General features: G+C 41.6%; 2 protein-coding genes across 4 annotated transcripts; one reads left to right on the forward strand and one right to left on the reverse strand.

The window, feature by feature from the left end:
• Positions 1-6,821: 6,821 nt before the first annotated feature.
• Positions 6,822-191,383, reverse strand: GHR (growth hormone receptor). Of its 3 annotated transcripts, none has more exons than XM_020783629.3 (9): positions 191,009-191,383; positions 109,443-109,529; positions 35,933-36,062; positions 34,144-34,310; positions 30,525-30,703; positions 27,727-27,889; positions 25,371-25,461; positions 15,351-15,420; positions 6,822-11,346 (listed from the first exon to the last, which is right to left on the reverse strand). In XM_020783629.3, the coding sequence occupies exons 2-9, from the start codon at positions 109,510-109,512 to the stop codon at positions 10,366-10,368; spliced, it is 1,851 nt and encodes a 616-aa protein (XP_020639288.3). In that variant the 5' UTR covers positions 109,513-109,529; positions 191,009-191,383; the 3' UTR covers positions 6,822-10,365. The 3 variants fall into 3 exon arrangements, with proteins under 3 accessions (XP_020639288.3, XP_020639289.3, XP_078240586.1); XM_020783630.3 differs by lacking the exon at positions 191,009-191,383 and adding an exon at positions 190,790-190,919; XM_078384460.1 differs by lacking the exon at positions 191,009-191,383 and adding an exon at positions 164,324-164,345.
• LOC144586359 (uncharacterized) lies at positions 53,397-56,526 on the forward strand. Its single transcript, XM_078384459.1, has 2 exons — positions 53,397-56,152; positions 56,414-56,526. Exon 1 carries the CDS (start codon positions 53,397-53,399, stop codon positions 56,136-56,138), a length of 2,742 nt encoding a protein of 913 aa, XP_078240585.1. The 3' UTR covers positions 56,139-56,152; positions 56,414-56,526.
• Positions 191,384-287,820: the final 96,437 nt, after the last annotated feature.

The following is a 287,820-nucleotide window of genomic DNA, read 5'->3' on the forward strand; positions in this document are numbered from 1 at the left end:
TATTATTATGTGTTGTATTTCCCATAATAAAATTTCATGCACAATTAGATTTTTTGTACCTTTCCAGATGTTTTTTAGAAGGCTAGTCAGGGTCAATGTCATTAGCATGAAATTGTTAATTTACCAGAAATGTGATTCAATCTCTTGAGTCTATCAAATCATAACTTGCCAATGAAAAATGTGCTTATCGATCACAAAACAAAACAAGCTGATTTGCTAATTCCAGAAGGCCAGAAAAGTTACTGCTATAAAAATCACACATGATCATCACTTAAATTAAGGAATTATTATTCTAATGATGGATCATCTATAATGATCCATGTGGCTACTCACACATCACTAAGAAGGAGTACATGCATCACCAAAAATCAGGATAGAAGAGGCCACTAATTTGATTAAATTCCATTTGCCAATTTATAAATGGAAATGCAAAATCATAAATGATTTTTATAATGTAAACATAATACATCTCATCCTAACTGGGAGGACTGTGACCAGATGATTTATGAACCTAACTCACTCTGCTGTCCAGGTGCTGCTAAATATGGATAGGCAACTTCAAGGTCCCTAATCTTTTTCCTTATGGGTCTTTAAATCAGATTTAGGACTGCATTCCAATGGAGGATTTGGATCTTCCTTAAAGCAAGACCGCTCCGTTGTCAGACTCCCAAATGGAGGGCTGCCCTCCCCGAAAGAAGACATGCTTGCACTGCAAATGTATACAGTACTTCATTCCTTAGGTGACTTCAAAATTAGGTAGTTGCTGGCTGAGGTAAAAATTCATTGCTTGTATAATAACATCATATATACTAACAATGAGAAGATGAAGAATGATTTTTCTGATCCACAGTACCATCAACTGCTAATGGGGGTTCTTAAATTAAACATTTTAAAAACTTTTCTGATTATTACTATAGCTGGAAAATGTTTATTTATTTGTATTATTATTCCCTCTTCCCTCCTGCCCTCCTGGTATATAAACTGAAAGCTGAAGTCCCCTGGCTCGAAACAATAAAATGCCCTCAGTATTGTCAGGTGTCTTATGAAGGCCTAAGCTTTAGGCCTAGGCCTTGTAAAGCTGGAGAGAACTATGTAGAAACATAAAGTAATATTTACAGAAATACAGACAAAGGCTGGCTGCAAGGAAGGATTAAAAGATGGGAGCTGGCTGGGCAATGGGGGTTGGGAATGTCTGTATCATCACAAGGTGATACACATCAGGGACAGAAATTAAAAAAATGCTATTATGGTCTTAAAACAAGCACAACTGGGCTGCTTGTTTCTATATGTCTCCTTTTACAGAGAATTCTCTTGCTTAGCCTCACAGATCGGCCTCTAAGCAAATTTCCCTCAGAGTTAAGAGCCCTCTTGATGTTCTTTTTCTCCTTCACAAGGGAGGGGGGAAAATCTGCCTCAGAAACCAAGCACACCACCAATGGGATATATACTATCTTATCCACACATCCCAAGTGGCTGAGGTTCCCAGATGGTCTCCTCAAGAGTCTGAGTCTTGCCCAAAGCATACCTATAATTTCCCACAGTGCTATTTTCTCGAGGAGAAGAGCAGGGGCTCTGTGCACAGACAAAGGACAGGGCACTGGCAACTTAAAAGAGCTCTGCTGGTTGATAAGATTTCCACCTTTCTTCCTGCCCTTGTCAGAGTCCCTGTGCCCTCAACAGCTGTGTGGCAGACACAAATTCTATATCTATTGAGCCTTATCCTGTGGCGCGGTGGTTGAACTGCAAATCTGCAGTCAAGCCTCTGCTCACCACTTGAGTTTGATCTTGACAGGCTGAGGTAGTCATCTTGAGGTTGACTCAGCCTTCCATCCTTCCGAGGTTGATAAAATGAGTACCCAGCTGTAATGTAATGTATTGGTATACTGTAGGTTGGGGCTACGCAGAAGGTAGACCAGGATCAGATTGTAAAACTTTGGCTGACCTTCAGTGAATCTTCAAGAATTTCTGATTTCAAATGTTTTTAAAACCTCAAGAATTAAGTGGTTCTCCCCCACAAGTTAGTGTGCTGTCATGAAGAGAATTAAAAGAAAACCAGGTGTAAAATTTCATAGTAGAAGGCACTGTGAGTTCACATCTGGTAGTGGGGGAAAAATCTTGGAGGTGATTATTTGCCCGGAAATACACCAGTCATTAATTCTTCTAAGTATACATGAGCTCCATTCCACATCTCAGTCACCTGATTGGTGACTGATGGGTTCTACTAGAAAACATGTACACCCTGTCAAGCTTGAAATCTTCCCAGCCCAAGGGCTGCTTCCCACTGCTTTGTTCATGACCAGCCTTAAGGCTGACACCTTAGACAACCTTACCTGGAGGAAGTCTCTCTTCAATTAATTGGTAGCCTTCCAAGGAGACACATACGGGATTACACTGCAGATCATTTGAGACCCTGCTGGATAAGTGCATCCATCTAGCATGGCATTAAGCAGTGGCCAACTAGATACTTCTGAGAAGTCACCAAGGCAACATGCCTACCACAATGGCGCAAAGCAGATACAATTATTCTGAACATGGAGGTTTCAGCTAGGTAGAAAGACAAGTAGCAATTGATAGTCATTTCCTTCATCCATTGCACTTATATCTCATTTAATGCACCATTAACCTAGAAAGTTCAGCAAATTGTGCATTTTGCACAGTAATTCATTTTAGGACTAATTGGTAAAGGTAACTATTAGATGACAGTTCTGTGGAGGATTTCAGATAATGCCCTTTGTGGTCAAAATAATACTGCAGCCCAGGTAAACTGGGGATTCTGGGAATTGTTTTCCAGCCAATTTGGAGAAGGCTGCTGAAGCATACATAAGTGAATAATATAGGTCTCATTTCATTACATTTCAGGCCTACACCACCTGTGACCTACCAAGCCCAAAGCAGTTCATTGTCCATCCACTGTGGCCTGCCAGGTATCCTCATGATCCATAAGCTATGGGAGAAGGGGAGCCCAGTGCTGCAAGTATGATCCCCTCAAGCTGATAGCTGCACTTGGAGCATGGACATCTCGAAGCAAGGAAATGTACAGTGATGAGTCTACAGCAGACTATTATGGGACCACATTAAAAGAGTCAAAATAACTGCTTTTGAGGGGACTGACATGTGACAAAGAACAAAAGTATTTAAGGTAGTTTTTTTTTTAAAAAAAAACACCAGAATGATATATTTTAAATATGCCTTTATTTCGAATCAATAACAAGAGCATATTGGCACCTTCAACAGTAACAAGCCATTATGAAATATAGCTCACTTTATTAGACGCGTCTAAATCAGATGTGGTAATCTTAAAAAGCACCATTAAGCTCTGTTGTTGCTTTTGCCAAACTAATGAACGTGCCTACCTCTGGATGATTTAGAAATTTAGATCAATCAAATAGTCATTAAACATGTTAAGATACTTCCTTTCTTCCAGAATTCTGTACCTCCCATAGTTTAGCAGAAATTAACACGAAACACATTCTTTATATAAATCTGTCCATGTAATTGACTCCATCATACTGTCCAGTCTTAAAGATTTTTCGGTTTGTAATTTTGCTTTAAAGCAAAACAGTGTGTTATGATTTACTGGAGGAGCTTCCTCTATTAATCAAGCTTTTGGTCCTATAAGGAATTACCTCATTTCCTCAAGACAGCTGAAGCAGTAGGAAAATGAAATATCTGTAAATTGAAGTCAACACACCCATGATTATTGATGGCACAATATAAATTTTATAATTCAATTATGTAATGTTAAAGAAGCTAAAAGAAAGCAAATACCCACATGGCCTTGTTCACATACATAAAATATTGCATTATATGAACCTGCATTGTTCAAAATTCTGTTGCTGTGAAATTACACTGTGGGATAGTATATAAGTTGAATTAATTGAACTATTGGTTAAGGTAGATCCTTATATATAAGGAAGTGAGATGGGGGGGGGGTCAGCTCCAAAGTTCCTTTGAGATTCAAAATCTGTTTTTAACTAATTTAACTGTTCCCTATGCCATGTAGTGATGACATAATCCTGTGGCACCATTAATCTTTATTTTAATTAAATTTAAATCATCCTACCTCCAGTTCAGGTTTTGAGGTTTCCTGGAATCCCTTTTGCCCTATGGAAGCCTTTGGAAGCTTTGGGATGGAGGGGAGAGACTTTAAAATTGGAAAATTGAAACCAAATCACCACTGATGGTCTTAATTTCGTAGCAGGATTAGCAGCAGTGATTGTACGATATTAAAGGCTTTCCCTCTGTCATCCTGAGGCTTCTCCATGGGGGGAAAAAGATCCCTGGGGATCATCAGAACCAGAAGGGATGAGTGTGAAATAGGAAGGTTTAGAGTTAATTAAAATAAATATTAATGGGGCTGAGTGATGACTTCATCACCATTTCAGTTGCTGTTTCCAGACTTTGAGGATATTGCACAATGAGGTGGAAGGAATATTAATAAACAGACTCTGCAGCAGATTTTTCCCCCCAAGAAGAATCAACAGACTTGAGGTTTTAGTAGCATCTATTGTAATCACAAGGTTCATCAGCCAGAGCAAGACACAGAAATGGTTCAGGGGCCTTCTGTGTACTTAAACTAAAGAACAAGCTGCCTCTGTCCAAGATTTTGTTGGTTGATCAGCTTATTTTTGTTGTGATAAAAAAAGACCAGCTAACGACACCCATCAATCACAGTGACAGATAATCTCTCCCCTCTTATCACAACAAAAACACACTAATCACCCTATCTTCTGAAAAGGACAAAAGCTGTTCCCATAGCTATAAATACTCAACTCCCAAACAAATTGCACCAGAGCACGGACAGAGTTCCTACTCCAGTCCTCTGAAGATGCCGGCCACAGAGACTGGTGAAACGTCAGGAAAAACAACCTTCAGAACATGGCCAAAGAGCCTGAAAAACCCACAACAACCATGAGAGCACAAATCTTTAAAGACTTTGTCTATCAGTTTGGAAGGCCAGCCTGCAATGTTACAGGATATGGCTTGAATAAGATATCTGTTAAGACTTGGAGAGAGAGCGCTAGTCATTTCTGTTCACTTCTTCCAAGTACATTGTCAGTACTACTGGCAGAACTTCTACCTTTGGGTTTGGGACCAATTTTCTTGCTGGACGGCTATCCATCAGTTACTGCATCATATGAATGTGAAGGTAGCTGTTCTTCATATATGATGTCTAAGCCTAAAAGCTTATAATCAGTTATACAATTTTGTACTTCATGCGCCTCAGTTTGGAGTATAGTCGTGGCATTTGTCTTAGCTGTCAACTGAGGGTTTATGTTAATTTCCACTGTAACTTTTTGTGTTCTATTTTGAAAATAACCTGTTTGACTTATATTATTATCTTCTATAGAGGGGGGCTTTAACCAAATCAACTAAACATAATGATCTGGCTGGAGGTGGTGGTGCTTGGCAGATCCCTGAATTTGTCAATAGCAATCTATGTACCAGGTCATCCTCTGATAGGATTTGTATACAGTAAGCTTGTGATGCTGTTGCACAGAAGTCTGCAGATTTTGTTTGAAATTCATTTGCTTGCTCTTGCGAGGGATTTAAACTAAATGAACTACTGACTAAATTACGGATAAGCATTTCAAGCCTGTTTATGATATGCTGTTGTTCTGTTATAGGCAATGTGAAATACCTCTCAATTAGAATGTTCTCCTCTTCGAAGATCATCATAGGCACTATTGGAGTAACCTCTGGAAAGTAGTCGCTTACTTCCAGAGAGCTTTGGAGGGTGTCGCTTGTGTCTCTGTTTAATTGGTTATTATAGGAGAGGTTCTTGCTTCTATGACCAGTGAAGTTTAAATTCTCAAATCTTGAATTTGCATCACTAACATCTAAACGTATTAATGTATAAGTTGGTAAAGATTTCTCCTGTTCTATAATTTGTCCATCCCTAGCAGACCAGTCTTTGATCAGTGGTTGGATTATGGCATTGACAAAGTGCCTCTTCACCTGAACACCAAAACTAGCAAAAGCCTGCCTTTGTCTAAGTATAGGATACACAAAAGTTGGGCCTGTGAAAGTTGCTTTTATTCCATAGGTGGGATTAATGAAGCAAAGATATTCAACAGTTTCTATGCCTTCAATTGACAGGTGATACACTCCTGCCTCTTCACGAATTTGTAAGAGGTGACGTTTCTTTCCTAGCTGAGTTAGTTTTCCATTGGGCTTAGGAAAGTTAAGAAACACTAACTGATGCTTTGAAAGCACAATTGAGATTTTTGGTGATTGAACAGGTTTACCTTCAGTAGGAGTCTTATCTGATTGTATATTGATGGCCAGAGATGAAGTGCTAGGTAAAAGTTCGGAATTGGATGGTTTGAGAGACTAAAAGTCCACAATTGCAGCCACTGGTTTTAGATCCTTGTGTAGTGGAGGAAGTAAGGAGAAGTGCTTCGCCGCGAGCAGCCCAAAGCCCGTTTTTTGGAACAGCTGACCGGTGGGGCCTTTGTGATGATTGTGGGGGAGCACTCCCCCGCGATCATTGCAAAGCGAATTTTCCCCATAGGGGCCATCGCAAAGCGATCGCTCTTGCGATGGCAAAAAATCCATCGCAAAGCGATTTCATCGCTAAACTGAGCGATCGCTATGCGAGGCACCACTGTACTTAAAATCTTAAAAGATGATGCTGTTAAGGTGCTACACTCAATATGTATTGTACACTCAATATGTATTGTACATTCAATTGTACACTCAATTGGCTAAACCAATATTCCTGCCTTCAGAGGAGTCTTCATCATCTGCTGTCCCTCAGGCACTGAGTGAGAGACAGTGTGGCTGTGCCTAAACAACAACTAAACAACAACAATGCATGATGAATTGAAGAAAATAAATTTATTAAACTTTCAGGAGAAAATGAGAACACTGACATGAGGCATGTTAAATATAAACAGAAAGACACAAAGTTCCATACTGTGGTATAATGGCTTTTGTGACCAGTGAAGTACCAAAATGACATTCTGAGATTGATTGAGGTATTTAGCTAGTTTTTGGTGATTGAAACATTCTATCAAGAGAAAAAAGGCAGCAAAAGACTCCCTTAATCCAAGAGAGGCTTACACAGCTTTAAGGGCATTAGTGCCTAAAACTAAAGAAGGCAGATATTAAGAAAAAATGTAGCATAAGTCAGCAAAATATTTAATAAACATCATTGAAATGCAAGCTAAATACAGAATTTCCCAGTTCCAACCATTGAGAAGGCAGCATCGTTGCTTACATTTGCTTTTTAAAACATCGATATCTGTTAAAATGAGTATATTAAAATGGATTTTTGAAGTAAACAATAAGTTCTTTCGAAGTTACATTCTTGCTTTACAAATGTTTGAGCACGGCAAAGGCTCTGATTAAGATTTGCTTTGCTTTCTCAAGGCTTGTTTACATGATCCAGCTGGATGCTGGGATTTTAAAATATACAACTATTGTTTTCAACTTGCTGTAATTTTCTGTAAAAAAACTGGACACCATTTCATATCAATGATCGCAACTTTAGTTCACTGCTAGAACTTCTTGTTTATGTGGATATCTACTTACCTGAGATACAGACTATGAATTATGATAATAGTATTTACAACCTGGCTGTATGTTACATTAACAGCATAAAATGCTAGCAGCCAGGTTTTGATAGTTCAGAGGGAAGGTGATACTACTGATTTCCCCCATTTGCTCTCTCCAGTTATTTTTCTCAGCTTATTTTACTGTTTGTCCCTCTCCTAACATTTAGGGCAGATAAGATGAATGTGATAGCTACAAATAAGAAAAGGATGAGTGGCATATTTTTCCTGCTCGGTATAACTTTAAGGCAAACCCTTCCAGTTTCCCTTTTTTCTAAGGAAACCTGGAGCTATTTTTCACATGATACATGTAACTAGTAACTAGGCCTCTGGTACAATAATATGATTCTAAAAGTAAGATCCATAGAGTTCAGTAGGATTGCAATCATAAAGGGGCGCAAAGGGGTGAGATGAAAATACACTTACTAGGAATTTAGCTCCATTGAACACGGTGGGCTAAATCCAATTGTTAGTTGTAGCAATGGGATGTACATAAATACTAAGATCTCTCATTCAATGAGTGTACTGTAGTCAAGACTAGGAATCGGATTTAGCTCAGAGGGTTTTAATTCCAAGTAAAGATGGGCAGGATTGCAGCTCTCTTGTGTTTAGGAGTTGGAGGTAAAGGCAAATGTTGGTAGCTGGTGTATAAGATTCAGAGTCCAGATATGGACAGTCCATTCTCTCTCTCACCAGGCAACCAATGCAGCTGTAATATAAACACATTTTTAGTAAGGTGCTTCCATTGCATATCTATCACAGCTTTTCAGGTGGCTACAAATTTGAATAACCTGCCTCTCTTCTAAAGGAACTAGTGCTGAGATTCCTTCTTAGTCCAGCAGCCCTTCTCCTCTTCAGGCTGATTTGTAAATGTGAACCCTGTTTACCTCTCTGGTGATGTACTTGTTTGTGTGATGATGGTAGCAAATCAATAGCTGTTTTGATCATGCTGGGCACGCTCTTGCCAGCCACTGCAACCAGGGCAACAGCAGTAGCCATCTCTTCTGCACCATCAGTGTAATGTTTCTTGGTACAGCTTTGATCCTTACCGTCTCATATTAAGAAAAAAGGAAGGAAGAAAGGGGGTAGGGAGAGAGAGAGAGAGACTCAAGGTGCATCTGAAGGCATTGGAAAGCTGCTGTCATTAAAAAGAAGACAATGTAGGGTTAAACGAACCAATCATGGGAATCTTTTTTTAAGGCAGCATTCTATGACTTGAAGGCTTGAACTGGGAATATTGGGGTTTAAGGCTGGATCTTACACTCCCAGTGGAGGGTCACTGATTTCAGGAGAGCTAGAGCTGTTGTTATGTTTAGATTCAAAATGTGTCAGTTTGTCAGTAACACATGTTTATAAGATAGCACAAACAAATAAACAACCAGGGTTTTCATGTTTGAATAGACCTTTGAATTTAAGTCTAGATTATTATGTAAGCAAAATTTGAGATAGAAGTAAGTTAAGCCGTACCTGGTGGAAATAAAGTGATACATGTAAATAGAACTTAAGCTACATTTCTTTAAAGCCTTCCTACAATAAATGTGTGGAATATACAAAATAAAAGAGCTAACAATACTGCAACGGAGGTTTTGCAGCTCCGCTTGATTCAGAGTCTGAGCTTCAAAATAAACTAGTTTGGACTCAGCTTTCACTCAGTGTTCTGCTGAGCCCTTCAATAGTCTTCTGAGCAAAAGACTTAACAGAAGGATTTGTTGTGAAGAACAGTGTTGTCAAATCACCAGTGCTTATTCTTGTGCATTGATATATGTTCTGTAGAAGTAAAATGAAGTTCCTGAAAAACCCAAGCCCATTTTTGTTTCTGCTGCTGTACAAACTATATGATATGTTGGTACAACAGCAAATAAATGTCTGAAAATAGTTAGCTTGTTGTACACCTTGTGGCTTGCTACAAAATGCAAAATTATTAATAGTACTTTTAAAAAACATATAGGACCCAATCAAGTAGTGTTGGAATTTTAGTTCTCTGCAGGTTTTTTGGGAGGTATAAAAACATTCTATAAAAAATATTTTTCCTTATATTCTTTTAAAAAAAGCTGCAATGATTGCAGCAGATACATTCTGTAGATGGGAAATTGTAATTAAACTACTATGTGCAGTGTAAATATAAAATATGCATGCCTACTTGTCTAAATTATTAAAATAGGTCCAGATCTGTATAAATCAAAATAAATGTATCACTTAACCAAACTACTTCTCCATTACCCAGTGTCTCATTTCCCAACTCCCAATATAAACATCTAAGCATATGGCATGATTGAACATTAAATGTTCAAACTAGAAATCACACCTTATATTAGCTTTTTGATTGAAGAGGATTTATAACACATAACAACACATATGAGTAGCCCCAAATCAACACCTACAATAACAAAAGACAGTCACTACCACTCAACCAGCCTTAGCAAAGCTTCATAAGACAATATTTACAAAAAACAACAACAATACTGTGATTGATTCAACACTCCAGGTCAAAGTGGAAGGGATTTAACACCACCCACTGACAAATACTGAACACATTTGTTTTGGTTAAGCATATACACACCCAAGCCATTTACATCCCAACCGAAAAGCTCCAAGTGAACATGCAAGCACTCCAATATATACACAGAACTCCACATGAGCATGAATGTCTCCATTCATATTAAGTGTTGGTAAGTGGTCTGCAAATATGACACTAAAGTAAATCAGGAAGCTCCTGTTCTTGAAGCTCCACCGGTGCTCTGGAACCTTGGGGTGTGGATTTGAGAGTGGGAGTTGATGTAATTTTCCACGCAGTCAAAGAAAAAGAAAGCTATGGCAGGATTTTGTTAAGTTGGTCTGTGCTCACATAACCGCATGATGCATTGAACTCCTTGTCTGGCACAGGGAGAGCTGTAGCACTTAGCACAAGGCCCTCCGGAGACTGCACTACATGAATGGAGGTATAGTCCGCCACAGGTGTCTCTGAACTTTCAAGTTCTTCTTTTTCTGCCACTGCTGTCGCAGGATTCACAGCACTAGGGGTAAGGCTCTCGGTGGCAAAGTAAGCATCCTCAGAAATGCTCTGGTCTTGAACTTCTGGCTCAGCCTCTTTGGGAGGCATCACAGTGACACAATTTTTCACATCCAATTCACAGAAATAGGCACTGTCCATGGCAAAACTTGGTTGACATTGTGCAGCTGGCTCTTTCTGACTCTCATTCTGGGCTTTCCTCATCTTAATTTTTTTCCCTGGAGAGAGCACAACACTTCCTCCTGGTGTAATGTCGCTGACCTGTGTGTAAAAGTCAATGTTTACCACTGAACTCTGATTGCTTAGCTGGCTTTGGATAGGCTGGTTGGTTGTCTCAGTATTGTCCATGGCAGCATGGCGGGCTTTGGGTTGCTTGCTTCTGGCTGGATTCTCAGGCAGTCGGTGAGTGTCCTCAAGGCTTGACGTTGGCTTCTCATTGTCCTTTTGATCAAGGCACATGAGATCCTTGTCATTGGCTTTCTTGGACTGCTCAATGTCTGATGTGCCATCGCATGTGTCACTCACACTAAAGTCAGTTTCTGGAATATCAGGTTCACAGCAGCTGGCCCGACCAGAATCATCGTCCCTCACGGCAAGGCAGCCCTGAGACTTCAAGCGGTCATCCCCAAGGAGCCTGTCAGTGTCCGATCCTTCGGTCCTGGCTTCTGCCTCATCGATGTCCAGCTCAATGAATTCCACCCAAGAGTCATTTCCATACAGCTGTGGCATGTAGCTACCATGACTGGCTAAGATGGAGTTGACTTCATCGAGTTTTCCTTTCTACAGAGCAAAGGTTTAAAAACTGCATGAAAGGAGGAATGGCTATCCAGTCATTTAAATATGCTAGTACTGCATGTGTTATATTTATACTGGGGAGGGCAAGTTCATCTGCTCACTTTCCCCCACAACCTTTAGGTGAGCTACTTCCGTCCCTTTTTAGTTAGTGGGACATAATCAGAAGGTCATGTCTAGCAATTTTTTTTGGCGGGGGAGAGATGCTATTGGAACCTAAAAAAAGCTGCCCCCCAAAAAAAACCTAATATAAAAAGACTTGGTGAGCCATATTCAGCCACTGAGCTACACCATTTCAGAGATATACAAAGACACCAGAAAATTCCCAATCTGTGTGCTGAGGTAGGAGTCAGACAAAAGCAATTATACTGTACTTATCCTCGATTATAAAGGGTAGGCTGGGTGGAAAGGTCTGAGGGTTATATAACCGGAGGAATACACTATTTCTAAGGAATGCTAACAAAATATATTTGATATTTATGAAATCACAACCCTGACTGTTTGATTGATGACATGTGATGCAATTTTATTTATCTGTTACATTTACTTTTTCCCCGCAGCAAGCTGGAAATAAAACTTTCCTCCTCCCCACTTTATCCTCACGACAACCCTGCAAAGGACATCAGCCTGAAAGGGTGTGATTAAGCCTAAGGTGGCCCAGTGAGTTTTGCGGTTTATTGGGATTAGCCACTAGATCTCCCAGGTGTTCTAGATGTAATCAGTTCATATATAATTCTCTCTTGTGAGCCATCTTGGATGCATTTTGCCCTGAAAGAATCATAATCTATACTTTTGTTAAATGACACCCCCAGGATCTTAGTTTTCTCTAGTGAGGACATCAGCCTCATGCCTCCACTTCAGGAGCAGGGGATAAGATTTCTAAAAGGCACAGAGGGGCTGCTTTTTGATGGCAATGGTTACATAGTTCATATAGCTTTATTGCAGGGAGTACCCAAGACTCAAGTTTCAACATTTTAAACTGGAACACAAGTGGAATAATCTTTATGGTTTCTTCACATTTGATGTCTAATGAAGTGTATCACTGGCATATACACTGATTGGCCACAACATTAAAACCACCTGCCAAACATTGTGTAGGTCCCCCTCATGCTGCCAAAACAGCTCTGATGCATTGTGGTGTGACTCCGCAAGAAGTGTCCTATGGTATCCTATGGCACCAAGACATTAACAGTAGATAATTTAAGACAGTGGTCCCAAACCTTGGGCCTCCAGAAGTTCTTGGACTACAACTCCCAGAAGACTTCACTGCCACCCCTGCTGGCCAGGATTTCTCGGAGTTGAAGTCCAAGAAAATCTGGAGGCCCAAGGTTGGGGACCACTGCTTTGAGTAGTGCAAGTTGCGAGGTGGGGCCTCCATGGATCAGATCTGGTGTTCCAGCACATCCCATAGATGCTCAGTTGGATTGGGATCTAGGGAATTTGGAGGCCAAAGCAACATGTTGAACTCTTTGCCATGTTCCTCAAACTATTTCTGAATAATTTTTGCAGTGTGGCTGGGTGCATTACCCCACTGAAAGAGGTCGCTGACATCAGGGAACACCACTGCTGTGAACAATCTCTGACTGGTCTGTGGCTATGCTGCCCCATATGCAGAAACTGTGATGCACTGTGTGTTATTACACCATTCTGTTAGCGCCAGCATTAGGTTTTCCGGCAATTTGAGCGACAGTAGCTCTTTCGTACGATCGGACCAGATGGGCTAACCTTCACTCCTCATATGCATCAATAAGCCTTGAGCATCCACGACCCTGAAACAGGTTCATTGGTTGTCCTTCCTTGCACCACTTTTGGTAGATACTAGTGACTGCATATTGAGAACACCCCACAAGAGATGCTGTGACCCAGTTGTCTAGACCAGTGGTTCTTAACCTTTGTTACTCAGGTGTTTTTGAACTGCAACTCCCAGAAACCCCAGCCAGCAGAGCTTATGGTGAAGGCTTCTGGGAGTTGCAGTCCAAAAACAACTGAGTAACAAAGGTTAAGAACCAGTGGTCTAGACCAGCGGTCCCCAACCTTTTTCGGTCTGTGGACCGGCTGGGGAAGGGGGGGCATGTGCGAATGGTAGTGCAGCACTTGTGCACCCTCATGCACATGCGTGAACAGCTGTGTGCTTGTGCGGGTGTGTGCATGCTCGTGCGCATGTGTGAACAGCAGCACCGCTATTCATGCATGCGCACAAGAGCGCACCCACACAAGTGCCACACTGCTATTCGTGCATGCACACAAGCGTGCACAGGCACAAACAGCCTTTGCGGGGCTGAGGTGGGGGGGCAGGAGGTCTGTCTTCGCGGCCTGGTCGGGCTCAGGCCAGGGACCAGCACTGGGCCGCAGACTGGGGGTTGACGACCTCTGGTCTAGACTAGAGATGGGGGTATTTGTATATGAATATGAATATACCTGAAGGACCACCTTCTTCCATATGAACCTACTCGGCAGTTAAGAGCCATTCTTTAAGGAGGTAAGAGGGAGGACTTGTAGATGAAGGGCCTTTTCGGCAGCTGCCCCCAGACTATGGAATGCCCTCCCGACTGAGATTCGTCTGGCGCCGATGCTAATGACATTTTGGCGCCAGGTCAAAACCTTCCTGTTCCAAAAGGCCTTTAATTGAAATAATATCACCTGTGGGTCTGATGGCAATTTTTAGAGTATATATTTTTAATTGTATTTTAATTATTTTGCCCTTTATTGTATTTTAAATGTTGTAAGCTGCCCAGAGACCTTCGGGTAGTGTGGGCGGCATATAAGTTAAATAAATAAATAAATAAATAAATAAATAAATAAAAATAAAAATAAAAATAAAAATAAAAATAAAAATAAAACTAACAACAACAACAACAACAACAACAACAACAACAACAACAATAATAATAATAATAATAATATCCCCGCATAGGTGGCATTAACGAGGGTCCAGCCCCATGGGGGCTGGACAGTCCACCCACCAATCTGCCGCGGACGCGGACAGCGCAGTGCTACCAATGGCTCCGCGGTGCGCGATCTGCTCACCACTCTTCAACCTGGCAGCGAGGCTTGTCCTCCCACCTCCTGCCAGGAGTGGTGAGCAGATCATGCGGAGCCATTGATAGAATCGTGCAGTCTGTGGTGGATCGGTGAGTGGACTGTCCGGCCCCATGGGGCTGGACCCTCGCTAACGCCACATGTGTGGGGATATTCGTATTTGTATATGAATACCCCCATCTCTAGTCTAGGCATCACTATCTGGCCTTTGTCAAAGTCTCTCAGGTCTTTTTGTTTGCCATATTTCCTGCTTCCAACACGTGACATTCAAGAACTGACTGTTCACTTACTTCCTAATACTGTATATCCCACCTCTTGACAGGTGTCACTGTAACAATATAACCAATGCCATTCACTTCACACAGTCATTGGTTTTGATGTTGTGGCTGATCAGTGTATAGCAGGTGACATCAAGATAGTGGAAAGTAAAGAGAAAGAAAAAAAATTGAATAGTCTCAAGTCTATGATTCATTAGATTCTCACACCCTGATATGTTGGGGGCTTGGAGAAAGACCTGGTAAATCTCTTGGATCAGTTTGGGACTACATTCTGAAACAGAGGGTCTAACTGTGACATGGCTATTCCTTTAAAGATGGAATGTCAGACAACAACAAAATTATTTAGATAGTGCATTATCTGCACCATTTCAGAAGCCACTCATCATATGAAGCTTCCACTGAATGGAAACTCCCAACAGCTTAGTAATGCAGGATTGTGCTTCTTGCATAAGCACTGCTGTTGTGCAAGCAATGATCTCCATAAAGAAAACTTGCTCTCTTCTTGCACAGTGGCAAAGCTCCTGCAAGAGTCATGATCCCACAGTGCTTAACTGGGAGGGTCTTCCTACTCAGCTGCAGCTCCATAGGATACTGGCCAGAATGTGTAATCCATTACTACTGTAACAATGATACCACCACACACTTATTTTATACCACAGCCCACTCCCCAATTACCTTTAAGAGGTCAGGATCAATCCCTTTAATTTTGGGCACTGGAACAGGAGGAAGAATCAGTATCTTTAACCTTGGAAAGAAATATTTATTTTAGTGCATATTTTGGTAGCATGTCATTAGATACATTGATATATTTTTGCACAAATATGGCAGATTCCAAACATTTTCACTCAAAAAAAAAAATCAGAGTAATGGTATAAGAAATTGAATTCTATGATTTTAGAAGTCTGAGTTCAGCTATTTGGGACTGTGTAGGAGATAATGTTTTTCCAAATTCTTTTTTTAAAAAAAGCTCTCTGCATATATAGGACAAACATATCTGTATGAAATATTTATGTAGTCCTCTTGCCGAAACACTGCTTTATTATATGCAGAGATCCTTTTATGTAGCAAAAGGATTCCAAATCTGGATTTGACTACTACCACTGCAGCCATCTAATTCTGTCTCTCTTCATTCTATCTAATTTGGAGAACAGCCGTCAGATACATATTTTGAAAATGCAGCTTTCAGATGGGTATGCCTTTCCAAATGATTGAAATGATGCATGTCATTCTGAACTAAGTTTTAGGAAAAATTACAAAGACTCTTAAATGTGGTCAGGATGGCATTAGTCAACACATATGACTTGATGTCATACAGGGAGGTAATACAATTCTATACAGAGAGGACTGGAAGAAATCATAGATATAACTCTTCTCAGTGACACTTAGCCAACAAAATGTGGAAGCCAGCAAAAGAAAAAAGAATAAAAAAGAATGAACTACTACTTGGGAATTAAAGGCAGAAGCCGACATAGTACGATTGGTAGCCAGTCTATAAGTTCTCTTATTAGAAGCAAGTTCTAAAGGCCTCCAAGTCCCTCCAGGGCAGATTTGAAAGATATGGGGTGGTGGTGCTTGGAGAGGAAGACCTTCTCCCTTCCCACCTCTGCCAGTATTTTTATTTATTTATTTATTTATTTATTTATTTATTTATTTATTTATTTATTTATTTATTTATTTATTTATTTATACCCCGCCTATCTAGTCATTTCGACCACTCTAGGCGGCTTACAACAAACGATAACAAGTTCTAAAAAATTTATAACAATTAATTAATTAGATGATTCTATAAGATGGGAAAAATAAAAATAAATCAAATAAAGAGAGAGAAAAAAAGGAAAGAGGACAGGAATTAACTGGAAGGGAAGGCCTGCCTAAACATCCATGTTTTTAGTTGGTTCTTAAAAGTACCCAGCGAGGGTGCAGCGCGAATCTCCAGAGGTAGGTAGGTAGGAGCAACTGCATTAGTAGAAAGGTTTCTCTGGGTCCGACCATAAATTTGCCTAGATTTTGGTTTCACTATGGTGCCATTTGTGATGAGAAAGAACCTTAAAACCACTGTTGGCACTTTCTCAACCAAAGAACTAATAGCAGAACAGAAGGATGTGCAAACTTAGCTTTGTGTCTTTGAACTGTTCTGAACATCTGTTCATTACTGATAATAAACAAAATTAAATGTGGCAGCTCTTGGATGGTTTTGCTCCTTTAAAAGAGTTTCACATGATAACATACATGTGTTAGTACAGCTGGCACAGAGATCTAACACCACAACCAGCTTTATTGTGTGATAAGCTTTAACCACAAATGCTCTCTTACAAGGGGTGCTGGTAAGTATTGAGCCTTTCCCAGAAAAAATTGAGCTAGGAAGCTGTAACTGCCACACTATTCTACATATTCCTCCAGGAAGTCAATGCACTTGCAACATCTGTCCTGAAGCTTCTTAAATAAAATAAAATAAAATTCTTCCAACTGCTGGTGTAACCACTCATTTGCAGCATTAGTTGCCTCCAGAACACTCCCAAATCGTCGTCCCTTTAGGTGTTTTTTGAATTTGGGGAACAGATAATAATCAGAAGGAGCCAGGTCAGGAGAATAGGGTGGACGGGGCATCAATTGATACCCTAAGGAGGTCAGTTCTGTCATTGTTTCACCTACAGTATGTGACGAGGCGTTGTCATGCAACAGGATGACACCTTTGGAGAGCTTTCCTCGATGTTTTTCCTTGATGTTTTGCCTCAACTTCGTCAATAAAGCACAGTAATATTTTGCATTGATGGTTGAACCCTGTTGGAGGTAGTCCACCAGCGGAACTCCCCTCTTATCCCAAAAAACTATTGCCATTTGCTTCTGCACCAACCTTTGCACTCGGAACTTCTTTGGCCTGGGGGAACCACTGTGTCTCCATTCCTTAGACTGTTCCTTTGTCTCAGGATCATAACAGTAGATCCACGTCTCATTACCAGTTACCAGTTTGCCCAGGAAATCTGACTTGTTTCTTGCAAAATGTTCCAAAACAGCCACCAATGACTCCACACGTTTCTTCTTTTGTTCGGTTGTCAAAAGTTTGGGGATCCACGTTACTGCCAGCTTTCTCATTTCCAAGTCGTGGTGGATAATGGCATCAACTCTCACACATGATAATCTCAGATATATAGGCAATACTTTTGGCTGATATTTGGCGGTCCTCCATGATCATGTCATGGATGGCTTTCACATTTGCAGGCACAGAGACAGAAACAGGCCTTCCACTGGGTTTCTCATTTTCAACACCGAAATGACCAGTTTAAAAATTGACAACCCAATGTTTAACTGTTGCATATGAAGGACCACTGTCACCCATAGTTTGTGACATTTCATCATAGATCTGCTTTGCACCTTTCCCTTGGAGAAACAGGAACTTGATTATGGTCCTATGCTCTTCCACACTGAACTTTTCTGAAGGTGCTGCCATGTTCATTTTGGACCTGAACATAAAGATAAGTTAAAATCATAGGTAGTTGATTTTTGCACCGTTGAATACAGACAAATTGGCCAAAACACCTTGCAATTTATAGCTTCCTAACTCATTTTTTTTCTGGGAAAGGCTCAATACTTGTCAGCACCCCCTCGTATAGTGACATTTCCTTTGTGCAAATGGGAAACTGTGGATAAGTTAAAATCCAAATAAGAAACTATGAAAATGGTTGAGCTCTCAACATTGTTACAGAATTTACTGGCCCATATTCAGCCCTTGTGGTCTTATGATCATTGTGTGCTTAATGAGCTTCTGCACGCGAACATTCACTATCCAATTTGTTCAGGTGGAACCTCTTTCTGTTTTAGACAGAATGATCACTCCTTACAATAGGGCAAGCTGGAGATGGTGTCTACTTTGAACAGGCTACTGTCATTAAATTCACACAATACATTAGACACAAGAAATACATAGAATAGGAAGTGTGGGTTACATTAAGCACGTAGGACAACTGCTTACTAGTTCTAGACTTTGGTAAGTTAATTTTGAAAAGGAAGCATCACCATGATTTGTTTTTCAGGATTCCTCATACACCTGGGTTACTTGTTTTCGTACTCATTACTTTTCTATTAAAGTTTCAAGTCCATTAAAAAAAACACCCCTCTCCATTTAAAAAGGAAAATAGCAAACTCTTCCAGTGTCTCCTAAAGCAGTGCGAAAGAGTAACACTTAAATTGCTCCTTGTTAAAAGTAATGATTTCAACAATTACTAACAAAGGATAGTAAATGAGTTTTCCTTACTCCAAGGAACAACACATTGCTCTTAATGTCACCACCACCTGTAATGTGTTACTTCTAAATTTCCAATGTCAAAATGCAATCCAACTTTACAATACAGTGGTGCCTCGCTAGACAGTTACCCCGTATGACAGTCTTTTCGCTAGACATTAGCTTTTTGCCATCGCTATAGCGATTCACAAAACAGAGATTCCTATGGGGGAATTTCGCTGGACAATATTTGGTCCCTGCTGCGCAAACCAATTTTCGCTAGACAACAATTTTGACAGCTCCCTCCATGCTCGCAAAAAGGGTGTTTTCAGGACCCAAGCTTTGCAAGACAGCTATTTAAACTGCTGATCGGCAGTTCGCAAAGCGGCTTTCCTATGGCCGATCTTTGCTAGACAATGACGATTCTTCCCCATTGGAATGCATTAAACAGGTTTCAATGCATTCCAATGGGGAAATACTTTTCGCTAGATGATGATTTCGCTAAACAGCAATTTCAGTGGAATGGATTATCATCATCTAGCGAGGCACCACTGTACTTCTACCACATCCCTATTAGTAGTGGTGTCATTGGGGACACATCATTTATATTTGGAAGCTGCTGTGGTTCTGGTGTATTATGGACATGAATGGAAAAGGCGACAACAATAAGAAGAAATGTGAGCTTTTCTTTTGACCTCTGATACTACTTTTGGCAATTAAATTCATGAAAAAAAGGAGAATGACATTCCTCGGACCCCGATTATGGAAAAGGAACTTCTGTTCAATTATTGATACATACAAATACTGTAAATATTAAGGGAAACCAGATAGCTAACTTAATTGAAATAGCCGATTAAAATGCCTACACTGGTTAAAGCCACTAGCAAAAAAAGAGAGAACTTGCAGGCTTAGACAGTCTTTCCTACTGTGCTTGCACAGTGAGGGGAAAACTATACATGTCATTATATCAAATACATCCTCTAAAATGGAAATAGTGTCTATAGCATCTGGCAAAGTCTGATCAAAATAGTTGCTGCAGTGCCCATGGAGTAAGGATTTAACTCTACTCTTCATGCTGTGATTTGCAGTTAACATCTCTCCACTGGAATTCATTTTTTGAGAGTTCTCGCATCAGAACTACAGAAAGATTTTCTTCAAAGACAAATACCAGCTACACAGCAGGGATTAGCTTCAGACTTTCAGAGGGGATGTAAGGCTTAATCCCCCTCCCAGTTGCTGCAGTCCTAATTATCTGTACCTCTCAGTTTATGTTACTCACATTTTTAAAAGCCTGTATTTGGAATGCATAGACACAGTTTACTTCTGTAGTTTAGCCCTGAGGCATATTTTACCTTGTAGTGGCACCGCTGTATCCTGATAACAGGATCATAAGCCCGATTATTCCACTTCCCCTGCCTGCATGTACTACATAATGGCTGATGTCACTTATGTATTAAGGCAAATCCAGAAATAATAGCCTTCATTTCATTTTTTTTTTTACAGATGTGAAAGGGGATGTCTTCAAAACTGATCAAGTCATATGAGAATCTAGGGATCTTTTCTTCTACTTCCTCTTCTCTCCTAATCCAAGGGTGAACAACATCTGGTTATCCACATTTCATTGCATGAACATTCATCCATTGCTAGCTGTGCTGTGTAAGGTTGATGAGAGTTATAGTTCAACATCTGAGGGACAGGAACTGCCCACCTCGTATCTGATCACTCCTGTTTATAAATTGTTATAAATCTCTCTTTTCAGTGACACAGAATGCCATGATTGAATTTCACCTTCACGTTTTTAAAAATGCACGCAGCATCAATTGGGCAAACATAGCAACAGATTCTGTGAACGGTTTGCTTCCTGCAAATCAGCGTTTTCTGATCGAAGTCAAACAATCTAATCTGACAGCAAACCGCTGACTAGTCTGAATGGTAAAATTACTATGGTAGCAGTCTGCTTTTGTGAGGTTAGACTCAGAGTTCATGTGGGAGCATGAGATGGCAGATTAAATTGCAGGTAAAATAGTTTATTATGTTACCTGAATAATCTGGTCATGGGAACTTTCTATTAGTGCCAGGTAAAGATGGTCATGAACCAGAAAAATGATGAATCGGGTTGGTTTATGGTTTGTGGCTACCCATGAACCATCCCTGAACCCCAGAAAAAATTAACTGGTTTGTGACTCATTTATTAGCTTTGTGCTTGGGGGGGAGGGGAACCTAATGTCTCCTCCCTCATCAACGCCCTACATGCTCCTGAATCCTTTTCTTCTTCCTCGTCTACTATTTCTCTCTTCAAAGACACTGGCCCAGTGTCATTTCTGGGAGCTGGGCCTGCTGTCCCTGCACATGCACAGAGACAGCAGTGGCGGCCTAGAAAGAAGAGCAGGCAACAGGAGCAGGTAGAGATTCAACAGGGACAGAGGGAGGGGTGAGCTGAAGCAAATGAAGTGCCGGATGAAAAAAGTTCAGCACTTTGTTTTGCTTTCGCAAAATGGGATCCATATAACGAACCATTTCAGTTTGTGTTTTTTTTTTCAGAGTCGTCATTTGGTTCATGCCCATCTCTAGCGCAAGGTGATTATCAAAGCCAGTACTCTCCAGTTCCCTCTAGTGGCTGATACTGATATTGCAACTTGGAAATATTTACAGAGATACAAAAAGAAAAGGGAAAAATGAGGGGGGGGGGGGGAAAGCAAGCAACCAAATAATACTTTCCTTGCCTCTTAGGACTTATGAGAGAATGACACAAAACCTGGAATCCTCTGTCATAACAGTACTGAAACTGCCAATGCCCCTTTAAAAGTAATGAAGAAACCAAATTTGGCGGCGGACAAAATTGGCAATTATAGGCCCGTCGCCAATGTTTCCTTCCTCAGCAAAGTGGTTGAGAGGGTGGTGGCAGATCAGCTCCAGGCGCTCTTGGATGAAACCAATGCTCTGGACCCATTTCAGTCGGGCTTCAGGCCGCGCTATGGTACAGAGACGGCACTGGTCGCACTGTTGGATGACCTGTTGAGGGAGGCCGATGGGGGCAACATGTCCTTGTTGGTCCTCCTCGACATCTCAGCTGCCTTTGATACCGTCGACCACGGTATCCTCCTGGGGAGGCTCTCTGAGTTGGGAGTCGGTGGCCTGGCACTCGCCTGGCTCCGCTCCTTCCTGGAGGACCGCCCCCAGAGAGCACAGCTTGGGGAGAGAGTCTCGGCCCCGTGGAATCTCAATTGTGGGGTTCCACAGGGGTCGATCATCTCCCCAATGCTGTTTAATATCTATATGAGGCCGCTGGGCGGGGTCATCAGGGGGTGTGGGGCATCGTGTCATCAGTACGCTGATGACACACAGCTCTACATCTCCTTTACACCAACTTCAGTGGATGCCGTCCGGTCCCTGCAGCGCTGCCTGGACACTGTACTGGAATGGATGCAGTCAAATGGATTGAGGCTGAACCCGGACAAGACGGAGGTCTTGAGGGTGGGCGGCCCTTCCGTCAGCAACATAGGTGACTCCCTCACTTTTGGAGGGACGACCCTTGCCGCAAAGAGTGAGGTCCGCAGCTTGGGAATACATCTGGACCCGGCGCTTACCATGGAAACCCAGGTGGCGTCCGTGGTCCGCTCCGCCTATTTTCATCTATGGCGGATTGCCCAGCTGCGACCATATTTTGATCGGGGGGCCCTCACTACTCTAGTCCATGCGCTCATAATCTCGAGATTAGACCATTGTAATGCACTCTACGTGGGGCTGCCTTTGAGGCTGACGCGGAAACTTCAGATGGTCCAGAATGCAGCAGCCAGGCTCCTTAGTGGGGTGAGAAAACACCAGCATATCTCCCCCACCCTGGCTGCTTTGCACTGGTTACCGATCCGTTTCCGCGTTGACTTCAAAGTGCTAATGATCACTTATAAAGCCCTAAACGGTTTGGGACCTCAATATTTGGCAGACCGTCTTCTCCCACCCAGATCTACCCGAATCACCCGACATAGCCAGCAGGGGCGGCTGAGGGGTCTGACGCCGAGAGAGGCCCGGGAGGAAAAAACAAGAAACCGGGCCTTCTCGGCGGTGGCTCCTCGGCTGTGGAACGCCCTTCCAACAGAAATTCAGCTGGCACCCTCGCTGGGTGTTTTTAAAAGCCAGTTAAAAACTTGGTTATTCAAGCAGGCCTTCCCTCCAGTCAATTAAGTCTTTCTCTTTTTCTTTTTCTTTGCTATTCCATCTTGGTAATCCTCTCTTTAAATTAATTGTTTTAAATTGAAACTGTAGTTGTAATTTTTATGATTTTATATATTTTTATACTGTTTTGTTTTATTTTGTAAGCCGCCCCGAGTAGACATGGTCTAGAGGGGCGGGGTAAAAATCAAATAAATAAATAAATAAATAAATGTTTGAAAGTAGCCAGGTGTTACTTGTTACTTAGCTCATACCCATTATAATGAGAAGTAACTTTGTAACTACTAATTGTTTGCTACTTCCAAAATATCTGCATAGTTGACTTTGTTATATTATTCCAATTAATTAGTTATGTTACTTGTTACTTCACCCTCTGGTGATCACTGGTGTTTCATCAGAATTCTCCGACATTCTTCCCTGTGTTATGCACCTCAAGACATGTTCCTCTTTAACCCCAATTAATCCCAGCTAACATGACAGTTGGCCTCTTTAAAAACCAGAGAAATGTTTCATCTTCCTATCAACAGAGAAATTTAGTTTGTCCTCTCTATGTTACACTAAAGAATTGCAGTGCAAAAGCAAATGTTGTGACTTGGGTGGTTATGTTTCACATGTTATATTCTTAAAATATTGATTACTACCCTGTTTCCCTGAAAATCAGACCTAAACTGAAAATAAGCCCTAGTATGATTTTTCAGGATGCTTGTAATACAAGTCCTACCCCAAAAATAAGCCCCAGTTAAGTGAAACCCTTCCCTCCACCATTGTGCAGCAACCAGAAAAAGATGACATGACTGTAAAATAAAAACATCCCCTGAAAATAAGCCCTAATATGTTTTTGGAGCAAAAATTAATATAAAACCCTGTCTTATTTTCAGGGAAACATATTACTGTATATATGTCACATTAACACTCCCATTCCAATTCTTTGTTATATTACGCCTCACTGATTTTGACAGAGATAATCCCTGGGTAAACATCCATGGGATTATAGCAGAACTGTATTTTTTTTTGTTTTTGAGTTAACTATCTAACAAGTAGTAGCAAGAGCTCTACATGGGGCTACCTTTGAGACTGATGTGGAAACTTCAAATGGTGCAGAACGCGGCTTCTTACTGGGGTGAGAAAACATCAACATATCTCCCCTACTCTGACTGCCCTGCATTGGCTGCCCGTTCGTTTCTGCATGGATTTCAAAGTACTAATGATGACATATAAAGCCCTAAATAGTTTAGGACCTCAATATCTGGCAGAGCGCCTCCTCCCACCTAGATCTACCCGAATCACTCACTTTAGTCAAGATGGGTGGCTGAGGGGCCTAACGCCGAGGGAGACCCGAAGAGAAAGAACAAGAAAGTGGGCCTTCTTGGCAGTGGCCCCTTGCCTCTGGAACAATCTCCCCCCAGAAATATGTCTGATATCCTTGCTGGGTGTTGAGTCAACTCAAGACCTGGCTCTTTAGGCAGGCCTTCCCTCCTGTCAATACCTAATTTATTTGCTATCTTCAATTGTATTAATGTTGTCGTTTTATTTTATTTTATTATTCTGGAATGCTGTTAGCTGCCCAGTGTAGACTTCGGTCTAGATGGGTGGGATATAATAATAATAATAATAATAATAATAATAATAATAATAATAATAATAATAATAATAATAATAATAATAATAATAATAATAATAATAATAATAATAATAATAATAATAATAATAATAATAATAATAATAAAGGTTCCAGTACCCCAAACTCCGGTTTACGTTTCTAGCTAGTCTGTGATGCCCTATTTCAGGATATTCTCCTTTCTTCTGGATTTCAGCATTCCATGTCTACTAAGCAGGCTTACTCTTCACTGCTCCTTAAAGTGTTTTTCATACTTCAGGAAATATTAGGGTGTTTTCAAGCCTGCAGTTCCCTCCCTCATGTGTAGAAAGCTCCACACTCAGAAGATTTCACTCTGTGTGTTTGTGCATGCACATACATGCATGGAGAGGCATCTGTATGTTCAGAATAAGCCTTTCCTCCAGGCAACCACTGGGGTCTAATATGAGATGCTTGGGGCCTAGCATTCAGACGGATAACCTGCTTATCCCAGAGAAAAACCAGCCCCTGTCACTTCCAAAGAACTGTCTGGTAGGAAAAAAAGAAAGAAGAATCTACGTATTTGACCTGGCTGAATTACCATCTGTCCCATCCGAGTCTGTTGATCCCACTAATCTTTTCCATAACATAGTACATCAGGTTTTACTGAAAGGCAACAGAAAGAGGAGTACGTTATCATGTGCAATGAAGCGCATGCGGCAAGACTTACTTCTGTTGTTTGGAGAAGAGGACCAGGGATAACATCACCATCAAGCCAAGTATTCCGAAGGCCATCACCAAAGGCCAAGGGATTTGGAACTCTGAAACAACATAGTAAGTGCAGAGATAGATGTGCCATGTACTAGTTGCTTTCTCATTCCTTGCTGAAACGTCTTGCCCCTGTATGCTAATATATTCAACTGTAAACTTTTTTTAGTGTTCTTGTAAGCAGATCTCAAGGCAAGAACTTTCTAAGCCGATTAGCATACACAATTTTTACTTGGCAGAAAGGCCTTCATGGAGGTTCTTGTGTGTGTGTGTGTGTTCTTTACTGTCTAGTCAGAACCAACTTATTGACCCTAATAGGGCTTTCAAGATAAGTGAGATATTTCATGAATGTTTTTTCCAGTTCCACTCACCCAGTCAGTTTCTGTGGCTGAGCAGAAATTCAAACCCTGTTTTCGAGAATCCTAGTCTATCACTCTATCCACTAAACCACCTTGGGGGTCTTTACTGTGATGCTTTTCCAGCCTTTTTTTTTTTTTTTTTTTGCTGAGGTCAACAGTCTGGCCCTAAATCTTGCCAAAGTCACCTCCCACTCATTTAAACATCTCAAAATTCTGTCAAGATCACATATACTACGGTTGATCTTGGCCAATCGCTCTCATGGGAGGCCTAGTAGGAATTTGAAGTCCTGTCCCCTTCTATTCACTAAGCTCTATTAGTTCCACTGTAGATGGGGATCGCAAGGGTAAAAATAGGACTGCACCTACTGCATTTTTCCATGTATAAGATTATACTTTTGTCTAAAATGTTTAATTAAAAATTGAGGGTCATCTTATACATAGAAGTAAGTGGAGAAAGTGGAGGGGGAAAGAAGGAATCATCAAAGCGCTTTGATTCCTGCTTTCCCCCTCCACTTTCTTGCGAGGAAAGTGCTTTCCCCTCTTCGGAAGAAAGAAATGTTGGGTTAGAAAAGTGTGTGTGTGTTATACATGGGAGCGTCTCATAGATAGAAAAATGTGGTAATTGTTGAGATGATTTAGTACAGACTACTTCAAATGTCACTTGTCAGTAGATCATCTGCTGCTTAATGAAACCTGGAAAGAGATTAACTGAGATGTTTCTACAAAAATAATATCATGTGCCATCAAGTCAATTCTGACTTATGACAGTCCTTTTCAGAGTTTTCTAGGTAATGAGTACCTATTCCCTTCCCTTCACCATTCCCTTCTTCTGGGGGAGCCCTGGGGCTGTGCAGCTTGTTCAAGGCGACTTACAGGAGGCACACTGGGGAATCAAACTCACAATCTTTGGCTCCACAGCCAGATATCTAAACCACTAAGCTATCTAGCCAACTGCTTATTGGTGTTGCCGATTCAATGCATGAGAAAAGATCCCAAAATAATGCTCTTATTTGTTTTACTGAATGAAAGCTATCCCCGCTCCACTGCCCCACATTTTGAGACCATATTTCTTGTAGCATACTAGGTTTCATGGCATGATTCCAGTTTCTTTTTTGTTCCACATGTCCTGTGCAAGTAAAGATTAAACAAGCCATGCGGACAAACACAACATTAATGAATTCTGCCCAGGGACACACTAGCTGGCTCTACTTGCAGAAGGAACAATGGGGAATAGACATGGGCACTTCCAAGGGATATGAATACGAAGTGTCACAGTGGTCCATTCCTGCCCTCCAGGACTAGCCTGGTCCACTCACTGGGCTCTACCTACCTACCTACCTACCTACCTACCTACCTACCTACCTACCTACCTACCTACCTACCTACCTACCTACCTACCTACCTACCTACCTACCTACCTACCTACCTACCTACCTACCTACCTATTTGATTTGTACCCCACCTATCTATGCGGTGCATGCGTCCATCAGCATCCTTGTTGCATTGATTGCGGAAGTAGTTCTGTCGGTGCTTCCCTGCCTCTCCCCACAGCCGACTACCAAGCAGCTGAACAGGGAGACTCATCTTCCTGCCTCCTCCCTGGAGTGGTTGGCTGTGGAGAGAAGTAGGAAAGTGCCGGCAGGACTGATTCTGTGATTGGCGCAATGACTATGCTGACAGATGTGCATACTTAGCAGAGCCCAGTGAGTGGACCAGGCTAGTACTGGGGGGGGGGGCAGGAAAGGACCACCTGTAGTGCTGCATGCTCTATTTGTATCCCCTGGATATGAATATGGAATGCCCATGTCTAGTGGGGAATCAAACTCCCAACCTCCAGCTCTGCAGTCAGATACCTAAACTGCTGAGCTATTCAGCCAGCTTCTGGCTTAGGAAGCAGGCTCTTAATACAGCAAAGCATTTAGAAGCCAGCTGCATAGAAGACCTCCTTCTCTCACTTACCTTCCTCACATGGCACCAGTCCCGCTGAACCAAAAGACACATAAAGCACTTCACTGAACTCCCCATAAATTTCAGGCACTCCTTGTGCTCGGACGCGTATCTCATAGTCACGGCATGTCTTCAAAGCGTACACTGGAACTGTTGTGGCACGCTTTGGCTCCAGCTGTAAGGATAAATGGAAACGTTGGCTGCTTCTTCTTAAAATTTATAGCTTTATGCAATCAGTGAAAGGATGATGGGGTTAGGGTTTGATTGTTTAGGATACTAGAGCAGTAGCTTTTAAAACTACCAATGAAAGATGAAAAGCTAAAGTAAAAGGTGACAGAAATAGAATCAAAATTCCAAACGACACTTTTCAGTAACTTGTACATGGGAAAAATTATTATAATAATCAATGAAAACAAATAGAAGAGAACAACGAAAAAGGAAAAAAAAATGAGAGCTCTCTTCCATAATATCCAAGAAATCAAAGGGAAATTTAAACCTGGATTTAGGATGCTGAAACATTAACAGGGAAATATCTGATCAGATATGGGTAGAATGAAGAGAAGATGGAAACTATACTAAAGAACTATACAAAAGAGAAGCAAGGATAACAGATTCATTTAAAGAATAATCATTTGATGAAGAGCCTGCTATTTTAGAATGCAAAGTTAGAGCTGTTCTTGAAACCACGGGGAGAAAAAAAATCACTATATGGGATTGCAATAAAATTGTTTCAAGCTACAGAGACTAAATGTACCAAAATCCTAACAAACATATGCCAACAAATATAGAGAATGAAACAATGGTTCACAGTCTGGAAACATTCAATATGCAATCCAATCTAAAAGAAAGGAAATGCCAAAGTCTGTAGTAACTAGAGGACCACTGCATTAATATCCCATGCAAGCAAAGTGATGCTTATAATTTCATAACAGAAGACTTTTACTATATATGGAGCACAAAGTGCCAGAAGAAAAACTTCCTTAAAGATGGAAGACAGGTTGGAGATGTTTGATTTCCAAAATGGAAAGGAATATAATTTCCTGGCAAGACTACAGAGATATCTGACACTCTTATTGTTTGGATATCCTGCAAATGGATTCCACATCACCACTATTTGTTACAGATCCTAGTTCGTGACAGACACCATTTGGAACAATGTTGTGTTAGTTGTGAAATCTGTTGGAAAATAATTCATGGATTTGTAGCTCTCTCTCTTTCTCTCTGTCTCTTGCATCTCTGCAGCAATTTAAATGATAAGAGAGAAACAGATTAATCCCCGTTCACTTTTTGTATTGGATTTCACCACTCAAAATAATTTGCTCTCATTTACAAGATTGGTTATAAAGGAATGAAATAGCACATATTTTGCAAGACCTCTTCCCTCAATCCCCCAATTTGCTTTTCTTTAGGGTGCAAATGGTCCATTCAGTCATGGTTAGCACAGGGTCAGAATGGATGGTATCACCATAGCCTAAATTCTATTAAAACTTGCTAAAGTCCTCTGAATATTTCTAGTCTTCTCCATAAGATGCTTAAACATATTCCTTCCAAACATGAAAGCATGTTGCTTTATGATGAAAAGTACAAAGCACTCTCAGCATGAAATTGTATATGCCAGTAATAGTTATTATGGTCTATATTTAGTAAATACTGAACTACATACATTTCAATTTTGTTTAAAAAGAGTACTAAAATGAGCCATAATCTTCACTTAGTATTTTGTTTTTAAAGGGGAAGGGGAATAATATTATATCTCAGCTGAAGGGGAATAATATTATATCTCAGCTGAATTTGTGTTAATTTTAAATAACAAGTCCAATTAAAATTAAAGCTGTTATAATTAAGTCAAACCATCAACACTCTAGGAAAACTGGTATAAAGAGGGTATGCTCATATTTATAATGAAAGAAGTTATGAAAGCATTTGCAACAACACTAGACAATTAAAATGGAAACCAATGATAAAGTTGTTATTGCTGTGCTGGGATAAAACAATGAACTGATGCCCAATAATTGTAATCAATGAATTGTTGTAGATTACAAACAGAATATGAGCCAAAAGTACAATGTGGCTGCAAAAAAGGCAAATGCTATTTTAGCTTGCATTAACAGTAGTCTCTAAATACTATGAAGTAATAGTTCCCCTCTATTCAGCACTGGTTAGTCCTCATTTTGAGCACTGTGTCCAGTTCTGGACACCACACTTTAAGAAGGTTGCTGACAAATTGGAACAAGTTCAGAGGAGGGCAACAAGGATGATCAAGGGAGTTGAAACCAAGTCCTATGAGAAAAGATTGAGGGACTTGGGATGTTTAGCCATGAGAAAAGAAGATTAAGGGGAGATATTTTCAAATACTTGAAAGGTAGTCATACAGAGGAGAAGCAAGATCTGCTCTCAATCATCCCAGGGTGCAGGACATGTAATAATGGGCTAAAGTTACAGAAAGCCAGGTTTTAATTGAACATGCAGAAACACTTCCTAACTGTTAGAGCAGTATGAAAATGCAACTAATTATTTCGGTGGTAAGCACTCTAATGTAGGAGGCATTCAAGAGAAAATTAGACAACCAGCCATCTGACAGGTATATTTTAAATTGGATTCCTGCATTGAGCAAGGGATTGGATTCAATAGCCTTCCAAATCTATTTTTCTATGGTTCTATGATAACAGAGTGAATGACCGTCAGTTTTGGAGGAACATGTTGTCACAGCAATGCCTCAGAGCTCCACTTAGTGCCATGCTTGCCTCCAATTAAGATATGGGACAATCTTCAGGGTCTCTGAGCAGGATCTCCTCCTATACTGTACATACCACTTTCCATTTAGTCTCATTGACATCCTTGTACTGAAGCTGGTAATGGAGTGTGATCCATCCATTCTGGACATCTGCGGAGGGTGGAGGCTTCCAGGTGACTTGAATATCTGTAAACATGCCTATTGGGCTAGTGTTTAGCACAGTCCAGTTGAGTCCAACAGGAGGATCCGGTATTACTGTGAATTAAAACATATTATAAAAAAATCATTTGTTTGCATAAAAGGAGACTCTATTCTCATGCACATGCAATAACATAAAGCAAATTCATATAGTACCCTTATGAATTCCTGGAATGTAAGATGGAGAACTGAATTGTTTCAATGATTACTGATCATTTGCCCTCTAGGTTGATGCGCCTGCTGGTCCTGTCCCTCTGTGGGCATGCATTCAGAATTAGCATGAACATGCCCTGTGTTAATAGAGATTTAGCCACATGGAGCATTTCGTCGCAAGCAGGGAACCATGGAGGAGGATGGTTAGACATCTGTTTATAGGAGCCAGCCAACCTGTCATTTCAATACTCTAGTTTTAATGCATATCTGAAGCATCAAGAGTACTTTACTTTATCAGTACTTTACTTTGACTTTAAGTCAAAGCATTGGTCCCTCTTGCTTCAGATTATCTTGCTTAATATTACTTATTCTGTTGTAGTTATATGCTGTCAAGTCACTTCCAACTCATAGGCAACCTTACGAATGGGTGATCTCCAAAATGTTCTTTCCTCAACATCCCTGCTCAGGTTCTGCAAGCTCAGGCCTGTGGCTTTTCTTTAGGGAGTCAGACCATCTCATATTTGGACATCCTCTTTCCCTACTGCCATCTACGTTTCGCACTATGATTATCTTTTCCTGAGAATCCTGCCTTCTCCAAGCATGACAGCCTCAGCCTCAACATTTTTAGCTCGATTCATGGTGGTCAGAAATACCAGAGTGTAGATTGTCTTAGATGACCTATTCCAGCTGTCCCCATCCAACCATGTCCGATTACAACGCTAGCCAACATGATCTACATATGTTCAGGCATTATAGGAGGCCAATAAAATAGTTTGCTGGTTTACTCTCACCAGCAATATCTTGAGAAGGGGTGTGAAATCCTTGGAATTGGAGGCCACAATGGGTCCCAGAACCCATTGTGCCCCTGTAACTTCTGTTATTAATGCTAAATTCACTGCTACTACAACAGCAGGCACTTTTTCCATTTTTCCCTTTAAAATAAGCTGCATGTTGCTGGACACTCCATGTTGCTAAAAATGCAATGAAGTTCTCATTGAAAAAGGGTGTCCAAATTGATGAAGGCACTTGGTGAAAAAGAGACAATCACTGCAAGATTATTTTTGCTGCTACTTAAGAGTAAAATTCTCATGAGAAGAGAAGACTCCTTGGAAAAAACCTTGATGTTGGGAAAGTGTGACGGCAAGAGGAGAAGGGGACGACCGAGGATGAGATGGCTGGACAGTGTCTACAAAGCAACCAACATGAATTTGACACAACTCCAGGAGGCAGTGGAAGATAGGAGGGCCTGGCGTGCTCTGGTCCATGGAGTCACGAAGAGTCAGACACGACTAAATGACTAAACGATGATGAAGAGTAAAATCTCTTTTTTCATCAGAAACATCTGCCACAAAAACTGTAATTTTTCCACAAACACGTTTTACCCTATGCCTTTCGTGCAGAGTTTGATTTGATCTAGGATCTTGGATTTGATCTTCAAGTATAAAATGCAAAGGCTTTTACACAAGGAACATTCCAATGGATGTTTCACAAAAAACTGCAAAAATGTGAAAATGTACAAAGATAACCATAATCTCAACCAGTGGGGAGAAAACTTTTGAAATGTTTGATTCTTGCCAGAATAAAATAAACAAAGATCTGCATCTTCACATATTGCCTACTCCTGTTTTTACATTTCATACAGGGATCCTCCCAGCAATGAATTTTTTTTCTGGGGAGAGGTACAGTGGATAAATTTAGGATTGCTGGCATTTGAAACATGTTCTATCATTAAGTTGTCACCTTACCTCTAAAATTAGTTAAGGCATTTCCATTTGAGGTTTAGGGTAGAAATAATCATAGTTATTACTAAGATGTCATATTATTACACTGATCTGCAAAATTTCTGCAGGCTTGATATCAAAGTTAGAAATCTGAAAATGTATGTAAAATAGAGATCTATTTTATTTATGATAAATTATAAAGATGTTATAAGTGAATGAGAAAAAGTATTTTCTTGGACATGCTGGTTGGAGGACTCCAGAGGCAGTAATTAAAAAAAAAACTTTCCAAACTGCATGAGGAATGTTTGTGTATTTGTTCGCAAAAAAGAAGGAAAATAAATTCCCACATACATGCAATCCTATAGAGTGAATTCATATAGTGGGCTACCTACTAGGGTCAGGGGAAAAAATGCAACTCTTATTGTTAACTGGTTCATAAACAGTCAAGGCTGTTTTTTCACCAAAGTGTGAGTTGTGACTCCATTGGGTTCACTAAAAAAAGGATGAACACTGTCATGATTTCTGAAGCAATATGGGTCCGTTAAAAGAAGAGCAACACTTGAGAAGCAGAAGTCACTTGGTGGGAAGGGGGTGAGGAGCAGCGGAGAAGCCATGTAGGTGGCTACACCCCTGCTTCCCAACCCCTTCCCACCATAGTAAAAGTTGGGAAAGAAGATAGAAATCATTCAGGAGTTAATGAATTTGTGTAGTTTTTGTTTTGTTTTGAGGATTACAAAATACCTATTATTTAGAGTGCTGGTGTCAGGGGGTAACAGTGTTTGTGGAAACACAGCTATCCTTTTTCATTCTTCAAATGATCTTAAGAGAGAAGGCAGTGTCCTTTTCATACATACCATATTTTTCGCAAAATAAGACGCATTTTTTCACCAAAAAAGTGGGGGGAAGTGTGTGTGTCTTATGGAGCGAATACTGTCCCCCCACGCCACCATCGCTGGCTTCTGAGGCCTCCGGAGGCTTCAGAAGGCCCCGTGGGGGTCCCTCCATGCCACCATCGCTGGCTTCTGAGGCCTCCAGAGGCCTCAGAAGGCCCTGTGGGGGTCCCCCCGCCACCATTGCTGGCTTTTGAGGACCTCCAGGAGGCTTTGAACTGGTAAGGTGCTGCTTTTTACTTTTTAAAAAAATGTTCTGGGTGGGTTTTGGAGGGTAGATTTGGGCTGGGGGGTATGTTTCTATGTTGCTTTGTTTTTTGGTGGTTTTTTTTTTTTTTTTTTTTTTGCAGTCCGAGCATGGGACTTGCTCTGTTTACTTATTTTTAATTTATTTTTTGGTATTTAAAAATTAGGTGCTGCTTTTTACTTTTTTAAAAATGTTCTGGGTGGGTTTTGGAGGGTAGGTTTGGGCTGGGGGTATGTTTCTATGTTGCTTTGTTTTTTCGTGATTATTATTATTATTTTTTGCAGTCCCAGCGTGGGACTTGCTCTGTTTATTTATTTTTATTTTATTTTAATTTTTGGTATTTAAAAATTAGGTGCGTCTTATGGCCAGGTGTGTCTTATGGAGCAAAAAATACGGTAATAATTTCTCATCCTCAGACGAACACAAAATATAATAGGACCTCAGATACCCTGAGTTAAAAGTGCTATAAATGAATCAAAATTATACCCATATCCTCCACACGGAAACATGTTTCATCATATGTCTGGTTTCTGTCCATGAGCTTGATGCAGTATGGAACCCAAACGGAGGTGTAGGTTGTGTTGAAGTAACAGCTGTTTTCACCAGCAGTTATATAATCAGGACATTCTTTCCACTCTTCCCATTCACTCTGCCTAGAATGATTGCAAAATAATTATGAATAGATGAGAGACAGATAGAGAGAGAAAGACAGCAATTCTGAATGTTAAGAACAAAATGTTTGGTTGGGTTTAGACAAGTAGCACAAGTAGCAATATGTGATTTTCTTTCGTTGTTAAATGCACAAACCCTTTTTGCTAACAATTTCTTGCTGATCTGTTTTCCTGGCCAATACTGAACGGTTTTGGGGGAAGAAAGAAAGAAAGAAAGAAAGAAAGAAAGAAAGAAAGAAAGAAAGAAAGAAAGAAAGAAAGAAAGAAAGAAAGAAAGAAAGAAAGAAAGAAAGAAAGAAGCAGAAATTAGTTAAAAATTAGAGACATTGCAGAATGCAACAGAAGAACTTTAAACTGTGTAGATAATTCTGGCCACCACCACAAGGGCAACAGATGGGAATGCAAAACCATGGCATTTCCTATATTCAAATTTTTTCCAGTCTGTGAAAAAAAACCCTGTGTCTGTCAAGTTTTATACTGAGAAGAGAGCTGCAAACGTTTTACTATCACATTAAGGAATTTAGTATGCTTTATTAGATTTTTGTCTGACTGGATGCTCTTAAAGGTGCAGGAATTGAGTCAGTTAGAAATGTGTGGGAACAGAAATAGTTGGAATAAATCCATGGCTTTTCTCTCTTTTTGTAAAACTGCTGTTTATGTGTTAACTGATTCCTGGCACAGAAAGACATGGGGTTTTTGGGTTACACATCTGGCCTCTGCTTTATAATATAAGATACAGATGTTGTATCAGAAGACCAGCTAAAACAATACAGATGCGTGACAGACTGCTGTCTAAACAGGTTTTGCCCAGTGCTGGCTTCAGAGATGGCTTGTGATCTGGAATACACTGGGATGCCTCACCTCAGAATTTCAGGCAGGTTGTAAGCCATCTAAACCTCTCCAACAGAGAGCCTGATGACATAGGGAAGAAATGTGAGAAATACTATGAGTTTGGGGTGAGCTGATTTGTATTTTCCCCATAGATCACAGGATGCAATGGGAAATGCAAATCAGCCCAGAATCCCACAGGCCCAATTTGTAACTTTCCCTCCCCAACAGAGACCTTTCTCCTTTTGAAATCCTTTTACTTTAGTTTGAAGCATGTGATCACTTTGAACCAATGCATGAAGTAAAGCCCAATTGTGTGCATGCACACACATGCAGAGCACCTTCTCCCTCGCCTCTTGTTTCACGAGCTGTGCACATGCACACGCATGCACATGCACAAACATAACTTAAAGCCAATTAATGAATTGAATGTTTTACTTGTGATTTCTGTATTTCATTCTGCATTTCATGTCTTTATCTCAGTGATTTAGCTATCTGGTTACAGAGCCAGAGATTAGCAGTTTGATTCCCCACTGTGCATCCTGCAAGTAGAGCCAGCCTGTATGGCCTTGGGTAAGATGCGCAATTTCAGGGTGTCCTCAAAAGAAGGGAATCGTAAACCACTCCTGAATACTCTCTACCTTGAAACAGTCAGAATCAACTTCATGGCATACAATTATAACCTTCCTCTAGTTATTTTATTTCTGCTATTTCTGCCACTAAAATTTAGTTTTAGACAAAAAAAAATTGAAGTGTGTTTATTGGTTTCTCTGTACCTTTTTGAATACAGCAGTCGTATTGCTTCTGGAGCAGTGAAATGAGGAAGATCGCCGATACTCCAAAAGCATGAAAATGTTTCCATTTCTGGTGATCTGCATTTAATGATCTGTGGTCTTCCTGGTGGAGCTGTAGGAAGAGAAGAAAAAGGAAGGAAGAAAACAGGAATTCTGAGTATATCTTCAGACACCATATAGTAATGGATGGAATAAAAGAACAGTTTAGACACCGCATCTGTACTAGTGTCATGCCACCTATACATAGTGGTGCTACACACAGATACCATCTTAAATAAGTTTGCCCTGTATCTTAAATATGGCTGCTCTGAGTCTTAAAGTTGTTATCTTGCTGTGTGCAGTTTCTGCACATGATCGGGAAGCTGTACCTACTGTCCTGTCCCTTATTCCTGAGTATTCAGTGGATAGTTTTACTACTTTTTCCAATAGGACCATTCTTGTCAGCTCAATCATTATTGTCAATTCCATTCAACATTATTCTGGTTAAGAACGTTGCAATTACCAAAATATTGGTGCTCTTCCCCAAAGAGGGAGATCGTTTCACTTCCTTTTAGTTACTTACAGCAGTGGTCCCCAACCGTTTCCAAACTGTGGGCCAGTTGGTGGGCCGTGGTCTGTGCATAGGGGGGGCACCTTCATGCTTGTGGTTGGGTGGGGCGTGTTTGCGGTTGGGCAGGGGTGCACACTCGCGCATGTGTGGGTGTGCTCATGCGCATGTGGGTGGGGTGTGCTTGCGTGCATGTGTGGATGGGCGGGGCACCTGTGCGTGTATGCATGGGTGGACAGGGCACCCGAGCGGGCGGGCGGGCCGTATATGGAGGTGGGCGTGCATGGGGGGAGTGTGTGCAGGGGGGCAGGAGATCTGTCTCTACCAAGAGGCATCTACCACAGCCTGGTACTGGGCCATGGACTGGGGGTTGGGGACCCTTGACCTACAGCGATTGGGCTTCAAAAGGTCTGTTGAGGTTCTGGGGAAGGAGTGATGTGCCATCTGACATGCTCCTCCCATCTGAACAGCAAATGACACCAGATCAGATGTCAGTTAAGCACTTTCCCAGATTGTCTGTGGAGGGTCAGGGAAAGCAAAAGTGCTTTTTATGTTACTCCTCTCTTCCTTTGTCCCTGCCATTCCATTTCTCCCTTCTCCTCTCTCTGCTTCCCTTTTCTTCTCCCTCCACTCTTGCTTGGAATCTGCAGGCACAAAATTCTAGTTGCAATTTCCTGGCTAAACAGAGCATGTCAAAAAGAATGCAAGCCCTAGGCAAAGGTCAGAAAGGTGCAGGGCAGCTCTTAAAGGGGAAGGATGGCTCAATCTAAGTAGAATCACAAGTGGACACGGGTTTTCTTTTGATCCAAACTGTGCCCTCAATGATTTATCTATATGCCATATCTATGTGCCAGCATGGACAGCCAAATTTCTAATCTACCCCACCACATACTAGTCATCACCACAAAGAGCACTTGTGCCACACATTGCTAGATGAGACCTCCTCAGCTTGGTGCCCTGTAACAAAACTGTAACAAAAGTGTTACAGTTACAGAGTTGCAATTCCCACCATCAGACAATACATCTAATAACGCTTAGTTTGAGGAAGAATGTGGCAGAACGAAGCCAGGGAGGCAAAGGCACATGACTCTCTTGAGTCTCTTGGAATATCTGGTTTTATTTTGATTGTTCAGGTGATAGACATCTGATTACATGTAGGCATCCTTCAGTCTCAAGAGACTATGGTAACGTGCTCTGAATAGAGGTCTTGGAACAGCATCTAGTGTGGCTTAGAAGGCCAATTCGAGAGTGACAATCCCTTCCACACTGAAGACAAATACAATCTGTCCCCTGTCCAGCTCCCATTATTTTGCTGGTTTCGGGACTGCCTCTTTGCCTCGGCCTGCTGGACAAGGGTCTCTTTAAATAGGTAGAGACCGTGATTCACCACCTGCCTCCAGGCTGAATGCTCAGATGTCAGGGTTTCCCATCTGTTGATGTCCATTCCTAAGGCCTTCAAATCCCGCTTGCAGATTTCCTTGTATCACAGCTGTGGTCTCCCTCTGGGGCGCTTTCCCTGCACTAATTCCCCATACAGGAGATCTTTTGGAATCCGACCATCAGCCATTCTCACAACATGCCCAAGCCAACGTAGATGTCGCTGTTTCAGTAATGTATACATGCTAACAATTCCAACTCATTCCAGGGCTACACTATTTGGAATTATGTCTTGCGGAGTGATGCCAGAAATGTGTTAGAGACATCTGATTATTATTTTGAGAAAATACTTCCAGGTCATAAACAAGCTGCATTTCCTATTCTTAATGATTTTAGTTATCTTCGAGGAATGGTTAATTTTGTCCATTGATAGTCACTAGACAGAATATTTACTGTTTCTAAAACCTACCATGATTGCTTTTGAAGCTGAAAGCTGGTTAATCAATTACAAAAGAAGAAGATCCACAGAAGAGATAAATTCAGGTGAAGGTCCCTGATTTGGAAGGGGTTGCAGAATCTCTTGTAACATACTTTGAGCTTTGATACATTTGTTTTGCCCTCCAGAGGCTGAAGTGAAAGGTATTCTTATTCCACAGCAATTTTTGCTGCACTGGCGCTGTCCTTTCTCATTCTATTCCTGTGGATATTTAATGGTTTCAGTGCACACAGTTCAAGAGCCCTCATTGACTCTGCCCATGCTATTTATGACTACAGGATTCGAGGTTGTGAAAGCTCTAAACACTTATTTCAAAAGTGTTACATTATGCCTTCCCCCCCACCCCTTGCAGCTTTGGTGGAAGTAGAAAAATAACACATTGTACACAATATATCAGTGTGCCGTGATAAAACTCTGCAAACATTCAGCCCTCAGCATGGCACAAAACCAATATCATCCATGAAATATTTAGCAGGCTGATAACAACAGAGTATCTTTCTTCACTTTTATCATACAAAACACTACCCGCTGTGTAATTTCTATGTAGCCTACAACATGTTATATTGCTGTGAACAAAGGGGAAATGTGATTCAGGGTATGTCTAGCACCAAACAGGTAGAAGAGGTAACCGCGCTACTCTGTGCTAGCATATCAGCCAAAAACAAAAGAAAAATAACAGAATTAAGAAGACAAAAATATTGTGGCACCTTAAAGACTAACCACTTTATTTCAATGTGAGCTTTCATAGCTGGGTCCACTTCCTTAGAAATAAGAATCTCTTATGTCTGAGGAAGTGGTCCACAAAATCTCACATTAAAATATAGCAGTTGTCTTTAAGTAAGGTGCCACAACATTTTAATCTTCTTTATTTTTTAATTTTCTTTTGTTTTTGCCTGATGTACTAAACAATTTGTTTCCCCTATATTATTGAGGATAACATTGGTTGAGAGACAGCCAGATGACAGTCAAGAAGCCTGAATATTGCAATAAGGATGATATTACATTTTCAGGGGTTTTATTGCAGAGGCCATTCCCAAGGCCATTGGGAACCTCTACTAAACTGGTCCACCTGTTTCTAAAAGAGTATCTGGAGGTTATGTCCCATTGAACAGCACAGGAACAAAACAGAACTGTGCATAACATCTTTGACCAGTGACCAAGGGAAGAAGCGGTATTCCCCTGCCATCATCGCCTTCTCCATCCATCCTTTATGAGCAATGAATGGATAGGGTCACCACTAATCTCTGTTCCTTTGAAGCAGTCCAGAAGGACACCATGATAGATGGTACTGAGTGTCAAAGAAATCTAGGAAAATAAATGGAATATGTAGCACCTGTCTAGAGCATGGTGAGCAAACTACAGCCACTGGGCTCATCAGACTCTCACCCCCCCCCCGACAAAAAAAAATGGCTGAACTCTCATCTTTCCAGTTGTTCGCAAGGGGCCTGTGAGGTACACCACCAAAATGTAACTATTTTTTTAAAAAAAAAACTACAGAGGAGATCCAGCCATTTATAGTCTCATATTTTTGACATTATGGCAGTCTGTCGCATCCTCCGAGGATCCAAGGGGCAGGCAATTGCCCCCCTCCCCTCGAGAACTGTCAAAGTTGCCCACCTTGATAGATACCAAGATTTTAGATTCTACTTTTTTGATTGGCAGTGATGACATTACAAATCCGAGTAAAAACTTTTACCTACAAGGTGACAAAGAATACTTTTCTTTTTCATTCTTGGTCAGCCACAGATTGGCTAAACAACTATATCACCTATAATATATATGTTGCCATCAGTATACATAGTACTTTATGAATGCTGTAGTGCTGGTCCCTGCCCTGAGAAAGTTGCAATCTAAAATTCAGTACAGAATAACAGAACAAGGGGAGGAAAAGAGAGGCACAGGTAAGCAGAGAAGGAATATTTGGCTCTTTCAGTCACAATGCTTAAGCTTATTTATAGGCTGAGTTACAGCAGGGTTTGGGTACATTTCCTGAAGACTGTCATAACAAGGGTGGTAACCATGAACAGGGGTGGACAAAATTAAATTCCCCTAGGCTTGCCAACCATCCATTGTTCTACTGTTCCAATGGAATAGTTATTAAACTACATGATATCACATTCACATATTTTAACTGTCTATCTAGCAAAGACATAATTGGTTAAGCAATAAACATTTGTCATGCATTTACATGTTTTTGCAGGTCCCCACTTTAGCAACAGTCTTTCAGATGGATTAAAATAAAAATGAAATGCAATCTGCAAAACAATAACACAGCCATACATTTTTGCTGTGACTTCTCTAGCAGGCTGCCATTGACAAACGGATCACTAGAAAAATGTCCTTGGGGTTGGCAGCCGATGCAGCCATTGCGAAGCCAAGGACAGAATCCAAACATAATTCTCAGAGCCACTTTTTGTTTTGTTATGACCACAGATTTTAGCTACAGTCTGAAGAGGATGGGTGCCAATTCAGTAGCACCGACTAACTCTGCCGCTCCGCAGACATAATTCAGGTTGCAAGAGTGTCACCTCTTCCCTCAAGGTTATCCTAAGATAACCAGAGCATTCTTTCCCAGTCTTACGCAGTTATGCCTTAGCTGCCTCAACGTAATAACCAAAAAGATCACAATACTGCAGCCCTATGCAAGTCAGAATGGCATAGTCTGCAATGTGTGAAAGCTAACCCAGTTCATAAGGCAGTTGTGTAGCTACACAGAACCTTAATAGAGAGGGTTGGGTTGCAAGCTTTGGCCCCAAGACTTGGGTTCTAGGATCCATTTTTCAAGTCCCTGGCTTTGAACTCAAAACCTCAGGGAATGGAATGTTTCTGTCTCAGCAACACTAGATCTGGGACTTAATTTTCATGGCTTTAGGATGTGTCATTTAGATACGTTCAGAAGCACAGCTTTAGCCAGCTGGTAAAAAGCACTTTCCTGGGGGGGGGATATAACTCAGATGCCCCAAATCCAGTCTTCACCAAACTTGGAGGGGGTGGGGAGTAGAGTCAGCCCAAGTTTGGTGAAAATTGGAATTTGGATGTCTGAATTTGTCCACATACAAATCGGAAATAATAGTCCAGCATTTCGTTTCATTCTGGGCAGGCATGTTCCTCCAAACCTTCCCAAAATGAACCATGAAATGGCCTGACTCATGGGTGTTTTTTTTTGCTTTGGTTTATGGTTCATTTTGTGCCCATCTCTAATCAAATCCACTTTCTCAGACATAAGAGTGAGACTACATGACTGTCCTATTGATACATGATCCTATGACGAGGTAGGGATACATATAATGGACAAAGTGACAATGGTTTATTAGGCTGTGAACAATGTCAGTTATCACTCTACAAGGTAACAATAGCATGGTTGACACCAGTGCCAAACTGTCTGAATCAATATAGCATTTCATAGTTGGTAATTTAAAAGGCAATATTTAAAAGCTGAAAACAGTAAGTATACAAATATTTTAAAAGAATTAAACAAGTATATTAAAATGGTAAATAAAATCCATGCTAAAAACACATCTAAAAGCAAGAGCACAACAATCCATTTATATCTCTTCTTCTCTTTTAAGAACATTTGATTGGTATTCACTCCATTTAAGTGGGTCTCCAGCATCAATATATACCTTATCTCAGCTGTTTCTCTTTGAAGTCTTGTTTTATAATGTGTTTTTTCTCTCCCAGAACAGTGACTTTCAAGTCAACCAAAGAGTGTCTGGGTAAACTAAAATGTTCTGAGACTGTTTTTTGTGTATTGCCATTCCTGATGTCAGATTTATGTCCATTAATTATTTTGTACATTGTTGATAAAGAATGACATAGATCATATTAACAGAGGAACAAGCAAATATGTTCCTGTTCTGTGTGACATTGATGGGGCTTGTGATTGTGTTGCTAGAGTAGATGTGGACGCAGAGGTGGTACCTGGGTTTATAGCAGAATTTAGTTGTACTGATAATATCTTGAAAATGTAAATGTCTTGAAAGTGAGCTTTTTCAGGTTGAACAAAACAACTCTGATATTTAGCAACTTTCTGAAACAAAGAATGTTTCTTTTGGTGGCTAGAGAATTAAGATATTCACATAACAGAACAACCCCAAATACAGAAAAAGTTGTATGATCTTTCCCTTCGTATTATTTTAAACCACTTTTGAGTTCTTTCAAGGCTGCTGTTACACAAAGCCCAACAACAACAACAACAACAACAACAACACAGCATGATAAAATGTTTATTTATTGCACTTAAAAAAACCCGTAAGTTCTCTGGGCAGTATGCAAATTAAATACATAAAAGACTATATATTCCTTGACTATGGTATACGGTAATTTTCTGCTCCATTTCAGGCTATAAAGCTTGAACCAGCACCGACAAGATACAAATAAATAAAGAAGATAAAGCAGGTCAAATTAAATTATGATGAAACCACAAACAGTACCCAAAATCAAGATTAAAACCATCAGGGAAGAAAAAAAACAATTAAAGATCTAAAAGCATTAAAGAGAGTGCCATAAATGCCTGAGAAAATAAAAAGATATTCACTAGGTAAATTAGGCTGCAGGCTCCAGAATAATAAATGTTGCTGAATATTATACAAACATCCAGCCTAGACAGTACCTAAAATAATTGCAGCTAAGAATGCCTCAGGATTGAAAAAAACAAAAACTGATTCTTTTTAAAGTTCAGGACAGGCACTTAAATTTGAACTAGTAGGAAACACTGGCAGCCAGGAGAGCTAGGTTTCAGCAATACTGTAGAGCTGGACAGATGTGTTCCATACAAGTTGATTTGTAGACTGCCTTTATGTTGCAGCAGGGCAGACGAGAAGTCATTAGTGCATGAGCAGCAGCCAATGTAAGAGGTCAGACCTCACCAGACACGACACAGTTGGTGTACCAGCTTTAGTTGGTAACAGGCAGGCTCGGCCATCACTGCCCATCCAAGCTTCCCTGCATAGCACTGAGTAGAGGAAAATTCAAAAAGCTGTTCAACTCATCTTTTCCCAGCAATAAAGCATGCTAAAACTAATTCAAATATGTTTTTCCCTAGTGTAACCATGCTCTGTACTAGCAACATTGCCATATGGGGTAAGCATCATCATCTCCCACCTAGTCTACACAGAGTCATGGAAACAACCCCAATTTTTAAAAATGAGGAGGAGAATATGGTGCAAAAAAGAATAAGTTTATTTTTTTTTAAAAAAGGAAAGTGATATATATCCTCACATTCTCTAGTAAATTCATCTCTAAATTTTCACTTCCTAGGCCAAATCCCCAGTTGCACTGCCCTATTTTGAAATTTATTTCAACATTTTTATAAAAAACATTAATTATAAATTATAGGTACAAATTATAAAATAAATTATAAAATTATAAAATTTTATATTTTTAAATTATAGCACGTTTCATTATTATTTTCAGAATGTCTACAATTTTTCCTGCATCATCTACAGTTCCATGGCCTAGAGTGGTTGAAATGACCGCCTAGAGTGGTCGAAATGACCAGATAGGCGGGGTATAAATAAATAAATAAATAAATAAATAAATAAATAAATAAATAAATAAATAAACTGGTGTCCAGACTGATAAATGGTGGTTCAATGATAGTTGGAAGCTGACTGGTTTCATTTAAAGTTCCTAGTGTTAAAGAGGCTTTGTCTGTTTAAAAAAAACCAGTTCATTTGTCTGAAAACCCTTCTCATTTAGTCGAACTGAATATGAAAGAAGAGGATAATGTTCCCTCCTCCCCCTCCAGGAGCTGGGGGGATTCACAGGAACTTTGAGTTCTTTTATGGCTACGCTTAATCATTTCAGTTTGCTTCTGATTTCTTGACAGGAGGATTCATTTGTACTGATGATTAAACCAGCATATAGAAGAACTTCGGCAATTTCATTGTCGGCATTAAAGTTATATAATTCTTCTACAATCGCTATTTTTTGTCTTCTTAATGTTGAGATGTAATCCTGCTTTTGCATTGTTTTCTTTAACCTCCAGGTGGCAGCATGTAAATATATTGTTGAGAGCCAGTGTGGTGTGGTGTGGATAGAGTGGCATACTAAGACTCGGGAGATGTGGGTTCAAATCCTTCCTCAGCCATGGAAACTCACTGGTTTTTGACAATGATAAAAACACTCCTTAAATATCTCATATACCTTGAAAAAAACAGTTCCAGTAACCGTAAGTTGGATGTGATCTGAAGGCCTATAACACATAAATGTGTTGTTAGGCATCTCATATTGATGCCCTGTACACCAGCTAATGGTTGGGTCATTTTCAGATCCCCAGCAATATTTTTATATAGGATAATGGGAGGCTGTGTCTACAGCCAGACAGCCTGTAAATATATCCATTATGAGCAAGGTAAGGGGGAAAAGAGAAAAAAAAAAAGACAAGATGTCAAGTAAGTACTTCTATAGACACAAAAACTGAGTATTTCCTTCCTACTGTCCAGGGAGTAGGATTAAGGAAGAAAGAGTACTGGATAAAAAAAAAAAGAGTATATAGATAGGGACATACCAGGGCTCTGAATTAAAAATTTCCCAGAGTCTCTCCGTCTTTATCATTTTTTACACTGTGGACATTATTTCTACTTTAAACGGACCAGAATGGAAAAAAAGTTGCCAAAAAGAGGGGAAAAAAGAGACCCTTATATTTATTTATAAAATTACTTACATCCTGTCTGGACAATTAACAATAATGGAAATAATATCCTTCACCAGGAACAAGCAGGTTTTAGGAAGGGCCATAGCACAGTAGATCAAATCTACGTGCTACATCATCTTGTATGCAAATATACTACCAGGTCATTCAAATGGCTATTCACAGCTTTTATTGATTTCTCCTCTGCATTTGACACAATCACCAGAAACCGCCTGTGGGATAAGCTCACAGAGACCAACATCGATAAGAGACTCCTAACCCTAATACAAGAACTATACTCCAACACTACATTGAGGGTAAGGATTAGCACAGATGGGAGGCTGACAGAGGAAATTTATACTAACAAAGTATATATTTTATTTTATTTTATTATTTATTTATTTATTTTATTTATATCCCGCCTATCTGGTCGGTTAAGACCACTCTAGGCGGCTGTATACTAACATACTCGCACCCCTACTTTTTAACTTTTTATAATCTGGTTTCTCTTCAGATTGTATAAATCTTTCACCTTTTACATTTTTGAATTTCCCACCCTTTCCCCCTGCCTTTTTCCGTTCGGAGGCTTGCCGAGCCTTGCTCTTGTGCAACGCTGTGGTTACAGTGGTTTCCTGAGAACTGCCATCTAATTCTAGGAGGTGCTGTCTGGGGAAGTCTGAGAGTTGCAGTCCATAAACACAAAAAAACCACCCTCTGTCAATTACAATTCAACATATATGTACACGCTAAATAAACTTAATGGGCAATCTTGATTTGAACACTTTGACACAATATTTGTAAAGGGGAAAATAGGCTGATCTGTGAGATACACACATTAGACCGACTGGCAGACATGGACCAGGACGTTTTATTACTTTTAACACTGCAATCCATATATAATCTACCTTCTAGATGTTCGCCATTAAACATCTTTTGGTCATCGGACTTCAGTGGTTTAGCAACCCCTGCTGCTTTAGAATAATGAATAGTGTGTTCAGAGGAACGGAAACCAACAACCATAGTTTGTAAAAGCTTATAAGAAAGCACTAAAGATGCTAATGACATGAGAAAGGAGTGGAACAAAGAACTGGACTGTTCGGTGCAATTAATCCATGGAAATCTTCCCTTGCTTCAACATCTAAAATCTCTTCAGATCTAAAGCTCTGGTTCCATGAAAATCAATTTGTTTTACACAAATGGGATATCACGTTGTTTAGAAAGAAATCGGCCTCTTCAGTTAAATGTTAGTGACATAACACAGCAAGTGCTTCTTTGAGGCATATGATGTTGGCATGTCCAGCGTTGGCTCCTCTGTGGTTCCTTGTGGTGAATTTAACTCTGCATTATACAAATGTTTTATATCTATAGATATGTAGATACTTCTAAATTGTTTTTTAATTTGGCATTTAATTCAATTTAACAGGCTGAATATTTAGAGCCCTTGCCCTTTCCAAAACAGTTATACTTCAAGACTGCAAAGATAAATATTCACCATCCATGATTCAATGGTGAGAACTTCTTAGTTTAGCTATATTTGCTTTAGCTATACATTACTGTCTATTCTGCTGATGCCAACTCCAAACAACTTTTTTTTCTGGACATATGGCAAGCTTACCTTAATATATATTTCTAGCCTAACCTAATACTACAGGAAGCCAGATTTAGTCTGAATATCAGGAAAAACATCTGTTAGAGCAGTACAACAATGGAATTAATTAGCTTGGGAGGTGCTGAGCACTTGCTGGACACAATGATTTGGGGCTGAAGATTAACTGTCCTACCTGCTAATGAATTTAAGCTGCTCATTAAAGTTCTCTGGTACTATCTGATCTTCCTCCAGCTATAAAAAGGCAAAATTATAAAGCTACGAAGCATTCTGTTATGATTCATTGGGGCAGGATCAAATGAGTACAAAGATAATGTGGGGATATCTAATCTGGTGGGTTAGCTAAAGAAAGGTAGGGAAAATATACTGAGTTTCTAAAAATACTGGAAGTTGCAAAGGAGTGGGAAGGTAAAATTAACATTAAGTTTCCACCTTTACAGTATATGTGGAAACAGAATGTTCTTGCCGTATATAAAAGGCTTACTTATCCTATGAACTCTATATGAAAGCGATCAAGCTCTCCTGGGAGGGTTCTAAAAGGGCTTGTACATATTTGAACAATACATAAAGTTTAGTAACAGCAGCTAAATTATTAATAACAAAGAACCGGAAAGTTAAGTGTGATCTCCAGTTAAATGAATGGTATAATTTAGCTAATAATGATAAATTAACATTAAAATTAGATATTAAAGTAAGAAAAGGAATGAAAAATAGCTTAGTGATATATGGGGAGAATTTATTGATTTTTGTATTAACAAAGGAGAAGGATTATGTACCTTCTCAGGAGTTAATGTATTTCTGGAAGAGGAATGAGGCTCCATAAAAAGAAGGAAATAGAGTATCTCCAATGCTTTTCTTTGGATGGGAGAAGAATATACGAATTACAATATTGAAAGGAATGCTAGGCTAGCCAGAAAACTGACTGATATCAACAGGAGATCTTTCTTCTTATACTAATGGTAGGTGAGTGGATTTTCATGATCATTTTGGCTGGGAGGAGAGGGTTAAATTTCCCCTTCCCATGCTATGACAGGCCAATGAAAATATTCCATTCTTGTGCCCCATTTTGCTTTAAATCCCACTGCTTGATCCTGAGAGATATTTGTAGACAATTAGTAGACCCATGCTGTTAATATCTTGGTCAAATGTGTTCCGAATATGATAATCTTATTGATGTTTATCACACACATAAGATATGTATGTATCTTAAAATATGCTTGAGAATTCTAAATCACCTTGAGTGAAAAATTAGGCTGAAAAAAAGGTTGAATAAATAAGGCTGAATCTGAATATTAAATCTTGTTATTTATTGTAACTAAGTACAAAAGAAGGCAAATATTTATAGCATTTTTATAATTAAATGGAGCAGGAGCAACGGAGAACTAAGTTTCTGCTTGAGAGGGATAAAGAGTAGAAGATGTAGAAGCAGATTAGATAATCCTCTTGGACAGGTACAGCACGTTTGCGACAACAACTCATTTCTGACGAAACTAGTTATCAGCATAGTATCTGATCAACCAAACAAGCATTCTGAGCCACAGACGTGGCCATTCAATGACACAGCCCTTGCCACCACAAGGATAACACTATTTAAACTTTTTTAAAAAACCAAAAACCACAAATTGTGACTCTGTTGGATAAACCCAGATTTTGTTTAAAAGAGATACGAGTCAGGCAGACTTTAGGTTATAAGATATCAGACTTCAATGAAATCCTCTACTTAAGTCCTAAAGACCTGTTACAAAGCAATGCAGGCTAATTTGCAAATTTCATGTAGCAGTAAAAGTATTCCCCCTTTCTAATGAAAGATTATCTCTCATGTCTCTTTCATTTGCCACGATAGTTCAGAAAATGAGAGAGCAATTCCAAAGATTTCTAGAAGAGAGTGATAACCTGAATTTCAAGATATATAAAAGTCATGGTTGATATTGGGGACAGGTATTCAAAAGATTCAAATATCAATTGGCATGATCAGTCAGACCAGCCTTATTTCTAACACATACTTTTGCATAGGCAGGGTACTCAGTTCTACAGTGTTATCGCTAAATTTGCCTTGAAAGATTTCAGTTTAGTCAACAAAAACTAGTCCAATGAAAAGGCTCTGTGTCTTGTCTCAGGCTCTGGGGATCAAAAGGGCAACAGAACTCACAAGGGCACCTATGAACTAAAAGCATTGGGCTAAAAAGCCTAATCTAAGACAAATATTTGCTCATGCAACAGACACTGCGATTTTGATTATCTAGAAATAGACCTAGAAGGGGAAAGCAAGCAACTGGTAAGTACAAAGTGTCCATGTGAATGAGACACTCAGATGTAAGCAATTCAAAACAATGAATTTTGATACTAATAGAAAAAGGCTCAAAAAGCCTAACCATCGAAGACACAAACAGCTTTGGAGGTCAAGGAAAAGTGCCCTCAACTTTCTTCACATTGAGATAGCCTTTTATTGACATATTTGCCTGTTATCACATATTTATTGAGTACCCAGCCCAATATGGGGTTGATCTGTAGCCTGCATAATTGAATAGTAAACAGCCTAGAGAATGCTTTAAGCACTATTGGGGGGGGGGGAATATAAGCAGCACACGTATACCATGGAGATATTCAGAGGCAATGGCTGCAAAATATGATTGAGACGATGGCCAGAGTGTGGGCATCATACAGTACGATACAGTTGTTATAAGTTTAGGATAGTTTAAAGAGCGAAGCTCTAAACAAAAGACAAATGTGTTGAAATTAGAATTTCACCTGGAAGTACAATTAAGAGCACAACAAAGGGAGGAAATGGAAACCCTAACTCTCATATTATGGGAAGCATCGTCTGAGTCTGAGCCTCAGCAATAGGCACTTCTAATTAAAAGAACTCAGATGGCTAGACTGGGAAAGACTTCTACTATAGGTCTGCCGCTTGGCTCAGTATAAGACAATATCCTGTGTTCCCCCGTGTTCAAGGTGAGAGGTGATGACTCCTGACACACAGTCTATTCCCTATAATATTTATCTGAGCCAGATTTCTCAGGATATGTGTAGTCATTATGATGCTCAAAGTTTGGCATTGCTTCTCCAGTTCCTTTGTCTGTGGCATGAACCAATTATGTGAAAGGAAAGACTGAAAACTGAACGTAAGTATTAAATACAGGAAGAGCCCGGGATGAGAACCGGTTGTTAGAGTCATTTAAAAACAACAACTTGTAATTAACCAGGTTGTTCTGACCTGTTACAGCACTATCCTGTTTATCAGAACAAATGTCTAACATTTTTGGACTATAGGGCATTTTGATAATAATGTCAGAGGCAAGATTGTAGACAGGACAATATGTGAAATTCAGCACTCCTACCCCCACCTCCAGCACCAGCTTCTTGGTGCTTGTGGCTTTCTTAAGATAACATGTAATTCTTCCTGAAATCACACTTTGCACCAGGAAGGTGATTTCAGCAGATCTTCATGTCTGAGCAATCAAATTTGTGAATGAAGTCCATGTTTACTTCCAGAAGACAATCACTAAATAACGTAAACTTATTTCCAAACTGCCCAAGATGTGAAAAGCTCCTGGTGTGACATTCAGATGGTTTTAGCAATTAAAGGAATCTGCTCTTCTCACAACATATTTTCTCTATAATTTGACCCTCAAGAGTCACAATACTGCAGTGCCTGTGGAAATCATGCCACTGGCAGGTTCTTCAACGTGGTTCTCCATGAATCCACACTAATGGGTTAAGTCAGCACTTGTGCTGGCCTCTCGGAATCTTCTAGAGCTGCAATAGAAAAGTAACAATGTTCAGGTTGCCCTGCACTGAGCATGCTCAGCCCGCCAACGGCTCAGTTCCTTTTTTCCGCTTGTGAAAGTTGGAACCTCTCGGATAGAGCTCCTGTTTTTGGCTGATTTCTTCTGTATTTCTTCGTCTTCTTGACTTGGACTGAATACCGCTGATCTGCCTGTCGTTGCCCTGAAATTGGACTGGATTTTGACCTTTCTCTAGCTTCTGGCGTTTTTCTTCAGGCCAATTTGGCCTAATTGGCCTATTAGGCCTCCTGCTGAGGCGCCACGCGCCAACCGGACTTGTTCGATTGCCGCTGATTGACCTCCTACTGTGAGGCGCGCTGAACACATTTCTTCACTTCTGACTCCTGGTCTACCGGGCTTTCTATTCCTGTGGAAGTCTGGTCTACTGCGACTTAGAGGTTTGGTCTACCGCCCTATGCCTCCGAAGGAAAAGCCATCTCCCAGGAGAGGACCTTTCCGTCTCTGCACCGCGTGCTCTAGAAAGCTACCCTTTCAGGACGGGCATTCGCTTTGTTTGTACTGCCTGGGCGAATCGCATTTGGTTTCCCAGTGCAGACACTGTAAACAATTCACCAAAGTTACCCTGAAAGCCCGTCAACAGCGGTTGAAGTATTCACTGTGGAAACAAACTCTTTCGGCCTCTCAACCATCTGCTATGGAGGTAGCGCCTTCCTCTTCGGCTGTACGTTCAGAGATCCGGGTAGTCCCGTCTACCTCGGCTACCACTCCGGACAAGCCCTCTAAGAAGATCTCTAAGGGCAAGTCTAAGAAGAAGTCTTCTTCCAAGACCATGGTTTCATCGGCTTCAACTGATACCGCAGTCCCATCGACGTTGGAACACCAGAAAAAGAGGAAAGAGTCGGTTAAAACGGGGACGAAGTCGAAGGAGATTACCTTGGTGGTCCCACCTATCTCCACTTCGTTGCCCTCACCGATCTTGGAAGACTCATCCCGCGATCGGGAATCCATGTCGGAGCCGGGAGCCTCTCTTCCACACCGACAGGAACCGCTGGTCGTTGTCGAGAGGTCTCCTACGGTCAGCCAGATTGGAAGAATTATCTCTGGCCTGACCGACCAGCCCGACAGCCCTATTCTAACCGGACGGGCATCTCGATCCCGGTCGTCTACACCGGGATCGCCGACCGCTAAGTCGCCCGTGTCCTCCCCAAGGAGACCGGTGAAGCCCGTCGAGTCCGATCCTCCTCGACGACCGGACCCTCCTCGACGCCCGGACCCTCCTCGACGCCCGGTGTCAGAGCCTGAGGACGAACCACCGGCGAAAAAGAACAAGCGCCATCGTAAGCGCAAGCGGGCTTCCGACGCCGATAGGCGTAAAAAGCACCGACGCCGGGATTACTCCACATCGGACTCTGATGATAGTAGGGAGAGGCGACGGTCGAGACGACGACATCGACGTCGGAGGGATTACTCTACCGACTCCTCCTCGACATCGAGGGATGGAAAGAGACGCCGGAAGAGGACCTATTATTCCTCTTCTTCTTCGTCCTCCGCTTCGCCGCCGAAAAAGCGACGACATCGGAGACCGGTGCCCCGTAACGAAGATCGAGCTTTATCTCCGGAGGGGCAGTCTACTAAATCGGTGCCTTCGACACCGTCGGCGCCGGAGAAGCCTGTGGCTCCCCCTCCTGTTCCTGGTAGACCACCCCTCCCTAAACCTTCGAAGCCTGCAGGAGGGTCTCTACCTTCGCCCACACCTCGGTCTTCTGAGGATGACGAGGAACAAGATTCTCGCCCCTCTTCCGACCAAGAGGATGGTGATGCGTCTGATGCTTCCCTTGACACCCCTGTGCCAGGGGAACCACTCCCATCTGATGCAGCAGACATTCATCCATCGTCTCCATCCGAGGACTTCTCATCCTATCCACAGATGGTTTCCAGGATGGCATCAACTCTACGCATGGAGGTTGAGAAGTCTCCTTCCAGGGAGGATGACCTCATTTTTGGAGACATTCATAAGGACAGGTCTCGTCCGGTTAGCTTGTCCTATGTACCAGAGCTAATGGACCTTATCACTGGATATTGGGAACATCCAGCTGATTCACCGACTTTCTCCAGAAGAACTGAAAACATGTATAGAGTGCATGGACCAAAGACTGAGTGTCTTTTGAAACATCCTGCTCCTAACTCTCTCGTGGTAGAGTCCAGTGCAGGACGTTTACCTGCTAAGGGTCATCCAACCCCTACCAATAAAGAGGGTAGGGACTTGGAAGTGTTGGGGAGAAGGTTATATTCTATGACGACCTTTGCCCTCAGGGCCCTCAACTACCTTGTTGCTATGGGGGCTTATCAGAAACAGTTATGGGCTAGAGTACTCCCAGCACTTCAGGTAGCGCCAGAAGACATAAGGCAGACATGCCTTGATGCCCACGCTGAGGCTCAGACCGTCTCCAAACATCAGCGGTTAGCCTCACGTCATGTGGCGGATGCTAATGCCAGGAACTTGGCATCCATCATCACACTGAGAAGACATGCTTGGCTGCGCTCAGCAGACATAATGGAGGACATCAAATCCAGGATCAGAAATCTGCCCTTTGATGCCTCGGGTTTGTTTAGTGAGAAAACGGACGAGAACCTAGAGAACTTGCATAAGAGTAAGAAGACGGCCAAGTCTTATGCTGTACATCAGCAACCACGACCTTCTAAGTTCCACTGGCGGTCTAAGGTACAACAACAACCTTACCAGCAGGCGACATCCTCTACATTTCGCCAGTTTAAGCCTCCACCACTTGCAAGATCATCTCAGGCCTCTTCTTCAGCCTCCAGCTTCAGGCCACAGAGCAACAAGCGTCAATCCTTTAAGCCCCCCGGCCGGAAGTCAAGACAATACCTTTGACTTCCCAATGAGCATCCAGGCCACCCACCATTCTACTCGCCTGTCTCCTTACCTCCAGAGCTGGTGCAAGATCACTCGAGACAACTGGGTCTTGAAAATTATCAGCTCAGGCTACCGCCTGGAGTTTACAGAATTGCCTCCTCTAGGATGGGTCAGGCATACATCCTTCGACCCCATCCTAGAAGAAGAGATTCTCACTCTACTTCAGAAGCAGGCTATTCAGAAAGTGCCTTACAGAGACGTCCTGAACGGGTTTTACTCCCGGTACTTCACTGTACCCAAAAAGGACGGCGGTCTTCGACCCATACTGGACTTGAGGGATCTCAACACCTATCTCGATGTTCGGAGGTTCAGGATGGTCACTCTGGAAGGCATCATTCACCTGCTAAAGGAAGGAGATTGGTTTGTGGTGGTGGATCTGAAGGATGCTTACTTTCACGTGACGATCCACGAGTCCCACAGGAAGTACCTTCGCTTGATATTCAAGGACACTGTTTACCAATTCGTGGCTCTCCCCTTCGGCCTTTCCACAGCTCCTCGGACCTTCACCAAGTGTATGGCTCCGGTGGCAGCTTATCTTCGTCTGCAAGGGATCCAGATCTACCCTTATATCGACGATTGGCTGATTGTGTCCACGTCCGAGCAGCAGGCACATCGAGACACTCAACAAGTTCTACACACACTTCGGGCTTTGGGCCTATCCATCAATCACGAGAAGTCACATTTGCACCCCTCTCAGGTGATGGATTATATAGGCGCCAGACTGGATGCGGTACAAGCTCGCATGTTCACACTTCCAGAACGCATCAAGAAAATAAGGAGAGCAGTCCTGAAGTTCACATCACGAAGGACAGTTTCGGCAAAACTAGCACAACATCTGTTGGGACTCATGGCCTCAACAACGGCCACTCTGCCCCATGCGAGGCTCAAAATGCGTTCTCTCCAGTCGTGGCTACTAGCCTTGTTCAATCCGGCAATAGACAGTCAACACAAGCGCCTCAGGGTCACCCCAGAACTTGCGGCCCAACTCCAGTGGTGGTTGTTTCATCCGCACCTGTCGATCGGCAGACCCTTTCGCCCCCTGCAACTTACCATACAAGTGACAACGGACGCCAGCCCAGTGGGATGGGGGGCACATTGTTTACAACACCAGGTTCATGCTCTGTGGCCACCCCAAGAAGCATCTCTACATATCAACCATCTGGAGATGCTCGCAGTAATAAAGGCGTTCAGAGCCTTTCTCCCTCTCTTACAAGGCAAAGCTGTGCAGGTTGTGACGGACAATACCACCACGATGTATTACCTGAACAAGCAAGGGGGCACAAGGTCGAAGTCCCTTCTGTTTCTGGCAGTACACTTCTGGGAATGGTGCTACCAGAGGCACATATTCCCAGTAGCCATCCATGTTGCCACATCAGACAATCAGTTGGCAGACGAGCTCAGTCGCCGTCCTTTTCAATCTCACGAATGGCAGCTGGACCAGACGGTCTTCAACGCCCTTTGTCAGCGATGGGGTCCTCCACTGGTGGACATGTTTGCCACACAACACAACAGGAAGTGTCCACAATATGCTTCTCGGGCCGGCAGGGGAAAAGACTCCCTAGGGGATGCTTTTATGATACCCTGGGACAGAGACCCCATCTACCTTTACCCTCCTCTTCCACTCCTGCAGAGGGTCATAGTCAGACTGTCGCAGACGAGGGCAGAGGCCATCCTGATTGCCCCTTGGTGGCCGCGTCGACCTTGGTTTTCCACGCTGTTTCAAATGTCAGTGGACAGAGTAGCACTACCATCACTTCCCACCTTACTCACTCAGAGCGGAGGGAATGTCCTTCACCCGGAACCGGAGACACTCCACTTAACAGCGTGGAGGATTTTCCAGCGTTGACAGAGGTCATTGACAAGGCACGGAAACCTGCAACCAAGTTGCTTTATGGTTACAAGTGGAGGAACTTTCTTCGCTTTGCTAAGGAACGTGGCTTGCAGTCTTCCCCTGTTTCCTTATCATCTCTTCTGCTGTATCTGAGACATCTCTTTGATCTAGGTCTGTCTCTGTCAACACTAAAGGTTTATACGGCGGCTATTGTAGCGTTTCAACCGTCTGGTTCGGAGTCATCCCGGTGGTTCTCTCACCCAACCTTCAAGGCCTTCCTCAAAGGACTTTCCAATATGAGACCCCCGGCTAAGAAACCAGTGCCTCAGTGGTCTCTGCAGACTGTCTTGCATTGTTTGACCAGGCATCCTTTCGAGCCTATGGCTTCTTGTGACTTGAAGTTTTTATCCTTCAAGACTCTATTTTTGGTGGCCATTACTTCGGCCAGGAGGGCAAGCGAGTTAGCTGCCCTCCGCGCTGACCCCCCTTATTTGCAATTCTTTAAAGATAAGGTTGTTCTCCATCCAGACGTTACGTTTTTGCCCAAAGTCGTTTCAGATTTCCACGTTAACCAACCTTTGATTTTACCGACCCTTTTTCCTAACGCTGTTACAGAAGTTGAGCGCATGCTCCATTCTTTGGATGTTCGTAGGGCCCTGGCCTATTATGTTACCAGGTCTAAAGACTTCAGACAGACCCACAGACTGTTTCTTTGCTTTTATGGGCCCCGTAAAGGTTCTCCAGCTTCCTCCTCTTCCCTCTCCAGGTGGCTAGTCTCTACTATTTCTCTGGCATATGAACTGCTGCAGAAACCTGTGCCGGACGGTCTCAAAGCCCATTCCACCAGGGCCATGGCTACATCTACGGCCCTGCTAAGAGGAATCGACATCCAAGAGATTTGTCGGTCTGCTACTTGGTCCAATGCTTCTACCTTTGTTACCCACTACAAGTTGGACCTTCGGGCTAAAGCAGAGACCAAATTTGGAAGGGCTGTTTTGACTTCACTGCTTCAGTGACGGCCCACCATCCTGTAAGTGTGCTTGCTAGTCACCCATTAGTGTGGATTCATGGAGAACCACGTTGAAGAAGGACAGGTTACTTACCTGTAAACATGGTTCTTCAAGTGGATTCTCCATGAATACACACGTCCCGCCCGGCCTCCCCACATGTTCGTCACTGGTGGATGTAAGACGTTGCAACTTTCACATGGCGGACATGTGGAACTGAGCCGTTGGCGGGCTGAGCATGCTCAGTGCAGGGCAACCTGAACATTGTTACTTTTCTATTGCAGCTCTAGAAGATTCCGAGAGGCCAGCACAAGTGCTGACTTAACCCATTAGTGTGTATTCATGGAGAATCCACTTGAAGAACCATGTTTACAGGTAAGTAACCTGTCCTTTTTCTTGCCAAGGTTTACACCACACGCTGGGAACCTATTTCCAACACCTTCTGCATTTGACAGTGCTGAACTTCTGGCAAGAGTTGTCAGCCCATTAGTAAGGCTGGAAAATGGAAACAAGAAAATATAAGAAACAGAGTGAAGGAAAGAGAGGAAAAGGGGGTGGCAAAAACAGAGAAAGGAATAGCCTCATGCATTCTGATGAGTCTCACCCACCATAAGCATGCAGCTGACATATCACCCTAGAAGGATCATGGCTCTTGTGGAAAAAAAAGATGCTAGAAGAAAGAGCCTCCATACTTCGTTTCGTTTTTAGACTCAGAAATCCTATGCCCCAAGTTATCCTTGGTCTAGAGACTACACTTGCAGACTCCCTTATTTTCAGTCATCAGAACACAGCCCCGATTCCTAAATTTCCCCATATCCAAATTTCACCTTGGCTTCTTCTTTCCTCATCTCTAGCACCCACAATTATCTCAGGAGAGGGCTATAACAAGGGCAGGGCAACTGGGGCTTTCCCCCAGGGTAACAATGTTCAGAGGGGAACACAATCTACACATGACTGTTCTGATGAGTATCCGTAAAGTAAGTGGCAAGACTCCCTAGTCCCATACATTTTCTCATTTTTTGAAAGCAGAAACTTTTTCTTTCTTTGGGAGAGCACCACATTCTGCTCCTGTTTTCTTAGTGGGGGCTCATGTCTGTGTCTCAAGACCTAGTGGATGGGAAATGGTATCATTTGCCCCAGGTGCCAACATTTCTCATTACGGCTCTGCCCAAAGATATGGTTTTCAGCCCACGAACTACTTGTTCTAATACCTGCCTTTTTATGTATCTACCTAGCCTCTTGTTTTCACCACTGCACACCTTAACATGTAGCCTGTGTGTAGGAGTTCTGTGCTTTCTTCAGAGCCACCTCTCGGATTCATTCTTTCTTGCCTCAGTTTTCTGCTCCATCTACAGTATGTTTTCTTTTAAACTTCCTTTCTCTTCCAATGACTCTTTTCAGGGCGGAGGTGGGGAGGCTAAGTCAGTGGGCTAAGGGGCCACATTTCTAATCTCAGGATACTCTGGAAGCCACAAAAACAAACAAACAAACAAAAAACCAGGGGCAGGAGAAAAGAACTGGAAGTAGATAGAGACCGGGCAGTCATGCTTTGCACACTTGTTTCCTTTCTGATTCTGAAGGACAGACAGACCCATATGCTTCTGAAAATTTGAACAACTGTCATTAGCCACAGCCAGCATGGCCAGTGGTCAGTGATGATAATAGTTGTAGTCCACAGTATTTGGGGGGGTCACAGTTGCTCATCTTTTTCAATTCTTTGGTTCTCAGCATGCTCCTTTGTAAGATGCTATTATATAGCCAATCTGACAATTTCCCCTTCTCTCACAGAAAATGGACAGTTTCTCAGCAACTGTACATTCTGAGTTACCACATAATACCGAAAGCTTCTCTGTGTCAAAGGCAATATAATTTACAACAGGGAACAACCTGTGACATGAAAGTGCAGCTTAGTGGGGTATCTTCAAAGTACCGAGTTATAAAAATAGATACTCATTTTCTCAGGAGACAGACAATTCATAGACATTCTGGATTTTTAAGACATGTGTAGAACATAAAGAAAGGGATTCGACTTCCGGCATGACGGTGTGACGAGACAGCAGGAGGAGGACAGAGCTCCGTCCCCTGAGCTGAATTCCGACCTGTTTGGGACCCACCAGGGGGTTAAAACCACCCCATGGTGAAATGGGGGAGAAGCCTGTTGATCATGGGGTAATGACGGTTACCCACGTTTGATCCGGGAAACTCCCCAATCAACCAGTGGGTGGAAACATGCAGCTGAACTAGCTTGCTTGCAAGCCGTCGGCAGCCGGGAATGGAGAAGTGATAAATCAACGTAATTAACATTGTGTTACCACTGGGTGAGAAATATTTTTTTAACTATATTGATTTACTATCCCTCAAGGAGACAATTCCTACGGCAGAAAGAGTGTCTTCTATCCCTTCACCACTGATTGAGCAGCGGTGAATCTGGAGAGAGGAAGAGAGGCAGGGAGACACAAGGAAAATAAACGGGACATTAATTAGACATTTAATTATACTTGAAGGAAGTTTGGTGTTACTCTTGTCGTTATAAACTTAAGAATTTTTCTCCTGAAAACATTATTGGCAACAACTCTGGGAAACTAAACTTGTTTATATTACTTGTAACAGCTATCTAAGGTGTTGGCAAAAAGCCTAGAATCAATGACCTTGAACACTTTATGGCTGTTTGGAATTCCCTTTCTTTTTGAGGACGGAACTGAACTACAGATGAATTAACCCTAGAAAGCCTAATCCATCCAAAATGGAACTTCTAAACTGTATCCTGGGTTCTGAACTTGATGGGATCTTGAGCATTTAGGTGGGGGAAACTCTCAATGTCTGAGACTGGATTCAAGCTTAACCCTAAAGATGAAAAATTCATGAAAGTGGACCTATGGAAACAAGTATTGATGAAATTGGACTGATTACTTTAAGCATCTGGACAACTTTCACTTGGAATACAATTTTCTGACATCTGGAACATAATGCCACAACAAGGACAATTCTGGGATGAAACAAAATCTACTCTTCAAGTAATCTTAGAAATAGTGAGATCCCACAACAAAGAGGCGAAACTATTCAAGGAGCAGTTGAAGAAGAACTATAGTCAACAGGAGACAGGGAATAATGAACAAGAAAATGAGAGGGTGGTGGATGGTGTATGTCAATCAAAAGAGGGTCTGGAGGAAATTAGTGGGGAAAAACTAGGAGATTTAAATTCTAACCTTGGAGCTGAGGAGAGTTTTAAGGGAAGATAAAGGGGAAAAAAACTAGCAGAATTAATTAAAAATAGCCTGGAAGATCTATTGGAGATAGATCAAGTGTATAAAATGTTTTCAGACGACACAAGGGATGGCAGAATGTTTAGAGAGATAGAAACAAGAATTGGGAAAAGACAAAAAAGAGTAGTTACTTAGAAAGATGAAAAAGGGAAAAATATTAAGGTGGACCTCAACATTGAAAAACATGTATATACCTAACTTCTGGAATTGTAAAGGGGCATATCTTATATATTTAAAATGAAATTGAACTGAAATAAGGGATAACTAATCAGGGTAAAGTCATAACACCGTGGTTTTTAGGGTAAATTGAAGCTAGATATAAGGATGGGACAAAACAATAGTACTGAATTAACATGCATTAGATATGATATTGATAGACATGATAAAATGTGGAGATAGAAGTGGCTAAAATTATATAAAGAAAATCTGTATAAAATGCTTTAAATAACATCTATTATGTGTTAGGAACCTACTCAGTAATTATTGGTATAAAATACAAAGTTTGTCAGTTAAATCACCTCAAATTATATAGATTTGGAACCAATCTATAGTTATGTTATTAGAGGATTTTGAGAACATTGTATACTATAAGAGCACTATTATGATAGTAGCCAATATTGTATACTAAAATACACACATGAATGGCTTAATGTTTAAAAAATGTATAGATTTTGAAGGGACAACTAAGAAGACACCAAGATGGAAAAAAAATAAAATAATTATAAGCAACCCATGTAACACGATGTTTAACAAGAACAAATAGAATGTAGATAGATTGAAAAACAAATAAAATGCTAAGAAAATAAAAGAAAGGGAGTCATAGGATTAAATACTTTCACACATGTTTTGGGAATGATGCACATACACAAAAATCTGCATATTTCAGTAAGCTTAGTGATGCTCCAAAGAAAAGGAGATTATTCATTTATTCTTAGATGCTGAAGTAATGGTTGTAAAACTATATTTTCAAACTTCAATTCTTTCGATGTCCATGATTTCTATTTAAAATGGTTGCACCATATTTCTGTAAAATGTGCGTGGAAAAAACTAGAAGTAATCTAGTTACAAGAACTGCACTGGCTACTAGTTCGTTTCTGGGCCCAATTCAAAGTACTGGTCATTATCTATAAAGCCCTATACAGCTTGGGGCCAGGCTAACTGAAGGACCGTTATCAATTAAGATCAGCAGAGGAGACCCTCCTCTCGGTCCCATTGCCACCACAAGTACAACTGATGGGGACACACAGGAGTGGGCCTTCTCTATGGCAGTTCCTAGGCTATGGAACACTCTCCATCAGGACGGCCCCTTCCCTGTTATCCTTCTGAAAAAAGCTAAAGACCCATCTCCTCAGGCAGGCTTTTAACAATTACAACTGAATCCCTGAACCCCATTTCAGCAAATTATTTTTAATCTTTTCCATATTTTAATCTTTTAATTTAATTTTAAAATCATATATTTTTAATTTATCTTTTAATATTTAACTTATTGTGTTTTAAATTGTTTGAATTTTAATGTTGTGAGCTGCTTTGGGTCCCTTGTTGGGAGAAATGCAGCATATAACGACAACAAAAATCATCACCATCATCTAAAATGTGCAATTGCATACAAATTCTTACTGGACAGCTTTCAAAGGAATAGTCAGAACTCTGAGAGCACAGACAGATTTCTGACTCCTGTCCTCTGAAGATGCCGGCCACAGTGACTGGCGAAACATTAGGAAGAACAACCTTCAGAAGACGGCCAAAGAGCCTGAAAAACCCACAACAACCATCATGAATTAACTTTTCTTGCTGGAATAAATCAGAGGCTGATTCATGGGCATTTAGCCTGCTGTTTGGTCTGCTGCAGTAACGGTCTGGTTCAGTCTTAAAGACGGCGATGAGACAATGTTGTTTTTGAAGTAAACCAGCCTGTCCCCAGAATGGTCCTACCTATACCTTTTTACTTTTTTGGTGTGGGTACGATTACACTGGATGGATCAGTTGCAGTGTGTGTGATCAGTGGAACTTATCCAAAGCAAGCCTTCTGGTATGAATTTGCAACATTGCAAATAGGGTATTGGCAAATTACTCACTTCTTCTACTCCTCAGCAAAGGGGCAGGGGAAGTGATTTTTTTAAATACAGTACTGTGCAATGGACTATCACCAATGCAATGGCTTTGGCTGCAGGCAGTTTCTCAGCTGGCCGTATAAGAGAAGGCAAAAATGGGCTGCAGGAGTGATACTCATGTTAACTGTCAGATTAGATTCCTCTAATGAAGCTCCCTGAAAATAAGCCCTCATGCATTTTTGGAGCAAAAATTAATATAAGACCCTGTCTTATTTTCAGGGAAACACGCTAGCAAGTGAGGAATATTTATCTCATTGGCTCAGATGTTGTGGAGTCCTGGTTTATGATATTGAAAACACTTTCTTTTATACCAAAAGCCCCTTCCTTTGTAGAGTTGTCCATTCATCTTTGACAGACCAAATCTAGTAGCAAAAATAACTATAAAGGGAATTTTGTTCCTCCTACTTTAAAAATGATTGGTTACCTTTGAGGGATGCCTCTCTCAGCACGTGTTGTGAATAAAGGAAGCTTTGTGCCTTACAATTCCTAAGCAACAAAAATTCCCATGGTTCAATTAGTTGTTGTGGGTTTTTTGGGCTCTTTGGCCGTGTTCTGAAGGTTGTTCTTCCTAACATTTTGCCAGTCTCCGTGGCCGGCATCTTCAGAGATGCACAGAAAGATGCACAGAACACGGCCAAAGAGCCCCCCAAAAACCCACAACAACCGTTAGATCCCGGCCGTGAAAGCCATCACGAATACGTTCAATTAGTTGTATACAATTTTTTTCACCATAGTTTGCTTAGCATTTTTGAAAGTGCATTTTGTGTTAATACTGGAAATTTTTTTTATTTTTAAAGGCACTTATATAATGAACCACCTCCTACAACCCACAGTCTACAGTTTTGTACCTAGCAATAATTTATGAGAATCAGGTGCAGTTGTATTTTATCCTGCACAGGATCCTTCCAGTGCATGCGCACTCTCTCTCTCTCTCTCATTCTCTCTCCATTTTAATCTTTATATATTCCTGCTGTGTCTCATCAGTAAGCCTTGATGAGACACAGCACCATAACTGATTATGCCCTCTGTTATTGGGTTAACTTTGAAAGGCAGCCTTGTAAACTCAGGAATAATACCCTAGTGTTTGATATCTTCCCAGTATTGAAGGCAGTATTACCGAGAAGCTGTGTTCTTTATAGCACAAAATATTTAGAATCTTGGACTTTTCTGATTAAACAGAGCATCAAATTGACCAGTGATTTAATTAACTGGACAGAACAGCACATACAGTGTGGGATAATGAATGCTGTCAGTTTAAGCTTTCATCCTAATTTACAAAATGATGAGTAAAAAATGTTTCTTCTTCCTTCTCCTTTCCCCTTCAACTCTAAGAAAAGTCCGGCTGAATAAAACCCAGATCATTATCTATTGAAGACTACAGAAAAAAAAAATAGCTACTCTTGGCAGTATACATATATTTCAGTGTTTTTGTAGACTGTACATCTACGGGGGGGGGGGAGAGCTAAATTTATCCTCAGAAGCCTCACATAAATATTTGGCTTAAAAACAAAATGTGTACTCCTATGCACCTTCTTTTGTGAAATGTAGGATGGGCCAAGCTACAAAGTTGTTAGTACAGGGAAAGCAGATAGACTGTAGCCCCCAGTAGGTTCTGGGACATTAATAGATCCACCAGTCTTGTCTGTTCATTATACAAAATTAGTGGATTTCTTTGATGGATGCTAATTTGGTACATGTCAGAAACTGTGTGGTAGAAATGGAATTAGAAACCTGGGTTTTTTGTCTTATGAATGTTAGGAACACAGGAAGTTGTCTTGTTCTAAGACAAGACCCTTGGACCCTCCAGCCCAGTAGTCAACATTGATTGGCCCATGGCTCCTCAGTGTTTGAGGATGGAGCCTTCAGGAGGAAGGTAGTTCAGCATATCATGGTGTCATGGAGGCAGATGCAGGTCACTCATGTCCTTAATATTTATTTGAATGAATGAATGAATGAATGATATTTATACTCCACTTCACAGTCAAGACTGGTTACCAAATTAGCTTATAATACAGTGGGGGCTTGACTTGAGAACTTAATCCGTATTGGAAGGCGGTTCTCAAGCCAAATATTTCTCAGGTCAAATCTGCATTTCCCATAGGAATGCATTGAAAATCATTTGATCCGTATCTGCTCTTTTCCGTCCATAGAAACTAATGGGAAGCTGCTATTCCGCCTTTGACCACTAGAGGGGGATATTTTGTTTCTTTTTTTTCTTAGGTCAAGAAAGGTTCTGGGAAGGCAGGGAAAATACAGTCCAGGCAGTACAGTACCAGGCAGTCCGAAGACTGTCTCCCAATCCACTCTCTAAACGCTGGGAGGAGTGAGGAAGCAGACAGGCACCCTTTTCACTGGCCAACAGTTAACTGAAAGTTCACATTTTGCACTTTCCCTGCCTCCCACGTGGGTTTTTTTTCAGTTCTTAACTCAAATCTAAGTACTTAAGTCAAGTCAATATTTTCCTATGAGAGTGGTTCTTAAGTCAAAATGTTCTTAACTCGAGCCGTTCTTAAGTCAAGACCCCACTGTAATGCCTTGCCTTTTGTCATCCTGCTTCTCCAGGATTTATTGTAATCATATTTTTCTCCAGAGCAACACCTTCACATTTAAGATATTATGAACTGATTTGAGTTACATTATGTTATTTTGACTACAGAAATTTTTTTCATAGTGTCTCACCACAACAATTGTTCTCACATCTTTTATGGTCAGGGCCAGAGATCATTCACTAAGCCCATTTTTCTGTCCTGGCTTTGGAGGAAGTTTTTCCACATTGCATGTCATTGTTTATCAAATATGATTTTTAAAAAATCCTCATATCAGCAATTTATGATCCAGTACAAGTGCAGAATATACAAAGATAAAGCATGGTCGGTCTAGCTATTGAACTAGATGCATAAAGATGTGGGAGACCTTGAATCAAATCCCCACTCAGCCATGAAGCTCACCAGGTGTCCTTAGTTCAATCACTGTCTTTAAGGTTATCATACTTATCAGAACTGTGAGATATGGGCCACAGATGCACTACGACGATGATAAAAATGACAATAAAAGGCAAGGTGCAAATATGGAATTCGTGGCCCTCTTCATGTTGGACTGCCAACTCTCAACAACCCAAACTGAGAACCCCAACGAGGAATTGCAACCCAGCAACATCTGTAACCTATGTTACAGTCTCAAAACTGAATGTCTGTGTCACACTCACAGAATTGAATTATCCACACTGAAACAAGGACATTCACTTAAGTTTTCTGTCTCAAGAAAATGGCTTTATTGCTCGTCTCTCCAGTAACTATCAGTTCCTGCATTCTGGCCTTTCAGATTCTGTTTCTCAGCAAACAGAAGTTATATAATATCAAGAGACATACGCTGAGTGTGACTATGTTTATGTGGGGGGAACTGGGCCAAGCACGGCCGAAAAGTTCGTTGTGGCAGAAAGACAAGGCTGCAAAGAGATAAAAAGACTCCTAGACAAAGGGTATCCTCAGAAATACCCTGTTTCCTTGAAAATAAGACCTAACTTGAAAATAAGCCCAAGTATGATTTTTCAGGTTGCTTGTAATATAAGCCCTACCCCAAAAATAAGCCCTAGTTAGGTAAAAGCCCACCCTCCACCCTTGTGCAGCAACCAGAAGAAGATAGCATGACTGTATTTGTACATGAAAAGAATAAAACATCCCCTGAAAATAAGCCCTAATGTGTTTTTTGGAGCAAAAATTAATATAAGACTCTGTCTTATTTTCGGGGAAATACAGTAATTCAGGGAGGGATCTATTAATGATATCTATGGCTTGTTGACATCACCTTAATTTTTTCCTGTGTGTTTTTAGATAAACACCAAGTCTAGTTTCTCTTCTCTCGCCCCTGCCCCCATGGACACGGAGAGTCTTCCACATTTTTGGTGTGAGAGAGACTTGGGCTCAGACTACTTTAAAGAAATGGCTTTAATAGATAAAGAAAGAAAGCAGATCAAGTATTACCTAAAATATTATCTATTAAAAATGACACAACATATATTCACTTAGATGATGCAAATTCTTGCTTTGAGTTATAAATTAATGCATTTTAGCGATGAGATTTGCACCCTTGCTCAAGAAATACATGAAGCGGTAGTGAGGAAAGCTTATTAGTGTTTTAAACTGGAAGAGGGAGTTCACTCAGTGACTTATATCATGATTCAAATAACCTTAAATTAATGCTCTTGATTATGCAGTCTACAATTTATAGCTAATACGTAACTGTTAGCATCCCATTAGCTGAACATTTTGAGTTTTAAAGCAGCAATCGATGTTAAAAAGGAGAGAGAGACAGAGAGAGAGAGAGAGAGAGAGAGAGAGAGAGAGAGATGGTCTGCAACCAGCAATATACACACTTGAGTTCTGGAAAGGAGAAACGTAAGCACTAGGGTCAAGAAGCCATGTAATGCAAGAGGGACAGGAAGTTTGTGACGTTTGTATGAAAAGATGGCTTTATGACACAAACCTCTTGTGCCTCTTAGATTACTGGCCTTTTGGCCCTCCAGTGTATATATCCTCCTGTGACTACGTTATTTATATAACACATCTGTAGCTCTGTCTCTCAGCAGAGGGTTCACACTCCTTAGCCCTGACAAATTGGGTGTTGATCCATGGAAGCTCTGTTCAGCACAAAGCTCTTTTATTATTCTTGCCAGAAAAACACTACTTTTTTTAAAACCACAACTCCCAGCGTCTGACAAGCAGATTTGGGAGTTTAGTCCCCAAATCTATCTTTTTCCCATTGCTCTTTCCCTCCCCCACCCCTCACCCCACCGCAATGATGCAAGTGGCTATCTCCTTCTGGATTTTTGTTGCAACATTCTTAAGCAATATATGTAAACATATTTTGGTCAGCAAAGTATGTTTACAAAGGGTGAAAAACATATTTTTTTCCACATGTACTAAATTATTTGTATCCTGCTCCGATGTTGGTGCTATGAGCCACTTTTGAACTGATTGGATTCAGGCTGAATCTTGGTTTCTGCAAACTTTGAGAAAATATTGGACATGTAGTTTTAATGAATTTTTGGCTGAATAGCTCGGTGGTTTAGGTATCTGGCTGTGGAGCCAGAAGTTGGCAGCTTGATTCCCTACTGTGCCTCCTGCAAGTAAAGCCAGCCTGTGTAGCCTTGGGCAAGCTGCACAGTCCCGGGGTGTCCCCAGAAGAAGGAAATGGTAAACCACTTCTAAGTATTCTCCACCTGGAAAACCTTGAAAAGGGTCACCATAGGTCAGAGTGGTCTTGAAGGCACATGATCATTATTATTCATTTTAATGAATAACTGTGGGAAAATCAAACCCTGGCTGTTTTTATCATACCAATGCATAACACATCATCTTGCTGCCCTAATCGTTGCGATTGCCACACATTTGAATAAACAATGGTGCTTTGCCATGAAACTGTGCTGCAGTGTGTGTCTCTTTCTGATGAGGTTTGAACTTTTCAAGAGGCTGGTGAATGATCTGCCTAGACTAGGAGTTGTATAACTTTGGTAGGCTAGGGTGTGTGCTATGTTTTGCTCTTTTCTCTGGGGGCTGCATGACAGCCAAAAATCCCAACATTTTAGAAGAATAAATTCGAAAGAAGATAGAAGTTACTTCTGGCTTTGAAAAAGGGGTTATTCTATAGTATTAAATGGTGCTGGGGGCCTGGGACCAGTTGAAGGGTGAATTGTAGTTCCTGGAGGCTATTAGAAATAGTGACACATAACTTGTTTTCTGGGAAGTGTGTGTGTGTGTGTGTGTGTGTGTGTGTGTGTGTGTGTGTGTGTGTGTGTGTGTGTGTGTGTGTGTAGATAGGTACTAAAAACAAACAAACAAACAAACAAACAAACAAACAAAAAACACTTCAGTGCTCACAGAGATCCCCAAGGCTGTATTTTGCCCACCGTTGTCCAAAATATAAAAGAGCCACTTTCAAAAAAGCTACTCTCCAAGTTATTTTTTCATAAAGCCAAAAAGAAAAGAGGGGAAATCACGTTTATGACCTTATTTCTATTAGTATGACAAATTATATAATGAAGTTGTAGGTCACTGTAGGTCCTAGCATGTTGGCAAGGTCTACACTTTGTTACATGATCTAGGACAGCAAACCTGGAGAGAGGCCCAGTTGCGCGGACAGAAGGGCACACGATGTAACAACCTCCAAACAGCAGGGAAATGCTGACAGATTAATCTTCACCTGGTGGCACCAATTGCCCAGGAGATGTGTGTACCTCCACTTGACAAGAGGCGTGTCTGCCTCCTTTTAAATACTGCTGAGCAAACGTATCAGAGTACTAACCATGTAAAGTCTCCCCCTTCCCTTCCTGCTAAAACGTAACCAAAATCTTATGCCATTTCAACTAAAATAAAAGGGGCTGCAGATGGACCTTCTGTACAGAGGCTGGCATGAAACATAATAGCGGCAGTTCTGTGTGTGTTTAAATGTGGAGCTGCTCCAACTGTGTCTAAAGGAGGCTAATTTTAAAATTGATTGGTGCTCATAGTGGTCAACAGTTTATTATTCAGAGCTAGCAAGAGGTTCTTCAGAAATAAAAAACTGCAGCCCCCCACAATCCCCCAGCTAGAATCTGGATGCTGCAAGAATCTCTGGACAAACAACTGAAAAGAACTGCTTCTAGGCTCCAGAACTTCTAGGCTCTAGAACTGCTTCTAGGCTCCAGAGGATGAGCCACACAAGAGAACATGGTCAGCTCCTCTCTCCTTGGTGCTCCCTTGATTTTTAATATCGTACCCAACACCTTTTCTTTCTATATGAGGAGGACACATGGGTTTTAACTAGGGGTATGCTTTGAATTACGAGGAAATTTTTCTCCCAAAACCAAGCTGGACTGATTCAGACAATTTTGGGAGACATCTAAAACAGAACAAGTGTCTTCCAAAAATTGACCAAATCTTTGCATTCATTTGAAAAACATGCATTTGAAAAGCACATGCTTCTCATGCTTTCCATAAACAGGTAGAAAGGCAGGAAAAAGAGTTGAGGGAATGGCATTTTGTGACTGATTCTTCCTCCTTCTACTCAGTGGCAAAAGTTTCACAAGGTCTCTCAAATCTCAGTTTTTAGAGGAGGGATGGTAAAGCAACACATCACAAAACTGATCCAGTACTCAGTGTTCTTTGCTAGTGGTTTCTCCTATGATTAGGTATGTTTAACATTTCTGGGCAGACTCTGAGAATCTGGAGGACTGCAGTGCTTGCTTGAAACATGCTGGATGTTCAGATCCTGTCTCTGTCACCATAGGCTCTGCATCCACCGTCCATTCCTCCTGCTGCACTTCCTGTGATTATGGTGCTAGAAATAAAGTACTGCTTTAGATCCATTTATCTTTCATGGCATCCCACAAAGAATTCTGGGAATGGTGGCTTGGGGAAGACATGGGCATTTCTCAGTTAGAGATCATTCCCCTCCACACTGCTGACTTTCAATTTCCACAGCTTCCTAGTGAAAAATAAATAAGAGTCTAGAGAGAGTATGCTCTTAGTCACCATATAGATTCCTGCACTTTCTTCTACTCTCCTAGAATGTAAACTATCTCCAAAGTAGGCTTTCTGCTTAATGAGGTGCAAAGAGAACTTATGTAGGAACATAACAAAGGTCAAGTTAATGGCATTGTCAAAAATCTTCATTACACCATCTTTACTACTATCTTGTTTCAACCCACAGTTGTGTTTGAAAATACACTGCTGTAGCCTATATTGAGTACATAATGATTTTACAGTACTTTTGTAACCAATGTGGATATGGAGAATCAGATTTATTTAAAATGCTAGTTTTTAAATGAATTCACAGGACCTCAGTGATTTTTTTTTCCATTTGAAGGATTTTTAATGGATCTCAAATTGAATCCAAAACAGTCTACCCCCAGTGCCAGCTCCCCTAAACTGTACTGCTTGGTAACATAGCTTAGAGCCACTGGAATCCTGAGGTATGTTTACTTCACAGATAGTAAGATATGCATATTGGAAACAAAATCGTGAAGATTTATGAAATAAATTCTCTCCAGCTGGCCTATTACCCTCTATTTCCTCTTTCTGTTTCTTGCCAATTACCAAGCATCTAGCTTTCAACGAATAAAACTGCCATTGGCAAGACCCCACTCAAGGGAGGGAACAGGATCAAACAGCTTCTCACATTTGCTTTGTGCAAGGTCCATCTCTGAGTGAGGCTGTTGGAACACCACAGACTTTGATTCTTAGTACTGGGAAATGTGTTTACTTATTATAATTGTCAGTCGCCTTATAAATTATGTTCTGAGAGGGCATATCTCACAGCCATTTAAATCCCCCTCTAAAACAAAAAGACAACTATAACATAAGCCGTCTTCTTTCTCAGTCACCAAAAGCTTTAAATGAAAGTATGTCTTACATACGTGACTTATGGAAAATGCCAATTTTTCTGCCACGTCTGTGAGAATACAGTCAAAAGAAACGGCCAAAAAAGAGAGTTTTTTTGAACCTCCTTCAACATACTTAACCTTATATTTTCCCTTCTCTCAGAAAAAGAAAACAATTTGTCAAGTTAGGTTTAATCAAATCTCCCTCTTTTACATATATTGCGCCAAGGATATTTTCAACTAACAGTAACTACATTAACAACGGTCGCTAGTAGCAATAATGGCTGTCAAGTTAATTATAAAAGGTTAGAAACTAATCAAATCAATCAAAAAATTTAAAGTCAATTTGAATAATAAAACCAGTAAGATAATACATTGTTTTTAACAATAATTCATTTTACTAAAATACAGAATGTAATGAAAGGATTAAATAACTAATATGTATTTAAATTTATGCAAATATGGAAACAAAGACTATTCAACAACCAGCAAAAGAAATATCCCAGAGATGCATTCACGTTCACTTGAATTAACACTTTTCATGTTGATTGTTGCAATAGTCACTATTAGATTGTATTTCTGTTCCTCAGAAAAGCAGCAAAGCCCTGGAGGACTGCAGACAACATGTTATAGTTTAATCACAGATTTTTTTTTCAAAAATCTTGTCATGTCACTCCTGTAAAAAGTCGTGTTAAAAATCCTTTGTAATAAAAATCAGAAGTGTAATCCTATACACCCTCTCTTGGCAGCAAATGCAGTAAATTTCATTTAGTAGAACCTTCTACTGAGTAAGCCTATATACGATTTTAGCATAAAGATTTTCAGAAGAGAAGAAATGCTGCTCTTAAATAGCATGAAACCGGCCAACCAACCAATCTAATGGTGCCCTTCCAAACAAATATTGACCTTCCTGATGAATTAGAAAATTCATAAACACAAAAAGAAAAGTCAGTAACTGAATCCCAACCACTAACTTAATAAGCAGCTGATAAAAGGAGTTAAAATAGGTTCCAAAGAAGCTTAGAAATTATTATTTGTGAATGATTCACTTTTTTTCTATTCAATTTGATTGTGATAATTTTCTTATTGTAAGGATTACTTTAACATTTTAGTAAGGTTTAATTATCAATGACCAGAATTTTATTAGTTATTTATGCCAGCGTTAAGTGCAGTGTGACTTGTGCATGACAAGGAATACAAGTGGCAACTTATTACCCAGTGGTGAATCGCTGCTTGAATTTATGTCCCTGCACTTACATATGCATACATAACCAATACGATTCTAGTTATTATTAATTTAAAAGGTAAAATGTAAACTACCTGTGGTAGTAGATGTTCGTATTTTTAGTGGGAGACTTTTAGTGGGTGGGGAGTGTTTGGGGAATTTTATGTGTGTGCATGTGTCTGGTCTCTGGGTTTCTGTGAATTTCGTTGTATGGGTATACTGTGTATATACTTATTATTATTATTATTATTATTATTATTATTATTATTATTATTATTATTATTATTATTATTATTATTATTATTATTATTATTATTATTATTATTATTCCCATTTGCTTGTTGCATTCTGGGCTATGCCTTTGGAATTTCCTTACATTAGGGTGTTCTTGTCCATTCTGAATTTCATGGGATGACGTCACTGCTCATATGTTGGCAGAGCCAAGGTCAAATAGATCAATGCAAATAGATCAATGCTATAGAAGGCTATAGTATGATGAAGGCATACAACCAATTGTTTAATTTTTCAATAACACTGAGAAAAAATGCAAAACAAAACAAACCGTCATCAAATATGCAGGTTGTTGCCTTCCAGTGCAACCTTCACTCAAAGATATGTTGCCCGGAGTAGAAACCTCTGGCTGATCTCAGAGATCTGCCCGCAGAACTACCCTGCTGGCAGAAGAGCTAAAAAATGGATAGAGGAAACACAGAGAAGCTGAGTTTATGTCAGATCCAAATCTCCACCAGCCCAGAAACACAGCCACTGTGCTGAGACAAATACAGTACTAGGCCAAAGGGTAGTCCTTGGTAAATTCTGACATCCTTAGTCTGGGAGATCTGGATTCAGTACAGCTTTGGCCTTATGTTAGCTTAGCTGTTCTTCTGTCACCATGGACAGTTAGACTGTGATCTTAATGGGTTATCACAGCTCTGGTTTCACCCCCTGGAAGTTAACAGATGTTTCTTGGACTTTTTCAATACCATTTTGAGGCTTGCCTCTTATTTTGTTCTTGTGTGGAAATAGATGTTGATGGGGCCAGTTTTATCAGCCATTCAGTCCTTCCTCATTTTAAACTATGGCTCCTGCTCAAAATTATTTAGAAAGCTATAGAATTCTGAAGTCACAATATAAACCCACTGAGACACTTTCATCTTGTAAATACAGCATAGGCTTTCATGCCTTTTTCCAAACTATCTGCTGTTTCTTCATATTAAACAATGGAATGTATGTATGTTTCAGACTGCAGTATGAAGCAAACCCCATTCAAGAAATATGGTTGCTTTTAAACAGTTTTACCCCTCCCTTCTCCCATTAACTTTGCAATGAGAGGTACATTAGAGTGACAATTAGTGGTCCAACAGCAGCTTATGAGCTTTGCAGATGAGTATGGGGTTGAATTCCAGACCTCTCCAGACCTAATCCACCATCTTAACCTGGCTGCCCTCACCATCACTTGAAAGAGTGAATTTGGTGGAAGTTGTAGTGAGGTCTGATTACTAAGCCCTGCCTCCCTGTCAGATGATTTATGACCCTACTGATTATGCAGGATTTGTAGGCGCCTTGTGGCACAGTGGTTAAACTGCAGTCAAGACCCTGCTGACAACCTGAATTTGATCACAATGGATTCAGATAGCCAGACCGAGTGCCCAGATTGCTTGTGGGGGGGGCAATGTGTAGCCTGCATAATTAAATTTTAAATTGCCCAGAGAGGGTTTTAAGTACTATGGGGTGATGTATGAGCTTTGTTTTGCAATGAAAATTTCTCCCAGCCCAAGGAAAAGATGTAGGGTAAAGATATCCACAATACAAGAGTAGAAGACAGTGACAAGGAAGGGGAGCTTTTAAAAATATTTTCTGCAGTGAAGGCAAACGTGTTCACATGTGAAAAGGATTCCCTAAGCCCCTTTCCCTTGTGCTGAGACATCAAAGTCATAAATCATCTACCCGGCGGCGATACATAGCAATTTGAAATAAGCTACACTGCCCTGCTACTATTCCCTCTTTGCAAAGTCTTTGCATGATGTGTGTTGTGAGTGATCAAAGAGATCGTTTGTGTCTCCTTAGCAACTGTCTATACCTCCAGCTGAAGCCCTGGCATCGCACCTTGAGGACTGCTGGTAAGTGTCTATGTTAGCATCTGATTATTAAATGATAGCAGACATACAGAGAGGCCTGCCAAGTTTTAATGCTGCAGCAACAACGTTGCTGACATAATGTTGCTTAAGCATCGCAAGAAACAAGCTGTGCTGCTCTGGAGGCCACAAACAACTCATTGGAAACAAATCAAAAATGTTTCGTCATCTGAACGCCCGCCCCTCGAATATATTCCTTGTCATTATTTTTATGCACTTTGTTATTTAGATTACTGCCATATTTAGTATCACTAGATGCCTTCTCTCTTGGCAAAGCAAGGCAGCTGCCACAACATAGCTGCACAATCAATTCAGTTGTTCACCATAGTGTCCCATTCAGTACTGGAGAATGTTATTGAAATCTGCTTCACTTCCCTGCTCCCCATGGGGACATGGTAAACAGTTAATTAAAACTCCTAATGGATTTTCACCTGAACAAGTAACAACATTTTGCATAAACTGAAAAGCAGAAATCAATGCAGGAATCTGTATTCGTTCTCACTGAAGGTACAATGAAGTGGATGTCTGTGGGCTGTAGCTCTTCAGATTGCAGGTGGGGACTCACAATTGAATATTCTGTGATATAAAGCAGGAATGTAAATGTTCTCTTTTTTTTCTTGCAGATAGAAGGATTTTTTTTAAAAAAGTTTTCTCTTTACTGTGAGAGATTATAAAAAGTGTTTGTGCTTTTTTTGCATTTCAGGACTTTTTCAGCAAAAATAATAATATAAAAGCGATTTTTGCACAAAAGCTTTCATTCTATACAAAAACTGTGTGCATTACGTTAAAACTCCTGTACATTGTACAAAAAGCCCTTTTAATTCTGCACAGAGCGCAGATTTTTTAAATGCAAAATATACTTCTGTTTACAAAAAATCCATGGAAGATATCTCTGGTCTTTTCGGACTCATGCAGGAGTGGGGGGGGGAATTACAGTGGTTGATAATACATTTTAACAGGTTATCTTGATGTATTGAGACATTTTGACATGACAAGTAACTGTGCTCAAAAATGCCAACCACTGTGTGTTTTTTCAGTCATGTTTGTACAAACATTGATACAATACAATAAAGAAATAGGTTTTATCAATTTACCTAATTTGTGAAAGAATTAGAGTCTTTCTATCATCATTCTAGTACCAGCAAATACAGTAGGTTCTCTTCAACTGATTTCACTGTATTGTGCGGTAGGGATTTGTAAGAAAAAAGACCAAATCTATTCAGACGTTTAAAGGTTAAAACCAGTATTTGACTTGGGTCAGAAATAAATTTGGAGCTCATTCTTTGTGTGCAACATTATTATTCCTCCTAATAAACATAAATAGGCATTTTGTTTTAAAATGAAAATTTCACATCATTTTCAAAGGCAGGCTCCATAGAGATTATGCAAGGGTAGCCTAGCCTGGAGAAATGACAGGAAGATCCTCTGACTGGTAGTCCAGTTAAAAAATAAACAGATGTGCACGAAGACTAACTTCAGCCAGAACCTCTGTATCAATATGTATTGGACTGGCTGTGGTACACCAACATATGTAAAGAGTAGTTTTGAAAACAATTTTTAGGGCCTAACTTTTTTCAGATGGAACCTTAATTTACAATGTCCGATTTATGCTTATACAGTTGAAATCTGCTATCGACATTCATTCACTGGAAAGAAAATGGACCTACAGTGAGGCAAGCGCTACTCATTATCTGCCTACATTTTGCAAGGAAGCAATTTCACCCATGACAGAAAGACTACACTGAAATCATTTAGTTCTGCTTGTTAAATGAACATTTCAACAGAAGGGAGAAAAATATTTGCCAGTATACAATATTGATTTTTTCCATGGCTAAGAAATCTTTTATCATTCACCTCCTTTATGTTTGTTATGGCACCTGAATAAAAAATGAACTCTTCACTCAGCATCTATACAAAACAGGCACTGAACAGATTGTAATTAAACTAAACATAAATGCAGCAGGTGGGCAAGGTCCAAGAATAACAATGGATTATTATGCAGTAACCAAGGCAACAGATTTCTCCCCAGCTCAGAGTACATTAGTTATGAATGAAAATAATTCAGAGTACCAATATACAATAGAAGAATAAGCTAGCATAGTCTGGCTAAAATAGACGCACAGCCTGGCTAGGTGTATCCTATTCACTGCTGAGTGAAGAGTTAGGATGATCATTTACTTTAGAGGAAAGAAGAGGAAATGCATCATCATCACTCAAAAAGATGGCTACAGAGGTCACTGATCTGTATTTGTTAACTTATATATGTGTGTGTTTTTTAATCATCAAATTGCTGGCTCAAGACAAAAGCAGTTGTATGAGTGTGGAAGCTATGCCATGTCAGGTGAGCAAAGCACCAGGACTTAGGGAAGAGAACTTGGGGGAGAGAACATAAGGGGGTGCCTACAGCTGGGCCCATTCTGCCTTGTGGTGCACCGCATTTGAGCTCACAGGCCTTCTTGGTTTGCATGCCGCGCCAGAACCTGACACTGAAAAATCTTGAAATCCTGTGACATCACAAAGACCAACACTCTGGTCTCAGGTTTTGGTGCTGAAACCAACAAGGAGAGGACCTGGCCATCCTGCCTCCACCTGACCCAAGGGTAGCTCTGAGACAAAACCAGAATTTATTACATGCTAAAAAAAAAATAGTCAGGGTGAAAACAAGCACCACTATAGCCGTCCTGAAGGAAAAGTCTGTTTCGCAGGGATATTTGTCTGCTCTTTTCCAAAGTGTGTTCCTTTAATGCTCTCTGCCTTGCATGTCTGGCTTCATATATTTATTTCCCTTCCGGTTTGGCAACAATCTCTTTGCTATGCTTTTAAAAAACGTCTTCACATATGCTTCAGCACGTAGAGCCCACATCTGCTACTAATTAAATACAGCTAACGTTCCTTGCCTTTTCACATTCTGGAGTTCAACTACTAAAAGCTAGACTGCAACTTGAAGAGGCACTTCTATTCTAATTTAATGTTTTATTTCAGTAATAAGAGGTAAGCTGATGGGAACCATGCCGTTCCTGGCCATGACACCTAATATATTTATACACGTCTTCTCTCTCTCTCTCTTTTTTTTGCCAGAGAAACAAAAAGCCATGCAGTTGGTATTCTTTGAACTGAGGTTCAGCCAAAGCACCTGACTGGTTTTCATGTTCACTGCAAGTATTAACCTGTCAAGTTAATACTTTCAAGTGTCTTTCTATTTGCACATAGAAAAGTAGTAACAACAATACCAAAATGGAAAAAAAAATCATAAAATCGTACATAAGAATGTAGTATGGCATTCTGTTACAAACACCATTTCCTCTCCCACAATCTGCTGGATTTGTATTTAGGCTTATGTATTTTATGCTTATAGCTTCTTGTGACAATATCCTGAGATAAAGAAACTGATTGTTACTTCAAAACAACTTAAAACATTATGACGAGGAGCCTTGTTGTAGTGGTCAAACTGCAGTGCTGTAGCCAAAACTCTGTTCACGACCCAGGTTCAATACCAAGTAACCAGCTCAAGGTTCACTCAGCCTCCCATTCTTCCGAGATGAATAAATTGAGTACCCAGCTCCGGGCAGGGGCAATATGTAGCCTGAGAGTATTTTAAATTTCCCCCCCTTTAAAACAAACAAATCTGCCAAGAAGAAGCAGTGGGAAGAATAAATCAAATAGCTCACATCACATAGTTTAAAAGACTCTTCACAATTCCAAACATTTGTTTAGCTGGCAAACCTATTAACTGGAAAAGACTGGTGGGTTCAAGAGTTAGTAGAAGCAGAGTTGGGGGAACCAGATGTCGATAGTGAGGTCATGTGCACCTCAAAAGCACTGAATAAAACATATCACAAAATCTTATGTATATGTTTGACTTTTTGTCACTACAGGATTCCTCAGTTTGAACTAAGATCAAAGTGATGAGTGTGATGGGTCATATATTCACCAATTGTATCTCAGCTGGTTTTAGCTGAGGAAGAAAAATATCTGGGAGTTGGCGTGAGTAAAAAACAAAAGTATCCATAAAAGATTACATAGGCCTTTACTTTGGTCTGATGATTCCAGTTTCATTAAACTGTCATTTTTTAAAAAGGCATTTATTTTCTTAGATTAATAATAGAGTATGATTAATGAAAGAAACATTAAAGCTTTCTCCAATGAATTAAAAGCTAAAATATGTAAATGTTTTTAAACACCCTTCCTCAAATTAAAACATCTTCTTTTAAGCAACAAACAAATAACTCAATGGAATGTATAAATTAAGTCAAAGAAAATTGTAAGGAAAATCAGCACTTTGAAAGGAGTACTACAATGATCACTTTGAAGCATCTGAATGGAATAACTAGTGAGTCACAGTTTGGGATGAGTGAGTCTGTCAAGCTCAATTTAATTGAGGCAGAGTACTCATTTTCCCTTTGATCTTAATCCCAGCTCTTTACAAGAACCCTATCTCAAAATCCATACATATTTGGGTGTGTACTTTTCAAATGTATGCCTTTTTATGCATATTTCTTACCATTTGCCTGCTTATTTATAAACTATATACTGTACATTTTCCTGTGTAGACACCCAATTACTGATGCATGTTTGTGCGAGCTGCAACACTGTAGGCAGTTTTCTTTTCACATTTTTGTAAATGTGTGTGAGGAAATAGAAGGAAATTGGGACTTGTAGTCATACAAAGATGGAGTCTGTTAGGTTCTGTGTAAGATGGATTTGAAAGCACTGAAATATTCTCATGAGGCACGAAGGTAAGAAAGCAAGGCTGAAGAGGCCCAGGGAAGACGAAACAGCATACCACTTAATTGGGAAGAGATAATGCACTTGCAAAGGGATGTGATGGCGCTGTGGACTAAACCACAGAACCCTGTGTGCTGCAGGGTCAGAAGACCAAGTAAGATCGAATCCACGTGACGGAGTGAGCTCCTGTCGCTTTGTCCCAGCACCTCGCCAACCTAGCAGTTTGAAAGCATGCAAAAATTTGAGTAGATAAATAGGTACCACTTTGGTGGGAAGGCAAAATGGTGTTCCCTAGTCATGCTGGCCTCGTGACAACGGAAACTGCCTTGTACACAGGCAAAAGGTTTCTTTCAGGTTGGGTTTGTCCATGGGGCGTGTACTAGGCACATCTGAGGCCTAAAGGACCTACCTCAGCACTAAAGGTGGTAGTTTTGCACCCACAGTGCCTCCCTGACCAAGATCACTATCTCTTTAGGGAGAGGTGATTGTGACAACGTATGTTTTTTGTTGGGTACTTTTTTAAAAAAAGAGAATACACTACAGGAGAGAAAATGTAGCAGAGAGGTGGTAAGGATACTGATGGAGGAAACTCATCAATAGTGGCAATACACAGTCACTCTCCCTGCCCCCATTACTCTTTTTAGGACTTAGTTGAACATCCCTTAAAAATACTTTTGCTGGTGCTAAACTGCCTTCACTAGGGTTGCCAGATACATGGGTACCAAAAGGAAGACATAGAAAAACAAAAAAGAGGACAGAGGAGGACGTATTGAATGTTTTATTTAACAAACAGGAAGGGGGCCTACCAAGAAACAGCGGCTTCTGATTGGGAGCAAAGCAAATAAACCTGAACCAACCCCGGTCCGGCTGTCAGATCCTCCATCCGCTCGCACTCTGCATAGGCTCAGAGGCAACCTTGCTAATCTAGATGTCCAAACAAGACTCCCGTTGAGGCAGGTGGAAAGTGCCACTGGGCAAAGCCGAACAAGGCAGCCTCCCCTCCCATGAGGGTCATAAATTCAAGGCTGGGGAGTGTGGGAGTTGGAGTCCCCGAAAGGGACTTTGAACACACACAGTCTGGGTGCTCACCTTCCCATCGATGTGCTCGGATGCTGCTTGCTCCTGCCTGGCGCGGTGGGCGGCGTTCCACTCATGCGGCCTTTCTGGGCTCCACGTGAGCTGGGCGGGCATGGAGGATCGCAGAGCAGCCACCGCCACGGTGGGATGCAGCAAGGGCTATGCTCCAGCGCCGGCGGCAGGTAAGGGGAGCGGGAAGAAGGGCGCGCATAAAGGGGGCGGCAGAAGGGGGTCCTTCCACATCTCCCCCTCCCATCCAAAATTATAACAAAAAATATACAAAAGCCAGACATTTTAAAGATTTTTATCTTTGCCTGCCGGATGGAGGACATTAGGCTAAAAAGGAGGACATGTCCTCCTTTTGCCAGACGTCTGGCAACCTTAGCCTTCACCCATCCTTGCTTGGAAGGCCTTTTAAAATTAATCTAGCATCTCATGGTTGTTGTGGGTTTTTCGGGCTCTTTGGCCGTGTTCTGAAGGTTGTTCTCCCTAACGTTTCACCAGTCTCTGTGGCCGGCATCTTCAGAGGACAGCACTCTGTGCTCTGGTCACCAGAGCACAGAGTGCTGCCCTCTGAAGATGCCAGCCACAGAGACTAACGCGAAGCTATCTACTCACATTTTTGCATGCTTTCAAACTATTAGGCACCAAGCAACTGTTTCTTCAGTTAGGTCCCTGGCCTTGCTTTCTCTGGCTACAGGCAGGGTTTCGAAAGAACATATGTATAAAGAGCTTTTCTGCCAGGAACATCCTTTGGCCACCATTTGTAACGAAGCAGCCAGGACTTCTTCCTTTGGTTGAGGGACCCCTGGGCAGACCAGGTGACTTCTAGTGAGTCACTGACTATGGTCTGCTTCCATCTCCCCAAGTCAGAACTATGAGCTAACAGTCCCTCTCTAACCATGGACATTTCCAGGTCAGTGCTAAAGTTCCTTACATGTTTTATGAGTCCCATTTGCTTTGCTGTGATAAATGAGCCTTCAAGTAGGATTGCTATCCACAGAACAATATTGCTAAATTCTTTGAAGATTTCTGGAAAACACTATTTCCTCTGTTTCACTGCCTTGCATGAGCTCCCTCTCCACCCAAAGGCAGTCAGAGTTTTGTCCAAAATAAAGTTTGTGAAAATTTTGTTCTCCCTTCAACAAGAGTACGACTTGACCTTCAAAAAAAGGATCCTCCATTGCCCCAGCTAATGGCTTTTCAAAGTTCTAGTTCACATCACACTGAGTTGGCTGTGGTCCTTTTCTCAACATCCAAAGACTTTTGTTTTCTCTGATCCTTAGCAACCCTATCGTGAGGGAAAAGAAGTCACATCATTAATTCTGTTTTCTTTGACCTTAAAAAAAGACCAGTCAATGACATGACAGGTCATAGGAGGTTCTGAATCTGGGTGTGTGTGTGTGTCAGGGATGTCTTTACAAATGAGAAAATTACAATGAGATTGGCTAGAAGGGAGCAATAAGGAACTGAATTATTAAGTGCAATAGATCAAAGCAGGTCAAGTGATACTTCCTGATGGCTATCATCAGGCTTGGTCACTGCTCTGAGCAACTGGGGGCTTGTGTCCTGTTGCTGCTGGTTACAGGTCCTAGTTCCTTCTTATCTTTGTTTCACTAAGCTTGCCTCCATCTTGGGAGGATCTGATTCTGCTTTCTCCCCTTTTGCTCCTAGCTTAAACGGCTTCAAAAGGGGATGAGACAAATCCACAAAGTCTATCAGCAAATGACTATGAACAAGGTTCCCTCTACGCTGGGTGTGTGTATGCGCGCACGCCTCTGCCTCCCACTCTCCCTCTGGTTGCCAGCTATGGGGGTTGCCAGCTTGAATGGCTTTAAAAGCAGTCTGGATGGTTTGAACATCATGAATAATTGCTATTGCTAGCTATAAATCCCTCATAGAATCATAGGCAAGGTTCCCTCTAAGCTGGGTGTATGTGCACGTACCTCTCTGCCTCCCTACGTGCAGTTGTCTTCCTCTTCCATGCAGTGATTGTGTTGGGTTCTGGTCATGATGGAACCCTGCACGCAGGGTGTGTGTGTGGAGTCGCATGCGTGAGAGGCGGAGCCCTGCCCCGCAGAGCTGAAAGTTAGATGGTATGTTGACAATTAATCATCTCCATATGCAGCAGAAATATGCTTCCTGCTGCAGTTGTTGAGGAGCTACAATACAGATGGATATTGCCTTCAAGGCCCCTACGAATGTTGTTATGGAGGTATGAGGTTCCATTGTGTGAATGCACATTTTATTGGTTAGAATAATCCGATTCAGTAGGATTTTGGTCATTACTTTATCAATGTCTTCCAAAAGAACTTCATAGCTTCTTAATTTTTTAAAAAAGGCACTGCAAGTGTTTCTACAGATAGTGACAGTGCAACTGGAGGTCCTCCAATGATGTCGGGAGAAAGGAATTAAACTCTGTCAAAAGCAGACGAGTGGACAACCACAGCATATTGTGCATAGCTTGTTGGTTGTGCTATATTTAGTATGCTGACAACTTTCATTTCCTTTCCTCTTTAAATTTTAAAAAAGCAAACAGAAGTATGTGTTAAATTTTTTTAAAGAAAAGTAAAAATAAACCCCACATAAAGCTTACTTTACTTAATTTTACTTATATCCTTCCTTTCCAACACAAACTGGGATACAAGATGGCTTACTGTAAAGTTTTAAAAATTGCAATTATAAAAAATATATAAATATTAAGACAAAATTAAATTCATTTTCATTTTAAAATCAGAATATTGTTGAAAATAACTTAATACCACACAGATAAAATACCTACAAACTAGCAATAGAAAAGTACAATACTTCCCCAAAAGTCCTGCGAGGAAACTAAGAAACTGAGTATCATAGAACATGGAATCTATCTAGAAACTTCGTGAATGCCTGGGAAGCTGGTTGAGAAGGCAGGGGTCAGTATCAGCCAAGACCAAAGGGGAAAGTGACACCTTTGATTGATTTCCTGCTTGAGAGGACATCAAAACAGTACCAAAGGGATCTAGCATGTCTTCAAAAGCCAATCCACTTCCTTCCCTGGCCTCATCGAAATTGAGGGAAGATTACAGCTGTGTGAAAGGAAGAGGGGAAGAAGGTGCTTTTGTCTTAGTAAACATTAAAGTAAATTCACATGTTGATTGGGAAGGTCTGAAATAAGTGAATTAATGTGTAAAAGGGGGCGGGGGGATTTGGTTCAATGGCTTGGCCTGTCTCTAACGAGAATGAGGCATTGACCAACTCAGATTGACTCTCAAGGGGGAAGCTTTGTCCAAATGCTGTCTGAGCTTGGAAGGATGCATTTTTTGCATGTCTTGAAGCTAAGCGGACTCTCTGCTAAGGTGTATTGGATTTGTTAATACTCGCTAATTATTAGTTAGCTTTGTAATTTTTTGGTGTGAACTCTTGCACTGCTTAAGACTGTCTCTGTATTTTTTGGAACTTTTGCCATTTGTCCCTTAACTTTTTTCCTTCTTGTAATAAATCATTTAAATATCTTCAACTAATTGTCTGGGTTGGTGGCTCAGAGGGTTTGTGGTACTAAAACCAGGTCTTGTTTTGACCAGCTACCGAAAGGTTTGTAATTTCTGTGGGTGTGTCTTGCTTTGACGTGCTTAGCCTTGTGGATTTTTTTGAACTCTCCTGAGACACTGCCACCTTACTTTGTGCTGTAAGGTCTGTAGATCTTCAGCTGTAAGATCGAATCCACGTGACGGAGTGAGCGCTCGTCGAAAGCATTTCGAAAGCATGTAAACGCGAGTAGATAAATAGGGACCACCTTGGTGGGAAGGTAACAGCATTCCGTGTCTAAGTCGCACTGGCCATGTGACCACGGAAGATTGTCTTTGGACAAACGCTGGCTCTATGGCTTGGAAACGGGGATGAGTACTGCCCCCTAGAGTCGAACACGACTGGACAAAAATTGTCAAGGAGAATCTTTACCTTTACCTTAGGGACACTGCCAAATCTGAGTAGACTGGAGTGTTTGGGAGACACCACAGCCATGCAGGAATCCATAGTCATCAGCAATGTTCCCTCTAAGCTGCGTGGCTGCACAGTCCTCCACCCTCCTCTGCACTGCATTTCTCCTCCTCTGTGTACCCAAAACAAGTGTTTCCAACCCCTTTGGTTCTGGTCATGGCAGAACACTGCACGGAGGGAGAGGGGAGATGAGTCATGTACAAGGAGCAGAGCCCCACTCAGCAGGGCTGAGGTTTAGAGCAGTGGTCCCCAACCTTGGGCCTCCAGATGTTCTTGGATTTCAGTTCCCAGAAATCCTGGCCAGCAGAGGTGGTGGTGAAGGGTTCTGGGAGCTGTAGTCCAAGAACATCTGGAGGCCCAAGGTTGGGGACCACTGGTTTAGAGGGAACATTGGTTTTCAGCACAACTGACTCTTCCCTGGGTTTACCCACCCCAGGATAAGAAGGATAGTGGGGCTGAGTGTCTGTACAGAGGGAGCCTGAACCAGTTAACCATCACAACTCCCATTCTTGGCAGTCAGGACAAGAAGCAAGAAGACTGTCATATGCTGGCAGAAGCTTTGAATTTATTTGAATGCAATATTTAAAACACATTACATGTGCTTTATTTTCCTAATCAGATATTTCAGTTAAAATATTTACCAGGTCATGAACATTTTTTATTTAAGAAAAATAAACCATATAAACATTCTAAATCAGATCACATACTTTTTACAGCAGCGCAAAATTTTCTGGCACCTTTTACAGATCTAAATTTTGCAGGAAACCCACACAATCTACCATTATTAAAAAGGCTAACTATATGAAAATTTGCTATGAAATCCTATGTCTGCTGTGGTTGAGTGACCAACTTTTCAATGAATTATTTCTGCAGTCTTGCTTTTCATCTACTCCTTACGCAAGTTCATATATAAATAACAAACCAATAGTACTCAATGTGTGTACAGTAATTCCCATTTTTGGATCTTCGTAGATGTCAAGAGATGGCTTCTCTATTTCTAGTTGCTAATTCTGAACATCCTACTTTATCTGTGCCAAGGCACTACTGGCCATGAATCATAAAGCAATTTATTTGAAATGAAACCCTTTGTGATTTAATTATTTTCAAATTATTTCTTCAAGGTAGGATGTCTTATAGTTTAATTTGCCAATAGAAGTTCAGACGTAGATTTATTGTTAGATTTTCTCCTATCTGAAATCTGCTGCAGACAGTTTAATGTAAATGTCAAGATAGCTGAAGGTACCTTTTAAAAGTAAATCTCACATGTTCTATGAACCTATGTTATAAGGAGACACTTCCTGGTAGAGAATTGTTCATTTGCATATTTTTCCACTACACAAAATAGGATTTGTGCTGGGACATGCACTTTCTATAATGTTGAAATAAGGGAGAAAGATGGATGAAAATTAAAGTGAAAAAAAAAAGAATACGATCTTTGGAGGTCAGTTTTGATGCAATGGCCTGGTTAGCACATCATGATCAGCTAGAGTTCTGCAGGATTTTGGCTCTAGCAATATTTTTTTTTGTGATGCATTAAGGAAGAACGTCTTTATCGCCAACCACACTTTTCCATCTTAGTAAAGCTATATTGAACAAATGGAGCCAGTTACTTTGCAAACGGCCTCTTTTAACCACTGTTGGTATTATATAATCGTTTTTGGTTTAGTTCTACACAGAATGGAAGCAAATTTGGAAGGCTTGTATAGAACTATACACTAAAAGCCACATTGGATTCAACTGCCAAATACTATCCAGTGGTGACAATCTTATACTACCGTCCTCCCGTCTGATCTTATCTGGTGTGGGAAGCTCAGAAGCATTATCAGGGATGTTGGCAAGTCTTTGGTACCAAGTCCCAACTCCAAGTCTGAGTCCTTGGTACCAAGTCACAAGCCATGAGTTCGAGTTCCTGCTAAAAACAAGCTTTGTTTCCCCCATTAAAAAGGGAGGGTGTGGGTGAGTTCCGAGTTGTGAGTTGAGGCTGAATCATTGGAAAAACCCAAGTCAAGTCTGAATTGAATCGCCGGTGCAGCTTATGTCCAACTTTGCAGTGAGTCTTGTGACTTCAGTCCCTATCCCTGAGCATTAGATCTATTGGGATGGGAGACCCACAAGGGACGGCAGCAAATCTGCAGGTAGGGCTAGAAAAGAATCCTCTGTGAAACATGGGACAGCCACTGCCAAAATCAGCCTAAATGGACCACTGATTTAACTTCATATAAGTCAGCTTCCTTTGTTCGTCTGCTCCAACACCTGCTTACCTGGGATTATATACCCTATTGAACTCAATGGGACTTTCTTCTGAGAGAGTTGCACTTTCAGATGTGTTGATTTTGTTCTGCTACCATGTTAGTATCTGGATTTACAACTGTCAGAAGAAAGTGGGCCATTTAGATATTGTGGTGCACAAAGCAGTAAACAGAACATATCTGCAAAATTTATTCCATAATCACTCAGTGACTGCAATGGTAATTTTTTTCTCCATTATGCATCTTAAACAAAACTGTAAAAAGCTAATGAACAAAAAGAACAATATCAGAAGACAGAGCGCTTTACAATCTGTAAACCCATCCAAGACATCATATGGCTAAAAAATAGAACTGTCATTATCATTTTCAGAACCAGTTATTTATCTAGTCTGAAACAGAACACTGTGACCAGACATTGTTTAAGGCTATCTTGAACCCTGGAGCTATCCCTTTCTAGCTTCAAGAAAAAAAATGTCACTATGTTCTCTATTGCCATGGCAATATAACACAGTGTCTAGTCTCATCGTCCCAGTTAAAGACATTCTTCAGACATCTCTAGATAGATTGTCCATAGTTTTAAAGCTTCTTTTCATGAACTTCCTTCCACTGCCATACTTCAAACCTTTTAACATTTTTTTGCTGTGTTTTCCACTGAGGAGAGAGCATCATCCTCAACCGAGGTTACCAATCAATCATTTGTACACTAAAATCAGCAAAAAACCTGTCCCCTTCATGTATGTAGGGAGGAATTTGCTTTGTGGTAAGCATTACACCCACATGTCATGCCTGGACATGGAGATATAATCCTTAAAATAAAACACCACACACAACTAACTGGATGATAAGTGGACAAAGTATTAGCCACTGCTTTTGGTGTTACAGCTGAATAGCCTTGGTTCAGCACAGGAAACCAGCAATGGATGTCCCATTTGTTCCCTGACACAGTCTCCAAGTCTACTTGCTGGGTAAACCAAGGTATTTGCTGGGTGAACCAACGAACGATAAATGATGAGTGTCACTGTATGCAAGAATCTTCTGCCATTTGTTTTGAAGATTGTGTGATTGCAATGGAGCTGGACATGAGACTAGTACCTTTGAATCCAAGATCCTTTGAGGGGACACCCATCTGAATTCTACAGGCTTGCAAATCTCATTCTTCTCATAATGGTCTGCTCTTTTTCCATAACAACCACCACCCCTTAACCAAGTAGAATGATGGCGCAAAATGGTGTCAGATGAACAGAAAACAGCATTAAGAAGACAACCACCGGAGGTTACCTCAGCAAACCATGCTACAGAGCCGCCACCTGAGTTCTTAAGAAATAAGGGAAAGAAAAGTGTGAAGACTTGGCAATCACTGGTGCTGGGGAACGTTGCAGAAGTGTTTAAATGCTTCCCAGATGGACTGCAGAGAAGATTGCTCTACTTAGGTCTACATAAAGAAGTGCCACCTCTTCCCTGATTCACTAGCCAAAGTATGAAAGCAAAGTTTGCCTCTAGTGAGCTGTAGAAGCTCAAGGAATTGGTGTTGGTGCCTCCAAAATAGCAAAATCCAGGCTGGTGAGCTCTTGGCAATTGGTCTGTAAACAGGGAATCCAGTTAAGCCGGAAGAAGGACCTTGGCTTCTGTCAAATGTGTAGGTTTACATAGAAGAAATGTTAAAGGTTTAATATTCCCATTGGACATTTATATGCCACTACTGCAACACCTGAAATCCCCAGAGGCTGCTGCAGGTGAAACTGTGGCTCCCACAAACAGGAAGAGTGGAGTAGGAGGGGAAGTTCCAAGCCGATTAGACATTCATGCACACACAGTATATGAACAAATCACAGAGTAGGCCTGCAGTGGGATTCGAAAACAGTATTCAAAGGTCAATCTGCAAAGAGGAAAGACCTTTTGATGGTGGAGAGGGCTTGGGCTCCCAGAGAAGTCTAAACTGAAGCTCCATGATCTCTGCATGAGACGTGTGAGCTGTAGATTGCAAGTTCCTTAGATTACGGACATGTTGTCTTCTACTTGTCAGGCTCCATGCATATATAACTATTATGTAAGTTATCCATGGACTGATTTACCAGTATTGCAAATTGTCACTGGTCAGAACTTCATCCACACACGCTATTAACTGCCTGTTATGATTGCCAGATCTCAGAGCTGGAGAATAACTAAATTTCCTTGGGTTTCACAGAAGGAGACATATCTTAGTGTGAGTGACCCTGGAAGATGCTTTTAATACAAAGGCAGCCATCTCCGTCCATTCCTGGCTGGGACCAAAGATCACTGGGTCAGTGTGAAGACGTGTGCATATATGTTGTTGCTCTTATGCAGTGTTGACACACAAAAATGATAGAAGCCAGAGGAGAGAGCCAGGAAGAGAGCTGATGGATCCATGCCCTTGGGCTCATCATGCCCTTTGGAGTGAGTTAAATAATGTCCAGAAGCATCAGCGCATGGCCTCTCCCCCTCCCCAAAGGCACAACACTCCCAATAGACTGAAATGTGCCTTTCACAAGTCCCAGTAGCAGTGTAGAACCTGGAAAAAAAATGACCCAAGTCCAACATGACTGAAGGCAACCACTGCAGATGCCAGGCATATTTTGCCACCTGTCTGACTGTTTAGATATGTTTTTTCTTTCCTTGTGCTTGGTTTTTACATTACCTAATTACACAGATTTTGAGCCACCAGTCTTTACCTGGACTCCCTCCATGCCTATTTCCAAAATCAACTTGTTCAGGAGCAGCTCCAGCACCATCCCAGGCATTGCCCATTCCATCTCTGTGACATCATAAAATCCTGCCCGATGGCATCACAAGCCCCCACCCCTGTTGTCCAGGTTTCTCCTGAAATTGCAAGCAGAGGGATGCTCCCCATCTGGGAACTCTACAGTGCGAACCTCACAGTGCTTACCGCCTCTAGATTTTGCCAGTTGCATGTCGAAGAAGCAAAGCATGTTGCCAAGCAATTACATCTCATTCACTATCCCTTTCTGTCCCCGGCTAACTGCCCAGGGACCTTTCTTAGGCCTTTTGGGCTGATAGAACAACAGCAACTAACCAGGATCTAATTATGTGACACTTACCATGACATTTTGTTTTACATCCTGACTGGATGTTGATTATATAAGATTAAACACAGCCATAATTTGTGCTCTAGTTCCAAAGGGGGGGGGAGAAATATTACATGTACACCAAGTGGACCAATCTAAAATTCACAATTATTATTATTATTATTTTTTAAAATTAAGACATCTAGGCACAATCTGCCTGCTGGCGATACTTCTGTGCCTTTGATACAAATAAAGCTGTTAAGGATGTTCATACACTGGAAGAGAGGTGAATGAAAAGCCCTTGCCTCATGTTCAATTATGGGTGGAAGTCATTTGAGCCAAGAGATAAATTAATTCAGGCAGCAGGATGAGGCATCAATTATGTGCATGGTACTCAGCATAACTGAAAACTCAGTTTTCTTGTTAAGGGAAATGGTTATATCTCTATGTCTTCCACAAACAAAATAAACCAGTATTAGGACAACGAATATTTAAAAAATAACTATCACCATGCTCAATACATTTCTGCAGAGGACATAAAGAAAACCAGATGGAAATATTTGGGTTTGCAAAAGAAGCCATTCACCATTTCCATTGAGTCCTCCAGACAACAGGCTTTCTATAACTTTTGAGCATTCAAAGTTAGAGACTAGATTCAAAAGAAAGAACTATCTGATTCATAGCTCAATCTTCTGTCACTCAGTCTCCATCACACAATTATATTTTCAAACACAGCAAAAATGGAATACTACAAGATCATTAATAAAAAGGACAATGGAAAAGAAAATCACTGGTCACAATCTTTAGTATATTGTGTCGGTGCTTGACATTTAGGTCTTGTTCCAATATATAGATAAACTACATGTCTGAGTCTTGCCTTACATGAGCAAGTCTTGGGCTCATAAACTGCCTTCTTTTCTTTCTGCATGTTCATAAGCAGATTGGAAATGTTACCTTCTATTTTAAACTAATAAAAGATACTTGTTATGCTTGAATTCAGATGAACTGTAGTTAGTATTAATTACGGTTAAACAATGGAACTGAAACCTAAACCACGGCTAAGATCAACCACAGTTTGAAGTTCAGATACAATAACAAACCACAGTTGATCAAAAATAGAAGTAAAAACTTCTGATTATAGCTATGCCAAAGAAGAAGGAAGAGAACAAAGCACAACATGAGACTTGTGAATAGTACACTAAGCTACCATCCAGGATAGATCTGAGAATAAAACAACTTGAAATATGTTGCATGCACTATTTTTTAAGAGACAAATGGGTTACACTTTTTCTCAAATTAGAGTGGACAACCTTAGTTCTCCAGGTGTGATTACACTCCAACTTCCATCATCTCCTAGTCAACATAGCCAATAATGAAGAGTGACAGGAATTACCGTCCAGGAACTGGAGGCTTGCTCAGTGCCAACTGCTGCCTTAAAGAATGAAGTTACTGAGTCAATCAAAATGCCTCATACTCTCTTATGCATGTTTGTTGTTTAGTCATTAAGTCATGTCCGACTCTTTGTGACCCCATGGACCAGAGCATGCCAGGCCCTCCTGTCTTCCACTGCCTCCTGGAGTTGGGTCAAATTCATGTTGGTATGCATGTTTACTCAGTAACAAATTGCAAGGGTTCTGAAGGATTTATTCCTAAGAAAATATGCCTATGACTGCAACCATAGTCACAATACCGTATCATTTCCTTAAGTATACAGTGGTGCCCTGCTTGATGATTACCTCATTAGACGAGGAAATCGCTTAACAATGAAGTTTTTGCCATTGCAAAAAGGGAAAAATCGCTTCACGATGATCGGTTCCCTGCTTCGGGAACTGATTTTTCGCTTTACGACAATCAGAAAACAGCTGATTGTTAGGTTTCAAAATGGCCACCCACTGTTTAAAATGGCTCCCCGCTGTGCTTAGGATGGATTCCTTTCATTACAGGCACCAGAAAATGGCCGCCCTATGGAGGATCTTCGCTGGACACTGAGGTATTTCGTCCATTGGAACACATTGAGTGGTTTTCAATGCATTTCAATGGACTTTTTCAATTCGCTTGACGAGGATTTAGCTTAACAGCGATTTGAATTGAATGGATTATCCTCGTCAAGCGAGGCACCACTGCATTATTGCAAGCGTTGTTTGGATCATGGACTTGTGAAGTCAAAAGGGATACTAAGTTCATTTAGTCCAACCCCTTGCCAACACAGAAATTTCTCACTCAATCATCCTTGGCCGATGACTATACCACCTCTGTTAAAAAAACTTCAATGAAAGATAGTCCACCCCTGTACTTTAGCTGTTCCATAGTTGAACAGCGCATACCATTAGGAAATTCTTCCTAATGTTTAGTCAAAGTCACCTTTCCTGCCATTTTAATCCATTGGTTCAGATCTCACTCTCTAAAGAAGCAGAAGACAAGCCTCTTCCATTTTTCATATTACAGCCCCTCACATAATTCGTATATTTGATCCCACACTTCCTCAGGTGAGCAAAAGACAAGTCTCTGAAAAGAGTCATAATTAACTCGTGGCCTTCTGAATTACCACCTGCTGCAAGATGCAGTCACAGGAGCTGGGATACTCTTCAGCACTTTGGACAACTCTTGTAAAGATCAAGCTAAAACCCAAGCATCTGACATGGGAGTCACCACCCTGCACCTCATCTAGCAACAATTTGTGAAAACTGTACTGCAGTAAAAAGTAACATATCTTTCATCTGTGCAGTTTCAGAGCGCTACCACCAAGAAATCTGAAATTTGAAAACTGCAAATGTCTATAACGTTTCCATTTCTTTTTTAACCCGCCTGATTTAAAGTATCTGAGCGCGCGGTTGCCTAGCGATTTGGCTCAGGCATGTTTAGGTGGACTGTTCAGTAATCACTGAATATTAAGCCTCACTTTAAAACCAGGCTTCAAAATTAGTTGCAGTTTATTATAGCACTTGTGCATTTAGTCATTACTTCTTTCAAGGCCGTCACCACTTTGAGAGACCTACACATTTGAACCAGTCCTTCCACTTGCCTTCACCGTAGTCTACAAAGCTCTTATGAATTCATACAGATTCTTATAACCTGTGAAGTGTCCATTCTCAGTTACTTGTAGCCTTGAGGGGGAAAGTGTTAATACTTGCTGAATTTGATCAAAGACATAGTAAATCGAAATCTCAATAAGATATCCTACTGCTATGACTCAGCTCCAACGTCGTCACAAAAGCAGAAGACTAATAAGGGATAAGCACCCCAATAAATGTGCAGGCATGAAGCTCTTAGTTATATTCAGACATAATGAGAACGCTGAGGCAAATAACCTCAAGGATGGCCTGCCTAACCAGTCAAATCAATTGCAAAAAGCCCTTTACTGCACAAGATAAGTCTCCCAAAACATTTAGCTAATCATGGGTCTGGTCTAATTTTGCTGAATTAATTTTGTGTGCCAAAAAAGAGACCATGGTTTGTATGCCTAGGATATGAACTTTAGAAAGAAAAGTTAAATCTAGAGCCTGTGCAGATTTAGGGAGATGTTTCCTGAGAAACGTTCTTCTCAACTATGAATCCTATGAAAATAATTCCCCCTTTCAAAAGGCATGAGATACATGCACCGAACTGGGACAATTCCTCTTAGTGTACTAATTTTTCAATTTATTTTGCTTTGCATTCAACACTACTTTACAACAATACTTTGCAAGCTGTGCTTGCAAGAGTTATCCTTTAAAACAAAACAAAACCCACTGTTGTTAAACAAGAATAATTTTTCTTCTGTTGTCTTGATTCCTATTTTTTAAGGGAACAATCTGATCATGGATTTAAATTTCTTGCTTTCCTAATTCTTCAGGATGAGGAACTGCAGAAACATTCTCTTATCTCTATCAGAGTCTGAAATATTTTTCTGGTGGTATAATTCAATATTCAAACTTTGTATCTTGCCCAAATTACATGTCTTGTGTACAATGTATTAGCCGTGCTATTTGTGCAAATTACTCAAAACTACAATCACTGCTGACAACCAGAAGCACTGGATGAGTTGTTTGTATATTTATAAAACCCTGCCCCCCCATACTAGACTTCCCGCATACTAAACTTAAAAAGAATGCTGCAAAGAATTCCAGAAACCTTGACAAAGGTTTCTCCCTTCTCCCACCTAGATCTACTCGAGTCACTTGCTATAGCCAGGAAAGATGGCTGAGGCTCCTAATGCCGAGAGAGGCCCGGGAAGAAAGAACAAGAAACCTTCCCTCCTGTTAATATCTGACTTTTTCTTTTTTATTTATTTTTTGTTATTTCCTTTCCATCTTGAAGAACTTGTTTATTGATGTAATAATTTCTTTTTCTTATATTTATATGTTGTTTTTATGTGTGTGGAAGCCGCCAAGAGTGGTCGTAAGACCAGATAGGCAGGATATTAAATAAATAAATAAATAAATAAATAAATAAATAAATAAATAAATAAATACACAAACAAACAAACAAACAAACAAACAAACAAACAAACATGCGAGCCGCATGTAGCCCAGGTCGGCTCGTAATGTGGCCCAGTGCAATTTTTTATTTTTTGAGAAATTCCAAAGTTTCAAGTTAAACTGCCGGCGCTTGCGGCTGGAATGCGGCCAGAGCACGTCACAATGGTAGGGGAGGAGAGAGGGAAGGAAGGAAGGAAGGAAGGAAGGAAGGAAGGAAGGAAGGGAAGGAAGGAAGGAAGGAAGGAAGGAAGGAAGGAAGGAAGGAAGGAAGGAAGGAGCGGGAGGGGAGGGGAGAGGGGGGCTGTGTGACTGCATTGTGCCGTCCCCATCAATAGGTGGATCCCCTCCCGGCCCCATAAAGCTGCTGGAGTTGAAGCTGGCAGCCTGTGCTGTCTGAGATCGCAGCTGCTGGTAAGCGCGTTTGGAGCGGGGCTGCGGAGGACGGCTAGGGCTGCCCCCCATGCAGCCCAAACCAAATTTATGTGCGGCTCAAACCAAATTTTCATCTTCTAATGTGGCCCAGGGAAGGTGAAAGGTTGGATACCCCTGACTTAAACCGACAAGAACAAGAGATTCAGAGAGTAGTCCTCACATTCAATATTATAACTAAATAATTTCTGGGAGGCTTGCTAAACACAAAGCTGAGACCAATGCCGTTCTGTTCATAAAGAAGAACATCCTAGAAACACAATGGCCTAAATCCAAAGCTCAGAAGAAATTAGTTACAAATAGAGATGGGCACGAACCAGAAAAACGGTGGCTTGTGGTTACCCACAAACCATGAACTTTCCAAACTTTTTTTACAAAAATGAACCATGAAGCAGTTTGTTTTTTAAAAAGGTCCATGCCTGGAGGAGAGGGGAAACTAAAGCCCCCTCTGCCATCCATGTGCCCCCTTCCCAATGCCCTCATCACCTCCCTATCTGGTCCTGCCTCCTCCTCCATCATCATTCTGGCCCTGATCTAGTACTGAGTGGCCACATGGCCATGTAGCCGCACCACTTACAGGGAATGTTGGTTCAGCTGATCTCTCTGATCAACTGGGACTCCGGAGCATGTGCAGAGATAGCAAGACCAGCTCATGGAAGCCAGGCTACTGTCTCTGTGCATACCCATGACTGTCTGCTCATAAGTGGGTGCAGCTGCAGAGGCAGCAGGTCCAGCCCCTGGAAGAGAAGCTGGGCCGCCGTCTCTGAAGATAGCAGTGGCAGCAATGGAAGAGGAAGAAGAGGTGGCAGCAGTACAAGGTAGAGAGGTGATGGGGACCGTAGGAAGGGGGGGGGGGCAAACAAACCAGCAAGTTTGGTAAATTGCTTTTAAAATCCTTTTTAAAATGTAATGTTTCAACCTCTGTTTTTTTTGTTTTGTTTTGTTTTGTTCCAAGGAGAATAAACTGAAAGAGTGAATGATATTTTCTAAGTCAATGCTTATGATGACACATATATTTGGACCTTCATTTCTGGGTGCTTTGTTGTACATATAAATATATAGCACAAGGAACATCCAGAGAAGAAAGAAAATGTGGTGTAAATCAACAGCCTGATTCATCATCTAAAACATCAGAACCATAAAATGGAGAGATTACAAAAAGCACAGGTAATGCACAATGACATGTGGGGAAGGCCTTGAAAAAGTTGAGGAAAAGTTATTTATTTCCAGTTCTTTCTCCCAAAATGGGTTGGTGGAGTTTCCCTGGAATTCCTCTGTTTTTACTCCCCTGTTTGCAAACCACATAGAGGTCCCTTTACCAAACTCGGTTATTTCCACTCATGCTCACTAGAGGGCTCACAGAGAGAGACTAGGAAAACAGAGCCTCAGAGGAAATTATAGCCAAAGAAGGGGACTCGGGGAAAGCTATAGTTACTAAGGCTACCAATGGCACCAGCATAATCTTTAAGCTATCCAGAAGAAAGGAAAACATATATGGACACACATAAATACCAGTCTATCCCGGATCTTCTCCAGCATGATCTCTGCCCCTCCTACTGGGCAGGATGTCTGGGGAGAACTAAAAACTGACCTAACTATAAAGATGATTGTGAAGAGATGTTTGCCAAAAATAACAAACCTTGGAGGACAGAAAAACGATTCCCCTTCCAATGTTGCTATTCTTCCCAAATCTTCTTTCCCATGTTCTGTATGTTGCTAATCATTTATTGTTCAATTAACACTTTACCCACCTGCTGAGCTTTAATAAGCTCTTCAGCAGTGTGCCCACAAGTAATCACTCAGTGCCTCCTCGCTTTTGGCACGCGCATTAATTATCTCAACAAAACCAGGGAAACCATTCGTGAAATCACAATAATGGAAAGAAGATCCAAACATTTTAGCTTCAACAGCCCCAATGTGTACACAATAGGTAAAGCTTCCCCTTGACATTTAATCCAGTCATGTCCGACTCTAGGGCGCGGTGCTCATCCCCATTTCCAAGCCATAGAGCCAGCAATTGTCCGAAGACAGTTTTCGTGGTCACGTGGCCAGCATGACTAGACACGGAATGCTGTTACCTTCCCACCGTGGTGGTACCTATTTATCTACTCGCATTTGGATGCTTTCGAACTGCTAGGCTGGCAGGAGTATTGTGTACACAATGTAGGTCTCCTAATGCTTCCATCCACCCAACGGGGCTCACAGACAACTGCTCTCTCCTACTATTTTGTTGTTGTTATATGCCATCAAGTCACACACACACGGACATATGGAAACCCTATGAATGAGAGATCTCCAAAATGTTTTGTCCTTAATAGCCCTGTTCAGCTCTTACAAACTCAAACCTGTGGAGTTACTTTATCTCGTATTTGGTGTTCCTCTTTTTCTGCTGTCTCAAACCTTTCCCAGCATTATTGTCTTTCTCATGAGGTGCCCAAAGTAAGACAGCCTCAGTTTCAACATTTTTTTTCCTTCAGAGAGAGTTCAAGCTTGATTTCATGTAAATCTAAATAGTATCCTACACATAGTTAAGGTTACGGTTCCCCTTGACATTTTTAGTCCAGTCGTGTCCGACTCTAGGGGGCAGTGATCATCGCATTTTCAAGCCGTAGAGCCAGCACTTGTCTAAAGACAGTTTCCGTTGTCACGTGGCCAGCGTGACTAGGGAACGCTGTTTTTCCTTCCCACCGAGGTGGTACCTATTTATCTACTCGCATTTGCATGCTTTCAAACTGGTAGGATGGCGAGGAGCTGGGAGAAAGCGACGGGAGCTCACTCTGTTGTGTGGATTTGATCTTATGACTGCTGATCTTCTGACCCTGCAGCACAGAGGCTTCTGTGGTTTAGCCTGCAGTGCCACCACGTCCCCACAGTGCCACCACATCTCCTACAGATAGTGCCAAGCAATTAGCATTTGGAGATTTATTGACTTTGAATGTGGAGTTTCTATACTGCTCTCACAACTAATAGCTGAAGCCTGTAGACTTTTTTTAATTGCAAAATTTTGCAGCAGTCCTTGCCACAGGGATTAATGAAAAGGTTTTAAATGGTTGTATTGAAGTGCGGTTGGCCGTGCTTGAAGTAAACATCATGCTTGTATTTATACAGAGGGGGAAATACAAAAGGATTGAACCTAGGATGAAAAATACCATTTGGAATTTGCAGCTGCAAGATTTGGTATGATTTGCAGGCTTTGATAATTTGGCTGGGGTGTCATGGGAGTTGTCACTCAAAAAAGGAGCTTCAACATGAGATCTCTCCTCCATGAATTTGTCCAGTCCCCATTTATAATTATCTAAGAGTGTAATCCTGAATCAAAAAATATGTGTGATATAGGGAGTTTGCAATAGGCTGAAATTTCTTATGCCTGCAGAAATGACTTTATGCTAGCACAGCTCCTTTCTGCTGGATGATCTCAAAGAACAGCTGGTAGAGGGATCAGCCAGCAGAACTGCTCTGCTGGCCAAATTCTGTCTACAGAAGAGGCAAAGTGCGGGGTGGAGTGGGGTGGGCAATCAGCAAAGTCAGGGAAGAGACAAATTACACCAGCTCCAAGACTCCTCCACTCACTCAAGGGACACAACCACTGTATCAACACCAAGTTAGGCTAAGGCAGGGATGGTCCTAAATATTTTTTCCACCCTCTTTTTGCTAGGAAAGTTTTGGACTCAGCACTGCTTCAGTTGGCCTAGTGTCAGCTGAACTGGTCCTCAGCCACCTTTGCTAACTAGAACTGGACTTCTTGTTTCTTATCCTAAAATCATTTTCTTTTAAAATATAAGCATTTTCAATTTGGGCAATTAAAAACCAGCACAGCCAGTGTTAAAATATTTTAGTTAGTCCCTTAGGAAGAATTTCTCCAAAGCTGCATAAGCAGCCACAGAATTACACAATGCCTCATACACCTTCACTGTCTTATACAGTACAATTTTAAGAATGATGGAGTTTTAAAAATATATTTCTATATTTTATTACTTCTATTCCTGATCAGAATAATGATTCTTTGTATCTGCTGTTTCATTGAGTACGTACTTCTCTGAGAGTCCTGTCCTAGCTGCCACTCCAGCTTATTAATTTGTTAATAAAATGAAGCCACAAAAACAGGCCAGTGTCTTTTTAGGCAAAAACATGCTCTATAAAGTGTTGGACAGTCTGTACCCTTCTTATTTATCTGTAAGCTGTACTATTTATATATACTCTGTGTGCAATCATTAAAACAAACAGGACAGAATCCTATTGCCAATTTATGCTTGCATAAGGAAAATTATATAAACCTTGACATCAAATTGCTGCTTATTAACATGGTCTTGGATATGTTTCTGGGCATTCATTCATTGGGTTGTATGCCTAGGAGTGCAACCAGCAGGAGTTTGCCACCAAAATTCCCATCATTTCCCTTACACAAGTGTAAATCATCACTAGGACTCTATTGCTAACATTTGCTATAAAGCCTCATACTGTTTTCATATTTTAGCTCTTTAAAGGAAGGAGAAAATTCACATGTAGGGGAAATACTATCTGTCCAATCATGAAAAATGTTGTGCGGTTGTGGCGGCAGTGTGTTTTACACTCTCTTAAAAACACTCTCTAAAAATCCAACACTGGGGAAAGTGACAAGCCCATCGTTAGTGGGAAACTTTAACCCCCCCTAAAAACCGCCCACCAACTAAACCCTATGAAAAACTGTAACACAGTCGAAAGTCTGTGCTTAAGTGGGCACCTGAGAATGAAGAAGACTGTCAAGTCAAAATTTGACAGCCATTATTATCGGTTGTTGTTTTTACTATTTTGAAGCTTTTATAACACATAAAAAGAGCTCAACCACAGCAAAAGCCATCAAGGGAATTAGAAAAAAGCAGTTTTCAAAAACATATTAATGGTTTCATTTTAAGAGGTCTGTAGATTTTGTGCACTAATCTGTCAATAATGACTTCCCTGGGCAATTGCCCTGGTGCCATAGAAACCTTGGGTCTCTGACCTACTGGACATCTTGGTGGCAAAATCTGAGAATCTGAGCCACACAGCAGTAGGAATGCCTTCCCAGACCATAAAATATGTGTAAAATGAGTTCTCATTTAATGAAGAAATCACATGTTTGTACAAGCCCATGTTTTAAATATGTTCTCTTTCTAACTCTATTAAAGAAACATACCAGAAGCAAACCAATCTCAACAAATCAACAAAAGGGCCCTTAAATTTCTGTCTTTCTCTGTCTCTCTCTCTCTCCTCAGTTATGAAGATCGGTCAGCAGGGAGATGGTTCTTCTGTGTCAACTATTGGGAGAAATACAAGATAGCTTTTTTTGGCTCTAGTAGTCTGGTTACAGAACATCTTCTCCTTCCCCTCAGAGGCCTCCATTACACTGCTGTTCTTTTAACTATCCATTGGAACGTCTGTGGCCCATGGTATCATGGCTTTACTTCTGACCTGTTGGATTGTAGGCTTGATGTTGTTTACGCTAAGCTATATTGTTTAAATTATTCAAATGTGTGCAGTGTTTAAATAGATTTACATTTGTGGTGGTGGTGGTTGTTCTATGCCATTAAGTCCAAACTGACTTACAGCAACCCTAATTGGGCTTTCAAGGTAAATGAGATATTGAAGGAGTGGTTTTACCAGTTCCACTCCCCCACGTGGGGATCTGAACGCTGGTCTCCAGAGTCCTAGTCCATCCCCTTATTCACTACACTACAGTGGGGTCTCGACTTACGAACTTAATCCGTATTGGAAGGCAGTTCTCAGGTCGAAAAGTTCGTAAGTCGAATCTGCATTTCCCATAGGAATGCATTGAAAACCATTTAATCCGTATCTGCTCTTTTCGTCCATAGAAACTAATGGGAAGCTGCTATTCCGCCTTCTGCCACTAGAGGGGGATATTTTTCTTTTTTTTCCTTTTAACCTAAGATGACTTAGCTTTAAAAAAAAGGAAAAAAGAGTTCGTAACTCCAATCTAAGTTCGTAAGTCGAGTCCATATATTCCTATGAGAGCGGTTCGTAAGTCGAAACGTTCGTATGTCGAGCCGTTCGTAAGTCGAGACCCCACTGTACATTGGGTACAGGTTTACCTTTTAAACCATAAATTTAAATTCCTACTCTGGGATCTCCTAGTTAGATCTAATTTAAGATTGAATGAGTATGAGCAAGAGCAAGGCTATTCTTGTAGCAGCACTTTCTGGGGCTCTTACTTAGACAGCAAGGTTGTGCCACTGCTACAACAAAAGAAGTGTATTGATGCTCAAAGAGCTGAAGCTGTGCTGTACAGTGGTGCCTCGCTTAACGGCGATAATCCGTTCCAGGAAAATCACCATTAAGTGAAAACATCGTAAAGCGAAAATAAAAATTCCATTGAAACACATTGAAACCCGTTCAATGCGTTCCAATGGGGTAAAAATTCACAGTCCAGCGAAGATCCTCCATACGGTGGTAATTTTCGCTGCCTATATAGTGAGGAATCCATCCCTAAACACAGCAGGGAGCCATTTTAGTTACCCGGTGGCCATTTTGAAACCGACGATTAGCTGTTTAAAAATCATCATTTTGCGAAGAATCGGTTCCCGAAGCAGAGAACCGATCATCGCAAAGCAAAATTCCCCCATTTAGACCATTGTTTTGCGAGCACAATTACGATCGCAAAAAGATCGTCATAAAGCGGATTTGTCATAATGCGGGGCAATCGTAAAGTGAGGCACCACTGTATTGTAGCAAAGGTATTGCTTCTACTGATCTCTGTTGCTTTCAGGAATATGATACAGTGGACCCTTGACTTACAGACGGCTTGACTTACAGATTTTTTGAGTTACAGACTTCTCTGGCCGCAAAATTTAGGTTTGACTTGCAGACTGAGATTTGACTTACAGACCAGAAAAAAACCCAAATGGAACAAAAACGGCCTGTTACGGGATTAATCGGTTTTCAATGCACTGTAGCTCAATGGAGACTTGACCTACAGACTTTTTGACTTGAGAACCGCCTTCCAATACGGATTAAGTTCTCAAGTCAAGACCCCACTGTACTTTACAAATTAATGCTGACATGCAGTGTTGGCTGAGTCAACAAATGAATAACTATAGTTAGAAAATTCAGCCCTCACAGTTCCTTTCCATACAGTCACAACTGGTGCATACGTGTTAAATGCTATGTACTTAACATTAATGTGTTTCTTCCATGCACTCAAATCTCTGATCTACTCAACACAAACAGAAAGATCTGCATAAAGGCAGAACCTTCTCCATATATACCTGCACACTTTTATCAACCACTTCAAGGAGGAAGCAGCGTGAACCTGGTGAACTGACAAGTTCTGGCAAACATAGACAAAATCTGTCAATGGGGCAGTGTTTTCTTCCTACTCTATTTCATTCTTTTCCCCAACCTTGACATCTAAGTTTACAGACCTTATACGGACTCTTAAAGATAAGAGTGGCTGAAGTCTGGCTATAACAGCTCTGAACTCTCTCTCTCTCTTACTCTCAGTCTCTAACTTTTATTTTTCAATTTTAAAATAGGATTCATAACACAAAGACTATTATATTACCAAAAATAAGTCTGCACTGAGATGGGTAAAATACTTGATTTGTCTGCTAAACTGCAGTAGGAACAGGGGATTTTAAAGATGACAATCTAGCTTCTCCCTCAATTGAGCAAGCGTGCTAAATTGACAAAGATGCAGCTAAATCCTTTGTTTTTTTTTCATAATGAACCAAGAAGAAGGATTATAATGGATCACTGGAGAACCAGAGAGTGTTCCTTTGAGAATCAAGTATAATTGTTATGAACAGGACATTTATTTTAAAAAACAGAACATATTATGAGACATGCTCATCAGAGAGAATTATTCTACTAGAAATTCTGTCAGAGAAAGAGATAAAGGGTTTTTGTTTTTATTATCTTATTTTGCAAAGCACCCTTTGCTATCCAGACCTCCCTTTACTTTGAAGTTCTAAAGAGAACAGCATAATATACCCCATTCCATGAAAAATTCAGCATTTTGCTCATACTTTGATAAAAATAATGATGAATGTACACTGTAGAAAAAGTGGTTTAATACTACAAAGACTCATGGTTCCATAACAAAATTTTCCACAGCTAAAGCTGAGTTTATAGTCTTTAGATTATACAGGTTATTGTGTTGTTATATTTTTTTGGTGTTTTCCCCCCCTTTCCTATTATTGTCACTACTGGATTATACTGCTGTTTTAAATACTGGGTTTTTCTCTCTGATATACAGTATTACTCACCGCAAATATCATATTTATGCCATATATTGCATTTGATATGTGTTGACTGCAACTACCAGAAGTCCCGGCCAGCATAGCTGGTGATGAAGGCTTCTGGGAGTTTTAGTCCAAGAACACCTAGGAACCTAAGGTTGGGAACCCAAAAACTACTGAACAGCAAATAAAATGTTTTTGTGATTGTTGTTAGCTTTCACATTTAAAATTATATGTTGAGTGACCATATGGAGGAAGGACTACAGTCACACCATCAGCCTCACTTTCAACTTTTCTCTTCAGTGGAAGATGTGGAAGGAGTTCCTATACATTTGCAGCTATGCCTATATAGATACTGCCTATAAAAGTTGTAGCATGATGTACACAAGGATAAATGCCACCAGAAAGCTCACAGTCTACATTATTGATTCAGGAAGTGTGTAGCTGTTAGGGCTGGGCCATAGATCTGAGGTGTGTCTCTGGTCTGAGATGAATTAGGAGCCATGGATGACATCTACACTGGAGAGCAGATCAGGAGTAAAGTGCAAAACTGATGATGACAACGATGATAAATCAATATTTAACAGATGCTTAGGTTTTTGGTTAAAACTTGTATTTCTTATAAAATACCAATGTTTTCATAATTTTTATTGATTATGTCTGGTATTTTAATAATAATAATAATAATAATAATAATAATAATAATAATAATAATAATAATAATAATAATAATAATAATAATAATAATAATAATAATAATAATAATAATAATAATAATAATAATAATAATAATAAATACATGATAGAGTGGACAGAGTACAAAATTAGACATGATAGAATGGCAAAATCAGTGCACTGCTCATTATGGGAACCACAGGGAAAGGCCAGCAAAACATTAACGTGCTGGCTCCTTCTTTTTCCCCCAGATGAGTAGATACCACAGGAGACACACACAGAGATTCTAAGACCACGTGAATATAAATTGCTTTTGTTAACCTAGCAGCGTATTCCAGGGTATATCATCAGTGTAACCAGGATCTTAGACAATCTTTTAGCAGTGTTACAGGTTCCCCTGTAGTAGTATAAAAACCCTGCATCGCACTGGCATTGAGTCTGATGACTGACCACATGTTTCTTAGGAGGAGGTTTATATTCTGAAAGAACGATTTACTCTAATTTAAAAACTGACTGAACTGGGCCTTGCATCCTAGCCTTTCTTGAGGTCTGCTATGTAATGAAAAACATGGGAAAGTTATTTTTTCAGATCGCAACTTTCTAAGCTCCAACTGGCAAGCCTGGCTGGAGGATTCTGAAAGTTATGATCCAAAAAAGGATACTGTATATATATATAAAATTAGCTCAGATGTGAAGTGCAAGTGACCACAGTCTGTGGGGGTATCTCACACTGAAATGATGAGGTAACACCCCCACCCCCGAACCACAAGCCCATCCATTTAGTGACCTTAATGTAATTTTCAGTAGTTTGTGCTGTAGTATGATTGGAACACTCCAGAAGAACCCACCTACAGCAAAAGATGCTGGATGCAGATCATTAACTTGAGAGCATAAGAGCCTAAGAGGATCAAGGTGGGGAAAGGCGAGGGGAATTGCTCGTCTCATAAGAAGTTCCAGTCCAGAATCCTCTTAACACTGAGAGCCTTGAGAAGCAAGTTAATTTGCTAACAGCAGAATAGAATGGGATTTAGCAGGTTCTCCTAGCTCAGAAGAGTGCTTGTGCCTGATTTATAACTCATAAAAAACAGTTAAATGCAAAGTTCTATTTGCCAAGCAGCTGGAACATCTCCTGACTGCCAAGTCCACTGAGAGGCCTCTTAGATGTGGAACCAAGAAAAAGGAGCAGAGTGATTTCGTTTCAGCGCACTGCACCAGAAGGAACATATCTTGCAACCTATCTAGTTCGGAGCATTTCAACTATTCTTACATTGTTTGTGTGTTTCAGGAAGGGATTAGAAGCTCTCCACCGACTGCTTAATACTCCTTGCCAAAAAAAGATGGTGGGGAGGCGAGGTGGAGGAAAAAAAGGCTGCTTTTTCAACCTTCTTAAGCACTTGCTTGAGCCAAGAAACAGTTGGAAATTTTTGCTACTGTCAGTACAGCTGCGGTTTTTGATGGATGCTGGAAAGAAAACAGCATTCAGAAAATTTTTATACCTTTAGTTTCCCTTCTCCTGTTATAAATAATATAACTGAGCTGTCTACAAAACAACAGCAAAACATTAAGGTTCACAATGCAATACTTTTATTTGCCTGGCAATCAGAGCCAAGCTGCACCATCACTCTGCATACAAGTTGGAGAATTATTTTTGAAAAGTTAACACATTAGCATTTATAATATAATACATCAACTTTACAAGTAAGCCATTAGCAATACTGCATGCTAATAATTTAGCAATAATTTTTATTGTATATGATAAACTGCTCAAAGAGTGGCAACCACAAATGAGATCGCATAGAAATAAAATAAAGTTACTTTTTCTTTAATTTTAATTCTTTAATTTTACTATCCTTAAAAAAGATAGTATCTGTGACTCTCCTTGAAAAAAAAAGGTCTAGCATTTCTAAAGCTTCATCTTATTTCCTAAAAGGACCATCGTTTTGTCCTGATTACCCTCCCCCACAAAAGTAATACCTGAAATTCTGTTTATGTTGTACACCAAGTCTTAATTTCCTCTCTGTTTCTTTGTGGTAGACAAAGCACCCTGCTATAATTCTCGGGGTGTGTGTGTGCATGCAGGCACCAATCCAGTATACATGCATGTCCCCAAAAATTGCAGCGGGGTGCTTGTTAAACAGGGAAGAAGGACAGAACAGGACCTCAACCAATGTGTTAGAGGTGACATTGACACATTCAACATATTACTTCCAAGGTCCAAGGTCTGATTTTGCAATTTGTAGCTATATCACCGGGGGTGGGGGTAGCTTCTATCACGTCATGTTCCACTTCTTTAGCACAATGGTCCCTAACCCTTTTGGGACCGTGGACCAATGGGGGGGTGGGCTCTGTGCAGTGTGTGTGTGTTGTACTTGTGCGCATGCATGTGAGTGTGACACTCCCCTATGCATAAGCGCGACATGCCCCCTGCGCACGAGCGTGACACGCCCCTGCATGAGCGTGACATGCCCCCTGCGTGAACACGACATGCCCACTGTGCAGGGGGGCGGGGGGGCAGTGATCTGTTTCTGTGGCCCAGTTCCAGGAAGCCCATGGACCGACACTGGGCTACAGACCGGGAGTTAGGGACCCCTGCTTTAGCACATGGATATGAATTTAAGGCACAAACATAAAAAGAACAGGCAGTGTGAGATAACTTGTGGCACTTGCTGTGTGGTAGGTAGGCAGACTATATTCTGGTCCATAGACGCCACGTTGTACAACTACACCGTTAAGGGCACCAATGACAACAACAAAAAGGCAGGAGGGAAAGAAAGAGACATTAAGTGGCATAATATTTTCAGATGGAAATTTATATGCATGAATGAAAAATCTAAGCTACTTTTAATAGTCTAAAATAAATAGAAGTGTAACATCTCTAACACAGACTACACCCAGGTGACCTGTGTGTCTCTCATCCAGGCACTCACAGCTGATGGGCACCTTCAACTTCCTTGCTCTTCTTAAGGTTTTTTTAACCAACTTGGACAGGTCTTCAGATAGAGTGCCTTCATATATAGAACTGTCACATATAGTTGCCCTAAACGTGATTTGCTCCAACTATCCATCTTTATAAGGAGCATGCATAGCTTGTTCTCTGATAATAACTGTGCCATCAGGTTAATTCTGATTTGTGGTGATACCTTCCAGGGTTTTCTAGGTAGAGAACAGACTGCAACATTTATTATGGGAAAGCCTTTGCCTACCATGAACCACTTCATCAATTGCATTTCAGCTTCGTAGCTGTATATATGTAATTTATCGAAGGTAGAACTGTACCATCGGGAAGGAGATTTAGGGTATTGAAAGCAAGGACAAGCAGATTCAAGAACAGCTTTTACCCAAGTGCAGTATTGAGTTTAAATGCGGGGTCATAAGTTTTTGGTGGAATTTTAATTGCTGGGAGAAACGGGGTATTTATATTTGTATGGTGAGTGTTGTGTATATTTTCAACTTTTTTTTTTTTGTAGTGGTGTTGTCCAGTTTTACCTTGGGGAAGAGCACCTCATTTCGTTGCACCCACTTGTGAGTGCAATGACAAATAAATTTCTTATGTCTTATGTCTTAAACTCAAGTATTGATCATAGTACAATAAAAAAATTGCTATCACAATTCAGGCCATAGGTGACAGAATGAACTTCTTAATGGGACACTTTTAAATACAACCTACCTGTTTTACAAACATTGCATTTAGTATTATAGCACTTAATGTCAGAACAATTTAAAAAATAATATATAGTAGTTCAAATAAATCTATTACAAATTCACCATACTATTTCAAATGGCACTGCAATATATTTCTTCCTAAACAACTTTGAAAAAGAAGCAGCTTCATGGAAGGAGGGATGCTTAAACTTCCACCCATATCTCCATTCCAAAACTGTTCCTCTGGGCATGTTACCTGTGGCATTCAGAGAACCATCATCCAAAAAATCTCTGCCCTCCTGATTCTGCACTACTTCCTCCTAAACCAGTTTTTATTTCCTTTTCTTTAGTTGCCCGTGTCTCCATTTTACATTTTAGTGAGTCCTAAATGAGACATATCATCTTCTGCTTGATTTCTTACAACTCACACTTGAAAGTTAAATATTATGCTATTCAAAGTGGGGATGCCTTTAAAAAACAACTTCCCCCTGCACTAGCAGATGGCTTTAGATGCCCCAAATAAAACAAAGTAACATAGTAAAAAGGAAACAGAGCAGCCAAATTAGCAACCAAAACTGGAACAAAACAAGCAATGATAGAACTCCAAATAAAATTATATCAAATCCAAACAAAATGACGTGGTGGCAGAGAAAATGAAAACCTCATGGTCAGAAAGAATCTGAAAATACATTCTCATAAGGACAATCAGTGTTGTAAGCTACAGGAAAGTATGTTATAAAGAATAACCTTAGAACTGCAGAGCTGGAAAGGGCCTTATGGATCATGAAGTCCAGTCCCAGTCCAGGAGACACAGTGGGGGAATTTATCGTATTTTTCCATGTATGAAATGATACTTTCCCCTAAAACAATTAGAGGAAAAATTGAGGGTTGTTTTATACACAGGAATAAAGAGGGGGGAGGGATCCACTTTCTTGGCAAAAAGCTGCTTTCCCCCTCCACTTTTTGCGAGGGAGAAAGCAGGTTTTTGCAAAGAAAGAAATTTTGGGTTCGAAAAGTGGGGTGTGTGTGTGTCTTATACATGGGGGTGTCTTATACGTGAAAAAAATATGGTAACTCCCAACCTCTGGCTCTGCAGCCAGATACCTAAACCAACAAGTAATAACCTGCTATGTATATTCATCTAGAGCAGAAGTGGGCAGTATTTCTCCCCATCAAGGGGAGTTTGCCCTCAGACAGTTTTTTGTTTTCATAATGCATGCCAAAATCTGGCAGGACTGAAGTGACCTCATCACTTACGTTTCTGGACTACATTTCCCAGAACCTGCCAGTTGGCATGACTACTCACCATGCTGGCTGTGGGGGCAGGGGAAATGTCTGGTAGTTACAATCCCCAAAGGTAATTTTTCTACTGCACTCATCCACTTTACCCATTTCTGTTAAAGTTACAGTGGTGCCTCGCTTGACGAAGATAATTTGTTCCATTGAAATCACTGTTAAGCAAAATCCTCGTTAAGCAAAACGAAAAAGCCCATTGAAATGCATTGAAAACCAGTTCAATGCGTTCCAATGGGCTAAATACCTCAGCGTCTAGCGAAGATCCTCCATAGGGGCAGCAATTTTCGGTGCCTGTAAAGCGAGGAATCCATCCTAAAGCACAGTGGGGAGCCATTTTGCACAGCGGGTGGCCATTTTAGAGCCGTCGATCAGTTGTTTTAGAATCATCGTCTAGCGAAAAATCAGTTCCCGAAGCAGGGAACCGATCATCGTCAAGCGAAATTTCCCTATCTAAACATCGTTTTGCGATCGCTATTGCGATCACAAAAACCTCATCATAAAGTGGATTTGTCATTTAATGAGGTAATAGTTAAGCGAGGCACCACTGCACTTTTAAGAAAATGAATATAATGATATGCTTAAACCATCCAGAACTGATACATTACTTTCTGGAGAAAGAAGTCACAAATATAGTTCTTTTGATGGTTGCTGTAGGTTTTTCAGGCTATTTGGCCGTGTTCTGAAGGTTTTTCTTCAGAACACGGCCAAACAGCCCAAAGAATACACAACAACCATCGGATCCCGGCCATGAAAGCCTCCGAGAATAGAGTTATTTTGCTAATAATCACATTTCCCCACATAATGAGTACTGTTTACTCATTAATTTGTTACTTTTTGTTGGCTAAAAATGTTTTAGGGATATTTTGAAGGGGACTCTCTCTCTCTCTCTCTCTCTCTCCAAAGTTTGGGCCATTTTCTTTCTTTTTTGTAATAGATTATTTTATCTAAACAAACAAATAACATAAGCAACTTTTTAAAAAATGTTTTGAAACCCTAGTGGTAATGAGTCACTTTTGGCAGGCTTTTTATAGTCAGAAAATTCATTATTTTAATTACTTTTTAGAAGTTATTTTCCAAGTTCTGAGAAAAAATTAAGCTTCTTCACTGATGACAGATGTGGGGAACCTACACGGCTCATATCCAGGCTTCAGATGGAGGTGAGGGACAGAAGTCTAACCTATTTTTCCCTAAGATGTTTTCTTCTATCACACCTTATCCAAGACCTCCAAAAAAAATTAAAATAACAATATATTACAAACAGGAAACAACTGCCAGCTATCCCATTCACCTTTCTCTTGAAGCAAACAAACAAATGAAAAATTACCAAGAGGTCTTAATGCTTCACATGTAATAACAGGCTCAAGTTACAGGAAGCTAGATATTGGCTGACTATCAGAAAAGAACTTCTTACGTGTTAGAAAGCATGACAATGGAACCGATTACCTTGGGAGGTGAGGAGCTCTCCAGCACTGGAGGTTCTCAAGAGAAAATCAGACAACCATCTGTCAAATAAACCTTGATTTGGATTCCTGCATTGAGCAGGGGATTGGACTTGATGGGCTTCTAGGACCCTTCCAACTTCATTATTCTGTAATTCTAACACCTTATTTATTTATTTATTTATTTATTTATTTATTTATTTATTTATTTATTTATTTATTTATTTATTTATTTAAATTTATATGCCGCCCACTCTACCCAGAGGTCTCTGGGCGGCTTACAATAATTAAAATTCAATACAATAAAAATAAAATGATTAAAATACAATTAAAATACAATTAAAATTGCCATCATCAGGACCCACAGTTGATGTTATTTCAATTAAAAGCCTTTTGGAACAGGAAGGTTTGGACCTGGCGCCGAAATGTCATCAATGTCGGCGCCAGACGAATTTCAGTTGGGAGGGCGTTCCATAGTCTGGGGGCAGCTGCCAAAAAGACCCTTTGTCTACAAGCCATCCCTCTTACCTCCTTGAGGGACGGCTCTTTCAAAAGGGCCCCCTGGCTAGATCTTTTTGTCTCACACATTGCTTAAAGATGAAAAGAGAGGTACACAATCACCTCTCTCTCAGAATGCCATTTCTCAGATCTGAAGCCACTACTGAAGTAGCCCTATGTTTTTGCTGCAGATGACTCAAGCTTACGCTATTAAGGAAACACAGACCATGTCCCTTTACCTAATTATCTTAGCTCGCAAGCAGGTGATAAGGCGAAAGAGAAACTCTGAAGTACAGTTTAGTGCAAACTGTTCTACCAAATGATTTTAAACTACCATGGAAATGTGTCTTACAGCATTTATTTAGTCCAGCTTTTCATGGCCAAAGAGAAAGCTGGTATCAGGGTAATCATGGTACAGAGACAGGTGTGACCAAATATCTCATTTTAAGCACATCAGAAAGTGTTTCATATCAATACCTCCAAAACACATTCCTCTTTAACACTCACCCGAGCTTGTAGGGAAGGAATGGCTTGTTGAAACCAGCGCCAGTGTAAACAGCAACAGCCGAAGAGCCATGCCTCTGAATTCTGCAGCTGTAAAAAGAGACAGTTTCATCAAGCTCATTATCGTAAAGGCTTGTAAGAAGTAAATGCTCTTTCACCTCTCTGCTAGTTCTCTGGATGGAACAAGGCCAAAGATTTGTGAATAAATGTTATTGCTGCATAAATTTTGACCTGTATATTATACACTCTAAGAGGCAGTAAAGTGTACCAGAGCCTGTATGCCTTTGAATTAGTGAAGGACTTCCAGGACAGATACTGCTTTGAAATGAATATAAAGAGAGCTTAGAAAAGTTCCTTTTTTGAATTGCAGCTCCAGCGTTCCTGCTGGTTAGGGTGATTCTACAAACAGCAGTCCAGAAAAGTAACTGAAGAAACCCAACCTTTAACTTTTGGGTTTCCATGTCAGAAGGTCCCATTCCCTGAGATTTCAGAGCAAACATCTGAGACAAGAAAGGCAGTTCTTGTGATGCCACAGGCAGGGTATGATGACATCACAGAAGTAGGGCAGGCAGGGGTCAGGAGGGAAACAAGCACAACACACAATTGTCCTGAGCCAGTAAGTCCTGGCTCCAGCTGGGAATAGGTGGAGACAGATGCCCTGTCTTTAAAGACACATCTCACCAGGGCTGGATTAGCCATTATCCAGACCAAGGTAGTCATGCTGGGCCATGATGGTATAAATACAACTGCCACCCATTCTGTTACCTTAGCTGTCTGCCTGCACACCCTACCTGAGGAATGCCCTCGGGCTCTGCAATACTCATTGGGATTGGGAACAGGGAGAAGGAGGGTAATGCAGGTGTCTTTCTCCCCAATGCTGCTCACTTGCATCATCTGGCCAGTCCTCTGATGTTTCTGGGAATCATACCTGGGGAAATGTGGCCCCCAAAATTGCCTGGAATGCCCCCATAACGCCTCAGTCTCAAAGATGCTTGGCCTTGAGGCATTATTCCCTGGACTGGGTAAGGGCACCTGGGATATACACACAGGCAGCCATGGGAATAAACGAATCCATGGTACCTTCCTTCTTCTACCTTCTTTTCCTCTTCTTTCTTTGCAACGAGTGCAGTGGGTATCGGAGTGGCATAGGTAGCAGCATTTCCCTTCCCGCTTTAGATTGTGGGAGAAGTTGTACCACTTTTGCCTCACACAGAAGAATTAACTCTCTCCTCCTCCAGTGCTGTTCACTTTGAGATTTGTTTCTCAATCTGGAGACACGTATTAATTTCCTGAAACTTCAGCTGTCTTGAGAGCTGATAGTTCTAGCTAACCAATGAAAAATTAATACTAATACTCCAAATTGTAGTTTGAGGAGGGTAACTTAGGATTCTCTGTTAAGAGTGTCCTCTCACCTCCTCACATAACAAGAAAGAACCACACAACCATTCCAAGGGGGCAATCACAAATTCCTCAAGAGGGAAACTGAGGGGACACCCTAGATCGCCCTAAATGGAGAGTGCAACTCAATCCTTTGCCTATTTCAGTCAACAGGAATACAGTGAACATGCTCCAGCCATGCTTAAATCTCACAGATTTCACTGAGAATGTTAAATATTCTTAATTTAAAATCACTGGGATTTCTAAATGTTAAAAGCTTTGACTCAACCGCATGCAGAATATTTTCCTGTTACAAATCTTTGAGAACAAAAAGGCAGGCACTGGAATTACTGTGCTAAATCCAACTGTTAATTCCAAGTAGTGGAATTAATGGAATTTAATGATAATCAATGCAAGTCCCATTAATTCTGTGTATCTACTGAAGTAAGCATTAACAACTGGATTTAGTCCACTGTGTCCATGCATTCACCCAATGTCTGAAAATATTATTCATTGACCATGCAATTGGTGGATTTTTTGCCTGATAAATAATGGAGCTGAGATTGCATAAATGTGAAAAGGTATGCATATGACACAATATGAATGGGCATGTGCGAGGGGGCTGTTACTGGCATCTTGCTACTAGTGAGGGATGACTGCTGTCCACGGAGAAGCCTATTGATGAGGGGCACCTCTGGAGACAGTGGCAGTGGCCAGAATAAAGAAGGAGGAACAGGAGGACTCGATGACTTTGTTGAGAAGGAAAACGTGGTGACCTTGGAGGAGGCTGTCAAGGCTTGGGAGAAGTGGATAGCAGGTGGAAGAGGATCTCCAAAGAGGCATTTCTGAATCATCAACTGGGCGGAGGGAGGGCCCCCTGTGACAAAACCGCTAGACTCCTCAGCATGCCCTTTGCCAGCTGGCACCTGTGCTGTCTACTGAAAACCGAGGTTACTACCCCAACCCAACTATGGTACTAATGACAAAAGCACAAGTGCAAAAGACAGAGGAGGCTCCAGAAGGAGAAAAGAAACGGACCCTGGTGCCCTCTGCCCACCTCTACCGTCTGTCATTAAAAGGACTCCAATTGGAACTGCTATTCCCATTTTACAAGGACAGGACTCTCAGGGCATCTCTCAAAAGGACATTCTCTGGAGGGTTAGTGCAGGGAACCCAACCCCCTAGGAAGCTGACTGGGGGAGTTGAAGCCTCTAGTTCTGTTCCTGTGTGCCCATCTGTGGAAATAAAGGCTGTTACTGATTATTCTTATAACATGGAGCATATGGAGTTTTACCAGGATACCCTGAGCCCCCGGCACCATCGGATTGGGACCTGCGGCACTTACAATGTGGGGAAAGTATGAGAGACAACTTTTTTTTTTCACATACAATTTGTGATAGCCTTCATTTTTCAGAAGCTGGGAAAGTTACTCTTCTGGACTACAATTCCCAGAACCTTCAGGCAACAGAGCTTGGAAAAGTTCCATGGTACCTTGGGGATTCTGGGAGTTGTATTCCATCAAGTAGTTTTTCCAAGCTCTGAAAATATAAGTAAATAATCCGTTAAAAACAATTCTGCTTTTACACAGTTTACCTATTGAAAAGACTTTTGTGCTGTCTTTGCAATATATTTATGCATTCCTCTCAAGCTAGCTCATGGCAAACTGCAATAGCAAAGAAGAAGAAAGTGTGTCAGTTCTGTCCACATGAAATGAAATAGAAATAGATTTCCATGCAAGGGGCTTGGCTTTGCAGGCCTTTCCTCAGCCTGTGGAAAGGAGACAGAGTTGCTTGCCAGCTGGAAGGAATTAGATCTCTCCACAGACTCCTCTACAGCTGCAGAAGGCCCCAGGCCCCACAGCTATTCCTCTTCCGCAGCTGACAGCAAGGGCCAACTTGTCTAACCAATGGCAAATGAGTCAGTGCCAGCAATGAGTGAATGTTCCTCATTAATTCACATACTATGCAGCGCTTGAAACAGACACACACACAGACAAAGCATTCAGGACCTCACTGCACATATTTCTGGTCAGCCTTCAGCAGGGGTGAGGAGCCCATGTCCAGACTTCACCAGCCCTACCCTTCATTGCAAATGAGCAGGAATTATGGTAGTTGGAGTCTAGTAATATTGGAGGGCTACATATCGTTCACTGATTGCCTAAGTTATTATGATCCCAGAATGCATAGTTTCTAAATTCAGAAGTATGAGGTCAGTTCATACTGGCCCAGCTTAACATCACAGAGAAACCATGGTTTATTGTTATGTGCTGTTAAGTCACCTTTGATTATGCTGACCCTATGAATTTAACAATCTCCAAAATATCCAATTTGTTGTTGCCTTTTTTGGGTGCCAGGTACCATGATTCTCCAAGAATTCTTCAGGCTGAAGTTTGGGAATTCTTACCTATCAACACCCAAATTTCATTACTTCAAACAGTTCTTATTGTCCAGGTTGCCTCAGGCCTATTTCTCACACAAAAAGGAAACTACGCCAGTGCTTCCTAAGAGGTATAGTTTTTTGAGAAAGCCATCTGGAGATCTGATGGGCAGCATGACGATACCTCCAACAAAGACCTAGTTCTCTAAGGAAGCATTGGGACAGTTTTCTTTCTGTACAGGAAGAAGACCCGAAACAGTGTGGAAGATAGAGCCTGCTGTGAGAGAGGGGGGGGGGGCAGGAACTCTTAGAATTCTGCCTCAGGCATTCTTGGAGAATTCTGGGAGTTGAAGTCCAAAAAACCTCAATGGTATATCCTTCAGCTTCACTCAGGAATTAAGTCAATATATATATTAAGTCAAAGAGTATTTAAAGAAGGTCACCAGTAGAGAACTCCTGTGTACTCTGGGGGTTTTGTACTTTGAACATGTAATGAGAAAACAGGATATAGGGAAAGAGGAAAACTGAATGTGAGATACACTGACTTAATTCCTGAGTGGTGCTGAAGGATATACCATTGAGATTTTTTGGACTTCAACTCCCAGAATTCTCCAAGAATGCCTGAGGCAGAATTCTAAGGTCAATATATATAATATATATTAACCTTAGAATTCTGTCTCAGGCATATACATATATATAAGGTCAAAAGTAGGGGACAGAATTATTCTTATACAAAGATACTGAAATGCTAGACATCTGTTTGTATTCAAGACATGCAAACAAAAGAAAAGAAAATGATGCAATCTAAATCAGGTCAGGCAAATTGTGGTCCTCTAAAGTGGTCTTTGTAGCTCTCAGATGCCAACCCTTAATGAAAAACTGGTTTTTCTTAGCCAAAAAAAGAGGGGGGCGGGCAAGGGAGGGTAAATCACCACTCCGGGAAGATTCCTCCAGCAGTGATCTACCATATAAATAAGCTGCTGTATTGGGAACACGTGCAGGCTTCAGCACCAAAATTTTTTTTGTCCATTTTTCATGACTGGAAGTACTCTCATTTATTTCTCCATCCCCACATTTCTTGGTCTGCTTGGGCCCAAGAGGGCTCTCAAGGGCAGAAAACTGACCTCCTCCCAGGTACACCAATGTTCTCCTACCTCTAGGATTAAATGAAGGAACTATCTATTTGCAATGAACTTTAAGAAACAGGAAGAGGTTGTGATGGTACAAAACATTTTTGATGGCGAACTGGACTTAATACGAACAAGTCTGAATGTAATTGGTGCTTTCTATGTGAGGCTAAAAATAATGGAAACGACACACTGGTGACTTTCACATGTAACACCAAACCATGATTTCAGGCAAGAATGGATGGTCTCCTGAGGTACAGAGACTGTGTGAGACCATTCCTGGACCACGCAGAGCTGCAACAATTTCTATGACAGCCTCCCCACTTTTTACACAAGTGTTTATTTAACTTAAAAAGATCCCCTGGCACCTTCTAGTGGCTGGTGTTTTTTTTTTAATACTTGCTTAAAATGGTGGGGTGTTGGGGGGATTGGTTGGGGTGTGCGGGCACCCCAGAATATGGCAAAAATAGTTCCCATGCTGCCTGCAGGATGCAAGAGGATTTTATGAGCCTTTGCCATCTGAAATGGGGAAGTGTGGGGGTAATTAGGGAGCCCAAGAGTAGCTTGGGGGGACATATCCTGGCTCCCTGGGTCTGTATACTGTATAGGCTACAACTTGCAAGTGGCTTACCTTGCCTTAGCAGCTCAGGGACAGGCAAGAACGGGGAAAGCAACACTCCGACTCCTAGCTTTTCCCACCCAGGACTTGGCAAAGTTGCTTTTTGGTATTATGTTTGTGTTACATGCTGTGAAGTGAGAACCAACTTGTAACAACTTTAACAGGGCTTTCAAAGTGAGTGAGAGATTTAGGAAGTGGTTTTTTACAACTTCCACCCTGCCCCCATGAGTTTTCATGGCCAAGCAGGGATTTGAACCCAGGTTTCCTGAGTCCTACCTAGCCTGTCACTCTATCTGCTCCACCATACTGGGTATATTTGTATTACTTGCGAGCACAGGTAAGCCAGCTGTATAAGAATTCTCTGGACTATCTTGATTGCATAATTATTCTTGGCATGTTATTTTATGTATCGTTATTGCTGATTTCTGCTTTTCAGTCTAGCTTACTAATGCCTGCTTAAAAATTAGTGGCATGGAAGCTAAGGGTTGTGAGCAAAGGGCTCCTATTTATTAATTTCCCCCTCCTCCCCAACTTTGGGAGATGTTTTGGCTTTAGTTCAGCCTATCAGGGGGGAAAAAGTTTATTAACATGGTTGTTGTAGGTTTTCCAGGCTCTTTGGCCGTGGTCTGAAGGTTGTTCTTCCTAACGTTTCGCCAGTCTCTGTTCCCGACATCTTCAGAGGACTGGAGTCAGAACTCTGTCTGTGCTTTGGTGCAGTTTGTGGGATACTCAATTGTCCCACAAAATACTCAACTATCCCACAAACTGCACCAGAGCACAGACAGAGTTTTGACTCCTGTCCTCTGAAGATGCCGGCCACAGAGACTGGTGAAACGTTAGGAAGAACAACCTTCAGAACACGGACAAAGAGCCTGGAAAACCTACAACAACCATCGTATCCTGGCTGTGAAAGCCTTCAAGAATACAGTTTATTAACAGCCTAGGCATTTCTGGGTATTGGTTGGGCTAAAGCAGCTGCGTCTCCTAAATGGCTCTGTGCCCAGGCACAGTTAAAACCTCAAGATGGAAAGTCTTTCTTGGGAGACAACACTGGTGTACAGTTGCCAACCCTTGAAATAAAAATATAATTAAATGTAAAGATGATGATGATAAATTAAAAAATATAATGAGATGGATTCCAACAACAAAACTTCATTAGTCTAAGCGGCACCACTTCATGCAGGTCTTCCATTCTCTTCCTATCATCAAGCAATACCATCCACACATCAAAGATGTCCTTTGCAGTTTTTGCCAAATCTCTTAAATCTCTTCCATCCTAACAAAGCTAGACTAGAAGTGTCTCACAAAAACAAAGAAAGAGTTCTCTGGTTTCCAGGGAAGCGGATGCAAGAAAGCAGGCTGAACAGCAGAAGAGCAGGAAGACATATTTTATTTTTGTTATGAGCTGTCAAGTTGCTTCTGATTCACGGCAACCCTCCATCTGCTACACCATACTTATTTTCAAATGTAATATACCATCGAGAAATTAAGCAAATAGTAACAAACTACAGTAGGATCCCCTATATCCAAAAATATTTCCACATGGATTACATGCTATGTATTCTTCATAGCAGCATCTGCATCCCTTTAGTGCAGGGGTCAGGGAACTTTTTTACCTTTTAGCCCCCCAAAAATTTATATAAGCCAACATTACCCCCTTGATTTGAAAGGAAGGAAATGATACAGTATTTGATGAAGCCACCCTTTTTTCCCACCTTAATTCAAGCCTTGCCTGTTCTTTTCATAGTTTTGAGTCTCTCTCTCTCTCTCTCACACACACACACATACACACTCACACACACACACACACACACACACACATCCACCCACCCTCCCTCCATTTTCTCCATACATTTAAATAAGCTTGATGAAGCCCTGGGTCTCTTGCACCTTCCTTCCCTCATTAACTTGATCCTTTCCCTCCTCCTGCTTGCTTGCAATCATTTCCAGGGGAAGGACTCATTCACAAGCCCCGGATTGATTGCCCGGGGCTATTCCACAGCTGTAACCAATCAAGCAGGCTTATCTCCGATCTCTGAAAGATTGGAGGATTTACAAGTGCCCTGCTGCAACCAAGGAAATAACAGGGAGAGGTGGCTTACAATTTGAGGTTTGGCTGCAGGGGGTGGGGGTGGGGGTGGGAGGGAGGGAGGGGGTAGTACTCTGCTCATTACCCCCAGGATTTTCACTTTGACCCCATTTGGATAAATTACCCCTGTTCCCTGACCACTGCTTTAGTGGCTAGTTCGGGTAATACATGTGAAAACAGTTTTTTTCTGGATGTTTTTCTTTTAATATTTTTAATATTTTCAGAGCATGGATAAGTGAATCAGTGGATATTGATCCCATGGATATGGGGCTCCTACTGTTCTCTGCCCATCGATCTTGACCTGATGTAGCTATGGCTGCCCTTTTATTAACACCAACTGATCAGTGCCTCCTCCACTACCACTGCTGAGCGGAACCAGCCAGCCAATCAGTATAAGTTGTGATTTCTCATTACCACATTCCTTCCTCTCTTTTTTTTCCCTCAGGACAGCCCTAGGACCATTGTTTGTCACCACTGTCATGAGAGAGAGAGCCACTTCTCCCAGGAGGTAGCCAGCCAGTCCCCATCTTGCTGTAGAAGGAGCTTCCCAATCAAGAGAATCGAAGGGATGCGTGAGACATTGAATGCAACCATCATTTAAAATTCTGCAGACAGCACTGTACCCACAGTACATATCTCTCCACCATCAAAAACTTTCCCTCTGCATGAAATTGAGTGAGATGCTATCTCACTCCTTTCTAAGTGAACATAGTTCAGTCCAACCATCTCATTTCCATTTTTCTTCCACTCTAGAGTTCAGTCTAACCACTCCGCTTCCCTCCAAACCATCCCCTCCTTCTTCCCCAGAATAGACAAGGACGTATCTATGGAGGATCTGTTGCTTTAAGAGTAACAAACACCTTGAGATGCCAGGATCCTGCTTGGTTGAACACCTCATCTCCCTCTCTCCCCCCCTCTCCCTCTCCTTCTCCCTCCCTCCCTCCTTCCTTCTCTCTCTCTCTCTCTCTCTCTCTCTCTCTCACACACACACACACACACACACACACACACACACATGCACACACACACAAAATGCATAAAATCCAATATGCTAATTGATTAAAAAGATGCAAAATTAAAAATTAGTTTTAAAATTTCAAGAGTGACAATGATTTTTAGAATTCAAACAGTACAATAATACCTCCTCATTGTGTAGGAAGACTGTGCCCAGGTGAGCTCTGTACCTACTGCCTAGGTGCTGAGGACAGACAATGGCAAGGTCCTTGATCTCTCTTCTTACAGTATTTTACCTTTGGAACAGGTAAACAGGCAGGCCTCCCAACAAAGGACATCTTGAAAGAGAGAACTCATGGCCACTCTGGAGCCTGCACGTGAGGACCTAGTGTGGATATAAGAGGCTCTCTGAGATGAGACTGCCGTGTCTCCATTCCACCCGGCCTCTGCTTGGCCCGCAGTTATTTGGCTTCCTCCTTCAATGCAATCTGACAGTAACGTAGGTCGTTGGTTGGCTGCCGCTCTTATTTATTTAATTATTTATTTTTAACAGGGCTTCTATTTTATACTGAGTAAGGGATGAAGGGCCAGCAACTTTGGCTGTGCCCTCGGATTCATCCCCACACCAGCTGAGGCCCAGGCAACAGTCTCTTCAGCATCCTACCTCCCACCGTGTGCATTACAAGGAGAGAGGTCCTGCCAAAGTTCTGCCCACATTCGCCTCAGCTGCGTTCTCTCTTAACCTCTCTCTTGGCGGAAACCCAGCAGACAGCAGCTGAGGTGCCGGAGAGGAGGACTGTGGCTGGGAGGCTCAATTGCTATTCCTACTGGGGAGGAAGAAAGTTAAAAGACCACTTTGGCTGCATCTCAGCTTGGGGGGGGGGGAGAGTCACTGAAGAACATAATAGTGTAACAGTATACAGGCATCCTCAGCTTCAGAGGCTATGCTGAAGCCTGAGGCCACTTGCCTCTTAAGTTGATTTATGATTGGGTGGATAGCTATGTCTGTCGGCAGCGAATGGATGAGACAGCCTTCTGGTTCCTTACAGCCAGATCCCAAAAATAACTACAACAAATATACCTTGAAGACCAAGTTTCATTTTGCACATACTTTTCTGCATTGCAGTCCATGAAAACTTTTGCCAAATAAAAGTTCTTAAGCTGCCACACGACTTTCTGTCATTTTTGTTGCAGTAGACTAACAGGGTTACCCTCTGGAAATTTTTGTACTGGAAGCCATTAGCTGCAAATGACTCGTTCCTCATGATTTTCCTTTTCCCCTCACAACGAACGTATATATATGTCAAACCGTGACTGAAACTTTTAAAAGTTCGACATCAGTTCTTTTACACTGCATTTCCCCAGGTTTGGGTTCAGATGTGGAAACAGCCTAACTAAAGGATGAAGGAAACATGCAGCATGTTTCATCTGTAACATGTGCTCCTCTACAGATGCTGAGCAGATGACAAAGTGGATGGGAGGTGATTGATCAGATTCTCATATCATTATGTGTTGTCAAGTCACCTCTGATTTATTGTTTAGTCATTAAGTCATGTCCGACTCTTCGTGACCCCATGGACCAGAGCACGCCAGGCCCTCTTGTCTTCCACTGCCTCCCAGAGTTGGGTCAAATTCACGTTGGTAGCTTTGATGACATTGTCCAACCATCTCGTCCTCTGTCGTCCCCTTCTCCTCTTGCCTTTTCACTTTCCCAACATCAAGGTCTTTTCCAAGGAGTCTTCTCTTCTCATCAGATGGCCAAAGTATTGGAGCCTCAACTTCAGGATCTGCCCTTCCAGAGTTTGTTCTCCTTGCAATCCAGGGGACTCTCAAGAGCCTCCTCCAGCACCACAGTTCAAAAGCATCAATTCTTTGGCGGTCAGCCTTCTTTATGGTCCAGCTCTCACTTCCATACATCGCTACTGGAAAAACCATAGTTTTGACTATGTGGACTTTTGTTGGCAAGGTGATGTCTCTGCTTTTTAAGATGCTGTCAAGGTTTGTCATCGCTTTCCTCCCAAAAAGCAGGGAATCTTTTAATTTTGTGGCTGCTGTCCCCATCTGCAGTGATCATGGAGCCCAGGAAGGTAAAATCTGTCACTGCCTCCATATCTTCCCCTTCTGTTTTCCAGGAGGTGATGGGACCAGTGGCCATGATCTTAATTTTTTTAGATGTTGAGCTTCAGACCATTTTTTGCTCTCTCCTCTTTCACCCTCATTACAAGGTTCTTTAATTCCTCCTAACTTTCTGCCATCGGAGTGGTATCATCTGCATATTGGAGGTTGTTGATATTTCTTATAGCAATCTTAATTCCAGTTTGGGATTCCTCCAGTCCAGCCTTTCGCATATCAGTTAAATAAGCAGGGAGACAATATACAGCCTTGTCATACTCCTTTCCCAATTTTGAACCAATCAGTTGTTCCATATCCAGTTCTAACTGTTACATCCTGTCCCACATATAGATTTAACAGGAGACAGATAAAGTACTCAGGCACTCCCATTTCTTTAAGGACTTGCCATAGTTTGCTGTGGTCCACACAGTCAAAGGCTTTTGCATAGTCAATGAAGCAGAAGTAGATGTTTTTCTGGAACTCTCTTGCTTTTTCCATAAGCCAGTGCATGTTAGCAATTTGGTCTCTAGTTCCTCTGCCCTTTCGAAATCCAGCTTGTACTTCTGGGAGTTCTCAGTTCACATACTGCTGAAGCCTACCTTGGAGGATTTTGAGCAGAACCTTGCTAGCGTGTGAAATGAGTGCAATTGTACGGTAGTTGGAGCATTCTTTAGCACTGCCCTTCTTTGGGATTGGGATGTAGACTGATCTTTTCTAATCCTCTGCCCACTGCTGCATTTTGCAAGCTTGCTGGCATATTGAGTGCAGCACCTTAACAGCACCATATTTTAAGATTTTAAATAGTTCAGCTGGAATGCCATCACCTCCACTGGCCTTGTTGTTTGCCATGCTTTCTAAGGCCCACTTGACTTCGCTTCCCAGGATGTCTGGCTCAAGGTCAGCAACCACATTATCTGGGTTGTCTGGGCCATCCAGATCTTTCTGGTATAATTCCTCTGTGTATTCTTGCCACCTCTTCTTGATGCCTTCTGTTCTGTTAAGTCCTTACCATTTTTGTCCTTTATCATGTCCATCTTGGCACAAAAGTTTCCTTTAATATCTCCAATTTTCTTGAACAGATCTCTGGTTTTTCCCTTTCTATCCTTTTCCTCTATTTCTTTGCACTGCTCGTTTAAGAAGGCCCTCTTGTCTCTCCTTGCTATTCTTTGGAAGTCAGCATTCAATTTTCTGTAACTTTCGGTATCTCCCTTGCATTTTGTTTCCCTTCTCTTCTCTGCTATTTCTAAGGCCTTGTTGGACAGCCACTTTGCTTTCTTGCATTTCTTTTTCTTTGGCACATTTTTGTTGCTCCTGTAGAACATTATGAGCCTCCATCCATAGTTCTTCAGGCACTCTGTCCACCAAACTGAGTTCCTTAAATCTGTTCTTCACTTCCACTGTGTATTCATAAGGGATTTGGTTTAGCTTGTACCTGACTAGCCCAGTGATTTTTCCTACTTTCTTCAGTTTAAGCTTGAGTTTTGTTATAAGAAGCTGACAATCAGAGCCACAATCAGCTCCAGGTCTTGTTTTTGCTGACTGTATAGAGCTTCTCCATCTTTGGCTGCGAAGAACATAATCAATCTGATTTCGGTATTGCCCATCTGGTGATGTCCACGTGTAGAGTCGCCTCTTGTGTGGTTGGAAAAGAATGTTTGTGATGACCAGCTTGTTCTCTTGACAAAACTCTATTAGCCTTTGCCCTGCTTCATTTTGAACTCCAAAGCCAACCATACCTGTTGTTCCTTTTATCTCTTGATCCCCCACTTTAGCATTCCAGTCCCCTATAATGAGAAGAACATCTTTCTTTGGTGTTAGTTCTAGAAGGTTTTGTAAATCTTCATGGTCAGTTTCAGCCTTTTCAGCATCTGTGGTTGGTGCATAAACTTGAATTACTGTGATGTTGAAAAGTCTGCTTTGGATTCGTATTGAAATCATTCTGTAATTTTTGAGTTTCTATCCCAGGCCTCCATTTCTTCTACGGGATTCTTGCCCACAATAGTAGATATGATAATTGTCTGAATTGAATTCGCCCATTCCCATCCATTTTAGTTCACTGACGCCCAGGATGTCAATGTTTATTCTTGCCATCTCCTGTTTGACCACATCCAGCTTACCAAGATTCATAGATCTTACATTCCATGTTCCTATGTAGTATTTTTCTACAAAAACACTGGACTTTCCTTTCACTTCCAGGCACGTCCGCAGCTGAGCATCCTTTCGGCTTTGGCCCAAGAACTTCATTAGCTCTGGAGCTACTTGTCCTTGTCCTCTGCTCTTCTTCAGTAGCATGTAGGACGCCTTCCGACCTGAGCGGCTCATCTTCCAGTGTCATATCTTTTACCCTTTTATTTCTGTCCATGGAGTTTTCTTGGCAAAGATACTGGAGTGCCTTGCCAGTTCCTACTCCAGGTAGATCGCGTTTAGTCAGAACTCTCCACTATGACCTGCCTGTCTTGGGTGTCCCTGCACGGCATAGCCCATAGCTTCTCTGAATTACTCAAGCCCCTTTGCCACGACAAGGCAGCAATCTGTGAAGGAGTACCTCTGACTTACAGCACCTCTGACTTACAGCAACCCTATGAATGAACAATCTCCAAAATGTCATGTCCTTCTGTAAACTCAAACCTGTGGTTCCTTTAGGGAGTCAGTATTTGGTCTTAAGAGACTCCTGCTGCCTTCCACCTTTCCCAGAATTACTGGCTTTTCCAGAGAATGAGAAAGGTGCCCAAAGCAGGGCAACCTCACTTTAATCATGTTTGCCTCCAGAGACAGTTCAGGCTTGATTTGACCTAAAATTGACATTCATATTTTTTAAAAAGTAACTAAAAAGCAAGCGGCCTTTTCACACATCTACTAGTAAGCAATTTGTTTTTTTTTTCTGATGAAGACTCTAATTCTTCACACATATTGTATTTGCAAATTAAATACTGGAAGAAATTATGAGACTTTCATTAGTGTAGGGGGAGTTCTAAGTTGTCTTATCACTCTATTTATAGATTCTATTCATAGATTCTTTGAACTGGCTGAAGTTCATATGGCAAGTGTTGATACTGAAATATCTGACAAGTCTGCTTCCATCTATATAATTCTAAGTCATCAGATGCCTTGCTAATTAGCCACGATCTGAATATGTAGTCCCATTTCTTTTACATGCATGATTGTGCATTTTACATACAGCTGATGATGGAACCAAGTCAGCTGGCTTTTAACCAATTCAAAACTATTTTAGACAGACAGATACACACACACACACACACACACACACACAGTGTGGTTAACATGAGAATATGTAACACCAGAAAAGAAAAAGCTCTAAAGTTCATAAAATGGAATAGTGGTGGGAAAGGTTAACCTTGTTGATCTTAGCCATTAACCTTGTCTCAAACTCAAAATAGATGAATGGGAACACTTTGGTCTTCACCATGGTGTTACAGGTAAGGCATCAGAAACAGTACAGTACAGACAGGCACAGCAACTTAAGAAGCATATGATAACAACTAAGTAGCTTGGTGTGGGTGGGCATGGCAGGACACCACAAAAGAAAGAAAAAATAAAGATAAAATAAAATAGAAGCTTGTAAACTGGTTTAGAAATAACAACAACAACAACAACAACCATCAGAGTGACAAAAACGGCAACATAAGGAACAGCATACATACTGCATCAATATTGAACAGAAACTTAGGTTTTTGTATCTTGTATCTGTTACATAATACCAGTCAATGTTTTTATAATTTCGACTGTGCCTGGAATTTTGTAATAATAATAATAATAATAATAATAATAATAATAATAATAATAATAATAATAATAATAATAATAATAATAATAATAATAATAATGTGATTTGCATGTATCTGGATGGAACATCAATAACAGGAAGGACAGTGATCTAGTTCTTACTAAAGCAGTAAACATGTGTCTGGATTGCACCACTGCAGATTTCAAGCCATGGCTCATATGACTGAGTGGTCCTGCATACAAAAATTATACAGTAGTCCACACACCCAGTATGCAAAATGAAGGCAGCTCTTCCTTTCTGTACTATATTTAACCTTTCTATTGGAGAGGCATGTTTTGGGTGCTGGTTTTTTTAAGGAAAGACCATTATACTGTCTTGAGCCCCAGACTACAGTCTAACATGTAGTAGAGCAGCTGGATGTAGGATTGCCAGTACCTTGGAGGGAAATGTATTTCTCAAATGATAAATTATTGATGTAAGTACAGACGAAGTACTTACATCAGAGTGTTGTCCTCTGAAGATGCCGGCCCCAGAGAGACTGGCGAAACGTTAGGAAGAACAACCTCCAGAACACGGCCAAAGAGCCCGAAAAACCCACAACAACCATTAGATCCCGGCCGTGAAAGCTTTCGCGAATACAGTATATTGGTCTACATCAATTGTTACCTTTTGAGATTAGCAAAGGGATGAAATACCTCTAGCTTCAGAAATCCGCACATAGCTGGGTCTAGAGATGATCTCAAAACCATGCATACACTTGAAAACTGTGTATGACTAAAGGGGGAAATGTGCCTAAAAGGAATACATTAGGGAAAATGTCTGACAAAATATGGATGAGTTTCTAGGCACAAAGAAAACAAAGTGTAGCAATTCATTACAAAACAAAAACAAGATGAAAATGTCAATTGGGATTCTGAAAGATATAAAGAGAATAAAATGGATGGATGTTTAAACCCCCAGCGGGATGCTGGAAAAATGAGGTAAGGGTACAATGGAGGTGAAAGTTCTTGAGAGGGCAGTAAATGTTCAATTAGACCTTTATAGCTCCCCACCATCGAAAAAGTACTCACAAAACACTGGAGAGTAGAGGCTGTGTGGAAAACTCAGGCACATTCATTTTGAAAAGGTTAGTCTAGAAATCAGGCATTCCTCTCTTAGTAAAGTCACATGAAATTAGTCCCATTTCATGAGCAGAGAAAAATACACATATCTGAAGGATGGAGCCTCCATTTTCCTGATCAGTGTCTTAGCTTAGATAGCTAAAAACATGCATCATGTACCTACATGCTAGACAGGAAAAAAAAGCTATCAAGAGAGGACTCCTTGCTAAAGCTTAGCAATGTTACTATTTTGGACTACAGCTCCCAAAATCCCCAGCCAGTACTGCTCTAGGAAAAAGTAACATTTCCCTGCTCTGCTCCTGTCACACACCAGGAACCATCAGTTGCTATTACCCTGGTGGTTTCACCTCTGAGCTATTGTAATAGCTTGTTAGCTGGTCTCTCTTCTGTACTTGTCCTCTCATTTTGGTGCAGAACAGCGCAGTACGAGTAGTCCTAAACCTGCTGCGCTACTCTCACATTTCCCAGCTGGTTACCCATCAGATCAAGAACATATTATAAGTTCTTGTTCCGACATTTAAAGCATTATATTTCTCTTGCCCTAGCTAATTAGCAGAACTGGTGGCATGGCAAATTCCTCATAGGAGGACTCGATCTGCGGATTTGCGTCTCTTAATAGTCCCTTGGATCGATAACTCCAGACTTAGAGCATTTTCTCATCGGGCCCAAAATTATGGAATTCCCTTCCGCAATACCTTCACATGGTACCAGAGTTGGACAAATTCAAACGAGAGCTAAAAACATATTTGTTCAACCTGGAACCATAGGGGCTGATCATGAAAATAGGCAATTATTGGTGTAGAGTAAATGTATTTCAATCATTATATTGTTTTATAGTTATTTTGATTGTTGTCTTATTGAATGAAAATTGCTCACTGTATGTTTTTATCATTGTAATTATATTACATTATGTTGTGGTTGTATTTTAACTGTTTTTGACTGTTGGAATGCATTCTGGAATAGAGCGCAATATAAATAAATATTATTATTATTACTTTATAAAAGCCCCAAACCGTCTTCTGACCAGACAACTAAGCTCATAATAAGGTATAAATGCTGATCCGGTCCACTTACCAGGCTCCGGGCAATGCTCAGCTCCATTGTCATCACTGTCGTACCAATCCCAGAAGGAGCCTAGCTGGCCTTTCCCCACCTCCCCATGGAGCCGACCACTTACTGGCTGAGTGGAGAGACTCCACATCCTGCCTCTGCGTCAAAGTGGTTAGTTGCGTGGGGAGGCGGGGAAGGGCTGGCTGGGCTGCTTCCGGGATATGCACAACAACAATGAAGACAGAGTCAAGTGCCATGCAGAGCCCAGTAAGTTGCCTGGCTGGTTCTTGGGGGTGGGATTTGGAAATGAATACAAAGTACCCCCGTCTAACTCCAAGCACTGTGCCCATACTAATTTGACACATCAAATAACTGGCTTTCATAGTTCAGTGACCAAACTGATGATAAGCCTTGGATAATTCTAAACCGGAGAACTGTCAGGACACAACACAGCATGGAAAAATTACTTTTTGGAATCCCCTGTCCAACATAGTTGTTTACAGAAGTGCACTAGAGTTCTCTAGCACAGACCTCAAAGAACCAAAGTACAGTACGAATGGCAAGATTCCATAGTTAAGTGGCATTCAATCTTCTGTAACTATGTAGTATGTTTGTTGTCTTTGTTTTCAGTTGGTCCACATGGATAAGGATCACAAAGGAGAGGCAGCCCTGTTAGTCTGTGCTAGCATATCAATCAAAAACAAAAGAAAACCCCCAAAACAGAGAAGACAAAAACATTGTGGCACCTTAAAAACTAACTGCTATATCTGTGCAAGAGCCACTGAAATTGACATATGCAACAGCTACAGATTCAGTGAAGACAAAAATTCTTATCATACCCTGAAAGGAACTTTCAAGCAAGCAGTTTTATTGAACGTAACCTCACATTAGAGCTATGCTTTCCAGGAAAAACTAGGCACTGCAGATGTCACAAGCGTCAATAACATGCCCTAGCTGAACCTCACATGATCTGATAACATACTGTCACTCTTAGAGGCTGTTGCATGAACTGAGGTAGCTTTGGCTAACTAAGCCTGATAAGGAAACTCGCATGCAGTTGCTAACGAGGAGGACGTGATCATACAGTCAATAAGAAGTTCATTTGTCCTGTCAGCAGAACAGAAAGAAGAAGAAACACCCTTGCGTAGAATTTCATACTTTGTTAATAGATGGTCTGTTTCTAACAACTAACTTACATTTTCTTATTAAACTCATCGCTGGCTTTACAGCTCCACGAGTTAGGTACCTGGCTCTGGAGCCACAGCAGTGAGTCTGATTCCCCATTGTGCCTCCTGGGAGAACAGCCAACCTGTGTAGCCTTGGGCAAGCTGCACAATTCCACTGAATCCCCAGAAGGGAGGGGCTGATAAAACATTTCTGAGTTCTCTATAAAACCCTAGAATGGGACACCATAAGAAGGAATCAACTTGATTGCATATTATTTATTAAAGTGTTATAAATGTCCTATTCTGTCCCTACCAAAACCAGATTGATGTCTGATTTGTGTCTTATTATGCCCCCAGAAAAAGGGTATGGTAAACCACTTCTGAATGTTGTCTAGCTAGGAAACCCTGGCAAGAGTTGCCATAAGTTCCAGTCAACTTGGCAGTACACAATTATCATTGTTAATTGGCTGAAACCCTGGGTCAGTTGGCCTATTGTAAAGTGATGCCTGCAGAACTATGCAGGGCATTACACTCAGGCAGCCTGCATGTGATTGTCCAACCAATCACATGATTTATAGCGCAACTATTACATAATATGCCTATGGAACTACTTTGTGAATAGCACTTGCACCTTGGCATGATTAGGGTACCACTTGCATGACTCTTGAGTTACTCAAATGTAGCACTGCAACAGGATTCCAGCCACTGCCTTTTAAACAGAATTGTTAACATATGTTATGTTATGTTACGCCGCCTTTCTCCACATAGGGGACCCAGGATGACTCTCAACAACTAAAACTATAAAATGAACAACAGCTGTAAAATACTATAGAAATACCATATCAAAAACAATTAAACATATATTAAGATAAAAAACAAGATTAAAAACAAATTTAACGGAAAACGTTTCATATGTGATTGATATGCCAGAAACATAGAGTGGTCGCGGGGAATTGTTTTCACAGTGTTACAGCTTTACCGTGTGGCTCAGCTAGGATTTATCCCACAGAATTCATTAACCAGACATTGCTGGCTCTCCAGTTTATAGATATCTTGCCTGCACATAAAATACTGATAGGATTTGGGGGCAGGGTCATGTTGGAGTTCAAGGTAAATGCATATTAAGATTAGTAATAAGATTTGTAAACTAAATTCCTGTTTACCTTCCAGGGACCAGTCACAAATAAAGCAGCACACAAAATGCAGGATACATAGGTGAGGGAAATTCTGTCCTACAACAAGCAGACTTTATTACTCTCCTCCTGTCCACTTCGTTGCTTTTCAATAACTATAACAGAGTACAAGGCAGCTCAACAAGACGGTGCATGGACTATGTGATAGTCCACTTCTCTTGATTAATGTGGCAATACTTCAATAACTATAAAACGGATTTTAAAAAACTTACAGATACCATGCAAAAATAATGTAATTATGCCAAATCACAACTGTTACGCAATGTAGTTGTACCTTTAATACTGAAAAAAGGAATTCATTACAAGAAACCAATTATTTGGAGCCTGTTACTTCTGAGCTCTGATCTAAAGTTGCTGTTCCCAATGAAAGCAATTAAATGGCAGGGACACAGCTCAAAAGTGCAAATAATACATATTTAAAGATACTGTAATATGTATTTATACAGTTCTAGTGAAGTAAATAGACTACCAGTCCATGTATTTCTAGTTTTTGTGTGTGTGTGTGTGTGTGTGTGTGTGTGTGTGTGTGTGTGTGTGTGTGTGTGTGTGTGTGTGTGTGTGTGTGTGTGTGTGTGTGTGTGTGTGTGTGTGTGTGTGTGTGTGTGTGAGAGAGAGAGAGAGAGAGAGAGAGAGAGAGAGAGAGAGAGAGAGAGAGAGAGAGAGAGAGAGAGAGAGAGAGATCATTGTGAACTCTTGACAGAAGCCGGTGGTACATCTTGACTCTTGACAGAAGCCGGTGGTACATCAAAAGAGACTGAACATAGCGCTATGTCTCTCAAATTACATGTACAGGAAGGGGAAGTGTAGTGGATTACTTGTCAATCAGGTAAATCTGTTTTCACATTGTTCCAGGAAAATCCCAATTTGAGCCACAGAAATGAACCTTTTTAATGGTCAGAGCTTGTTCATCCTTACAGCTTTGGGCCATTTATACCTTAAAGGAAGAAAATTATGTTTGGCAAAGGTTTCACTACTTATCTAGGCTGATTATGTAGACAGATAATTGATTTGCTTCCTGCAGGGGAAGTGCTGTTAAACTAATTTTGCTTTTCTCTGACCCTTCTTCCACACCTCAGGTTTGAAAAATGCTATATGATCAGTCAAGAAAATCTTTTCATTCATTTCTCTCCCCACCCCCTTCTCCTCCTAACATATGTTTCACAGAATTTTAGCATCCTATATGATGGAAAAATTCAACAGATACAAGCTTGATCTATTGCCTCTAGGAAAATCTTCACTAGAAGCATGTTTTACTGGTCATGTAACTATAAACCACCCTCACGGGTATATTTGGTGGGGGCATGGGCAAGGGCTTTCTCTGCTGCTGCTCCCAGACTCTGGAACTCCCTCCCACAGGAGACCAGGCTGGCCCCATCTTGGCTTTCCTTCCTCAAGCAGATGAAGACCTTTCTCTTCAAACAAGCGTTTCCTTATTTACTGGCTGCCTGAGTAGGGTTCTCACTGCTTTAACTGTGTTTTGATGTTGCTTCTCTTTACCATCCATCCCTCCTTTTGAGTGGCATTTGTTTGACCCTTTTTAGTATTTGTATACTTATTGTTTTAGCTTTAAATATTGTCTTTTACCTATGAAAGCCGCCTTGGGTCTTTCATATGGAGAGCAGCAGGGTAAAAATGGTATAAATAAATAAAAAATGAATAGAAGGGACACAAGCCTTGTGAAGAAGAAAAACAGGTATTTAGAAGAAATAATTTCAAGCCCACTCTTGTCAAGGGACCATAAAAAAAAAAACTTTAATTATAAACTGTCTCTGTCATTTGTGACTGGTTCATATTTAACTTTGATTAATTGGTGGAGCAAAAGCACTCACTCAGAAGATGTTGACTGTCCTTATTTCACAAGTTCTGACACAGCATCCTGCAGAGCCCTTGTCTATTACGTTGCGCACATAACCAAGGAAGACATCTGGGACACCAGTGTGGAAGAGCCCGGTTTGGGCTTGTAGAGCAGAGGTTAAAATAGGAGTACTGCCTCAGTTGTAGGCCTATTGTGGACTCACTCGTTTCACCCTCCTATAACATTATGATTCTAAAATGGCATAATACAGAAAATGGCGGCATACAGCGTGCATTGCAAAAGGGAAAGAAACAAGCAGAAAAACCATGGTCTGTTTAGTTAAAATGACATCAGCTGGTGATGTAGAAGCAAGGTGGCCCAAAGCAAAGGTTTCTGCATCAATGGCAGTATAGGAGAGGAAATTCTGGCAGGTGCAGCTTACCGAGTGCCGGACTCAGTGAATAGCTCAGTGAGTTAGGTATCCGGCTCCGGAGCCAGAATTGGGAGTTCAATTCCACACATTGTCTCTCAGGAAAAGCGCCAGCCTGTGTGGCCTTGGGCAAGCTGTGTAGTCTTAGAGCAATGGTCCCCAACCTTGGGCCTCCAGAAGTTCTTGGACTACAACTCTCAGAAGCCTTCACCACCACCTCTGCTGGCCAGGATTTCTGGGAGTTGAAGTCCAAGAACATCTGGAGGCCCAAGGTTGGGGACCACTGTCTTAGAGCACCTGCAGAAGAAGAGATTGGCAAACCACTTCTGAATATTCTCTACCCAGCCAATTCTGGAGAACAGTCTCCATAAATCGGAACCGAGTCGACACCAATCAATCAATCAATCAATGATTGATTGATTGATTTACCGCTGACTTAGTGCCTCTAAGTAGTTTTCTGCAATTACATCTACACTTGCTGGAATTCCCTCTTCCACACAAGTCCTAAAGGTTAATGAGGCTGCGTATCTGCTTCTGGCTGCCTTAGGTAATTTTTTTTAAAATCTCTATCTGAGATCTTAGAAAATGGCTGCCAATCAGAGCTTGCAATGCTGTGCTATATGGACAAACAATCCCACCAGACAGAAAGCAACTAACTTCCTACATATTCCTTGTGCGTCTGCTGAGTACATGTACATTTGATTTGAATAATCTTTGAATAATCTTTCTTTACCCTATGAAGGAGGAAAGCTTTAATAAATTGGGCCTCTACAAATATGTTCACCATTCATGAAATCTTATGTGGATATGTGGATGAATATTCAACAATGCTCAGATTGCCATCATTGGTGTTAAAAAACAAACCGTATTCCTCTTGTAGCTTTCTAAAAACAAGAGATAAATGAACTGGTTTAAGAAGCAAGAAGTTCCTGTTCCTTTGTAATATGTGCAATGGCGCATGCACTTAATTCTTCCACCAAGAAGGAATAACCAGAGGAGGGAGTCTATGTATTTTCTTTTCTTCTCTCATTGTTCTTCAGAGGTTTAATGAGAATATAAATGATGGTCAAGTTAGATCTATTAAGATATTTTTAGAACTCCCTCAAGTGTTGAAAGGCATCTATTTTTCATAGTGCATGACTTTTTTCACTTGTGTATCTTGCATTTAGCATGTTTTGTTTTACACTTGGTCACTAGAAGATAAACACAGGCTTGCCAACCTGAGGCACCTATCTCTGAGGAAATTCTCCATTGTAGGAAGGAAACAAGGTTAACAGTGTAGAATATATATTACACTTTATATCTGCCCTCACCCTGAACATAACAATGATAGACATTGAAGCTCATTGAAGACTGTTGTTAGAATTGATCCCTTGACCACAGACATTACTCTGTGGTCTCATCATCCTCAGCAAGAGTGTCTAGTTAACCTCAGAGAGTGGCTTGAGGCTGAAGAACAAAGCAGTCTTCTGAATATTTCTTCCAGATCCTACTTCAAGGGCCATAAACTTTCTCATCTGTTTTAAGCAGATATGGTTGCCAATGAAAAAATGCAGCTATTTTTCACAGGGCGTGCAAAACACCTCATGCTTTCTGACAGCAAGTTTCCTTCCCCCCACATTCCCCTAGAGCTAACTTTAAATACTGAACTTCAGTGTGTTTCTTAACCATACTTTCCTCCTCTACACACCATGCCATGAGTTCATGTGGAATTCACTTCAATAGCTCTGGCTCTTTGCCATTAGTTCTCACAAAGTGAGCTTCTCATGGAAGAGTGGGCTGGTATTTTCTTTCAGATCACATGACCTTTTCTTTTGTATCCTCCTCCTTCTGTTCATTTGCTTTCACTCTTTGCAAGACGCTATCTCTGCTCTTAAGAGTGCTTAAAAGGCTCAGTACACACATTAATTCTCTTGGCAAGAATCTTGCCCGTAACCTTCTTGTTCACAATTAACACCCACAGGATACTGAGTAATGTTGTACACCCTTCCTCTCTTGCTATGGTACAATTTGTGGGGCATGCCTTTCCGAACGGTGCCCCTATCCTTGATATCAACAATATCACTCTTCTTATAGATATGCCTCTAAAATAAATATCAGAGAAAACCAGAATGTTTACACTGGTTCCTGATGTTGCAGCAAGCTATTAGCAAGGGGAATTGGGACAGAAGCTGAACTCTTATGGCAAGAAATAAAAATGAAATTGCACATGATTTAGCAATTAACAACTGCGTCATCACAGCTTTGTTGCCAAAAAAGATAATAATGCGTATCACAAGCAACTGGCTGTCTCCAGAGGCTATGTGAGACCAGAGCCTTGAAAGTAGTGTATTAAAATCACCATCACTGCCCTTACTTGTTACTTCTGTGAATAGTGACAAGAGCAATCTGCCAGAATATCTTTTTAAATGCAGCAAGTAGTGTGATCCTTCTCATACACTTTTAAACATTTAAGGTAGCCTGGTTCTGTTATTATCATTAGGTCACTCACTATGTTATAATTTCTGCTTTCCACTGATTGTTTGAGATAGGCAGGGTGGGTGCTCTGTTCTATTGAAAATAAGCATCCTGCATCGCTCAGAGCAGCACACGATCCTGTCTCTTTTTTCCTCCAAGAAGGACATTGTCTGGAAACGCTGGGAGGCAGCTACCCATAATTCCTGGAGTGCCTAGAACATCACTTCACTCTGTTGGCATAATGCTCTCAGCCAGCGATTCTCATCCCATGGTTCTCCAGGTGCTGTGGACTGCTCCAAAACAGCCAATGTTTCTGAGGTCTGGGTCATGGACCATGGAACCTGAAGTCTGAAACCTCTGGAAAGCCAAAGATTGAGCACCATTGCTCTTAGGTACCCTACTGGCCATGCTGACTGGAGTTTTTCAGAAGTCCGAAAAGGACCGTTTCTCATCTTCCCCATCAGACAGTGTCCAGATGACACTTGAAGCAGTTTAAGATATGATGGGAATTTGCCATTCCAAGGGGAACAAATGAAATAAACGAATGCATGTATAATCAGTAGGTCTTTGGGTGGCAGCTGTTTGTGGGAAACGGTAGTCAGACACAGGCAAGAATAAGTCTGTTGCATTCTACAACATTTAGTTTTCTGAACAAGTTCACTGCGTTTCACGTCTGTGTTGCTTTATGACTTTTTGGTTAGCATTCTACACAAAAAATTGTATGTATTTTTGTACATACTTCTCACTAACATATGCATCTTCTATGCATTTCTGCTAATGTGCACATTTTTACATGCATTTTCCCAAACCCATGTCTTTGGGTATAAAATCGCTGAAGCATATGCATTTCTATACACTGTTTCGCCTCCTGTAAATATCTGTTAGTGAAGTCTAAATTATAATGTGAAAAGTGAAGGATAATTCTGCTGCCATTTACTTGTTAAGTGTAGAAAACACAATTTAGGTGAGTTCATATTAAAACAGGAATGAAACAAATTCCTTCCCCATCTCTGGTTTTGTATTGATCTTCATGATACCGCCAGAACTAAAAAACGATAGAAAACATGACTGATTTTCCAATAAGCGTGGCTGTTCTCCAAGACAGAAGCAGGTTGTTTCATGTGAATATGTATGAATACAGAATGATGAATCTGACAATGCCAGAAAGAAAAAGAAAAAACAAAGCTGAACAAAATATCTCTGGTGAAAGCACAGCCAACTTATATTGCCAAGTGTGCAAACATTACTTGGAATGTCAAACAAAGACCAAAGATCTCTCTCTCTCACACACACACACACACACACACACACACACACACACACACACACACACACACACACACACACACACACACACACACAAATCATGGAAAGGCAGAGGCAGCTCAGGTAATGCATGTAATAACTGATCTGAACAGGGCAGGTGGGCAATAGATAGATCAATAACCAGGTGTTTCCCCCCTCTTGTCTTTCCTAGACCTGTAATTAGATTGGTACTCAGTCTAAGCTTCCATCTCTTTTCTCTCTCTGAGATAATTTCCTGCTGCTGCTTCTTGCTCCTATTAAACACAATAGCATAATTCCAAATGCCAATCTTAACTAAAGTGTACCATTCAATTGTTCAATGATAAATAGATCTGACTTCTGGGGAAAGGGCTTGTGTTGCTTTGCTAAAACAAACATTCATTGTATCAATGAATCTCAGGGAGGGATAGAGTCAATAAAGACAGTAAGAACAGAAAGAGTAGAAAGAAAAATGTATCACAATTAAACGATGTAATTACTACACTCCAACAGACAGAGATTGCACTATAAATGTTTAAAAATACAGGACTGGTTCAAGTCAAAGCAATTACAACAATTTGAGTGTAATCAGCTGGCTTTCTATGTGGAAGGAGTTTAAAACTTCAAAGCTGACCTTGAGAAACTCAGTCCTAAACGATTAAGAACAATATTCTCTCTTCCACAGGCAAAAAAGGAGGAGAAACAACACATGCACACCTGATTTCTTTTCCTACTATATTGCTGACAATCCAATTAACTTCCTCAGTTGATGGCCTGAAAACACATTATAATGGTGCCAGACGAGAGTAAAACACCATTGACGCAGAGAAAAGTGTAGGAGTCAGTAAAAAATGTCATTAATACATCCAATCAATGTCTTCAAGATCAGACACCTAGACCAGGATCACTGTGCTGTTTCAGAGAACACAGATGATAGGGCAATGTGTTGTACTGACTGGAGAATCAGCCTACTCACTGAAGATGCTTTGGCTAAGCAACTCTTTAGTGCAAGGTCTCAACGTGGACTTTATTTAATTTCTAACCATATGCAAAGACATTTGTTTATTGAATTCTCCTGTATTTATTTACTCATTAAATAGACATAAATTACCATCTATTATGTGGTATAGTAAATAGAGGGACAAACAAGGACTCTGGAGAGCAAGCTTCGAATCCCCACTCAGCTACTGAAACTAACGGGAGCAGTGGAATTAGTAAAGGTAAAGGTTCCCCTTGAAAATTTGTCCAGTCGTGTCTGACTCTAGGGGGCAGTGCTCATCTCCGTTTCCAACCCATAGAGCCAGCGTTTGTCCGCAGACAATCTTCCGTGGTCACGTGGTCAACTAGACACGGAATGCCGTTATCTTCCCACCGAGGTGGTACCTATCTATCTACTTGCATTTGCATGCTTTCAAACTGCTACGTTGGCGGGAGCTGGGACAAGCGACAGGAGCTCACTCCGTTGCGTGGATTCGATCTTACGACTGCAGGTCCTCTGACCTTGCAGCACAGAGGCTTCTACGGTTTAACCCGCAGCGCCACCACGTCCCTTTTGGAATTAGTAAAACCACTCCTTAAATATCTCACTTACAGTACCTTGAAAACCCTGTTAGGATCACTATAATTCGCTTCCTACTTGACAGCATGTAACAACAACTGATAATGAGTTTATATGTTTCAGTCAGTAGGTGACATTGAACTTGGATCAATGAGCCGGGGCTTTCTTAACAAAGACAATATCAATTAGTAAACCTCTAATCAATGGTTCTCAGCTAGTGACTCATGTACCAATGGTGGGGCATACATGTAGTGCAGGATGAAGGTAGCATTTTTTATTCTTGCTCCAAGTGTGATGTGTCATCTCCTACAAATCATATCTGCCCTGAAGTATCCATCTGTGACCATTTTGCTTCCAAGCTTCTCCAAATTCCCTATCCACAACCTCCCAGATGTTTGGGACTTTATCTTCCAGTCATTACCATTCAGGCTGAGGCTTCTGGAAGCTGGAGTCTAAAATATAAGAGGACCATCAGTTGATAATTACTCCAGCAGATATTTCTGATGTGTCAGCAACCAGCTTCCGGGTAGCACTCCAAACTGCAATGGCCCTAGTACTTAGAGAAAGAAAATTACACCTTGATAATACATGGTAGTGCAGGGCATGGGAGAAATCCAATATCCTCTAAGTGGGAAGCACTTTCTTGACTGCTTCCTGTATAACACATGAGTAAGTGAAATTCTAATGCAAAATGAAGAGATTCATTGGAAATGCCTTAACTTTGATGACAACTACAAGCCTTCAAGGTGCCACATAGAACATTTCAAATAAACCAAGTAAATGAAAAATAGGATTGTAACAGGTTAAGAAGCAAGACTGCAGGATGTGATCGATTCATCATTCTCAAGACACCACAATCTTTGCCATGGCATCAACTGTTCTCAGTACCAGAGCTGGATGGAAAGTAGAGCCAAACATGTCTTTCTGAGTTGAGCTGACCTCATTCGACCACTAGCACAGCCCTTCTCAAAGGCCTTCCCTTACCCATTCAAGTTCAGCCCAAGGTTTGATGTTAAATTCAATAGCTTTGCCCTCCTGAGCTGTTCCAAATGACCTCTTTCACAGAACTAGAATTACAGAATATCTGAAGTGTTGGCTGGATAGCTCATTGAATTAAATTGGAATTTGATTCTCCAGTGTGCCTCTGTGGAGAACAGACAATTTGTTTAGCCTTGGGGAAGCTGCAAAGTCTTGGTATGCCCCAGGTAAAATGGATACACCTAGAAAATCCTGAAAAAGGCCATCATCATCATAATTAAAATATATGTAAGGTTAAATGCATACTTGCATCTAAGGTCTACATTTCAAATGCAAATAGCAGTGGTGGATGAGGCTCAGATTACAGATGGCATAGACGAGGGAAATTCCCCTTGTGCAGTTGTTACTTGGTGAGGAAATCAACCAACAGCACCTTTAATGCCTCTTTGCATTTTAAAGACCCTGCCTATTAATTCATAGAGATACCAACCATAATTTAGCCCTGAAGAATCTGATGCACAATTTAGATTATTACTTAAATGTACTCACTTTATTACAAAGAGTTTCTGGACACCCAGGCTGCTATTATCATGAATTAAACTGCAGATATAATTACTTGTGCTGTGTGTTATTCACTTGTTGCACTGTAGTTACCAACAGGCCAAGATGTACTCTCTGTCTCCCTCTAGTGGCTAATCTTGATACTGTACCTTTGAAATATTTATTACATTTCAGAAGGAAAAATACCACAGAATATTTCCCTTGCTACTTAGGACTGGTTTATGCCCATCTGTAGAACTAATCAATAAGGGGTGTTCTACCAAGGGCAGGTTCTGTAGGTTCCTGAACTTTTGTCCGTTGCATAATTAGAGGTTTTTAACCCAGTAATTTATGCACTATCGCAAGGTGAACTGCCTGGAGGATGTGTCCATTCATAAGTATCCTGACAGGCTACTACAGCACTAGGAAAATAAGAAGGATGGTATTTATGTTGCATTCTCAACCACCTCCACCTGTTATTACATTTCAGAAGGAAAAATACCACAGAATATTTCCCTTGCTACTTAGGACTGATAAGAAGATGTCAACAAATCTAAAACAAACAAACAAACAAACAAACAAAACACACACACACACCCAATCCTGTTGAAATGTCCCCCAGTGCCTTAAAATGCCCTTTGAAAAGTAGCTTTCAAAAATTATTAGGTGCTGCTGTTAAAGAGTTGGGCAGCTCCAGTCCTGCCTGATCAGCTGTCAACTTTGATGCCAAAGTCAAGGCAACTCTTCAAAATGAGGGCACCATGGCCTCAAAGATCACTCTCCTCTTTCCGTTGTTATGAATGGCATTTCATGTGGAGAGATCCTTTGGTAGAACAGAAAGTCTCCTGCGTGTATTTGTTCATTCCGCACATAGGCACACAGTATTGCCTGCACTTTGTGGGTTAATTTTCCTATTAACTTTCTCTTGTTGCTATGATTTTAGAAAGCACTTTCCCATTTAGATAACGGCTGCAGCGCAAGTCATAATAATTAGGAAGAGTAACCATCATAAGCTTCAAGGCTACATGCATTAGCAGAGCAACCAAAAAGCTGAAGCACAAATGCATTTACGAGGGCATTCAACAGATAATAAAGAAGCATGTGGCAGGTACAAAATGACCGAGTTGGGAAGCAATAGCAGGAAAGGAAGGTTACTAATAATGAAGTAAATACAGATAAGGAATAATGGGGCTGAAACCAGGTGGGAATAATTTAAAAAAAGGCAAACGGATGAACAATTACGATTCTGTTCTAAGGACAGAAAATCAGCTTTTATATATGATTCAATGTTGTCAAGGTTATTAATCTTGTGCTTAAAAAATTCTCTTTTGTTGATTTTATAAATACAGATAACTCAAGGATCCAAACACAGCAAAACTGCTGATGCAATATTGGTACTGTCCCACCATTGAAATGATTGATTTTTAGAGTTGATCTACACTTCCTCTTCACTGTGAAAGGAGGTTTCATGATCTGCAGGGGAGAAGCAGCAGAGGTAAATGTGGTGTGTCCTGAACCCTTCCCTTGCCCATCACTTTGCATCTATGACACCACTTTCTAAGCTGCCCCCTGCTACCGATATTGCAAAGATATATTCGAGAAACAACAGAGATGAGTATGTGTGTTTTGCATCTGTTATTTTGCTATTATCACTTAACCTTCTGAGCTACTCTCCCTCACCTGATGCGGCAAAGAGGCCTCAGGGATCTCCAGACAGATGAAAGCTGGTTTAAAACACTGTTTCTCTAATACAAAATGGCTAGGCAATGGCTTGATTTGCGGCACTACACAACACAAAGGTGGGAGGGACATGGGTGCCCTTCACCCATCTCCCTCCCACCTTTCTCACTCTGCATCCATATCCTCCTAACTCCTTTTTCTCTTCAGACAATGTAGTAAATACAGATTGGGAAACCTTGAATGTGGGAAGGGGTGACTTGGTTCCAGAACAGGGGATAGATTAAACTCACACAAATTAGCCACCCACTGCCTCTCCCCTATGAGGTGTGATTTGAGGATGATGTGCTGTCAAGTCATTTCTGATTCATAGTGATCGTCTTCCATGTTTTCCAGGTAGAGAATACTCAGAAGTGGCTTACCATTCTCCTCTTCTGGGGGCATGCTGGGACTGTGCAGCTTGCCCAAGGACACACAGGCTGGCTCTACTCACAGGAGGCACAGTGGGGAATCAGACTACCAACCTCTGGCTCTGGAGCCAGGTGCCTAAACCACTGAGCTATCCAGTCAGCAATTCATCTACTGTGCTTTCCCTGAGTAAGGTAAGGGTAAAGGTTCCCCTTTACATTTAGGCCTGTCGTGTCCGACTCTAGGGGGCAGTGCTCATCCTGGTTTCCAAGCCATAGAGCGAGCGTTTGTCCGAAGACAGTTTCCGTGGTCATGTAGCCAGCATGACTAGACACTGAATGCTGTTACCTTCCCACCGTGGTGGTACCTATTTATCTACTTGCATTTTTACATGCTTTCGAACTTCTAGGTTGGCAGGAGCTGGGACAAGCGACGGGAGCTGACTCTGTTGCATGGATTCGATCTTACGACTGCTGGTCTTCCGACCTTGCAGCACAGAGGCTTCTGTGGTTTAACCCATAGCCCCACCACGCCCCTTTTTACCAGAATATTTTTCACCAAAAGAAGTGGTGACAAGGGATCCCAGACCCATCATTGATGTGAGCCATTCTTCAACATCCTCGGGCAGTGTTATCAACATGGTAGTTGAGAAGAGTGATACGTATAGGGGTGTGCCTTAAAAAATGTTTCTGTGTCTGAGCTTATTCCTCCCCCTGCTCCACACCTGTGCTTAACCCTTTCCATTCAATATTTCCCTCTTCTTCTGCAACTCACCCATCCCTTCCTCAAACCTGACTTGAAGCCTTTCCTGATGTGGAGATCTAGTGACACAAAAAACTTCATTTGTTTAATTTCCACCTCACAATCTGGCATTCAAAGGCACAAGAGCAGGGGAAGGAAGGAAGGAAGGAAGGAAGGAAGGAAGGAAGGAAGGAAGGAAGGAAGGAAGGAAGGAAGGAAGGAAGGAAGGAAGGAAGGAAGGAAGGAAGGAAGGAAGGAAGGAAGGAAGATCATTTTCAGATGAATACCTATGGATCTCCTGCCACCCTGCTGTAATGAAGTGTGATGTCTCTGGTTGCTTCTCTAAACAATGGCTGTCACACTGTGCCAAAAACTAGCTGGGTGGGCAACTGTGCTCCTGCAGCTGTTCTTTGATTACAGCTCCCATCATCCCACACTACTGGCCATGCTGGCTAGGCATGGGAAAGGTAGTAGGCCAGGAACATCTGGTGATGCAGTACTTGCCCACAACCATGTCTGAAGTGCTGCCATTTACAAAAAGGGTTACCTCTTTATGTTCAGAGCACATAATACTGAAAACATCCCATGCACATTAAAAGCGCTGGAGTGATGTGGCCTGGTGGAGTCAGGGAGTATCCTTGTTAAAAACTCCAGAAAGATATTCTGCCCTGAATATTTTCAGGAGGCTCCACATAACATCTGTGTATCTCCAAGTTTGCAGCTGAAGAGAAGGTCAGGTTTGGAGGTATTCTCCCGCATTACTGCACAAATGTGAAATCTAATAGTCCAAGAATTGCATTATTTCCTAGGATATTGTTTTTAAAAAAGGGAGAAAGCAAAAGTACATCTGCTTTGCAGCAAGGATTCTGAAACACAGCACACAAGTTCACAAACTCCTGGCTCATCGCTGTTCTCCTCTAGCACACCCAGCGCTTTCTGTTACAAACCATCATCCTACTTGCGTACAATTTGTCATATATTGTGACATATATTATAGGGACAGCATGTAACTGGATTCTCGGGAATTATATTTATAGTGCAGACCAGCCATTCCTCACAAAGCATCAACAACGTGGCTATTTCTGTGTGGAATGTTCCCTCCGGCCTCCCGCCCCCCCATTCCACAGGCCTCCACCTTCTGTGCTGAAGAATTCCCTCTAAATGAGACAAGGAGGAGCCCAAGCCACCATGAATACATAGCCACAAATATTGCCTTATTTAAGAGAATGTTTTTACACAGGGGAAGGTGGTTGAGAATGCAACATAAATACCATCCTTCTTATTTTCCTAATGCTGTAGCAGGATATTTATGAATTGACACATCCTCCAGGCAGTTCATCTTGTGATAGTGCATAAATTATTGGTTTAAAAACCTCTAATTATGCAACGGACGAAAGTTCAGGAACCCACAGAACCTCCCCGCAGTAGACCACCCCTTTTTGGTTAGTTCTACAGATGGGCACAAACCAATTCATCCCAGTTTGTAAAGACAGCAACACAGGTGTTGCTGCTCACCTCCCTGCTTCCTTTGACTCAAACAGCAACTTGCCAGGCCCAGCTTGATTGTCCCCCCCCACACCTCCTTGGCTAATCTCCCACTCATGAGTAAGAGCACTGACTTTGCTGCTCAACCCTTTTGCCTGAGTGGGAGATCAGCCAAGAGAATGGGGCAAAGAAGCCTGAGCTGTTGCTGGGTCTGGAAAATTAATTGAGGTAAAAAAAAAACACCAAGCAATGTAGGCCTGGTAAATGTCTGTTTTACATTTATTGTCTCAATAACTCACTCAGAGACACTGGTAACAAATAATAAAATATTACGTTTTACTCACAGTTCTTCATAGATAAAAATAAATAGCATTCCGTAGAAAACATTAACTGGTTATATGAACAGAGCTTAACTGACTGACTAGCTACACAGTCTGCTTATTGACTACATGACTGACTCTATCAGGAGACCACATAACTGACTATCCCCTGGTATACTACATTGCTCTAACACAGTGGTTCCCAACTAGAGATGGGGGTATTCGTGTACTAATACGAATACTCCCACACAGATACACATAATGAGGGTCGAGCCCCATGGGGCTGGTCAGTCCACTCACCTATCTGCTGCTGCTGTGGGTGCAGCAGAGCCTTCCAATGGAAGGAGATCGCGTTTGGTGAGCCACTCTTCGACCTAGCAGAGAGGCTTGTCATCCCACATCCTGCCACGAGTGGTGAGCCAAACACGATCTCCAGAGCCATTGGAAGGCTCTGCGGCACCCGCAGCAGCGGTGCATTGGTGAGTGGAATCCCATGGGGCTGGACCCTCATTATGTTCACCTGTGTGTATACAAATACCCCCATCTCTATTCCCAACCTTAGGCAACCCAGGTGTTCTTGGACTGCAACTCCCCAAAACCGTAGCTATCACAGCTAGTGATGAAGGCTTCTGAGTTTCAGTTCAAGAACACCTGGATTACTCAAGGTTGGGAATTACTGTTTTAACAGAATTCTGACTCCTGTCTGGAAAAAGGTGGGAAAATAATTCTTGACAGGGGAGCATGGCTCTCTTCAAACTTCTGAGGCAGAGAGGAAACAATTGGCTGCTAATGGATTGACTGACATTCCCCCCAGTCCAGAAAAGTTTCTCCCAACCAAAACCTTTTAAAGGCAACATATGAGGTGCAATAAACCCGACAGTTCAAACTTTAAACGAGGCACATGGTACAGGATGGATTCATGACAAATTTATTTCACAGTAGGAGCATATACTGCAAATCTTGTTTAAAGAGAGAAAGAAAGCATAAAAGAGCCCACATTTCTGTTCCCTGTATCACCATCCTACTCAAAGTTATAAAACAATTAACCTCTGCAGGACCATGAAAGCACAGCAAAATCCCTTTTTACTTATTTAGCAAAAAATATGTTTAAGCCATCTTTCACTCTTGTAGAAACCAGGGCAGTGTGCATGTATATGATCAAAGTTGTCATACAATGTGCCATAACATTGTTATAAGACTATTTTTAAATTTAAAAGTTTATACATCACCCAACATGTAAGACCTAGGTCAGTCAATTAAATCACAAAATCAGAAATCATTGATATTACAGTGATATCAATCAGAGCAGTTCTACATAGACCATTTTCAGAGTACAACACACACATTCATAACATACAGTAAATTATAAATGTTGTTAAACTGAAATCTTTAAGAGAAGCAAGTCAAATGGAAGGGAGAATCTTCAGCCTCCAGAAGATTAGGACTATGCTCCTGTTCCTGTAGTTCCTTTCCATTGGCCATGCTAGTGAGGGCTGATGCAAGCTGTAGGCCAAAACTGCTAGAGCAGAGCTTCACAACCTTGGGCAATCCAGGTGTTCTTGGGCTGCAACTCCCAGAAACCCCGGCCAGCACAGCTGGTGGTGAAGGTTTCTGGGAAGTGCAGTCCAAGAACATCTGGGTTACCCAAGGTTGGGAACCACTGATCTAGAAAACCAAGATTCCACATTCTACCTTTTGTATCTCATGTCTGAAGAACTGCAAGTCCAAACAACAATTTCCCTGAACTCAGTGACAGAACTCTCAACAGCTTTCCTTTTTTTTTTACAACACCTAGAATTCCTTGCTGGCTAAGAGATTTTGGAAAATGTAATAATAAACACATTTCCAAGCTCATTCTAATTCTGGAAAGGTCTTCCATGGAAAGTCAGTGAACATCATCTGGGCTTTCTTTCAGAGAGCAAATAAATAAATGAAAAATTAAAACTTGTGTTTCTCAGGTATTTCCTTAGAGTGCCCACCTATGAATTATTCTGTTTCTCTGAATATAATTTGCAGTGTGGCCATTCACATTTTTCATCAGCTTTAGCTTTTATGTAAGCCTCTGTGGCCACTTAAAATAAACAAATAAACAAATGGAAATTAAGTATAAATGCTTGAAACAATCTCTATATGCTCATCTGGTTTACCATCAAAGTTTTGAATTCATATTGAACTTACAGATGTACTTGGCATTATGTCTTATGATCTATTTTAAAGCTCATATTGGAAAACCTTGGAAGCTAGCTACGTGGCCTATCTCTAACACAGAAGAAAGAGGCATCTAATTATCCACTGAGTACCATTGGCACAGAGCTCAAGACCCATGAAGTTCTAAAACAACATGTGAAGTGGCTCTAAGAGGATGAATGCACAGGCTCTTCAGCCCACTGTTTAGAGTGCTGCAAGGACAGGCTGGTGCGCTTTAACAAAGACATTGTGTGATCACCGTCCTTAAGAGCATACCAGCCCGCAAACAGGGCATTCCTATCTGCACCTTTCTGATCTCTTGACAAAGTGCTTCTAGTTTTCTGGTGTGGGAAAGATCACTCTGGTTTAGATCAGTTCCAGCATGTATGGTCCTTCTTCTTTCAATCTGCCAATATTGTGGTTTGATAAGCAAGCCACTTCAGGATATCAGAAAATTAATACTTCTCTGCTCAGCAAAGGGCAGGAGGAATGAATTTTTTTAAACTATATGTAGACTATCACTTACATGCCACATCAGTGAGCCATGGCAATGGCTTCGACTGCAGGTTGTTTCTCAACCAGCCCTTTCAGAGAAGGCAAAAAAAGCATTTGTTAAAAAGCAATTTCCAATATCCTGAAGTGGCTTGCTTATTAAGCAAATTCACAATATTGGCAGGAGTCATTTCTATGGGAACAATCAGGCTAGATTAGATTGTTCTAATCAAGCCTGACCATTCCCAAGCAGCCCACATTACCTCACTTCCTTTTACTAGTGTAGCTCTACTCTAAGAAGACAGTATCACACAAGTATGTAATTGTCTGCCCAGAAATCAAAGCCTGTTGTATTTTGTGCACCTTTGAACAGCCTGTCAATCCAAGTTTCAGGGACAATTTAAGAACTTTATCAGCCAATCAATTTCCAATAATCAGAAACTGCATCTCATTCACCAACAGCTGTTTCAATGACCTGGCAGGAAGAGATTATGGATGACTTACAATGCTGGTCCTTCATTTCCAGTGTTCAGGCTATGAATACTATTCTTGATGTACCAAATATTCCAAGAAGAGGATGTCAGAAGGCTTGATGAAAACCTAAAGCTTTGCAGAAGTATGAACTGGAGAAGAGCTGCCCATGTAACCAGCCCAGTTATAACTCTATTGCAACTGGCTATTGGAGTGGAAGCAAATGGAGAATGGGATATGAAAAGTGTAATGGAATGACGGGGATCCTGAACATAAGCACTTCACACTGCAACATTTTCTTTGGATTTCCTTTGACTTTCCTTTCAAGTCAAAGTAAACCAAGAAAGATTCTCAACTCTGGGTATTCATGGGTTGGACACAGAGGGCTCAATGCAACTGTCATTCCCAACTAGAGTAGATTCCACCGAATCAACAGGACATACATAACTTTTCACTTAATAATCAACTCCATTTCTTTTAGTTTTCCAGTTTGTTGAAGTCCCTCTTCATTCTTAATTCTACCTACCACAACAAGGTGCTCCCACTTAAATTCCTTCCTCTATACAACCACAGCTCTATACTTTTTCCTCCACACAACATCTTACTGAAAATCTTGTTCATAGACAGCATAGAAAAGATTATTTTTTGAATGATGACTCTCAAAATCCTCTAGTAGGATAATGCCAGGGTCTTTGCCAACATTACACCCCAAGTTTTTGTAATCATTGTTTTTTTCTTTTAATTAAAAGGCATCTATGAGTCATTCTGCAAAGGAGAACTTTACCAAATCTAAGCTGCCACATTGGCTAAATGTGTGGTAGTCTGTGTAGGCTTTCATTATACTACTACTGCCCTAATAAAAAATTCTGTTTATTTATTTATATTTTCATAACATAAAATGAAAGTGGATGTGGAAACGCTCACTAACGGAGACCTTTTATAACTGTACTTGTCCCATTGCCAAGCCAAGCCCATGTTTGCGAAAGGATATGTATAGCCAAATACAGTAGCCTGTGATGTGGGGTGAATTTTTTTTAACAAAAAATATTCCACTGCTAAACCTCTTAGAAATGTCTTTTTTCCCCCCTCAAACGGAGTTACTACCATCATGAACTTGTCATGAATAAATTCAGCACATATTTACTCGGTCAACTGAAATGTTGACACAAATCCAGCCATCTCCATCAGATGTTGTAAGCCAAGCAAGGTTTCTCCCGGTTGGTACTTGGATGACTTCCAAGGAATTCCACAGATCACCAGATTGGGATGGAAAAACAGCTTGCCTAAAATTCTGGAGAGATGCTGTCAGTTAGAGTCCTGACTCAGTATAAGACATGCATCCTACATTATGATTCTACAATGAATCATCCTCTAGGTGATTATCCCTAGCAGGCATGTACATGGATCTCCCCAGCTTTCTAGGAGGAGAAAGCTGGGGAGATCCAGCTTAACCTAAAATTGTCGGTTAAGAGGTTGCAAAACCAGTTTAAACACTGTTGTCATACACTGTGGCAAGTAGTTTCCTCATTTGATTTTCCTTAGCCTAATTAGAGGTGCATAGCAACAAGCATCCATATAGGAAACACATAGCGCACACACAGAGAGGAAACATATCATCAACCTCCCCTTTCTCATGCTCTTTCTGATCAATTGCAGTTAACTGTGCTCCTCTGCTTCAACGTAGTTAGTATAAATGGAAGGGAAGCCTACTTTTTCCCCCAGTGGAGAAAGTTTGCTTGCACAGCTTCAGTATCTCCAGCCCTGGCACTCTGATGTCATCAGAAGCGAAAACAAACACGCTGTAGGCATTTCAGAGACAAATTGCTGCCAGCCTTGAATATGCAGGATCTACAGTCTTCCCAGTTCCTCTGCACCATCCCAGAAATGGGGAAAATACATTCGGTGCCAATAAATTGGTGTACACAATTTCTTCCTATTGCAATCGATGGGGAAGAAATCAGAGAAGTTTGTTTTTTAAAAAAAGACATGAAGCAAAAATAATTGAATAATGCATGCCTCTACTGCAATCCTTTTACCTTAATAGCAAGAAACCTAGAATGGCTTTGGTTAAGGAAGTCATTCCTTCTTTGGACTCTAAGATAACAGCTTTGATCATGGGCAAAGGAAGCCATTCCTTGATATTGTGATATGGGCAGTAGTGTCTTGTGCATGTGCGTTCCCTGCCTGAAAATGCCTCTATATTCAAAACAAAAGAGGCTTCCAGGATTTCGCACAGCCTCTGGCCCTGTATTCATTCACTGCTATAAAAAAAGACGTCAGAGATCCATGGTTGATTTCAACAGCAGGGGCCAATTATACGCTTCGTTTAAGCATTTTTTTATGGTTGGATACCTACAAAACAGCAGATACATAATACCTAAAATAAAACTGCAGAAAATATAAGACCTGCCAGATAACAGAAACCTAATACAGAAAGTCACCGGGTCTTTAAAAATGACTGAAAATATGAGAAAAATCATTAATGTATTTTTGTTCGCTACAATACTGTGCTAAAAGCAGCCTTACTTAGGCAGTGACCATTAAAGGCATTATAAAAAGCATTCATTTTTTTACTTTGAGGAGATATTTTCTTTGCAGATAATGTTTCTGCTTTTGATAGGCATTGTATAAATGGGCTTCCTCACTATGCACTTTTCCCTCTTCCTGCAAAACCTGTTAAAACAGCTGATAGACTTGTCATGAATTCATAAGGGGACAGCAATGGCCTCCTACTTTAATACCCCCATCTCGTTCCTGGTCTTACAACTCAATCAGATATTTGATCCAGGTAGAAGCAAAGTTGGGAAAGTTAGTTTTTTGGACTATAACTCCCCATCCAACATGATTAATTGATGTGCTGGCTGAAGAATTCTGGGACCCATAATCCAAAAAAGTAACTTTTCTAAGAGCTGTATGGAAGGTCAGGTATATACATTTCCATTTACAAGTATGAGAAATTTGGGGGGAAGGAGTATTTCATTTTTATGAGTTTTTCTACCTTTCCTTCCCAATATCTGAAATATTATCTTCAGTATTACTCCTTCCAAGAAAACTACAATGATAGGGTTATTAACAAGAAGCTATACTTTAGGGTGGTGTTGTCTAATTTGGCACCTTCCAGAGACAAAAATACTAACATCCCCAACCAGCAACTGAACTGTGGGCTTTGTAGTTCAAGGCAACCAGAAAATGCCAGGTTAGAGAAGCCAACTTAAGCTACAAAGAGATTATGATGGAGTTTTAAAAAACAAACAAACAAATATTTATTTATTTATTTGATTTGTATCCCGCCTATCTGGTCTATGCGACCACTCTGAGCGGCTTATTTATTTGGACTATGGTATCAACTTTGGCCATCCCATGAGAAGAGAAGACTCCCTGGAAAAGATCCTAATGTTATGAAAGTGTGAGGGCAAGAGGAGAAGGGGACGACAAAGGACGAGATGGTTGGACAGTGTCATCAAAGCTACCAACATGAATTTGACCCAACTCTGGGAGGCAGTGGAAGACAGGAGGGCCTGACGTGCTCTGGTCCATGGGGTCATGAAGAGTCAGACACGAAGTGTCTCTCCCCCCCCACCCAGGTTTCTTTTGAAACTACCATATTTTTCTTTGTATAAGACACCCCCATGTATAAAACGGCTCTGACTTTTCTAACCCAAAATTAAGAAATCCAAGTGGGGCTTAGCAAGTGTAGGGGGAAAGGGATCAAAGCACTGCAGGATCACTTTGATCACTGCTTTCTCCCTTCCTGCTAAGCCCCATGGGGCTTAGGAAAAGGAGGGGGAAAGAGATCAAAGCACTCCTGCAACTGCACGATCATTTTTATCCCTTTCCCCCTTATACAGCCACAGGATTGCTTTGATTCTTTCCTCCTCCTTTTGTTAAGCCCCATAGGACTTAGCAAGCAGAGGGAAAAGCAGGGATCAAAGCGATCCTGCAGCACTTTGATCCTGGCTTTTCTTTTGCTAAGGATTAGCAAGTGGAGGGGAAAGCAGGAACAATTTGACTTCTGCTTTCCCCTCCATTTGTTTTTGTACTCTCCTCAGCTTACTTCTGTGCATAAGACGGCCCTCAATTTTTAGTTTAAAGATTTTAGACAAAAGTATACATGGAAAAATACAGTAACTAATGATTTAGGACAGAAATTTGTTGAGAAAAATTGAGCATGAAAGGATAATTGGCCAAAGAGACGAGGGAAATTATTGCATGATAGATTTTGTACTCTGGCTTTCCTGAGAATTCTGCCTTTAATATTTAGCTTAATTAAAAACTATATCCAAGCATATTAACCTAAACAAATTATAGATTAAATCTATTAAACAGTCCATGGGCTCCCTAACCAAAATCCTAAAGAATTAGGCCTTTTCTACCAACATTAAAAGTTTTTCCATCTATGCAAATGCCAGCTTTTTTAAATGATTCCTTTGTAATTATTACAGAATTACAGCATGTCTCAACATTTACCATGCAGAGCATCACCATGGTCTTTGGCAAGCGGTGTCCCTGGAGGTTTTACCTTATCCTCTATATTCTGCAAAAGCTACGTAATGTCACTGGGAGAGATCACTTGAAGCCTTGGAGCAAGGTGCCACCAACATGGTGATGACACCCAGCTGTGCTGTATCTTGTCATCCAACACCAAGGAAGCCATCAAGACCCTTGAATGTTGTCAGAGCTTGATAACAGGCTGGGTGAGGGTAAACAAGATGCTATTAAATCACTGAATTGGGTCACAGAAGCATGTGTGAGATGTATGAGAGAGAGAGAGAGAGATTTCATCTGACAATGTCATGTGTTCATACAAGAGTACAGTACGTATCTAACATGATTATCCACCTATCAGATAAGGAGACAGCAGAAAATAACAACAGAGACTCTGGTATTCTAACGTTACTGACAACGAGAAGGATGGGAAGGGAAATGTGCATTCTCCACTTTCAAAACAGCAGAGGAGATTGGGTAATCATTCACAAATGCCATGATGTTTGCACAAGGCTCAGGAGATAGAAAAGTGCAGAGCGTTGCAATTACCACCGGGAAAGCCTTCTTGTTCTTAAGCTCCAAGGACTGATCACTCCATAGCCAGGATGCCAGAACTGACTATCAGTTCTGCTCTCACAGTGTATTGTTTGAAGCATGACCAAAAGCGGACTCCCAAGGCCTAATTGCCTAACAGTGATATTTTCATTCCTGCATCAGATGACTCAAGTTTACCTCAGAGAGTAACTGTTGTGGTCCAGGCTGGGAAAAGATACCAGAAGTGCAAGCTTGAAGGGTGTGCAAAGGAGAAATGCCATTTTATAAAGAAGCCTTTAAGCACTGCCTGAAACATCCCAAAATGTTCCTTCTCAGATTCAAGCAACATAAGTGGAATCCTGTGACTCAGGTGTTATTGAGCTGAACCACCTCAGCTGGCCAATGTGGATTATCAGTTAAATGAAAACTATCTAAACATGGAAATTTGTTATACTAAGGACAAAAATTCCAACAAACTATATTCAGAAATGGTTGTTGTGGGTTTTCCAGCCTCTTTGGCCATGTTCTGAGCCTGGAAAACCCACAACAACCATTAGATCCCGGCTGTGAAAGCCTTCACAAATATATTCAGAAAGCTTATAAGAAGAATAAGCTTTCAAACATGCCATTTTCACACCGGCAAATAGAAGTGGTGTAATCCAGCAGCACTCTACTATGCCCATCTATGTAGTCTGACCTTCAATCTCAGAAGGTCCTCAAGAAGAAAATATCTGGGGTCCAGAAAACAGGACATCTTTGAGGCAAAAGCCAAGGTAATGTTTGTCTGTAATACACTATTAGTGTAATTCTCAAGAACAAAGTTCAAATAACTCCTGAAACAGCCCCAGGCAATGATATTATTGTTTTAAGAGCACTAAAAAAGAGAGAGAAATAAAGAAAACAGAGTAGCAATGCTAGTTTGCTACAGCACGCATATGGACATGTGTGCAGACACAGATCCCGACACAGACAGTCTTGAGCATCAGAAGGACTCTTTCACTTTGCATAAATTGTACACTTACATGATATTAGGAACTCATCTGCACATGCACATATAATGTGTGCTTGTTCCTGAAAAGTAAAATACCTTTTATGAAGTCTGCTATTACAAGGAAGCCCAGCTCACTCACACTGTTCTGCAGTTTTGTACTACAGGTATAAGTCACAGCAAGCTTTGGGTTCACGTAACAACCCTTCTGTTGCTCTGGCATACCTTTTGAGGGCCAAACTGGCATTTTGGGGGGGGGGCTGTTAGGGAGGAAGCTGTAACTTGGACGTCCCAAATCCAAACTTTGCGAAACATGGAGGGGATGGAAAGGAGAGTCAGCGAAAGACTCTCTGTGAGTTTGGCATCTCTAAGTCTCTCAGAGGATGTTCTATAGTCTCTCAAATTCCCAAACTGAACAAACCATGAACTGGCTCATTTTTTGAAAATATGGTAATGTTTGTGGTTAATTGTTTGTGACCAATGATGAGCCACAAACCATCATGAACCAAAATTCCCCTGGTTTGTGCTCATCTCTAGTTTGAGCTCTAATCTGTGGTTTCTCTCAACTACTCTCAGCATGTATGAGCTAGCTTCAGACACGATTGTCTGAAGATGGCCTATTTAATTAGCTAGTGATTTAGTTCATTTAAATTATGCCTTTCTTCCACTGAGTTCAGCAGAGCATCCATGGCTCTCCTTCTCCCCATTTTATCTTCAACAACACTGCAAAGCTGAGAGAGAGACTACAGAGAGTGACTAGACTCAGGGCACTAAGGGAATTGTGGCTGAGTAGTGATGCGAATTTAAATAGCCCAAATATCAGGATAACAGTCTGGCTGCTATATGCTAAAGATGTAAATCAGTTAATCTTTAAGATGCCACAAATCTTCTACTTTTATTGTTCTATACATATTCAACCAAGCTAACACAGTTACTCTGTTAGAAAATCAACACACACATTTTTGCACTCCCTTTTTTTGGCAGCTTTGCATTTTCCAGCAAACCCCTTGAATTTAATGCAAAAAGGTTGCACTTTCCTCATAATGCAAGAGAATTTGTGCAAAAGGTAAAGGGTTTTCTTTTTCAACAGTGCCAGATTTTCTGGAGGGCAATTCAGAAATACTGAAAATACACAAAAAACTCACATAATAATCTCACATAATCTCATTCATCAGGGAAAGAACCTTTAATTTTTTCCCCATTATCTATTATCAAAATAAAATAAGCTATATCCTCATACAGCATACTGGCTCTCTTGTTTCCACTAACCAGAGTTAAGATTAGTCACAATTTATCCAGGTTCAGATGACACAGCAAATGATGGTTAATTCCAAACAGAAGCCAACCATGCAAGACCTATGCTTGCTGCTACATTAGAGAAGGAGGAGGAAGAGTGGGAGCATGGAAGCCCATCATCTAATTATGTTGATTTTCATATACATAAACCCAAGTTATTGTAACATCTGAACCAGCCCAGATACACATATTCCACTATTCTAGAGCTTTGTCTGCCAGTTCCTTGCCCTTTGTACCTTAAGGAATCTTCTTACTGTTTTATAAAACTTTTGCTCCAGCTCTTGAAAGTGAGTGCTTTTCCTCTCCACCTCCTTCTCAACATTTTTTATCCATGCTGTATCCGAAAAGAGCTCTTCTAGGATGAAGTCCAAAAAGTGTGAAGTCTTGGCATCATTGTGTTCTAACTTTTTGCTTTTCTTTTCAAAGCATACATACAAAGATGTTTACAGAAAATATGTGTGATAATGCCAAATACACTGCAAACTATAGAATTAGATAAGAATATTGTCTGCCCTCCCCCACTGCCCCCATATGATTTACAAGGGGGGACTTTTGAGAATGGAGAAAAAATTAAAATGTTTATTTCAAGTGTCATTCCCAAATACTAAATTCTGGGATAAGGTATGTTAATTCTCACTTGTCTTGAAAATGCAGTATTCTTCTCATCAGTGAGGACAGAAATGTCCTCATAAGGCTAGCAGAAAGTGTTATCTCATGCTGCTGAGAACTACTTTATGTGTAAATTGTGTAGAACTCCACAAATGTGCAAATTACCTTGGCTGCTAATTCCTTTCATGGACTTTTAAAAATTAGAGGCACTGTATGGGTTCTTTGCATCTTTTTCAACTATTGCTTAGTCCTTCTGCATTTTCAATGTGTTGGTGTGCTTTGCTGTTCAAATGCGATTCTATTCATCTCAGTGTATTCACAAGTAAGGACACAGGAGCAAGCCTTTTCAGTGGTGGCTCCCAAGCGGTGTTCTCCTCTTTGTTGTTCCTAACAGAAGTTCCACTGCTAGGCTGCCACAGGGATTGTGAACTGATATCTTCTCTGGCAAGCCACACCAGAGCAAAGCTTTGAAACATCTGTGCTAAAGCTACTGTACTTTGCTAACATGAACATTAACTGGGGATTTACTTTGTTAAAATTAATAATTTTAATAACTATGTTAATTTGTTATACTGTGTATTAATAATGAGTTCATAACATGCTAACTTATGTTTTTATTGATCTGATTTTTTTTAAAAAATGACCAACCTCCTATTACATCTTAAGTGTACATGCAATTTTAATAATAGTTCAAACTATTAATGACACTGCTGTTTAATGATGTAAATCATGACCTATAAAGCTATCATTAATTTTTTAAACAGCTCAAATTTAGGGACAGCAAATTGATTTTTCATTAGTTCTTCCCAAACTGTGCCCAAGAGCCTTTTAACACATGAAGCAACTATAAATCTAAGTTTGCCAACTAATGTACATTTGTGAGGGAACCAACCCTTTGAAGGAGTGTGCCTATAGGAATATACAGACTTCCCAAGACTGTCTGCTGCACTGACATTTTTTTCAGACTTATTCCCTATTTCTTGCATGTTTATCAAGGCCACCTCTGCAACCTTGTGTATATAATATTTCTCTCCACACTTCGTAAGTACTGAAGGTGGGGGAAATCAAACTATTTTTCAGGGAATAATATCGATTACTTTTCCAGAACTGTTAGGATCATCATCATCATAGAACTGCTGAGCTGGTAAGGATCATATGGATCATCAAGTCCAGTCCTTGTCAGGGAGGCACAGTAGGAATTAAACTTCCAACCTCTGGCTCCATGGCTAGATACCTAAACCATTGAGCTATCAATGACAATACCTCTACTGGAATATATATTTTCCGTCGAGAATTAATAATGGATAGTTATGGAACTGCAGATATGGGCAAATCATCCATCTGATTTGATTCTGATTCTTTTTTGTGCATTGGAAGAGAATGAATATCTCTCTCTAGGTAAAAATAACCAGGACTTTGTGGATATGGGTAAGGATTTTAACCAAGCTCCAGCAGAACACAAAATACAGCCCCATGGCCGAAGTACAGTTCATGAGACAAGTTTACATACTATTTGTGAGATCTACTATAAGACATCGGGGTGGGGGCTCGCGACTCACTGTTGAGTCCAACTGAAGTTGCAACTCAATTGAAGTCTTTTTTAAAAAGGCTCAGACTTGACCACATTTTTTCCCCAAATTGTGTTGTTAAGTCTGTATTAGGAATGGGCCTCCCTAACTGTTGCCGCTGCTGCCACCACCATCCTCAGAGGCAACAGGCCTGGCTTCCCTTCCACCCATGCACTCGCCGCCCAGCTGACAGACCCGGCTCCAGGAAGGAAAGTCAGCTCACTGTCTTTCCGCCTGCACATGTGCCGACCCGGCTTCCCGTCCAGGCCTGCTGTCTCTGTGCATGCACCGACCTATCAGCTGGGTAGCGCATGTGCAGTCCAAGTCTTTAGATCTGCATCCCAAGTTCCAAGCTTCAAGTCCCAAGTCATTTGCCCTGGGTGGGGGGGAGCAAATGACTCAAGACTCGGATGTGATGGTTGGGACTCAGGACCTGGACCCAAGGACTTGGACTTGGGACTCAGACTCGAAGACTTGCCAATATCCCTGCAACAAGTATACTTTCATTGCTGCAGAGAGAAGAAAGGGACGCAGGACCTTCATCCGTAATAGGCTCCTGCTCCAGTTACTAATGTTTCACTTTCATTTTGGAGTAGAGAGGGAGAACTGGCTTCAAACCTGCCAGCATCATCACAAGTTGGATGATAGAGAGTCCTTTATCATGTTCTTCCCCTCCTCATTTCAGAAATCCTTTTCGTCCAAGTGGATATGAACTGGTTATAGGTCATCCCTCTGAAGCAGAGCTTAGAAAATTAATAAGTCTAAATTCTGTCCCTAAATGTCTTCAGATCAGGGGGAGATCACTGACTGAATACAGGAGGTGTCGCTCCAAAATGTGAGGAATGCCTCCTTGTTCTAGTCACAAGCTACCTGTTCTTCAGACATCTTTTTCCTGCTTCTGAAGTTTGCCCCAATTCTTCTTTGTCTTTCCATTTTTACTAACGGGTCAACTTTACCCTTTAATATCTTCAGTGTAACAATTAGCCAACCATGAATGTAATGGACAACTATGGAAGTTCCATGGAGGACAGTCCACGAAGGTGAGGCCCTAGTACTGGCTTCTTTTGTGCCTTTGTGTCAGAAGCCATTTCTTTGAGTAGGAGAGGAAGATGCAGGATGTAATTTTGGAGAGGGAAGAAGGAGAGGAATTCAAGCATAGCAGCATGTAGATCAAAAAAAGACAAGAGGTGAATACACCTGGGCTAGCTATCTGCTTACTGCCCCTCTCACTAGCGCAGCTCACTTGCTGTGCATATTAGTGCTCTCCTCCAACATCATATTCATAACTAGAGATGGGGACGAAGTTCCAAAATGGGGCTTCATCTCGGTTCATGGGTTGTCAAACTTGATGACCCACAAATTGCCCTCCAATGATCCGACAATTCGTCATTCGTTGGATTTTTTTTTGCTTTCCTGCAGCGCTTTGATCCCTTTCCCCCTCCTCTTGCTAAGTCCCATGGGGCATAGCAAGAGGAGGGAAGGCAGGCATCAAAGCAATCACGCAGCACTTTGATCCCTTTCCCCCTTCTCCTGCTAAGCCCCATGGGGCATAGCAAGAGGAGGAAAAGCAGGGATCAAATCAATCTCACAGTAGCTGGGGGATCCCTCTGATCCCTCTTTGATCCCTTCCCTCCTCTTCTTATGCCTCGTGGGCATAGCAAGAGGAGGAAACTGGAACCAAGCCAACCCCCAGCCCAGTGGATGGGATTCTCTTTGGGCAGGTTTTAGCAAGCTGCCAGAAAGGAACAGCTGATCCACGGGGGCATAAGCAGATAGGGAACAAAGGGATGAATATAAAAGGGTTGTATTCATTGCTTCATATTTGTTGGGGTCTCTGGACCCTAAGAATACGAAGCAATGAACATCTGATGAATTGGGGATATATAACAAATATCCTGATTCATTTTTATATTCATCCCCATGTCTATTCACAACTGATGCTCTGATACTTTACCATACTACCCCAATGAAGTTTATTTTCTGTGCCAACATTTAACACTATTACGTATCCAGGTAGGCAAATATGTGAGTGAATTCTACTCCAGGTAGATGACTATGGCATTACATAAAACAGGTGAGCAGACTACAGATAGTGTTGGAGCACAGCTCGCATCAGCCCTGCCAGCAGAGCTGGCAGTGAGGGATGATGGAAAATACAGTTCTACCATATCTGGAGGGGCACACAATAAGCCTATCTTTCAGTTAAATATACCTCTATGGAGGGATATTTCCTGTTTGGAGGCCCGCGTACAGAGCTGTACCCTTCAAGATGATAGCTCCAGGCATCAATGCCATTCCTTGAAAGTAGCAATTACATTGCTGAGACATCACAGAAACTCATAAATGAACCAGCTGAAATAATCTTTCAAGCAGGCAGTAGACTGCCTTTGATAAGTGGGAATGTCGAGATGGAACACAGCCTTTTTATACCCCCTTCCATCTCTCTCTCACACACACACATATTTTCAGGCTGTCAAAATGCATAATAAAATCGGGCAAAGTCCAATCCTACAGATATTCCTGGAGTGCTATTTCCAACATTCTTCACCAGAGGCTATGTTAGCTAAGGCATCAGATTTTTACCCCAACAACTCCAAAAAGATATGCTTTTGGCCACCCCTGAGCTAAACATGTGGTGAGTAAGGGAGAGGGGAATTAAGCAGTAACTACCAACAAATATGCCCCAATTCAGAAGTCATATTTCACAAATGCCAAAGAGATGATTGTGTAGACTAGGAGTGGCAAAACTGCAGCCTCTCAGTAGCTGTTGGACTGCAACTCCCATCAAGTCTAAGCCAGCACAGCCAAGGCTAAGGACTATTGGGAGATGCAGTCCTACAACATGTGGAAGACTGCACTTGAGACCTCGGTACCTAGCAGAATGTTTATTCCCAGCTGGGACTACCCATCCTACCCATTCCTGTCAGGCAGGACGGTTGAGAATATGGACCCCGAGGGAGGACCACAAAGAAAAAACAAGGAACGAGTCACTCCTCAGCTGTGGAATCAGTTACCACCCACTATTTGCCTGGCCCAGTTCATAAACTGTATCTTCAAGAAACAGCTTAAGAACTGGTTATTTCAGCAGGCATTTCAAAATATTTGATCTACAGAGCTTACCAAAACTGCTCCTACAACCACAGTACGATACTACAGAATTACTGCCAATTTAAAGGTTTAGCTGTTATTTAGTGTGTTCTAATATGTATTTTAAGAGTATACTATTTCTATGGTATAAGTGATAGATGTATCATTTTATGATTTATGGCTATGTTGATTTTTATTATTTTATTTTATTTTATTTGCTTTTTAAGCAAAAATACCTTTGGCTAAATGGTTGGTTGGTTGGCTGGCTGGCTCGCTGGCTGGCTAGTAAATAAACAAACAAATAAACAAACAAACAAACAAACGAATGAATGAATGAATGAATGAATGAATGAATGAATGAGTGAGTGAGTGAGTGAGTGAGTGAATGAATGAATGAATGAATGAATGAATGAATATTCTTCCTTAGGATTAAGTCAGTCCACAGAACAACCATCAACAGAATGGAGAACCTCCTCTTATTCCTAACGACATTCCTGAGATAAGAACAAATTTGTTATAGTCAAAAAACCCTGAGTTAATTAACTATATAACTGTAGTGTGAGGAAATCAGCTGGAAATAAGAAGCACACTACACAATCAAATTGTCTCATTAAAAAATTATCCAAAAACAGGTCTATGAGCAATATAGGCAGATAGAGGTGGAGGACTATCTGATAGCAGTAGAGTTCATTGGCTGGACCCACTGGTGTGTTTTATTTATTTATTTATTTATTTATTTAACTTATATGCAAAGGTCTCTGGGTGGCTTACAACAATTTAAATACAATAAAAAGATAAAACAATAAAAATACAATTAAAAATACAGTACTCTAAAGTTGCCATCCAGAGCCACAGTTGATATTATTACAATTAAAAATCTTCTGGAACAGGAAGGTTTTGACCTGGCACCAAAACGTCATCACTGTCGGTGCCAGACGAATCTCCATCGGGATGGTGTTCCATAGTCTGGGGGCAGTTGCCAAAAAGACCCTTTGTCTACAAGCCATGCTGTAGATGGGATAGCTGTTTCAGGAGGGCCCCCTGGCTAGATCTTAATTGCTGGGTAGGTTCATATGGAAGGAGGCGGTCCTTCAGGTATCCAGGGCCCAAGCCGTTTAGGGCTTTATACATCAAAACAAGCACTTTGAATTGGGCCCGGGCAGCGACTGGTAATCAATGTAATTTCAACAGAATTGGACTGATGTGTTCCCCAGCTGGCCCACCACTCACCAGCTGTGCAGCTTGATTCTGAACCAGTTGCAGTCACCGGACTGTCTTCAAAGGCAGCCTAACATAGAGCCCATTGCAGTAATCTACAGTGGGGTCTCGACTTACGAACGACCCAACTTGCGAACAATTCGAGTTACGAACCTGCCCTATAGGGAAAGTAAGGACTTGACATGAGAACTTCCCTCGAGTTACGAACAGGGAAAAAAGTCCCCCCTCTCTCCCCTTAGAGGCTTCTGGAGGGGGGAAAAGGGTCAGAAACTTAAAAATAAATACTGTACTGTTAAATAAAGTCACTTACCAGGCCTTGGTAGCCCCCAAACCACAGGAAAAAGAGCAGGAAAGAGCTAAAAGCCGACACCCAGAAAGAGCCTGGCAGCCATTTTGTGGTTTTCCCTGCTCCTCTCCCCGCCTAACAGCTGATCGGCTGGCTCTGAGCAGGCTTCTGGAGGCTTGCTCAGCACCTAAAAAGCCTGCCTGAGTGCCTTTGTGCTGAAAAAATCAGCACAACATGCTTTAAAACATTATTTAAAATTGGCTTCGTTTTTTTAAAAAAAGAGTTCTAAAGTGCCGCCTTTAGTGTTCCCTGCCTTCCCTGAACCTAAGGGGAAAAAAGAAAGAAAATATCCCCCTCTAGTGGCAGAAGGCAGAATAGCAGCTTCCCATTAGTTTCTATGGACAGAAAAGAGTAGATACGGATTAAATGGTTTTCAATGCATTCCTATGGGAAATGCAGATTCGACTTAAGAACTTTTCGACCTGAGAACCACCTTCCAATACGGATTAAGTTCTTAAGTCGAGACCCCACTGTATATGGGATGTTACCAGTGCATGCGTAACTGTCATGAGACTCTGCTTGTCCAGTTAGGGCCATAGCTGGTATAATTTCCGCAGCTGAAGGAAAGCGCCCCTGGCCACCAAGTCCACCTGGGCTTCCAGAGTTAGTACAGAAGAACCCCCAAGCTGTGGACCCTGTCCCTTAGGGGGAGTGCAACCCCATTCAGGGCAGGGAAATGGCCCTCCAGCCTGTCCGGTGAAGCACCCACTAACACCACTTCCATCTTGTCTGGATTGAGTTTCAATTTATTAACCCTCACCCAGTCCATTATCAGGTCCAGACACAAGTTCAGCACAGAAACTGCCTCACCTGGATTGGTGGAAAACGAGAGGTAGAGCTGAGTGTCATCATCATATTGCTGCCTCCTCAGCCCAAACCTCCTGATGACCTCTCCCAGTGGTTCCATGTAGATGTTAAACAGCATGGGGGATAGTATTGAGCCCTGAGGAGCCCCATGACAATAACACCATGGGGCAGAGCAAAAGTCCCCCAGCACCACCTTCTGGACATGGTCAGCCAGGAAGGAGCGGAACCACCGTAAAGCGGTGCCCCCAACTCCCTACCCAGCCAGCCTGCCTATCCAGAAGGACACCATGGTTGATGGTGTCGAGAGCTGCTAAGAGGTCCTGGAGTATCAACAGGGTCACACTCCCCCTGTCTCTCTCTCAGCAAAAGTCTTCATACAGGGCGACCAAGGCAGTCTCTGTACCAAAGCCCGGCCTGAAAGCAGAAAATCTGTTTCATTCAACAGTGCCTGGAAGTTGCCCAACTACAACCCGCTCCAACACCTTGTCCAAATAAGAGAGGTTCGGCACTGGTCAGTAGTTAATTACCTAAAAGTTAGATAATTTGAGTCTGGCCTTGAAGGCCCTATGGTTAGGTGACAGCTTTCTTGAGGGTAACATGTCTCAACTTCATAACGTGCCAAACAAGGCCTCTTGCACTGCAGCCCCTCCCTGCTCATTCTGCTGAGTGAGATCCCAAACTTCTTTTGCTCAAGTCCTGCCCTGCCACAAGCTCCTCACCAAAACCAGAATCCCAGAAGTACCACAACTTTGGACAAGAAATTACCTCAGTGATAGTTCAAATGAGCAGTAATTCAGCAACATCATTTTTTTTCCAAGCTCTGAGAAAGACATTCCTTCTAGTAGAAGCTTCCTAACATCCAAATAATTAGCAAAGGCAGAGAACAAGAGCAAAAGAACCACAGGCTACAAAATGAGCACTAAGTAGGACAATCAACAGCTCTTGGTCCTTTCAACTGCTGGTGGTGAGCTGTATCTTCACTTACTTTCCAGTCCAATACTTTACGGAGATACTGGGGCTTGAATCAAGAGTACTCAAGGCTAGATGCTGAGACTGAGCTAAGTAAGCTCACTGTAATTGAGACCTAGGGATAGGACTTCCATATCTTAAGGACTTCCACTTCCATAACACGTTGAGAACCACAGGCTGATTTATGGGAGTAAAAGCCCTCAAATCCAGCATGAGATAGAGCAACCCTCTCATCCTGCCATTCCTGTGCCACATCTCCATGGAACTAGAAGAAAAGTGGCCCACTGCATTGTGGGAGTCATGAGGTACATGGGAGAGTTGCCCCCTGAAGCAGCAGCGTAGGAATGTCAGGGGGATGAGAATGCTGCTCTACCTCCTGCTAATTTGAGGGTTCCCACTCCCATAATTTGGCATGGGGGACTCTTGACAAATTTTTGGCGTCCCATCCCTATAGAGAACTCTCTTTAGGCATAAAAGGAGACCAGTTCCATGTGTTCCAGTGCTTAGCATCTTCAGCTGCTAAATAAACGAGGTTATCAGGTGACCTGTAATGAGAAAGGCCCCTGCTGAAACTCTGGAAAACTGTTCTACCAATTTGAACAGGCAGAAATGGTCTCAGTGTCTCAATGGTCTAACCTGGTGTGCAGCAGCTTCTTATGTCCGAGTACAGAAGAGCTAGGGAAAATTATGCTCTGGGAATATGGAAAACTTGCTTACACTGAGATTGACCACTACTCTATCTAGCCTGGTGTTGTCAATATTGACTGTGACTATTCAGGCTTTCATGCAAAATTCCTTTCCAATTCTACCTGGAATTCCCAGGTCTTCCTGGTGGCCTCCCATCCAAGTACTAACCAGACCTAAGCTTCCAGAAAATTGGAAAAGATGAAGTACATTCAGTCTGGAACAGTTCTTAGTGACCATTCTGGCTGAAACATTTTCCAAACTCTGGATTTGGACATAACTTCCTCCCTTGCCTTAAAATTAACTCTTTTTATGCTAGGAGAGACCTAAACTTTCCCCGAGTCTTTACTCCTCCAACCCATAACATCCCAAGACATGGCTCACCTTTTGCACCATTCAGAGTCAAACTTTGTCACCACCACATTTCTAAGAAAAAAAAAAAATCTATGTATATAGACACATTCCCTCCAGCAGAAAGGAGACCAAACGGCAAATACAAAGTCCAGAGCCAGCTGTGGTGCTTTGCAACATGATTGCACTTAATGAGAACAATGACCCCATGTACCCAAATCAATACTGTTTTTCCAAGTATTTTAGAAACTGAACTCATTGTTACTCTGATTGGCAGCATTTGTAGAGCTAACAATGCCAGAGACCAAGAGGGAGTGGAACATTGCCGTTTTTGCAACTGACTCAGGGGAGCATCCCTAGAGTTGCCCAATCAGAGTTCTGGACCAGATGGTTTTTATCGCTACTAAATCTTGCAAACAACAGTTAAGACCAAAGTGGGAGGAAATTCTAACGTGAACGGCTTAGCCAAAACCCCACCGTTATTACTGTAATCCCCGGGGAAAGACTGCAGGGATCTTTTACTGACCAAGAGCCAAGTAGAGCTTCAGTTTAAACTTTTAAGCTGAATCAGCAAGAATGCCACAGGCAGGTCTTGCACTATCATTCCCATCTGGTTGCTGGAACTTGCCCAGAATCCTTTTAAAGTACTCCGTGTTATTCACCCTCTCCCTGAAGACTGAAGTCAAGATTTCTGTTTCTGTGGATTTAGTGGATTTCTTTTAAAATCTTTGCTTTTGGGTGCAATGGGAAGTACACAAAAAGAAAGCCAAAGGACCCACAAAGGTCAGGCACTGCAAATTATGCTGTGGATTCAGACAATCCACTGCATGTAATCTCTTTATTACATTATATTATTTTATTACAATGTCTAAACTACCATTGCTGCACATAAAAAAGGTTCATTAGGGTGCAATGCAAGCCTTTCCCCATAAGAATTAAGACAATACTTATCACCATATAGTTTGATAGAGCACAATGTCAACAAAGACCAGAAGAGCCTTCACATTAGTGAGACTTAATGTGTTACCCTCTAAGCTCATGGAGAGAAGATTTCAACATATACCTATCTCAGATTGCCTGTGTTCGTGTAATGATGACTAAGTGGAAACTGTAGGTCATGTTTTACACTGTACTGTCTTTTCTATAGAGATCTATGCACCAACCTCCTGAGCCCAATCATTCTCAGATATCCAGGAAGACCTGATGAATTTTACATCAAGCTACTTCTTTCTGATCAAGACTCCTTTATTACAGCAAACTTTTGTGCAGCAGCAATGGCACAGCGCTCCCTTATAGTCTCCTGAGTTCACAAGTTGACTGGTTTCAGCATGAGGGTGGTTTATTGTCAAGTGTAGAGAAATGTTGTCCCAACCGAAGGGACCATGGCTCAAAGGATAGCTATTAAAAATGCTGTATTTTATTCTCCCCATATTTTACAAACAGTACATAATTAATTATTTGTTGTACACTTTTAAAATTACATTTTGTATATTTTAACCACATAATATGTTTTATGAATTAGCAGTACACTTTTAAAACTGTGTTTTGTGTATTTTAGCCACATACGTTTTATGAACTGACTGTATATTTTTAAACTGTATTTTGTATATTTTAGCCATAAATATGTTTTATGAGCTGGTCACCTGACCGTAATAAATTCAATTCAATTACAATGTCACCTATAATGTACTGCACCTATAGCTCAGCTGTAAAGGCTGGCAGTGGCATATGCAATGTTCATACAGTAAGGATGAGTGGTGCCTATTGTGGCTGGTGAAGCAGAAAGGGAGACAGTGCCAGGGGCAAAAGTAGGTAAGCATACACACAGGCAGGCAAAGATGCATACCAATGCAGTCACAGGCAAACACACATACACATGCACAAACACACACATGCACACACATATACAGAGCCATGGAGGCAGGCACTCTCATACTTCCTTCCCCCCCCCACTCCATTTGCTCATTCTGACATTCAGCTGAGGAACGGAAACACAACCTGCCTCCAAAATAGAAATGTCCCTAACCTGGCTGGTGATCATCTGTGTGTCTGATTTCAACCCTGGGCAGGTTGCCTATTCATATTCATTCTCTCATTTTCCTTCCTTCCCTTCGCTGCACACACCTTCATATACACATGCTGCAGAGAGTGTGATGAGAAGTTCTGCAGGAGGGGAGCACAGGTCCTTACCTTTCTCCTCAGGTGTAGAGACAGGTAGGAGCACCCTTGGGTGAGCTACTGCTCCACTTGCCTCAAGAAACCATCTGCTATTGCAACACAGATTCACGATTTCCTTGTTTTATGGCACCCCTCACTCTTGTCATGAGCCACCTGCACTCCACCTTTAACACATTCTTCGCTGCACATGACAAACCAGCACAATTGTTTATATACACAACTTGCTCCATAGTGGCAGTTATTTTGCTTAAGAGCCTAGGCCATTATTTAGTATTTATTAACTCATATGTTTGTTCTTACAAATGTTTTTTTTAACAACCCTGTCAAGATCTTTCCTACCCACACAAGTGATTACTTCTTATTTAGCATCGCTCATGGAGATGCGATCAGAGGATGTTCAACAAAATATAGGCACAACGTGAAGAATAAATACAGCATATACCAGGAATAAAAATCTCCCCAGAGAAATTCATGTTCACGAGAAAGATCTTTTGAGATAAAGTTTGGAGAAATATACAAGGTAAGGAACCTAATAGAAATAGAAAAGATAAAGAAATTAAGATCTCGAAACATATTCCCTGGCAAATAAGACAGAAAAGGGGACAATATGTGGAATTGACATCCCTCTTGAGAACAAACTCAATTATGTATAAGTAGTTGGTGCCTGAAGGTGTCCTCTTTGAATTCCAGGAGCAGAGTTATTATAGTAACTTAAAAATGAAGCTGTGCATCTACTTTTCCCCAACAACAGTGGATGTTGTTTCGTCCCTTCAGTGCTGTCTAGAGGCTGTATTGCAATGGATGCAGGTGAATGGACTGAGGCTGAATCCAGACAAGATGGAGGTCCTGAGGGTGGGTGGCCTTGCCATTGGTGGTTTGGGAAACTCTCTCTTTTTGTGTGCGTGTGTGTGACTCTCACCACAAAGAGTGAGGTTCGCAGCTTGGGGGTCTATCCGAATCTGGTGCTCACCATGAAAATCCAGGTAGCGTCAATGGCTTGCACTGCCTACTTCCATCTGTCGCGGATTGCCCAGCTGTGTTCCTATCTTGATATGAGGGCCCTCACCGCTCTGGTCCATGTGCTTGTACTCTCAAGATTAGATTACTGTAATGAGCTCTACATGGGGCTACATTTGAGATTGATATGGAAGCTTCAATAGTGCAGAATGTGGTGGCTAGACTTCTCACTGGGGGTGAGAAAATATCAACATAGCTCCCCTACTCTGGCTGCCTTGCATTGGCTGCCCGTACGTTTCCACATTGATTTCAAAGTATTAATAATGACATTTAAAGCCAACAGTTTAGGACCTCAATATCTGCCTTCTCCCACCTAGATCTACCCGAATCACTCGTTTTAGCCAGGATGGGCAGCTGAGGGGGCCTAATGCTGAGGGAGACCCGGAAAGAAAAAACAAGAAATTGGGCCTTCTCCGTAGTGGCCCCTTACCTCTAGAACAGTCTACCCTCAGAAATATGTTTGGCTCACTCGCTGGGTGTTTTTAAGACCAACCTCAAGACCTGGTGCTTTAGGCAGGCCTTTCCTCCTGTCATTACCTAATTTATTTCTTGCCGTCTTTAATTTTATTAATGCTGTTCTTTTATTTTATACTCTTATTATTCGGATTGCTGTTAGCCACCCAGAGTAGACTTTGGTCTAGATGGGAGGGACATAAACAAACAAACAAACAAATAAACATGATTTTATGAAAACGAAGGAGAATTCGCTGGACGGAAAAGAGGCAAAAAAGCAGATTAGAAACGAGGAGAAATCATGTGAATCATCAGGATCAGAGACAGAAAGAAGCTCGACTACAGCAGAAGAGTAAGCAAGAAGCAATAAAGGAAAGCACACTATAGAAACAAGAGGATCCAGAAGGAGGAAAGAAAACCTACCTCAACAATAAAGAGGGACTAAATGAATAAAATGGTTAAAGACTCTAGGATATAATGGGTATATAATGGTAGAATAATAGTACTGTTTAAAAATCAGTAGCTGCTAAAGAAAATGCAGATAAGATGTTTTATAGATAATTTATGATTTACATAAGTTTTTTTTAAAAAGGTACAAAAAGTTTTGAAATGGTGTGGGAAACGCAAAACACAGGAGGAGACTTTTATTATGTTTGGTGGATATACAGGGAATAACTTCATAATTATAGACTTGAAAGACAGCCTGGAAAACATAAATTAAAGAAGAATGTGAAGGCCCAATTAGGGAATAAATAGATTAATAACTATAGTAACACTGGGAAAATTTGCTGGTTTTTAAAATCTCTCTTTGTAGTATACAGTGGTGCCTCAACTTACGAACGTCTCGATATATGACCATTTCGAGTTACGACCAGCTCTGGCCGCAAAATTTTGCTTAGACTTGCAGATGGAGCTTCCAGCTACAAACAGAAAAAGGCAGGGGGAAAAGGCAGGGAATTCAAATTGCTAACTGTTGGTAGGTGAAGAGGCTGCTTCTTTGTAGCTCTTTTGCCCCAGCAGTTAGAGTGAGTGTGATCAGAGGAGGCTTTAGTTTAGACTGCCTGGTAAGGAAAGGTGCTGCTTTCTGCTTTTTAACAACTATTCTGGATGGGTTTTGCAGCATGGTTTTGGGTTTTTCCTCCCATTTCTGATGGGTCTTGGGGCATTTGTTTGTTTTTTGCTCTCCCCCCATTTCCAATGGGTCTTGTGGGGTTTGTTTGCTTTTGGGTTCTTTTTTGCATGTCCAAAGAGTCTTGCACGGTTTGCTTGCTATCTGCTTCACTTTTTTGCATTTCTGATGGATCTTGCACGGTTTGCTTACTTTCTGCTTTGCTTTTTTTTTTGCATTTCCAATGGGTCTTGTACAGTTTGCTTGCTTTCTGCTTTGCTTTTTTGCATTTCTGATGGGTCTTGCATGGTTTGTTTGCTTTTATTTTCTTTCTCCCCCCTTTGGCTGAAATGGATTAATTGTGTTTCCAATGGGTCTTGCAGTGTTGTGTTTTTTTGGTGATGTTTTCTTTGGCCGGAATGCATTAATTGCATTTCAATGCATTCCGACGGGAAATGGTGCTTCAGCTTACAACCATTTCGAGTTACGACTGGAGTCGCGGAACCAATTAAATTTGTAAGTCGAGGCACCACTGTAATTGTACAAGTTGATGTAAATTCTACTATCTCACTCTCTGGAATTTTACTCTTTTTCTATCCACACCTACCCCCAAACCTTAAATTCCCTTCCCTATAATCCTACTCCCATTAAAAAGAATTTAAAAATTAGAAATTAAGAAAAAAAGAGCTCTTTCCTACCCCACAACTTCATTTCTGTAAACGGAGCTCTTGGTTCCTGTTTCTTGCAAAGAAGTGCCTTTTACAAAACCTGCAATATCTCTACTTGGATAAGTACATTCAACAGGCCCACTTAAAGGTCTCACAAGGTTCTCCAGATCTTTTTCTCAGGCAGGGTGCCATCAAAAGCATCTTGGAAGCTTGCAGGCTATTTTCTCATCTTTAAATTGGCCCATGAAAGATAATACTCCAATATAGCCGCCCAGAGTGGTAGAATATACCAGATGGGCGGGATATCAATCAATCAATCAATCAATCAATCAATCAATCAAACAAACAAACAAACAAACAAACAAACAAATAAAGCCCCCATTTTTCCTACATTTATCAGAGGTAAATAGCGGTTACTCTGGAAGCTGAGGTCAATGAGTGAGTGATGAGAACACCTCTACTGTATATAGATTTTTTCCCCTGAAGTTCCCAGAATTCTGGCTGGGGGGGATTCTGAGGGTCACGATGCAAAAAAACTGAAAACCTGAAAGCCTACAATTAGCTTGTGGTAATGTTTAATTCCACTTCACAAGAGAGTCAATGAGACTCTTGTTAAAGACACAAGACCAATGTCACTGCCCCTCCTCTGGTAAACTGCAGAGATGTTGGCATCTCTTTACGTCTGAGTCCCAAGTCCAAGTCTTTGGTACCAAGTCCCAAGTCCGAGTCCTTATTAAAAAGAAGTTGTGTGTTGGGTGAGTGGGTTCCAAGTCATGAGTTAAGTCACTGAAAAGAACCCAAAAACCAAGTCAACTCACTGATATAATTTAAGTACAACTTGACAGTGAGTGCCATGACTCAGGTCCCCATCCCTGGTAAACTGGAAAATTATATTCCCATCTGTGCCTTAAATCTTTGCAGCTTTATAGTTTACATGCTTTAGATATACCACATCACACAATCGATACAAAAGATCATGTTCTAAATCAGGAAAAAGTGCCAAACCAAGACAAAGTTTGTTGCTGTTGTTGTTAAATGCCATCAAGTTGTCTCCGACTTGAGGTGATCCCATGAATGAATGACTGCCAAGATAGCCCTGCTCACCTCTTATAAACTCAAGCCAGTGGCTTCCTTTATGGAGTCAATCCATCTAATATTTGGTCTTCCTCTTTTCCTGCTGCTTTTAACTTTCCTCAGCATTACTGTCTCTTCCAGCAAATCTGGCCTTCACAGAATATGTCCGAAGTACGACGGCCTCCATTTTGTCTTTTTTTTTGTTTTGTTTCCAGAGACAGTTAGGTTAATTTCTGAAGACACAGGAATAATCCCCTCCCCCAATGTTGATGGCTAGGATACTCCTATGGATGAGTAGAAAAGAACTAAGACCAGACAGAGAGGAAAAGCAGACCAAGACAGAGTTAAAAGAAGCCTGTGTGGTCTTTGGGATAATCACGATGCGGCAGTCCCCCACCTAAAGGAAGCTACCTGCCAGCAGTGTCTGATTAGACACTAAAGTTTCTTACATACTTCGAACTCCATTTGATTACTGGAGTATTTTTCTCCCTTACATATTTCAGATACTAAAAAAAGGCATAGCACTTTAGAATACTGTTGTTTTTTCTACCACTAGATTCCATTTATTGTTTTCCCATGTCATAAATTTTCTATTATTTCAGGAGGTGATCTTGATTAAAGAAAACAACACATCAGTAATGAAAACTATAATCAATAATGCCTTATTAGACAAGCCCAAATGCCACAACACTATACAAGCTTTACCATTGTGGCTTTTCTCATGGACCAGCATATTTATTTTAAAAAATGTTATCTGATAAAATACACTGACCTAAAAAAATATAACAGTTTTCCCTCATTCTTTTCTTAAAAGTGAATGTGTGTGGACTGGGGTGGGGAGGGAGGCCTGAACTCCTTTCTTATTTCATCCTGTTTCCCCTGGCTCATCTGGTGGACATCTGTCTGGAAAAGGACAAGAATCAGTATTGTTGATGTGAGATTCGCAGCCCGCTATTCTCTTACAAGGAGCAATAAGAATCGTAATGTTATTTTCCAGCTTTCCTCTGTTATGAACCTGCAACAGTGCACACAAGCCTGAAGCTATGTATGAGGTGCTGGGTTGCCAGATTTTGCAGCTGGAGACCGTTATATCCCTAAATCTCTCAGTATATCCCTAAATCTCTCCATGTGCCAGGCGAGGAAGGAACTATAGCTTCTTGTGCCATTTAAAGCCTGGGCCCATCCCCCAGTCCTTTCCCAAACCGCTGTAATGCCTCAGACAGCTCCAGTTACACAGCCCAGAGAAAACAGCAGGACTGGAGAAGAACCAGTTAGGAGAAAGCTGGGAGGGATTCCCTCCCACCGCTTTGAAAGATTTAAAGTAATACTGTCATTCAGCTTTCAAGACTCTCCCCTTATGCTGAAAGAGTGTGATTGTCACACAAGGAGCTTTCCATGCCTCCTGTAGTTGATAAATTGGCTTGTTCTGTTTTGCGACTGGTCCTCTGCACCCAAATATGGAGTTTGTCTGCAGGCATGACAACTCAATCATAAAAGTCTGAAGATTTCAGCTTCTAATAACAGGCTATCTGTAACATACAATTTGGCCCTTGAAGCCTCAGCCCCTTATCCTGTTTAATCAGCTAAATGACTACACACATGTTGAAACACTCAAAAGACTAGGAGACAAATCTTTTACATGTTACAGTATTGATTTTTCCTATCAATATTTACAAAAACAATCTTGGAAAAGGGATTCTTTCTCCTACAGCAGGCGTCTTCAAAGATGGTGAGGCTGCAATATGCTTATGGGTCAAATTATTTCCATGCTCCAGCTCTTCATCTAAAAGAACAAGAAGTTGTAGGCCGGCCATCACAGCCAGTTCAGCAGCAGCATTTACAGTAGCTGTGGGTTGGCCTTGAATGATGAAAGGTAGGAGCTGAAGCTGAAATCTAGAGCTCAGAAAAATGATTATGGGGCCAGATTTCAGACCAAACTGCTCATTGGTGTCTTTATCACAGCAGGATTTCTACCCCCAAATCCCTATTTTCGTATACTTAAGTCAGTAAGTATAGATAGGTTACAATTCCAAACACACTTATGTGTAAGAAAGTGTGTTAACAAATGAGCCTATATAAGATCAGGTTCAAATTAACTCTTGGGGGGGGTGTCTTGTTTTCCATCCAGTGTGACTGTTTGTCATGCCATCTCGAAAGTGTTTGCAACGAAGCAACGTGCTAAGGCTTGGAATCGAACTCATCTATTGCAGGATCAAACCCAGTTAGCCTGACCGCCAACCAGAAATGACTTTTGAAGCATTTACCCTATTTTGACTCATAATCAACGTGCACAAAAATACATGAATACATCTTTTTCTAAGTTATCCATCGAAGACCCAATATAATAAAATAATATTTTTGGCTTGCACTCTCTTGGTGAAACATGGGTGGAAGGAAAATGTGTAAGTGTCCTTGATTTCACAGGTCCCCACTGCTTGCCTGTTCTCAAACTGGTTGCCGGATCAGTCATGCAAAAAGAAACCTGATGGAGCAAGAGGGATGCTTAACAACTCTTCTTTTTGCCCCTTGTTTAGGCCTACCAGGCTTAGTACATAGTCCGAGTTTACCAGTTGTAGAAGTTAAGTTTGGCATTTTGGCAGAGCCCGTGAACTGTACTGGTTGCAGGATTGGCAGGCAGGCAGGATGGATAAAAATCAGTGATTTACCATCCAGTTCTATTGGTCAGAAAAAGAATTAATCATAGTATCAGCAGCAAGATTAATTATAGCTAAAACCTGGAATTTAAAGCATGAATGTCAATTAAATGAATGGTATAAATAAGTATGGAATATAGCTGTTAATGATCAACTAACTTGGGATATCAATTTTCAAAAGGCTTTGATAAACTAAAATATCTTTAGAGATATTAGGAGAGTTTTTATTGACTATGTATTAATTAAAGGGCAAGGTCATGTGCCATCAAAAGAATCACTGCCGTTGATTCTTTTGATACATCATAAGGTAGGGCATCATAAGTGAAATAAATGCAGCATGTCTTTAAAGAGCTTTAAAGGTGGAGGAGGGCACTTTGTATATGTATGAAGTTTTTTATCTGTTCATTTTGCCAAAAAAAAATTGTGTATTTTATATTCTTTAATTTAAAAATAAAGGTAAAAGGTTGACCTTGACAATTTGTCCAGTCGTGTCCAACTCTAAGGGGTGGTGCTCATCCCCGTTTCCAAGCCCTAGAGCCAGCGTTTGTCCAGAGACAGTTTCCATGGTCATATGGCCAGCGTGTCTAGACACGGAACACTGTTACCTTCCCACCGTGCTGGTACCTATTTATCTATTTGCATTTTTACATGCTTTTGAACTGCTAGGTTGGCAGGAGCTGGGACAAGCGACGGGAGCTCACTCCGTCGCGTGGATTTGAACTGCTGATCTTCCGACCTTCCAGCCCAGAGGCTTTGCGGTTGAACCCGCAAGTGCCACCACATCCCTGCTAATTTAAAAATAAAAATTAGACTTTTAAAAGAAACCAAATTGATTCAAACCACTATTTAAATCACAATTTCAATTTTTTAAAAAAATTAAATTTAAATAATCAAAAAAATTCAACTTATTTTACTTAAACTATTATTTGAATTAAAACAACTGATTTAAAAGCACACAAGTGAACTTTTTCCCTGGACAACACTACCATGGTAGGAACAAACTGTAATGAGATAGTTAAAGACCTCAGAAGGTCAGACAAAATTGTGTAATATGACCTCACAAGACAAGAGTGTTGCATGTCTCTGGGAGTCAGTGACACATTAGAGGACCTGTTAAATAACATCTGATCTGGATGACTGGTTTTTTAAAGTGTTACTGGGTGATACTGATTCACTGAACCATTCCAATACAATGGGAGTCAGAACAACCATCATGCTGCTCCATTAATATATTACATCAGGCACAGGGGGGAAAATACATTCACATATTTTCCTTCAGAAACAAAGGTACTGGTACAAGATGTCACTTGATGTGTGAAGTTTTAGCAGGTATTTATTGTTTTTCAGCCAAAAAGGCCTTGGTGGCAGAAATCCCAAGGGATGTCCAAAGCAGCCAATGCAACTCTGTTTACAATACATCATAGCTTAAGATAACCTTGAGACTGGATAGTCTGGGAAAGACAGTAACGTTGGAAAAGGTGGACAGCAACAGGAGAAGAGGAAGACCAGATGAAATGACTCCCTAAAAGAGGCCTGCAAGACAGTATGGGTCATTTATAGGGTTGCCATGATTTGGGGGCAACTTGATGGCACATAACAACATAACCTTGTACATTTATGTGTAAAATTTCATGTGCCAATACTTTAACTATTATCTAGCACTGCCTAACTACAGTCATTTGGGGGCATTAACACACTGTAAACAGAACAGTAAGAAGTACAAAGGAAAATGACAGCTGGGACAAGAATCTGTTTCCTGTGTATGCTGTTGACAGAGAGTTTCTGGCCATCATATGCCACCAGACAGTCCTCTACAAATTAGAAATAGGCAATATGCTGCCTACTCAAGCAGAATGAAGGATACAGGAATATAAAGAAGCTGCCTTACACAAGTCAGACCTCAGTCTATCTAGCCTAGTATGTTGCAGAGTTTTGCATTTCCGGTTAAACTTTTTTTTTTTTTTTTGCAGAATTCCACAGAGGAGAATAGCTATAGGTTCCCCAGAGTCCATCCCTTTCTCATTAACTGGCACTTAAGGTCTCGATAACGCACTATGAGACAGCCTGAAAAATATCTCCTCCGCACCAAACTCTGAATAAGGGCATGATCAAGCCAATACCAAGCATATGTTAATCAGATTGGTGTAATGGGCAAGTTAAACACATTCCCTTTCTCCAACTGAAATTAATAGGACTAAAAGGTCCATTCAGATTTAGCTGGATTGCACCACAGAAATGCTGAGAATCACAATTTAAAGATGAGCAATAATCCTGATTCAGAAAGCAAAAACAAATCACAGTTTAGTGTAATCAGAGAAAACAATTGTTTAAATGTATTATATGAAAACTTTATTTATTTATTTATTTATTTATTTATTTATTTATTTATTTATTTATTTATTTATTTATTTATTTATTTATACTTAGCCCACCTTTTTCCTTTAAAAGGGCCCAAGGTGGCTTACATCATTAAAAGACGATAATTAAAGCTAAAAAAAAACAATAAATATACAAATAATAAAAAGAATCAAACAAATACAACTCTAAGAAATGGTGAACAAAAGCAATACTAAAAGCATATTCAAAGCAGTAAGGCACAACAATCCATTAAAAAATCACACTCAGGCACTTATATGAGGGCATTGCATGGAGACCAAAAACCTACACATTCAGGTATAATGAGAAACCAGAGTTTTCTTCATAAGACGGCATATATAAACTTTAGATTCTTGTGTGCTCTTTCCTTCTTTCGAATATCAAAGGAGAGAAAAAGTTTCTGCTCTCAATATTAAACTAACCACAATCTTCTCTGCTGTCAATCTTGGGGAATTGCTGTTTGCTTCAATTGTGATTTGATAAAAAGCCAGGACCTGAAACTATGGGCTGATGATCCTTGTTTGTTCTCATCGTACATCGTCTAATAAACAAAGGAAGTTCAGAAGTTCCATTGACTTTTTGTGGCACATAAAAGAGAGGAGAGACTATGGGAGAGCCCATGAGCCCAAGGCTTACTCCCATAAAGTAAATTCACAGCCTCTTATTACATTTCATCTGAGTTCTCATCTTACACTCTATTTGCCTTTTAGCACTGCTCTGAGGATGAAATGATATTTTCCATATTTCTGTTATTTGAAATGGTATTTACTGCCCTTCAATATAAATATTTCCAGGGCAGGGTAGAATAAAACATAAAGACATGATGAAAATACAGATACCAGCAAGAAGATCTGGGTACTTGAGGTGGTCCTTCAGAAAGACGCCTGCCCCACTCGCAGAGCACCCAGCTTCTGCTCTGGAGAGACTCACTGGCCAACTGTGACAAATGCCACAGCCAGGAGTGATCCTGCTGAATTTTCCACAGTGTGGTATGAAGGGGTGCTATGGAGAAAGACCACAGTTAAGTGGGGAGAAATGTGAATGTGCCCATCCGATTCCGCATCGACTTCAAAGTGTTGATGCTTACATATAAAGCCCTAAACGGCTTAGGGCCTTGATACTTGGCAGAACGCCTACTTCCACCAAGTTCTACCGGTGTCACTCGCGCGAGTCAGAAGGTGAGGCTGAGGAGCCTAACGCCGAGAGAGGCCCGGAAAGAAAAGACAAGAAATTGGGCCTTCTCAGCTGTGGCTCCTCGCCTCTGGAATAACCTTCCCCCTGACATTCACGCGGCTCCCTCGCTGGGTATTTTTAAAAAACTATTTTTAAAAAACTATTTTTAAAAGACAATTAAAAACACTGATGTTTCGGCAGGCCTTCCCCTCAGCCAGCTCCTGATCTTCCCTCTTTTTCCTCTCTCCTAGTGTCTGTTCCATCTCGTCCAAAGTTTCTCCCCTTATTTAAAATTGTTTTAATTATATTGTATTACGCTTGTTGTAAGCTGCCTAGAGTGGTCTTAAGTGACTAGATAGGCGGGATATAAAATAAATAAATAAAAGAAATAAATAGAGAATGTGAGGCTCTTCAGAATTTGTCAGGTCCTAAATCCCAGGAGGCTGAAGGAGCCTTCCTCAGAGCAAATCTCTGAGGGCAGAAGGAAGAGGCTTGAGGGTTGAACAGGGAGAATGGGGGAAGAGAGGGACAGCCATGGAGTAGCATCTGCGCCTCAGGCAGCAGGACACCAGTGCCACTTTTGTCTGGATAGCAGCTTACAGTAGGAAAGAACAGAACAACAGGAATGCAACCCTATGGCCACATTTCTGGGAGTAAGTCCCGAGGACTATCTCAGTAGATATATACTGATTGGGATTGGGCCACACACACAAAAATAGGCCACCTAAATAAATAAATAAATAAATAAATAAATAAATAAATAAATAAATAAATAAATAAATAAATAAATAAATAAATAAATAAATAAATAAATAAATAAATAAAATGATCAATCTCATGGATACTGCATTGAGGTTCTTAAAGTGTCATTAGGATACTTAATGAGGCAAGTTTGTTGCTTGAGTTCTACATTTATTTTCTGAAAGGTGAACAAAAACTGGGATGGATTTTATGTGGGCTATGACCTTCAACTTGCTTTGTTGCAAGATGTGCATGTGGTGGTGGTGGGGGGGGGGACAGAGACAAATTGAGAGAAAGACAGAAGCTGTGATGAAATAATTTTTTTTCGGTCATTTCCCCTAGAGCTATCTTGTCTGGCTTCAATGATAATACTGAAAGGTCACCATGTAGGCTGGCAATTCCTCTTAGGAGAAACATAATTAAGCCTCTTGGATTCAAGCAATTTCTTTTGGTAAAGTGGGGGAGAAAGAAAGATGTTCATGGGTTGCATCCAATATTATCGTTTTTGCAGAAGACAGTTGCATGGGGAAGGCCGAACACACCTGTTTCAGAATAGAAGAGATAACCGGATGTACAAAACACAAAGGTCAACTAATGTTCTGATAGGTATCATAAAACATCTTCTGCCTAGAAAGGCAGCCCATCTAGGAGAAGGAAAACTCTGATCCCAAACCCCCATGCTATGAGGAGAAGGAGGAGGTGCCGCCACCACCCATGTGGTGAGGCAGTAGCCTGGGTAGGTGGAGCTCGTCAGCCTGGGAAGGCAGTCCATCTAGGAGAAAGAAAACTCCGATTTCAAACCTCCACTGCCTTGTGGCTATATCCACTGATGGAAAAGGCTTCAGGAGTTAACCTCGAGGCAAAATCCAGAGCCGGAGTCCTGGAGGCAGTTCGTGTCGTTCTGGCAACTCCTGCGACATTGCTGGAACCAGTTGTATTGGCTCTTGCCTTTCCATTGGCCTATTTCAGTGATGTGGAGAGGGGGGGATCTGCTCCTTGGGTAACAGCCTATCCTCCATATTATTTTACCCAGGCTTCGTGCTCTGGAGAGGACACTCCAGCTTCGCATACAGCATCAAAGTCCTCCATACAGAGCATGTTACAATGGTCTCTCGAGACTGAAGGACGCCTATGATGATAGGTGAAGGGCAAGAGAATGAGATTTCAGAATGTATTGTTGTTCTTGACACACTGCTGTATGGGAGGTGGACAAATAAGCGAACAAAACATGTGGGACAGAGGTGACTAAATACTTGAAGCATTTGAACTGTGGGTTTATCATAAGATGAAAGAAATTTCTTGGACTGAGTGTGCGATGCCTGATAAAGTATTGTGTATGGTAATGGTAAGTGTATTGATTCATGAATATGTGATGGGAGGAGGAGTGAGGAGCATGAAATGTAGGTAAGAATGGTTTTGATTGGTTGGTGAAATGAGGTGAATTAAGAGCTGGTTAGGTTTGGGAGGAGTCTGGGAAGTGTTGAGATTAGGGAGGGGGTAGTTGTTAAAGAAGAACTAGGAGTTTGAGGGGAAGAGAGGTGATGGAGGGAGTGAAGAATGAATAAACGTAAAGCCTAGAAGTAAATAACTTTCTTTGGACACTGTTACTTTAATAAAATTTCATTAAATTAATTCAAGCTGAGTGATATGGAGCTCAATACCGGAAGGCTGGCTATGTGGAGAATGTTATAAAGTCCTAAGTGAAGGGCAAATACACAAACATAGGTGCAGTAAAGGACAAAGAGAGGAAAAATACAGACATTAACGAAAACATGTTTATTCCTGTGGTTATTTAAAAAGACCATTACCTAAAAAGCCGAGTGAAAAGGCAATGGGAGTTTTGCCCTCTACATATTGGGAGGAGGAGCAAGACAGAGAGGGTGACAGGTGAAGAATTATTACTGTACAGCAAATGAACATAGTTCAAGAACTACAGATTGCTAGAATAGTTGGGTCAAGAAATGAAGAAAAGAAGGTACAAATGGTTACAGTTGATCATTCAAGACCAAAATAAATTGAGAAAGCATTTTCTTACTGCTTGAAGAATGAAGGAGAAGAACTTAGCAGCAGAAGAATATGGAGAATGAATGGATAACAAGAAGAATCAGGCAGAATGAATCAGGATACTTCCTTCCTTACTTTTCTTAAAGTTGTTTAAATGCCAACACTGTTTTTCAGATTTGTCTGCATGTTTCATTACAAGCTAAAAGCTTGCAATTTAGCTGTCTGAAGATTTTTGGTTAAAGGTCAGTGGATCTTACCAGTTGAAATTACACAGTCAAAAGGAAGAAACAGTGCTCAACAGAACATTGCTCCCAGGAATTTGGGACCACAGCCATGCCCCACAAAAATGTCCATTATCATCATCTTAGAATTGCAGAGCTAGAAGGGACCCTATGGATCATCAAGTCCATGGAGGCACATTGGAGAATGAGCCACTGAGCTATCCGGCAGTTCATGTTATTGGGTTGTTTTCCTGTTTGGGATGTTTGTGGTTTATGGTGAACTTTTAAAATCAGAGTAACTTCTTTTGAGTATAAACACCGGAAAGGCAGACATATCTTTTTCTTAATAATAATTACATCCTGTCAGTTCTGTTCTGACTTATGTAATCGTTTCCAGGGCTTTCTCAATGTCAAAGTACTCAGAAGTGGTTTACCAGTTCCTTCACCTGGGGGCATTCTAGAACTATGCAATTTGCTCAAGGCTACAAAGGATGGCTCTTCTCCTGGGACACACAGGGGAATGGAGCTTCCAACTTCTAGCTCTGTAGCCAGATACTTAACTCACTGAGCTAGCCAGCATCTGTCCCTTGTGGATGCTGATATGGATTTCCAACATGGAATCGTCTGGAGGTGGAGGAACTATTGTTAAGAGCTATTATGCCACTAGCATGAGGGCTCAACCTTTTCTATGGGCCCTCCAGAGACCCTTTCATTACCAGTTCTTTCAAACATTAAAAAACAGTCATTGACATAAGGGAGAGGAATTTGCACCACCCTGTTGGAAAGGATCCTCCAAGCCTCTGAAGTCATTTGTCCAAGATACACAGGGGGGTTGGGTGTGTGGATTGCGTGGGGGAACAAAAATCACTCCCCTCCTTTCCTTTAGCAGAAGCTCACCACAAGCCAAAAACCCTCTTCAAATAAAAAGACAATGCTGGGTGCAACCCATTCTTCTTACCTTTGAACCCCAACCCCCCCAAAACATGACTTTATTTATTTGCTGTTCTATTAACCCACCAAGGAACTTGTGGCAACTTACAGGGTTCCCATCCTCACAAAGTCTGATCATCACAACAGCCCTCCATGGTAGGCTGAGAGAAATATTGGCTGAAATCCTATTCCAAAACTTGCAGCTATGGAAAGGTGATGACATCACAGCCAGGGACAATTTTTGCTAAGTTCATGCTTCTGTCCTATGGCTTTTTCAACTCTGAAGTAATCCCTTTCAATCCCTTTCATCCCCTGAAAGCCAGGGGAGCCATGGAATAGAAGGAGGAAGTTTTTAATCACCTGAAATGGGTGCTACCAGATGACATTACTGACGGGAGAATATTTGGTAATTTATTATTTCCTTATTCCATCCCATATCTCCTGCATGATGAAAAGGAGTGGAAAACCTGTGGGACAGAAGGAGGAAGTTTTTCATCACCCAAAAATTCCTTGCCCATGATATCATCACCCTTCTTTAGGTACAGGAAGAATTAAACCATTGGCAGGCCAAGCCCCATGGCCAAATGGGCATTTGAACGTGGGCCCCAGGTTCAAAGATGGGATAACAGAACAACAACATTGCCTCAAGCTGATATAAACCAGAAATGTTGCTTTAGTCCAACACATCAGGAAATCAGCTGGTTAGAGGCAGCTGCTATAACCAGTGCACAACTCCTACTTGCTGGGTGTAGGATTTCAGGGATTGTACCCTCATAGATGCAAGTCTTCCCATCTTGGGCAAGTCCTCAGTGAAATGCGCAATCTCTGATGAGCTAGAGGTGACAAAGGCTGCATTCCTATGTATACTTATGTGGGACTTAACCCCTCTGAACTCAGAGAGCCCTACTTTTGAGCAAACATACATAAACCTGTACTGTGTGTCTCACTAACAACAATGACAGATATTAGCTGGACCTAAGTCCTATTCCATTGCCTTCAGTTAACTTTTGCTATTTCCTCTTTAAGGAACAGAATGAGGAAAGTTGGGTGTGACACATACCACCTCCACCCAACAGGATTATAGAGCCTCAATCAAACACAATTTCAACACAACAGATCAGGGTTTGCATCTTCCAAGTAGAAACATTCATGAAAGCTCTATTACTATTAGATGAATGCATATGGTAACTCCTAAGGCTCCGGGAAGCACTCTCTGTGCCCATAGGCAGAAAATACAAGAAACAGAAAAATGAACAAAATGAAAAATATTTGAACACTTAAGAGAGGAGGCATGTTGTCTTCTACTGTGCCTTGTGACAACTGCATCTGTGGAGAAAGTTCAGAAATCTTCAGGTTCTGCCAGATGAAGCAAACACTTTTAGTGTGCAATTAATGTGCCTCAACTACATAATTCTGCAAGAATACAGACAATGTCATCTTCTCTTTTGATCCTCTCATGTGTTATAGCCTCTTCTTCTGTCTTTTTTCTTAACAGAAATAGCCCATTAAGGAAGAAATGGACAGATAGTTGTTTAGTCGTTAAGTTGTGTCCGACTCTTCGTGACCCCATGGACCAGAGCACGCCAGGCCCTCCTGTCTTCCACTGCCTCCCGGAGTTGGGTCAAAGTCATGTGGGTAGGTTTGGTGACACTATCCAAACATCTCATCCTCTGTTGTCCCCTTCTCCTCTTGCCTTCACACTTTCCCAACATCAGAGTCTTTTCCAGGGAGTCTTTTCTTCTCATGAGATGGCCAAAGTATTGGAGCCTCAGCATCAGGATCTGCCCTTCCAGTGAGCACTCAGGGTTGATTTCCTTCAAAATGGATAGGTTTGTTCTTCTTGCAGTCCAGGGGACTCTCAAGAGTCTCCTCCAGCATCACAATTCAAAAGCATCAGTTTTTCAGTGGTCAGCCTTCTTTATGGTCCAGCTCTCTCTTCCGTACATCGATACTGGAAAAACCATAGCTTTGCGGACCTTTGTTGGCAAGGTGATGTCTCTGCTTTTTAAGATGCTGTCTAGGTTTGTCATCACTTTCCTCCCAAGAAGCAGGCATCTTTTAATTTTGTGGCTGCTGTCGCCATCTGCAGTGATTATGGAGCCCAAGAAAGTAAAATCTGTCACAGTATAATGGACAGATTAGTCAAACAATATATTTTGTCTGGTAGGTCCTGGATTCCTCTACTTGGAGCATCCTCTTTCTTTGCATTTCTCTGTAAACTTTCCAGTTGAACGTAAATCACTTAACTGAGGCCAAACAATACAGTATATGAAATACATTTTATGCAATTTAGAATTACTTGCCTTGAGTAAATGTTTCCTAATCTAACAGGGGACCAAGCTAGAGTAAAAGAACTACTTGTGTACAAGGGCTATTTTGCAGTGGGCTGGTCTGGGCTAAATAGGGTGACGAAATCAGGCAGAGACTCGGTGTGTGATTTGGTGTGATCTTGCATTCCAATAGCAAGTGACCCTATTTAGTTTAGCTTCTCTGTACTTAGCAACGGATTTGGCTGTGAGCAGGTTCTCTACTGTACCTTTAAGACAAGTCAAAGAAAAGAAAAATAGTCCTTTGATGCCCTCTTCTGCCTTCTCCTGTTTCCAGGAGGAAGTTTTCCAAATTTTTGTATAAGTGATGTAGCACATCTGTTCTGCCCTAAAAGCGTCCAAATTTTAATTTATTTTTAAACTAAGTGTTTATACTGCCAATATTCTGAAATGGTTTCCTTCTTAAGTCACTCCATGATAAGACAAATTGACAACAGAAGAGGTTTGCCAGCTGAAGGCTCACTTTGGTTAGTTTTCAGCAACTACACATAGTGGAAATGAACCAAAATGCAGCAAACCTATCCACACCCAAAAAAGTAGAGGCCCCTGACAGGGACCAGAAAGGTTAAGGTAGAAATGATCTGAGAGCAATGCATCTTGAACTGCACACTAACACCACACATAATAGATATTGCACATAAGCAACCAGGAGCATGACAAATAAACCTATCACTGGGTGCTTACTTTCTCTTCTGCACATGGAGGGAGGGAAATCCACCCACCAGCTTCGTCCCACCCACCCTGCCATTAACTTGCCCAGTAGAAGGCGGATTTCCATGCTGTTTGGTTAAGAGAGGGGCTTCGCTTCCTTCTCCTGGTCAGCTCAGCATAGAAATCTAGGCTACTGGTATGCCGTTCGTCCTTGTTGCCCCTGTTTATTCGGCCCTCACAAAGGATCATACCCCTTTCTCTTCTAGCTGCCACCAGGTATTCTCCTAATACCATTTATGTATGTTATACACATGTGCTGCCAGAGCTAAGGTTTATTGAACTTAGGAATCAGAGGTTTAATTAACAAATATTCTTTTATTTTCAAGTAAATCACAAAGGTAACTCACGTATGAACTGTATCAGGTATTAGCAAGGATTTTATTATGTACTGGATTGCAAGTACAGTGGTGCCCCGCATAGCGAGGTTAATCCGTTCTGGATTAACTTTCGCGATGGGAAAACATCGTAAAACGGATCAAAACCCCCAATTGGAACGCATTAAACTTTGTTTAATGTGTTCCAAATGGGCCCAAAACTCACCGTTCTCCGATGTTTTCCCTTGTTCCGGCGGCCATCTTGGGTGTACCAGCGGCCATTTTGAGCGTCCCGGTGGCCATTTTGAGCATCCCGGTACCCATTTTTTGTGTTCTGGCGGCCATCTTGGGTGTACCAGCGGCCATTTTTTTTGTTCCGGTGGCCATCTTGGGTGTTCTGGCGGCCATTTTTTGTTCCAGTGGCCATCTTGGGTGTACCAGCGGCCTTTTTTTTTTGTTCCAGCGGCCATCTTGGGTGTACCGGCACCCATTTTTTTGTGTTCCGGCGGCCATTTTGGAGCCGCAGAACAGCTGTTCCCCCATCGTAATGCGAGCGTGCCCTCGCATTAGCGATGGGGAAATCCGCATCGCAATGCGGATTCATCGTTCAACGGTGCACCCGTTATACGAGGCACCACTGTACTTTTATTCCAAAGTACTATATACTTTTAATCAATATCTAACTTATAGTACTTATAATTTCATTCCTGCTTGTTCAATATATATTTTAACCTTCTCAATTCACTCTCTTAATACTCTCAGCTCAATTCACTAACCCTCTTCTTCTCTCTCCTAACCTCTAACTGCCATTTCACATCCCCCCAACTGTCTCTCTGACTCCGCCCCTCCTGCCCTATCCTTGGCTCCTCCCTTTTGAGCTTCTGTAATGAACAGGCAGGAATGACATCACCTGTTGGCATTTCGGCACAACTGGCCTCTTAGCAAGCTAGCGTTTTCTCTTTTTCAAAGGCAAATGGGTAACTTTTATGAGATTATTTACATGACTGATTTAAAATGCAGTTCATAGAGTGGAACCTCTGGAACAAAATGAAGCTGTTGGTGGCTGGATGCAGTTATAAGATGTGTGTTGTCTTATGTCTGAGGGCTTCACTTTTAAAACAGACATGATTGCTCAGAGCTAAGCAAACCCCAGACTGGCATATATTGCATTTTTCATCATGTCTTGTCTGCAAAGCAGTTTTTAAACTGTATTTCTCAAGAGAAGGTGTCTCCTTTTTCTTCTTTGACGTCCTAACTTCCCTGACCTCTGTAAACAGGGTGCTACTGGAATCTGCAATGTAAGGTAGAATCTCTTAATTCTATAATTTGTTTTTCATAGGTTAGAATCTTTCATACAGACAATTCTCTCAGACAGAGGTGGGAAGATGGTCCTTTCTGCACTACAGCTCCCAGAATCCTATAGCCAAACTAATTATGCTGGTCATTGTACTCCTGTAGTTGTTGCCAAAATAACTAATTGTCCTATCTCTGGTCCCCAGGGTAGAAAAGAATGTGCAGATGGTAACATTGTACAATCCAGTGTAATGGATGTCTTCCGTTACTTAATTCGTAAAGGGAAAAGATGCTTTGTTCTTCTTTTCACCTAGTCACACTAATACTTTCACTGTTAATTGCAGGTGCCAAACTTGTCACCCAATGCCATCATCTCATTCCTCAAATTCTGTTCTCTTTAGGATGTCAGTGCTTGGGTATGCAGTATCTGTTTCCCAAACCTGGGAGGCCAACATAATTTCAATAAATGGATGCAATCTCCAGAAAGCCACTGATACTCATTACAGATGAAGGTATATACACAAATAATCCATAGGCAGGAGGAGAAAACAAAGGGTCCACATAAAGAGTACTTTCTAAACGTTTGCAAAGACTGCATCTACAGCATGATGCCCTAGTTATTTTAAACTCCTGTCCATATGCCTTGAGAACCCAAAAGCTCCTCCACCACATTTAAGGAGTCACCATCAATAGGAAGACTAAGCAGTGCATATTCCAAATGCCGATCTCTCCCCTTTTCCATATACAGTGGTGCCTCGCATAGCGATCGCTTCATTTTACCATGAAATTGCTTTGTGATGCATTTTTTGCGACCGCAAAAGCGATCACTTTGCGATGTTCCCTATGGGGGAATTTCGCTTTGCGATGATTGGTTCCCTGCTGATCGGCAGTTTCAAAATGGCCGCCGGGTAAACAAAACGGCTGCCCGCTGTGTTTAGGGATTGATTCCTCGCTTTAGAGGCATCAAAAATGGCGGCGCTATGGAGGATCTTCGGTGAATGGTGAGTTTTAAGCCCATAGGAACGCATTGAAGGGGTTTCGATGTGTTTCTATGGGCTTTTTAATATCGCATAGCGACATTTTTGTTCTGCAGCGATTTTTGCAGAACGAATTAACGTCGCTATGTGAGGCAGCACTGTACTATGGATAGAGCCAGCCTGTGTAGCCTTGGATACCTTGCACAGTCCCATGATGTCCCCAGAAGGGAATGATCTAACCACCTCTGTGTATTCTCTACCTGAAAAACCCTGAAAAGGGTCACCATAAATCAGAATTGACTTGACAGCACATAATTATTGTTATTATGAACACGCCACCATCGCTGTCCATGCTATGAGGGAACAGGCCGGGTAGGTGGGACTCATTCAGCCTTGGAAGGCAGCCCATCTAGGAGAAGGAAAACTCTGGCTCCAGACCTCCACTGCCTTAAGGCTGTATCCACTGATGGAAAAGGCTTCAGGAGTCAACCTCATGGCAAAATCTGGAGCCGGAGTCCCAGAGGCAGTTTGTGTTGTTCTGGCAACTCCTGCGACATCACTGAAACCAGTTGTATTGGCTCTTGCCTTTTCGTTGGACTATTTCAGTGATGTGGAGAAGGGGGATTTGCTGGTTGGGTAACAGTCTATCCTCCACATTATTTTACTTGGAGAGGACACTCCAGCTTCACCTACAGCATCAAAACACTAGACACTGTTCCAAGTCCTCCATACACACCACGTTACTACATTCTCTCGAGACTGAAGGATGCCTATGATGAACACATGTATGTTCTTGTTTGCCATGTGCAAAGCTTGGAAAAAAAAATATTTTCCTGGACTATTCCTCCCCAAATCCTCCAGGCAACCTGACCACATTGGTCAGGGGATTATGGGAGTAGTACTCCAAAGATAATGCTGTCATCCTCAAGTCCATTCTGCTCTTGCTGGGTCAGCCTGATAGCCCATAGGGAGAAATGAACTGTAACCGTGCTACCGAAAGGATGGCATATCCGTTTCACACAAGCCAGCACGGAACTCACATTCAAAATCCATCTTTTCATTAAGATATCTTGCTGCTACTCCCTCTAGCTTGCCTTCAGAACTTTAGGGTTCCCCAAGAACAGAGTCCAGGGTAATTTTGTCCAGGCCTTTTCTGCAGGCAGATTCTGGCTGAGAGTGAAAGAAGAAGCAGCAGCAATAAAGGAGACCCATTTCTTCTGCCTCTCAACTGTTTCATCCCTATGTGCTACGAAACAAGTAGAATGAAAGATAGCTGTGCTAACAATTTAGGCACAAAAGTATCAAAGGCTGCGACTGAAGCAGGACGTATCAAACAATCAATGTTTGCCATTGATCCAAGAGCAATATAGTGGCAGGAGAGAGAAGATGGCAATGCTAGAAAGGAAAACAGCTCCAAACCATCTCAAATTATAACAAAAAGAGAGAGAGAGATAGCAGATGCAGGAAGGTAGAAACAGAAGTGATACGAATGGAGGCTGAGGATGATCAGAGCCTGATGGATAAAGAAACCCTTTACCCTTCACACTGTTTCGCTAGCCGTACTTACTCCCATTCATGCTGTCACAGGTAAATTGTTTTCACTGGCTAGGTAGCTCAGTGAGTTAGGTATCTGTCTGCAGAGACAGAGATTGGGGGCTCAGGTCCCCAGTGATGCATCCCAGAAGAGCCAGTTCATGTGGCCTTGGGCAAGATGCACAGTCCCATGATGCCCACAGCAGAAGGGAATGGCAAACCGCTTCTGTGTACTCTCTATCTAGAAAACCCTGCAGAGGGTTCCCATATGTCAGAATTGACTTGACAGCACACAATTATTATTTATTATAAACTGTTTTCAGTGGCTTGTGCTGTGTGCTCAACTGATAATGGAGTTGCCTTTGCCCCATGAGCACAATTGCTTTAAAAGTGGAGGTTGCCATGAAGATCACAATCTGAGAGGAGAGCAGCCCTAGGTTTCAGATTTCCCAGAGAATTCAGATATGGCCGAATCTCCACATCTACTGTACTATCATTTCTCATGGATTATGGCGATTTTTGAAAAATTACGGTAACAGAATGCTTATTAGCCTCCAGCTGGACGGTTCGTTTGTGTCCCAATGACAGATGGAGGAATACGATGGGCATAGATGAATGGAACGGAACAGCTGTCACACATTAAAATGATAGCCCTGGATACTGATCAGAACTAGGAAAGGTTATATTTCTGGACCATAGCTTCCACCGGTTATAAGTCCAAATACAGTACATAATTTTTCCAAGCTCTAACACTGACCCTAAGAAGAGACCACCAAGTTGTCTCTGTTGACACATACATCTGCCCCTCATCTCTCACTGCTTCAGTCCTCTGCTTCAGCAAGGGCCTAAATCTCCTTGTTAGTTTCCCCAACAGCAGATCCACTGAATCAATGATACACACTTAAGTTTCAATGTCCCCCCCCCCAACTTTGGGAATTAACAATTCCATTGAGGCTAAGGTTTTCAGCAGAAGCAACATATTCATAACTTAAGAAGAAGCTGAACACAAAATGAAAAAAGATAAACAGGGGGACAATCTTGACTTATTAGGCTTTGAAACAGGTTTGGATTTGATTAGATTAGGTTGGGGAATGTGTGGCTCTCCAGATGTCCAGGGGCTGCCTCTACTTCTGCAGAGAGAGGATGAGCAAAACAAAATCAGTGGGAATTCATTCAAAGTGATTTGGTGGGGGGCAGCAGCAATGGGCAGTGGAGCATAATGCCAGTCTTACACCACCATCATCTTGGAGCCCTCATGTTAGAACAGGATACAAGTGGAGCAAATTAGAGCAGAATGTTCTTTTAAAAATTGGAATTCCTCTAACCCAGAACTGCTTTCTGCTGGAAATTGACCACAACACAATCTAAGTATAAGAGTTTTTGATAGTCCAAGGATAGAGTATAGATGGTGTCTGGGCAAAGTTCTTTTGAGTTTTTTAAATTATGTGTTGCTATTCATCTTGAAACTTCAGAACAGATCAGATAAAGTAAAATAATTTAAGATAAAATAAAATAAATAATAAACTAATGTGTGAATAAATATACCACCAATGAATCTATATATAATTTCTCATTTTGTCTGGGTGAATAGCTGAGAAGATTCATTCCAACAAATACATAACTTTTATTTATATATTCTGCACACAAACAGGGTTGCTAGGTCTAATTGCTTTAAAATGCTATCTGATACAGGTTGACTCTCAACTAAATCCCATGCAGTTCAATGGGACTTCCTCCCATATGAGTTTGATTGAAATGACTGTGAACAATGTTGCTGAACTCGCAAAATGTCAATGTAGCAACTGCAAGTATAGAAGTATAGACTCGCTACAATTCCCTCTTTCTCTGTTCTTAACAATAAAATCACAATTAGAAACACAGACAACAGTAGGCATTATGAAGCCTTACAGATATTGATGGAGTCCTATGCCTATTTATGGGGAATGACATCTCACTATGTTCAGGGGAAGCGTGCTGTATGAATCCTAGGTAAGTGTGCATAACATTGCAGGCTTAATCATGTGTACTTGATTCTAGTCCCACTAAAATCTATGGGAGGATCAGCTCAATACGATGCATGTTAAGTCAGGAGTAAGTGGGGCTTACTCCTGACTACACACATAGCCTTGCCGATAAAGTAGCAATGATGCTGGATAGGGGAAAAATGCAGTTGAACAGGCTGTTTTCTTGAACTATAGCTCTCCAAATTCCCTAGATAGCATATAAAGAAGCACTGTGAGTCCAGGTCTCATAGGGCTCCTGCCCCTAATCTGTTTCCTCAGGTCCTGAATCTACTTTTACATACTATATGTCCTGGATCAGGTTCAAGGTTTTGACTCATATATAAAGTGCTCTACAGTTTGGGACGATGCAACTTTTTGGAGCATCTCACACCAAAGTTTTCTGCCCAACCCACCAGATCCTCCAAACCAGTCTCCTTCAGCTGGTCACCCAAGAAGAGGGCAGAAGGTCTTCCACTAGCGGCAGGGCCTTCTCTGTGGTGGCCTCAACCATATGGAATTCGCTCCCCCCCTTTGTTATTCAGATGAAAACTCAAGACCTTTCTTTTTGGGGGGAGACCTTTCATACGGACTCGGGTTGATACAGTGTTTGGTTCATCTCTTGTCTTGCTGCTTCTGTAAATTGTTTCGATGTCCTCTGGTTTTTATACGGTGAGCATTTAAAATGTTTGTTTAGCTTTGGTATCTGTTAGGTACTGGTCACTATTTTAGCTTTTAAATACCGTTTTAGTGATGTAAGCCGCCTTGGGTCCTTTTCGGGGAAAGGCGGAATATAAATAAATAAATAAATAAATAAATAAATAAATAAATGAATGAATGAATGAATGAATGAATGAATGAATGAATGAATGAATGAATAAATAAAAAGTAGATATATATTAATACAAAAAAGGTATCATGTGGGCTGAAAAACTGTCTAGTGCCTAACAATGCTACAAACACTATTCAGTTGAAGATCAGGAATGATATAGTTTAAATTTAACAGCGCACATGGAGCATGTACAGTATATTTAACCATCTTAATTCAGTGAATCAAAAAGTATTTATTTATTTATTTATTTATTTATTTATTTATTTATTTATTTATTTATTTATTTATTTATTTATTTATTTATTGGATTTTTAGCCCACCCCTCTAGACCATGTCTAGAGTAGTTAAAAAGCACCAGTTTATTCACATTAAAAATGAAAGCCTATACCCCTGTACCTGGCAACACATTCCACTGAAGCAACAAGGCTCACCTCTGAACAGACATGAAAAGGACATACATAAGACTCACACCATAAAGGAAGCCACTGACTGAAGTTTGCAAGACCTGGGCAGGGTTGGGGCACCCAGTTTTATCGCAGCATTGAACACAGTATTGTACTGTACCTTCTGTGTTTAATTTTCCTGGGACCTGCCTGTCTACAAACTCCTGTCCAATTCTGTATACTATATGAGCACCTGAATGTCTGGGTAAGGCTTCATGCATCCGATGAAGTGGGCTGCAGTCCAGCGTCCCTTGCCCTACAATAGACACATTAGTGTTTAAGGGGTCATAAGACTCTTTGTTGATTCCACCTAACACCCTGAGCATATTTCCAAGCAAACAAGGATTAGGGGCTGCCTGTGCTCTTGATTCAGAAGGGGAAGATACAAAGGCTTCTTCTGTTCCATTATGTTGTGTGTGCGCGTGTTTGTGTGTGTGTGTGTTACAGGGCAAAGCTAAAAGAAATGTATTGAACGTCAAATCTGTGAGTGCAGCAAGAATCAAAACCCAGCTGCCTCTGAAGTGGATTTTAAATCAACTAGTCTTGAAAGGATTTCAAAAGTTTGTGTTTTGTTTCTGTGGCACACGCTGAAACAACCATCCTCTTGGGAAATCAAAATTAAGTTACTGAAGGAACACCACTTAATATCGTACAATAAATTTGATGCAATTTTTTTAAAAAAAATCCAGAGTAAGAGGTGACTAGTGCCTGTTTCAAGTTTCCCAAAAGTCTAAACACAGTGGGAAAGAATCCTTTTTAATCTTGCCACGGAGCTTAATGGCCATCCAAACTGGAATTCTCTCCTCGCCTTTTCTAACTTTTCGCTTGTTTGTCTTTTAGGCAGCTTTCCTCCTGGCTTTTCCGACTTGACGGCTAAACATGCAAACCACGTCTCAACTCCAGCTCCCTCGACACACTGCAGCGGCGATCGTCCAGTTTCCTTCCTACGACACAAACGCTCGTGGAGGACAACAAAGTGGACGGAAGGCTGAGACCGTAATCAACGAGGTGGTTCTTTCAATGGTGTCCCTTTGTTATTCATTTCCACCCCCCACCCACCACACCCCTGGCTGCAACCGAGGAATGCGGGTTTCCTCCTCAAGACAAATCCACCAGAAACAGCATCAACTTTTCTCCCCAGCTGCAAAAGTCGGAAAACTCACTTTCCCCCCAGCTTCTCTCTCTCTCAGATCTTTCTAAAATGGGGTGGGGAAGCTACAAGAAAGCTACCTCCCGTATATCCCCTTTTCCAACAAGAGCTTTTCTTTTTTTTTTTTAATTCCAACTTCCCATTGCCAGAGGAAGCGAATCGTGCCCCTGTTTTTACAAGCGCTTCTAACTTCGAGGAAGTTTTTGCAGGCAACAGGCGGCGGCTGGGTGTCCGCCGTTTGTTCTACGGGGCGTAAAATGGAACCAAGGGATATACGGTCGGGGGGGGGGGGGGCCGCGTCGCTCGTTTTCTCCCCCAGGGAAGTTCTGGATCGAAGCGTGCCGGGCGGAGCAGGGACCCACTGGAAGGAAAACACGCCAGGTCGAGAGAAGATACTGGGAAGCAGCGTGGCGTGCGCGTATATACACAACAAGCGCACAATCTACCACACACAGCTCTTGATCTATATCTGCACATACCGATAGATACCCAGACCGTCTCCCAAACCTCAGGCGAGCTGCCACGTCCCAGATCGGATCAAAGAGGATTTTTTTCTCTCCAGCAGGGAAAAATAAATAAATAAGAGCTTCACGATCCGAGGCAGGCAGGCGAGCGAGAGGGAGGGCGAGAAGAGCAGGGAGGTGGGAGGGGGGTAGGGGGGAAACCCAAGGTTTTATTGGAAGTTTTAAGTGCCCTACCTGCTTCCAGCGAGGCGCGGAGCGACGGGTCTGGCTGTTTGGCGGGTGTCTTCTCGGCGGGGCATGAAGAGCTGGGACAAACAGCTACGCCCCTGCCTGCGTCCCCCCCCCCACTCCAACACGCGCGTCGCTCCCCGCGCCAGCGGGCGCTGGGAGCTCACTCGTCACGGCCCCAGCACCCTTCGCCGCCGCCGACCTCGCCGCCGCCTCCTCCTCTTCCTCCTCCTCCTCCTCTCCGTCGCCCCCCTGCCATGGCTGCGCGGCTCCGCTTGGCGGGGACGGGCTCGCCTCTTGCACTCCGCTCGATCGTTGGAAAGCGTCGGTTTCCTGGAGGGACGGGGCTGGGAGGGAGGAGGAGAGGAGGGGGCGAGGCGGGGCGCGGGGGCGACCAGGAGGGCAGAGGCGCCTTTGAAGTGGGGCTTGTGCCTGATCAGGGAGGGAGGGGGGGGGAGAGGGTCAAAGCCAGCAACGCGGGTTTGTGTGTGTGTGTGTGTGTGTGTGTGTGTGTGTGTGTGTGTGTGTGTATAGGGGGGAGACTGGTCTGTGCCCCGAGGTGGGGAGGCGGCCCGGAGGAGGAGGAGGAGGAGGAGGAGGAGGAGGTCACTGCCTTCTTGGCGAATGCTCTGCCCGCTGCCCAGCCTATGAGGACTTGCCTATTAGCGCCTGTTCCATTTTGCCTGGATTTGATTATTTTTCGTTAGAAGGATTTCCTTTGCCCTGGGGGGGCGGGGGGGTGGGGTGGGAGGCTCCACCACGAGAGAAAACTTTAGGACTGTACGGCTGCCTTCCGGGACGGATCTCCACCCTGGAGGTCCCGTTTCTTTGGGCTACGCTTACTTTTCTTCCTCCCTCTTCCCCCTCTCCGCCGAAAAAGAGGAGGGGAAGATGCACCATCTCCCTGCAGAGACCCTGGCCATGGATGGCTCTCTCTGGTCTTCGGCTTGGTCTGGGTGGGAACGGGGTGGTGGTGGTGGAAGGAATCCTTGGGTCCGACCTTAAAGCCGACTATGCAGCTTTCCTTCTGCTTCGTGAATTTCTGGAGAAAGAAGAACTTGTGTGGAAAGTCTGCCCAGGTTTAAACATCTGGCCAGATGCTTGTATGGTCTGGAGCAGTGGTTCCCAAGCTTGGGTCCCCAGATGTTCTTGGACTCTTCTTGTAGGCATCCTCCAGTCTCGAGAGACTATGGTATCGTGCTCTGTATGGAGGTCTTGGAACAGTGTCTTGTGTGGCACTGAGAGTGACAATCTCTTCCACATTGAAGACAAATACAATCTGTCCCCTGTCCAGCTCCCTGGTTTTGCTTGTTTCGGGACTGCCTCTTTGCCTCAGCCTGCTGGACAAGTGTCTCTTCAAATTGGGAGAGGCCATGCTGCACCGCCTGCCTCCAGGCTGAATGCTCAGACGTCAAGGTTTCCCATCTGTTGAGGTCCATTCCTAAGGCCTTCAGATCCCGCTTGCAGATGTCCTTGCAACAAGGTGTGGTCTCCCTCGGGGGCGCCTTCCCTGCACTAATTCTCCATACAGGAGATCTTTTGGAATCCGACCATCAGCCATTCTCATAACGTGCCCAAGCCAACGTAGATGGTGGCACTGTTTCAATATTGTATACATGCTGAGAATTCTAGGACTACTCTATTTGGAACTTTGTCCTGCCAGGTGATACCAAAAATGCGTTGGAGACAACGCATATGGAAGGTGTTCAGCTTCCTCTCCTGCCATGCACAAAGGGTCCAGGACTCATTGCAGTACAGGAGTGTACTCAGGACACAGGCTCTATAGACCTGGATTTTGGTGTATGCCGTCAACTTCTTATTAAGCCATACTCTTTTTGTGAGTCTAGAGAACATGGTAGATGCTTTCCCAATGTGTTTATCCAGCTTGACATCTAGGGAGAGAGTGTCAGTGATTGTTGAGCCAAGGTACACAAATTCATGAACAACCTCCAGTTCTTGCATGGAGATAGTAATAGAGGGAGGTGAGTCCACGCCCTGGCCCATGACTTATGTTTTCTTCAGGCTGATAGTTAGTGCAAAGTCGTGGCAGACCTTGCTAAAATGATTTATGAGTTGTTGGAGGTCTTCAGCACAGTGGGCAACAATGGCTGCATCATCAGCATTAGTTCTTGGACTAAAATTCCCAAAAGCCTTCCCTACTAGCTGTGCTGGCTAGGATTTCCAGGATTTGTAGTCCAAGAACATCTGGGGGCCAAGTTTGGGAACCACTGGTCTATAGCATTCCATTCAATCTGACCTTCAGGGGTGGGTTGGTGGGTGGTGGAATACATTCTCCATTATCCTCAGCCAGCTCCAAATGGAGATGATGGGCATTATAACCCAACCTATGAGCACGAGCCCAGATTGGAAAAGTCCCAGAGAATTTGGCCTCCTTTCTCTGCCCTCTCCTCTAACACTCACAGAAGCCTTCTGCAAAGTAAAAAGAGCAGCAGCCCCTGAAAAAAAAATATTTGCATACTATAAACCCCTTTCATGAGTTTTCTATAAACACTGATTTTATTCTTGTAGGTTAACCTCTGGAAAACCAAGGACAGTGTTGTAATTTCCCTAGTGAACGAACAATTTCTTTCCTCCCAGAAGCACTTGTGTCTTTGACTATTAGTCATTCCTCCTTCACCCTCAATACCTGCTGCTGTAAATTATCCTTCCTTAACATGGACGGAGCCAATGTGGTGTAACAGACAGAGTGCTGGACTAGAACTCAGGAGATCGGGGTTCGAATTCTTACTGAGCCATGGAAACCTATGGGGTGGGTGTGTGAGTGTGGCACCGATAAATTGCTCCTTGAACATCTGTTATGCCTAAAAAACAAACAAACCGTGTTAGGGTCTGGAGTGACTTGACAGCACATCTCTCTCTCTCTCTCTCTCTCTCTCTCTCTCTCTCTCTCTCTCTCTCTCACACACACACACACACACACACACACACACACACACGATTTATGAACTCTGATTTCCATCATCACTGACTATTGGCTACTCTAGCTGAAGCGGATGGGAATTAGAATCTAAAACATCTGAAAGGCAACAGGTTGAGGAGATAAGAAATACAGGGTTCTGCCAAAGGGTTCACAGAAGAGCTGGCTTTTGAGGCAGGAGCTGGAGGAAATAAGAAACGAGGCTTCTCTCCAATGCATGCCAAAGGCACACATTTCTTTTCTGGATGGAGGGATGCAGGAAGCCATTTTTCTCTCTTTTGTCTTGGCCATGCATTGCTAGCCACACTGTCGTTACTTCGAAGTGCAAAAAGGTTAAGCCATGAGACATGCTATGAAAATACTGTGTGTGTTTCCATCACATACGTGTACATCCTCTCTTTCACGTACAGGCTGAATAGATCCAAGATTTAATCTTTAAAATCTTTTTTGAAAAGTGCTGAAAGTCTTCTTTGCTGGCTCCAGTTAAACCTGAAAGGGCACTCCTGCAAGAAGCCACAAAAACATGATCTGAATGTTGGGGGGGGGGGGCAAGTGATGTGAGCCAGGACAGAAGTGACCCAAGAGAGACTCCTGCTGTTCAATCTGCCTCCCCTTTGACTGAAAACAAAGAGAAGCTGGATGAGAAGCTGAACGGGTAGCCAGGTTGAAGGTCACTGGAAAGAAATGGAAAGATGCCAGCGTGTGTTTGCTTGCCTGGACATATGCCATCTCCCTGTGCTGTGTAGGAGGCCATCAGCAGAAAGAAGTAATACTCAGATAGGGGGTAGCAACAGCAGCCCTCTGGGTAGTTTTTGGAATTCCTTAGCCAGTTTTTAAAGTAACTTTTTCAAGACCTGAACAGTCTCTTGGTTGTTGCTTCTGTCTTAGAATGATGTGTGTCACACAGCCTGTTCTGTTCTCCAAAACTGGCTTGTTGCCTCCTGATGTGATAGGGGACGCTGTTTCATTGTCAGTATTTAACTGGAACTCCAGCTAGCCTCTGCATGTAGAACTGGGGAGAGGTGCCATCTTATTCTTTTCTCAAACAATAACATTTCTTATGCTAGCCCTGGCAGTGGCTATCATACAAAGATGGGAAAGGAGTCCTTTTATGGGCTACAGTTCAAAGAATCACCACCATTTTAGAACTGCAGGGCTGGAAAGGACTCTATGGATCATCGAGTCCAGTGGGTACAGTGGGGAACGGAAGTCCCAAACTCTGGTTCTACCGCCAGGTACTTTAACTGCTGAGCTATCCAGCAGTTCTCCTATGGACAGCATGACAATGGTCACACTGACCATAAGATTCTGGGACTTGTAGTCCAGAAGGGAAATGTTTCCCATCTCTGTATCATCAGCTTATCCCAGGCTCTTCTCTCCTCATCTCTCTTTTGCCAGGAAACCAGAGTAGATAGAAGGTGCCAGTGGCGGCTTCTTGAATCATCCTTTTCTTGGCAAACAAGCTAGTCCTATACTTGAACTCTTGCTGAAGGCACCATCAGCTCAAATACATCTTCTTTTTATGTCTTTTAAAAACCCTTCTTCATACATCTTTGTTTTATCTATGGAGGTTTAAACAATTTATTATTAACATTAATTTCCTCATTTTTAAAGAAAGGAAGGCTTACCATAAATCAGGATTCAAACCCATAATTCCCGAGTGGCAAAAGCCTTAATGACAGGAATTGCCAACATGGCTTCGTAAAGCATTGTAGACATAGTATTTGTACTGTTTCCAGTTGTCCCCCCTTTTGTTCTCTTTTGCTCAAGAAATTGGGGAATTTGTGTCCACAAGTGTTCCCTTTTAATCATTGGGGGTGGGGGATGAAGTGGTGTGAAGGAAATCAGATATTTAGTGCTTCCAAAGTCCAAGCTTGCAGGGTCTTTTCCACTTCCTACAAACCCATTCTTTAATTTCCCCTGTTTTCGAAAAAAAAAAAATTGATCCAGGAAGTATTGTAGTTAGAGATGGGCACAAGCCACTAGTTGGTAGTTCATACCAGTTTGGTAGATGGCCGAACAAGTGTTCTGCAGTTCAATGCACCACCATTTTAGGTGAATGCCCGCTGGGAAGTTGAGTTCTGGCTTTCCTGCCCCGCCTCCTCTGGGCACTGCTTCCGAGGGGATGGCTGTTGGAGGGGGCAGGGCATCAAACCACGGAATACTTGTTTAGCTGTCCACCAAACTGGCACAAACTGCCGAACGAGTGATCTAATCATAGTGTTAATCTCTCAACCAACAGCAACACCATTACCTTGGAAGGAGGAAAGCAAGACTGCATCTTTCTGAAGCACATAGTACGAACACATTTCCTGAAGTTTTCTGGATCTCTCTTTTGCTGACACGGTACAACTGCCCCTCCTGTTAGAGGCAGGCAGACAAGACAGTGCTACTATTTAGGGAGGAATTTTATTTTAGTGGGTTAAAAAACACAACAACAACCCATGGATTGCAAAGAGAATGACCAACTTCTCACAACTCCGCTACTCACCCAGTAGCAATTAATCAAGGAATTAGCTTATTAAATCAATTAGTTCTGCTACTCAGATTAATTGGTCACACTGTGGTCATTAAAAAGGAAAGATTCTGCTCCAGGGACAACAGGTGAAACACTTAAACCAGGCTGAACAGTTATTTAAAAAAATCTGGGAAACAGGAATAAAAACCAGTGTAAAGCAATCATCTGGATGTTAGGTCACTTCCAGGTAAGATCCTGAAGGGGAACTTAACAGCACGGAAATGCCCCATGCGGATGAGCCCTGAGTTTCATTTCACTGTCCCAAATAACGACATATAATATTCTGATATCAATTGAAAAAGCACAAAGATTCATCTCAATATGTGGGCTATAGAAAGGAAGTGATCCTGCAAGAAATAAATCTAGGGCCTACAGATCAGCAGGACTAGAATACCAATCACTTCTTCTGGGGAAAAATTTCCACTGAGCTGAGGAAATATACAAAAGGGTGGGCTTGTATGTCTACCCCATGGGCAGTTTCTGGTCTGGGTGAGGCAGAGAGTGCCTCTGTTCCTCCATGTTATGGGGCAACTACTTTACTCCTGCTTGGGCCTTAGGCTTATCCACCCACTTTTTGAAGTAGTTATCTGGGAACAAAAAGCACATGAATGTAAAATCGTAACAAAACATAACTTTGCTGGTGTACAGACCATTAGACATAAATTTGCTGGTCTACAGACTATTAGACAATTGCTGGTGGAAAAATATGCTTGAATTAACAAACATAACAAGGATGCCAAAAATGATTGCCCAAGAGTCATTTCATGTTTTGTTTCACTTTAAAAAAAATGTAAAAAATCCTATTTTAGATTCCTTGCTAATCTACTTTCTCCCGTACGAAGGTCTTGTTTATTTTGGCTAGCTAGATGCTTCAATACAGAGCAATGGTCAACACCCTGGTAGGTACAGCAGAAGCAATATGGGAAAATCCTGCACTAGTTCCAAATTCCAGATCCTCCAGCTTTGCTAAGCAACATATACCCGATTTCTATACCACTTCAGCCAAAATCACTGATAGATTTTTGGGGAATGTTTTCCTGTCAGACCAGGAATTGCACATTTTCTTTATTTAAAATAAAAACAAGAAATGCTGATAAGACCGATGCTGTCCACAAGCTGACATCATCCTTAGAGAAACATGTTGAGCTGATTCTGTTGCATGTTTTAGAAAGACGGTTCAGACTGCTTCGTTGCAGCACGAATTTGTCTGAAAGAGTAGCAGGCCAGCTGAATTTTTAATTCAGTGTATGTATTTCTCAGTACTCTGTACCTATAAAACTGAAAAAGATGGTCATAAGAATCAGTTTGATGGCATACAATTATTATTATTTATAGTAGGAAAACAAAGCTAAGAAGTAACAAGTTACAAGTAACACAGCCCCCTGCTAGGGAATTGTGCTGATAATGTCATGGTAATGAATGTACATTTCAAAAGAACCATAACAAACACCAATAAAGTTACGTTATTGATGTAATTAGTAACATTTTTCTATGGGTTTTTTAAAAAAAGTATTGCAATTTAAAGGTATTTGACAACATTTAAGGCCATTATAACAGGAATTTTTACATGTTTCCTCCCTTTATTTTATCAGTCTTAATTGATTTATGACATGAAAATCAATGGAAAAGTAATGCAGAACACAACATTACTTATTGTACTGAGTTTTGCTAACTTTTCATTTTATTCCATTTTATTTTGAGTTCTTTTGTTGCTGCTGCTCCTGCTGAATTAAAAAGAGTTTATAATCCGTATAATCTGGGGAATTGGCTGAGTCTTATAAGTAAATAAAAATCACTTAGGAATTCCTAGACCCTCTGATTTATGCTTTCCTGAAATAGAAGCCTTTGTTAGAAGCTATGCTTTTAAAAAAAGTATGAGCAGTTCACATTAAATGCTATTTTGAAGTTTCATATTTCAGAATATTTCCTGGCAACAGATCCTCTCTTACAGGTCTATATTTTATGAAATACAGTAATTGTATAATAAAATATATGTTCCTCTATTTCTAATATTCAAGTTGTAATAGTTGTTTATGCCACCAACGTGGAGTCATCCATGAGAGGGAAATACAGTAATTGGAGGACTGCAGAAGTACAAAAATCTTCTGTGCTCGGGAACCTAAAGGAAAGGGAAACACACACAGACCCAGCCCAATTATGCTCAATAGCAATATACTGTTGGATGTTGGAGGGGGGATTGAAAAATTATAGGGAGAAAGAGAATTAAACCAAGAGTCTTGAATTTTCAGCAGGAACTTTCTACACTTCTGTCTTTTGTTACAGGTTGTGTTCATAATATTCCTACAAAACAAACTGTGTGATGTTAAGAGTCTGGTTTTAATTTCCTGCCTTTCTTGAGTCTTAGGGTTGACTTAGTAGGCAACTACACTGACCATTTAGCCTGCAATTTATATGCAATTTATTAAAACTTGGTGACTACACAACAGAACTATAGGCAAGCATATTGAGGAGCTGTCTTTTTTTAGTGGGGACTAGCTGTTTTTTTATTCAGCTGCAGGCGTGGTTCAAATCTGTTCTGATCAAATTGACATGAATTTTGTCCACTTTTTGCCAATGTGATCATCTGGCCTAGTGCATGGTAGTGCCAGTTCCCATTAAATGAGTGCCCTTAATTTCCACACAGTGTCTTTTAAAAAACACACACCATAAAGGTTTGAACTCAGCACTGGGACAGTGTTTTTCTAAGTCACATAGGAGAACTAAATAAATAAAGAGAGGTGGAAATGGCCAATTAGCACCTTGTTAGCAACTTATGAAATACCATGGAAACGGCCAATTATTGGGCTAGACTTACTGCACTTCAATTATTATATTGTTATTATAATTATTTTGATTGTTGTTATTGTCTTAGGGAATGATAATTGTTTACTGTATGTTTTTATCATTGTAATTATGATATGGTTGTATTTTAACTGTTTTTGACTATTGGAATGCACTCTGGTATCAAGCGCAACAACAACAACAACAACAACAACAACAACAACAACAACAACAACAACAACAACAATCATCATCATCATCATTAAAGCTGTTTCTGCTACTGGAGAAATTTTCATTGAGTTCTCTGCCCGGATAACACCAAACTATTGTCTGGATGGCTTCAGCAATTCACCCATGGAAGCCAATTTGATAAATTGTGAATATGCAACAGATCAAACTGTAGTGGGTTTTTTTTTTTTTTTTTTTTTGCTATGTAATTGCACCCTTGGGCTGTCTGTTCTTGTGTGGGTTGTCTTGCTTGCTGTAGAGGAAACCGTGAAGGTCCAAATGATAATTTACCAGACAGAAACTTACTATAGATTCCACACAATTACTTAGAAAGCCAGCTGTCTGCAAGAGTCTCGTGACTCAGTGGTTGAACTGCAGTTTAAGACTTTGCCCATAAACTGAGTTCGATTCTGATGGGTGCAGGTAGCTGGCTCAAGGTTGATACAGCCTTCCATCTCTCTGAGGTCAGTCAAATGATTGCCCAACTTGTGAGGGGACAACACCACAGGACGTGTTGGTGCTGTGGGCTAAACCGCAGAAGCCTGTGCTGCAGGGTCAGAAGGCCAGCAGTTGTAAGATCGAATCCACGCGATGGAGTGAGCTCCCGTTGCTTTGTCCCAGTTCGTGGACAACCTAGCAGTTTGAAAGCATGTAAATGTGAGTTGATAAATAGGTACCACCTCGGTGGGAAGGTAAAACGGCGCTCCCTAGTCACGCTGGCCACGTGACAATGGAAACTGTCTTTGGACAAACGCTGGCTCTACGGTTTGAAAAATGGGATGAGCACCGCCTCCTAGAGTCGGACACGACTGGACTAAAAAAAATGTCAAGGGGAACCTTTATCTTTAATGTGTAGCCTGCACATTTAAATTGTAGAGTGCCCATAGAGTGTTTTAAGTGCTATGGGGCAGTATATAAGCAGCACATTTTTCCCAGAGGCTGAAGAAAATCTCACCACATATTGAGCAGAAACCCAGGGAAAGACATTATAAGAATTTCATCCCATCAATTGGTAGGGAAAGAAAGATGACCAAGTTGTTGCGTGTGAAATGTAGCAGGTCCCCACAAGGTAAAGGATCCACAATAGTCATCATTGTGACTTCAGTTTAAGCAGCCTTTGAATGGCCCTGGTGTAAAGTCAGAGCTTGGAAGAGTTGCTTTTCTGGACTCCAGTTCCCAGAATCCCCCAGTCAGCATAAGCCATTGGCCAAGTAGCAGCATAATGAATCTATGTTTCTAAAGTGATGCTGTGAATGAGAATGATGCTAGCTTCACAGATGTAATCAGCAATATTTTCTAGATTCCTCTTAAATTCAATGGGATTTCAAGACATTTCTGAGTCATTTTGACAAGAAGAAATCCTTAAATTTTGTTGTTGTGGTAGAAACACAATGGGGAAGCAATTTACTCAACTTTATGAGGGTTTTTCATATGCCTGCTTAAATCCTTCTTTGGAGCACTGTAAACACTAATTTGCTACATTTATGCTCTGTGTGTGTCTGTGTGTGTGTGCGCGCGCGCGCGCACGCATGCGCACGCACGCACACCTTTATTCTCAATTCTTTGAGGTAAGCTATGCTGAAATATAGTGAGTCACTGAAGATTACGCAGTGAGCAAGAGAGAGGGGAACAGCCTAGTGTCTCTCGGGAAAGGACGTCTACATTCTGGGAGTCAGGGCCAGACTTGCCATTAGTAAACAGCATAACATTTGGAGACAAATTGCCCTAAGCTATGAGATCATGATCATGACATGTTATTTCTACCTACCCTTTTCTTTTATTTGTACTAATTTTTAATCTCTTAGTGAGCTGCTGGGAGCTCACGAAAGCATAAGAGAAGTCAAATAGAGGGCTACATTGCCTGGGGGCAATGAATGTTGAGGTCCAGCACATGGGAAGAGTATCCAAGTGCATTGGTCCATACTGGTTATCATCTGTGGGCTGAAAATTTCATGGACTCTGCTGCTTGCATGCACATAGAGAAACAAGGTCAGGTTGCTATGATGCAGAGACTGAGAAAGTTACTTTTCTAGATTTGGGGATTAGGAGATTAGCAATCCCCAAAAAATAGCTTTATTGAGTTCTGCCCTTAAGGTGCTTTCAACTACATAGAAAGGTTAGGAGCTAGCATAAACCTTAAGAGAGTTGGCCTTATGACTGCAACAACACAAATCTGTGGTTTCCAAAGGGTTAATCATCCATGTCCTTTGATAGGAAAAGTTTCTTAGCTATTGCAAGGTGAAGATATAAAACAGTCACTCTTCTTGAGCTGAGTTCTGCTGCATATTGATTAGGAATTAAATGGCCTTGGAGTTATCTTGCTGTGACACACTCCGACTTTGTATATAAGATGGATATCTTGACCACAGTTTGACTGAATACGTGCAGCGGGGGATGTACAGTATGTAATAAAGTGTTTTGATGTTTTTAAAGAGAGAAAGAAAAATATGATTGCTCTGGGAACATACAGAAACTGTCATGGTTAAAAGATGTCTGGACGTCTTCCTTTCAAACTTGAACAGTGAAGATAAAACACAAGGCCAACCATAAACAAGGAATGAACCACTTTCTATCAAAGAAGCATATTCCTGGAGGCCATTGGTCACATTATACTTTTGTAAGCCCTACGGACTGAGAGAGAAAAATGCAATTTTTACAAGACTTTACTTTGTTTTTCCCCGATGTAGTTGTCCAGAATTGATGATTCAGTTTCTTCAATTTATTACAATCACTGCATAGAATTGGAAGAATCTCTTAGGCACGCCTAAGTCATGAGTAACAGCATAGATTTACACAGCAATAGTCCCCAATCTCACTAAATTTATTGGATCTGGCCTCAAGTAACTGTGAGCGGAACTGAAGCTACAGACTATCTATTTGGATAGTTCTCATTTCATTCTAATTTCCAGGGAACTGGCACAAAGAGAAAGACCACGAGCCCCTTCCAGGCAAAACTGTGCAAGATTCTCCAGCTGCAGCTATTGGAGCTCATAAATAGTAATATAAGAGAGGAAGTGCCTTTAAGTCTGCGTACCCTGCTTTTCAGTTTTTAGTACTGACTGTAAAAACAATACCATAGAGACAGAAATGAACAGGAAGGTCTTCCCGCACAATCACTGAGGATGTGGCAGCTGTGGGAAGAGCACTTGAAAACTCAGCCTGACGTTGGCTTCTATCCCATGGTAGGCTGTTTACGTGCAGGGTTTGTGTGTGGGCAAAGCAACACTTACTGCAGAATATCAAAAATGTCCTAATTTGTTGCGCATCCTTCTCTCAGAGATCACTGAGCAAATGATAGGCCTTCAGCAGAGCATTAACCAACAAATACAAGCATAAATGAAAGAGAGGGTGTTGAAGAAACACAGCAGGAACCTTGAAGTCGTGAGCTGCTGCTATTTGCCTTGATCAAAACCGGTACTCTCTGTTAGATATGGAGCTCCTTTCCTGTGTGTAGTGACTCTTTCATGCAGGGTGCAGTCAGACAGTGAGAAAGAATAATGCCTAGCTATGCCAGAAAGGATAACTTAGATGGGTGTGAGCTCCCTTAAAATGACCCTTCTCTCCATCAGGGAATTGTGCCACAGGTAGTCCAAACTGTGAACTATTTCCCTCAATTAAAGTCAATCAATCAATCAATAGTTTATTTACAGTCCTTAGACCAGTCACATAAGTATAAAACCTTATAAAACCTTAAAATTTCTAACATTCAGTATTCCATTAGAACATGTTGGCATACATACAACTGGGAACGGCAATCTAATTGGTATTTAACTTCCGCAATCGAAGAATTGCTACACAGAACCTCGCAACCCGACAGGTGATCTGGACATCAACATCTGAGAGAAGGAACTCTAGCCTATTTCCCTCTGAACGTCCTGGCAATCTATCTATTAAGGGGGTTATAGTCTCTTTTCGCACTGCTTCATACAATGGGCAGGTGAAGAACATGTGCTGTATGGTCTCGATTTCCCTCAGGTGGCAGGAGCATAACCTTTCAGCAAAAGGGGTATTTTTATACTTCCCTTCTAGTACAGCAGAGGGGAGGGCCAAACACCTTGCCAGAGTAAAGGCTCTTCTAATTCCTTTAATTTCCAAAGATGTTAAGTATTTGGCCGGTACCATACAATTTTTGATGTAAGTCCGTGCTGCCATATTTTGGATGCTAGAAAGGTCTGTTTGGTATTCATTGTCTTCTATTCTTTGTTTAACTATTTGTTTTGCCTGCTCTATTCCAGAGGATATAAGTGCCTGAGGTGAGAGGCCAATTTTCCCCAAGTAGCCCTGGACCGATTTAACCCACTTAGATTGATAGTTATCTTTAAATAATAAGGAAAATAGGCCTTCTGGATTTAACTGTCCCTTTAGCCACATATATATAGATTGAATTCTAATCCAGGCTTCTACTTTAAGGCATCCTGTTTCTAGCCTTATCCTTGCATTTGACACGCATCTTGGGACCTGGAGTATAGTTCTTAAGAATTTGGATTGGACTATTTCTTGTGGTGCGAAGTGAGAACTGGGTGGCCCCATGAATGAGCCGTACAGCAGCTGGGCTAATGCCTTTGCTCTATACAATTTGAGGGCTGCCGGTATGAAGGACCCTCCTTGGGAGAGATGGAATTTTACTATACTATTTGCCGATCTTTCTCCCTGATCAGCCACAAATTTACTATGCTGAAGCCTAGATCCTGAGGCCTGTAATACTACCCCCAGATATTTGAAGCTGTTCACCTGCTCGATACTGTGTCCATTTATTTGCCATGACCTACTCTTGGGTCTCTGTCCAAAGGCGACTATCTTGGTCTTCTGATAGTTAATCGTTAATGATTTATATTCACAGTATGAGGCAAGCTTCTTAAGTGCCCTCCTCAGCCCTATGGGGGTTCTGGATAGAATTACTGTATCATCAGCATAGAGTAAGGCTGGCACTGTTCTATCTGTAAGTTTAGGTGAATGGAGATCGGCGGTGTTAAGCCAGCTTGATAAGTCGTTTATGTAAAATATGAATAATGCTGGTGCCAGCAGGCAGCCTTGCCTGACACCTCTGTGCGTTTGCACAGATTCCGTGAGGTGTCCCTGTCTGCTGCACCTGACTCTCAGGTATGTTTCTTCATGTAGAGCCCTGATTAGATATAGAAGTCTTTTGTCTATAGATGAGTTTGATAGATTGTCCCAGAGGTGTGTTCTCGATATAGAATCGAATGCTGATTTAAAGTCCACAAAGGCAGCATAGAGTGATGTTACTCCTTTGGCTGAGTATTTCTCTATAAGATGCTGTATAATTAGGCATTGTTCTATTGTGGATCTCCCTGGCTGAAAGCCTGCTTGTTCTGCCCCAATGATATTTTCTACTTCGAGCCACTCCAGGAGTTTGTCTAGGAGGTGCCTTGCATATAGTTTGCTTATAATATTCAGCAAACTTATTGGCCTGTAGTTGGCTGGATCCTCCCTTTTCCCTTTCTTATAAAATGGGACCACTGTGGCCGTTTTCCATGATATCGGGATTTGGCCTGTGTCATTAATATGGGTGAAGAGAGGTGCTAGAAAAGAGCCCCACCATGTCTTGTTTTCTTTTAGGAGTTCTGGTGGGATGCCATCAAGGCCTGGGGCTTTTCCATTTTTTAACTGATCTATATGAGCTATTATTTCGCCTGGGGTCACCGGGGGCCATTTGGGAGTGCTTCCAAGCATTACTGGAGAAGGGGGTACAATAACATCCTCATACATACTTGTAAAGTGGGATACCCATTTATCTGGTGGAATACAAGAAGATAATGGGTGTTTGGGCTCTGATAGTCTGCCTGAGATTAGTTTCCAGAAAAGGGATGGATTTTTGGCTTTTGCTGCTTCAATCACCTTCCTCCATAGTTCTCTCGTGTGTTCTCTTTTACTGTGATGTATCTGCTGTTTGTATTCTTTCTTATGTACCAGTAGTTTTAGGAGGACCTCTTTTTTGACATGGTCTTCTGCTCTCAGGTATTCCTGGTATGTCTGATTAACTAATTGTTTTGCTGCCTTACAGCTTTGGTTGAACCAAGGTTTGGACCGGTTATATGAATTCTGAAGGTTTCTGCTATATGAGTGGACGAGATGTGGCTGTAATTGTTGTAGGAGGGTTTCATATTTATCTATGGGATTCCAGTGGACTGTCTGGCTTCCTACTGGATTAAGGGCATCAATCAAATTTTTCGAAGTTAAAAGTTGTTTTAAATTTTGTGCCAGTTTAGGTGACCATCTTACTCGGCAGCCCACTCTTTCTAGTGCTGTAATTTCAGTATGATATCTTGGTTCTGTGTCTAAATCTCTGACGTTTAGGTGGAAACTTAGATGTAGGGGGAAATGATCCCCCTCCATGTAAGGAAGTACTTGGAGAGTTTTGACCATGGAAAGGAGCCCCCTGCACACCAGGATGTAGTCAATTGTACTAGCTTTAGTTGCTGCCATAAATGTATATTTTCCTGGAGTATCACCTGTGATTGTGCCATTTAAAACTGAGAGGCCCAGTCTGTAGGCAAATTTGTACAGACAGGCCCCGGCATAATTTGCATGTTGGTCCTTAGATGCCCTCTCCTGATTCAGGGTCCCCACATTATCATTTCTTATGTTGGCTATCATCTTAAATTTGGTTCCCAGATAGTCATCATCTGGTCCCATACGGGCGTTTAGATCCCCACCAGTCAGGACCAGAGCATCCGGATGTTCCATGATAAGCTCTCTTACATAGTTTTCAAGGTCTGTCCAGTTTCCTTCTGTTTCAGCTTTTCTGGATGTGGGAGGTAAGTATATGTTAATAATCAATAGGGTTTTCATACTTCCTGTAAGTACTACTGCCATGGCCAGCTGTCTCAGGGGGGGTTTCATCGTAGATTTCACTTTCAGAGCCGTTGATACCAGGATGCTCAGTCCCCCCTTCAGTCTCCCCGGTCCGCGCCCTGGGATTGCCTTTACCATGAAAGAGTTGAAACCATCTAGAATTATATCTTTGTCAGACCAAGTTTCTTGCAAAAGAATGATGTCATATTTGCTACGAAAGAAAGGAGTATCATGGGTTTGGGAGATACATCTGGTCCAACCTGCCACATTCCATGATAAAAGTTCAATTTTAGATGCAGATGTTTGGTTGCTTTCTGGGGCACACCGTGATTCTTGAGTGTCTGGTGCCTCATTTCGCTCCTGAATGTTCAGTTGTTCTGCCTTTGGGGTCATTTCCCCTCTTGTGGCAGAGAGCATTTTAATGGGGTTCCCTTCCTTGTATAACGTTAGCTTCTCCAGAGCAGGCAGGGATACATCTGATGACTGACATCCTCTGTAGGTGAGGGGAGCAACTGGTGTGGGAAAAGGATAATCTTTACGGGCCCAGTCTTTGTTGTTTTGATTTCTTTGTGTCTCTCTGCTAAAGGGATATCTTTCAGCTCTACCCAGGTAGGTAGTCGTTGTTGTGTTTGGAACTGTGGTATCTTTGTGGAGTTGGACTTTTTGTTTGTTTTCCCCCCATGCAATATTCCTGGACAAAGGCTTCTTAAGATGTTTATATTTTTTGCCTTCCAATAGTCAGTTCTGGGGATAAGCTACTAAAGGGGCATATCTATTGCCCATATGCCACTCAGAGGTGGAGTCGGAAATAGTTCCCATTGAGCAGGCTGGATGTAACTTCTCTTTGTATGGATGGTATATTCTATTTTTTCTGGAGGATGTAATACCTTTTGAAAGATGCCTTGGCCTTGAGAGCATTTTCACCTGATTACTCTGGTTTTTGATTTTGCTTGTAAGATCACGAGGCTTGTTAATTGGGATATTGTTTGGGAAGGTTGCAACATTGATCTGCGTTTCCTTTCCTCTGCCATCTGATTTGGTTTTGGAAGGTGATCTGTTGTAAATGGTGGAGGCTTCAGCCCTATCTCTGTACGGGTCATAGCTAGGTTTTTCGGCTGTTATCTTCCTTATGGAAGCGGCTGTGGGGCCATCTCTTTGTTCTGGAACCTGAATTTCTCTGGATGTATTTGTTAGTTTGTAGGTGTCCAATTTTGTGATCGGTCTTAGGTTGATATTTGAGTAAGTTGTATGTATTCCCCATTTGAAAGATACTGCTATTTTTTCAAACTTGTACAACAGGCTCCAAAAATGATGGGCCTGTTCACTATTGGCGAAGATCAAGTGCACCCTGCCTCTTAGTTGCCCGGGCTTGCTGGGATAGATGCAGTAACATTTTGTGTTCATTTGAGCATCCCAATCCTTGCCCAGAATTTCTGTTATTGTCCGCAATACTTCTGAGTTGGAGGCCCAGGTGCCATTTGGTTTTCTTAGTGGCCAGTTGTAGATGGTGATGTGGTTCACAGGCTTGAGTGATGGGCTTTCAGCAGGGGTGGACCCTTCACTGTCTGAGGTTGCTGACCATTGGGGTTTTTTAATCTGTATATTTTCCTTGCATGTTGTCACAGCAAGTGGATGCTGGGGATAGGGTTCTTCTGGGGTGTTTCCCCACCATTCGTCTATGGTTATTAGCTCTAGATTAGAGGATGTTAGGTCAGGTCCCTCTGTGTCCTCTGTGTCCTCATTTCGCTCATATGGATCAGCCCAGGCCTTTGGGGTCTTCCCAGAGATGGGCATTCGGTCCTGAGTTGCTTTTTCTGATAACTGTGGGTAACTCTGACCTTTAAAGGCTAGGGAGTTATCTTTGTATGTTTGATCTTTTGTACCCAGCTCCTTTTTTGCCTGAAGTCCTCTCTGTTCAGTATTCTGAGGGTTTGAGGGGGGTGCTGCTTTTAAAATCCCCAACTTTATCATGTCAGCAATGCACTGTAGTATTGCTTTAGTATCAGCGATTTCTTTCTTTAGATCATGCAGATTATTGAAAATTGTCTGGTTGGATTTAGCTGAGAGGAGACACTGATCACGTAGTTGGGTGTAAATAATCCTAGTTTGTTCACTCTCGGGCCCTTGAGCATCTTGGGGGCCTACTGTTCCTTCCATATGGTTCTCCTTAGGCCCAGGTGTTGATAGATTTAAGTATTTATAGAATGATTCCATAGAGGCAGAGAGAGCCTTCTCTAGGAGTTCTGGGTCCAGAGACCAATTGCCAATTTCTCCTCCGGAGTGCGGAGTTCCGACTGCAGCCCCCTGGTATGTCTCTCCATTACTTATGCCTACATTGTCCGTAGTAAGTGGGGTACTTGATGTAAATTCCCTCAGCGGCCTTTGATTATAGGAGGGTACATGTTCACGTTGATCTGAGACCACACAGAAGTCTGCTATAGATTTCTGATTTCGCTTTTTGGGAGCCTTTTTTAACTTGCCATAGGTTTTTTGGTCCTAGTGGTGACCATAGTTATACTCCACAAATTAAGCTTATTTAGTGTCCCCTTCTACTTCTGCAGGTGCAAACTACCACTCAAAGGGAGAAGAATGTGGGTTTCACAGTTACGGTCAGTAGTAGCTGTATAAAAACACTTCTTAGCTCCGGTAAACACTTAAACATAAACCATTAAAGGGGCAGGTTGTTCCACCCGTTCCTTGGAGGACTTTTACTCACTGTGAGTCAATTGTAGATTGACGGAGTCAGCGGATCCGCCCCTGCTGTATGCCAAACAACCCCCGAAGGCAGATGGCTTTTCTTAAAAAAAGTAAATGTTTTTCTTGCAGACTTGATTCAAGCAGGTGCTTACTGTCCGCAGTAGCGGTGTTATTTTCTTCTGTTTTCTTCCCAAGGCTGCAGTTGTGTAATTCTGTCGTACAGAGGTATTTCTAATATCTCTCAGCAGCTCTGGTGGTCATTATCTCTGTGTTTACTTTTACCAAGGTTAAAATCATGCCTTCAGCCAAGAAGTAGAATAGGAACTTCAACTAAACAAAAGCTATAAAAACCATATAAAATTACATAAAATAAAGATAAAATCACCGCTGTGTAGCCATGAGCGTCTTGCCTGGCTGAGCCGGAACCGGAAGCCCCAATTAAAGTCACTTTCTTCCGGCTTCATGAGCCTTATCTTGCTAATTTGGTCCTGGCAAACACAAATAGATGCTAACAGAGAGTACCAGTTTTGATCAATGTTCTATATGGCTCATGGAAATACGCTAGCAAAAATTGAGCAGAAGGCTACTCCAGGGCTCAGTGGTGGACCTACATTGTTAGGGTCTTGAAGTTCAACCCCAACAATTGTTATGGGTGGCCCTTTCACAACCAGCACTGAGGTCTGGGTAACCACTGTTATCTTCTTCAATGGGCTTATTCCACAACAGATCAACACAATTTTTTAAAGTGTACTAAAGTTGCTCCTGTGGTCCCTTTGAGATTAGGAACCCTGAAGCTTAAACTTCATTAGTTCCATAGTAGATTACAGTATCCCCTGCTGAGGCCAGTTTTAACATAGTTTTCCCCAGCAGTTGGCCCCCTACAACTTCTTTGCCCAGGGTAACTAGTGCCCCTTCTGGTTGGTGGGGCAGAAGGCAGAGCAAACAATTGGTGCCTGGAGCCAAGGCCAAAAGTGGATATGACCTCACCCCACCCTTTGCAGGCATTCACAAAGAGAGATACTGACATTCACTCTGACACTTCCTTGTTCCCAGGCCCTTCCTTCATGCCAAAATTCATCTGAAGACCAGAAAAACATACCCTCTGACCAAAGGAGAAACATTCCTACTTCCTAATGCTTCCTTCTCCATGGCTTCAAAACTGGGTAGCTGGCACTTGGGCCAGCTTCCCTTCAGCCTGGTGCATTTATGATGAGTGTGAAGACAATTCCCACAATCCACCTCCATTGACCATACTGACTGAGACTGATGGGAGTTGTAGTCTAAAACCTAGAAATTGAGATGGTCTACCCTAGGTGTACTTCTGCTTCTATCCTATGTGTACTACTCCTGAATGTTTGGATTTGATCTACTTACATTAGTGTTGTATCATCTTTCATATTCTAAATTTTAAACTGCATTTTTAAACAATGTGTAATTGTAGCTATGCTCTTCAGAGTGATACTGAATGTGCATGAAAGAAGCAAAGATGTAACCAAAATTGAGGGCGTATCTTAAGAAAAGTATGTTGCCATCCTTCTTTTAGTAACAAGGATGGCGACATAGCCTTAATTTGGGAGGTAAACTTGATACTCAAGACTCTAGTCATTATTCTGCCAACTTGGCATGTATCACAGAGAGGTCAAATGAAATCTGTATACATGTGTGTGTACAAGAGAGAGAGAGAGAGAGGGAGGGAAAGAAAGAAAGAAAGAAAGAAAGGAAGAAAGAAAGAAAGAAAGAAAGAAAGAAAGAAAGAAAGAAAGAAAGAAAGAAAGAAAGAAAGAGAGTCTGTGCATATATCAGCTTTGCCTGAGACAATTCAAACAACTTTTTATGATTCATGAACAGAGATGGCCATGAACTGGAACACCGGTGGTTGGTGAGGGTTCATGGCTAACCATGAACCACGAACCACCACACACCTTTGGAAACAAAAACAAGTTCACAAATTGTTTTTCCAGTTCATGCCACCTCTGCCACCACCGGCACCGTGGGCACGTGCTCAAAGGCAGTGGCTGGCTCTTGGCAGGGAAGCCGGGCCCAGTGACTCTGAGGATGGCACCTGTGGCAATGGTAGCAGAGGCGGCGGCAGGAGCAGGTAACCGAAATGACGGGGACAGTGGGAAGGGACAGTCCCTTGTGCTTAAGCAAGAAAAAACAACAACACCAAAGTGGAAGAAGTTTGGTGGGATTCCTGAGCTGGGTCATGAAACAAACCACAAAACAGCCCAGGTTCGGGGGGGGGGTTGGTGGGTGTGGCGATCTACCCTTTGTTGCCCCTATTTATTTGGACCTCACAAAGGTACACGGCCTTCACGCTGCCACCAGGTATTCTCCTAATACCAACTTATGTCACAGGTGCTGCCAACACTAAGGGTGATAGAACTTAGGAAGCAGAGTTTTAATTAAATATTCTTTTATTGTCAAACAAATCAAAAGGTAAATCACATGTGAACTGTTAACATGTATTGGATCATGTTTGCTGTCAATCAGTATCTCTCTTGCTTTCAATCAATATCTCTCTTGCTTTCAATCCATATCTATCAATTCGCTAACCCTCTCCTTCATTCTCCTAAACCCTAACTCTCATTCCACATCTCCAACTGTCCCTAACTCTTCCTGTCTGTCTCTCCAACTCCCTAACTGTCCCTCTAGCTCCGCCCCTCCTGCCCTATCCTTAGCTCCTCCCCCTTGAGCTGCTGCTGTGATGGACAGGCAGGAATGACATCACCTTTTTGCATTCCGCTATAGTGGGTTCATGGTTCATTTTATGCTGATTTCTATTAATGAAACCTTACTTCTATTAATGAAACCTTACATGACTTGGGGTCAGTCTCTGTCAAGGAAGTCCATGAACATCTCTAATGTACTTCTACTGCAGGGGTGGGCAAAAAGTGGCTTGTGAGCGAAAAGAGCCCCCCTAAAGTTTCAAGTGTGGTACTCATCACTGCTATACTGACCCCATTTTTTTTAAATTTAAAAAGTCTCTAGTTGAACTGAGAAAAAAATTCTCCCAGTACCCTGTACTGTTTTATGTGAGCAGTGGTTATTTTCACACTACTAATGCTTTCTAGTTTTGAAAAAAAAATATTCCCACTGGCTTAAAAACCACCACAGAGGAGCAAAGGCGTAGCAAAATTTTATGGCCTCTTGAACACTCATTGCCCATTCCATTGTACTGTGAGGCACAAGTGTTCTGATTCAGAGAGATTTTGGCATTTAAAATAATGTCACTTTTGCTGAAATTGAAATGCTTTGATTCTCTCTTATATTCAAATTGATTTAAGACTATTACTATTTTGACCTTCATTTTCATTTTTATCTTCTGCCTGGTTTCATGACTGGCTGGTTTGCTAACTAGAATTCTGGATTAGTTTCACAGAAGTATGCAAACTTTCAAGTTCTCTAGTACTTTTCCCCACCCAATCAACACCAGCGCTGCCATCATCATTGTCTCTGCCCTTCCAGGCAAGAAGTATTTAAGATATAAAAAAAGGATATAGTAACAGGAGGCTATCCTTTTATGTTTGAAGAAACACAGGCTAAAGCAAAGCCTACCACCTCATCTGTGATATCAGATTTTCAATATTGGTGCAAATATTTACAAGTATCCAAGCACAGTTCCTTTTGAAAATATTATCATCATCAGTGTTTTGTTATCCGCCCACAGTGGGGTCTGCTTCTTTTGTGTTGAGATCTCTGCATGAAATTCAGCATTCAAGTTCAATATTTAAATGTTTTTCAAGGTCTGGTACCAACTAGTAGCACTTCTGCTTGTTCTTCAGAAATAGTAAAATACAGAAGAATATCAACAAAAACTCACTTAGTTGATGACTCACATCCTTCCCTTCTTGTGAAAGAGGCAGATTTAAATGATGAGTTTGCTTCGAAGGGACTTTGCCTTTGAACAGAACAGTTTGCAAAACTTATTTTAACCAGTAGATTAATCAATTATTTTAACCAGGTTCCTAGCGACCCAGCTGGAGCTGACGGACTTAGTCTCCGTGGCACTGTTGGAATCTCCGAAGCTTTTGGTCTTGGGTGATTTCAACATCCATGTGGAGGTGAAGGTTTTTGGTCCAGCTCTTGGGTTCTTGAAAACCATGGCTTTCTTGGACATGCCCCAACATGTCAATGGCCCCACCCACATGGGGGGGGTGTCACACGTTAGACCTGGTGTTTCCCCCCCGAGAGAGGGAGTGTAGTCTGAGGGTGAATGACCTAATTAAATGCAACCTCTCAGTGGCTCTCCCTCCCTGGAGGGAGCAAGGACCTATTTTAATGGTCTGCCCTCGAAGGTTACTGGATCCTTTAGGATTCCAGGACTCCATGAGAGGGGTTCCAACTGATTTGGCCTGACCAATTTGCAGCATTTTTAAAATCTAAAGTGGGGGCCATCCTCCAGGAACTCTCTCCTTTTTCGAACACAGTAGATCAAGCAGAGACGTCTAGCACTCCACCTTGCCCGCTGAGACTCAATCTCTTTCAGCCTGTGATGCCAGATATGGTGGACAAAGTGCTTGACCTCTGTCATGCCACCACCTCCTCCCTTGACCGTTGCCCGGCCTGGCTAATCAAAGCATCCAGGCCTATAACAACCAAATGGGCCACTGTAATAATTAATGGGTCTCTCCTCAAGGAGACACTCATTAGGGCCATTAGGAAGAAACCAAGTTTGGCAGTGGACGACACTGGCAATTATAGGCCCGTCACCAATGTTTCTTTCCTCAGAAAAGTGATAGAGAGGGTGGTGGCTGACCAGCTCCGGGCCCTTTTGGATGAAACCAATGCCCTGGATCCATTTAAGTTGGGCTTCAGACCACCCCATGGTACAGAAACCACATTGGACACCCTGATTGATGACCTGCTGAGGGAAGGCGACAGGGGCAAAATGTCTCTGTCCTTCTTGATCTCTCAGCCGCCTTTGATACCATCGACCATGGTATCCTCCAGGGGAGGCTCTCTGAGCTGGGGATCAATGGTCTGATTGAGCCTGCCTCTGATCCTTCTTGGACGACTGTCCCAGAGAGTACAGCTTGGGGAGAGTGTATTGGCTCCGTGGAATCTTAATTGTGGGATTCCGCAGGGCTCAATTATCTCCCTAATGCTGTTTAATATCTACACGAAGCCACAGGGTCAGGTCATCAGGGGGTCTGGGGCTTTGTGTACGCTGAGGACACCCAGTTCTACATCTCCTTTTGTCCAAAAACAGTAGAAGCCATTTTGTCCCTTCAGCGCTGTCTGCATGACATATTGAAATGGATGCAGGTGAATGGTCTGAGGCTGAACCCGGACAAGACGGAGGTCCTGAAGGTGGGTGGCCCTGACACTGGGGGTTTGGTAAACTCCCTCTTTTTTTGGGGGGGGGGTGACTCTCATCATGAAGAGTGGAGTTCACAGCTTGGAGATCCACCTGGATCCGGCACTTACAAAGGAAACCCAGGTAGCATCAGTGGTCCGCACTGCCTACTTCCATCTTCAGTGGACTACCCAGCTGCAGTGGGGGCCCTCACCATTCTGGTCCATGTAGTCTCGAAATTAGACTATTGTAATGTGCTCTACATGGGGCTACCTTTGAGATTGATGCGAAAGCTTCAAATGGAGCAGAATACGATGGCCAGACTTCTTACTGGGGTGAGAAAACATCAACATATCTCCCTTACACTAGCTGCTTTGCATTGACTGCCTGTTCATTTCTGCATTGATTTCAAAGTACTAATGATGAATGTATTCACGAAGGCTTTCATGGACAGGATCTAATGGCTGTTGTGGGTTTTTCGGGCTCTTTGGCCACGTTCTGAAGGTTGATCTTCCTAACGTTTTGCCAGTCTCTGTGGCCAGCATCTTCAATGGACAGCCACACAGAGTGCTGTCCTCTGAAGATGCCGGCCACAGAGACTGGTGAAACATTAGGAAGAACAGCCTTCAGAACATGGCCAAAGCGCCCGAAAAACCCACAACAATTACTAATGATGACTTTTAAAGCCCTAAATGGTTTAGGACCTCAATATCTGGCGGAACGCCTCTTCCCACCTAGATCTACCCAAATCACTCACTTTAGTCAAGATGAGTGGCTGCGGGGCCTAATGCCAAGGGAGGCCTGAAGAGAAAGAACAAGAAAGCGGGCCTTCTTGGCAATGGTCTCTGGAACAATCTCCCCCCAGAAATTTGTCTGACTCTCTTGCTGGCTGTTTTTAAGAGCAAACTCAAGACCTGGGTCTTTAGGCAGGCCTTCCCTCTTGTCAATATTCAATTTATTTCACAATCTTTAAATGTATTAATGCTGTTGTTTTGTTTTAATTTATTATTACTTGGAGCATTGTTAACTGCCCAGAGTAGACTTCGATCTAGATGGGTGGGATATAAATTCAACAAAAAAACCAAACAAGAAAACCAAACGAACGAATGAATGAATGAATGAATGAATGAATGAATGAATGAATAATATATAGAAGACATTCACAGCTGAACAAAGTTAACAGTTAGATATTTATCACCAAAGATAATGAGCTGTTAAACACACACAATGAATATTTGAAGAATGGTTGATGAATCCCCTCCCACTCAAGATGGAATAGTGAAAGAAAGCTTGTTTGCTTGTTTAATTTTCACTTTTTAGCTACTGTAACTTCATTAGGGCAGATCTACTAGATCGCACTGTACCAATGTTTTGAGATCCTGCAAAAATTCAAACTGAGCAAAATGAGAATACTGTATATCGTAATGATGAAATAATAGCAGAACAGTACTGAGAAAAAGATGCAAAATATAGAGGTTTAGATACTCCTCATACCTTGCATAAATGGAGGAGGGCACAGAGGTGCATTGTTCAGTCTCCTCTCGAACATATTAGGAGATCACAGACAAACAGAATGACTCTCACACACACAATGTACACATTTGGTTGATTTTTGAATTGCTCTATGCAGTGGTTTAGGTATCTGACTGCAGAGGTAGAGGTGTGGGGGGCTCAGTTCCCCACTGTACCTCCTTGGCAGTGGCTCGGCTTGGTGATTCATAGGGTCCTTTCCAGCTCTGCCATTCTAAGAAGACATAGCACAGTATGCATAGATTACTACCCTGTTTTCCCGAAAATAAGACCTAATTTGAAAATAAGACCTAGTATGATTTTTTAGGATGCTCATAATATAAGCCCTACCCCCAAAATAAGCCCCAGTTAAGTGAACCACCACCCTTCACCACTGTGCAGCAACCAGAAAAAGATGACATGACTGTATCTGAATAATTGTAGATAGTTGTACATGGAAAAAACAAAACATCCCCTGAAAATAAGCCCTAATGCCTTTTTTGGAGCAAAAATTAATATATGATCCTGTCTTACTTTGAGGGAAACACAGCAGTCAATGGAAAGAAGTTCTCAATTGGATTTCTAAGCAGGCATGTACTGTACATGATTTCACTTTTTCTGTTACTGCCATGCTGGGAATTATTTTTAATCTTTTAATCCTCATTTGCCCCAGCATTACTGAGGTTCATGTTTTTGTTTTCTGTTAATCCACCCACTTCCAAGCAAGAAGTATTGATTCCGCCCCCCCTTAGGGCACAGATCTGTCATTATGCTGCTGCTTCTGGTGTTCTGGTGTATCATTACAGTCTGCAGATCATTTTATGATGGATGGATAACAACACAAAAATGAACGGTGAAAAAAATACTCCCCACAAAAAGCCAAAACCAAAGACAGATATGACATAAAACTGCCAGAAAGTGCTTAAGAGGAGAGGAGTTGTATTTGAAATCCCAATGAGATTCATAAACTCAAAATATGATCTATTTCTATTAGTCAATGGGGACCAAAGAAAAATGTAAAAGTGTGAGTGTTTATGTGTGTGTACGTGTTTACATACAAATGTATATAAAGAACACATTTGGTGCTTTATAGGGAGGAACCAAAAGTGCAAATACAATAGGAAGAATCGAATACCATGTACTAGGATATTGTGTATGTATTGTTTTTCAAATTTATTTATTTATTCATTCATTTTATATACCATAAATGTAATGTAAACAATTATTCTGGGAGGTTTCCAACATACAAAATGAAATAAATTTTACGCCTAAAAACATGCAAACAGCTGTTGCAATCTGATTTAGATATAGTTTTGGTTAACACCAGATTCTAGTTCCCTATTCTCCAAGGAAGATAATATCTGATTAGAGAGTTTGTTTGTTTGTTTGTTTGTTTAATAATCTTGTAAACCATGTTATTAGTGCTAGGATCTACTCTGGGTGATTTAGATTTTTAAAAAATCAATATAGTGTAATATGACAAACAGAAGCTATTTAAATAAAAGGGGTAAGCTGTGCGGCCATTACAAAATACAAATGCAAGGACAGACAATACCTTTTTAGGCCAATAACAAAAATAAAAAAAATCATACACTACGGTGTGGGTAAATCCCTCTTCTTCACAGCAAGTAAAAAGTCCAAATATTTGTAGCAAGATAGGATTTATCGGGTGGTTGTTCTTAGATGTAAAGTTCTTGGCAAGACGGATTTTTGCCAGGCACCTCTGTCTTAAATGAGGCAGGAAGTTATCAAATCATCAAAACAAGAACAACGAAAATAAACCAACAACCAGATAATTGAGAAATTAAGAGAAAACAATAGAACTACGTGTAGAAGTAAGCAAACCTAAATAAGGGGAACACTGGCAAAATCTAAGAAAACATTTAACCAAGGATGTCTATAAAGACTTCTTCAAACAGCCTAGTTTTTAACATTCTTTTAAAGGCAGGGAGGGAGAAGGCCACTCGCTCTCCACCAGGAGCCCATTCCATAGGGATGGTGCCACAACTGAGAAGGACTGATTTCTTGCGGATGTCTTTCTGGCCTCTCTCAGAGTGTCAACCTGTAGGTGCATTGCCTGTATGGATTGGGTGGTATCAGCAGATATTCTTAGGGAAAGGAACTAATACACATTTCTTCAGAGAACTCCCGCTAATCTTACCATAGTCTTTCAGCTCCTATTAATAATCTTAAAGGGGTTTTGGTTTGGGAATGGATGATGGCAAATCAAATGAAAGTCTTGTAAGTTGGAAAAATCTACTGTTCCAGATAAAGGTATAAAACTGGTTCTGGAGGAGGTGCATACCCCTGGAAAGTGAGGTACACTGTCTAAAGGTTTTCCAGGATTTGATACTATCAGTGAAGCTTCAGTGGTGTTATGTGGCCCCAAAACTTTTTTGCTAGTTCTGGCTGATTTAACATCTGCAGCACTGTGGTGGAGTCCTCACTTTTGAGAAGGCAGAGTCTACTTTTCATAGGACTTGAATTATGACCTATTTATTGAAGAACAAGGAGACAAAAAGTGAGAAAGAAAATGAAATAGAAGCACAGTCTGATGGAGGGTGCTTCGAATTATCATGAATATAGTGAAGATTTCCGATGTAATCCTGCAATTTTCAGTCACTACACTTGAAGAACTTTTCTTGCACTCTTGAAGGCTGAGGGACTAAGAACTCAGAGAAGAAAGTGGAAAAATAGATTCTATCACAAGGATAGGGGCTTTTTGTTCTTGTTAAGTGCCTAAATTCCCATGTAATTTGTGTGTTATCTTGAGAACTACACACCAGTCCTTAAAGGTTTTCAGAATCACAGCTAAAAATACTGAGAACAGGATTGTCATACTTCAGTTCCCAAAAGCTGGGAGAGCTAATTTGCACATTAATTGGCTTGGTATTATTCGGACTCCATATTATGCAAATTCTACACATTAATTTTTTTTGCATTCTTTTTCTACCAATACATTTGAGCCTTGGCACTCTTTATGCAATAAACACACTGATCTGAGAGAGCCAGTATAGTGTAATGGTCAGAGAGTTGGACTTGGAGTTGAAAATTCAAGTCTCAGCTTTGTTACACACCTTATTCCTATCAGGTAGCCAATCAATATCTCCAATTGTTGTTACTGTTTAGTCATTTAGTTGTGTCCAACTCTTTGTGACCCCATGGACCAGAGCACGCCAGTCCCTCCTGTCTTCCAAAGCCTCATGGGGTTGTGTCAAATTCATGTTGGTCACTTTGGTGACACTGTCCAACCATCTCATCCTCTGTCGTCCCCTTCTCCTCTGCCTTCACATTTTCCTAACACCAAGGTCTTTACCAAGGAATCTTCTCTTCTCATCAGATGGCCAAAGTATTGGAGCCTCATTTTCAGGATCTGTCCTTCCAGTGCGCACTCAGGGTTGATTTCCTTTAGAACGAATAGGTTTGTTCTCCGTGCAGCCCAGGGGACTCTCAAGAGCCTCCTCTAGCATCATAATTCGAAAGCATCAATTCTTCGGCGGTCAGCTTTCTTTATGGTCCAGCTCTGACTTCCATACATCACTACAGGAAAAACCATAGCTTTGACCATGCGTACTTTTGTTGGCAAGGTGATGTCTTTGCTTTTTAAGATGCTGTCAATGTTTGTCAACACTTTCCTCCCAAGAAGCAAGCGTCTTTTAATTTCGGGGCTGCTGTCACCATCTGTGGTGATCATGGAGCCCAAGAAAGTAAAATCTGTCACTGCCTCCATATCTTCCCCTTCTATTTCCCAGGAGGTGATGGGACCAGTGGCCATGATCTTGGTTTTTTTGGTGTTGAGCTTCAGACCATTTTTGTGCTCTCCTCTTTCACCCTCATTACAAGGTTCCTTAATTCCTCCTCACTTTCTGCCATCAGAGTGGTATCATCTGCACATCGGAGGTTGTTGATATTTCTTCTGGTAATCTTAATTCCGGTTTGGGATTCCTCCAGTCCGGCCTTTCGCATGATGTATTCATGATGTATTCTGCATATAAGTTAAATAAGCAGGGAGACAATATACAGCCTTGTTGTACTCTTTTCCCAATTTTGAACCAACCAGTTGTTCCATATCCAGTTCTAACTGTTGCTTCCTGTCCCACATATAGGTTTCTCAGGAGATAGTTAAGGTGGCCAGGCACTCCCATTTCTTTAAGAACTTGCCATAGTTTGCTGTGGTCCACACTTTCAAAGGCTTTTGTGTAGTCAACGAAGAAGTAGATGTTTTTCTGGAACTCTCTGGCTTTCTCCATAATCTGGCGCATGATAGCAATTTCGTCTCTAGTTCCTCTGTCCCTTCGAAATCCAGCTTGGAATTCAGGGAGTTCTCAGTCCACATACTGCTGAAGCCTACCTTGGAGGATTTTGAGCATAACCTTGCTAGCGTGTGAAATGAGTGCAATTGTACGGTAGTTGGAGCATTCTTTTGCACTGCCCTTCTTTGGGATTGGGATGTAGACTGATCTTGTCCAGTCCTCTGGCCACTGTATCTCTAAGAAATTAAATAACACACACAACTTAATTTTCAACATATTCATGGTTTTGTAACTGCAGTATTCCTATTTCTCAGGACTAACTACAGGAAACCCTGGACTTTTCTCCATCTCATAACACAACATTCACCTCTGTTCTAAAAAATAGAAATTGCTACCTGCCAGAACTCTAATTACTGGAACATCCTGACTTTGATACTGATTAATAAATAGCTTCTGAGTAAAAGAAGTCCAGGGATAGCACATTCCATTGAATGATGAAAGAAGAGTTTGTTTCTGAAATTAATAGGATAATATTTGATAGTATTTAATATACCGTAGCAGGTTTGCTTTTTTAAAAAACTATATATTAAACTTCACTCTTATGTACCAGATGTTGACAACATCTGCAAATAAAGGGTGCATACCCTCATTGCTAGGATTGCACATATCCACTGTGCAATAAATACATTGAACAAATTTTTGCCGAATTTCTGTTCCTCAACAGCAACAATGAAAAGGTAGCTATGACCTGGATAAAAAGAAAAAGTAAGGATAGTTTTATCATTCCACCATCATCTAAGGTCATAAATCCATATTCTTTGTATCCTACCATTAATTTCCTGCCACCGTTCATGTGGTTGGATCTATACCTTGTCATATTAAAGAAAACACACATCAAAATCTGTGGCATCTTGGCTATTTATAGTGAAACCACATCCCTGTAATTTCAGTCTAGTCCAGTGATGGTGAACCCCTTTTGAGCCCAAGTGCCCAAAGTGCAACACAAAATCAGATTATTTATTTTAAAGTGCCAATACTGCAATTAAAACCCGAATGCTGAGGTTTTAGTTTAGAAAAAAGCTTTTGTGGGTGAATGACATGATCAGAGGGACTGTTGACATCATCTTCAGGACTCAGCCAATCCCAAGGCAACCCCATTTTCCTGGGTCTTTGTGACCTCAGAGAGCCCCACCTCTCTACTGGCAGATAAAAGGGGCTTGCTGGGCTGGGCAGGAAACCAGAAGGGAGGCCAGTGGCCAGAAGGCAGTCCGGCAGAGAGAGCGGCACTGGCTGCAGGGGACCCAGCCCTTCTGCCCAAGGCAATTTCTCTCACGAAAGCAGCTGAACTGGCCAAGTGGGCTTGCGAATTAACAGCTCAAGGCTGGCAGAGATGCGTGGCTTGAAGCTGGCTAATGTTGGCAGTGGACTGGGAGGAAGTTGGTAGACGTTGGCAGACAGAAGCTGGTGGAATCTCCCTGCGGAAGCTGGCTGAGGCCACAAAGCGGAGGCCTGCAGAGGTTGGCGGATGAAGCCGGGGGACTTTAGCCTCCTGAAACCAGCTGGCGGAAGCTTGGTGGATGTCAGTGGATGGAAGCCCTGGCGTGTGTGTGAATGGCTGGTGGAGTGAAGGTTTGTGTGTGTTGGGGTGTGGCTGGTGTGTGTGTGTGAATGCGTGTGTAAATGGGCTGGCTGGCGTTCCGTGGGGCTGTCGCCAGGGCATGTGTGTGACCGAAGCATTCGGGAGCTGGCAGAGGCCGGCTTCAGAAGCAGAGTGGAAGAGATGAATGGATGGATATTCCCGGCAGAAGCCAGTGGATGTTGGCAGGCGGAACTTCGACAAGAAGTTGCCAGAACATTGCTCAGTGGATATGCCTGGGTTGAAGCTGGTTGATGGCAGTGGACGAGCTCGCCCCTTAGTTATTTTTCTCTCTCTCTTTCTCTTGCAGGGCCCGAAGCTTCCTCTTCCCCAGGGGGATACGAGGGACCAGAAGGCAGGTATCCTGCTGGAGCTGAACTAGGCCCTTGTCTTCGCTGAGGGTACCTGTTTTGCCTCTTTTCCAAAACCAATAAAAGAATTTTTCCAGAATGGTTTTGAAGTGTTGTCTTGTTTGTCAGGGGCTGTCATGGGATTCTCTTCCCCATCCCCTCATTATATCCGGGGCCCAATGCCTGGGGTGGGTCTTTGTGAAGACATGGTGTGGGGCCTTGTGATGTTACAGGAATTGGGAAAATATTTGTCCATGCATGTGTGAGGGAGTGAGCTGGGCATTGTGGGCTCCCTGTCTAAGCTCCTAAGCAAGTATATTATATGTCTTGTTGGACAGACACAGGAAGCCAGTGAGCCCTGGTGCCATTCGGAGAGGGTTGGAGTTGGGTACACAAACACTATGGCCACCTCGTAACAATAAACGAGACTTGCTCCTTGCCTTCCTTCACTGCTCCTCACATTTCTTTGCCTGGCCTGGAGATTCAGGGGAGCCTAGCCATTTCCTGGCACAGCAGCTCATTCACTTAGACCTGGCAAGCCTCATCTTCATCATCAACACTATGAGCACTACATGGGCAGCTCCTTGCAGAGTACAAGTGAGGAGAAATATGCCACTTCAAAGAAGTTTCCAATCCATACATTAAAATTCATGTGGGCCCATGCCATGGATAGATGGCAAAAATGCACTGGTATGACAAAATCTGCTGCTTGAGGGCAATGGCTGCCTCTGAGCACCTAGTTTAATCTAAATATGGCTCTTTCTGTGCCCACACAAAGACATGAAGCTTGTAGTACTTGCACTCTTGCTTCCAGTATTGAGCACCATGGTTTAAGAGGATACTGACAAGCTGGAATGTGTCCACCGGAGGTCAATCAAGATGAGAAAGGGTCTAGAAGTCAAGGCTATTGTCCTGTTCCATGCTGGATGAAACAGTCAAAATTCTTGGCCAGAGAAAAGGGACATGTATGGAAGGGCACACCAAAGCAGACAACCAGGGCAGAGAAATCTGAAGCCACAGTCCAGTATCAGTTCAAACATCAAAGCTAGATCAATATTTATCACAATCCACATGAAGGGTCCAAAGGTGTAGTCCAACAGTCTGGCACAATTCAGGAATCAGAAGCCAAGGTCTGGGCATACAAGAAGCAAGTACAGGAACTAGTAGATGCTTTGTTCACAGTAGCCTGCAGTCACAACTGCAGACTTTTTATAGCTGGGCCAATGGACCCCCACCTGGCACTTAGCTGCAGGTTTTGGGGCAGCAAAGAAAAGTATTCTGTTGTAGGGTATGGCCCATGGGCCTTTCCGAGAGGAAGAAACTCTTTGCAAGCCAACCACCGACTCCTGAAATGGATCTTTCTCTCAGGGATCCTTTTCCTGCAGGTTTACACATTGACCTGGGGTTTTAGTTACACTCATGCCTCCATTCTTTTGGAGCGGGCAGGAGTCTCATCTCCTCTTCTGACTTGGTCCCTGGAGGCTTGTACTTCAGGTTCCACAAATATCATGGCCAGAGACGGGCACAAAATGAACCGTAAGGGGAAAAAACACCACCATTTGGATTTTTCATGGTTCATTTGGGGGCACTTTGGGGAAACATGCCTACCCTGAATGAAACAAAACATTGAACTATTATTGACATTTGCAGTTCATATGCTTTGTGATTTGTGTACAATTTGGGACTTCCAAGAGAGGTAGAACAGCCCATGCATGAGTTAAGGACGCCAAACTTGCAGGGTGTCTTCAGTTGACTCTTCTCCAGCTGCTAAAGCGCATTTTTCTGGGTTGACCTGCTTGAGGCGTGGGGCTATAATTTGAGCGTCCCAAATCCAGTCTTCACCAAACTTGAAGAGGGTGGGGAGGAGAGTCAGTGGAAGACTTGCTGTACGTTTGGCAGCTACCAAGGATGATGGCAAGACAGTGGAGGCGGGAAGGAGAACAGAGAAGTCGAGAGACTTCAAAGAGAAATGGCCCCCAGGCAAGAAAGAGAACAGATGGGTGATGGAGACACTAGCCTTATTCCATGTGAAGGTAGGCTAAGCAAGACTCACTGGAAAGTAGGTATACAACTAAGTCTAATTGGTTGTTGTTGTTGTTGTTGTTCAGCCTTTTAAATAATTTGAGAATATTTAGAAGGCAGAATCATTTCCCCACTGAACTGCTGTGCCGATGGATTATAATGGTCTCTGTCCCCTTGCACGCTCCTCTTTGACAGTGGTTGCTAGGAAGCACTAATGCCACCAGCAAAACCAATTTTATTACAAGTGTTTATGCCATTTCCCCCCTCCCCCCCATGTGTGTGTGTGTTTTTTTAAGGGAGGGTAGCTCTTCATTCTTCTCTTCCAGTCATTTTATTTCAAATTATGGCAATTATTTCACAAAAGATTTTACGCCAGCACTTTTTTCTTTCAGTGGTTCTTAGTATCTTGGTCACAAAGAGGTAATCAATGGTGGTTATATTATGTCCTATAATATGCTAGTATGCTTCTTTTCTCCATTTACATTCTTGGAACCATGCTATTGTTTTTTTACAAAAGCATAATCAGGCATAATAATATAACGATTATCTAGCCAGATCAGGTATTTTTAATCTGAAAAACCTCAAAACAGTTCCTTTCCAGACTATAACTCTAGAAAACTTTAGTCCAAAAATATAATAAGTCCCTAACATTTTCTAAACTGGATTTATCTGGTATTTTGGGTTCCAAGCAGGTTGCTTCTGACATTTCACAAACAGGACATGACGGGGTGGACTTTTCCTCTTTATTTGTCTTTCTCTCTCAGTGATGCTTCAATATATATAGAAAACAGACGGGTCTGTCTTCTTAGCTTTGTTCCTTCCTTTGTTTTCTTCTCTGAAGCAAAAAAGAACAATCTATTTCAGAATATGTTTTAATAGCTATGGCATAACAACTTGACTCCAGAATAAAAAAAAACATTCTTTAAAACTTTATATTTTAAATAAAGGGTTAGGCAAATTCATTTGGCTGCTCAGAAGAATGAAAATTTAGCTATTTGGCATAGGTAAGATTTCACCGTGCCATGGAGGGCTTGTAACAAAATTTGTCAGTGTGTAGTGGTTCCAGCCAGCCACCAAACTATGTGTTTTTCCAAGAACTGAACTCATCCTTATTATCTGCACTTTGCTCCCCACAAAATTAGCATTCAGTGGCCTTTGAACAAGAGCTTTTAATATGTGCTATCACATTTATTCTTCTGACTTATAGCAATCCTTTCCAGGATTTTCTAGGTATAGAATACACAGATTTGATTTACCATTCCCTTCTTATAAGAGTACTCTAGGATAGTGCAATTTGCCCAGGGCTACATGGACTGGCTTTTCTGCCTGGAGGCACAGTGGGAAATCAAATGCCCAACTTCTGGCTCTGCAGCCAGATACCTAACTCAGCTATTCAGGCACACACCAAGAGTCTTAATTTTTTTTATGATTTTTTCTTTTTTCTTTTGCATCACACATTTTGAAGTTTTCCCGAGCTTGCCAAGATACCATCCTATCCACCTCTGAAGATCAGAAGGGGAGGCTCTACTCTGTTATGCAGCAGCAAGACTTAGATCCTTCTCAGTGACACAGTGGAGGCTGGTGGCTGTTTTGTCAGTGGAGTGCGGGGTAACTGTCTAGTGAGGCACCACCGTACGACGAATCAGCTATATTCATCGAAAATAACAATTCATTTTTATATTTGTCTCCATCTCTAGTAAGGATATTTGTTGAAATTAGTGGCCATCACCATATTTTCTGGAAATGAATTTTGCATGCTAATTACATGTTGTCTGAAGGAGTGTTTCTTTGAACTTATTGCTGTTCTGTTTCAGGTTCTGTGAGGAAGCAACAGTACACTGAATTCACCAGGTTGCTGTCCTCTGAAGATGCTGGCCACAGAGACTGGCAAAACGTTAGGAAGAGCAACCTTCAGAACACGGCCAAAGAGCCTGAAAAACTCACAACAACCATTAGATCCTGGCCGTGAAAGCCTTCGCGAATACAGTACCCTGAATTCCTTGGTCACCTGAACATGTCAGGTGAGAACCATCATTTATAAGCAAAGCATGTGTTTTGCATGCAAAATGATGCAAGTTCAGTCACTGGTATCATTGGAAAGAGCTCAAACCACTCTCACACAAAATAATTGTGGAGCTACTGCTAGTCTTTGTAGACAAGTTTCACCCACCCTTGTTGCCCTCCACAGGTTTTGGACAGCGGTGCCACTATTATGAATAGAGATACTCAAGGATTACATATGTCTATGTTTCTAAGTGAACTCATGTGACTTGCTTACTTCCAGGATCAGAATGGAGTTGCTTTCATATGCCTCTGAGGCATAATCAAAACACTGGTAGACTGTGCAAATCGGAACTGTGAAGCTCAGTTTCTTAGCACTGAACTCAACCATCTGAATTGGGCCCTACAGGCAAATGGCTACTCCAAAAATGAAATCACAAGAGCCATAAAACCAAGAAAATAACACCGAACTGAAGAAGAAAAACAGCCACCCACAAATAAAGTATTGCTGCCATACATCAAAGGGGTCACGGACCGCATGGGGAAACTTTTGAAAAAAACACAACCTACAAACAGTATTCAAGCCCGCCACATAAATACAACAAATGTTACGGTCAGCAAAGGACAGAAGGGACCCCCTCACCACTGCAGGAGTATACCGGATACCTTGCATTTGTGGCCAGGTATATATTGGAACCACAAAACGAAGCATCCACACCAGAATCAAAGAACATGAGAGACACTGCAGACTAAAACAACCAGAAAAATCTGCAGTAGCTGAACATGCCCTGAAACAAACTGGACATGAAATTCTATTCCAAAATACTGAAATACTGGACAACACCAGCAATCATTATGTCAGACTGCACAGGGAAGCCATTGAAATCCACAAGCACCAGCAAAACTTCAACAAAAAAGAGGAAAGTTTGAAGCTCAACAAAACTTGGCTCCCAGCTCTCAAAAATACAGCGTGCAAAAGGTCAACAAACTCTACCCAGCCACAAGGACAGGGGATCACTACACACAAAAGACCAGCTAATGACACCCATCAACCGCAGGAACAGATAATCTCTTCTTCTTAGCACAACAATTCACCCACAACAATACACACTAATCAGCCATCTACAGAGAAAGACAAAAGCCTGTCTCACAGCCATAAATACTGCACTCCCAAAGCCAACTACACCAGAGCACAGAGTGCTGTCCTCTGAAGATGCCGGCCACAGAGATTGGCGAAACGTTAGGAAGAACAACCTTCAGAACATGGCCAAAGAGCCTGAAAAACCCACAACAACAATTGTCAGTAACGGTATTTGACTTCTGAATAACAATCTAAATTTTAAAAAATGTTTTAAAAATTGTTTTAAATGTAAATAGTGTTTAAGTGGTTTTTTAAAAAAAATTGTATTGTATTCTGAGCTGGTTATTATTGTAAAGTTTTAATTGAAGTATCTTGTGTCCCCTTATGGGGATGGATGGATGGATGGATGGATGGATGGATGGATGGATGGATGGATGGATGGATGGATGGATGGATGGATGGATGGATGGATGGATGGATGGATGGATAGATAGATAGATAGATAGATAGATAGATAGATAGATAGATAGATAGATAGATAGATAGATAGATAGATAGATAGATAGATAGATAGATAGATAGATAGATAGATAGATAGATAGATAGATGAAAATGTCACACACTGGGGCAGATGGACTTGTCAATTCCTAGTTAAAACAGACAGAAATTCCCCTCTGATTATATTATCCTTTACATCAGTGGTCAGGGAACAGGGGTAAATTACCCCAAATGGGGTAAAAATGAAAATCCTGGGGGTAATGAGGACGGTCGCAGCAGGCGTTTTACCTCCAGGCATTTTATTTCCGACGATGCTGTGTGTAGGCGGGCGTTTCGTCGTGGGGAGAGCGAGCCCTGACGAGGAACTGCACAGGGCACCCGCCTGTCCTCCTCGTCTCCAAAGTGGGGGGGGGAGGGCGGCATACCAGGCCAGCTGGACTCTTTGCCTGGCAGAGTTCTGGCCAGGGCTCTCCTTCCTGCCCGCGCCCACCTGCCCGGTGCGCTGGCGAGGAGGCCCCCTTCCCACCCCGCCTCACCTGAGCTCATGGCCAGTGGACCTGCTGGCCCGGTGGCACCCGCCTCCCCTCGCCAAGCGGTGTGGCAGCTCCAGACTGGCTGCCTGGATGGTGGCCACAGGTCCCGGGCAAGTGCAGGAGGGGTGGGGGTCGGCTGCGGACGGCAAGAGCCGGGGGGGGATGTCAACATAAATAATTTTGGGGGGGGGGTGAAATGTAAAAAAGTTCCCTGACCCCTGCTTTACATTCTTAATTTTATAGCCTTTTCTGATGAGCCTTCTGTTACTCTGTGTAAAGTAACGCCTCACATCTCTCACCAGATTACAAATGTCTGAAACATATTTTTTTAAAAAGCAGTTCAAATTATTCTTGGACAATGAAAGACATTAAAGGTGTGCAGATAATGGTTAAAGTGAATTTGATGTATCATCATGGAGTATAGTCAGCTCACAATGAAAAAAAAAATATGCCCAGCGTAGTTGTAATCATACACTGAACTGAACTGAAGAACTTTCAGCTGGGAAATGTTACACCAGATTTGCTTCCATTTATTAGGACGCCTTTTCTTTCAGCCTCGAGGTTCTTTTGTTGTCTTTTGCAATATGGAGAGTATCAAAGAGCCACTTTGGCTTTGATTTCTAAAAATAAAAAAATGCCCCATCTTGTGTTTTGACTGTTTTATTAACAACTCGGTCAGAGAGTTCCACAGGCCACTTACCTTTGTGCTGAGGCAAGTCCCAAGACTTCAGCAGTGCGTAGCGTAAGCCCCTTGAAACAAGTCTGACCTTAAAAGGACACTTTATATTTACCCAGTACATTGCAAGTACAGACACATGGGCTTTGTAATTCCTTAGAATTCACAACAGCCCAGTTAGGTAGGGCTCTCAATGATAGCTAGTTCGTGGCCCTCTCTACCTCCTGGATTTAGCCAGACTCTGCTGTTCAAGAGACCGGTCCTTTGCAAGAATTTTTATAATTATTTTTTAATTAGAAAAATAGAATCAGTTCATAGAATCAGTTTATATTGCTCATGCTTTAGCATAAGGAACATATTCAAAGCTAATTACAGTTAAATAAAATAACGAATCCCCATTAAAATAAAAAAAACACCACTAAACTGGGCTAAAATGGGCTAATCCCACCTCCTTCTGGCAATCACATACTTTACCATCAATTGACATGACACATTCTACAAAGAATAATCATCTCTTAGATCCTTCAGAAATCAGTTAGCTTGTAGCTAGCTCTCTGCTCTCTTTTACACACGTCTCCTTCCATCTTTTCTACATTCTCTAACTCCTCCCTTCTTCTTGGCACTTCATGGCTGTTAACGAATTAGCCTCAAGAGGCTGTAACACCTTCCTCCACCCTCAATTCCCATGAAGATCCAGGTGTTTTATCTCTTCTCTAATTAGCTCTGAATGCTGAGTCTTCCACTGGCCCCTTGGTCCGACCTTCAATTTGTCATGAACCACACTGTACCGTTCTTCAGAAAAACAGTCTCGTATCACTTAGAAAAAAACATTCCAGTGTCTCTTAAATCATCTTCACACAGAACCTATATGACTCCATTTTACATTTCCCTGACTATATATCCCACACTGCTTCAATTCCATCACACTAGATAACGAAAAAACAGAGAACACGCAACAGATCCAGAAGGTTCTGGGTTAGGGAAAACTGTCTTTTCAGAATCATAGCTCCTGAAGAGCAACAAAAAGTTTAATCAAATAAAGCCATAGTAGTCATTAAAAAAAAAAACATAGTTGGGCAATGCATGCATTTAGACAAACTAAAATTCCATTTAAGCAAGCTTTTCAATTTTCTTAAAGTTTTCATTTATTTTTGTAATACCTTAAGATGCTAGTGTAGTGTACTGTAGAGTAGTGAATACTAACAGTCATTCTCAACCTTTTTGTTTTTTGTTTTTTTGCCATGTCCATAAATACAATATGAAAGAAATATAGGCCAAATCAGGACTGTATAATGTCTGTGGCCTTTTTCAAATGTGACAACCCCCCAAGGAGGCTATACAGACCCCATTGAGAACGAATGTGTTGGACTAGGACTCAGGAGATTCAGGTTCAAATCCCCACTCAGCCATGAAACGTGATAGCACATAATACACACAGCTTAAAGAAAGGTCCAGGCCCCCCAGTGTGGCTCAACACCCCAGTTTTTGTGATATACCATCCCAATGCCCCATTTTTAAAACTTAAATAAAGCAAGTACCTCATGCTGTTCAAGAAGGGCACTCTTTCACCCCTTTTTTTGCTCAGCCAATTACTTTTACATCCAGCTTTTATTTCAAAATTGAAATTTGATTCTGGTCACATAATTGAGGTAATATAGCTCCCTCCCCAGAGGTCTGAGGGCTCTTTTGAAGTAAAAAAAAAACCTGAGGCATAAAATTTTGGGATCTCAGCAGGCCCATGCAGTTCCTGGACAATTTGTTGTTGCCTACCTTTGACCCACACTGATGAATAGTTCTGGAGAACTTAGAAACTTGAATATTTTTGTTTAATTTTAGTCAACCGTAATAAAGATATTTCTTGACTATGCCTCTCCGTTTTAAAATCTCAGTACAACGCATTTAGTGGTGTCTCTTTCCTGTTATGTCTCTTCCACTTGAGGTGTTACAGTGTTTTTAAGAATTTTGCAAGGTTCATGAGGTTCTAAGAACTTTTTGGAGATAACAGTAAGCTGGGGTTAATTGAAATCAGAAGAAAAATATTTCTAATCCCCCCTCCCAGTTTTGCCTGCAGAGCATGATCATTGAACATTATGTCTATACCAGAACCACAGAACTACAATTCTAAGAGTAGTCCATTGGACTAGATAGGCGGGATATAAATTAAATAAATAAATAAATAAATAAATAAATAAATAAATAAGCAAAAAGTGTGATTATTAAGATCTTGAAGACTCTTGTATTGTGTTATGTTTTTATGCTGATGGAAGTTTAAAATCTGAAAAGGAAAGAGGACACAAAAATATTCTTCAAAAAGTATCATCTTTGTAAGCATTAAAATATATATATAGATTCAAGTGTTCATCTCTTCTATGTTTTGAACTTGCAATAGAAGGGTAACGACAGAAAGAAGAGCTCAGATTTAGTGTACTGAAGTATGCTTTTAAATGGTTAAACCAAACTTCAAACCATTCTAAAAACACTTACTGTAAGAAAGAGGCTTTGCAAAGTCGGTGAATAGCACTGCCAATCTGAAGTGTTTCTGTGTTTTCAGCAAAATAACTGAATTTGAACTCTCCACCCAACTCCTGTGTTTACTATGAAACTCTGCTAGTATGAGGATGGTTTGGAATTTACACTAGCTGAATGTCATGGACTGACTCTGGGCATATGGCTGTTAGACAATCACACCTAATCCTGAAACCTGTAATTAGACAAAAGTAGGAAACACCTTTATTGCTTTCCAAAATCCATCTAGAAACAGCGCAGGATGAAAGAGCCCTGACTTTACTTATCGACACCTCTAATGCTTGGTCCCATGCATTCTGGAAATGCTGGGAAGATTACCACATATTCTACTTTCCTGCAGCAAAGGAGAACAATAGCTGCACTGACTTTGGAGAAGGGGGAAGAAGGAACACAGGAGAGAGGCAATCTGCATAAAACAAGTGGTTAGTTAGAAAAGACAAGAGAATGAAGACATCTGGACCACTCTGGTTATCCATCCGGATGTTGGCCAACCTGGCTATCTACGTGTCTCTCTCCATCTCTTGATTCAGGTTATTTCTTACTTGCATTGGGGCTTTTAATCATTCATTTGCTCTTAACATCCTGGCACATTATACACTTGTATTTTTAAAATCTCACCAGAGATTCTTGGATGAGAATTCTGTTGGGCTACTCAGTCCTGGAAGAATAATTGTGCAAGGAGCACTAGTTATTTACCGATATGCCTGGACGTGTCCTGGATGTGCAATCAATTGTGCCTGGGTATGATGGCTACCAAAATGCAATTTTTTAAAAAAAGTATGCTTGCACTCTTGCCTTTCTAAACATAGGAAAAAAACCAAGAGGATTTGCCTTTGAATTTTTTTCTGAGATTCTCAGACATTATTACGGTAGGGATGATTTAGACCTTTGATTCTTGTGGATTTTGATGAAAACTCAACTCAATTGTCACACAATTCTTGAGTGAATGCAAGAATAGGAGTATAATTATTCTTGAGATTTTGCAATTCCCTGAAGACTGTGGTGCAGTTCTTTGCTACAAAAACAAAATGAAACAAAGGTGGAAAAGGAAAAAGAAAAAGGGGGAAAAACTATTGAAATGTATTTGAATGAATCACTTCCATCAAAGCCAGTTTGATGGCATTTCCTTCCGAATAGTCACACACATGATTGTGTTGAGCTTTGCAAGAACATATGTTCAGAAATATGTATTGAAATAGCTCTTCACATCGAAATCCATTAGGACATTTTTCTCTGGATTAATTTGCATGAAATGATTTTTAAATTATTTTGGAAAAACAGAACAGGCTTAGGAAATGAATACATGCAAAACTGACAATCTGCCCATATCTGGATTTTTTAAATTTTAAATTTAAAAAAACTAGGGATAAGGTAGGGTAGAGGGGGATATGGGGGGGGAAGTGGGGGAAGGAGAACACAAAATATGTTGTCATCCAATCTGTTCGTTCATGTTGCAATATCAAGTCGACTTTTCGTCTTTCTACAATTTGATTGCCCTCCAGATTTCAACTTATAGTTACATCTTAGTTTAATTCTATGTTATTCAAGCACTATCTGGTGACTCAAGCCATTTATATAATAAATCCCATCATTCAGTTTCCTTTTGTATTGGACAGTCTTTCAACACGTCTGATAGAATATCCTTTTCTGCCACTTCCTATATTTTCTCAATGAGTTCCTCTTGTTTTGGTATCTCTGATTTCTTCCAGTTCTTAGCATAAAGTGACTGGCTGCAGTGACTATATATATATAACTAGGTAGTTCTCTGTCTTATCTATATTATCTGGTATAATGCTCAGCAGAAACAATTCTGGGGTTAATGGAACATTACAATGCAGTATTTTTTGTAACAGAGTATGTACTGCTATCCAATACTGTTTCACTACTCTACAAGTCTACCACATATGGTAAAAGCTTCCCTCTTGTGCTTCTCACTTCCAACAAACATTTGACACCTCTGTATAAATCTTTGGCAATTTTTCCAGAGTCATATGCCACCTATAAAACATATATATTCTCCTTGAAATTTACTGTTTTTGTGAGTTTTATGTTATTTTTCCATATTTGCAACCATGGTTTATTTTCATTCCTGCCATATCACCAAAATTCATCAGCATCTCCATCAGGTCTTCAATTGAGTCAATTGGATCCTCCAATATAATAACTAGATCGTCTGCAAAAGCTTGGAGCTTAAAAGTATGACCTCTTACTTTCAGTCCTTTTATTTCCTTTTTATCTCTAATTTGTTCAGTTAATTGTGTTAATCTTGAACTGAGCAAATTAATTAAGCAGGACTAGTAAAGCAAGGACAAATAATTAAGATTGTAGAGAATATTATTCCCATGGAAATGGGCACAAGCTACAGGAAGCCAGATTTAGGTTGAATATTAAAAAAATTCTTCACTGTAAGAGCAGTATGAAAGTGGAACCAATTACCATGGGAGGCGGTGAGTGCTCCAACCCTGGAGGTATTCAAGAGAAAATTGAACAGCTATATGTCAGATCTGCTTTGATCTGGATACCTGCATTGAGCAGGTGTTTGGACTCAATGGCCTTATAAACCCCTTCCAACTCAATTAATCTATGTTTCTATGAAATCAGTGGAGCTGTTACAGATCTTGGAGAAGTTGGGTTTTTTGGAGTGTAATTCCCAGAATATAACAGCCAGTGCAGCTTCTGGCTGGAAGCTTCTAAGCAGAATGGTCTGGGAGGTATTGTGCTTCTTCCAGACTTAGAGCTTTAAGACAGCAAGCTGCTGCACATTCACTTGGAAGAAAGTCTTACTTGATTTGGTGTAACGTTGTTTTGAGAAAATGCACCAGTTCACACCGCAGCTTCATTTAGGTCAGATTGTGCCCTTCATTTCTCTACACCTCTTTCCAAACTGGATTCCAGAAAGCAATTAATCAATGCAATTGGTTGCATGTGTTACATTTCCCCCATATCTTTAAAAATAAAATATGATTCAAATATTACTCCCGATATTTGAAACACAAAGCGAATGTTTCTTCAATCCATATCAGGAATGTGGCAAAAGGAATCACAAGGACAACATGTGTCCATTTTTTCACATAAATCAAAGGATTCCTCCTAGCAATATAGGCAGAGCTGATAAGGGAACTCTTTGCTGGCCCAGTTGTCCAACCCTATGATGGGCTAGTGACCCAGACAAGAAAGCACACACTCTGAGTCAGATGTCTCTAGTTTGGAGCATTCCAGTTGTGTTAGATTACAACTCCCATCATCCTTACCTATGCTCTGCATGCCACGAATACACCATAAGCAGCTTAAACCATGATGGTAGTGCTCAACAGCAGGACTTCTAACAGACCAATATTGTTCCAGGCAAACCATCAAATACTATCCTGCATGAATTACTGCTTCATGCTAGCTATTAAATGCCATCAAGTGTGAATAATCACCGTTAAGATCATTATTCCCTTTGGATCAGGGTAGAGAGGTTAATGCACTAGTTAAGGAAACAGCAGTTTCTGTACTGAATCAGAGAAGGGTCCAAAATAGGATTGCTTGAGCAGCTTGCATGCTTCTCCCTGAGATATCAAGACCAAAACCTGAGACTAGGGGGCAGATCTTATTGATGTCACGGAGACAGAGCAGGCAAATATGTGAAGTGGTTAGATGTGGGAATGAAGCAAATCCAGGTAACTGGACCCTGAATGTTGGCTAACTCAACAATATGGCAAAACAAATACAGGAGAAAAAACACATAATTTAAGTTTTAATAATAAGGTCTTATCAGATGTTGCAGTTAGTTGGAGAACTGATGACATTTCTAACTATGTAAAACACAGGTAGGAAACTGTTTTTGAGGTAGGGGGCTGTGCTGGACACTCTGCAACCTTTTAGGAATCTCCCCCCCCCAAAAAAATCTAGAAGCAAATGCAACTCTGGTACAGAAGGGTTCAAAATTTTCTCCCATATCATAGAATCCTGTGAGACCATGGAGCAGAGTGTCTTTGTGTCCAGGGAAAAGAAGGCAAGCGCCACCTAGGAAATGTTCTATTTATCCACAGCAAAATGTCACAATTTCAGTGGTCCAACTTGTGTGGTAGTTGTTTCTACAGGGGAAGCATAAGAAATAGAGTTCAAGGCATGTGTGGAGTCTGTGGTCCATTTGTTGGCCATTCCTGATATTAAAACAATACGTAACTTGGTCTGTGAAACAAAATGTGCATTTTGCAATATGATTGAGTCAACCATTTAATAAAGTGTGTAGTGCTTCTTGTGTATGTGAAATATGTGTGGGAAGAAGAAACTGAGGAAGAAATGTTCAGCAAAGAACAATCAGCCAATTCTGCAGCAAGGAATGTATTATAAGTCTTGGACAGCTTTATTCATTCTGTTTTGAAATTACATTTTCTTCTATTTTTAGTTGCTGTTTTATTTTGTTTTGTGCCTCTTTTTTGAAATAACTTTGTAGTTTGGTAGAAAGTTGAGCTAAAATTCAAAAGCAACAGAAAGGTTTATGGTCAAAAATAAGTTAAACTAAAACAATAGGAGTGCTTCACCAATTAATCTTGCAATTGCTATGACTGGCAAGAGAAATGAATCTGTTGTTCCACATGAAAAATTGCTTCACTGTTGTTTGCATACACAAGCATGCAAAGTGTTGTTATGGATTCTGCTTTGGAAACAATGTGTACATATAATTAATTTCATCAAATTTAATGCTGATTAGTTGAGATATTATGAAGGATTTTTGTTTTGAACAGAAATGGATTTTGCAGTCTGGTCTGTGCTGAAATTCTGTTAATGGCTTCTATTATTCCAGATCTTCTCCACTATTTTTAGAGCACGATAAACGATAATAATGTATACATTATTGAAACAGTGGTGTAGTGGATAAAGTGTCTGTGACAACCCCAGACCTACTGGAGTGTGCCACCTTATAATTATGCTGCCACCAACCATTCCCTATAAGGAGTCACACAGACCAGGAATGGATTTTATTAAACAAAAGAACAAGGTTTATTGAAATAACAAACAGGGTACATAAAAGAATCAGGTAAATAGGATAATGTAACGTGGCATAACCCCAATCACACACATACAATAGCTTGGTTCCCACTGGACCCTTTAAGGTAACGCACAGACCCTGAACCTATCAGTTCTGGCTACCTAAATAGAAACCTGAACCTATCAGGTATGTACTAACTGACACACCGTTGTACCCAGTCTGACACACAGACTCCCACTCTTCACTCTCCACACAAGCTCCACATATATATACAGTACAGCTCCTCCCCCCTGATGTCCCGCCTTCCACTCCCCATAGGATGGAACTTTCCCTCCAAACCCATGACAGACAGGTACCATCAGTGCTGTATGTGACAGTGTCAGACTAGGAGTCAGGAAATCTGAGTCCAAATCCCTGGTTGGCCAGGGAAACTTTCTGGGGTGTGGTACTAGTAAAACCATTTCCGAGATATCTCACATAGATTAAAAACCATATTAGGACTGCCAGAATCCAGAAGCAACTAGATGACACATAATGCCAACAGTGAATGGTGTGGAAGGACCAATTCTTTTCCCCAATAGGAATTTTTTCTACTGTCATTGATGCTGATTTATGTTATCTCCTGAGATGCTTCCCAAGTCATAGAGGCATTCAACATATAGTCTATATAAAAATGTAATACAGTTCTGGATTCTCAGATTATTTTAATATCTGAAACCAGAACTATAGCAGCCAGAATTTTATTGTACATTTACATCAGATGTAATGGTGCAAGTCCTGGCAGCAAATTTCTGCTGATTAATAAGCTTTTACTCACTTTCTTGGTCACACAACTAGCACTGATTAGGAATGCAAGGAGCAACTTGTTAATTAGCAGCAATTCATTCCTGCAGTTTAAATCATTGTGTTCATGTCAGCATAAATGCACAGTCACCTATGCTAGCAATTTAACAGCAACATCAAAAAATAGTATGTGGGTTGGGCTTCTCATTTTTTGCCTTTGACCTTTGCTATTTTGTTCCAGCAAACTAACATTAGATTTGTGGAATTAACCCATTGATTATAACTTGTGCCTTGAGGACCTCCATAAAGTGTGTCGGTCTGTCAGCCTGCCTCTGCATTAGCACTGAGACCTTTGAACCTAGACACCTGAAATTTGATGTGCCTACCACAGTGACCTTAAAGGTGTGCATTTTACAGTATTTTGAAAGTAGAATAATAATTTTTTACCATTGCTGGCAACCTGCAATGCCATTGGTGTCATCCTTTAATTGCAGATAAAAGATAAAAGATAGAAACAGGCTTTCCTCAAGAGCAGAGAAGCCTTTGTCCAAAAATTTGCAACTGGTTTGGGATAGGGCTAGTAGGCATCTTTCAGTCTCGAGAAACTATGGTAACGTGCTCTGAATAGAGGTCTAGTGTAGCTCAGAAGGCCAATTCGAGAGTGACAATCCCTTCCACACTGAGGACAAATACAGGGTGTTCACTGTCCAGCTCCCTGGTTTTGCTGGTTTCGGGACTGCTTCTTTGCCTCAGCCTGCTGAACAAGGGTCTCTTCAAATTGGGAGAGGCCATGTTGGAGGGAAGGTGGAGTACCACAGGACATGAGTGATGCAAACATTGTCACATTGTATAAGAACAAAGGCAACAGGAGTGACTGCAATAATTAATGTGGCATCTCTCTTCTCAGCATTGTAGGGAAGCTGCTTGCCTGTGTTGTGCTGAAGAGGCTTCAGGTGCTTGCAGACAGAGTATATCCAGAATCACAGTGTGGATTTCAAGCCAATAGATCCACCACTGATATGGTATTCTCCCTCAGACAGTTGCAGGAGAAATGTAGGGAACAACAACAGCCACTCTTTGTGGCCTTCATAGATCTTACAAAGGCCTTTGATTTTGTTAGCAGGGACGGTCTTTTTAAAATACTTCCCAAGATTGAATGTCCACCTTAACATCATCAGGTCCTTTCATGAGGAAATGAAGGGCACTGTGGTTTTTGATGGCTCAGCATCAGATCCCTTTGACATCCGAAGCAGAATGAAATAGCGTTGTGTCCTCACATCTACTCTGTTTGGGATCTTTTTTGCTGTCATGCTGAAGCATGCTTTTGGAACTGCAACAGAAGGTGTCTATCTCCGGACTAGATCAGATGGCAAGCTGTTTAATCTCTCTAGATTGAGAGCAAAGACCAAAGTCCAGCTGAAATGCAGGCAGGACTTCCTCTTTGCTGATGATGCAGCTGTTGTTGCCCATTCTGCCGAAGAGCTCCAACGCTTTAGCAAGGCCTGCCAAGATTTTGGACTGACAATCAGCCTGAATAAAACACAAGTCATGGGCCAGGGCGTGGACTCACCTCCCTCTATTACCATCTCTACGCAAGAATTGGAGGTTGTTCATGATTTTGTGTACATCTGACACACTCTCTCTAGATGTTGAGCTGGATAAATGCATTGACAAAGTAGCTACCATGTTCTCTAGACTCACAAAGCGAGTATGGCTTAATAAGAAGCTGATGGCATATACCAAGATCCAGGTCTATAGAGCCTGTGTCCTGAGCACACTCCTATACTGCAGTGAGTCCTGGACCTTCTGTGCATGGCAGGATAGAAAGATGAACATGTTCCATATGTGTTGTGTCCGGTGCATTTTTGGTATCACCTGGAAGGACAAAGTTCCAAATAGAGTAGCCCTAGAATGAGCTGGAATTTTTAGCATGTATACATTATTGAAACAGCAACATCTATGTTGGCTTGGGCATGTTGTGAGAACAGCTGACGGTCGGATTCCAAGAAATCTCCTGTATGTAGAATCAAGATGTCTGGACAGTGTCTGCGAAGCAACCAACATGAATTTGACCAAACTCTGGGAGGCAGTGGAAGACAGGAGGGCCTGGCATGCTCTGGTCCATAGGGTCACGAAGAATCGGACACAACTTAAAGACCAAACAACAACAACAATGGAGAATTAGTGCAGGGAAGACTCCCCAGAGGGAGACCACAGCTGCAATACAAGGAAATCTGCAAGCGGGATCTGAAGGCCTTGAGATAGGGCTAGAACCAACCAATTTAAGCTACTGGTCTTCTGGAGTCACTTCCTTTCTGCTTAGCAGCCCAGCTACCTGGGAACATTTCTTGTCTCTCACTCCTCTATGTGTCTATCTGATTGCCTAGACATAGTATATGAATTCCTGTAATAGTATGTCGGGATGTCAAAATGTTGAGAGGGAAAGACTGAATGGGCAGTTGGGGGTCGAGAGGGAGAAAAACCTGTGGAAAGAATAAATGGAAGGCATTGTTGTCTTCCATTTATTCTTTCCACTGTTTTTTCTCAGGGACATGGTGGTGCTGCGGGTTAAACTGCAGAAGCCTCTGTACTGCAGGGTCAGAAGACCAGCAGTCGTAAGATCGAATCCACCGATGGAGTGAGCTCCTGTCGCTCGTTCCAGCTCCTGCCAACCTAGCAGCTCAAAAACATATAAATGCGAGTAGATGAATAGGTACCACCTCGGTGGGAAGGTAACAGCGTTCCGTGTCTAGTCGCGCTGGCCATGTGACCACAGAAACTGTCTTCGGACAAACGCTGGCTCTATGGCTTGGAAACGGGGATGAGCACCGCTCCCTAGAGTCGGACCTGAATGGACTAAATGTCAAGGGGAACCCTTACCTTTACATATTGTTGTCATATTTACCAATTGGCTGAATTTTACCTGAGTTCTAGCTGTATTGCTTGGAGCCAGTTTAGTTTGACCTGAACTCCCATCTGACACTTAAAAAGTGAGCAAAGGTATATCTTATGCTATGTAGTTATAGCAGTTTCATAGTCATGACTCTATCCCAAGGACTTCTGGGATTTATGTATTAGCAAGGTATTTAAAAGATAACTAGGTACCATGAGAATAGAGAGAGACTGGTGATTAATTCATTTTAATTCTGTGGGAAATTCTGTAGATTCTTAGAAGGATAGATGGCTTTGAGGGGTGTATGGTGTGATTCTCATGAAGGAACCCTGCACTTTTGAAGACACCATATTAGTGCTTGCAAATAACCCCAAAGCTTCTCTCTCTGGATACAGAATGCACACCTCTGAAGACTAGTAGGAGGAAGTTCTGAAAGGAAGTAGGTCAAGGAATGACCACTAAATTATCAAGTAGTACAAAAATGCCTTTACAGAAGTTTTTTTGGTGGTGTTCATAACTATTTCGGCTGGCGTTTCGAAAATTAAATTTGAAGCTAACATTAATGATCCCCTGAACTTTTTTGGATTGAAATAAGTGGCACTTCGCAAGCCATATAAACTTCAGTTCCAGGATTCCGACATAACCGCTGTAGGAGTTATATCTGAATTATTGCTCTGGCCATTTGGTCTTTGCAAAGAGAGGATGAATAATGCCTGTTTCAAACACAACTGTCCTTTTCAAAACCCAGCAGCTGGCAAGGCAATCAAATGACATTTTGTCTGGACTGATTTTCAAGGTTGCTTTATTTATCTCAAGACTTCTCAGGGTTCTGCTTCAATCATACATAAGCTGTCAAAACCCTGGGAGTTAGATTGCTTCTCAGTGTATGCTTTTAAAAATCTGTTATTTTCTGAGTTGGGATGTAACTAGCAAGAAAGACAGATCTAATTGGGGAAAGACTGAAGCATCACCATAGGGTGCTTGCTTGTCTGAGTCTGGCAGCTGAATTTTCAATTGGAAAGGTTAATCTAAACCTCTTATTAATTAGAGGTTTGCACATTCAGAAAAACTGGGTGGCATTTGCAGCCACTGCACATGATCCAAGCCCTACTGCAGTTTAAAAATGGCACCCAAATGTGCACTTTTAAAAACTGAAGTAGGGCTTCTGTATCTTCCTGGCATGCAAGGGGATGTCAAGGTAGCCAGAAGCCTCCAAGCAGTGGATGGCTGGTGATGTTGTTCTTGCCTGTGGAGGGCTCCGTTTTCACAGTCCACACCAAGCAGCTGAGATTTCTCAGTTGCTGCTCAGATCCCACTGTTGTCAGTAGCTGGGAAGCCTCCCAGCACTTGCTGGCCAACCATATCCTTCTCACAGTAAAACAGGATGTGTATTGCAAGTGGGTGTGTGCTTGTTTGCAGCTAACCCACAATAGATACCTTTGCTGTGGGTTATGGCAAACATGTACAGTAGTTCCAGCTTAGCTGGAGGCACTTCTGTCTGTGTACATTACAACAACAACAACAACAACAACCAGTCAATCAATCAATCAATTTAGAAGGGGTTGGCAATGATCTCTCTTCCACCCCCACCCCCAAAGACACCATACTTTCTGAGATTTGTGCTACCAGCCTGAAAGAAGGAACAAAAGAGTTATTAAAGGCTGTCTGGTTGACTTGAGGATTTGATACAGGTCTCACCGCAGCCTTCTCCATAGGTCTGGTTGCTTCCAACATGCTCTTTTAAAAAGGAAAAAAGGTTCTTGTTTTTAAAAAGCATCTTTATTTCATACAAGTGCAAGTGTGTGCGTGTTTGTGTTGTGCCTGTGTATTTGTGCATACCCATCCACTTACTTACACTTCTCTGCTTCTGTGATTGTACACTCAAATAGTCCTACCGTATTTTTCGCACCATAAGACACACTTTTTTCCTACAAAACAGGGGGGGTGGAAAGTCTGTGCATCTTATGGAGCGAAGAAAACAGATTATATTTTCCTGTTTTCTTCTCCTAAAAAATTGGTGCATCTTATGGAAAGGTGTGTCTTATGGAGCGAAAAATACGGTAAATAAGAATGAGTGCTGAAACTCACTGAAACCTGCACCATCCCATTCACAAGATGAAATATGAGCAGGGCAGAGCATAAGGGCCTGCCTATCCTCTTTCCATCTCTTGCCACATAACAACTTCCATGATGCTTGGAAGAGACCCTTCAAATTCTTTAAAACTCTTCGACAACTACCTTGTCTAAGTATTCATCCAAAGTTATCTTTAAAATCAGGCTCAGTTTTCACAAAGCAAACATAAACTGCACTGTCTGTACTAAATCCATTGTCTGTTCTTCATCAAAACATGGAGAAACCTGCTGCAATCAATTTGTGACTTTTTATAGCCCTATTTAGATGGGATTCATAACTATACAGCCCTAGAAAACATACCGAAAGTGGTGATTCAAAACAAATGTTTGGAAAATTACCTGAACACCAAGGCATGTTTTCCTTGCAAATGGCTCCAGCGGCATCACGTTCTCTTGACATTTGTCTTGATCTTCTCAATCCTGAAAATTTAGCTCTGTAAAGCTGTGCACCTTGGGAATTGCATAACATTTCTTTCTGAAGGATATTTTCCAAGAACTGCCTGCACCAGGCAACGCTGTGGAGCCCCTCCACCTGTTATGATTGCTGCAAGGAAAACTGACATTTACTACAGCAAGCACATATGTCAATTGTGTGTGTTGTGTGCACCTTGCATTTGGTGAGGAGTTCCAGAGACAAAAATCTGGTTTGGTACCCTTTTGAAAGAAGTAACTAGGATTTCATGACATGTTGTAATGTTAGTTTTATTTAGAAACATACAGCTTGAACATTGGTGGAGGAGTAACTTAAATACTCCAGGACTTAGGCAAAGTCCACTGTTCCCATATCAGACTGCTACAGAAACAGACTTCAACCTAAGATGCTTCCAGAGTCCAGTCATCAACTCTATGTGTATGTTCTCAGTCTTCTCTCCAGCCAAATACAGACAAATTTATTTTATTTATTTGACTGCAAATCTGGGAATGCCCTAGGTATTGTGGCCACTAATGCTACTGGTTGGGATAGCTGGAGAGCCATAGTCCCACCTCCACTTGTTGCCATGTGTCATCAAATCATCTCTGACTCATGGTGACCCTACGAATGAGCAATCTCGAAAAAGTCCCATCCTCAACAGACCTGCTGGGTTCTCATAAACTTAAGCCTGTGGCTTCCTTTAGGGTTCAGCCCACCTTGTATTTGGTCTTCCGTTTTTCCTGCTGCCTTCCACCTTTCCCAGTATTATTTTCTTTTCCAGGTTCCTGTCTTCTCATGATCTTCTCAAAGTAGGACAGCCCCAGTTTCAACTTTTTTACCTTCAAACATAGCTCTTGCTTGATTTGGACTAGGATTCACTTGTTTTGGTCTTCCTGGCTATCCAGGGTATCCACAAAGCTCTATGCTTAAAATCACAATAATCTTTTCCTCTTTTTTACAAAAGAATTATGACTGCATGCTGTTGACTAATTTTTCTTCTCTTGTTTATATTCAAGTCTAATTGCAATCATAGCATAACAGCCTTAGACAGTACATCATCTAGTCCACTCCCTTGCTCACAATCATAGTATCATACATGCACCTGCACCATATATTTTAACTGCGAGAGAGAGAGAGAGAGAATTACTACTGTATTACTATTGCTGTTGCAGAAGGGATCTTTTATTTTAGTTTGTATGCAATGTTCTCTCTAGCTGGGACAGCAAAGAGCAAGAAACTATATTTAATATTGGATTTGCTGTTCAGGCTGTGACAAACCCAGACCTACTGGGATCTATCACACAGTTACTAAGCTGCCACCAACCATTCCCTATAATAAGTCACACAGACCAGGGATGGATTTTTAAACAACAAAAGAATAAGGTTTATTTTAAATACAAACAGGGTAAATAAAACAATCAGGTGAATAAAATAAAGTAACGTGGCTTATTCTCACACACACAAGCATACAGTTTGGTTCACCTAGAACCTTTAACTTAAAGCACAGACCCTGAACCCATCAGTTCTGGCTAACCCACAGACCCCTGAACCTATCAGGGTGGTACTCTGACCCACAGTAGTACCCTGTCAGACACCCAGACTCCCACAACAGCTTCTTCTTCCCCAGCTGCTGCTTCGTCCCAACCCAGTGTCTCACAGTCTGTCTCAGCATCTCCTCTTCACCACACAGGCATCACATATTTATACAGTACAGCCCCTCCTCCTGATGTCCCGCCTTCCACTCCCCATAGGATGGAACTTTCCCTCCAAACCCATGACAGACAGGTAACATCAGTGCTGTTATGTAACACCTCCCCTCTTTAAAAGTTGTTTTGTAGGGGGAAAGCTAAAAGTGCTTTTCACCAAAAAAACAACCTGCATAAAATACACAACAACATTTATACATACCAGATAATACTTACATATACTTACACTCCAAGTTAAACATAGCAAATAGGCATTTCAAACATTTACCATATGCATTACATCAATTTTACCTTTATTAATACAAACCAATTTAAAACCAGGTACATTTTAACTTTTTGTTCTCATTATATACATATAGTCCATGTTCTTTCGCCGTCTTCAATCTTCAGGTCTTCTTGATAAGGCGTCAGCAACACAGTTCACTGACCCTCTGACCACCTTCACTTCAAAGTCATAGTCCTGTAGGTTTAAAGCCCACCTCATAAGTTTGCTATTGTGGGTTTTCATTGTCTTTAACCATTGCAATGGTGAATGGTCAGTACACAGAACAAAATGTCTTCCCCAGATGTAAGGCTTGGCCTTCTGGATCGCGTAGACTATGGCCAAACACTCCTTCTCCACGGTTGCCAAATGTCTCTCACCTTTTTGAAGTTTCCTACTCAGGTAGGACACTGGATGCTGGTCACCATTCTCATCCTCCTGGCACAGAACTGCTCCTACCCCGCTGTTAGACGCATCGGTGTAGATGATGAACTCCCGGTCGAAGTCTGGAGCACGCAGGACAGGATAGTTGATCAACGCCTCCTTCAACCTCTGGAACGCCGCCTCACAGTCGCTGGTCCACGGGATGCGGTCATCAGCCTTCTTCCTCGTCAGATCGGTCAGCGGAGCCGCAATCTCGCTAAACCTCGGGATGAACTTTCTGTAGTAGCCCACCAATCCAAGAAATGATTTGACTTTTTTCTTGGTGTTGGGTCTAGGCCAATCACGAACAGCTTCTATTTTGGCCTCCAGGGGTTTTATCATTCCTCCCCCTACCATGTGACCCAAGTATTTTATTTCTGGGCTACCCAGCTGACACTTGCTGGCCTTTACTGTTAGCCCTGCTGCACTTAACCTCTGCAGCACTAACTCCAGGTGTATCAGGTGATCTTCCCAGGTATTACTGAAGATCCCTATGTCGTCAATGTAGGCCACTGTAAAGTCACTGAGCCCTGCCAAGGTCTGGTCCATCAGCCTTTGGAATGTGGCTGGTGCATTTCTGAGACCAAAGCTCAGGACTCGAAACTCATAGAGACCAAAAGGGCTGCAAAAGGCAGTCTTTTCTTGATCCCTGGGATCAATTCTTAATTGCCAATATCCCTTTACCAGGTCCAATGATGAGATGAACCGACAACCCCCTATGGTTTCAATCAGGTTGTCTAGCCTGGGCATTGGGTAGGCATCAGGAGTGGTTACACGGTTTAACTTCCTGTAATCAACACAAAACCTAATGCTCCCATCAGGCTTGTCCACAAGGACTATCGGAGAGGACCAAGGACTAGAAGAGGGGACGATTATGTTCTCCCTCAGCATCTCGTCCAGCTCCTTCCGCACCTTGTCCCTATAGGGTCCCGTTACTCGGTATGGGGATACTGCCTGCGGGGGTGCATCCCCTGTGTGGATCCGATGCATCACTCCCTTCACTATCCCCGGCTTGTTGGAAAACACCTGTTGATATTTATTAAGCAGCATTTTTAGTTCTTGCTGCTGGTCTTGGGTGAGTGCAGGACTGATCTTTACCTCCTCTGGGTTGTATTTTACTTCCCCTCTACCCTCCCAGAAGGGTAATTCAGCTTCCTCACTCTCAGCTGCTTTTATCGCGAATAAAACCCTCTGTTCCCCTCTGTAGTAGGGTTTTAGGGCATTCACATGAACCACCCTCCTTGCTTGGTTCTCCTCCTGCTCTATAAGGTAGTTCAGGTCTGACATCTTGGAAATGACCCTATATGGTCCTGCCCATTTGAGCTGCAGTTTATTCTCTCTGCAGGGCCTAAGCCAAAGCACTTCCTCCCCCGGGTCAAAGTGCCTCTCTCTAGCTTTGTGGTCATACCATGTTTTCTGTCTGACCTTCTGAGCTTGCAGGTTTTCTGCTGCCAGCTCTAGATTTCTCCTTAGGTCATTCATCAAGGTGTCTATGTATGTCACAACGTCTTGTGGGTCATCCTGGGTGATCTGCTCCCAATTTTGTTTGATCAAATCAAGGGGCCCTTTCACCCGTCTCCCAAATAGAAGTTCAAATGGACTAAACCCGGTACTGGCTTGTGGCACTGATCGATAAGCAAACAAAAGGGATTGCAGCTTCTGGTCCCAATTGTTTGGATTCTCTGCCAAGTAAGCCCTAATCATGCGCATTAGAGTCCCATTGAACTTCTCAGTTAACCCATTGCTTTCAGGATGATAAGCAGTGGTTTCCTTGTGCTTAATTCCACAGATCTGCCATAAGCGTTTCATGAGCTTTGATGTGAACGATGCGCCCAAATCTGTGATTATCTCTGAGGCAAATCCCATCCTGGACATATACCCCACCAAAGCATCGGCCACTGTGTTAGTTTCAATGTTAGTCAGGGGTATGGCTTCAGGATACCTTGTGGCATGGTCCACAATTGTTAGGATGAACCTGTTCCCCCTCTTTGTGGCCTTGGGCAAAGGTCCCACAATATCCACCCCTATGCATTTAAACGGAGTGTCAATCACAGGCAAAGGGCACAACTTTGCTTTGGTCCTATCGCGGTTATTCCCCTGCCTTTGACACACATCACATTGTTTACAGAACTCCCTGATCTGCTTCCCTATGTCAGGCCAGTAGAAATTCTGTGTGATTCTCTGCTGTGTCTTGTTGACCCCTAAGTGTGCAGCAAACATGTCAGAGTGCCCCCTTTGTAAGATCATGGGGCGATACTTTTCAGGTACCACCAGCTGACTTCTGATCCCATCTCCCCCTTTTGAGATATTCCTCAGGGTTTCTCTATATAAAATCCCCTTTTTCTCCAGAAATCTCACTGGGGTTTCAGGTGTTAGCTGGGCGTCAGTCACCTGTTCAAAACACTTTTGGAGAGTGGCGTCTGCCTTTTGCTCCTGTCCAAATCTGCTGTCTGTGGTTAAGGTTTCCACCACAGCTTCTGAACTTCCCCCACCTGCTTCCGTCTCTGGCTCATCATTACCCCCCTGAACTGTCCCTGTGGTGGCTTGTGAGCGTGTAATCACTAGCACCCGTTTCACATGTTCAGCCAGGTCATTTCCCACGAGCACGGCTGCTGGCAGAGTCGATGAAATCGCTATCCGCCAATCTCCCCTCCAGCCTTGAAAGTTGACAGGTACCTCTGCTACTGGCAGAGAGATTATCTGCCCCTCAATCCCTGCCACCTTCATGCTCTCATTTGGGATTATAAACTCCCTAGGAATAATATCTGGATGGCACAGGGTTACCTGGGAACAAGTGTCCCGCAGCCCCCTATACTGACGGTCAAGTATTCCTACGTCCACCCCGGCTGTCTCAAACAACTGAGAATCTGTTTTTACCAGCAAGCAGCGCTTTACCTCCCCAAGAGGACCATTTTCCTCAGCCTGATCAGCATAGGTAGCTGTTCCAGACTGAGTAGTCATGGCAACAGGCTCCCTCTGTGACAATGAGCTTTGCTCTTTCTGGACACAGAACACAGCTTTTGGCTTGGTCCCACTAGAATTCTGAGGCACCATTCCTTTTAGCTGCTTCAATTTCTCACATTCTGAGATCAGATGACCCTTTCCCTGACAGAAATAGCATTTTCTAGTGTATTTGGATTCTCTCTCCTCTGGTTTCGGTTTTCCCTCCAAATTCTGAGGGCTTGGTTTCATGCCTGAGGGCTTCCCTTCACCATGGGCCCCTCCCCCTTGCTGGCTTTTCCCTGGTCCCTGAGAGTACTTGCTGTAGGTTTCTTTGGGTTTACCTACAGATTTCCCCTCACCCAAGGGCTTTCTTATTTGGGAGATAAAATCCGCGATTTCTGCGGCTGCTGCCACAGATTTCGGTTTCCTTTCCCTCACCTGGAATTTCAATTCCCCATGCAGAACTTAATAGAACTGTTCCAGGGCTATCAAGTCTTTAAGCTGTTCATAGGTCTCTGTCCCCTCCTGCGATAGCCATTTCTCAAGCAGCCTCACCAATTGGGCCCCCACTTGGGTAAAAGTCTGTTCTGGCTTCTTGGTAAGGGACCTGAATCTTTGTCTCAGCTGCTCTGCATTTATCCCATGTCTTGCAAACACCAGTTTTTTGAACTCTGCAAAATCTTTCATCAGTTCCTCAGGCATCTCGGCATAAACTTCAGCAAGGCTACCACTGATTAAAGATCGCATGATGGTCATCTTCTCAGTTTCCCTCACTGAGAAGTCCACAAACGCTCTTTCCACTAAGGAAAAGAACACCTCAGGACAATCTCCCTTGTGGTACACAGGGAATTTCTTCAGGTCAGCCTTAGACAACTGGCCTCCCTCAGAATCCCTATTGTTAGTATGGTTCTGGTTCATCATTTCCAGTTTTCTTAATTCAAACGCCATTCTTTCTTTTTCCAGAGCAATTTTCTCTCTCTCTAATCTTTCTTCTTTTTCCAATTGCCTCATCCTCAGTTCATGCTGTTGGGCTATGAGCAATTTTCTGAGTTCTGGGTCCTGCTCTCCTGTGCTGTCACCTTGCACTGAGCCAAATTCATCCTCAGAACCTTGGTCAATCTGGGGGTCTTTCACTTCACTCATGTCTGCTACTTGGCTTCGAGTCAAGGGCATAATCCCCCCTCAGAACAGGCTGCTTTAAAAAGTCAAGCCTCAAAATAAAACGACCACTTTTTTTCCTTTTTGCCTCAGAACCAGCTCTCCCTAGAGATTGCTGCTGTTCTTCAGCACTAAATTTGCAACAGTATCGAGTCAGAGCCTACCCCCCTCTGCTGGGCCTCTCAGCTGGCAAGCTAGCTCACTGTTGCTACGCAGATTTTCCTCAGCTTTTTCCCGCCAAAACTAGGTTGCCTCAGAGCACCTTAATCTAAGTCTCCCCAGTTGGCACGTTCTTCTACTAGCGCACCTCCCCGTGAGGTACACCTAGAAGATTACCTACGCGCCTCAGACTGTCCCTGACTAGACCCCCCTTGCTCTGGGCACACTTGCCAAGGCTTTGCTGGACCGCTGGACAACTGGACCAGTCGTATCCCACACGCTGGACACCAATCAATGTGACAAACCCAGACCTACTGGGATCTATCACACAGTTACTAAGCTGCCACCAACCATTCCCTATAATAAGTCACACAGACCAGGGATGGATTTTTAAACAACAAAAGAATAAGGTTTATTTTAAATACAAACAGGGTAAATAAAACAATCAGGTGAATAAAATAAAGTAACGTGGCTTATTCTCACACACACAAGCATACAGTTTGGTTCACCTAGAACCTTTAACTTAAAGCACAGACCCTGAACCCATCAGTTCTGGCTAACCCACAGACCCCTGAACCTATCAGGGTGGTACTCTGACCCACAGTAGTACCCTGTCAGACACCCAGACTCCCACAACAGCTTCTTCTTCCCCAGCTGCTGCTTCGTCCCAACCCAGTGTCTCACAGTCTGTCTCAGCATCTCCTCTTCACCACACAGGCATCACATATTTATACAGTACAGCCCCTCCTCCTGATGTCCCGCCTTCCACTCCCCATAGGATGGAACTTTCCCTCCAAACCCATGACAGACAGGTAACATCAGTGCTGTTATGTAACACAGGCTTCCAAGCCTTTGGGATGAATTGAAACAACTATAATTTGTCCTTGTTTTACTTTACAAAGGAGGACAGTACATCGGTGGGGCAAAGATGGGGCTCAGGACTTCATTTGGCAAGACCAAACGTCCATCGGAGTGGCAACTAGGGTTGGGTGACTGGGCTTTAATCCAGAGTGCCAACATTCAAAATCTGCTGCAGGAGAACTGTGAACCTACCTGTTGATATTTGCTTCTGTAATGACATGAAACTGCCTGCTCTCATTGCATATATCGTCTCTAGCTGCTCCTCCACTGGCAGAGGAGTGGCTCGTTCTGTGCCAAACCAGAATGACCATCACATGCCGAAGCCCAGCTGTTTTTCTGCATTCCGCCATCCTCTCCCTCCATATGCCGGTCTTGTGTGACTCAGGCGTAATCAACCGCGCAAAGAAATTCTGGGTGCCAAAATTGTTAGACATGGCTCTGGGCTTCATAACAGAATTGGAGCCATCTAGCGATAAGAATTTACGGCTATGAGAATTTCACAATTTCATAGGAACTGCTGGATAGCTCAGTGGTTTCGGAGTTCAATTCCCTACTGTGCCTCCTTGATAGGGGCTGGACTTAATGATCCATAGGTTCCCTTCCAGCTCTACAGTTCTAAGATTATGATGATGATTACAGAGCACATGTGTTGAGCAATAACTGAGCATGGCCTATGAACATCCAAAACAGAAATGTGCCCATTGAATGTAAAATATAACTATTCAAAATAAAAACATGAAAAACATTTTCCTGTACCTTTAAACAGAAGCTGTAGGCAGATTGGTCAGTAATTCCAATTTGGAAAGATTACAGGCTAGACATACACATACGTATATAGGTCTGAGGGCACAGATCTGGGTTACGTGCTATCACTTTCCATCACTGTAGCACAAACCATAGATTTGTGGAGATAGCATGGACCTCAAGCATTGTCTAATCTAACCCCAGTTGTTTCTGGAAATCCACCGGCAAAGCATTTCTAACAGAGAGCCATCAGACTTCTGCTTGAAACTCCCCTATAGAATTGTAAGGATTAGTGTAACCCCCTATGAAATATTGGTTCAGTCCAAAGGGGTGGGACTAAGAGAGAGTGCAGCTGTGAGTAAGAGATTTGAATCTCTGGAGGCAGCAATGTTGAAACTGATGTTGTCCTACTTTGGGCACATCATGAGGAGGCAAGATTTATGGAAATGACGATAATGCTGGAAAAGGTTGAAGGCAGCAGGAAAAGAGGAAGACCACATAAGAGATGGGCTGACTCGCTAAAGGAAGCCAGAGGCTTGCATTTGCCAGAACTGAGGAGGGCTATTGAAGATAGAATATTTTGGAGATCATTCATTTATGAGGTTGCCTTACATCGGAAGCGACTTGAAGGCACATAACAACAACATTGGCCAGAGTTGTACTGACCATTAACTCATACGTAAGGGAAATCATATAAGTCATGGTGACAATTTGCTGCTCATTAATGAGGCATAGGTTGCACTACTTGGAAAATCTACGTGCTCCTCACAGTAGTTTCCCTTTGAGGACAAAGGTACACAAACCACAAAACCTGTCCTGGGCTTCCCAAAGAATCTGCAGCCAAAAGCTTATAAGAGTAAAATACACACACATTATAATAACACGACTGAATCAGTTTCTGAGCACAGCTTAGGGAAGACGTATATCCATGTATATCCGAGCAGCACCATGTCTTGATCCAGCCTGTATGTTAAATACAGGCAGGTTACAGTGGGAGACCCCTCCAATATCCAGCTCTCAAGCCATCTAGCCTTCCCCCAGGCTATCCAGTGAGCTCACACCAGGAGGCAATTTCTGAAGAATTCAAAACCTCCTGGCTTCCAGCTTTTGTCCCCCAAAGATCAATAATCTATAACAGAACCAAATATCTAAGTAGAATTTGGGAAAACTTTCGACCTTTTCTACCCATCAACCTCTTCCAATTTCCCAACAATCTCTCATTGAAGGCATTTATTCTACAGCCAGAGGGGGAAAACATCTCTCTACATGTATCAGGGTATTTGTTAGTTCATCTCCCTCAGCATCCGTTGCCAGGCCAACCAATTCACCGCCAGTCATAAACAGAATAAATCAACATTTGCTACCTTCTTTTCTTTCATATAAAGTGCTGAAGTGCCATTTTATCTTGGTTTTCACCTACAAGGGATTTGTAGATTTCACCCATTTCTTCACTTTCTTTTCTTTTCTTGACCAGAAACAGATAATCCTTTGGCATGCTGCCATAAGACTGATGAGTTTAACCAGTAGATCACGCCACCCACGTGCCATCCTGGGAGGGAAATAGTGTAGCAGAAATGACCCAAAATCAGAGGCAAACAACCTCTAGAAGTCCAGGAGCCATATATGCCTGTTTCTGGATCTTAAACAGCTGCACCTGTCCCTGACCTCTCTACTAGAAAACTATTTTTCCTTTTAAAATGTGTGTTGTTGTTGTTGTTGTTGTTGTTGTTGTTGTTGTTGTTGTTGTTGTTGTTGTTGTTGTTGTTGTTGTTGTTGTTGTTGTTGTTGTTGCTTTGGTTTTTGGTAATGTCGACTTTCAAGCAAGACGGAGAGGCAGATTTGAATGGATGACATGAGATTTCTGTGTTATTAGGTGGGGGGAAATGTTGAGAAACACTGATTAAGACCACCAAGCAGGACTTTCCTGTTTCATATGAACTGAGGAAATATATTATGAAGTTTTTTATTCTGTGCATTGCTTCTTAATAGCCAGTCATTGACAAAGAAGCTGTTTCTTCCAGGAGCTCAGCGTTGGGTCAAGATCATCAATTACATTCATTCATGCTGAACTAATGGAGATGTAATGATTGTATGAACAACAGGCTAAGAATCTGGAGACTGATTTTCTCCCTGCTGTATCTTTTCCCCTTGGTTTGTTCTTGTTGAAATCTCGATACCCATATCAAACAGGCTGGTAATGAAGCTATGTTGTTGTTCTCAATTGCTGGCAAGTCACCTCCGACATATGGCCACCTGCTCTCCAAAATGTCCTATCCTCAACAGCCCTGCTCAGCTCTTGTTAACGCAAGTTTGTGACTTCTTCTAGTGGTCAGTCCATCTTGTATTTGATCTTCCTCTTTTCCTGCTGCCCTTCACCTTTCCCAGCATTATCTTTTTCAGAGAATCCTGCCACTCACGACATGTCCAAAGTAGCTTCAACATTTTTGCCTCCAGAGAGAGTTCAGGCTTTCTTGATCTAGCACCCACACATTTGTCTTCCTAGCAGTTTAAAGTATCCACAAGTTCTCTTCCAGAAGGATATTTCAAAAGGAAGTTTTCAGTTTTCTTCACTGTCCAGCTTTCACAGAGAATGAAGCCATGCAAGGGAAAAACAGCAGGCTGGCATCAGATGGCTGTTCTTTTTATACTTTGTAGGTGGGGGTCATTTGAAGTCATTTCTTTAGGGACCCAAACAAATATTATTTATTTATTTATTTGATTTATACCCCACCCATCTGGCCTAAAAGGCCACTCTAGGCAGCTTCCAATGAATATAAATAATAAAATAATACAAAGAGTTACATAAATCATAATTATAACATGCACAATAGAAAAATAGAACAAAAATTAATAAGGGAGAACAAGAGAAAATCAAGTGTTAGCTGGAGGGAAGGCCTGAATATATAGCCATGTTTTTAGTTGACTTTTAAAAGTGCCCAAAGTGGGGGCCGCGTGGATCTCAGGAGGGAGATTATTCCAGAGGTGAGGAGCCACCGCCGAGAAGGCCCGGTTTCGTGTCTTTTCCTTCCCGGCCTCTCTCGGTGCTCAGCAAAAAAATTTGTTCATTCTCCACCTTTTGGTATCTTACCGTTACTCCTGTTTAGTTTTCTTGGGATATGAGCTGTTCCTGTTTTCTGATTTTTTTTAAAAACATCACCACTTTTGCAGCATAGTGCAATAGTAAATCCTAAAAATTAAAAATAAATCATTAAAACTAAAATGCATTGTAGTGATAGAGCTGCTGGATAGCTCAGTGGTTTAAGAAGAGGTTGGGAATTGGATTTCCCATTGTACTTTCTTGACATGGGCTGGATTGGATGATCCACAGGGTCCCTTCCAGCTCTGCAGGTAAAAAATATTATTATTATTATTATTATTATTATTATTATTATTATTATTATTATTATTATTATTATTATTATTATTATTATTATTATTATTATTATTATTATTATTATTAAAGTTATAAGGTTTGAGAAGGTGGGTAAAGGTTTGATAAGGTGGGTATAAGGTTTGATAAGGTGGGTAAAACAAGGAAAGAAGAGAAGAAAGAGTGAAGTACGTGGGGAGTCAATGGGAAAGACAGGCAATCTATGTTGTGAGTGAGACTTTAGGGAGCAATTTGGGGTGGAGAGGTAGTACTGTGATGGCCTGGTGCATCCCAGTACATCCAGCTACACTTGATGTCCCCCTATGTTACTTCAGTATGGGACTGATCAAATCTCTACAAGAACTACAGAATGACAGGAGACAACATCATAGTGTGGACAAATCCTTAGGGTCAAACTGTGTATCAACTATGTATCACAGACAGGACATCAATATTATTTATTTATTTATTTATTTATTTATTTATTCATTCATTCATTCATTCATTCATTCATTCATTCATTCATTTATATCCCACATATCTAGTCAATTAAGACCACTCTAGGCGGCTTACGCCATAAAATACATGAATAAATATAAAAAGATTATTATACAATAGACAAATTCAACAAAATGGAGAGCAAAGTAAATCACAATAGAGAAAGAAAAGGAAACATCAGGAATTAGCTGGAGGGAAGGCCTGCTGAAACATCCACATTTTTAATTGGTTTTTAAAGATACCCAGCGAGGAAGCCACGCGAATCTCCAGAGGCAGATTGTTCCAGAGGCGAGGAGCCACCGCCGAGAAGGCCCGGTGTCTTGTTTTTTCCTTCCAGGCCTCCCTCGGCGTCAGGCTCCTCAGCCTCACCTCCTGACTCGCGTGAGTGACATGGGTAGAACAGCGAATATGTGGAAGATGTGTGGAAGATGTCACAGAAAACACTTGCAAATTGGCCTTCCACATTTTGCAAATTATCTTGCTTTGTTATGGGATGGATCTTCTGGATGAAACAAGTCTTTATTTGGAAGCTTGATTTTTCAGACACAAACGTCCGGACCACTAATGTGATTTCAGGCAGAGTAATAATGGTAATGCATAGCTCAGGCTCAACAAACCAGAATGTGTATATCTTTTGCTTGACCTGTTTCCCCTCCCACAACAGGATTTTCTCAGAGTTGCATGCCTTGACAAACAAGAATTGTATATTAACTGTTCATCTTCTAATACTCAATCACAAAACAAAGCAAAGCTAAACAAAAGATACGTAGCTCCAGAAAAGTCTATGCTATTATAAGCAGGTACTTTTCACCATTTAGGGGAAGTCTTCTTCTTTTAAAAAAATCCTAAGCCTATTGTGTAGTTTGACCCTTAAACCAGCTAGGTTTAAGGGTGGCTGGGTAGATGCATTAAGTCAATTTCTGCAGATTGCCTACTTTTGCAATCTCCAAGCCAGTTCTGTAGAGACGTTTCTGGGTTTTTAAATATATAGAGAGTGGGTTTTTCAAATGGACAAATTAATAAATGCATTCCCTGCAAATGTTTGGAAACCTTTGGGAAATGCTCAGTGGTTTTGTGCATGTTTAAAAATGCTGAATAATGCTTCTTTTTAATGGACAGCATCACAAATTTGGAAATGCAGATTTCTCACTGCAAACTGTATTCATTTCTGCACTTGGACTGGTAGGCACAGACTGACTAAAACTGTTTCTTTACACACACACACACAAATGAAAGAAAAATTGGCAGAGTGAATTGCTCACATAGCTCCAAGCAAAACTCAAATGTTGTTTCAGCCACAGACAGCTGCAGACTGAGCTGTCTAGATGTCAAAGTGTTGCCTCTGGTGACAGAAACCTTTTCAGTTTCAGCCATGGCTTAATTCAACAGCCACTGACTCTAGAAATGCAGGGGAGAAAATGGCTTCCTGAAGGCTTTGGGGCTGGTGTTCTTACAGTCAGAAGATAGCAATGGAAAAGATGCTGGCATAATCGAGTCCTCTTGTGTCAGATCTTCTAGGCCAAGCATTCCTGATCATGTGAGACTGCCTGGCAGAGAAGTATGGCTGCTTCTTCCTTCATCACATGCCTAATCTTGCCACTGGCCACTCATCATTATACCCTTTCTCTCTATGGCTGATAGTGCCAATCCTCCCTCAGAGCCAGGTGTTGTGGGTGGGGCAGAGTGAGACCTTTTCCTTCAGGGCACTGGTAACCTCTTAGGGCACCTCATCCACAGAACCCAGTTCTGTGGGCCTGGTATATGCAGGTCCAGTCAACTCCAGAGAACGTTAGTCTCCAGAGCTGTTAAAGGCAGTGTATTCTGGAGGGTGAGGGCTGCAATTTAACCACTCCTGGCTTTTTGCCACTTGAGACAGGTGTTTCCCTGTACACCACGGGTGAGCTGGCCTTCCACGGAAAACAGTTTCCTTCCCTTCTCTGGTTTTGTCCCCTGAAAATAGGAAGCTGGCACCTTAGCTTTATCATGTCATTATGCCTTCTTGTGGAGTGGACATTAGGTAGGGGGAATTAGAGGAGGCAGAGCAGCAAAACAAAAAGAAGCAAACAAAAAGGTTGTACAATGTTTCACTCCTTGATTGACATGTATGTTGGGAAGGTGTGAAGGCAAGAGGAGAAGGGGACAACAGAGGATGAGATGGTTGAACAGTGTTATCAAGGCTACCAACATGAATTTGACCCAACTCCAGGAGGCAGTGGAAGCCAGTAGGGCCTGGCATGCTCTGGTCCATGGGGTCACGAAGAGTCGGACACAACTAAATGACTAAACAACAACATGTATGTATGTATGTATGTATGTATGTATGTATGTATGTATGTATGTATGTATGTATGTATGTATGTATGTATGTATGTATGTATAAATAAATAAATAAATAAATAAATAAATAAATAAATAAATAAATAAATAAATATGCATTTATACATACATAAGTGTATGTATGTATTATATTTATACTATGGCTTTCAATAAAATATACGACTCTTACTTGACCATATAATAACAAATTCATGAAAAATATAACACCACAGGTGGCTTTCACACTTTTTAGAAGTATAAAAACAGATAAAACCACAATGATAGCATGATGGCTAATTGTTAATTTTTGTTTTCATTTTCATTCCTTCTCGATGGTGAGGTGATGTTTGGGTGAACCTGATTACATTGTAGGGGGGCAACTAGAATAAGACATTAATTGCTTTACATCCAAAATCCTCCAACATAATTAATTACATCATTTGTGGTCTTTTTGTTAACATATAATTTCAGAACAATTAGTTCCCCTCTACACATCCATATCCCATAATTGTTTGGATCATATTCACCTTTTAATCTTGGCTGTTCTAAGCCTTCATTACTGCCTCAGTTGACGGAATATTTAAAGGTTCCCAACCTGTTCATAAATCTTTGCAAATTTTATAGCATTTCCTAGGCCCCATGTGGTAATAATTTATATAATGATGTCTGGAACATTTTCAAATGGCTCAGTGTGAACCTATTAAAATATGTGTACAAATGGAAAATGGACGTTTCATTATTAATCTGACAAGAAAATTAGAGAATGCCAAAAGTATTTCATATAATGGTTCAAAATACTGTGGCCATGAATTCTCTTTCAGTCTCTGAACTTCCACTTTACAGATGCTATACTTACATGTGGTGGTCACATGGGCAACAAAAACAGCTGCATAGCTCAGTGGTTGAGGTCTTTGCTGTGGACCTAGAATTCAATTCCCCACTGTTTCTTCTTGACAGGGACTGAACTTGATGATCAATGGGGTCCCTTCCAGCTCTGCAGTTTTAAGATGATGATTATTGAACCTTAGCAAGCATGTAAGGTGTTACAAGCTCCAAATCCCACCACACTTTGAACATCAAATATGTACATGTTTGCTTTCACCATAGTTTACCCTGTAGCTGGGAGCAAGAGCTACTTGCAGTTCCTAACAGCTATGCTTCCCCACCCGTGAATAATTTTTTGTAACTTGTGATGTGATACACAATAATAGCCTCCTTTTAAAGAATGAGAACTTATTTCAAGAACCGAGGCAACTGAACTAAAAATAATGAAAAATATCTACCCTAAATTAACCTTTACTTTTCCCAATAACTGAACATATAGGGTTGTTTTTTTCTGAAAATAATGAAATAATCACCACAGTCAATTACTTTTATTCTGAGCAATTTTAAGACTTTTCTGTGGCCAATTAGTTTTAGGAAAAACAGATTGACCAAAATGTAGCTTAAAAGATTTAACAGGAAAGAGTAACCTTTTAAATATACATACAGTATATTAATATATGGCTTGCAAAGACTTTTGCCTGCAATAATTATGTGTGAAATCTCGCTGGCAGAGCTGCTCACCTCTTCTGATTTAGCTTTTCCACACACAAAGTAGGACAGAAGAAGGTAATGTTAGACTAACCCTTTTTGTTGGACACATCGGTAGGACTAACGTCTATACATTTTTGCATGTATTTTCTGTTAATTCGTGCAAGAGAACTTGTTGAAAAAGATTCCTGATATTTGCTTTGTGTTTGGGTGAGTAGTGGTTAACTGATGAAAAAAGGAGTCAGGTTCCGGGATGTTCCCTGCTTGGTGTTTCTTTGTGAATGATAGTGAGCACAAGATGGTATCCCATAAACATAGACCATCTTGACTGCTGACATGGGTGTTGTCAGCATTCAGGCCGTCCTTTGCTATGTAGAGCTTGGCATCCTTTTTCCTGTTGGCAACAAGATCATAATATTATGCAGCAATATTGGCCCTTTTCCTGGTGTTTTGAATTGTGGAATCAGAAGCACAATATCTCACATTCCTAAATTGAGTGGGGTTTTTTGGTTGTTTGTTTGTTTGTTTTGGAAGGATTGGTTCAGTAAGATTCATGAGAAATTGAACTGCTCTTTAAATCTATTCAGGCGCTCATTGAAAGGATTAAAATCAATACATAAGGATGATGGCATGCTCCGCCAGCCTTACGATCTTTGTGCTCCATATGTGGAGAGCAACCATCTGGAAAAAAAGAGAGCCTTTGCTACATGTTGCGTGGAGCTCACTGTGTCGCGTGGAGTCGTAAGATCGAATCCACGTGACGTAGTGAGCTCCTGTCACTTTGTCCCAGCTCCTCGCCATAGCAGTTCGAAAGCATGTAAATGTGAGTAGATAAATAGGTACCACCTTGGTCGGAAGGTAAACAGTAATCCATGTATAGCTGCACTGGCCATGCGACAATGGAAACTGTCTTCGGACAAACGCTGGCTCTATGGCTTGGAAACGGGGATGAGCACCGCCCCCTAGAGTCGAACATGACTGACTAAAATTTCAAGGGGAAACTTTACCTTGCTACATGTACAGGCTATCGGCAAGATCAGTTTCCTTGGGTTCTTGATGGCATAGACATAGGGTGTTGTCTTCTTCAGACTACCAGTCTCCAAATGAAACCATGCTCCCCTGTCTGTGTGTTGAAACACCCCAGTGGGGCTTTAATCGCACATTCTATCAACTCCACCGAACTAATTCGCCTAAGATAATGATCAACCAATGAAAAGCAGATGTTTGATAATGTTAGTGTAGACTTGCTGTACTTGATAACTCTACCACCTTCCCAAGCTCATTTGGTGAGGCCGTGGGAGAGGGCCTTCTCAGTGGCTGCTGCCAGGCTTTGGGATGTCCTGCCTCAAGAGGCCAGGTTGGCCCCTTCCCTTTCGTTCTTCTGTCCTCAGGCAAAGACCTTCCTTTTCAGGCAATCTTTTAAATAGTACATGTCTCAGGAATGCTTTGTTTATTAACTTACAGATTTTTTTTGATTTTTTTTTTTAGAGATGTTTTAAAATTCTTTTTGATCTTGGTTTAAATCCTGTTAGTTTTCTTTGTTGTTTTACAGTCATGGCCAAAAATATTGGCCCTCTTGCAATTCTATCCCCAAATGCAATGCTTCTCTGGTTGCAGTTACAAATGTTTTGGTACTCACGTGTTCATTTCTTTGGTTTGCATTGGAATGACACCAAAAAACCCAAAGAAAAATCAAATCCGATAGAATCCCACACAGAAACCCAAAAATGCACTGGCTAAAATTATTGGTAGCCTGTCCAAATTGTAAGAAATAATTGCTTTTCAAGCATGTGATGCTCCTTTAATTTGTATTTAGACACAGGTGTCGCAAGTAAGAGGTGTGGGCAATATAGTAATCACACTTGCAACCAGTTAAGATAGCGAAAAGTTGACTCAATCTTTGTGTTGAGCATGGAGAAAAGAATGAAGTATAAAGTGTTGTCTGTGAATGTGAGAGAAAAAAAATTGTGGAAAAACATCAACAATCTCAAGGCTACAAGTCCATCTCCAGAGATCTTAATGTTCCTCTGTTCACTGTGTGCAATATCATCAAGAGGTTTATAGCCTATGGCGCTGTAGCTAACCTCCCTGGACATGGATGGAAGAGCAAAATTACTGAAAAATTAAATGAAGGGTTGTTTGAATGGTGGATACAGAACCCAGATTAACTTCCAAACAAATTCAAGCTGATCTGCAGACACAGGATACAACAGTGTCAGCTTGCACTATCCGTCACCATCTGAATGAAAAGACCCAGGAGGACACCACAAAGGCATAAAAAGCAAGACTGGAGTATGCCGAAACGTATGTGACAAAACCACAATCCTTCTGGAAAAACGTACTGTGGACAGATGAGACAAAAGTAGAACTTTTTGGTCAAGGACATCATGGGCTGTTTACAGAAAAAGAAATGAGGCATTCAAAGAAAAGAACACAGTCCCTACAGTCAAACATGGTGGAGGTTCCAAGATGTTTTGGGGTTGCTTTGCTGTTTCTGGCACTGGATGCCTTGATTGTGTGAATGGTATCATGAAATTTGATGATTACCAAAGAATTTTGGGGCACAACATAGTGGCCAGTGTCAGAAAAGTGTGTCTCCATCAGAGGTCATCCAGCAGGGCAATGACCCTGAACACACTTCAAAAAGCACTCAGAAATGGTTACAAACAAAGTGCTGGAGAGTTCTGAAATGGCCAGCAGTGAGTCCAGATCTGAATCCCATAGAACACCTGTGGAGAGATCTCAAAACAGCAGTTGGGAGAAGGCATCCTTCAAATCTGAAGGCCCTGGAGCAGTTTGCAAAAGAAGAGTGGTCCAAAATTCCAGCAGAGAGGTGAAGGAAACTCATTCATGGTTACAGGAATCAATTGTTTTCAGTTTTTTTTTTTCCAAAGGGGGTGCTATCAAATGTTAAGTTAAGGGTGCCAATAATTTTGGCCAGTGCATTTTTGGGTTTCTGTGTGGGGTTGTATCAGATTTGACTTTTCATTTCTGTTTTATTGTGTTGCTCCAACTCAAACCAAAGAAATGAACATGTGAGTACCAAAACATTTGCAACTGCAACTGTTTTCTGAGAGAAGGGTTGAATTTTGGGACCGAATTGCAAGGGTGTCAATATTTTTGGCCATGTCTGTAGTTGTTATGAGCTGCCTTGGGTCCCTTATGGGGAGAAAGGTGGCATATAAATAAAGACATAAACCTGGTGCTGATGCAAAGCCCAGTTTCAAAGTTATAATTTTTTTGTTTGAGCTGTCCCCAGATTTATAGAATGCTGATTTTTCTCTGCCAGCACAAGATCATTGCTGCACTCTCATGCAGCAATAATATACAGTATGCCTTGGGAAGTGTTATCTACACCGCATCATATGCAGCAAGGGGGAATTTGGCCCATTAATCTCACCAAGGAAGCAAGCACAAACAATTCTGTGCACTAACAAGCTCCATCAGGGTGTACAGTTGTTGGTGTTTTCATTAATGAAACAATACAGATTCATAGGGAGAAGTAGGAAAAATTAGATTACAAGAAATTTTCTAGTCTAGTGACTTTCTCTCGCTCAGAAATGTTGACTAGTTCAAACAGTATAAATTATGGAATGAAATGCAGGGCTTTTTACATATCCCTTTGCATGTTGCTGAAAGTTAATAAATCCTGTTCTGAAAAGGTCAAGGATCACATTCAGAATGAAGCCCACATAGGCAGGTGGGAGGGATTTAATAAAAGCAGGAAATGTCTGTTCTGTATATTTTTTTCATAAGTGGTTCATTTTTACAACAGGCCTTTGATATCTCTTGCCAAGATTACTAAAGCTAGATTTTTTAAAAAAAAATGATGAATGAAAACATTGTTAATGAGACTCATTAATGAAACACTGTAGCCCCACTGATAATGAGTTTGCAAGAGAATTGCAAACTGCAAGCTGGCACCCTACTTCAAATGTATAACATGGGCATGAAGGGACACAATATTTTGATAAAACAAAACTGTGAGATTACTATTATTTATTTACTTTATTTATAGCCTGCCTTTCTGCCAGTAAAAAGACTCAAGATGGAGTACAACTGTTAAAAAGTATGCATGTTTAAAATCCCAATAAAGTAAGATATTAATATTAAAAATTCAAGTAAACTTAATTTTAAACTACCCATGGTTGAAACAAACATAAACAAATTCAAAGCACACAATGATAAATTGGTTGGATCCAAACTAAGCCATTTTTGGAGTAGACCTAATGAAATCCATAAGACTTAACACGATTAAATCTTGATCCAACTAGATACTCTTTCTCTTATGCATGTTCCCAAATATATTCAGCTTGCATGATACATGAGATGAGATGATGCATTCTGATTGTAGAAGCACAAGTTATTGCACCACATCCAATTATTGCACCATAACATATATGTGATGAACCTTGTTTGCTTCTGTTAACATCCATGTTTAGAGGCAATACACCACTGTGCAGCATCAGAAAATGAGAAATGAAGATGGCAATTATCTCCATTCCCTTCTTGTTAGCATCTTAGAGTTTCAACCAAAGATAAAGAGCAGTTGCTTTTTTGAAGTATAAGTCCCAGAATCCACTAGCTATGTTGGCAATGAGATTCTTTGAATTGTAGCCCAAACAATGGAAGTTATGCTCCTCTGGTTTGGATACTGTTCTGAAAGATGTACACGTTTGGAGGGACAACATTGTAGTTGGCAGGAAAACACCTTTGCCTTAACATGCAATCTGACCCTAGGAATGACAACTGAAATCAGTTGTGCCTAGTTTTCAAGTGCTATGCGTCATATGCATGAATATCATAACTAGCAAACAAATCTGCTTTCTTTTTTAAAATGATGAATAAATACTATACGGTATTGACAAAGGGGTATTTCAAATACTTGAAAGGCAGTAATACAGAGGAGAAGCAGTATTTATACTTGATCATCTTTGAGTGCAGGACATAATGTGCTCAAGCTACAGGAAGCCAGATTTAGGCTGACTATCAGGAAAAAGTCTTAACTATTAGAACAGCAGAACAATTGAACCAATTATCTCGGGACGTGCTAAGCACTCCAACACTGGAGGCATTCAAGAGAAAACTGGGCAATCATTTGTCAGATCTGTGTTGATTTGGATTCCTGCGTTGAGCAGGTGCCCCTTCCAACTCAATTATTTTATGATTCTGTGATTCCTTAGTAACAGAACACTCGCTCTGTAAGCAGAATATCTCATGATTAGCCCCTCACATGCTAGGACTCTGTGTGTGTCAAGATATTGAAAGACTTGAAGCACATCAAAGATTGGGAAATATTTGGACGCTCTAAGCAAAGTGGGGAAGATAGACTTTAACGTACCCTCTAATTTTCAGTCTCTGCCTCTCTCGCACATGACTTCGCCCATGCACACACATGCAATTGCACCATCATCCCTGCATGCAGGGTTCCATCAAGACCAGAACCAAAAGGGCTGAAAACTATGATTGCATGGAGGAGGAAAGTTATGTGGAGGGAGGTGGAGTCATGTGCACACAGGAGTGCACCTTTGAGGGAACCTTAACTTTAACCCATGAAACAGAAGTTTCACACTCTATGTATCCTGTAGCATGCTATTTCAATGTGCCTTTGAAGTCAATAGGAGCCTCTAAATATCTCCTGAGTTGAGCTTACATTCTTGTACCATTGTTTCTTTTTTTATTCTGCCCTCAAGTTATGCTAAAAGACGTTCTTACAGCTCTGGACCCTGGCTATTAGTAGGAACGTCCGCTTCTTACTCCTAGTTGAGTTCAAAGGGGTATTGGAAGTCATTAGGAGATAGTCCTGTAGGCTATAGGATATAGCGAATGAAGAACCATGGGTGTTTGTCTCACTCCAGTGTCTCACTCTGAGGAAGAGAAAGGAGTGATTCTAGCTGCACTCCAGGAAGGGAGGGAGTGCATTCAAACAAATGTTTCCCGCAAGTTGTGAGTAGACCTTTCATAATCCTGGAGTGATCTCAAGGGTAGAGTAGATTGTTTACGTTTGGGGAATTCTGAGTCACTTGTTGTAATCACTGTCCAGAGTAATGGGTTGCCACTAAGTGAGATGGTAAGCAAGCAAGCAATCTGTATCCACATTTGAGTGATCTTGGAATTGTTTTATTCCTTTCTTGCAATATTTTGTTCCCTTATTTTCTTTTCCTTTTTCCTTTTACATAAACTTTAGCACTTGATTCCCCACTGTGCGTCCTGCAAGTACAGCCAGCTTGTTTGGCCTTGGGCAAGATGCACAGTCTCAGGATGCACGCAGAAGAAGGGAACGGTAAACCGTTTCTAAGTATTGTCTCCCTGGAAAAACCTAAAAGGGGTTACCCTAAGTCAGAATTGGCTTGATGGCGCATAATAATAATAATAATTATAAAACTTGCAAGCCGAGTCTGCAAAGTAAATGAGAGGGGGTAGTGCTACTACTATTCAGTCCTTCCACTTGGTCATTCTACAGATTGGGAAGTATTGGGGGGGGATCCCCAATAAAGGGATGGTGGCAGCATTGCCGAAAGCAATTCTGAAAACCATTCCACTCTTGAGTACATGGTCCTTTGGTCCCTGGACAGGCTACAAATTGTGACAATGCAAAATCTTGGAGAAACATTTTCAGACTAGATGGACCACTGGACTGACTCACATGCTCCACATATGCATTGCATTGCATTCCAAGGGAAACATTGTCAGTGTTCTTTCCATTCAGTTGTTCCTCTCTATTTTGAGTGTTTTATTGCTTTGTTTGTTCCCCCCAAGTCATTCGCACATATGGTTTCATCTGTGTCAAACCTATTTGAAAAATAACACTTTGCTGGGAGCTATCTTCCTTAAAGTGACCCTTCTGTCTATTCTGGAATTGCTCTGGCCCAGCTGCAAAAGAGTAGCCCTGCTGCTGGACCAAAAAGGCCCAGTTTGGGCATGGATTAGGGTTGGGCTAGCTTGCAATCACCTGCGAATTGTGTGATCACCAGTAAAAAAAAAAAAAAAAGCTTGCACTACATCATACCACACAAGCAGTCCAAAATGTGAGCTGTTTCCTTACAGGATACAATCTAGGTGCATTTGAAATGTGGTCAGTGAAATAGTGATCACACCCTGTGTCAGACAATTCATCCATCTAGATCAGCATTAGCAGCTCTGTTTGGCAGCATCACTCCACAGATTTAAAGCAGGATTTGTTACGAGCGAACCCCATCCCCAGTATTCCCTAGTAGCCTCCCATCTAAATATTAACCAGATCTGACTCTGCTTAAGTTCTGAAATCAAACTTCGTATGGTGACCTCAGTAGATTAGCAAGGATTTGTGACTCACAAGTAACAAATCCTCTTGGTTTCTTGGAGCATAAGTAGTAAATTGTGAAAGTAAACCATTATACTTGTTGCCATCTATTGCTCTCCTCTGCTGCCTTGGGTCAGGCAAAGAGTGATATGGCAGACAACAAAGCAAGAAGGGAAAACTGCTGCAGGTAACTTTCTTACCTGTGTGTTTCTTCCCACCAGGATTCTGGCCACAAGAAACAATAAAAACACAATAATTGCCCAGAATAGTGCATCACACTAGTGGGACGATATATAGCTAGGTAGGTAGGTAGGTAGGTAGGTAGGTAGGTAGGTAGGTAGGTAGGTAGGTAGGTAGGTAGGTAGGTAGGTAGGTAGGTAGGTAGGTAGCTAACTAAATAACTAAATAACTAAATAACTAAATAACTAAATAACTAAATAACTAAATAAATAAATAAATAAATAAATAAATAAATAAATAAATAAATAAATAAATAAATGATTTCCCCTACACTGGATTGCTGGAATTAAACATCTGGAGGTTAGTAGGACTAGAATTTTGTATAGAAGGCCTGTGAGCTCAGTTCAGTTCTAGCAATCAGACTCGGAACAGATTTCTGGGGACCAAATTCTTTCATTCTGAGCATGTATCTTGCATTAGGTGTGAAACTGGGAGGTCACGGGGTTCTAGTAGCACAGAGCAACAAAACAAAATAATGGGGAAAGGACCAACCCATTAACTGAGAGCACCTCCTTGGAAAGCTCCTATGTTCAGTGTATAGTTGTTAACACTAGGCAGGCATCTGTGCATTCATCCCACTAACTCTCAACACACTCTTTATGGTGTTGTTGTTATGTACTGTCGAGTTACACCTAACACTCTATGTTAAAATGCCTGAATTTAGGCATATTATTAAAAAGCAACTTGCTTTCTGCACATGGAGAGTGACATGACTGAAAACGAGAAACCCCTGCTTGCACGTAGCTTCTACTTAAATTTTCCCGGGTTATTCCTAGTGCGGAGAGCCTTTAAACAAGCAGGTCTTTGTTCTCTTCAGATGCAGAGTTCTCCACATGGAGGAAATGACAATGAAGGGGGAAAGGCTAGTTGCTCCTATCCCAGCATACTGATAATGAAATAGATAGGTAATCATGACTAAATAGTCTGAAGTGAATCAAGTATTTCACCTAATAAAAAGTACAAAAACACTGTGAAATTAATTTATGGCTGGGGCCCTACTAGTAGGTACTATCGAAGAGTAGAGCTCAAAGTAGCTCTGAATAAAACTGAACAGAAAATGCATTTTAAATGCATAACAAGTTCAAATATTAAAACATAAATTTTAAAAATAGTTTAATATGCATTAAAAAAATTTTTTAAAAAACACCCACCAAGTAGTAGACCCCCTCCATTGCCAAAAGCCGGAGGGGGTCTTCACCAGCTAGTTTCCCTTGGCAAGGATTTCCACTGTCTGAAAATATATCCCCCACTGTACGTGTGGCCAGACTTTTGTCCTTAGGAGTCTCCCAGTGAGGTAAGATGGAAGATTACTTTTGCTGCCCTTTATCTTGCAGTAATTAGTGTATCCCAAAACCTATTCAAAAAGATAAGAGCCCCTCCTGAAGGGCTGTACAGACACGGGGAATCAGCAAAACCTGCCCCCTTGCTTCTGCAAGCAAGATCCTGTACTGGACCAAATTGAAAGATGCCTTGCATTCATTGCAGAATAAAATGTAGAATTCAGGATCCAAGCGTTTATGTTGGAAGGAAGAGATGTGACGTGAGGTTCGCTCCACTATTCCAGAAAAGTCTATGCTGCCCTGAACAACAGATTGAGAGTGCAACCATTTTACAATGGAGGAGGGAAGTCAACATCCAACATTTAGGAAACAGGCTGAGTCAGTTACAGCTGAAACGCTTTGACCAGAAGGATTGTCTCAATTAACAGGTTCTGGAATAAATTAAAGCAATAACAGCTTCTGAAATAGGAGCAACATTTCAAGGGACTGGTTGGAAACATTACTGAAGCGGTGTCATGAGTGCATCCGAAGACCTGGAACCAGAAGGGTTAACTGAGGCTGAAGAGAATGCTGTGAGATCAGAAACACCTGAACCGCCTCCAGATTCTCCTTCCACAGCAGACAAGCTTCGGGCCAGGCTTTGGGGAAAATGTAGGACAAGAAGATCAAAGGATCGCTCAAAGGCTGTCCACAGAAACCTACGTTCATCTAGTCATGAGTATTAGCAGGATAGAAAGCTTTCCAGCAGCTCAAGGAGCTGTTTTACTATAAAACAGCTCCCAGTGAAGCCAGAAATTCTGTGGAAGCAAAGAGTCAAAACCTTGGCTTGCATCCATGCTTCTTGAACCGTGTTCCTGACTCTGAACTCTGGACTCTGCCCCTGGACTACGCTGGTATTGGACTTTGGACTCTGACCCTGGACTACGCTGCGTATCGGACTCTGGACTTTGACGCTGGACTTCATTCTGTAAGTTGATTTATGGACATTGGCTTTGCATTCTTGGTATTCTTGACCCTGGACTGGTTTATCAGACTTCGGCTGTTGTAACCCCTGGGAACGTGACAGCGGGTTATATACCTCAGAACATTGAAACCTCTGAAAACAGGCAACTAGAATGGCAGTCTTTGACTTCTTTTTTCCTACAGCAGCAGGAAAATATGGCTTAACATATTGCCCCCTTACCCCGGAATAAAAACACGAGACCAAGATCGGGCCACACTTTATTTTAATAACCAATATTGCCAATCCTTTGGCAAATAGTGCAGCATAAAATTTAAGGACGGAGGTCTACCTGGACCCCTACCAAACCAATGGGTGAATCCCTGGCCCCAAGTTTTCACCATTGTAAAAACAGTGATAACCCGGACGGCCAAAATTTGACAACCCCCAGACCTCAAGCCACCCTTTCCTTGTTGACCGTTGGTCTAGGTGTGCCCCCCCAAGCCACTGTAATTGCACGATCCATAATGCTGGGGGTTCAGATGAGCTATACATTACCTGAGAAAGCTACGGGACTCCCCAAACAAATCCTATTTTTCCGCACTACCCGCCACAGCATAGGGACTAGCCACGCTAAGTCCCATGCCCGCCCTCAAACTTATCAAGCTCCTAAAGCAGGCCCCCCTTGAAGGAAGACATCCAAACCAGCATTGGACAGATGTACTCCATCTGTCTGGAAAAACTCAGGCCTATCCAATTGGATCCTCTGGTGACCATTCACCGATCCTAGGCTGTTGCAGACAGCTCTGCAGACCTCCCTGTTAACGCTCCTCCATGCAGCATTAATGGGCAAAAAACTTTGTGCTTCCCTCCAAACAATACGAGGGATGGTTTTTGACCAAGCGATGCTCATTGCAAGGTATGTGGCCCTCAACCACTTGAGATCTTGTAGCACATCAAGAATTAAGGTCTTTCCACAATGCGTGGCCAGGTCATTACCACCCAGGTGTATCACCAACATGTCTGGAGGGTACCAGCCAAAAGCAGTCACTTGACAGAGCTGGCTCCACAGCATTCCACGCAGTCCTTTCCATTCAATGTGGGTTCTGGCTCCAAGGCCCAGATTGGTCACCCATGGGAATGTAGCAGCATGGCGTGCAGCCCAGAAAACATAACTGTGACCAACAATCATCATGTGCCTTCTATCTGGTGGCGCCACGATACCTGCAATGAGAAAACAAGACCAGGGCCCTGTCTAGAAATTAGAAAGTTCCCTGATGTACTGATGATAATTAGGAGAAGCCCACCGACCTAACCACTTGATGTCCTCTATATGATATCCTAATGCTGCTGCCATAGATGCAGCACCAATCCTGAAGGAGTGTGTGCCAAATATTAAGCCCTGCACATCTACCTTATTAAGCACCAAGTCTGTCAGCCTCCAAAACTGATACTTAGTTAATGGGGAACTGTCCTTATGTATAAAGAAATATTCTTGCCCAGCTCCGATAATCCTGAGATACGCTACAGTGACGGTCACCGGTAAAGATCATCAATGTGGCAATGACCTAGAATAATGTAAACTCCTTTACCTCGCCGATCAGCCTTGTATTGGCGGATATGAAGCTGAACTGACTCGTCAACTATCTTGACATCTTCCCATTGCAGGGCTAATTTGGTTTCCAGTGGCAACCACTTCGCTAATTCTGAGGGCATCAAAAATGTTATTAAAGACGCTGCCTTAAACAGGGCAATTTCATACTCATCCCTGCAAAGTACCTCCCATTGCCTACAAATGACTTTCAATATTTCTGGTGATATAGAAGCCCTCATGTCCTTAACTCTGACCCGTTCCTTAGACCATCCTTCAATCATCTTTCTAATCTGATAGTCAGAAGAATGATCCTGATAACCCCAGACCCTAGAGTAAAAGGCAAGTGCTGACAGTCTACCCTGGATGGATTCTGGTGCTAACCCCTTCCTGTTCAGAAACACAATGAATTGCTGGAGATACTCCACTGGAGCCAGCCACATTAGCTCCAAATGAACTAGTTTTCTAAACTCCTCAAACTCTATACTCACAGCTGAGTACCCTTTCCATGTCCTCGGTGCCAAGGCCAAGCCTATTGCCCTTTCAGCATCTTCACGTCAATTTCCCAGACCTCTGGGGGAAGAATTTCCAGGAACTCATTGGCTCCTGGAGCTAGTTCCCAGAACTGCTTGATCTGTTGGAGTGATAATGCATTGGCCAAGCTGTTATCTATTCCTGGCACATGACGGGCCTGAACCATGATATTAAATCTTAATGTCCTCAGTGTAAAAGCTCTGGCTAATGTCATGACCCGTTCTGACTGCAATGTAACGTTGTTTACAATGTAAACTACCGCTTGATTGTCACTCCAAAACCAAACCATAGAGTTTGTCCATTCTTCTACCCAAATTCCAGGAATGTCAAATCTCTCGTAATTCCCACCTGGTGCCATTCGTCTGGCTATTTTCCAGCACACCATCCGCCTCTGAAATAGATTCAAAACCCTAGTGAACCAGCATCGTCCGATTGGACCTGAAAGTTGGCCCTAATCCCTAAGTCCCCCCTCCAGAATGATAGTCCATTAAACTCAGCTAAAAACTGATTCCAAACCCTCAAGTCTTTCTTCATGCCTCAAGTAACTCTAGTTCTGTGCAAGGGGTGACTAAGGCCTTCCATTGCCATGCCAAGCCTACACAAAAAGGGGCGGCCGGGCGCCACCACTCTACAGGCAAAGTTCAAGTGGCCTACAATTCCTTGATGCTCCCTAAGTGACACTTTTTCTTATGTAACATCCCAGATAACCTGACTTTAAGGTCAGCTAATTTCTTCTCAGGGAGCCTGGATGTTTGCTGCACCATATCAAGTTCAATTTCTAAGAACGTCAGGGACGTAGATGGTCCCTCTGTCTTTTCTTCCACTAATGGGAGACCGAGCTCTCTTGCCAATGATTGAAAATTGTCCAATATCCATCTGCACCTGCCTGTATTCTTTTCCCCACAAAAGAGGTAATCATCCAAATAATGGGCCATAGATTTACAACCGACCCTGCGCCTGAGCTTCCACTCCAGGAACGAGCTAAAATGCTCAAATGTGGCACATGAGACTGAGCAGCCCATAGGCAAAGCTCTATCTATGTAGAAGGATCCCTGGAAATGGAAGCCTAGCAAATCAAAATCCCTCGGATGAACCGGCAAAATCCAAAATGCCAATTTCACATCGCACTTAGCTAGCTTGGCCCCCACACCACACTTTCTTACCATGCACACCACCTCAGCAAAGGAGGTGTAACGCATGGTACAAAGTTCCTGGGGTATGGCATCATTAACCAAAGCCCCCTTGGGGTAGGACAGATCATGAATTAACCTAAATTCACCTGGGGATATTTTTTTGGAACTGTTCCCAAGGGTGAAACCTGTAAAGTCCTATAGGGGATGTCACAAAGGGTCCTAACACTCTTCCTTCCCTCACTTCTTTAGCAATCTTCTCCTGAGCAATATTCTCCATGCCAAAAACAGATTTCAAGTTATGTGTGAAGAATGCTTTATGCCCGCTGGCCGCAGGTATCCTAAAACTGAACCTGAAGCCGGCCAGTAAGTAGCTGGCATCCTCTTTAATGGGATAATCATGTACTCTTCTAAAACTGAAACTTTAATTGGGCTGGGGCCCTTTCCCAGAAGTACCCCCTCCACTATTGGGTTTTCTGCCTCCTCATGGACCCTTGCCCTGGCACTGGGCCCCAATCCTAAAACATGAAGTGCTGGGATGCTGTCCGCCACACACTGAGCACTCATGCCAGAACCGGCATAGCTTCCTCATGCCAACCCCTTGTAATTGTAATCCCAGCAGAGCAGGCAGGGTTGAACCACCTGCCCTGCTTCAAGTTGGGGATTTTTATTCAAGGCAGACTTTCTAATAAGATGTCCACTATCACACTTGTCTCCAAAATTGGGCCTGGGTGGGGTCATAGATTGCAGCCAAAGACCCAGCAGGGGCTCATCCCAGTGCAAGTTAGGTTGAATTGCACTGTGCATATAGAACGATTTGTCGTAACTAAGCCATGCTTGGCCCGTGAAGTCAACATGAGCCCTATAGATTATATCCAAGTATTTAAAAAGAGATTGGGCCCACCAAGGTTGAGCCTTTACTATCACTCCGGCATAGATTATAAAACCGGACAGCCAGTTCACCCATGTCCTATGGTAGAGCCTTGTGGCGCAGTGGTTAAACCGCTGTACTGCAGCTAAAACTGTGCTCACAACCTGGGGTTCAATCCCAGGTAGCCGGCTCAAGGTTGACTCAGCCTTGCATAATTAACTTGTAAACCGCCCAGAGAGTGCTTGAAGCACTATGGGGCGGTATATAAGCAGCACGCTTTGCTTTGCTTTGCTATGCTATCAGGCTTCTTCCTCCTGCACCTTTCTTTATCTTTCTCATCTTCCTTTTCTAGGTCCTTCTTTTCTACCTCTCTTTTTAACAAGTCAAAGAAATCTACATATTTTTCCTATCACATTTTTTCTTTAGTCGTGGGGGTGAGGTGGTTGCCTAAAGGCATTGAATAATCACCTGCTGGCAAAGCTTGTAGGGGCACAGTATTAAGCCCGGTATTAGGAACCAATGGGTATGCCCAAATCCCAGCCTCCCCCGGCTGGTTTATTTGGGGTGGGACTGCTGTCCACCCTCCTAAAGGCACACTCGAGCAGGGCCATGGGTAATTATAAGGAAACATGGCTTAACATATTCTTAAGGTGTCAAAGGAATCTCCTGGGGGCTATAGCTCATTGTCCTGGATACTTGCACTGCCACCCTTGCTTTTGTCATGAGTTCAGCTGAAGATCCGGAACCTGAGGGGTTAACTGTAGCTGATGAGAATGCTGAGCGATTAGAAGCACAGACAGCTGAATGACCACCAGATTCTCCTCCCCCAGTAGCCAGGGTAAAGGCTAGGCTTCAGCAAAGACTTATGATGCAAAGGTCAGAGGATTGCCTGAATGCTGTCCGCAGAAACATCTGGTCAGCTAGTCCTGAGTTTTGACATGATGAAAAGGCTTCCATCAGTTCAATGACTGTTTTGCTATATAATCAGCTCCCAGATGGCTGGGAAATTTGTGGAAGCAACAATTCAATTCCTCTGGCTCGCATCCATGCTCCTGCTCATCTTGGACCTTGTCTTCTGGACCTTTGGCTTTGGACTCTGACTATGGTTTGTGTTTTGGCTCTGGCATTTTGGTATCTGTTTTGCATCTAGTGGACTTCTGATATTGGACTGGTTATTGGACTTTTGCCTGTTAAAACCCCTGGAAATGTGACAGCTTTAAACTAAAGTTCGAGATATGTGACTTGCAAGAATTCTGTTACAGATCACCACTTTTATGACCATTCCAATATTAATGAATACCTCCTCCTAGCATCAAAACTCGGTTTTAGGACCTGCTGTGACTGGACACTGTTTACATCATGAGGCACAATAGCAAGTGAGCTAGAGAGCAGGGGGGGAAGGGAGAAAACAGAAGAGGGCACAGGAAGAATATGCAACAAGCAGGAAAAAGGAGGTGTAATGGAAGAAGTGAGAAGACAGCATTTATAAGGCATGGAATTTCTATAGTTTCCAAACCCTTGTTCTTTTGTGGCCACAGGAACTAATTTTAACATTTTAATGTAATAAACAGACTACAGAATATAAGCACATATTCAAGCACATATTTCAATTAAGTATTCATTAAGTATTATTGCTTCAATAAAATTAAAACCAATCTCTGGACTGCACACAATCATGCTTACTGAAAACATATTGACAGAAGTTTTAATCCTTTTAAAAAATACTTTTATTCCATGAAATATTATTCCATAAAACTGTATTCATGCTCTGGAGATCAAATGCATTCTTCATTCATTAAATAAAATTATTTTTCTCATTTATAACTTTAATTTCTTTGAATGCATCACTGCTATTTCCAACGTGGGTATTTAAAGACAGTGCTGAGAATTAAGAGGAACAGCAGAAACAGCCTCACAGAATCAAACTTCCATTGATGCCTAAACTGTCCCTAGCCATTGGAACACATGACATGGAGAACAAATATCCTGCAATGAACAAGGCAATCAGTCTCCAGCAAGTATAGTCATGTTGCCTTAAGATTTCCCAATTCAATAATACAATTAAGGTACAAAATCAAAATTTAAACTACAAACAAAACTGAAAACAATGTTCACACATTAAATAACTTAAAATGACAAGGAGCAAGTTAAAGGTGACCTTGAGAAAGCTGCACCTAAAAACTCTCCCACCGATTTTTGGCAGCACTGTTTTTTAAGCCAGTTTTTCTGCAGAGATCTGGAAAGCTGCATATAGAGTGACTATATTTTTGCCAACTCTGCTTTACACCAAAAATACATGTTTTTTCGCAGCTGTTGCTTCACTGAAATGTGACAGTGGCACCAAAAACCCTGCAATTAGGATTTAAAACAAAACACATAGGGGACATATGCCTTGTTTCAAATTAAAGTATTTACTTCTAATTTTCTTGTGACTACCGTAAACAAAGCTGTCTTATATGAAAGCCACAGGCTTGTCTAAGGCAATGATTCCCAACCTTGGGTCCCCAGATGTTCTTGGACTACAACTGTCAGAAATCCTGACCAGCACAGCTATTGGTGAAGGCTTCTGGGAGCTTTAGTCCAGGAACATCTGAGGACCCAAGGTTGGGAACTGCCAGTCTAAGACAACAAACATCCAGCAAGGCCCTCTTCCTGATGGAAATAGTATGCATGTATTCAGTTTTCCTCAGAAGAACTTGGAAGTCTAGTCCTAATCACAAGCAGGAAGAGATATCCCATTTTTTATTTTCCAGTCATGGCAAAGCATTGCTTCCGCCGGTGGGGAGGCAAAACCAAAACTAAATAAAACTCTATTTTCAAAAACCTGTTCTGAAGTCTAGCTCTTGGCTTGCTTTCTTGTCTTTCCACTGAAAAATAGATGATGAATAAAGAAACTACTGCAACCAGCATGATTGAAATGTTGAGCCAATTAAAATGTATCTGGCTTGGATCCTCAAAGAGCATAATTTTTTTAACACCACCTTTCCAAAGCCCAACAACAATTTAACTGAAATGGGGAAAAAAGAATCTTAGCTGTTTAAAATTAATTAAAATTTATAACACATCGAATGCTAATCATCTGCTTTTGTTCCATTTGTGCTTCTTTTCAAAAACAGACATTAATTTGAACTGCTTTACATTTTGAGATGAGGAGTAAACCCATCTGGTCTTCTAAGGGCTCTCACTGTCTGGTCTGAGTAGCACTAACTAGGTCATTTTTACAACAATGTTCTTCACTTATGGAAAATGAAGAGATAATGTCCTGCCAGGAATTTTCTTCTTTCTCCAGTACCCTGACAGCTGACAGTGACTAAGTGTGAGTCAATAGCTGTTCTGTTTAATGGCAGTTGTTGTTGTTGTTGTTCTTCTTCTTCTTCTTCTTTTTCTTTTTTTCTTTTTTCTTTTTTTCTTTTTTTTCTTTTTTTCTTCTTTTTTCTTTTTCTCTTTCTTCTTCTTCTTTTTTCTTCTTTTCTTCTTCTTCTTCTTTTCTTCTTCTTTTCTTCTTCTTCTTCTTCTTTTCTTCTTTTTTCTCTTTTTTTCTTTTTCTTCTTCTTCTTCCATACCAAATATTTACTTATATAATTTCTATTCTGTATTTTTTTTCTAAATACCAAACATTCGTATAGTGACAAGATGGGTGGAATGGTTAAGATTATGACAAGATATAGGCACCAAAGTGCTGCTAATATTAAGTAAGACCATCCCCAGCCACAAAGGAAAAAACATTTTCACAGTTTAAATAAGTGAGTTGCTGAAATTTGTTCTCTATTCCTTTAAAATATCTTTTAAAAATATTTTGACAACAAAACACAGAATTCCTTTGAATGCACAAATCCCTTTCTGGTTGGGAAGGACTTAAAAATCCCATCAGGTCCTGACTGACACATTCAAAAGTTCAGATTGCCCCAGACCTGGTGCAGATTTCCTCTGAAAATTTGTCTCAGGAGTCTAGTCTCAGAAATACTGAGTAGACATAGAATATTCATATTCGTATCCCTGTGGATATGAATATGAATATTGGCACCACAGGTGCTGCAGAAATCCAGTTCCTCTCCCTGCCCGAACTGGCTGGTCCACTCATGAGTCACCATGTGGCATGTGCAGCCGTCATACTCGTCATCATGCCAGTCATGGAAGCAGCCAGCTCTTCCCTGCCTCCCTATGCACCTGACCACTTCAGAGAGGAGGCAGGATATGTAGTCTCCTCACTCAGCTGTTGAGCAATTGGCTGCATAGAGAGACAGGGAAGAGCTGGGCAGGCTGCTTCCGTGATTGGCATGATGACAAGACAATGGCCGTGCATGGCATGAGGTGACCCATGAGTGGACCAGCCAGTTCAGGGGGGAGGGACTGGATTTCTGCATCACCTGTGGTGCTGATATTCATTTTTATATCCCCAGGGATATGAATATGAATATCCCATGTCTAATCCTGAGACTATGTTTCCTGAAAGGACTCATGGCTGGAAGAAACACAACTGCCCTGTGCTTTTATAATGCAAAAATATTTGGAAAGCACCTTACAAAATTATATGTTAATTCCCTGGAGATACATGGCAAAATGTCCCTCTCTTTGTATGACTGTCACTCCATTACTTTCTTTAAATCAAGCCTGGTTTTCTGACTCTTTAAGGAAAACCTGTCTTTTGACTCGGTTTCTGTGACCTGTAATTACCCTAAGCCAGTGGTGGTGAACCTTTATGGGCTCGCATGCCCAAATTGAGGAAAAAAGAAACAAACAGTGGGCAGTGTGCTGCTGTTGCGGTGGCAGCAGAACTGGAATTGGTGGCAGCGGAACTGGAAGTGGCAGCGGAAGAGAGAATCCCAGGCACAGAGGTGCCTCGAGACCCCACTCCGAATTCGCCACCAGCACCAGCTGCTCCGGATCTGGACCTGCTGCCTGTCTGGGCACTAGCACTGCAGTTGCAGCCACCTGCTCAGGTTCAGCTACGGGGGGGAGTAGCGATCCGGCGACTTATGGCTCGCGTGCCGGCAGAAAGGGCTCTGCATGCCAGCTGTTAGGTTCGCCATCCCTGCCCTAAGCTATCCGAATATCTTTGCAAAGTTCTTACTTGGAAACCTGTTCCGCACAAGTTCAGTATAAGAAGAAAATTGTTTTTCCCTTTTGGAACCCTTTTTTGAGGACCAATTTTTAGGGTTGCCTATTTCTGAATGTGTGAGGGGAAACAGGGTTACATTTAAAAAATTCATAACTTGAACAGCTTTTGCCTACATGTCTCCAAATTTGGCAACGAGCAAGAGAACACTGTCTATTGCAACTGTTGTAAATGCAGTGCTAATCTGAAGCCCAGTTTAAAAGTTACAAATTTTTGTTTGAGCTGACCCCAGTTTTAGAATTGACTACTAGAATGTTGATCTGCTCTTCCAGTTATACTTCCAATCAGATCCCACACATAACTACTCAAAAGGAAATTCCATTTCATTCAGTCTATTTCAAGCACAGTTATTGCAAAGGGAAAGTCAGTCTGTAAAAGTAAAATTTGATGAATTCCAGAAGATACTTTTATCCGAATATTCCTTTCTGGAGGAGTAGAACTAACTGATGACAGAACATGGGTAAGATGGCCCCACTGTGCTGGAATTGAGACATTGAACAGAATCACATGCTCAGTATATTGCAGAATGTGGAAAAGCTACTGGTTTCCACCATGACCCTCTGAATCCATGAAGTCACATTTACCACGCTAGCTGCAGGAATTTGGGGAGTAAAGTTTTTTAAAGTAACTTTCCCAAGCTCTCATTTATTGCTTCTGTAGCACAGAACACTGAACCAGGCTGTCATTGCAGCATTAAAGCATGTAATTCTTAAATCACTTACTTGGTATAAATGCTGTGGCATTTACAAAGCCAATCATGTCCCCCTCAGATGCCTTTTCTCTAGACTAAAGTTTAGAAAGGTTCCCCTTTTTGGACTGCAAGTCCCAGAATCCTCTTCTGTGATTTCTGTTCCCCAAAAAGTAACTTCTCTCATCCCTAATAAGAATATTCGCTTGATTTTATCTACCTCTATGAACCAGTTCTTCACAGAAAAATAACAACACCAATGTTCTTTTCGTTGGACCGGTTTTAATATTCAAATGATGTTATTGGGAAACGTCACCAAAGTCATTTGCTAATATTCTAGTAGTATAAAGCAGGCTACTGTGTAAGGCCAGTATGGAAAGACAAGACTGTAAAAATCCAAGCATGATGTTACTCTATGGAACCGCAAGAAGTACCAGAGAGAGAGAGAGTACATATATTTTTTCTTTTGGCAATGATGCATACCTGGTTACCATGACATGGACAAGCATGGACAAAGATTCTATTTGCTTTTCATTCTTTTTTTTCTTTTTAGTGATATTTTAAACTGATTGGATCAGACAAAAACTAAACAAACTGTCTGGGAACAGAGGGATGACGTGTCCAAAGGTAAATGCGAACAGACACGAACCAGCTCTTTCTAATACGTTGACTCATCATAAACTAAGTGCCATTAGATGTGCTGTTGCTGCACACAAGAAAAAGTCACAAACACAAATATGGAGAAGGAAGCTGTTCCAGTCTGCTTTTGAGATAGCTGAATTATGGGGCTTGGGAAAGTTCCATTAATGCAGTGAAATCAGGCTGGGTCAAACTCAGCAGAGATGTTAAGCCCAGATTTAGCAAAAATGCTCCTTCCAGTGGTGAAACACATCTGTCATAGTAGGTTCTTGCATTTGACATAGCTTGTTTAGTGATTGGTCACTGAAAGGTAAACACAAGCTTAATTTATAAGTCTGGTTGCTAGGGTGTGTGTGTCTGAGGAAATGCACCAGTGGAAGGAAACCTTATTAATTGCAGGAAATACTCGTTTCACTACATGTATGGTTTGACCCTCAGAGGTGAAATTCTAATCAATGTTATTTGTTCTAGTGCCCCAGCATTATTCATCTGAGACTGGGTCCACTGTGTAAGCTATTGGTTCCCGTATCGTTCCAACTGCCTGATTTGTATTTATTTCTAAACAGTTAAAGCCAGGGAAGAGCCATGTGCACACTAAGTATTAAAGTGGAAATCTTAGAGGGGTGCTCTGTCTGGTCACATCTAAGGAGGTTTAAACAACTGTTCCACACAGCATAAGAAATATACATTCAGAGGGAGCTGCAGCAACTCCCTTGCGTCTCCCTAACAATTGTGTTTAGAGGATATATATCAAGGATTTGGAATTTCAGACACTATGGGTTGATTGCTGCTCATTTCCTGCCCCAATCTGACCCTCAGAGCTTCCTCAGATCACTATGTCCTTAACACCACCATCTGGCAGAGATCCACCATGTTTTTTTCCCCTCATTCTAGACGGCTGACTCTTATTGTCAGCAAGAGTTCAAGCTGAAGTAAATTGGTCCTGCCCGGTTGCCTGTGCACCTCAATACCTCTGGAATGTGGTCCCTGAGAACTTCTGCCTTACCTAGCAAAGATGAAATGTATACTTAGGTTTGGACATACCTCTCAACCCGTCCCCAGAAAATAAAGCTGATGAATTATTTGGAGGACTTCGGTTTGACTGCCAAGTCTTACTAGTTGTTTTTCATAAGCAAAATATGTGCCTGCTTGTTGTTGTTTAGTCATTAAGTCGTGTCCGACTTTTCGTGACCTCATCGACCAGAGCACGCCAGGCCCTCCTATCTTCCACTGCCTCCCGGAGTTGGGTCAAATTCATGTTGGTAGCTTCGATGACACTGTCCAGCCATCAGAGTGGTATCATCTGCATATCAGAGGTGGTTGATATTTCTTCAGGCAATCTTAATTCCGGCTTGGGATTCCTCCAGTCCGGCCTTTCGCATGATGTATTCTGCATATAAGTTAAATAAGCAGGGAGACAATATACAGCCTTGTTGTACTCCTTTCCCAATTTTGAACCACCCAGTTGTTCCATATTGAGTTCTAACTGTTGCTTCCTGTCCCACATATAGATTTCTCAGGAGATAGATAAGGTGGTCATTTCTTTAAGGACTTGCCATAGTTTGCTGTGGTCCATACAGTCAAAGGCTTTTGAGTAGTCAATGAAGCAGAAGTAGATTTTTTCTGGAACCCTCTGGCTTTCTCCATAATCCAGTGCATGTTAGCAATTTGGTCTTGAGTTCCTCTACCCCTTCGAAATCCAGCTTGTACTTCTGGGAGTTCTCAGTCCACATACTGCTGAAGCCTGCCTTGGAGGATTTTGAGCATAACCTTGCTAGCATGTACAATGAATGCAATTCACACACATCTAAACAAATGCTAGCACATATCTAAACAAGTAAATCCATTTTGGCTCACTTCCATTTGAGTAATCATTAACCATCATTATACATCTCTTTAATAATGATGACCTCCCATACAATCTTGTAGGAGCAGCTGCTCAATATTGCTAAATCCTCAGAGGCGCCACAGGTAAAGCAGTAGCTTGCTTATGAAAAAGAGGCTGTCAAAGAGCTATCCGAAATATCAGTGCTATTACCAGCTCTGGTTTTGATTTGAATCCTGACATCCTAGTAATGAGCCGCACAACTGTGTATGATGGTATTTAGAATTCATGTCATGCAGTATTTAGAATGTGTGTCATGCAGTTCTTACGAGGACTGACATATCACATTCCACAGAAGGCTCTGCTGGGACTAAATGATGAATGGTTTCACCAATCAAGGGAAGATACCCTTACCACTTGTTGTGCGGTAGTTATCTAATCACTTTCTTCTTCCCTTTTATATTATTTATTTAATTTTAGTCTTTGCCCAAATAAATTCTCAGGTGGCTTAGGTTTAACAGAAATGAGACAGCTCTTGTCTGCAGGGCTGGACAGTTTGACCATGGTATCCACAAGGGATTGGTTCCTAGCACCCCCGTGAATGCCAGAAACAGTGATGAATGAAGTACTTACTTCCAGTCTCTCTGGTGTCTGTGTATGGTGGCGGGAGGAAACCCTGGCCCTCCACCATACAGGGTTTTCTACCCTCCAGTTAGCAAGGGAGCCTTCCCTGAAACCAGCAACTACTGCCACCCTCCTGCCCCCCCCCCATGTTGCTTCTCCATTTCAGTGGGAGCTGCTTCCCTTGCATATATCAGGTTACAGGTGTATTTCCATTAAACCACCTCTATATAGCATAGTCTCTGGTTTGTTTGTTTGTTTGTTTGTTTGCTTGCTTGTTTGTTTGTTTGATTGATTGATTGATTGATTGATTGATTGATTGATTGATTGATTGATTGATTGATTGATTGATTGATTGATTGATTGATTGATTTGTATCCTGCCCATCTGGTCTATGCGACCACTTTGAGCGGCTTCCGATATAACATAAACAATTAATAAAATAACACATAATTACATAAATTTTCGAATGAGAATGTAAAAACCAGGAAATAGAGTAAAAATAAATAAAAAAAGAAGGAAAAAATCAAGTATTGACTGGGGGGAAGGCCTGAATAAACATCCATGTTTTTAATTGGCTTTTAAAGATACCCAGCATAGGGGCCACGCAAATCTCCAGAGGGAGGTTGTTCCAGAGGTGAGGAGCCACCGCCAAGAAGGCCCGATTTCATGTCTTTTCCTTCTTTTCCTCTCTCGGCGTCAGGCTCCTCAGCCTCACCTCCTGACTCGTTTGGGTGATCTGGGTAAAACTTGGTGGGAGCAGGCGTTCTGCCAGTCTGGTAATACATGTTCATCTCTGGATTTTTTCTTTTTTTCAGGGAGTGGATAAGTGAATCAGCAGATACTGATCCCACAGATAAGGGGGTCCTACTGAACAGTACACAAGGAAAGGGGACTAGGAAGGGATAGGGATGGAGGGGAAAAAAGCAAACTAGATTCTTGGTTGCGAAGTTCAGTGCCTAAAATGTTTGGTTCAGCAAGTCACTAAGGTGGCACAAGGGAAAGGCAACTACTTCCTCTCTCCCTTTCATGGCCTCAGCAGATTGGAAAAAAGAGGGAATTTCAGTCAGACGTGATGGACTGCTAGCTATATTCTATGTCTGCGATGGCATCAGCAATGGTACTTGGTAAATGGTAGTCATGTAAAGCAAAGCAAAGGTGCTCCTTATATACCACCCCATAACACTTAAAGCACTCTCGGAGTGGTTTAGAGACTAATTATGCAGGCTAACCATTCCCCCCGCCTCAGAACTGGGTACTCCATTTCCTAACCTCGTGAGGAGGGAAGGCTTAGTAAACTCTGAGCTGGCTATCTGCACTTTGTTTATTTGTTTAATTTATATCCCGCCCATCTAGACCAAAGTCTACTCTGGGCGGCTAACAACAAATTCATAGAACAACAGTATAAAATAAAACAGCAACATTAATATGATTCAAGATGGCAAAGATAAATTAAATAATGACATCTTGTTACCTTACGTATTATATACGCTTACTCAAAACTAAATCCCAATTTAACTGAACCTACTCTTATCTATGTGGATACACAATTGCAGCCTAAAACTGGAATCCTAACTTGGGGATGGGTTTTGGAATAGGCATAAGCTCTTCTGTCAACTTGTGAAGTCAGCCTTCATTGCCTGCTGCAGATTCAGCTGGACTGGCACTATTCTTCAACCACAAAAAGCAAAAGCTGTACTCCCAACACTTTTAACTAAGGCATATTTCAGTTAAATCCAGGGGGTCGTGTATGGTTAGAGGGTTGGCTAATGAAATTCATGGTTGACTTTGGGCCAGCGACACACTTTCAGTCTGGTCTACTTCACAGATTGTTGTGAGGAGAAAGCCAGGGGAAAAATAATCATGTACACAACTTTGAGCTTGCTGGTGGAGAAGTAGGGCATAGATGTGAAGGACAAACAAACAATAAACTTATATTTGAGTAGACATGCTTAACTTATGAATGCACTGCCCACTTTCTTAGCAACCTTTGATACACTTTTGTTGAAGACAACTTCATAAAACAATATATCCTTGAAAAAGCTGCCCAGGTAGCAGACATCACGACAATTTTGATGAGATGATATCAATACATGAATGATACAGTGGTTGCATACTCTTTGTCAGGCAAGAGATAAAAGATTTAACCAGGTAGCTGTGAATTTTTCAAGCAATAGAAATATATTATCTTTTGACAGCAACATTCTGTAGCAACTATCTTATGCTGGCAGAAATCCTGTTGTGGCTACAAGTACACTTCTCCCTTCAGCAACACGGGGGTTAGGAAAGCTCAACCCTCATGTAGTTCAAAATCCGTACGTAAAACCTATGTCCCCCAAAATGTAACTACATTTTTGTAGTTGATTAAGAGAGAGAGAGTAATTTTCCCTATCAAGGTTCCTTTTTATAGTGTTGACAATCCTTTCCATACAGTACTGTCTGTAAAGAGCCTTAGAGGTCTTTGTGATCCCCTGATCTTACAGGCTGAATGAGAGAGGTGTTTGGGGGCAGGGATCAAACTCAGGCAATGAGCAGAATCTTTGACTGCAACACTGCAGTTTAACACTGCACCAGGAGACTCTTCTCTGTAGGCAGATAAGAAAGTAAAATAATGGATAACAAAGAAATGTAGGTGTAGAAACACTTGACTTCATAAGAGTTTGTACTGAAGTAATTGTTTAGCTGCATATCTGCTATTTCTGACCATATAAGGAGAAACTCATGTAATATTTTCTAGCATAGGCATCCTTCAGTCTCGAGAGACTATGGTAACATGCTCTGAATTGAGGAGTGTCCTCTCCAGAGCATGAAGCCCGGGTAAGGTAATATGGAGGATAGGCTGTTACCCAAGCAGCAGATCGCCCCTCTTCACATTGCTGAAATGGTCCAGTGGAAAGGCAAGAGCCAATACAACTGGTTCCAGCAATGTCGACAATATTTTCTAGGCTAAACTAAAAGGATAATGTAAATGATTGAAAGGGGGAGCCTCATCTGGTGTGGTTATGTTTTGTGGTCGTATTGCATTCCAGATCTTTGTTTTTGGTGTTCAGTTATAGATAACTCTGCCCCATTTGACATAAGGACACACTTCTTGTTTATAGGGTCTAAACAGATCAGAGAAATGATACTTTTTCATAACTTTGAAACACAGATGCCAAACTGGCAGGATCCAGCCCACACAATAAATAAAAAAAGATAGCAAAAGACAATGCTGGCCAGTGTTGGGTTGATACACAAGCTGCAGGAGCTACAGTTTAGAGCTTCGGAGCGATATAAAAATAAAATATCTAGCAGAAGAATATACACTTGCTTGTTGATGTTGAAGCCCTAATCTTGCCATGGATTGGGGCTTCAATACACGTTAGTCCAACCCTGTCAAGTCAGTGAACACTGCCAGTAGCCCGTGAAAAGTGGTGATAGACTGTTATGCCTCTCTGTACAGCTGAATTTATAGGGAAAGCAGATCCTTGGCACCTTAGTAATTTTGATACAATGAAGTGTTTCAGGACTGAGTCTTTTAAGTGCTAGTTCTCTTAGCAGGACAGATGTAGAGTGTTAAGAATAGGTCAACAGGCACAGAAATGACTTGTCCATAGTGTACTTAGATAAGTGTGATCAGTCTCCACCGCTAATCAATTTATTAAGCCTGCAGTGCAAGAGAATATTCATGGTCAAAAAGGTCAGTATACTGAAAGGCTATGCTTGATCCCACTGGTCTGAAGCATAATTAGATTTGTTTGATGGGATTAAACATGCATTTACAAATTGAGGCTTCTTAAGGAGTGGGTCGTCATCCTACTAAACAAACCTAAATATCCTGAAGTGGGAAAGTATCAAGTGGAAGAGAAATCTCTTTTTTTATTATTTCTGTGTATGCAAAGACAGACAATTTATTTCACAGTGAAAGAATCTGGCTTTGTGTGAGTTGGATTAGCCCTTAATTTAATAAGACATAAGACATAAGACATAAGACATAAGAAATTTATTTGTCATTGCGCTCACAAGTGGGTGCAACGAAATGAGGTGCTCTTCCCCAAGGTAAAACTGGACAACACTACAAAATAAAGTTAAAATATACACAACTTTCACCATCCAAATATAGATACCCCGTTTTCTCTCAGCAATTAAAATTCCACCAAAAACCTATGGCCCCGCATTTAAACTCAGTACTGCACTTGGGTAAAAACTGTTCTTGAATCTGCTTGTCCTTGCTTTCAATACCCTGAATCTCCTTCCTGATGGTAATAATTTAAAGAGCTGATGTCCCGGATGAGAGGAGTCTTTCAGTATGTTAGATATCTTCCTCTTACATCTGTTCTTATACAATTCTTCCAAAGAGGGGAGTGAACAGCCAATGATGTTTTGGGCCGTCTTAATCACCCTTTGAATTGCCTTTTTCTCTGCCACTGTGCAGCTCGTGAACCATACACAGAGACAGTAGGATAATATGCTCTCAATCGAACTCCGATAGAAGGTGATTAACAAACTCTCAGTCAATTGTTGCTTTCTAAGAATCCTTAGAAAATACAACCGTTGTTGTGCCTTCCTGATTAACGCAGCGGTGTTTGCACTCCAAGTCAGGTCATTTGTTATGATAGTCCGAAGAAACTTACATTCAACCACCTGTTCCACACAAACTCCATCTATATACAGTGGCTGAATGTCTGCTCTTTTTTTCCTATAGTCCACTATGAATTCCTTGGTTTTTTGGATGTTAAATAAAAGATTGTTTTTTTTGCACCAGCGGGATAGCTGTAATACCTTGTCCCGATACGCAGACTCATCATCCCCAGAGATAAGTCCTACTAGTGTAGTATCATCTGCAAATTTGATAATCCTATTACTGGGATGGTTATTGGTGCAATCCGATGAATAAATGGAGAACAGTAGTGGACTAAGGACACAGCCTTGTGGAGTGCCAGTGCTGAGTATCTTGTCAGTAGAGATGTAGTCATTCAGTTTAACCCTTTGTGGACGATTTGTTAAAAAATCCAAAATCCACAGACAGATAGAATCTGGAAAATCAAGATCTTTAAGTTTGTCTATTAATCTGTGGGGTATAATGGTGTTAAAAGCAGAGCTAAAGTCCGCGAACAGCATTCTTACATAATTCGCTTGTGTTTCCAAGTGGGATAAAGCCATATAAAGCACAGTATTGATCGCATCCTCGGTTGATCTATTTTCTTTATAAGCAAACTGAAGCCCATCAAAGGGATCAGGAAGGCAGGAGATAATATATTTCCGAACTAACTGCTCAAAGCACTTCATTAAGATTGAAGTTAGTGCCACCGGCCTGTAGTCATTCGGACTGTTTTTAGGCAACTTTTTAGGCAGTGGAATGATGACGGAAGCCTTGAGACAGACGGGAACTGCGCATAGTGTCAGGGATCGATTAAAAATTACAGTCCATATCCCGGCTAGCTGATCAGCGCAGTCTTTTACCACCCAACCAGGAATTAAGTCGGGTCCAGCTGCTTTTCTGGAGTTAACCACTTTCATAGTCTGTCTCACATCCTGCTCATTCACAATGAAGGGGGGACTCTGCTGAGTAAATGATGGCAAACAAACAGTTTCAGTTTGATCGATCTCGAATCGAGCAAAAAAGTTGTTCAACTCCTCAGCCACCTCCACACCTCCGCCCGAGGAAACCTTTTTTGCTTTGTAGTTTGTTAGTTGTTGAACCCCCTGCCAAACTTGCCTCATGTTATTGCTGAGAAAGCAGTCTTCAATTCTCCTCTTGTATTCGGCCTTAGCTTGCTTAATGCCTCTCCTCAAATTCGTTCTTGCTGCACTGTAGTCTAGATCATCCCCAGACTTAAAAGCCTTATTTCTAGCATACAACAGGCGTCTAACCTTCCTGGTCATCCAAGGTTTTTGATTGGGATAAACCCGGATACGTTTATCCACTGTGACCGTGTCAATACAGTGTGCCATATACCCTAACACTGCAGCTGTATGTTCTTCCAGATCAGGATGGTCAAAAACTTCTCAATTCGTTTGTTCAAAACAGTCCTTTAACTGCTCCATTGCTCCCTCCGGCCAGCTTTTTACTGTCTTGACTACTGGCCCTGACTGTTTTCTCAGAGGAATATACTCCGGAGCTAAAAACAGGGACATATGGTCAGACTGGCCCAAGTGTGGCAATTGTAATATCCTGTATCCATTTGCAATATTCGTGTAGACCTTATCTAAGGTGTTCAGCCCCCTAGTAGCACACCTTACATGTTGATGGAATTTGGGGAGGACTGCACAGTTTAGTTTAGACAATGTTGTATAGCTGTCAAGAGTAGGACATACGATGCCCACCCTGTCTGAGTGAGGCCATGCTATTGAGGTCCTTATGCAAATTAGCTACCAAGGCATACTCCTACAGCCTCCTCACAGTGGGGTTTGATCCCTCCATGCCAATAAGAAGGGCTGTCTCACACCAGAGGAGAAGGGAAGTCCCATAACCCTTTGCCTGAAGTTACGTATTCTTTTTTTAGCTTCAGACATTATCTACTGGAAACCTATACACTATTTAGGAAAAT

The sequence above is a fragment of the Pogona vitticeps genome, chromosome 2 (genome assembly GCF_051106095.1).
Source record: "Pogona vitticeps strain Pit_001003342236 chromosome 2, PviZW2.1, whole genome shotgun sequence".
Classification (NCBI taxonomy): domain Eukaryota; kingdom Metazoa; phylum Chordata; class Lepidosauria; order Squamata; family Agamidae; genus Pogona; species Pogona vitticeps.

What these genes read in the sequence shown, in the direction of transcription:
- LOC144586359 (XM_078384459.1), top strand. Translation starts at nt 53,397, where the DNA reads ATGGGTCAGGCATACATCCTTCGACCCCATCCTAGAAGAAGAGATTCT.
- GHR (XM_020783629.3), bottom strand. Translation starts at nt 109,512, where the DNA reads ATGGCTCTTCGGCTGTTGCTGTTTACACTGGCGCTGGTTTCAACAAGC. An exon ending in CGACTGCTGTATTCAAAAAG is followed by an intron (nt 34,311 to 35,932) that starts GTACAGAGAAAC and finishes CAATCATTCTAG; the next exon opens with GCAGAGTGAATGGGAAGAGT. An exon ending in ATGAGACTAAATGGAAAGTG is followed by an intron (nt 27,890 to 30,524) that starts GTATGTACAGTA and finishes TTATCCTTACAG; the next exon opens with CTGGAGCCAAAGCGTGCCAC.